Source organism: Panicum hallii, chromosome 3, assembly GCF_002211085.1.
Source record: "Panicum hallii strain FIL2 chromosome 3, PHallii_v3.1, whole genome shotgun sequence".
NCBI lineage: Eukaryota > Viridiplantae > Streptophyta > Magnoliopsida > Poales > Poaceae > Panicum > Panicum hallii.
The window spans coordinates 7,409,564-7,677,859 of NC_038044.1; the positions used below are offsets into that span (position 1 = coordinate 7,409,564).

At 45.4% G+C, this 268,296-nt stretch overlaps 43 protein-coding genes, 2 long non-coding RNA genes and 1 other non-coding gene across 62 annotated transcripts in view; 21 read left to right on the top strand and 25 right to left on the bottom strand.

Annotated features, from left to right (window-relative positions):
* The first annotated feature begins 11,315 nt into the window (after positions 1-11,315).
* Positions 11,316-14,657, top strand: LOC112886207 (probable sucrose-phosphatase 3). 3 transcript variants are annotated; one of them, XM_025952019.1, is made up of 9 exons: positions 11,316-11,424; positions 12,208-12,326; positions 12,435-12,734; positions 12,833-12,934; positions 13,033-13,227; positions 13,335-13,622; positions 13,865-14,051; positions 14,232-14,278; positions 14,386-14,657. In XM_025952019.1, exons 2-9 carry the CDS (start codon positions 12,267-12,269, stop codon positions 14,476-14,478), a joined length of 1,272 nt encoding a protein of 423 aa, XP_025807804.1. In that variant the 5' UTR covers positions 11,316-11,424; positions 12,208-12,266; the 3' UTR covers positions 14,479-14,657. The 3 variants fall into 3 exon arrangements, with proteins under 3 accessions (XP_025807804.1, XP_025807806.1, XP_025807805.1); XM_025952021.1 differs by lacking the exon at positions 11,316-11,424 and having other exon boundaries at positions 11,888-12,326; positions 13,033-13,087; positions 13,193-13,227; XM_025952020.1 differs by lacking the exon at positions 11,316-11,424 and adding an exon at positions 11,890-12,078.
* A 359-nt stretch (positions 14,658-15,016) lies between these two features.
* On the top strand, positions 15,017-18,048 carry LOC112886848 (probable sucrose-phosphatase 3). The gene is made up of 8 exons (XM_025952859.1): positions 15,017-15,194; positions 15,301-15,600; positions 15,753-15,854; positions 15,938-16,132; positions 16,325-16,612; positions 17,259-17,445; positions 17,599-17,645; positions 17,764-18,048. The coding sequence occupies exons 1-8, from the start codon at positions 15,135-15,137 to the stop codon at positions 17,845-17,847; spliced, it is 1,263 nt and encodes a 420-aa protein (XP_025808644.1). The 5' UTR covers positions 15,017-15,134; the 3' UTR covers positions 17,848-18,048.
* A 338-nt stretch (positions 18,049-18,386) lies between these two features.
* Positions 18,387-19,306, bottom strand: LOC112885103. Its single transcript, XM_025950777.1, has 2 exons — positions 19,133-19,306; positions 18,387-19,078 (listed from the first exon to the last, which is right to left on the bottom strand). The coding sequence occupies exons 1-2, from the start codon at positions 19,304-19,306 to the stop codon at positions 18,599-18,601; spliced, it is 654 nt and encodes a 217-aa protein (XP_025806562.1). The 3' UTR covers positions 18,387-18,598.
* Positions 19,307-22,638: 3,332 nt separating this feature from the next.
* LOC112885058 (clumping factor B-like) lies at positions 22,639-26,570 on the bottom strand. The gene is made up of 2 exons (XM_025950735.1): positions 23,243-26,570; positions 22,639-22,925 (listed from the first exon to the last, which is right to left on the bottom strand). Exon 1 carries the CDS (start codon positions 26,246-26,248, stop codon positions 25,751-25,753), a length of 498 nt encoding a protein of 165 aa, XP_025806520.1. The 5' UTR covers positions 26,249-26,570; the 3' UTR covers positions 22,639-22,925; positions 23,243-25,750.
* A 1,626-nt stretch (positions 26,571-28,196) lies between these two features.
* On the top strand, positions 28,197-31,968 carry LOC112888027 (CRM-domain containing factor CFM3, chloroplastic/mitochondrial). 2 transcript variants are annotated; one of them, XM_025954363.1, is made up of 4 exons: positions 28,197-28,370; positions 28,475-28,745; positions 29,527-29,928; positions 30,166-31,968. In XM_025954363.1, exons 1-4 carry the CDS (start codon positions 28,318-28,320, stop codon positions 31,399-31,401), a joined length of 1,962 nt encoding a protein of 653 aa, XP_025810148.1. In that variant the 5' UTR covers positions 28,197-28,317; the 3' UTR covers positions 31,402-31,968. The 2 variants fall into 2 exon arrangements, with proteins under 2 accessions (XP_025810148.1, XP_025810149.1); XM_025954364.1 differs by having other exon boundaries at positions 28,481-28,745.
* Positions 31,969-33,340: 1,372 nt separating this feature from the next.
* Positions 33,341-37,668, bottom strand: LOC112886336 (VIN3-like protein 1). 3 transcript variants are annotated; one of them, XM_025952210.1, is made up of 4 exons: positions 37,302-37,668; positions 35,840-36,449; positions 34,840-35,144; positions 33,341-34,750 (listed from the first exon to the last, which is right to left on the bottom strand). In XM_025952210.1, the coding sequence occupies exons 2-4, from the start codon at positions 36,271-36,273 to the stop codon at positions 33,696-33,698; spliced, it is 1,794 nt and encodes a 597-aa protein (XP_025807995.1). In that variant the 5' UTR covers positions 36,274-36,449; positions 37,302-37,668; the 3' UTR covers positions 33,341-33,695. The 3 variants fall into 3 exon arrangements, with proteins under 3 accessions (XP_025807995.1, XP_025807996.1, XP_025807994.1); XM_025952211.1 differs by having other exon boundaries at positions 34,840-35,141; positions 37,299-37,668; XM_025952209.1 differs by having other exon boundaries at positions 37,299-37,668.
* An 11,639-nt stretch (positions 37,669-49,307) lies between these two features.
* Positions 49,308-55,903, bottom strand: LOC112886896 (pentatricopeptide repeat-containing protein At4g35850, mitochondrial). Its single transcript, XM_025952917.1, has 13 exons — positions 55,695-55,903; positions 55,462-55,603; positions 54,131-54,293; positions 53,969-54,034; positions 53,746-53,843; positions 52,806-52,923; positions 52,514-52,726; positions 51,299-51,384; positions 50,893-50,983; positions 50,539-50,604; positions 50,371-50,448; positions 50,117-50,218; positions 49,308-49,868 (listed from the first exon to the last, which is right to left on the bottom strand). The coding sequence occupies exons 1-13, from the start codon at positions 55,726-55,728 to the stop codon at positions 49,770-49,772; spliced, it is 1,356 nt and encodes a 451-aa protein (XP_025808702.1). The 5' UTR covers positions 55,729-55,903; the 3' UTR covers positions 49,308-49,769.
* Positions 55,904-56,248: 345 nt separating this feature from the next.
* On the bottom strand, positions 56,249-59,318 carry LOC112886858 (protein KINESIN LIGHT CHAIN-RELATED 1-like). Its single transcript, XM_025952870.1, has one exon. It carries the CDS (start codon positions 56,964-56,966, stop codon positions 56,433-56,435), a length of 534 nt encoding a protein of 177 aa, XP_025808655.1. The 5' UTR covers positions 56,967-59,318; the 3' UTR covers positions 56,249-56,432.
* Positions 59,319-60,556: 1,238 nt separating this feature from the next.
* On the bottom strand, positions 60,557-66,664 carry LOC112887983. The gene is made up of 8 exons (XM_025954290.1): positions 66,183-66,664; positions 65,375-66,091; positions 62,521-64,748; positions 62,176-62,445; positions 61,996-62,076; positions 61,111-61,222; positions 60,962-61,028; positions 60,557-60,866 (listed from the first exon to the last, which is right to left on the bottom strand). Exons 1-8 carry the CDS (start codon positions 66,253-66,255, stop codon positions 60,761-60,763), a joined length of 3,654 nt encoding a protein of 1,217 aa, XP_025810075.1. The 5' UTR covers positions 66,256-66,664; the 3' UTR covers positions 60,557-60,760.
* Positions 66,665-67,371: 707 nt separating this feature from the next.
* Positions 67,372-73,171, top strand: LOC112886709 (nucleolar MIF4G domain-containing protein 1). Of its 2 annotated transcripts, XM_025952685.1 has the most exons (15): positions 67,924-67,932; positions 68,034-68,143; positions 68,885-68,928; positions 69,061-69,152; positions 69,266-70,010; positions 70,122-70,189; positions 70,321-70,403; positions 70,559-70,658; positions 70,788-70,873; positions 70,975-71,057; positions 71,194-71,333; positions 71,432-71,530; positions 71,629-71,922; positions 72,010-72,132; positions 72,550-73,171. In XM_025952685.1, the coding sequence occupies exons 3-15, from the start codon at positions 68,922-68,924 to the stop codon at positions 72,937-72,939; spliced, it is 2,310 nt and encodes a 769-aa protein (XP_025808470.1). In that variant the 5' UTR covers positions 67,924-67,932; positions 68,034-68,143; positions 68,885-68,921; the 3' UTR covers positions 72,940-73,171. The 2 variants fall into 2 exon arrangements, with proteins under 2 accessions (XP_025808469.1, XP_025808470.1); XM_025952684.1 differs by lacking the exons at positions 67,924-67,932; positions 68,034-68,143 and adding an exon at positions 67,372-67,541.
* Positions 73,172-74,753: 1,582 nt separating this feature from the next.
* On the bottom strand, positions 74,754-76,460 carry LOC112887155 (probable calcium-binding protein CML22). 5 transcript variants are annotated; one of them, XM_025953256.1, is made up of 5 exons: positions 76,128-76,448; positions 75,777-75,986; positions 75,480-75,679; positions 75,175-75,349; positions 74,754-75,065 (listed from the first exon to the last, which is right to left on the bottom strand). In XM_025953256.1, exons 2-5 carry the CDS (start codon positions 75,976-75,978, stop codon positions 74,947-74,949), a joined length of 696 nt encoding a protein of 231 aa, XP_025809041.1. In that variant the 5' UTR covers positions 75,979-75,986; positions 76,128-76,448; the 3' UTR covers positions 74,754-74,946. The 5 variants fall into 5 exon arrangements, with proteins under 5 accessions (XP_025809041.1, XP_025809038.1, XP_025809039.1 ...); XM_025953253.1 differs by having other exon boundaries at positions 75,777-76,013; XM_025953254.1 differs by having other exon boundaries at positions 75,777-76,038.
* A 292-nt stretch (positions 76,461-76,752) lies between these two features.
* LOC112887511 (T-complex protein 1 subunit zeta 1) lies at positions 76,753-82,438 on the bottom strand. The gene is made up of 15 exons (XM_025953699.1): positions 82,126-82,438; positions 81,555-81,618; positions 81,323-81,458; positions 80,429-80,580; positions 80,292-80,339; positions 80,105-80,197; positions 79,756-79,862; positions 79,084-79,198; positions 78,917-79,003; positions 78,173-78,377; positions 78,003-78,097; positions 77,598-77,666; positions 77,408-77,515; positions 77,188-77,306; positions 76,753-77,071 (listed from the first exon to the last, which is right to left on the bottom strand). The coding sequence occupies exons 1-15, from the start codon at positions 82,257-82,259 to the stop codon at positions 76,996-76,998; spliced, it is 1,608 nt and encodes a 535-aa protein (XP_025809484.1). The 5' UTR covers positions 82,260-82,438; the 3' UTR covers positions 76,753-76,995.
* Positions 82,439-86,403: 3,965 nt separating this feature from the next.
* Positions 86,404-94,751, top strand: LOC112886325 (protease Do-like 2, chloroplastic). The gene is made up of 21 exons (XM_025952190.1): positions 86,404-86,671; positions 86,797-86,916; positions 87,554-87,607; positions 87,865-87,938; positions 88,244-88,307; positions 88,541-88,585; positions 89,149-89,256; positions 89,563-89,640; positions 90,069-90,135; positions 90,294-90,352; positions 91,060-91,159; positions 91,446-91,525; positions 92,263-92,319; positions 92,468-92,571; positions 93,194-93,281; positions 93,374-93,459; positions 93,549-93,573; positions 93,672-93,743; positions 93,812-93,862; positions 93,946-94,006; positions 94,102-94,751. Exons 1-21 carry the CDS (start codon positions 86,510-86,512, stop codon positions 94,344-94,346), a joined length of 1,800 nt encoding a protein of 599 aa, XP_025807975.1. The 5' UTR covers positions 86,404-86,509; the 3' UTR covers positions 94,347-94,751.
* Positions 94,752-96,582: 1,831 nt separating this feature from the next.
* LOC112886638 (pentatricopeptide repeat-containing protein At3g05340) lies at positions 96,583-99,110 on the top strand. Its single transcript, XM_025952595.1, has 2 exons — positions 96,583-96,669; positions 96,910-99,110. Exon 2 carries the CDS (start codon positions 96,969-96,971, stop codon positions 98,817-98,819), a length of 1,851 nt encoding a protein of 616 aa, XP_025808380.1. The 5' UTR covers positions 96,583-96,669; positions 96,910-96,968; the 3' UTR covers positions 98,820-99,110.
* Positions 99,111-99,737: 627 nt separating this feature from the next.
* On the bottom strand, positions 99,738-101,596 carry LOC112887974. Its single transcript, XM_025954280.1, has 2 exons — positions 100,349-101,596; positions 99,738-100,126 (listed from the first exon to the last, which is right to left on the bottom strand). The coding sequence occupies exons 1-2, from the start codon at positions 101,540-101,542 to the stop codon at positions 100,121-100,123; spliced, it is 1,200 nt and encodes a 399-aa protein (XP_025810065.1). The 5' UTR covers positions 101,543-101,596; the 3' UTR covers positions 99,738-100,120.
* A 162-nt stretch (positions 101,597-101,758) lies between these two features.
* Positions 101,759-103,655, top strand: LOC112886473. Its single transcript, XM_025952382.1, has 2 exons — positions 101,759-102,024; positions 103,372-103,655. Exons 1-2 carry the CDS (start codon positions 101,801-101,803, stop codon positions 103,460-103,462), a joined length of 315 nt encoding a protein of 104 aa, XP_025808167.1. The 5' UTR covers positions 101,759-101,800; the 3' UTR covers positions 103,463-103,655.
* Positions 103,656-105,045: 1,390 nt separating this feature from the next.
* On the bottom strand, positions 105,046-113,118 carry LOC112885852 (coiled-coil domain-containing protein SCD2-like). The gene is made up of 17 exons (XM_025951528.1): positions 113,058-113,118; positions 112,699-112,877; positions 111,703-111,766; positions 111,459-111,500; positions 111,310-111,372; positions 110,390-110,439; positions 110,025-110,052; positions 109,777-109,854; positions 109,567-109,677; positions 109,428-109,488; positions 108,822-108,935; positions 108,148-108,266; positions 107,624-107,681; positions 106,719-106,757; positions 106,580-106,620; positions 105,845-105,971; positions 105,046-105,571 (listed from the first exon to the last, which is right to left on the bottom strand). The coding sequence occupies exons 2-17, from the start codon at positions 112,791-112,793 to the stop codon at positions 105,450-105,452; spliced, it is 1,212 nt and encodes a 403-aa protein (XP_025807313.1). The 5' UTR covers positions 112,794-112,877; positions 113,058-113,118; the 3' UTR covers positions 105,046-105,449.
* Positions 113,119-114,034: 916 nt separating this feature from the next.
* LOC112885851 (sodium/hydrogen exchanger 2-like) lies at positions 114,035-119,612 on the bottom strand. Its single transcript, XM_025951527.1, has 15 exons — positions 119,448-119,612; positions 118,890-119,095; positions 118,680-118,798; positions 117,952-118,049; positions 116,864-116,923; positions 116,719-116,765; positions 116,446-116,640; positions 116,248-116,294; positions 116,072-116,138; positions 115,714-115,814; positions 115,516-115,617; positions 115,235-115,373; positions 115,088-115,150; positions 114,880-114,963; positions 114,035-114,636 (listed from the first exon to the last, which is right to left on the bottom strand). Exons 2-15 carry the CDS (start codon positions 119,058-119,060, stop codon positions 114,292-114,294), a joined length of 1,638 nt encoding a protein of 545 aa, XP_025807312.1. The 5' UTR covers positions 119,061-119,095; positions 119,448-119,612; the 3' UTR covers positions 114,035-114,291.
* A 3,663-nt stretch (positions 119,613-123,275) lies between these two features.
* LOC112885864 (glutathione S-transferase 4-like) lies at positions 123,276-124,452 on the top strand. Its single transcript, XM_025951543.1, has 3 exons — positions 123,276-123,617; positions 123,736-123,784; positions 123,877-124,452. The coding sequence occupies exons 1-3, from the start codon at positions 123,468-123,470 to the stop codon at positions 124,341-124,343; spliced, it is 666 nt and encodes a 221-aa protein (XP_025807328.1). The 5' UTR covers positions 123,276-123,467; the 3' UTR covers positions 124,344-124,452.
* A 301-nt stretch (positions 124,453-124,753) lies between these two features.
* LOC112885863 (syntaxin-52-like) lies at positions 124,754-128,484 on the bottom strand. Its single transcript, XM_025951542.1, has 8 exons — positions 128,265-128,484; positions 128,063-128,181; positions 126,884-127,100; positions 125,972-126,073; positions 125,709-125,809; positions 125,383-125,483; positions 125,260-125,304; positions 124,754-125,158 (listed from the first exon to the last, which is right to left on the bottom strand). Exons 3-8 carry the CDS (start codon positions 127,096-127,098, stop codon positions 125,027-125,029), a joined length of 696 nt encoding a protein of 231 aa, XP_025807327.1. The 5' UTR covers positions 127,099-127,100; positions 128,063-128,181; positions 128,265-128,484; the 3' UTR covers positions 124,754-125,026.
* A 982-nt stretch (positions 128,485-129,466) lies between these two features.
* LOC112884081 lies at positions 129,467-132,894 on the top strand. The gene is made up of 3 exons (XR_003227032.1): positions 129,467-129,483; positions 132,232-132,292; positions 132,768-132,894. It is a non-coding gene; the product is annotated as an uncharacterized LOC112884081 (long non-coding RNA).
* Positions 132,895-136,843: 3,949 nt separating this feature from the next.
* LOC112885104 (protein SRC2-like) lies at positions 136,844-137,656 on the bottom strand. Its single transcript, XM_025950778.1, has one exon. The coding sequence runs from the start codon at positions 137,654-137,656 to the stop codon at positions 136,844-136,846; it is 813 nt and encodes a 270-aa protein (XP_025806563.1).
* Positions 137,657-139,768: 2,112 nt separating this feature from the next.
* LOC112884974 (nascent polypeptide-associated complex subunit alpha, muscle-specific form-like) lies at positions 139,769-146,260 on the top strand. Its single transcript, XM_025950630.1, has 3 exons — positions 139,769-140,547; positions 143,689-144,341; positions 144,456-146,260. Exons 1-3 carry the CDS (start codon positions 139,836-139,838, stop codon positions 145,938-145,940), a joined length of 2,850 nt encoding a protein of 949 aa, XP_025806415.1. The 5' UTR covers positions 139,769-139,835; the 3' UTR covers positions 145,941-146,260.
* A 2,956-nt stretch (positions 146,261-149,216) lies between these two features.
* On the bottom strand, positions 149,217-150,686 carry LOC112883923 (1-aminocyclopropane-1-carboxylate oxidase-like). Its single transcript, XM_025949189.1, has 2 exons — positions 150,458-150,686; positions 149,217-150,330 (listed from the first exon to the last, which is right to left on the bottom strand). Exons 1-2 carry the CDS (start codon positions 150,557-150,559, stop codon positions 149,503-149,505), a joined length of 930 nt encoding a protein of 309 aa, XP_025804974.1. The 5' UTR covers positions 150,560-150,686; the 3' UTR covers positions 149,217-149,502.
* Positions 150,687-154,500: 3,814 nt separating this feature from the next.
* On the top strand, positions 154,501-155,912 carry LOC112885787 (1-aminocyclopropane-1-carboxylate oxidase-like). The gene is made up of 2 exons (XM_025951434.1): positions 154,501-154,860; positions 154,988-155,912. The coding sequence occupies exons 1-2, from the start codon at positions 154,759-154,761 to the stop codon at positions 155,813-155,815; spliced, it is 930 nt and encodes a 309-aa protein (XP_025807219.1). The 5' UTR covers positions 154,501-154,758; the 3' UTR covers positions 155,816-155,912.
* An 844-nt stretch (positions 155,913-156,756) lies between these two features.
* LOC112885788 lies at positions 156,757-157,477 on the bottom strand. The gene is made up of 2 exons (XR_003227250.1): positions 157,342-157,477; positions 156,757-157,133 (listed from the first exon to the last, which is right to left on the bottom strand). It is a non-coding gene; the product is annotated as an uncharacterized LOC112885788 (long non-coding RNA).
* LOC112885785 (protein O-glucosyltransferase 1) lies at positions 157,367-159,757 on the top strand. Its single transcript, XM_025951432.1, has 4 exons — positions 157,367-157,731; positions 157,856-158,511; positions 158,724-158,978; positions 159,040-159,757. Exons 1-4 carry the CDS (start codon positions 157,591-157,593, stop codon positions 159,503-159,505), a joined length of 1,518 nt encoding a protein of 505 aa, XP_025807217.1. The 5' UTR covers positions 157,367-157,590; the 3' UTR covers positions 159,506-159,757.
* A 282-nt stretch (positions 159,758-160,039) lies between these two features.
* Positions 160,040-165,985, bottom strand: LOC112885784 (cullin-1). Its single transcript, XM_025951431.1, has 18 exons — positions 165,689-165,985; positions 165,450-165,549; positions 164,552-164,737; positions 164,415-164,462; positions 163,798-164,001; positions 163,635-163,712; positions 163,380-163,469; positions 163,215-163,295; positions 163,054-163,116; positions 162,715-162,750; positions 162,560-162,646; positions 162,326-162,475; positions 162,169-162,224; positions 161,758-162,040; positions 161,501-161,644; positions 161,199-161,417; positions 160,930-161,097; positions 160,040-160,518 (listed from the first exon to the last, which is right to left on the bottom strand). Exons 1-18 carry the CDS (start codon positions 165,826-165,828, stop codon positions 160,417-160,419), a joined length of 2,235 nt encoding a protein of 744 aa, XP_025807216.1. The 5' UTR covers positions 165,829-165,985; the 3' UTR covers positions 160,040-160,416.
* Positions 165,986-167,717: 1,732 nt separating this feature from the next.
* LOC112885786 (probable serine/threonine-protein phosphatase 2A regulatory subunit B'' subunit TON2) lies at positions 167,718-172,789 on the top strand. The gene is made up of 12 exons (XM_025951433.1): positions 167,718-167,975; positions 168,606-168,697; positions 169,091-169,153; positions 169,277-169,375; positions 169,578-169,736; positions 170,026-170,097; positions 170,220-170,352; positions 170,448-170,512; positions 170,655-170,730; positions 170,873-170,974; positions 171,111-171,303; positions 172,224-172,789. Exons 1-12 carry the CDS (start codon positions 167,807-167,809, stop codon positions 172,462-172,464), a joined length of 1,464 nt encoding a protein of 487 aa, XP_025807218.1. The 5' UTR covers positions 167,718-167,806; the 3' UTR covers positions 172,465-172,789.
* On the top strand, positions 171,590-171,707 carry LOC112888205. Its single transcript, XR_003227748.1, has one exon. It is a non-coding gene; the product is annotated as a small nucleolar RNA snoR104 (small nucleolar RNA).
* Positions 172,790-173,165: 376 nt separating the features above from the next.
* On the top strand, positions 173,166-180,207 carry LOC112887082 (anaphase-promoting complex subunit 7). 2 transcript variants are annotated; one of them, XM_025953162.1, is made up of 18 exons: positions 173,166-173,366; positions 173,747-173,815; positions 174,061-174,111; positions 174,215-174,352; positions 174,454-174,516; positions 174,623-174,738; positions 174,910-174,994; positions 175,462-175,521; positions 176,284-176,329; positions 176,618-176,691; positions 176,932-176,982; positions 177,086-177,286; positions 177,365-177,409; positions 177,662-177,755; positions 177,837-177,982; positions 178,680-178,909; positions 179,519-179,579; positions 179,722-180,207. In XM_025953162.1, exons 1-18 carry the CDS (start codon positions 173,298-173,300, stop codon positions 179,806-179,808), a joined length of 1,686 nt encoding a protein of 561 aa, XP_025808947.1. In that variant the 5' UTR covers positions 173,166-173,297; the 3' UTR covers positions 179,809-180,207. The 2 variants fall into 2 exon arrangements, with proteins under 2 accessions (XP_025808947.1, XP_025808948.1); XM_025953163.1 differs by lacking the exon at positions 173,166-173,366 and adding an exon at positions 173,398-173,572.
* Positions 180,208-180,832: 625 nt separating this feature from the next.
* On the bottom strand, positions 180,833-184,195 carry LOC112884965 (pyridoxal phosphate homeostasis protein-like). Its single transcript, XM_025950614.1, has 7 exons — positions 183,748-184,195; positions 182,744-182,810; positions 182,289-182,335; positions 181,792-181,879; positions 181,411-181,544; positions 181,217-181,315; positions 180,833-181,131 (listed from the first exon to the last, which is right to left on the bottom strand). The coding sequence occupies exons 1-7, from the start codon at positions 183,967-183,969 to the stop codon at positions 181,057-181,059; spliced, it is 732 nt and encodes a 243-aa protein (XP_025806399.1). The 5' UTR covers positions 183,970-184,195; the 3' UTR covers positions 180,833-181,056.
* Positions 184,196-184,696: 501 nt separating this feature from the next.
* On the bottom strand, positions 184,697-189,911 carry LOC112884964 (double-stranded RNA-binding protein 2-like). The gene is given in 7 exon segments (XM_025950613.1): positions 184,697-185,098; positions 185,100-186,304; positions 186,551-186,770; positions 188,344-188,382; positions 188,385-188,593; positions 188,727-188,871; positions 189,425-189,911. Coding segments are annotated over 5 exon segments (1,707 nt in total). The 5' UTR covers positions 188,592-188,593; positions 188,727-188,871; positions 189,425-189,911; the 3' UTR covers positions 184,697-185,062.
* Positions 189,912-194,395: 4,484 nt separating this feature from the next.
* LOC112884986 (transport inhibitor response 1-like protein Os05g0150500) lies at positions 194,396-200,093 on the bottom strand. The gene is made up of 3 exons (XM_025950648.1): positions 199,408-200,093; positions 196,181-196,673; positions 194,396-195,733 (listed from the first exon to the last, which is right to left on the bottom strand). The coding sequence occupies exons 1-3, from the start codon at positions 199,890-199,892 to the stop codon at positions 194,954-194,956; spliced, it is 1,758 nt and encodes a 585-aa protein (XP_025806433.1). The 5' UTR covers positions 199,893-200,093; the 3' UTR covers positions 194,396-194,953.
* Positions 200,094-204,035: 3,942 nt separating this feature from the next.
* Positions 204,036-213,465, bottom strand: LOC112883942 (ATP-dependent DNA helicase Q-like SIM). Of its 5 annotated transcripts, XM_025949216.1 has the most exons (16): positions 212,558-213,465; positions 212,215-212,434; positions 212,028-212,138; positions 211,654-211,843; positions 210,935-211,238; positions 210,585-210,778; positions 210,314-210,370; positions 209,265-209,345; positions 208,384-208,447; positions 207,637-207,736; positions 207,476-207,559; positions 207,263-207,350; positions 206,389-206,502; positions 206,076-206,168; positions 205,229-205,567; positions 204,036-205,005 (listed from the first exon to the last, which is right to left on the bottom strand). In XM_025949216.1, the coding sequence occupies exons 1-15, from the start codon at positions 213,159-213,161 to the stop codon at positions 205,241-205,243; spliced, it is 2,631 nt and encodes an 876-aa protein (XP_025805001.1). In that variant the 5' UTR covers positions 213,162-213,465; the 3' UTR covers positions 204,036-205,005; positions 205,229-205,240. The 5 variants fall into 5 exon arrangements, 2 of the variants coding, with proteins under 2 accessions (XP_025805001.1, XP_025805000.1); XM_025949215.1 differs by lacking the exon at positions 204,036-205,005 and having other exon boundaries at positions 205,018-205,567; XR_003226997.1 differs by lacking the exon at positions 204,036-205,005 and having other exon boundaries at positions 205,431-205,567; positions 206,076-206,160.
* Positions 213,466-213,986: 521 nt separating this feature from the next.
* LOC112886294 (heavy metal-associated isoprenylated plant protein 35-like) lies at positions 213,987-216,018 on the top strand. Its single transcript, XM_025952155.1, has 3 exons — positions 213,987-214,206; positions 214,310-214,385; positions 214,828-216,018. The coding sequence occupies exons 1-3, from the start codon at positions 214,165-214,167 to the stop codon at positions 215,778-215,780; spliced, it is 1,071 nt and encodes a 356-aa protein (XP_025807940.1). The 5' UTR covers positions 213,987-214,164; the 3' UTR covers positions 215,781-216,018.
* Positions 216,019-221,359: 5,341 nt separating this feature from the next.
* On the top strand, positions 221,360-223,951 carry LOC112887985 (bifunctional protein FolD 2). Its single transcript, XM_025954292.1, has 5 exons — positions 221,360-221,520; positions 221,640-221,823; positions 222,948-223,105; positions 223,214-223,426; positions 223,528-223,951. The coding sequence occupies exons 1-5, from the start codon at positions 221,428-221,430 to the stop codon at positions 223,756-223,758; spliced, it is 879 nt and encodes a 292-aa protein (XP_025810077.1). The 5' UTR covers positions 221,360-221,427; the 3' UTR covers positions 223,759-223,951.
* Positions 223,952-224,122: 171 nt separating this feature from the next.
* LOC112887984 (histidine--tRNA ligase, cytoplasmic) lies at positions 224,123-227,883 on the bottom strand. Its single transcript, XM_025954291.1, has 6 exons — positions 226,450-227,883; positions 226,152-226,331; positions 225,528-225,920; positions 225,126-225,407; positions 224,723-224,863; positions 224,123-224,642 (listed from the first exon to the last, which is right to left on the bottom strand). The coding sequence occupies exons 1-6, from the start codon at positions 227,815-227,817 to the stop codon at positions 224,340-224,342; spliced, it is 2,667 nt and encodes an 888-aa protein (XP_025810076.1). The 5' UTR covers positions 227,818-227,883; the 3' UTR covers positions 224,123-224,339.
* Positions 227,884-228,337: 454 nt separating this feature from the next.
* On the top strand, positions 228,338-229,899 carry LOC112887986 (desiccation-related protein PCC13-62-like). The gene is made up of 2 exons (XM_025954295.1): positions 228,338-229,012; positions 229,091-229,899. Exons 1-2 carry the CDS (start codon positions 228,431-228,433, stop codon positions 229,472-229,474), a joined length of 966 nt encoding a protein of 321 aa, XP_025810080.1. The 5' UTR covers positions 228,338-228,430; the 3' UTR covers positions 229,475-229,899.
* LOC112887987 (40S ribosomal protein S4) lies at positions 229,709-232,216 on the bottom strand. Its single transcript, XM_025954296.1, has 5 exons — positions 232,071-232,216; positions 231,127-231,204; positions 230,860-231,040; positions 230,683-230,780; positions 229,709-230,339 (listed from the first exon to the last, which is right to left on the bottom strand). The coding sequence occupies exons 1-5, from the start codon at positions 232,071-232,073 to the stop codon at positions 229,902-229,904; spliced, it is 798 nt and encodes a 265-aa protein (XP_025810081.1). The 5' UTR covers positions 232,074-232,216; the 3' UTR covers positions 229,709-229,901.
* An 893-nt stretch (positions 232,217-233,109) lies between these two features.
* Positions 233,110-235,362, bottom strand: LOC112885105 (L-type lectin-domain containing receptor kinase IV.1-like). Its single transcript, XM_025950779.1, has one exon. It carries the CDS (start codon positions 235,360-235,362, stop codon positions 233,335-233,337), a length of 2,028 nt encoding a protein of 675 aa, XP_025806564.1. The 3' UTR covers positions 233,110-233,334.
* A 1,745-nt stretch (positions 235,363-237,107) lies between these two features.
* Positions 237,108-245,012, top strand: LOC112884377 (phenylalanine--tRNA ligase beta subunit, cytoplasmic). Of its 2 annotated transcripts, none has more exons than XM_025949756.1 (19): positions 237,108-237,265; positions 237,358-237,410; positions 237,512-237,615; positions 238,596-238,725; positions 239,295-239,410; positions 239,504-239,570; positions 240,790-240,831; positions 240,970-241,011; positions 241,192-241,268; positions 241,612-241,738; positions 241,839-242,006; positions 242,255-242,380; positions 242,475-242,585; positions 242,667-242,801; positions 243,259-243,333; positions 243,865-243,972; positions 244,059-244,145; positions 244,212-244,298; positions 244,625-245,012. In XM_025949756.1, exons 1-19 carry the CDS (start codon positions 237,208-237,210, stop codon positions 244,691-244,693), a joined length of 1,782 nt encoding a protein of 593 aa, XP_025805541.1. In that variant the 5' UTR covers positions 237,108-237,207; the 3' UTR covers positions 244,694-245,012. The 2 variants fall into 2 exon arrangements, with proteins under 2 accessions (XP_025805541.1, XP_025805540.1); XM_025949755.1 differs by having other exon boundaries at positions 237,109-237,265; positions 237,358-237,413.
* Positions 245,013-246,282: 1,270 nt separating this feature from the next.
* Positions 246,283-247,267, top strand: LOC112884379 (translocator protein homolog). The gene has a single exon (XM_025949758.1). The coding sequence runs from the start codon at positions 246,381-246,383 to the stop codon at positions 246,927-246,929; it is 549 nt and encodes a 182-aa protein (XP_025805543.1). The 5' UTR covers positions 246,283-246,380; the 3' UTR covers positions 246,930-247,267.
* Positions 247,268-247,967: 700 nt separating this feature from the next.
* On the bottom strand, positions 247,968-250,084 carry LOC112884378 (REF/SRPP-like protein OsI_017815). Its single transcript, XM_025949757.1, has 3 exons — positions 249,902-250,084; positions 249,551-249,805; positions 247,968-248,650 (listed from the first exon to the last, which is right to left on the bottom strand). The coding sequence occupies exons 1-3, from the start codon at positions 249,956-249,958 to the stop codon at positions 248,201-248,203; spliced, it is 762 nt and encodes a 253-aa protein (XP_025805542.1). The 5' UTR covers positions 249,959-250,084; the 3' UTR covers positions 247,968-248,200.
* Positions 250,085-254,847: 4,763 nt separating this feature from the next.
* LOC112885106 (translocase of chloroplast 159, chloroplastic-like) lies at positions 254,848-260,520 on the bottom strand. Its single transcript, XM_025950780.1, has 4 exons — positions 259,792-260,520; positions 258,766-259,692; positions 257,913-258,680; positions 254,848-257,826 (listed from the first exon to the last, which is right to left on the bottom strand). Exons 1-4 carry the CDS (start codon positions 260,518-260,520, stop codon positions 254,848-254,850), a joined length of 5,403 nt encoding a protein of 1,800 aa, XP_025806565.1.
* Positions 260,521-267,403: 6,883 nt separating this feature from the next.
* Positions 267,404-268,296, top strand: part of LOC112886529 (beta-glucuronosyltransferase GlcAT14A-like) — a 2,880-nt gene continuing 1,987 nt past the window's right edge. The window contains exon 1 of the mRNA XM_025952453.1: positions 267,404-268,169. Within this exon, the coding sequence (XP_025808238.1) occupies positions 267,602-268,169 (568 nt within the window). The 5' untranslated portion in view covers positions 267,404-267,601. The remainder of the gene's footprint in view (positions 268,170-268,296) is intronic.

Sequence of the window (268,296 nt, forward strand, 5' to 3'; positions counted from 1 at the left end):
TACTCCCTCAACATCTAGTGACATAGAAGATAACCTAGATGAAGAGGAGGCCGAACTAGAAAGAAACATGATAAATGAGTTTGGCAAAAAGGGCTATAAACAAATTAAAAAACTAATGGAGAAATTGAAAAAGAGAAAAGAGACTCTTGAGAGGCAAGAAGACTTGCTTATCCTTGAAAAGGAAAGAAACCTTACTCTTAAGAAAGCTCTAGTTGAGGAAAAGGTGAAGGTTGGTAAACTGACACTTGACTTGTCAAGTGCCAATGACTCTCTTAAGAGTATGTCAAAGGAAACATCTTTAATTAATGACTCGTTTGTTAATTTAAAAAATGCACATAGTGAGCTTCAAGTAAGGCATTCAAGCATAGAGGTCAAATATAAAGATCTTGAAGCTAACTTTGACACTCTTTTGAAAAATGCCAAAACCAACTCCAAAACAACTCATGATCCAAATATCTCCACTAGTGAAGGTTGCTCAAGATGCTATTTAATTGATATCAAATCTTGTGAAACTAACCTTGTTAAGCTAGAAGAAAACATCAAAGCGAAAGATGCTCTAATTAAGGAGTTGAGCAAGTTGGTTAACATGAGTAAAGCCAAAGGTAAAAGTGTTTTCGAGTCACATCCGGCATATAAGGCCGAGAGATATCCTAGTATTAAGGATGGACTCGGATTCACACGAGGTGGAAGATCAAATGGCACAAGAAAAATAAATGGATATGAGGTGCCCTTGTTCAAGAGAGGCACCAATCTTGGAGAGTTGATGAACATTGCTCATGGTATATCAAGAGTGAACAACATTGAAGCAAAGCCCTTGGTAAAGATTCTTAGCAAGGTTACCAAGGAAAAAGAGAAGATCATTGAGCGCAAACCATCTTCTAACTACACAATTGATTACACGGTCATGTGGGATCAAAATGGGAAGATGGTAGTCAAGTATGTTGGTGCTCATGCCAAGAAAATGATGAGAAGTGTTTGGGTGCCAAAGATGTCTCGATCTAACCCTCAAGGACCCAACTTTATTTGCGTACCTAAAATCAAGACTTGATTTGTTTTGTAGGCATATTCCTCCGGTGGCACTGCATGGTTGCTAGATAGCGGTTGTTCAAATCATATGACCGGAGAGAAGAAAATGTTTACAAATCTTAAAGAATATGACTCGCCTATTGAAAGAATCATGTTTGGAGATAATAATTATGGTGATGTTGTTGGTCAAGGTGATATCTCTATCTCAAAAGATTCATCACTTACTAATATTTATTTAGTTGATACTTTGGGGTACAATTTGTTGTCCGTTTCATAACTTTGTGAGAAAGGCTACAATTGTCTCTTTACTAATGAGGGTGTGACCATCTTGAGAAGGGAGGATTCCTCTATTGCTTTTACAGGTCGTTTAAAGGGAAAACTTTATTTAGTTGATTTCACAACTACTAAAGTGGAACTTAAGACATGTTTAGTGGCAAAATCTAACTTGGGTTAGCTTTGGCATCGCCGGCTTGTCCATGTTGGCATGAGGAACTTGGCCAAACTTCAAAAGGGTGAGCACATCCTAGGACTAACAAACGTTACTTTTGAGAAAGACAGGTTATGTAGTGCTTGCCAAGCCGGGAAACAAGTTGGTGCTTCTCATCCACCCAAGAATATATTGACTAGTTCAAGACCTTTAAAACTACTTCATATGGATTTATTTGGTCCAGTTGCTTATGTTAGTATTGGTGGGAATAAATATGGTCTTGTGATTGTGGATGACTTCTCTAGATATACTTGGGTATACTTCTTGCAAGATAAAAGTGAAGCTCAAAGAGTTATCAAAAAGTTTATTAGAAGAGCACAAAATGAGTTTGAATTGAAGATTAAGAATATTAGAAGTGATAATGGTTCGGAGTTTCGGAATCTCAATGTGGAGGAATATCTTGATGAAGAAGGAATCAAGCATGAACTCTCAGCTTCTTACACTCCTCAACAAAATGGCATTGTTGAAAGGAAGAATAGAACTCTTATTGAGATGGCTAGAACTATGCTTGATGAATACAAGACTCCGGATTCATTTTGGGCCGAAGCAATTAATATGGCTTGCCATACCGTAAATCGTCTCTACCTTCAAAAGTACTTGGCAAGACTCCATATGAGATTCTCACCGGTAACAAGCCAAAGGTGCATTACTTCAGAGTCTTTGGTTGCAAGTGTTATATTCTTAACAAGAAAACCAAAGGTTCTAAGTTTGCACCTAAGGTCGATGAAGGTTTTCTACTTGGTTATGGTACTAACGAACATGCCTATCGTGTCTTCAACAAAATCTCCGGGTGTGTTGAGGTAACGGTAGATATGAAGTTTGATGAATCAAACGGCTCTCAAGTAGAGCAAGTTGAAAATGACCTTGTAGGTAATGAAGAGCCTCCAAACCAATCCATCTTCAAGATGGGTCTAGGAGAAATAAGACCTCATGAAGATCAAGAAGAAGAGCAAGCGGGAATGCAAGCTCCGAATATTTGTCCTAATCTTAATGTATCATCATCAACAAGAGTCGAACCACCAAGTTCCTCTCAAGATCAAGATCAAGCTCATGGTGACGATCATGATCGTGGCAATGATCAAGGGGGAGCTAGTGGTGAAGATGCTCAAGTTGATGGTTCTCATGATGAGGGCAATGATGATGAGCCTATTCAACGCCAATCATTATTCCCTCAACCAAGAGTTCATCAAAGCATTCAACGGGATCATCCCATTGATAATATCCTTGGGAGTATTCGAAGAGGGGTAACTACTCGCTCACGTTTAGTAAATTTTTGTGCATGTTACTCATTTGTTTCCTCTTTGGAACCTCTTAAGGTAGAAGATGCTCTTGGTGATGCGGATTGGGTTATTGTAATGCAAGAAGAGCTAAATAACTTTACAAGAAATGAAGTTTGGGAGTTAGTTCCAAGGCCCAAGCAAAATGTAATTGGTACAAAGTGGGTTTTCCGGAACAAGCAAGATGAGCATGGTATTGTCACAAGAAACAAGGCTAGATTGGTTGCTAAAGGTTTTACTCAAATTGAAGGTCTAGACTTTGGTGAGACCTATGCTCCGGTGGCTAGGCTTGAGTCCATTCGTATTCTTCTAGCCTATGCCGCCCATCATGACTTTAAGCTATATCAAATGGATGTGAAGAGTACATTCTTAAATGGACCTCTCTCCGAGTTGGTATATGTAGAGCAACCCCCGAGCTTTGAAGATCCTCAATTTTCCGATTATGTGTACAAGCTCCATAAGGCGCTCTATGGGCTCAAGCAAGCTCCAAGAGCATAGTATGAATGCCTTAAGAAATTTCTTCTCAAGAATGGCTTTGAAATGGGCAAAGCTGATTCTACTCTCTTCATTCAAAAAGTAGATAAGGACCTATTTGTTTGCCAAATTTATGTTGATGATATTATCTTTGGTTCTACTAATAAGAAGTTTTGTCAAGAATTTAGTAGGATCATGACAAAAAGGTTTGAGATGTCCATGATGGGTGAATTGAAGTTCTTTCTTAGTTTTCAAATCAAGCAATTGAAGAACGGAACTTTCTTATGTCAAACCAAATATACAAGTGATATGATCAAGAAGTTTGACATGGCAAATGCTAAGCCCATCAAGACTCCTATGGCTGTAAATGGACATCTTGATCTCAATGAAGATGGAAAACCGGTCGATCAAAAGGTATATCGCTCCATGATTGGATCTCTTCTTTACCTTTGTGCATCTAGGCCGGATATAATGCTTAGTGTGTGCATGTGTGCAAGATTTCAAGCCAATCCTAAGGAATGTCATTTAGTGGCTGTTAAAAGAATCTTTAGATATTTAGTGCATACTCCAAACCTTGGCTTATGGTATCCCAAGGGCTCCACTTTTGATCTACTTGGCTACTCCGATTCGGATTATGCCGGTTGCAAGGTAGATCGAAAGAGTACAACAGGGACTTGCCAATTTCTTGGTCGGTTCTTGGTGTCTTGGAGTTCTAAGAAACAAAATTCCGTTGCGCTATCCACCGCCGAGGCCGAGTATGTTGCAGCCGGTGCTTGCTGTGCTCAACTACTTTGGATGAGGCAAACCTTGAGTGATTTCGGTTGTGAGTACAAAAAGATTCCTCTCTTGTGTGACAATGAGAGTGCCATTAAACTAGCCAACAACCCCGTCCAACACTCAAGAATCAAGCATATCGACATAAGACACCATTTTCTTAGAGACCACGAAGCCAAAGGAGATATCGCATTAAGTCATGTAGGAACCGAAAAACAACTAGCCGATATCTTCACAAAGCCTCTCGATAAGCAAAGGTTTTGTTCTTTGAGGAGTGAGCTAAATATATTGGATTCTCGTAACTTGGCTTGACTTGTTGTATACACCTTGTGTTGATGCTTAGTCTAACAAAAATTCTTTTGTGTGAGTTTTTCAAAAATCTTTGGTGTTGAGATCTTTGGATCTTTCCTTGACTCAAATGATTATTGTTTTGTAATGATGAATGTGGCTGATCATTTTGAGTCAAGGGTCTTATATGTCCATACTTCCAATCATCTTCGTCGGATCAAATTCCTCACATCATCATCACCTAGGCTCTTATCTCTGGTGGAAGTCGGATCATCCGGCCCGACACCGGATCGTCCGACTCTCTACCCTGTTTCTCTCTGCTGACCGTCGGATCATCCGGCCCTACACCGAAAGATCCGGCCCTTTCATCCGGGTCGTCTCTGCTACGTACCGGATCATCCGGCCAACAACCGGATGATCCGGCCTCTCCCCTCTGTCACCGGTCGGATCATCCGGCCCTATACCGGATGATCAGGCCCTGGTGCTTCTACCTATATAACAACCGACCGTTTGGAGACCTAGGGTTCATTCTTTTTTGCTCCGCCGGCCACCCTTCTCTCCAAAAATTTGTGCGGCGATTTTTCGAGCCAACTAGGATTTCTTCGTGCTCTCTTGTGCCTTACTTCCCCCGCATCGGAAGATCCGGCATTACTCCGGAACTTCGATTCAAATCACGCGGGAAACTCGAAGGTATTGCTTTCAAAATCTTCTCGCCCCGATCTCTCAATGTAGGATGTCTTAGGCAATTTCCTCCGGTGAATCATCTTCTTTACCCATATAGAGGTCATGCCTAAAGTTTCATACGTTTTGGTGGGCTAGTTTCTCGGATTCATGGATTTGGGGTTCATCCCCGTGCAGGGCCGGATGACCCGACGGTAGGCCGGATGATCCGGCCCCCGGATCATCCGACATAGGGTCGGATCATCCGTCCCTGCCCTGAGATGCACAACAAGTTCATGAATTCATCCCGTTCTCTCGATCTATATCCTGAATTCCTATTAATCTTTTGATCTAGATGGTGAGGGAAAAGGTGACAAAGAAGAAGGGTCCTCCCACGACTCCGAATCCACAGAATATGAAACCGGCTCCGACGGAGAGGTGTACATCAAGGAAAAGACAAGGAAGAGTACCGCTCCTCGGAGGAATGTTAGAGGACGAGGAGCACAAATTCCTCAACAAAGGGGCTCGACGGCTGCAGGAAGTTCCAGTGGTCGTCCGAGAATGAAGCAAGCTAGCATTTGTCGTCCCCCAGATGAGTATGATGATAACATCGATCTTTCATATCATGAAACCATGGTTATTAGCATCATGCGTCCAACTCGTGGCGCTCATGACCCCTCAATAGTGAACTACAAGAGAGGTGGCAACTCTATATCCACACTTCGGTATAGTGAAGACCCCAGATACGTTGAGCGCAGCTTCTTTGGTGATGTTCGCTTTTAGTTTCCTCACCAAGCTGATTGGTATGAGTCCGTCATTAGGACCAAGAAACATGTTACCACTGAGATGAGGTGGATCGATTGGGACTACTTGAAGCGGTTGTCGTCACCGGTCAAGGAAATGGTTGATGCTGTATATGATCGCTGCAGGGAGATGGATCTTGTGGAGATCATGAGTTTCCGATGTGATTGGAATGAGGAGGTTGTGGCTCAATTCTATGCCACACTTTTTGTTGAGCAAGATGGGCGAACTGTCCACTGGTCACTTGGAGGAAAGCGCTTCAGATATAACATGGCTCAGTTCATTACCTTATTTGGTCACACCGGAGACTCTATGGTCTATGGGGGCGGCTACATTGTGGGTCGTGACACCTCCAAGGTTGACTTGCATGAAGGTAATGAGCTTGAGCCCTCCAAGATGCATTTCATGTATGATCGTGCTTATGGAGATATTGTGTATGGGCAAATCAAGGGGCTCACTCCATACTACAAGATGCTCAACACTCTCTTTAGGTTCACTCTTACTCCTAGGGGTGGTGACTCCGATAAGATATCCTCCAGAGCAAAGAATCTTCTAGCTCAAATGGCCCTCGATCGTCCTAAATTTGCTGTCATGGAGTTTATTTAGCATGAGATTATTGCCTGTTTATCTGATCCATCCAGTGCATGTCATTATGCTCCATATATCTTCCACATGATCAAGGTGGTAACTCAACTCAACATTCTGCCCAACATCACTCACATGGCCTATCGGTCCAACAAGGGGAAGATTGAGCAGACACTTCATATTGCCGGTCATGGCACGGGGATTTCTGCTTCTGGACCCTTTCCGGGTGCCTATGCTTCGAACTTCACTCCCGGTGCATCATCTTCACGAGCGGCTCCTCCTTCACCTTCCGGACCATCTACCTCTCGCCGGCGCAAGTCTTCCAAGTCAAAGCAAGGCAAGTTATCATTTATTGCTCAAGGGATTTTTGCTTGCTTTAATATGTGTCGCCAAAATGCACATGAAATGCGAGAACATAGGCGATATATGGATGAGGAACTCCTCAAGATGGAAAGGAGGCAAAAGGAGTTAATGGCCAAAGTAGACATTTCTCACTCTCCCGTTCGTGAGCCACGAGACTTTCCTTCTCCACCACCCATCTATAACCCTTGGGATGATTATGTGCCTCAAGAATATCAGTTTGGTAATGATGTTGAGCTTGATTATGGAGGCCAAGAGATGCCCTTCCAAGGTGGTCAAGCCCATTGGAATGAGGAGGAAGAGGAAGAGGAAGAGGAAGAAGGCGGCGATGACGAGACCGAGTCCGAGTGAGCTATTGATCTGCTTCCTTTTTGGTGCTTGCTGCCATAGGGGGAGTGATATTTGGGTGTCATCGTCATTCTATCTTTATTTATGTCTTATCGAACTCTCTTTGGACATTGGACATGTAAGAACTATGCATTGGGGTTATGATTGGTGATCGTTGAACTTTGATTTGATAATTTGTAAGACTTATTTGCTAGTGTGATGATAAACTTGATTTTTATTAGCTTGATGCGTATGGATGATGTAATGTTATTTGTCACTTTTTGATGTGGATATCTTGTCATATGCATCACGGTTATTTTCATCACACTTGAGCACTTCTATGCAAAGTATTGGGGGGAGTTCATCTAAATATGTGCATTGGTATTTGAGACCACTTTGAGTTGTACATGCACATATTTAGGGGGAGCTCTTCCATTTTGTTGTTTACAATTCATGGATTTTATACCTCCCTTGTGAGCCCAAATTGGTATTGTCATCAATCACCAAAAAGGGGGAGATTGAAAGTGCATCTAGGCCCCTAATTGATTTTGGTGATTCTTGACAATCACAATTTGGGATATGATGCTTTGATGAAGTTGTGTGCAGGAATAAAATGAAAAGATTTGAGAAGAAGATGAAAAGAAGGTCCCCAATTCGAATATGTATGGTGGTGGAGTTCACTGGTGATTTACTTCAAAATATTTTCATTTTGAATTTGAGTATAGGACCACCGTACTATAAAGGGGGATGCTGTCGATTGATCTAGGCTGTCAAAGTGCTTCAAATTTGAGATGAAATACCTCTTTTGAGAAAACCTTCCTTCCAAGTTCATCTGGGTCGGATGATCCGGCCCTAGACCGGATGATCCGGCCTGCCAGCCTATAACCTCTGCCCCAGGCAGGATGATCCGGCCTGCCTGGCTGATCCCCTCTGCCCTGGGTCGGATGATCCGGCCCTAGGCCGGATGATCCGTCCTATACACCTGGAACCCTCTGTTGCTGGCTGGATGATCCGACCCCCTTGCCGGATGATCCGGCCCTGGGAATTCTGGAGAGCTTTTCGTGCTTAAAGTCGGTGCTGGGTCGGATGATCCGGCTATAGGCCGGATGATCTGGTACCCCTCAGTTTACACATAACGGTCACTTGAGGAGGGTGGGGTATTTATACCCTCTCACCCCCCTCATTCGTGGCTGCTGCTTCCCATGACCTAACACCCCTCCATAGCATTGATTTCAACTCTCTCCTCCATCCAAGAGCTTGATTCTTGCAAAGATTCACCTAGGGATTGAGAGGAAGTGAGGTTTGGGGTGTGGGAAGAGAGCTCTTCGTGGGCTTTTACTTGTTCATCTCAAGAAGCACTCGAAGCATCCTTTGATTCGTCGATTTGCGTTTGTTACTCTTGGAGCATTGCTCCTAGATGGTTAGAGGTGCCGGTAAGCTCCCATTCCTTTGTGGTTTGAGCTCTCGGAAGTTTGTATTACCCATCTCTTTGTGAGATCAATAGTAAGTAACTCAATCCTCCTTTGTAGTTGATTGTGAGAGACTTGGGGCTAGTGACAGCCCGGCTCTTTGTGAGCATCTCAACGGAGACGTAGCTCCTTTGTGGAGTGAACTTCGGATTAAATCTTGTGTCTCCATTTACTTATTGTTGTTCATATCGTTCTTGAGCTTGTTTTGACCCGATCTACTAGATAGGTGTAGATCTCTTACATTGGATACCTGCATAGGCTTTGTAATACCTTTTATCAACTTTGTATTCAAAGGGAATTATCAAAAGTTAATTATATTTTGAATTTAGTTGTTGGTCATTTTCTCCCGGCTGGAAGATCCGACCTTAGGCCGGATCATCTGACCCCCGGAAGATCCGACGTTGTGCCAGATCATCCGGCCGCTGACGTTTTTCTATCAAATTTTTCAGGAAAATTTGAACAAGGCCTATTCACCCCCCCCCCTCTAGGCCTAGTGTTGGTCCTTTCAATTGGTATCATAGCCTAATCCCTTGATTAAGGCTTAACCGCTAAGGCCTAGTGTTGGTCCTTTTAGGAGCAGCCAACGCCCGGAGCAGCCAAGAGGAGGGGTCCAGGTCCCGGAGGTTCCAGCGTGGTGACGGCTCCTACGTGGGGGAGCCGGCCCCCAAGCGCTAGAAGATGGCGGAGGTGGAGGGGCAGAGCAGCTCTCGGGCTGTGCCGCCTCCGCCGCAACAGCGGCAGCCTCAGGAGAGGCCGGTGGAGGCGCGGCGGTCTTCTCCAGATCAACAGATTCCACCGCCGCAAAGCTTATATGATGCCAAGTAGAACTCTTTCATTTGAAATTCGATTTACCAAGTTTCTGGGGGGGAAAAATGAGATATTTCTCCATGTCTGATCTGCACATGTAATCAGATATAGTTCGTCAAGGAAACATTTGGTAGTAACTTTTTTTATTGGAGAAGAAAAAAATTTGATGTGGACAAAAGCTGTTTCTTTGAAGCTTCCTTGTGTCATCGTAGATCGCTGCTTCAGATCGCAGCGATCGCAACGCCTGAACAGCACGAGCGCCGTCGGATGTGACTTGTCTGAATTGACCTTGCTTCTGAGGTCTCTACGCTTTTGCCTGGAAGGACGTGTCTGTGCGCGCTGCGGCCAGGCTCAAATCTCGCAATGATTGGTGGGTCCCAGCGCCAGTGAGATGGATGTCAGGTCAACTGGTACCATGACACGATCATGTGCTGGTTCATGGAAGAGGCATGGAAACTGCGACGAGACTATCCTGTTGGTCCACTCGATTGTGACCTGTGGGGCCCACCCATTTGTCGAACTCAGCGTATGCAGTAGTGCTTTTTCTTTTAAGTACCAAACGAACGGCATTTTCTTACTACGCAAGATAACCCAAACAATTAATCGAGAGCGACATAGTAAGATGCCCACTGACTATGGATATTGCATAATTTGTTTTACACGTGGATCTCTAGTTTTTCACACCTTGGCTCTTGTGATTATGACGCAAGACAAGGAACAGCCAAATATGCGATGGATTTAAATTTCAAACCCATGCCCATCATCTTGAAGGCTTGTTGGATTTCGAAACACGGCAAACATGGACCATCAACAACAGCACACCCTAAACAAAATGCTTTTTTTCTCTATCCAAAACTTCAGCTTTTACTGACTGGGTAGTACATGATAAGGCTTGCCAAGTGTATTCAATTCAAACTCTGCCCAAGTTCCACCTTAGGCTGAAAACATCCATTGGCTACTCTTTAGAAGAAGGAAAAAGTATCATTGTGCACGCACAGATGTTGTAAAAGAATTGTTCTCCATCACATTCATAAATATGTTCATTGAACACGTGCTAGACGATTATAATTTTAAATAAAACGCAATGAACTAAAATGCATTTTAAAATAAAATATTAGGCACCGCTGAAAACATGGAGCAGATTCTGATTCATACCGCAAATGGCATTCTGGACAAGGGGGAAAAACATGCTCTGGGAATCGTGAATTTTATGGAAATCGAGGGAGTTACGATATGGAAAATCAGAATCTAATCTTTTGAGAAAAATACACAGCCGGATCTAAAATTTTGGACCAATTTTGGTCCAGGGTATCGTCCAGATTTTCAAATTTTCAAAATGCATATTTAGATCATTAAACTTGCTAATCGTATCACGTGAGATCTAAATCATAGTTGTTTAAGCTAAATCAAAAGTTATATACTTTATTCAAATATTAATTATATACAAAATATATACACACAAAAAATTATAACAAATTTACTTTTACAAATATATCCCAATATAAAATATCTGTATAAAAATTTATTGCAAAATGAAACTCATATGATGAAATTTGTAAAAATATTAGAAAATAAAAATAATTTTGGAGGAAATATTGGAAAAAGTATTCAGATATAAAGTTCTGAAAGAAAATTTTATAGAAAATTTTAAAAATATATGAATTAAGCGAAAAAATTTAAAAATAAAATTTGGGTCCACATGTAAGCTCCACATCAACATAAATACTTCCAATTTACAACTTAAAAAATGGTAATTTGAACTTCACGTGATATAATTAGTAAATTTGTAGATTTGAATGTGTATTTTAGAAGTTTAGGGATCTAGACGACATTACAACCAAGTTTGAGAACCGGTCTTGTATTTTACTCAATAAAGTTTACTCTAATTCTCCACTGGGAGTGTAATTTGGGTTTTTCCTTTGATATGATAATAACGGAAAGCGCTCAGCAGGAGCATTTGTTCTTCGACCCTCCCGCCCACTTGGCCACTTCGCTCGCTCCCCGCCCGGCGGCGCAACGATTCTCGTCCGGAAGCCCCTCCGCAGCCGCAGCCGCAGCCGCAGCCGCCGGCGTCCGCCGTCGCACTCAGGTGACACACCCGCCCCCTTCCCATTCACCTCCGTCGTCATGTTCTTGCGTGGATGCGGCTGCTGTTCGATTTCTTGAAAACTTTTGACTTTCGATCCATGCGCTCAGCCAATGCATTGCGCAATCTCGCCTCCGCCCCGTGAATCTGACCCGTACGGCCGCGCAGGTTCGACTGCGGCGCAGCATGTCTCTGACGGCCGCATTGTTCTGCTCAAAGCCAAATCAAAGTTTGCGCAGCCTGTCCGGCCCAATTCTTCCATCAGATGGTGGTCTTGCTGTTTGTCTCACATGGGGTGTGGTGGGGGTTTGGGATAGACGCATAGAATTTCCTAGACAGCATACATACTCAGCAGTGTTTATCTCCTTGGCTTCCTTATCAGTATATAGGCATATAGCCTGTGTGGATGGCTGCTTGTCAATAACAATTGCTGGTACAGACTTACGGAACAGATGGTGGTCTTGCAATTTGTCTCACATGGGGTGTGGTGGGGGTTTGGGATAGACGCATAGAATTTCCTAGACAGCATACATACTCAGCAGTGTTTATCTCCTTGGCTTCCTTATCAGTATATAGGCATCTAGCCTGTGTGGATGGCTGCCTGTCAATAACAATTGCTGGTACAGACTTACGGTTGCTTCTAAGGAGTATATTAAGGTGGGAGGAGATGCTACCTGTAGATGCAGTCATCCTTTAATTTTTTTTCCATAAAGCAAGACTTCATCAGTGACCAAATAGCAGCTGAAGAATAAGGAGCACATTGTTGTGTTTGCCGTGTTTGTCCAGGAAAGTGTACAGTCAAAAGCACTTCTGCAGCAGCTGCTTCTTCAGCTGATTTGTTACGGATGGATAAGCTTGACGGCTCTGCGCGCCTTGTGATTGTCTCCGATCTTGACCAGACGATGGTGCGTGTTTTGATTGAAACCTTTGGTTTATCCAGATTCAGGAGCTTGCTCATACTGTTCAGTTTTGGAGCTGATCAGTGTCTGATCTTTTGGATAATTTACTTGCAGATCGATCATGACGATCGAGAGAACTTGTCCTTGCTTAGGTTCGAGGCACTGTGGGAGGCTGAGTTCTCCCGAAATTCTCTGCTGGTCTTCTCAACTGGAAGAACGCCGATCAGTTACAAGGGCTTGCGGAAAGAGAAGCCTCTGATCACACCAGACATCACTATTATGTCTGTTGGAACTGTGATCGCATATGGTGAAGAGATGATCCGTGATGTTGGGTGGGAGGAATATTTGGACAACAGGTGGGACAGGAACATTGTTGTTGAGGAGACAGCTAAGTTCTCTCAGCTAAAGCCTCAGGCATGTCTAGTTGTTATGACGATTATTTTTTGCTGGTTAGTCCCATTTTGATGTCTGAACTAGAGCAGTGTATGTAATTTCTCGTTGTACTGATGCAGCCAGAGAGGAATCAAGGTCCCCATAAGGTTAGCTTCTTCGTTGGTAAGCAGGGTGCTCAGGAAGTAATGGATTCTCTCCCTCAGAAGTTGGAGAAACGAGGGGTAAGGCACATGCCTCGAGGTTTCTCTTTCAGTTTTTTTTTCTCAACTTTTTTAATACTGAAGAAACTTGTTTTTACTTCCTGCTTAACTATGACCAGCTAGATGTGAAAATAGTCTACAGCAGTGGCAACGCCCTCGATGTTTTACCACAAGGTGCAGGAAAAGGGCAGGCTCTTGTATATTTGTTGAATACACTCAAATCACATGGGAAACCGCCAAATAATACTCTTGTTTGTGGTGACTCCGGAAATGATGCAGAATTATTCAGTGTCCCATCTGTACATGGCGTCATGGTCAGTGATTCCGTGCACAAGGAGTTTCTTGAAACTGTCAAGTAATGTTCGCTCATTACAATGGTTACTCCGATTAGCTTACCAAACGGTTCTTAAATCATGCTCAGGTCAGTAATGCCCAAGAGGAGCTGCTTCAGTGGTACGAAGAAAATGCAAAAAGTAATCCTCAAATAATTTATGCAACTGAGAGATGTGCTGCTGGTATCATGCAAGCTATAGGTCATTTTAAACTAGGACCCAATGTTTCTGCAAGAGATCTCGATTTCCCTTATCCAAAGGCAGACACCATCAAGCCTGCAGAAGTGGTGGTGAAGTTCTATGTTCTCTATGAGAAGTGGCGGAGGGGTGAGCTTCCAAATTCTTCATCAGTTATGGAGTACTTGAAAAGCATTACTGTAAGTACTTCCTTTTTTCAGTTCTCAGAGTACACCTGGCCTTTGTTTGTTCATATCCATTATGTTTTAGTCTTGATCACTTTCATACAGTGGACAGCACAGAAACTAACACACATTTCACAGTTCTGAAGTTATTCTAGATCAAATCATACTACTAGTCATCTGTCTGAGAAAATACACATTTTGCTGCCTCAAATTGATTCTTTGAAGTTTTTCTTCAACAGATCCTTTCTTTTTTGTAGCATTTGAATGGAACAATTATTCATCCTTCTGGATCAGAGTGTTCTCTTCATGCATCCATTGAAGCTCTAAGTTCTTGCTATGGTGACAAACAAGGCAACAAGTTCCGGGTATGGGTGGATAGACTAGTTACATCACCAATTGGTACAAGTAACTGGTTGGTGAGGTTTGATAACTGGGAAATAGAAGGTCTGCCCTCATCCTCTTCACATGATAAACTGATGGTGGCCCTTAATACATATCAGTAGTTGTCACTTTTTCATATAGCTTCATGACATGTTTGATTTTATCATGCCATGTCTTTATTTTCCTTGTTTTTTCTTTAGTCCTTGTATTATTGAGCTTTACTGTGGTTCCTGCTATTCTCAGGTGGTGCTCGGCATTGCTGCCGCACTACTCTGCTGCTGAACATGAGGGTAAATTCTCCCGATTCTATGAGAATTGTTGGTTATCTTGCAGTTGCTTAGTCTCGTGCACCTGTATAGTGTATATTTTAACTATTTCTATCTGCTTTAACTCACAGCCTGAGACTCTAGAGGGCTTGGAGCTGACACACATTCACAAGACCTGGGTTGAAGGGCACTCTGCAGGGAGCGAGCGCACGTTCATCTTGTAGGTCAATTAGTCACTTGCAAAGTGCAAACAGGCATAGCATATCTTTTTCTTCAAGAGTCCAAATAGAATCAGAATGTATTTCGAGATACGCTCGATGCTTGGTAATTCCATGTAATGTACAATAAAAGATGTTCCATGATTCTGTCTTGTGAAGTCCATGAGATCCAAAAATTAACTGAAGCTCTTGCCTGAAAAAAAAATTGTTTGTTGATTTCACATGATTCAGTAATGGGACCTGTTGTTCTCTCTTGCTGAGTCCCTTAAGAACAATTAATTATGACCCCTGCAAAAGAAGTAATAACGTGTGCAAATTGGTCTAACCCGGCACGGACAGTATAATGTCTCAAACAAGTTATCCTGGTCCATGGTCATTCCCAGAAGCTGCAGCTTCCTTTCGTCTGCAATTCTTGTCACCATGGTCCCTGTGCCCAACCTGCTGCAGTACTAAATCGTTGTCGACAGGCCTGAATTCCTTGGCACAAGTCATCTTTACCTTCTCTTCCTCGTTTATAACATAAAACAAGACCTCGTCCCTAGTTGACCAGAGGGTAGGTGAAGAATACATAAGAAGCACATTGCTGTGATTTGTCAGGTTCATTCAGGGAACTGAACAGCAGAAGCACCCAACTTTACCCAGCAATCTTGGCAGGAGCTTCGATGGATAAACTCGATGGTTCAGCCCGCCTTATGATAGTTTCAGATCTTGACCAGACTATGGTGCGTAAACCTTTGGTTTTTATCCATCCAGACTCAGTAGCTGACCCATGCTGTGTTCTTCAATATGGTTGATCAGAGCTTAATGTTTTGGAACATTTACGTGCAGGTTGATCATGATGATCCAGAAGACCTGTCCTTGCTCAGGTTCGGGGCACTCTGGGAGGCTGAGTTTGCCCATGATTCTCTCCTGATCTTCTCGACTGGGAGATCGCTGATCAGCTACAAGGATTTGAGGAAAGAGAAGCCTCTGGTCACTCCGGACATCACTGTCATGTCTGTGGGAACTGTGATAGCTTATGGTGCAGATATGGTTCGTGATGTTGACTGGGAGGAGTATCTGAACAGCAACTGGGACTGGGATATCGTGGTCGAGGAGGCTGCAAAGTTCCCTCAGCTAAAGCCTCAGGTATATTTCCATCCAGTTGGATGCATGGTCACGTTGCCTTTGTGTTGGGGCTGACGCTGAGTTGTTTTTTTGTTTTAGTTTTTTTTTTTGAAAAGCAGACGCTGAGCTGAATGCTCTCTGTGGCTATCTTACATATGTTTGTATGGATGCAGTGGGAGAATGATCAGAGTCCCCATAAGGTCTCCTTTTTGGTTGACAAGCAATGCGCTCAGGAAGTGATGCATGCTCTTCCTCAGAAGTTGCAGAGTCGTGGGGTAAGATCAATTTTATTATTAATATGGAGGCATTTGCCAGTAGAGCATTATTTTGAATTTTCTGTTTATTTTTCTGCGATCAGATACATGTAAAAATAATCTTCAGCTACGGTGTGCTTCTTGATGTGTTACCTCAAGGCGCAGGAAAAGGGCAGGCTCTTCAATATTTGCTGAACAAGTTCAGTTTTCAGGGGAAAGCACCAAACAATACTCTTGTTTGTGGTGACTCTGGAAATGATACAGAGTTATTCAGTGTCCCATCGATCCATGGTGTCATGGTTAGTATTCAGTACACAATAATTTCTCGGTAAAACTCTCTGCTAAAGTTCATTGCTGATATTTGTTGCAAGGGCATCGGTGACAACTGACAATGGCTGCTAGCCTGCTAGTCTCCCATAACTCTGTATCTACAATGTGCTCAGCAATGCCCATTAACTAAACTTACTACAGCCTTTTGAAACCATGTTCAGGTCAGCAATGCCCAAGAGGAGCTTCTTCAATGGTACGAAGAAAATGCAACATATAATCCCAAGATAATTCATGCAACGAAGAGATGTGCCGCCGGTATCATGGAAGCTATTGGACACTTCAAACTAGGACCTAGTGTTTCTGCTAGGGATCTTGAACTCCCTTATCCAAAGTTAGACATCATCAAACCTGCAGATGTGGTAGTGAAGTTCTATGTTCTCTATGAGAAGTGGCGGAGAGGAGAAGTTCAAAAGTCCTCATCAGTAATACAGTACTTGAAGAGCATTGCTGTAAGTACTTCCTTTGTTTGATTTCTTAGAACAACCTGGTTTTACTTTTTTTAACTAAGAACTGTGGGGAAAAATCCCCCAGTGAGATCGCCTTTTTTTGTAAAGGAGAGATAAAAGCAGCTATAACACACAATCTCTTAGAGCAGCCTGGTTTAAGTTCATTGGCATCATTTTTTTATCTATAATCTTTTAATTAAGGGGGTGTTTGGATCCAATGGCTCAAATTTAGCCCTGTCACATCGTATGTTTCGATGCCAATTAGAAGGACTAAATATAAACTAATTATAAAACTAATTGCAGAAACCTAGGGCTAATTCGTGAGACGAATCTAATTCATCTCGTGAATTAGTCTACGGGATATGCAATTAGTTTTGTTATTAGTCTATGTTTAATTCTTCTAATTAGCAACTAAATATTCGATGTGACATGGCTAAAGTTTAGACCTGCCGGATCCAAACAGGGCCTAAGTAGACAGTTCAAGTTGTAGCGTGTAAAAAAGGAACATGCATTTCACATCCACATCTCTCTCACCTGATCAAATTTCATTACTAATTTGTTGCCTGATAAAATGTACATTTTCCTGACTCTTACTGTTTCCTTGAGCTTCCTACAAAGTTTAAACCTATCTTTTTTTTCCCTTTATTAGCATTTGAATGGAAAAATTATTCATCCTTCTGGATTGGAGCATTCTCTTCATGCATCAATTGATGCACTTAGTTTGTGCTATGGTGACAAACAAGGCAAGAAGTTCCGGGCATGGGTGGACGGGCTTGTGACATCACTGATCGGTACTAGTAACTGGTTGGTTAAGTTTGAAAACTGGGAAATGGAAGGTATGCCCTCAGAACTCTTCTCATGATGAACTAATTTTGGTAGTTATCAATTCCAATTGGTGTCGGTTTAGCTAGCTGCCTCGCATCATGTGGCTCTTCATTTATATTATTGACTTACTTCAGCTCAGTGATTTATATTTCTTCCATTTTCAGGTGATGCTCGGTATTGCTGTCACACAACTCTTCAGCTGAATATGAAGGTAGATTCTCCCGATCCTACTAGAATCCTTTGTCGTCCTGTAGTTACATACATGATGCATCTGTGTTCATCCATAAGTTTTCATAGCTTATGCTGTTATTATCTGCTGCAACCGACAGCCTGAGGGCCTGGAGCTGGTACATATCCACAAGACCTGGCTTGAAGGACACTCTGCAGGGAGTGAGCACATGTTCATCATCTAGATCATTTTGTCACCTGCAATGTGCACCTAGCGTTACCATTATAATTTTTGCTTCAGGAGTCCAGATAGAATAATAATGTACTGCCAGACAGAGGGCTCGATGCTCTCGGAAATTCCATGTGTCAAAAACAAAAATTGTTTAATGATTCTATCTCGTCAAGTTCAAGATATCCATAAATAATCAGAAGATCTTGTCTCAAAATTGGATATGGATTCTCACATGATTAACAAATAGTGTGGTCTCTTCCCCCTCTTTATTATGATAGCTGCAAAGGAAAAACAAGTTTGCAAAAAAAAAGACAGAAAAATCAGATTTACCTGGCCACTGCACAGTATCATCTTTGACATGCATTTAGAACTAATCCTTCATCATCTGTCTTGAAGTATATCCCAGATATTATTTTGTTTTCTGAAGTGAAAATGACACCCTGTCCAGCAACATATACTTTATGAGACCCGAATGGTTTCTCTGTTAAACATTAACACAACCATGGAGAAGGAGAAAAGTTATATGGGCAATCATATTCTCAGTAGCCGTGAAAAACAATCCTGAAAATTTTCCTCCATAATATGATTGGCTGTGCCTTATACAGAGGCCCGGAATAAAATTTCCTTTAGCAAAAAAAGAAGGCAACTGCAGAACATGATTCTTCCAGCATACAACAAGACCGACATCATGTCAAGCGTGACCATGAGACAGTCACTACAAACTCTGGAAAATGGCAGCAGATGTCAACAAAGTAACGTGAAAACTAGAGAATAAGACCAACATATGCCAAACAAATGTTACAGGCAAGACTCCAGATAGAGTGTTGGAATTCTGCTGCCGAGTCGTCGTCCACCTCTGCTACCTCTTCTGTACGTAACATCCAAAATGGCGGGCGCAGCGGGTCCACGAATTCCTTGAAGGGCCGTTGCACTTCTTCAGTCCCCTTCTCCAAGTCGATGATATGCACAAAATTCTCGTTGATTGCATAGTGATTCAGAAAGTATATGCAGTTGCCCTGGAGGCCATGTTCCCCAGCCGAGCACGATGCTCCGAAGTTGGACTCCCCGATCCGATCTCCGCCGAGAAGAAACACCCGACCACCAATCCCATCGACCTTGCACCAGGCCGGCGCCGAGAAATCCATCTGGTACACCGTGACCTCGGCGATCTTGTGCACGTTCTCGCCGTCGAAGATGACGACGACCAGAAACAGCTCGCCGCGGGACTCGACGAGGTAGCTGGACTATATCGGCATCGGCGTGCTGTCAGGAAGGTCAACCATGTCGACTGAGAATACCCCATAGCTCGGCTCGCCATCGACGGGGTCAAACTCGACGAATCCCGCGTTCACCAGGGATCGACCGGCGATGCCGTACTGCGCCTGGGGCTCGTAGTACTCGGGGCCGACGTCGTGCACCAGGAACGGCAGCGCCACCGCCGCCGCGCTCGGTGGAGGGCCGGCAGCTGCCATGTCTCTTGAGTCTTGACGGACGCCTCTAGCGCCGTGCCTTTAAATGGCCGCGCTTCCCCGGCGTCGCGTCCGGAGCCGAGATCCGAGTCGGCCTTCTCGCTGTTCTCCAGCTGGCCTCGTGCTTGTCCAAGACTCGAGTGGGCCGTTAATTTGCTCCGGCTCCGACTCGGACTCGCGCGAAAAATCAATTTCCAAGATGAAGGATTCAAGGGAAAGTTTTGCTCTGAAGTCTGGACAAGGATCTGAAGGAAGAGGAGCCTCTGATCACTCCGGACATCGCTGGGAGGACGTGCAGCTGTCACATGATAAACCAATTGTGTCAACTATTCGGTATCAGCAACTGCCATTTTGTTCAGATATAACTGAACTACATCTCTTCAATGTTAACATTGCCAAATTTGGGAATGAGGATAGGGTTCATGTATATCCCCAGGCAGATACACCCCCCCCCCTTTATTACTACATGAGCAGATAGGTCCCTGCATACATACATAATAGTATACATACATGCCAACACTCCCCCTCAAGATGGGCAAAATATATCAATCATGCCCATCTTATTACATATTGCCATGCTTTCACTAGGACCTAATCCTTTAGTGAGGCAGTCAGCCACCTGCTCACTAGATTTTACATACTTCAGTTTCAACATTCCACTATCTATCTTCTCCTTGATGAAGAATCTGTCAATCTCAATATGTTTGGTTCGATCATGTTGTACAGGGTTGTTTGTGATATTCATTGCAGACTTGTTGTTGCAGTGCAGTAACACTGTTTCAATGCTCAACACTTTTGAGTTCTGATAACAGACACTTCACCCAAATCATCTCACTCAGACTCAATGCCATCGCCCTGTACTGGGCTTCTGCTGTTGACCGAGCTACAACCTCCTGCTTCTTGCTTCTCCATGACACAAGATTGCCTCCTACAGATACACAATATCATGTATCAACTATACTACTTGCCCAATCAGCATCACAATATCCTTCAATATCCACAAGCCTCTTCCAGGACTACTCTTTAAGTATCTTAGGATTCGATATGCAGCTTCTAAATGTCCAGTTCTTGGATCATGCATGTAACGACTCACCACACTCACTGCATATGAGATGTCAGGTTGTGTGGCATAAATAAATAAAACGCCCAACCAGCCGTTGATATGCTTCCTTGTCAACTGGGTCACCTGATTCAGCACAAAGTCTATGATTTCTGTCAATTGGTGAAGCTATGGAGCGACATCCAAGCATCCCTGTCTCGGTCAACGAATCAAGGACATACTTTCTCTGAGAGAGGACTATACCTTTTGTAGATCGAGCAATTTCAATCCCAAGGAAGTATCTCAATTGTCCCAGATCTTTCACTTCAAATGCTTTCCCAAGATTGCCTTTCAAGCGTGCGATTTCTTGAGTATCATCCCCGGTGATCACTATGTCATCAACATAGACTGCCAATATAGTGATGCGTGACTCTTTGTGCTTATAGAAAACAGTATGATCCCCATTACACTGCGTGTAGCCCATGCCACAAATCGCACGCCTGAACCTATAAAACCATGCTCGTGGTGACTGCTTCAAGCCATACAGAGACTTCTTAAGTTTGCATACCTTCCCACTTGTTTGCTTATTCATAAATCCAGGAGGAATTTCCATGTAAACTTCTTCCTGTAAGTCACCATAAAGGAAAGCATTCTTGACATCTAGTTGATGAAGTGGCCATCCAAAATTAGCTGCACAAGAAATCAGCATCCTCACTGTGCTCATCTTTGCCACTGGTGCAAAGGTCTCATCATAGTCAATTCCATATGTTTGACTATACCCTTTCGCGACCAACCTTGCCTTGTACCTTTCCACCTTTCCCTCAGGGCTTTGTTTCACAGTGAACACCCACTTACAACCTACGGCTCGCTTTCCAGATGGAAGTGAGACGAGCTCCCATGTCTGATTTTTTTGAAGTGCAAGAAGTTCCTCCTTCATTGCTGCCTTCCACTTAGGATCTTGTTTAGCAACCTTCCAATCACTAGGAATTGGCACTGTTTGTAGGGATGCAATGAATACTTTATATGCAGGTGAGATATGGGAATATGACATGAAGTTTGCTATATCATGTTCTTCAAAACCATAACAGTTAGGAGGCCTACTACCAGTTCTACATTCACGTTGTATTGCAAGTGGTAAATCCTATGTGCTCAAGATTAGATGAGGAATTATTACCACTTGTCCCATGATTTGGGTATGAGCTTGATGGAAAGAGTTCCGAGGAGAGGGTTGGGACTGAAGCATCTGGTTCATTGGGTTGTGGTTGTACATCAACCTGTGTCAGCTGTCCTTTGTCAATCCCTTTCTCACTACTCTTAATTGGCTGCTCCCCCTGTTTACCAAACCGCCTCCTTTGATATACTTTTATTTCCTTTGTTGCACTCTTCTCAGTTAATTGCCCTTCTTCCATCTGCTCCACGCGACATGGGATGGTTCCTATAACTATTTCCTCCCAATCACCATGTGCCCTTTCTTGATTCTGTTCATTAACCTTATCTCCCTCATTGTCCTCATCTGATCGCCCTTCTTCCACCTGCTCTATAGGACATGGGATAGTCCCTACAACCACATGCTCTTCATTCTCCCCCTCTCTACAGTCACTCTTGGTGGCAGGAGAGAATTCCTCCCAGAACTGAGCAAGATCATCTTGAGTCTTGTAATATGGCTCCCATTCCCGAAAAGTCACATCCATACTCACAAATAGCCTCTTTCCAACAGGATCCCAACACTTATAGCCCTTCTAACTAGATGCATAACCAACAAATATACACTTTACTGCATATGGATCTAGTTTGCCAACGGAGGGACGATGATCTCTCACAAAGCACACACACCCAAATACCTTTGGAGGTACTTTGAACTCCCTGCTGCCCATGAGAAGTTCGGCTGGCGACTTAAAACCAAGTATTTTTTATGGCAAGCGATTGATAAAATATGCAGCCATCATTACCGCTTCACTCCACAAGAACTTTGGCACATTCAACATGAGAGAACGTGCTACCTCCAATAAATGTCGATTTTTTCTTTCAGCAACTCCATTCCGAGCGGGGGTTACAGGACAGGTTGTCTGATGCACTATTCCTTGCTCGGAGAGATATGCTTCAAACTCATTATTGATATACTCTGTTCCATTATCAGACCGTATGATCTGAATTTTCTTACTAAACTGAGTGTTGACCATTTTGTGAAAATCTTGAAAACACTTAATCACTTCACTCTTATGTTTCATCATATAAATCCAAGTCATAAAGCAGTCGATAAAAGTAACAAACCATTTAGTTCCACACACAGAGGTAATTGGACATGGTCCCCAAACATCAGAATGTATTAATATGAAAGGTTCACAACTCCTAAGTCCAACAACACTATATGTGGACCTCGTATGCTTGCTGAACTCACAAGCATCACACACAAGTTTTCTCTTGTCTACTCAAATTCTCAAAAGATGGATGTCCTAATCTGCAATGATGCAACAAAATATCTTGCTCCACACCTTTTACTGCCAAAGCAGAATCTTCCTGGCTGATGTACCATAACCCATTACGCCTGATTCCAGTCCCAATCCTCTTCCCAGTCCTCTTCTCCTGAAAGACACAAGAATCCTCATCAAATAAAACTATGCACTTGAATTGATCAATAATAGAACTGATAGAAAGGAGGTTGACTGGAAATGAAGGGACATGAAGGACAGAAGGCAATGTAATATGTGGTGTGCATACAACAGATCCTACACCTCTAATTGGTTGGGAAGTTCCATCAGCTGTTTGAATTGTTTCTAAATGATCGTATGGAGTATAAGATGCAAAAGTATCAAACGAGTCTGTCACATGTTTAGATGCACCAGAATCTATGATCCAATTTAAGTAAGGATGATATAATGCAAGTGCCTGTGCCTGAGTACCTTTGCCCGCATGGGCATAGTTGGCAAAGTTACCAAAATGAGTGGCTGCTGCTGCGACCCTGTGTGGTGCTTGTGGAGCTATTAGAGGCTTTTCCCTTCTGCCATTGTTCCCACTGTATGGCTTGTTCCCCTGTCATGGTGATAGATGTAGCCTCCTCTGTCATCGCTGCATTGGCCCTAGGGCCACCACCTCGGCCTCGGCCTCGGCCTCCAGTATGACCTCCACGAGTACCACCATAACCACGGCCACCACGGCCACCACCCCGGCCTCCACAGTTGCTGAACTGACCCTCATTATCGTCCTCGGTTGAGGACAGTAATAGCTCAAGTGACCTTTGATTCCACAATTATAGCAATCCCTGTCATCAGCTATGGTGTAGGCTGATCGCACAGGATTGCTACTGCCCATCACTCGCAACCTGACTTCTTCTTGGACCATGGCTGAAATTGCATCCTCCAGACTAGGGAGACTATCCTGGTGGCATATAGCAGCCTCTTGCTCAAATTCAGGATTCAAACCCCTGAGAAACTGGGTTACCCTCCTGTCCTCCACCCATTTTTGTACAGTTTGAGCATCATTTGGAGTCTCCATTTGCAGCGGAGCATAATGATCTAACTCCCCCCACAAATACTTGAGTTCACTAGCATATTCCTCAACTGTCCTCCCTTCTTGTTTCACTGCATCTGCCTTGCTTTGGATTTCCATCATCATCATCACATTTCCTTTCCTAGAGCACATGTTACTCAGTGTCTTCCATATTTTTGCTGCACTCCGCATTGATTATACCATCTTAGCAATAGATGGAGACATCGATGCCATCAGCCATCCCACCACAGTAGAGTTTGTGGTGTGCCATACCTTCCATTCAATGCTAAGCCTATTAACAGGCTCAACACAGTTCTCCTCCAAGTAGTGTTCCACTCCTTTGGCACCCAAAAGCACACCCACTCTCCTAGCCCAACTCAGATAGTTCTTGCTGCCCTCAAGCTTCACATCATTTGGCATAAGCTCCAGCTTTAGGTCAGATGATCCAGCCCCTATCCTAGGACCAACCACACCCATCTCCATAAGCTCCTGCAACATATTTCGCATTTCACTCCTCATCTCATTTTTGTGAGTAAATCTTCACCACTTCCACTGCTAATTTTCCCAGTTCCTGCCTTCATTGCAGCTTCTTCGTCTGCCTTCCTCTTAGCCTCCAACTCCTCAGGGCTCATCATCCTTACTGGAGTAATGCCAAGCTATCTCTACAGCCGAGTGTGTCCACCACAATCACGGCACTCTCTTAAGCATCAAAGATTCAGTTACCCACCGGACCAGGCTTATTCCCAAATCACTAAGCAGCACAACAGCAGAAATCCTCTTCCTTCTCACCTAGATCTGGCAGTGGCAACAGCCTTCACAAGGAGCAGTTAGCCTTCACTTCGTATGCCTCCCCCTGCACCTACTCCAGCTCGCCCCCTTGCTGGTATGTGAGGTATAGGAGGCCGACGACCCTTCCTACAAGCGGCAGTCCGCCCGCAGCCCCGCGCACGCGCGGGTGCGCGACCCGCGCGCTTGAAGAACGAACCAGTCGGGGTTGGATTGGCTGTGCACGCGACAACGGAGAGGTGGAGGACGGTGGTGGATTTGGGAACGACGGCGGCAGCGGCGTAACCTAGCTCTGTATACCAAGTTGAATTTGGGAATGAGTATAGGGTTCATGTATGTCCCCAGGCACACACCGCCCCCTCTCTTTTATTACTACATGAGCAGATAGGTCCCTGCATACATACATAATAGCATACATACATGCCAACACCAAGATTCTTTTATTTCTCTGTTGCCTAGCATTTTTCATGTTCTTCCATGGCTGCTCTGGATTAAGTCTGAACTGAACTTCAGTAGGTTAATTTCTCTTCTATTCGCAGGTGGTCTGCAGTATTGCTGTTGCACAAATCTTCTGCTGAATATGAAGGCAAGTTCTCCTGATTCTGCGAGAATAGTTCTTTGTTCGTATGAATTATTCACCTAGAGATAGTGCTCAACTGTTCCTATCTGATTGAACTCACGGCCTGAGAGTGCAGAGGGCTTTGAGCCGATACACATCCACAACACATGGTCAGCTACTCATCTTGTAGATTATTTAGTCACTTTGCACCGTGGCACTCTGACATAACAAAAATTTCTTCAAAATCCGGATAGAGTAAATATGAATGTACTCCAAGATAGGGATTGGCACTGCTTGCTTGAGAAACTTCAGATTAGCTGACGTGAACATGAACTGGATCCCCACTGGAAGTCACAAAATTAAGTTTCAGATATCCATTCAGCAGTAGAATATACATTTGGATTCTAAAAGAACTCATGTAAGTTTTACAAAGCACTGTGAAGGAAGCTGACGTCAGATGCCTGGCGTCATGACGTGTCACTATGTCAGGAAGTCGATCAATATGAAAACATCCATGGCGGTCTGGTCTACAGCTACAAGCATCAATAAATGTCGCATCATCCATGGCGGCAGGCAGCTAGTAGCCGTGCTCAATGCAAGCCTCCCAGAAGAGGATGTTGCTCTCGGCTGAATGGCCGCCGGCGCCGGCAACCACCCCGGCCTCCGCCGCCGGCGCGAACCAGCCGCCATCATCGTGCGCCGCCGCCGCCGCCGCCTCCTCGACCGCCATCCGGCGCCACCACGGCACGGCCATGCTGCTGTCGACTTCAGCCTCGCCACGCTCCGCGCCCACGTCGTCGTCCCCGTCACTGCCGTCGCCGCCGGCGGCGCTGGTAGCACCGCCGCAAAGGCCACTGCCACCGTCGCCGCCGCTGCAGGACTCGGCGTCGTCCTCGTCGTCGTAGCCTGGCACCGAGGGGTGGTCCCCTGTCAGCAGGGCCGACACGGTGGTGTCGGAGTCAGACTCAGAATCGCCGGTGGCTTCTTGCGGCGCGGCGGTGGGCGGCGCCGGCGCGGGAGAAGGTTCCAGGTTGGGTGTCATTGTGGGGCGGGGCTGATGATGCGTGCAGTCCATAGAGGAATGGAGACGACGGATCGGAGGAGGTGGCCTCCAGCTGCAAAAACGGTTGGCTATATGTGCACGAAAGTTTTCGTCTTTCGCTCTAAATAAAAGTTTAAGCTTTAAGAATTCGGGCTCTAGTCGATCCGTTTTCTCTCTTTCCTCTCAAAAATAAAAGTTTAAACTTTAGGAATTCGGGTTCTAGTCGGTCTGTTTTCTCTCTTTTCTCCCCAAAAGCTATACGATTTTAGGAGGCATGCGTGAACCGATATGTAAAGCACTAAAAAGTCTAACATATAAGGCTATTTGATTCCTATCTACGTGCCTAAATGTAGAACGGAAGTGCCTAAAAAGGGTACTTGTGGGGGAGAAAAGAAAAGGAATTGGTTTCTTTTCCCCGAGTTGGATAGGGATTAGTAGTACCTAGGGTAAGTTTCTTTTTTCGTAGGGTCCAGCCGAAATGAAATTTTTTTTTTACTATGGGGACTGAATCAGTGACTGGAAACTATCAATTGGATATGCATTTTTGCATCTTTTTGGAGTAGCAAAATTGCTTACATGGTTTTTTGCTATCTACTATGTGTAGGATACTAAATTTGTAAAACTTCTATGCCTTAAATTGTGCTTGGAACGGAGTCATCGGACATCAAAATGTGCGCAAAGGCAAGTTCAGCTATGCAGCACATTAGAATGAACACATGGACAGAGGGTGACTTGTCAGGCAACTCAATGTCTGCATGCTGCATCGGCCAGCGTCAACTTTAGGCAAAAGGTACACCGAGGACAAAAAAGAAAAAAGAAAAAAGAGAGAAGCTACTCCTAGTCCTAGAGTCGTGCTAGTACTCATCAAGTTTCCTTTTTGTAGCAAGCAAATCCTAAAGTCGGCCATCTAGAAGGGAAAGGGATAGATGTACCCTTTTGACTCGGCACAACAACCGGGTCAACATGCACGTACGGTTTCGTCCACTCATTTTCCCCGCTGAGACCCATCTCATCAGATCCCGGCGCCTGCGTTTGCGCGCGTCCAGAGTGCCTGTCATCTAGAAGGCGTATATTGTTCTAGAAGCCTGAGAGCCTGCACGCGCAGCTACCCATGGGCACGTAGCTGGATGATCTATATCGTCCGTCCATCCAACGAGATGTCTTCCTCACGCAAACAGCTAGCCGCTGCGCACGATGGAAACGTGGTGCGGCTACCGGAGAAGAATCTGTGGGTCCTCTCTTCCCTACCGCGCGCGCCCACCTCCGCACGAAACAACCTCCTCCCGTCCCCCGGCTAGCCGTCGATCGGCAACGTGCCCAAACCGGATCTCCTTTAATTTGTACAAACCGGCATGACACACTTTCTGTATCAAGTTGATACTAGTTGGAACCAATTTACTTATTTATTTATTTCTATAGTTACTTTTGTCCTAAAATTTGCAGTATATATATACATGCACGCTCACTCCTATTATCTATGCACGTATACACAATCTGTCTCTAAAATTTAAGAGTACATTTTATTAGCGCAACTAGCCTTTAGAATTATACGCATGCAACACTATAACTGTTTGGTTGAAAAAAAACCACTTGCTTATACAGCCCAAGCAGTACAAATTAATACATTATCTAAAAAAAATCGTGTCATTCTGCTTGTATACCTGGTCTACTTATTCTCTTCTCATTTCTAGCGTATAATATTTATAATTTTAGATCCGAGTATGATGCCGCAAAACTATTTTATTTTCTAATCGGTTTTAAAAGTAGCTTGTGTTTTCTCAGTTCTTTTATTACTTGTGTTTTCTCAGTTGCTATGCTAAAAACTGTCCACGTGCTCCCATGGCTGTATTTTCAGCCACTCTGAAGGCCTTACGGTCAGATCGTACGGCTCAAGTTCACCACCTCGCATCCGACGGCCCACATCAAGCTCCTGCTTCCTCAGGCCGCACACAGCCCAACCCACCCCCGCCGTCCCCACCACCACCAGGCCCAGGGTTTATCGCCCTGCGCCGCCGCCTCCTAAACCCACCTCGTCCTCGTCCCTCCGCGGCGGCGCATTCCAGAACCCTCGTCGTCGTCGGCGACCGGCCGGACGGCCAGCCATGTGGGTCCTCCGGAGCCTCCTCCGGGCAGCCTCGCCATCGCTCCGCCGCAGGTGCGCCCCGCCCCCTTTCCCTCCCCTCCCCTCGCCCGTGCCAGTGGCGCCGGCTCTTCCCCCTTTCCCCTTGATCTCTGACGCGTGCGTGTGTTTCTGCGGAGGGGCAGCTCCTGGCGCCTCGCCGCGAGTGGTGAGGCGGTGGTCGCGGTCGCGGACTCGGCTTCGCCGTCCGCGGGGTTGCTGGCAGCGGGAGCAGGAGCGGACGGCGGGTGGCGGCGAGCGATGTCGACCAAGGGGAGGAGCATGCGGAGCAAGGTGGAGAAGCGGATGGCGAGGGAGACTGGTCGCACCCAGCGGGAGCTCCGCCGCGCCGTCAAGCTCAGGAAGAAGCTCATGACCGAGGACGAGAAGCTCATCTACAACCTGCGCAGGGTAAGGAGGCAGTTGCCTCTATTTTTCATTCCTCTTGCATGTTCGTGGTGATACTGGCCAAATGATCTTGCTGCAAGTAGGGTGCTTGAGCAATCTCGGAGTAGTCTACTTCTTCCAAGTGGGACACAATTCTTTGACTTTTTGTAGTTGTGTGCTGGAAGTTTTGCTCACTAATGATTTGTGGAGAGAAATCAGTAGTCTGTCGTGTAATGTTAAATAAAAGCTTTCGCACTGAGGCTTTGTTACATGTAACTGTGCATCCCAGAAAATGTTTAATATGGTTAGATAGTTTGGGTTTGGAGTTTGCTCTGGGGAACTGAAGGTTTATCAAACAGCATCCTTAGGAGTTCGAAATGCCGTACTGACTTATGTGCCTGTCAGTTGCAAGTTTTGATTTGCACAAACACCTGTTGTACGTGTACATAAGCCTAAAACTACTCCCATGGTTTATAGGGTTCTAGAATTTCAAAAACTGTGTGGTAACGCTCGTTGTGAGTATATCATGGTATATTTGAAGCCTATTGGAGCTTTTCTGATGGTTTGAATGACTAAAGGTGATTGGTAGTAAATATGCTTGCATTCTGTTGACGCTAAATCAGTGTCAACAAATAACAACAAATATATGGCTTATTTGTCTAGTGATTGGATGCTTAATACTCACTTGCTGAGTTTGCACACCTATTAAAAAGTTGCAGTTTCCAGATATATCATGAATATCTAGCTGACTTGTTTCTTTCAGTTGCAAAGTCATTAATTTGCCATACTTTCCATTTCTATCCAGGCCAAGAAAAAGGTTGCTTTGCTACTGCAGAAGCTCAAGAAGTATGAGCTACCAGAATTACCATCTCCACGTCATGACCCTGAGTTGTTAACAGCTGAGCAACTACAAGCTTACAAGAAGATTGGATTCAGAAATAGAAACTATGTACCTGTTGGAGTTCGTGGAGTCTTTGGAGGTGTTGTTCAAAACATGCATATGCATTGGAAATTCCATGAGACGGTCCAAGTTTGTTGTGACAACTTCCCAAAGGAAAAAATTAAGGAAATGGCAGCAATGCTGACAAGGTTAAGTGGTGGAATTGTGATCAACATTCATAATACCAAAACAATCATCATGTTTCGAGGAAGAAACTACCGTCAACCTAAGAACCTTATACCTTTCAACACACTTACCAAAAGGAAGGTCAGTCCCATGCAACTGATGTGTCTATCTCAGTTAGCATTTCCCTGCTATTTCCATTCCACTTTCCTCTTGCTATGGATTGTGCATATGATCTGTATGTCATTTACCAATTCCTACCGAGTGCTGGTTTATTTATGCTGCATATGGTTGACTCCAATGGAGCATCTATTTATTTTTCAAATTGATTATCTCCAGCTTTGTAAGACTTCCAAATCGATGCAATTTTCCTTTTTGCAGGCTTTATTCAAGGCTAGATTTGAGCAAGCGCTTGAATCACAGAAATTAAACATCAAGAAAATAGAGACACAACTCCGTCGCAAGGGTATCAATCCAGAGGATCCTGTTGCTATGGCCAGTATCCAGCGTGTTGCCTCTACATTTTTCCGAGCCATAGATGAGCAACAAGGTACCCCCTACGTTTTCCGTGGGGATGCACAACCTTCTGCTGGGACTACTGAAATAAAAGGACCATGTGATCAACCATCTGAAGATAGCGACCAGGAGGAGCTTGACCGGTTCATTTCAGAGATAGAAAGTGCGGCAGAGAAGCAATGGGAGGAAGAAGAGGCAGCAGAGAAAGAAGAATCTTCAAGAATGTGGTATTGGGAGAGAGAAGAGGTGGGTGAGCGGAGGGGTTTCGGTAGAAGTTACGAAAACTCAGATTATGAGGATAGAGGACAGGGAAGATATAGGAGAGAGAATAACAACAACAGAAGGACATCAGATGCAAGGAGGTGGGATGATGACAGCGAGGCTGAGGCATCAGGTGAAGAATGGGACTCTGGTGATGATGTTGATGACAGGGATAATTTTCTGGGCTTTGACAATGATAGAGGTTCTTGTGATGAGCATCCTCGACGATTCGAAAACCTGAGGAATGGGATGAGCAGATCTAGTGGCAGGCGGGATTTTGTTCCTAGGGGAGAAGTGGGCGAGAGGAGGGGTTTCAACAGAAGTTATGGCAACTCAGATGTTCAGGATAGAGGCCAGGGAAGATACAGGAGAGATAACAGCAACAAAAGAACATCAGATGCAAGGAGGTCGCATGACGATAGTGAGATTGAGGCATCAGGTAAAGAATGGGACTCTGGTGATGACACAGATTGTTTTCTTGGATTCGACAATGATAGAGATGCACCTGATGATCATCCTCTACGATTCAAAAGTACAAGGAATGAGAAGAGCAGATCCAGTGGCAGACAGAGTTCTATTCCTGGGGGATTCAGAGGTTCCAACCGGAGTCCAGGAAATTCAGTAGCTGCTTCCAACAGTAATGATGGTGGGTTAGACTCTGAAGAAGAAGATTTGTGGGGATCGGATTATAAGGGGGAAGAAACGAGCGTAAGATCCCCAAAGATAAATTTCTCAAATTTCCACAGAAGTAGCAAGGAGGACAGCAATGATGACTTGGAACATGGTGACACGATTGGTAAAATGAAGAAAAATACTGATGAAAGTTGGGACAGTGACTAATTACTCGGAAGGGTAATGTTGATGTGTGCTGGATGAATGCTAACGTGAATGGTTGCCATCCGAGTTCTTTCATGGCTTGTATTGCTCATGTTTTCCAATGGAGATCTCGAAGAGCTAGAAGAATAAGCATGGTTTCCATGATGTGTGAATTTTTGCTGCAAGTTTCAGACAATGGTTCCAGTTATCATGGTAACCTGAAAAGTTGCTTCACCTGGAGTGAGGGGGGAGGTTGTCAACGGTGTGCTAATCTCCTAGGAGGCTAGGACATAAAGGCAAAATACATCATGACTTGCACAAGCGAAGGACAAGGTGCTGAATGTTTGTGGCTAGAGTTCAATGTTGAGAAACTAAATGTATCGAGATTCCTGGAGGTCTTGGAAATGTGGAATTCTTGTTCTGCCATCATTATGGGACCATATTTATTTTGTTTTTCTATATGAAAAAAACTTGCACATAGTTATATTTGGAGGCCATTTCTCCTGTGTCTTGTGAGAGAAATAGAGAATTGATACGACGATGAACCTGACATTGTTGGATACAAATTATTTACGGTGTGAAATTTCTCTTCGAATTCTCGAATGCTTCAGCGTACTCTAAGCCTCTAATTTGGTAACAAGAGAGAATTTTACAGTTAATGCAAAAAAACCGGACAGACTAACTGTAGGTCCGTAGCATTTGTACAAGTTTTGCCTCCACGGACTTGAGACAATCTATGGGAAAATCTATTCCTCGGGCACGCGGGTGGGAGGCGAGCTGTCGCACAAGGGGGAGCGGCTGCCGGCGAGCTAGGGGAGGAGCGGCCGCTGGCGAGCTAGGGAGGGGGGAGGGGGTGGAGCAGCTACCGGCGATCGGTGGAAGGTGGGGGGAGCGGCCACCGGCGAGGTCCCTAGCGGTCAGGGTGGTGGTCGAGGCGGCGGAGCTTGGAGTTTCGGATTTTCGGAGCTCTAATGGCCACCGGCCGTAGAGGAGGAGGTCGGCGACGGTGGGTAAGAAGAAGGTCGGGAAGGGGGAGGTGGGTGGTGGACGGGCGGCACGGCGGCGAGAGTGATTAGCGGCGGCGGAGGCGGGGGCGCTCGGCTCTGCGAGTGGACGAACTCCAATCACAGAGAACGGACGGGCGGCGCGACGGCAAGAGTGATTAGCGGCGGAGGCGCCGGAGGCGACTACGCTCGGCTCTGCGATTGGACGAATTCCAATCGTGGAGAGCGATGATGAATAGATGTCCCCGCAATCAGAAGGCACATGACGTAAGGACTGGCCGCCAGTGCCGCCTCGAGCGAGTCGTCCATTCTCTGCTGTTGCCTCATGGATGTGTCCGGTCGGAGCGCAGAAGAATCTAAAACTTTACTTGCTGTCCAGACTGTATCCCTTAATTTAAAATCGGAGCGTCATGGTGGGTTTGAAATTCACCCAGTTGGATATATATAAAGCACGTGGTACTTTCGAGTGAAATTTGTGTGCCAAACACTTATGAAATGTGATGTGGATGTGTATAACACTGTTCAAAAAAACAAATTATTATGGGATGTAAATTAAAAATGAAATATTAAGTGCACATGGCACAAAAAGGGGGATGATATAAAGCATGTGGTACTTTCGAGTCAACAAATAAATAAAATAAACGTTCGTCTATTTGTTAAGTGAAATTGGTCAGCCAAACACTTGCAAAATGTGATCTGTGTGTGTAACACTATTCAAAAAAAAATGTTAAGGGGTGTAAATTAAAAAAAGGGAGAGGTATAATTTTTTTAACTCCCTTGACTCCCCCGTACTGACACTCGTCTACTTTCCTGGCCGCCAACGTCAGGTTAACAAATTCAATGACATTAGCAGCACATGTGGCAAAAAAGAATGGAAAAAAAAGGAAACCTCTTCGAACCACTACTGGGTGTAAGCAAACCCAGTACTGTAAATGCAACAAAAATGATAAAAGGACAAGTAAATCAACAATTTATACCAATCGAATTCCATTTACGATGATATGACCAGACTAGTCAATGAACCATCTCCAAAAATTTCTCCACGGAGCTACAACAGATAACAAGAGAACATTCTACAACAATTCCAGGACTCACCCAGTAATCCAATGAAAAATAAGTTTCCACTACTTCCTGATGGAAAAAAAGAATTATTTCAGTGCAAGCTATTTGCTGCCTAAAATAATTTCCTATTTTTGCCAACGCTCCTTTTTGTTGCTGTCAAATTGGTGGAATAAACTAGATTTTACTGCACTGATCTGGGAAAAATTCAGATAATCAGTGAGTTAGCAATATCTTGATTTTCATCCTTTTGTCCTAATGCCATAGCTTGTTGCAGAAACCGGTTCTCGACTTCTTGCAGTTTATGATTTCTCCAAAAGAATCGGTGAGCTGCTCGGCCAGGCTGCTTGGTTCTTCACTTAGTGTCTTGATGAATGTGGTCACAGCCCTGCGCTCCTGGTCTGTCGATCTTAGACTATACCAAGTCAAAAACTTCATCCTGAAACCGTTCTCAATGTGTCCATCACACTCCAACTGCCTAATTACCTTCACACAATGCTCATAACTCCCATCCAACTGCCTTGTCGTTCCAGAAAGCTGTTTTTCACGACAAATAGCAGAAGCACCATTCTGCTCACATCTATCAATGAGTGCGCTATTCACCTTGCCTACTGGCCGAGATTCAACAGCAGGTGGTTCTGCACTCCGGCCAACTGCGCAGGTTTCAGAGTCACCACTGTCATTTGATCTTACAAGTGCCTTCTTTGAATGATAATGCTTCTCAGTGGTGTAGTCCATGGGCGCAGGCACCTCAACATTTAGGTCAGGAACAGAAGACGCGTTGAAATGAAGTTTGCGACAAGCACCAGAGAACTCTGTGTCTGTGGCACTTCTGCTCCATGAACCTTCATGTGTATCTTCACAAAACCCTTCAAAACAGCCCTCTTCACCCCAAGTTTCCTGCATACTCTTCCAAAGACCTCCAATCTTGAATCCAGTTGACTTAAAAGACTGACTTCTGTCTCTTTTTTGTATATGTGTGCCTCCTGCATTCTGTGTAGCACGCTTGAAAAATATCTCCTTGCTATTGGTACGGCACCTAGATTCTGAATGGCCAAGTACCCCATCCTCGGTGAATGATATAGCTCTGAAACAATACTCTGTGCATGGGGATAGGTTAAAAACTAATATTTTTCTTTCATCTTTGGGCAGAACCACAGGCTTTTCCACACTTGGTTGCTCTCTGCTATTCCAGTACCATAGCTTATAACCTTTAATTATGTCAGATGATGAGGTTTCTTTCAAAATGACAACAACTGAAGAAGACGTTATGTCTACAAATTTGAATCTACAGGCAGCAGGTAATGAATCTGCAAACAAAGAAGTGTGTAAGCCTTCTGCAGCAACACCAAAACCATGATGCTAAATATTTTATGTAAGGAGTAAGGATGATCATTACCTCGAAGATGCAGGTCAGGAGAACTCAACAACTCATCAGCTCTTTGAATTGCTGTAGAGCATAGTTTCTGCACATCAATACCAGCTGAGAACCTGCTTACGATACCACGTGCATTCTTTGCTGACATTCCATCAAGTGGGCCAACCTCACTTTCCAATTTTGCTTTGGCAGCTTCAACAATGGCATGCAGTTCGTTAAAATGGCTAGTTCCCTCCAATAGCCTATAGCTCAAATAAATACGTTGGCAGAGATTATCAACTCGGCGAGCATCTTTTCCAATTACTAATTGCCTTTTCCAATATCTGCTACAAAGATTAATACACATGTTGATGTTAATTAAACAAGTCTACCATGAATGACCAAAAGCCACAGCAGGTGTTCCAATAATGCCCCAAGTAAATATTGTATCTATATGCAAATCAATACCACAACTTTAACATTGGATGCTTGATTTCAATTAAAAAAACCACTAGTATGTCAAAATTTAGAAGAGCTGGCATTTGATACACAGTACCTGTTTGGGTAATCAAACAATTCCATGCTCCAAAGAACTAAATTTTGAAAAGATAATTTCATCATTCTAGGTTTATTCATTCAAGATGTACATTTACAACATTTAATAAAAAGAGACCGTTGCATCTAGAAAATACAATGTTATATACATTGGAGGAATACCCCATCAGGACCAGTATGTCCACTGCAAAAATGAATCGGATCCTAGTAACAGTTGACTTGAATGTTGCATGTCTAAAATGGTTTCACATAATTATTTATCTACTGCCAATGGGAGTGAAATTTTTGTCAAAGGCAAAGAAAAATACGCCACAGTTCTAAAATGGTTTCTGACTTTATGCACAATAATTTCGTCAGTGCAGAGGAGCAAAGCCACTTCTCATGCAAAAGAATTAAAACATTTGCATCTGTCATACTAATGAAGAAAAGAAGCGAAATAACAATGGGAATATTGAGACTTAGAGAATTAACTAGAAACTGTGCTTACCCTAGTATTCCAGAAATCTTTCCACATGAAGCACAAGAATAACTCCCGTCGAGATGTATAATTTGCTCCAGATCAAAGCATCCTACCCTCTTGTGTCGGAAAGCACATTCAATATGACAAGATGAGCCACAGCAATTCTTGCTATCATTTTCAGATGAACAAACTAACCATAGACTAGGATCCTTGTTGTCATCAAACTTGTGACAAATACAACATGAGCACCTCTTGCAGAATGAATCTTCTGATGGTCTAGCAGCTTTACAGGCTAAATTTTTGCAGATCCAAGTGCTAGTGCGTTTCACATCCTTGATAGGGCGTTCACCATTGACCACTTCCTTCGTACCAGCATGTCCATTTGTTACTGTTAAGTTTGGTGCAGATTGTTTCTGCGATTCAATGTTCTTGCTTGCTTTAACAGGAGGTGTCTTGGGCATGTCTTCACTTGAGTAAAGCAAGAAAGATCTCCACCTTCCTTTTACTGATTAGCATGAGTAAGTCTCTCCGAATTAAGAACTCCACCGCATCGGACAGCTGTTAGTCAAATGATTGCCCTCTTAATTAGTGGTTCAGCATTAAACCACGGAGTACTTTCAATCCGCAACACGACAACCTGAAATTTTAATTCAACGGTAAACAGAACATAATCAATGAAGGATCATCAGGACAAATCTAACAGAAACAAATCCAAGATCATGATTAATTGGAGGAATTTATAACCAGTGACCACGAACGCATGTGGCAATCAATTCATATAACTTCCCACCATCACAATTCGGAAAAGGAAAGTAGCAACCGACAATCCACCCTAGATTAACAGGAAGCCGTTATTTCTACTAAAACAGAAATCAGAGCACACGAGGACAGAAGCTCAGCACTGATGCATGTATAAATACTATCTATATTAACAACAAAAGAAACGGGTAACATAGAATAGTACAACAACCAAAAGCATTCGTTTCATGTAATGCACTAAAAGCAGTGGCACGGGTAGGACAAAAAGAGCTAGGGCTAGCCCAGATCATACAAATAACCTGTTAGCCACCCTAACAATGGAGCTGGTTGAGCAGCCAGTGCCCGTGGTATCCCATTCAATATCACTTATATTCTCAAACAACTAATCAGACAATCACTCTGAGCCTCCTGCAGCATGTAAAAGCTTCCCTTGCATGGCGCTCCCATTCCTGTAACTACATCCATCTACAGCAACACAAAGCAACATCTATCCTCCCTTTGCGGTGACCCGTAGGATCAAACACCAAATCAACCAATCGCATCATCCAGAAGCTCGCGTGACGCACAATCCACGACGTACAGCAGTTCCGCCTCCCGACTAACCAGAGTGCCACGGTAAACAAGAGCCAGAGACGCCTACGCTACAGCCAATCAAGCCCCCCCCCCCCCCCCGGGGGGAAATTCACAGCCATCGCGCAGCACGGACACAGGGCGCCGACGAGCTTACCACCTCCCGCGCCGTCCAGTCCCGACGCGCGCGGCCCCAGCTCCCTCCGGCGTCAGCGGCGGCTAGGGTTAGGTCCCCGGCCCAGGCGTCGGCGGCTCCGGACGAACGAGCCGCGAGATCCCCAATGCTTGGCGCGGCAGGACGAGCAGCAGGAGGAGCGGGGCGACGACGGGTGGGGTGGAAGGGAGGGGAGGGTTTATGGTGGCGGGGCGGTCTCCGTCCGTCAACAACGACGCGGCCCGAGCCCGCTCTCCCCGACGAACGACGACGAGGAGGGGCGCGGGTCAAGTCAAGCGCAGGCGGCGTGGGAGGGAGAGGGGGGCGACGGGGAGGCCAAGTGAAAACGGTGGGAGCCTGGGATGGGGGAGGGTTGCCTCCTGGCGTGTGCCTGGATGCGCGTGGGCTCGTGCCGTCGAGTCGTGCGCGGAGGCTCGGGTACTGGGCTGGGCCCGGCAGCCCAGTGCCGTCACGAGCGCGGAGGCAGGAGATCCGGAGCGTCGGCCGCTCGTCGGACGGCCGTGCGGCCGTGGCTGCCTGTCCTCTTGCGCGTGCCGCGTTTACATGGCCCGGCGGCGTCGAGATTTGTTTTAGGGTTTTCTTTTCACATTCACATTTTTTCTGCGAACTTTCACGTTATTTTCGAATAGACCCAGGGGCATGGGGCTGGGGCCTCCTTCCCCATGCAGCCGAGCCCCAATGCATCCCTCTCCCGTTAGCAATTTCCAGACGTGGAGGAGAAGAGGAAGAGGAAGAAGAAGAAAGAGGGGGAGAGGAATGAAGAGAGTGGTGGGGGCAGTACAGATGAATATACTTCAGTCAGTATGCACGATTTTCATGTTCTGAATGTGCTAGCTGTGCCATCGTTGACAAGTTCATCTACAGTACATGACAGGATTCCTCGTGCTGATGCTGTTTCTTGCTCCGCGGAATTGTCAGCCTTGAAACTGTGGTTTCAGATTAAGAACTATAGTCGCCGAAGTTCCTTGTGGCATGCTACTTGGCAGATTTAGCTTGCAGTTAACAATTGTACGCGGCCATGAAATTTCGATGTTCTGCATTTCTGATCCTTCTGCTAAAGAGTGCAGCTACGCTAACTGGCATACAGAATGTGTGAAGGACCGAAAGAAAGAATCGATACCCATGTGTATAGTTTATTCATGGCATACGGATTTTTCTCCTGAAACTTTCAGACCTGCAATCTTATGTTCCTACTATATCTTACGTAGATCATATCGTAAAATGGGCGGGGCATTCCAGAGCTAGCAACTCCTCACCGCGATGCATTCATGCATGGCATGCCGCTCTCTATCGCTTATCATCTATCCCAAGTTTAGTTTTTGGCCAAATATTTCAGTTTTTTTTTAATATCCGTGAGATGCTAGTTTTTGCGAAGTGAACAGTGTGCACAGAAACCGAACCACAGCAGAATGATTTGCCCCAAGGAGTGAGCTTAAGATACATCTTCCAAATGTATGCCTGATCATATCATATAAAGCTCTGCTCAGTGAAGCATCAGGTCCATCTGCACATAGTAATTAATCGTCAAATTAGTAGACAGCATCCTCACCTGTAACACCCTAATTTTCAAATTAGAAACCTAAATAAATTTTGCTAGATTAATTTTTATTCAAATTATTTTGATTTTAGAGCATTTATCGTGAATTAACAGTAATTTACTGTTTTATTGTTTGTCTTCCACTTGTATTTAAATTTTAAATTTAAATTTAAATGCATTCAAATGCATTTTTTTCTCCCTCTTTTTCTCCTTTGGCCCGGCCCACACTCTCTTTCTTTTCCCCTCTCTCCTTTTCTTCCCGCAAGACCCAACACACCAGCTTTTTCTTTTTTTTCTCTCTTCACCGCGCGGCCCAGCCTGCTTCACCCCCCTTCCCCGGCCCAACGGCCCACCCGACGCCCCCTCTCTCTTTCCCTTCTTCCCTCACCGCCAGGCAGGACCTGCCTGTCGGGCCCGTCCTCAAGCTCGAGCCAGGCTCGGACTCGCGCCCGAGTCCGGCCGCGGCACGTCCGCCCGCGCGGCGCCCCGGGCCCGCACACTGAGGCCCCTTAGCCGCCCTATAAAGTCGCCGCCCCGCGCCCTTGGTCCCGTCAACCCCGCAGCCGCCGCCTCGCCTGGCAAACCCTAGCCGCGCAAGCCACCGCTGCCGCACCTCGACCGCCGTCGCCGTCGCCGCCTCGCCGCTTTTCTATTGCCGCGAGCCGCCACCGGAGTTCCGCCTTGGGGTAAGGGTTCTCGCCGGCTTGCTTTCCCCTTTCCTCAACCCTTCCCGCCGCGACGCTGGCTCGCTATCGCCATTGTGTCGCGCCTCGCCGCCGTCCGCCTTCCCCGGTCCCCCGCGCCTCGTTCCAAGCCCCTAAACGCGTTCGCATTCTCGCTCTCTTTCTCCCAGGCCAAACCCGAGTCAAAATCATGGCTAGAACCGCGTTTATGCGATTCCCCGACGAGCCCCGCCGCCGCTGCCGTCGCACGGCTCGCTGCCACCCCGAGCCGCCAGCAGCTCCCGGCCGTCCGATCCAAATCCGACGATCTAGACCGGGGTCAAATAATCTGATATTGATCAATCCTAGGATCTTTTGCACTTTAGCCCCTGAGTTCAATCGAAATCAACCCGCAGTCCACGGCAGTTCAAAAGTATTCACGAGTAGATCCTTCTTCTTCTGTTTAAGCCCCTGTCCTTTTCTAAAATAGAACCTGCCATCTGTAGCTCCTCTGTTTTTCAATCTAAACCCTAGATTTAAGGTTTAATTATATTTTAGCCCTCGGTTTCTTTGTTCAGAGCCCTTCTAGTTTTAAATCTTTTACAAATAAGCCCCTAAAATCATGTTTTAGCCATAACTTCTCCGTTTAACTCCGTTTTCATCGATTCTCGCGCTCACGCGACCCTTGCGAAGTACACAGTAGATTTATAACGTTGTTTTGCTCTGTTTATATTATTTGGTGTACTGTTTCTTATTTATTATACTTATTTATTTGTATGTACTTGTGTGTTACGATAGACGGTGCGCAGTTCGAGGGTCCGCAAGCGCAAGGCTCTGAAGATGTTTCTGAGCAGCAGCAGTACTTTGACGAAGGCGAGTGGTCCTTAATCATATTCCGGTCCTAATAACTTTCTAAATACACATATTTACTTTATATGCATGCATGTGTCGATGGATCCCAAACTAAGGATGTGGCTAGATTGTTTTGAACTTCCTTACTTAAAGCTGGGTTTTTATATTTATGTTGTAACTACGCTAGTTACTTTTATTTAGACTTTGGTTGGATAATCTGGAAATCACGCTACACTGGTTTTACTCATGTTTTGAAATATCTTTATGGTATTAATCAAGATTATTGTATTAATTGGAATATGGAGAACCACCTAGGAAAATAGTGCAACCACAATACTATATGGCTCTGGTCTTGGCTAATTAATTAGAAACTTTAGTTTATAATAATCTTACCGAAACGGCAAGAGGGGTTGCATCGTCGGGGTATAGCTCGGTCCTCTCGAGGCTTTATGATATGTGGTTCTTGGCTAAGACACTTCCTCATTATGGAGGGTTATGATCGGTTTAATTTGAAATCTTAGTGGATTGTCATAAATTAGGGAATCTTTGTAAAGGCCTCTAGTGAATTCCTGTCACTCGCCTCAGAAGTGTTTAAGGGCCTTGCAAACCCGAGCATCAAGGGAAACACGAGTTGTGGGTAAAGTGTACAACCTCTGCAGAGTGAAAACTGATATATCCGCCGTGCTCACGGTTTAGAGTGGCTTGGACCCTCGTATGATAATTGAACTTAAACATGATATAAATTGATGTTCTTTATTTACAATGTTGTTACTTGTCTCTTTTATTTAATTAAGGGTTGGTATATACTTACACTTAGTTAATGCTTGCTAAATAAAACTTGATCAACTAAAAATACTTAACGCAGTCAAACCATGTCAGCTCTTACACTTGGTCCTATATATCATATATGACACCCAAATATGCTATACTCTGCCCCGTTCTCTCGTCTAAGGCCTCAATACGAACACCACTATTCTGAGACACGATCTTCTTATCCTTGGCGGCAGTATAGAATAGATATCCATTAATATCATACTCTTGCCATGTTGTAACCTGGCTAGATGGACCAGCTGCCAATCTTTTGATCGTTTGCTCCTCCACGGTCTTCCCATGAGGTAGATCCAGGTCCTTTAACCATGCAGTCAGCCGACGTTTGTGCTCTCTCATGATTCAATCATCTGAGCGGCTATTACTTTCTGCACAAATCATGCTCAAATGTTCATTGACTAAAGGAGTCGTTATCGTGAGGTGCTGCAAGATGCTGTGATGGACTTGTTGCACACCTTTGAAATCTTTGTCGATGAAGATTTTCCTCCCAAATGTTCTCAGACCTTTCAACCTCGCCAAAAATTATGCAATAGACAAACCAAGGAACACGTTATCATTTAGGTAACCTAGGCAAGACTGGAATAGGCAAGACTCTATCATGGATTCCTCAGGATGAGTACGATTCAGCATGTACCGATTGAGGATGGATATAAAACGCTCATACGTCCACATTTCGTGTAGGTAAAGTGGACCAAGTGCCCGTATCTGATCGAACATGTGAATCATTAGGTGTTTGGTTATATAAAAAACCCTGGAGGGAAGCACATCTCGAGCTGCACCATAGTCTCCCCAATGAATTCTTGGACATCCTGCAACTCATCTTCGTTGATCACCTTTTGCGAAATCCTATTGAAGAAGTAACACAACTGACTGATTACCATCTTTACATATTCTGGCTTGATCGCTCTGATTGCAATCGGGAGGAACACCGTCAGCGACACATGAGAATCATGACAGTTATAGCCGTATAGTGACAGATCTTTCATCAAGACTAGTTTCTTTATGTTGGACGTCAAACGACTCAGGACTCTGATCCCTCTTAAGCTCTCGCACATTGCCTTCTTCTCATCATGTGTCAAGTTGTAGCTAGTTGGGGAAGTTCATATCGGCCATTCCCTTTATCCATAGGGTGAAGATCTTATCTTATCTTCATAGCTATCAAGTCCTGACGCGACTTCAAGATATCCTTTGTTTTGGCTGATGTCTCCGGGAGGAGCCCAATTGTGTTACCAAACACATTCTTCTTTAGGTGCATACCATCGATTGCATGGTGGACCTCAAGATCCGCCCAATATGGCAAGTACTTGTAGAAGATGGACTGCTTCTTGAATGGTACGCCATTGATGGGTGCCTTATCTCTCTTTCTCTTCTTCCATCTTCCTTTTTCTTCCCACAAATGACCTGGATGGTCCGAACCATATTGAAAACATAGTGCCTATCTCGTTGTACTGGAGCAGAATGTAATTCAGGCCTGCCATCAAAAAGATTATAGAACTTCTTACTTCGGTACCTGTATCCTTCCACCAAGAAGCGTTTGTACCCAAGGTAAACTACCTTTCGAGAACTTTCAAGAAAAGACGATATGATGACATCCACGTACACCGTGCATCCTGTTCTACCTTTGATCTGTCCTGACAGGATAAACAATGCCTGGTAATCATGGATGGTGATGAATATAATGGCTCTAAGATTAAAGGATTGCCGTGCACAACCATCAAAGATATTGCTACCCTTCTTCCATAAAGTTTTCATATCTTGCATCAGAGGCTCAAGAAAAATATCTATATCGATGCTAGGATGCTTAGGGCCCTGTATAAGGATGGATAGCAAAAGATACTTCCTCTTCTGGCACAACCATATAGGCAGGTTGTACATCGTTAGTATCACTGGTCATGTGCTGTGGGTGCTACTTCCTTCACCAAAGGGATTCATTCCATCCGTACTCAACGCGAACCGAACATTTCACAAGTCATTCTCAAATTTCAGATAGTACTTCTCATCGAATTCCTTCTATTGCCGAGCATCAGCTGGATATCGGAGCTTTCCCTCACCCTTCGTACGCTTATCTGAATTCTACCATCGCATCAGTTCAGCATCCTTTGGGTTCGAGAAGAAACGCCTCAGGCGATCGGAAACTGGGGGTGAGCCGCCCGTGTAAATCCAATTGTAGGGGCAGCTCACCCCTGAGCCGCACCTACAAATGGCATTGTTAAGGGCGGCTCACCCCCTGCCGCCCCTGAAAATGGCGCCCATTTGTAGAGGCGGCTGAGGGGGTGAGCCGTCCCTGCAAATAGATTTACAAGGACGGCTCAGTTGCTACAGTATCCGTACTCACGGGTGATATTTTGGTCCGTCCTAGAAGAATTCGGGATGTTATTATAAATTGTTTTTTAAGTAGTGCAGAAAGACGACGCTCAAGTGTCAGCGGTGGCAGATCCCATGCAGGAGGCATCCCAGAATCCGGCCCATGCTTTCCCAGCGCCGAAGCAGCCTGTTGCTGGGGCCGTGCGATGGAGCTCTCCATAAGCATATTAAGGGTCCCTTTGGTTCGGCTTCGGGAGCCAGATTCGCGTCCAAAAATCTAGTATCCCAACCAAAGGCCTCCATCGGACGAATCGATTCCGAAAAATCACCCGATTCCCGCAGGTCACTTTGGAAACGGGTGAGACACCAGATTTCACCGATTCCGCTCCATACCGACGCCCGCCCGCCGCGCCCCCTGCCGCCGCCCCCTGCCGCGCCCCCCGCCGCCGCCCGCTGCCGCGCCCGCCCACCACGACCCCGACGTGCCCCCGCCGCCGCGCTCCCTGCCGCGCCCCACGCCACCGCCCGCCGCCGCGCCCCCGACGCTGCCTGCCGCCCCCGGGCCGGCCCCGCCGCGCCCCCCGACGCGCCCCTGCCGCCGCGCTCTCTGCAGCGCCCCACGCCACCGCCCGCCGCCGCGCCCGCCGCCGCCCCCCGCCCCCGACGCGCCTCCCGCCGCCCCCGCCGCCCGCCCCCCGTGCTGGTAACGAAAAACTGAGGAGAAAGAGATAAGGAACGGGAAAAAGGAGAAGGGAAAAGGGGAAAAAAGAAAGAATAAAGGAAAAATAGAAAGAAAAAAAGAGGAAAGAAATACAGAGAAAAATGAAAGAAAAAAAAGAAATTGTTCAATTATTTTTATAACGTGGATATATATTTTGTATAAATTATTATATATGTCAAATATTAACAAACATGAATAGTTCCTTTCCAAACCGGTCATCTACATGTCCATACGATTAATTAGCATATAAGAGCCTTATGGGATCTCAGGGGCATAACGGACATTTCTTACAGAAATCCACAGCTGACAGTTGTTTCAGCCAAACAGCTTTCAGCTTTCCCACAGCTGTCAACTCACAGCAGCTTTCTCATAGCAGCTTTCCCACAGCTGATTCCAGAAATTAGATTTTCAGAAATCTACAACTGAACCAAACACACCCTTAACAAAGGAGGATCTCTTTCGACGAGTTCAAATGCACTTCATCATCAAGCACCCATACAAAAGTCCCAACCTATAATGGAAAAACAAGCTGCTTCTTGATGGTAGAACTGTTTTAAAAGTTTCATTTTAAATTGGAACTATTTGACGACCTACCACTTGTTCATCTTTTCCTTCTTTGAGTCGCTGGATCTCTAGAATTGAGTTTTCCCCCATTTGCCAAACAAGGCCGAAAATGGGTTGAGCATACGAATTTTTTCTAAAAAGGGGATTAAAAAAAAATTCAAAAAAGGGGTGCCAGTTGGAGAAATTTAGAGAAATGGGTGCCTCCCGCCCGCTGAACGGGCGGAAAGGAGCCTCCCGCCCAACCATAGGGCGGGAGGCTCAAAAAAATTTCCAGAGACCTCTTCGCGAATAAGAAAACTTTTTTTATTCGCGAAGAGGTCCCTGAAGCAGGCCTCCCGCCCGGCCAGTAGGCGGGATGCCTCCCGCCCGGCCACAGGGCGAGATGCCTACCGCCCGGCCAGTGGGCGGGATGCTCCTGGTCCATTTTTGTTATATTTTTTCTTAGATTTTTTGTTTCAGAAACTATTTGAAATTCAGAATTTTTTCAAATATAAGATTTATTCACCATACTCTTATGTATGCATATAAAATTTTAATTCAATTTTACGAAGAAGATTACGGTATCTAAAACTCGTACGAAGATAGTTAAACGATAACGTTTGCAACGTAGAATCTAAATATTACGATAGTACAATACATGAAGCCATTAAAAATAAAATAATATGATAATGAACATTACAAATATTACAAATACATGAATCCAAATATTGTGTCTTCAGTCAATGCGGCAAATATTACAAATACGTATCCAGGTCTGATAGAATCTCAACGCAGCAAATATTACATATGAGCAAACAACGTTTAAATAAAATTACAACTAAATGATGCCTGATGACGTACTAGCACTCGATCGGCGACGTCTCCCACTTCTTGATGCAACCGGAGGTCTTCCATCTGTAGCATCACCTGTAGGGCTAGCTTCAGCACAACTGGAGCCAGCATCATTGGTTGGACAACGTTTATACGTGTGTCCAATCTGATTACATGCACTGCAGCGTTGTATCCTCGGACGGAGCTCTGACTCATCCATATCATTACGAATACGCCGTGATTGACGGCGCCCTCACTTAACCCGTGATGAACTTGGGTCTGGAATATATATAACAGGATTCGCTGTCTCAGTGAACGATCCAACCAAACGGAACCCATAGATCTCATACTGCCAGGTGCTTGCAATTGTCTCCTTTCTGAAGTAATGTGAAACATATATATCGACAGGATGTCCAATATCCGCACAAGCAGCCATTACATGAGAACAAGGTAAGTGCAGCAACTTGAGCCTCATGCATGAGCAACAACAAGTTCCATCAAACTTGAGAATGCACTCCTTTACAGGAGTTTGACGTCTCATGCCATGTCGCGCCCTGTCTTTAGGAGATACCTCAAACTTGAGCTCCTGTGTTCCACATTGCCGTACATGGTGTAGCCGGGCGCTTTCTGTCTTCTTAGTCATATATTCTGTTACCTTGAATCCAAAATTTCTGTCTGGATTTCGCATGAATACCTGATTTTTAGTGAACTGCTCCCGAAAGTAATCGGTACACCCGCGGACAATGAATTCAACAATTGCAACCAGTGGAAGCCCACGAACACCTCGCAGCACCCAATTGTAAACTTCGGCGAAGTTGGTGGTCATTATACCGTACCTTGCACCATCGGTATCATAAAGTAACGCCCACTTCTCCTTAGATTCATTCTCAATCCATTCAGAAAATTTTTTCACCGCTGACCCAGACCTTCTGCGAGTACGTGCAGTATCTATTGGCAAAGGGCACAAAGCCTCTGCTTCATCCTATGCAATTATGTTTTTTGATGCGTTCTCGGCTCTTTTCTTCCCGGTCAGTTCATCAAGTTTCTGCCACTGCTTGTTAAATTTTTGCTGATTCGTTTCCTTGCATAGCCTCTTGAACATATCCATAAGGTGCTTGTTCTTGAATTGCCTGAAAAAGTTTGCACCGATATGCCTCATGCACCACCTACTGCGAATATCACGCCACTTGGGCGGCTCTCCAGTCTCCACACACCCCTGCTGCAAATCTAGAATTGCTCTCAGTATGCCGGCGTGACGATTATGAATCAGGCAGACATCTTCCCTATCCCGAACGACTGCAAGCTTAACCCGTTCCAGAAACCAGTACCAACTGTCTGTATTCTCACTCTCAACAAAAGCAAAAGCAATAGGCAACAATTGATTGTTTCCATCCACTCCAATAGCTGTCAGCATTTGCAATCTATACTTTCCTGTGAGAAAGGTCCCGTCGATGCACAGGATAGGCCGGCAGTGATGGAATGCGTTAATGCATGGATCCAAGCTGAAAAAGACCCGCTGCAATGTGTGGGGCGGACCTTCTCCTCTGTCTAGAGTTTTCAGGTCATAGTAGCTTTCAGAATTTCTCTGACATAGAACGGCCAGCATTCGAGGAACATTATCATATGCAGCCTCGAACGTACCAAACCTCATCTCCAACACCTTTTGTTTTGCACTCCACGCCTTGCTGTATGAGATGGTATACTTGTACTTTTCCTGAATGTACCTGATAATAGACTTTGGTTTATATGACAAGTTCTCTACTATCGTCCCGTACATCTCATTTGCGATGTATTGCGACGTGAGGTTGCGATGGCTCTTCTGCACCCTAGGCAAATGACAAGTGTGCTGAGTGACAATGGAGCATTCCCAATAATCTTTCCATTTACCCTTGTAGGCATGCACCCGCCATGGACAGCCATACTTCACACATACCACATCGTACTTACGAGATTTGCACTCGACTGTCTTAAACTCTCGCATAAGAGAGAGAGACCAGCACTTAACAGCTTCCTTCACCTCTTCAATTGAGTGGTACCTTGCACCCTGGATAATTTCATTCTCCCTGCAATCCGAAGGCCAGCTACATCCGTCATCTACGACAAGATGACTGAAGTCGCTGCTTACCCAATCTTGAGGCACATCATCGTCATCATCAGACGAATCGGCATTCATTGCTTCATCCAATTCACGTTCTTCGTCTTGCAGCTGTTCAACAATAAAGGGTATGTTCTCCCCCTCATCAGCCACGCATTGAGGTGCTGCGGTGCCACCTGCCTCAATGTTTAACTCCTCAACTTCTTCATCAATATTTTCATCCCCCGGAGCAGCTTCAATGTTTATCAAAGGGTTTTGGTGCACACTGACAAGGAGTACCAGTGGCCACTGCCAATGACTTGCATTTTGCAGATAAGTTAACCAGTCCTCGTTGCTTGCAAGTGGCATAAGCTCCCAGATCAAAGCGTGAGTGGTACGATTTATGACGCATTGAACACTCACAGTGTGTGTCTCCTGATTAATGCTTAATCCCCTCATTAACCAGTTGCATAGGGATTCAAATGTCCTCTCGTGCGGTCTGGTAATTCCTCTGACCGCACAGTTGAATTCACTTAAATCTACCCCATTCGGCCCATAAATCACATTTTTTTCTCCGTAATATATACTGAAAATACCCTTCTCGGAAGACATATCTGTCAATCATTAATAAACTAGTTATACTACATATTAATACACAACGAACGACGATCCTAAATTTCAGCGACTCTCAGATTATATTTTACATATTCTAAACTATTCAGATTATAAATTATACTAAAAACAAATGAAAATACTAAAAACTATTCAAAACATAACTATTCTAAGAAATATTTCCTAAATTATAGTTATTTTCAAGTACTTATATGGCTAGAATGAGAATATACCTCAAAATCGACGTGTGGACAGGGCTTCGCCGCTTCTTCTTCTCTCTTCCTCTCCTCTCTTTCTCTTTTTTCTGATTTTTGCTGGATAAAATGGCATTTTTGGGGCAGGTTGCGGCTTATATAGCCTGTGGGGTGATCTCCCGCCCTACCAATGGGCGGGATGCCCCTCAGCACAACATCCTGCCCTTTGGTTGGGCGGGATGCCCTCCCAGGGACCTCTTCGCAAAGAAATTGTTTGCGAAGAGGCCCTCGGGGGACATCCCGCCCGCTGGGCGGGCGGGATGTCCGGGGCCCAAAGCGTCCCGCCCGTTCAGCGGGCGGGAGGCACCCATTTCTCTAAATTTTCGCAACTGGCACCCCTTTTTTGAATTTTAGTTTTTTTAAATCCCTTTTTGAAAAAACCTCTTGGATTTTGAGCACCTTGGGCCGGCCTGTTCGTCTCCACCGAAAATGGGTTTGAAATACACAACAGGGCCAGTCCGTTCTAGCGACCCAATAGACACCAGCGTAACTATTTCAACTGCGGTGCGAAATCTCCTCACCTCGCTCGTGGTTAACAACTATTTCAAGTCAAATTCCTGCGTTACCCCGAAAAAAAATCTCTAAACACTCCACATTAGAGGGATCGCCTTCATCCAATAGTCGTCTGTCAAGACGTTACCTAATGATTTACGCAATCAACAGGTGCCCTGAACATTCCACATCACATCTTTTCAAACATGAAAAATAGCATCCATGTAGGAAAAGAAAGTTACCTTTATTGAACAGAAGTACATGGAGTGGAAGTGCCAAAAGAATGGCCTGCAGCTTAGCTCCGCCAAAATAAGACTCACAGATTCAGAAAAGATTACTTAACTCATCTAGGGAAAGATCCTAATAATAAATCATCCATCAAAATAGCGAAGCAATCTGTCACGCTACAAACTCTCTACATCACAAACTTCGATAAATGGTCTTCAGATAACGGTAGGCAACATGGGTAGATTGAAGTTCAAATCAAAACTCCAAGAATTCGAGTTTAGGCTTGGCAGGTGAAAAATGGCTTGACAAATCCTGAAAATAACCTACTTCTATTTCTGATCATCCGCTTCCACCTGCTGTTCCCTTCATATGCCTGATGGTTCACGGTCTTTCTTTGAGTCATCCTAATAGAGTTCTTTGGTTTTATGGAGTGTAAACATTACTTTGCATCCAGATGTCTTGCAAAGACAAATTCCTTCTTGCATCGACTCAAGGACATGAGCATTGTTTGTGTGTTACTGAATGTTTCTTCTTGGACCAAATCGGACATTCAGGTTGTCCAAAACACGGGTAACGTTGAGAAGCCGTGGATCGTCAGCAGGAATTTCTCGTTCCTGAATTTGAAAAACAAGGAATTACGAACAGAGTTAGAATCATGAACCAGACACACCAGTCAAGTTTTTATTCTCAAGACTTTACACCAATGTGCTGTGATGCTTACTAGAGATAGCAGACAAGTTAGTGAAATGATTTCAATGTTCTAACAGTTTCTAATCTGTATGAATGTAAGAGGATACATAGATGCATCCAAGGTGAAGGTGTACTGACTACTGAGCCACAAGTTTGAAACGCTGAAGCTTACCTTCAAACCCTTGTGGTATGCTTCAACAGCAGGAAGTGATGGAGTGATATTACAGCTTTGCAGGTAATCCCAGACATAATTCGCAGTCGTATATCCACCAGTCTGAATAAATTTATAAAGTTTAACTTCAGTCACTTGACTATTTCTGTTAAGCAATTTCCGGTTTGCGCTCATTTCAAAACGGTGACACTAGTATTCAAATAATTCATGTATTTATGTTTGGTACTCAAAGGGCAGTGGTTGGTGGTGATTACCTTCTCACCGGCAGCTGCGATTAGGAGATCACTTCCCATCCTCGGATTCAAGAAGAAATTTCTTGAAACCATTTTCTCCTGAAAAATATCATTCATGCAAAATTTGAATATATTGAAGCCAGCCAAACTATAGAATGAAACTGAAATTCCAAAAGAAAAGAAAATTACTAGGGTTTCTTGAGCAACTTGCATTCCTCTTGGAGTGTGCCCAATCATAGCTCCCTCAGCAAGTGTCTGCATGCCATTTGATGCATAGAGTTCAAACAATCACATGCAGAATTTGCATGCGAAATAAGATTCACAGACTTCGAATTGACAGAAGTGGTTATTTTGTTATAACTCCAAGTAGCTAATCAGCTCAATCATACAAATATACTATTCAGAGAGAAAAAGATCTCCAGTTTTGTGCATCTGGCTTCTATAAATAACTTCACAAATTTTCATAAATTGACAGATGACAAGTCTGGGTAAGTTTTTTAAATTCCTTAATGCACAGATTTGTTATCACTTAGTGTAACTCACCACATACAACTCTGCAGCTGAGAATCTTGAACTTGTATATTCTTCAAACATCTTAATAGCAGAATCAATATCTCCACAACGCAGATAACACCTTTTTCAATTTAGGCACACAAAATTAACAAATAGAATCAAAAGTGAGAAAGCGTGATAATAGGACAAAAGGAAGGCACAGGGATTATAGATCCAGAATTTGCATGCCAAACAATAGTCACTTAAAGCTAATTCAGATCATCTCTTGCAGTATAATGGTGATCATTATTATTTACAATAATAAGATCTCACTCGTACATACTTATAAACTGAGCATATGCATACCAGTAAAGTTCCTAACAACCATGCAATACACATATCATCAGATAATACTGTTCAGCATGCTTCAAGAAAACAGTAAAATATAGAATACTACCTCATAGCTTGCATCACCATAAAGGCATCATAAGTAGATCCATCTCTATTATCTTTATTGAACATTTCAAGAAGTGCTTCAAGTGTCTGCAAGATTTTCAAGTAAATAAAATTTCAGAGAAGCTAACCTCACTACCTTGGTGACTCCGAAGACATACTAGGTGTAGTATAGGTAACAAAGTTATGATCATGTCAATTAGGCATGGCCAACGTGTAGTAACCTCACTACCTTGGTATATGCTCTTTGCTGATGATGTGGTGCTAGTTGACGAGAGTAGGGCAGGGGTTAATATGAAGTTAGAGCTGTGGAGACACACGTTAGAGTCGAGGGGGTTCAGACTGAGTAGGACCAAGACCGAGTATATGATGTGCGACTTTAGCCCGACTAGGCATGAGGATGGGGACGTTAGCCTCGAAGGTCAAGTGGTGGCCAAGAAGGATACTTTTCGGTATCTAGGATCAATGCTTCAGAAAGATGGAGACATTGATGAAGATGTTAGGCATAGAATTTCAGCCGGTTGGTTGAAGTGGCGGCAGGCTTCTGGCGTCCTCTATGACAAGAAGGTGCCACAGAGGCTAAAAGGTAAGTTCTATAGGGCGGCGATTCGCTCGGCGATGCTATGCGGTGCTGAATGTTGGCCTACAAAAAGGCGACATGTCCAGCAACTGAGTGTAGCAGAGATGCGTATGCTGCGTTGGTTCTGCGGGCATACAAGAAGGGATAGAGTCCGGAAAGAAGAGATTCGAGATAGGGTCGGGGTGGCACCTATCGAGGAGAAGTTGATTCAACATCGGTTGAGATGGTTTGGACATGTACAACGGAGGCTTCCCGAGGCGCCGGTGCGTAGTGGAGTTTTAAAGCGGGGCGATAATGTAAAGAGAGGTAGAGGTAGACCTAGACTAACTTGGGACGAGACGGTCAAGAGAGACCTTAAGGAGTGGAATATCGCTAAGAAATTAGCTATGGATAGGAGCGCTTGGAGATTAGCAATTAACGTACCTGAACTGTGACCTTTGTTACTTTTTGTTTAACCCCTAACTCTTCCTTTGGCTTGTGCGCTTTTTGTGTTTCTTATTCTTGTTTTCTGTGGGTTTCATCTCTAGCCTACCCCAACTTGCTTGGGACAAAAGGCTAAGTTGTTGTTGTTGTTGTTGCAACGTGTAGTAACAAAATATTTATTATGTGAAAAGGTAATGCAAAGGCAAAATAGCATACCTCTTTGCTCCGTAGTTCAGCACAAGCATGGATAGCAACATGATAAACTGTGAACTGCTTAAGGACAAATCCTCCTCGTCTATTTACATATTCTGCTGTTGGTAGATTGTACAACTCTTCCTCTGACACATTCATCATTACATTCTCAGCATTGTCCTTTGATACTCTTTCAACATATTTCCAACCTTTTGACTGCTCAACAAAGTCAAGAATCTGCTCGAAAGAGAACTAAGTTACAGCACACTAAGATTAGGTTAAATACAAGCTTACACATGTGTCAAGTATGATGTACCTTTGTCATAGTCTCCTCGGTGGTTGGTGTCTTGTTCTTGAATGCAGTTATCAGTCCAGCATAACAGTACTTGTTTAATCCAAGACCAGCAGCACTCATATCACTAACTATTGCATAACTATCAAAACAAACTATTGTTATTGGTTTCTCATGCAAGCAAGTAAACAGGTAAATTGGAAGGAGTAGACAGCTGAGGGTAAACTTTTCCAAAAAAAAAGCTCTTATTAATCGCAATGTAATCTCTTAAGCAAAACTACCACATGCTTTCTATTTTTTAGTAGTATGTATGTACAGCTAAGAACAGTGCATGTGGTTGGGTGGGGCTTGTATTCTAAAACCTTCTTCTCATTAATGCAAAATGATATGAAGCCTACGTCTTCTTCACGGGGGAGGGGATGCCGCATGCTAAAGAGATAACCTAGGCACTGATAGAATAAATGTCTTCTGAAAACATCTTCAGAATAATACAACTGACAATCCTACCCGGCAACAATGCACCCTAGAGTCTAAAGACTCCAACCTGGATGTATCAGCATGAAAGTATCAGCAAGTTGCATTACCGTAAGCCTTCAAATCTGTGAAACCAGTATCTTATATTCTCAATTGATAGCTAACTGTATGATGCTATAATATTTTTTTGCTCAAAGAAATAATGCAACTCCTTGTATACTCACCTATAGGCTATAGCAGCTAGCAGTTTGGATGAACCTTTACAAAACAGAACACAAAGAATAAGCACAACTCATGTATGTTATGCCTTGGTTAACATGTTTTGCTAGTTTGTATTTGATTTGGTAATATACTTCAAGTCATTGTGCTAAGTGTGGTCAACAGCCACAAACTGCAGGAACAAGTGATACCATATTTCATTGTCAACTGTTGCAGCATTCCAATTTCCAACAGTTTGAGCAAATAAATACTGCAAAGCAGGGTGCCTTACACTTGATCAGTTCGCCCTGTTGCTGCAAGTGCATTCAACAGACAAATGTAGGTTTCTCCTTTCAACTTAACGCCATGTGCCTTCATTTCTTCTAAAAGCTTTGTACATGTAGAAAAAACAGGAGCATCCATGAGCATAAAGAACAAAAGACAGGCAGTCCAAGTATAAGGTACCATAATGAAATAAACTCAGTTAGCATTCAGGTACACAGAAATTAACCAACCATGATTGCTGCATCTGGGTTCTTGCATTTTCCACAAGTGGAGATCAAGAAGTTGTAAATGTTAACCTGTTTTTCTGAAGAACATCAGACAATAATCTCCAAAAAGGCAAAAAGGAACCTCAGAGAGATATAGAATAAATTCAAAGAAATCAGTGGTCTAACATCAGGCTGCAAGCCCATTTCTTTCATCTGATCACGGAAGTAGAGCGCATCTTGTAGTCGGCTGCCTTTCATGGTACCGACTATGAGTGAGTGGAATGTGTCCCGCACAGGCTGGACGCAGTCAAGCATCATGTCATCATAAGCATCACGCAGAAGATAGGGCCTAAAACATTGAGTGCAATTGTTAGACTTCAAAAATATACGTGCTTAGTAAACAGAGGTTTCTAGCAAGGTGTCATCCTACCAAAACAGAAAGTCAAGATAGGCATAGGCACACAGAAAAATGACAACCATAGTACATAAAGTAGTTTGCTTAAAGCTATCTGAAACCAACTACTCCCTCCGTCCCAAAAAGAATACAACTCTCATTTTCCGAGGAGTCAAACAATTCTAAGTTTGACCAAATTTATACAAAAAAATTACTAACATTTGTGTCTCCAAACAGATTTAGTATGAAAATATATTACATGATTAATCTAGTGATACTTGTTTTGTAACATAAATATTAATACTATTTTGTATAAATTCGGTCAAATTTGAAATTGTTTGACTCCTCGGGAAGCGAGAGTTGCATTTTTTTTAGACGGAGGGAGTATAAGAAAATGGCAGGCATGCAAATTAATATCTTAGAAGCTACAAATAACCTGAAGCCTGAAGGGCTAAGAACTGAATAGGATTACTTTATATTCTAACTGAAAATACTTGTAAACAATATCAGGGATATAAGGCAATTGCATATTTTTCCTCAGGATGTACAAAATCCAGGAGACTGTCCAAACAGGCATGGAGATCTATGATATCGAAATAGTGCAGCTGCACAATTAAATCAAGAAATATAGAAGCTAACAAGCAGGCCCCCTGTTTTCTCACAACTTGATAATGCAAACATGTGTACTAGAACCTGAAATCATATAGTGCTTAAGCCATTTGGGGGTAACTGTGGCGACCCTTTTCTTTTTCTGTAGAGGGGAATCATGGCTGTATAGCTGACCAGGTGACCAGGTTCACTGACACGGTGCAAGGATGGCTACGCCACCAAAAAAGAAGGTTTCCCAAGCCAACATTGAGAATATATCCATGCGTGAAACGATACACAGGTCTGCAGCTGCAGAACAGGGCACACAATTTTCACATGGCCATCAATCCAACAACACGCACAGTTACAGTAAACAATTGGATCAGCAAGCGCATGGTCGCATCCACGGCACATCATCAACGCAACAACAGAAACTAAACCAAATCATCTCAAGGAAAATTCCCCTGCTCGGCAATGCGTCGAACATTTGGCGCGCAACTTGAATGCCAAGAACCGAAAACCAACATTTCCTTGCCTGCGCTGGGCGATGAGAGACCCTATGACCGTGTTGTACTCGGAGGCGTTCTCGGCGTAGTTCCGGCGCTGGTACTCCTCCGTGGACGTCGCCGCGCCACGCCGCGCCGCGAACGACGCCGCCGCCGCATGGCGCAGCCGCCCTGCACCGCCAGTACCCAGAGGTTAGTCCAGAGATCTTGGGACACCGGGTACGAAGAGATCCCCGAAGGAAATGCGAGGGAGAGGAGAGACCCTGGAGCAGGAGGGAGTTCTTGAGGAGAGCCATGGCGACGACGGTGCGGAGGAGGTGGTGGTGGCGCTGCTGGAGGGGGTACACGAAAGGAAGAAGGGTTTAGGCTGCTCTTCCCTTCGAGCGACCATCCACCGTCGGATTGTGACTTGGACGGTTGGGACAGAGTGGGCCGTAACTCCTAGGTCATAGCAGACTTGAGTTTTACGGCCCAAGTGGAGATTATGGCCCAAGTACAGATTGGCTAGTTACATGTCGATAGGAATAATTAAGTATCTCTAGAAATATTTAATTATTTATCATCCTTACGTAAGGATGTCATATGCTCATTTGCTATATCTTTATTTTAGTTTCTATATTTTTACCATCCATATAGATGCGAAGCTAATTATTTATCAATTTTACTGACGTGGCGTACCAAGTTAGATAGACAGTATGGAAGAAGAACGCGAAAGGACTTCCCTACCCCTACTTTATCCTCATGCTCTATCTCCTTCTATTGACTAGTGGATCCTACCCATCTTCTTCCACCCGCGTCATCTGCCACCGAGTCGCACCCGTTGGCTGCCATCTCTGTCACCAAGTTGTGCTGGACACGAGAGTTGCGCCGACACCCGGTCCGTGCGTGAGGCCTTCAAGGGCGTGCTCTCCTCCGCCCATGGCCGTCGCCTGAGCATGCCCGCCCGCCCGCGCGCTACCAGCCACCACCACGGGCAGCAACTCCGTGTCTGGTGTCCCTGCTAGCCGAGATCACGTGCAGGTCTCGGCGACGCGGGGATCGTGGTCGCCGAGCATGGCATCAGGATCTCGAGTCCTTTGCCGTAGCAGGCGACGGCGCGTTCGAGGACAGGGATCACGTCGGCGTCCCGGGCCAGGCTGCAGTGGATGGCGACGGCGACGTGGAGGCTCATGGCGAGCTCAAGCTCGGCGCCCTCCCCGCGGCGTGCTCGGCGCACTCGAGCGTGTGCGCGGCCGCCTCTCTCCCTGCTCGCCGCCGCGCTAGCCTGCCGCAACGCTCGCCTAGGGATCCGCCGCCGCGCCGCGGCCGGCGTTGCCAAGGAGGCCGCGGATGAGGCTGGGCTCTTTGGGTCCGCCGACGCCTCGCCCAAGGACGCCGCCCCCTTGGCCACCTCCGCGGTCGTCCTGACCTGCTTGGCCGCCCTACGGCCCATACCGCCCCTCCCTGCCGCGGTGAGAAGCCCCTCTTCACCTTCAATTGCCTCCTTCCCCACCGCGCACGCGTAGGAGCGCTGCTGCGCCTCTGCGGACGCCATTGCCGAGCCAAGCCGCACGCCGCCAGCCACCTACGGCGCAACTCACATTCAATGGATGCGCTTGAAAGCAAATTAGAGAAGGAAGTGTGCCTTCGTGTGTTCCGTGCGTGCGCGAAATCAACGCGGAGAAGCTAGCTAGAGCTAGCCAGGAGACTGGCTGGCCGGGCGGCAGACGACACCCTCCCTGCGTCGCGCGCTCTCGGTCTAGGAGGTGCTCGTGACTAGCAAGGGCCGTCGGAGAGAAGGAAGCGGAGGTGAGAAGAAACAGAGAGCTAGAGCTAGAAGAAAGGTAGGGGCAAAGGGGTCTTTTCGTGTGCTCCTTCCATGCTGGTCTGGTGACTTGGCTCGTCACGTAGGCAAAATTAGCAATTTATTAGCTTGGATTGTAGAGGGATAACAAGAATGTAGAAGCTAAAATAAGGACGACAAATGAGCAGGTACTATTTGTAAGGATGGCAAATAATTAAATATCCCCACTACGGATATTTACGCGCCGATTATAAATTATTTTTACTGACTTTATCTACAGAAAGGGGGAAAACAGATTTTATCTATAGATTCACAATGTAGCTCACAATTAGATCAGTTTACCAGAGCGATTTTTATCTCTCGACACATGTTGCAATCGTCACTTACCAACACCTACTTAATATATAGTCAGTAGTCATGCCTACTAATCTCTAAAGATCTAAATCCGGTGAACTTTTTCAATGGTGATTGGGCCACGTTGTCCAGAAACTAGTTCCGTCGGATCTCTGGCAAATTCAATCCCAGCCATCCATTGCCATGGTCGATCCCGAGCTTCGATCTCTACAGTTTCCCGAGCTTTCGGGATGGCTCAACGGACTTCCGAGCTTCATCCCTACGGCTGCAACACCACTGTCCAGAATTCCGAACGCAACCCTCGGCCACCATCACAGCCTACGGCGGCCTGCAGGAGCGCCACAAGGCAAGAACGGCCCTCAACAAGTTCTGCAAGATGCTGGAGGAACCCGCGTCGCGATGCGTCCGGCGTGGCGTCCTCACTCGTTGACCTCGCAATTGATGGCCCTCACAGAGTCACGGTCGATGTGCTCTACCTCCTAGATAGCAAAGTGTTGCGAGGTACATCAGGGGCTGTAAGGATCGCAGGTGCGGTCTCCATGCACGCGGGTGTTGGCAGCAGCAGCGATACCCCTGCAATTACAAGCAGGCCATGCGCATGCTCGCATTCAATTGCCTTTGCCTAGAGAGCGACGAATTGTGTGCTTTTCTCATGCTATAGGAAATCTTTATCTTCTTATTTCTTCCTATCCATTTCCCTTCCGTGTTGTAGTTTGCACTAAAAGAAAGACAAATCAGTAGAATTCATATTCTGTTCTTATGTGTAAACTTGTCGATTAGAACTGCTTCCATATTTCAAAGAATCACGAGATCAGTCAATCTGAAAAGTTTCCTTGATGACGAAATTTGATATAGAATGCCCTTGATGAGAGTAATTTGCGCAATCATTAAACTTCTGAACATTGAGATTAGAAGAAATGCATCTAATAAAATTAATCTCCAAGAGAATGTTGACATCAAGCTGCGACTATTAAACTAAACAAGACTACAATTAAATTGTTTTGCCCAATGGAACAATGTAAAAGAACTTCAAATAATGTCTAACTTTTGTCACTTGCAGAAAAAATATTCTAGAGTGCAATTAAATTGTCTGTCTCAACAAAATGAAAAAGAATTTCAATAATGTATTATGTTGTGACTTGCAGAAAGATATTAAACAAAAAGAGAAATTTTACTATGGTTGGAATAAATGATAGCCGTTCATCGTGGTAAAATCAACGGTTAAGATATAAGAGGTACCTAGAAAATGTATCAAATCTGTGTGAGCGGTACTTAAATTGACATTAATTTATTTTTTAATTCACATATCAAATCAACGGTCAGCGATGACCAAACAAAAATAATACCGGCCGGTACCTTCCAACAGTAACAAATAGTATTTATAGTAATGCCTCATATAGTTGCAATTCTGTGCATGCCTTGAATGTCAAATGGTGTTGCTGGGCTTCCGATCCAAGTAGATAAGCTGCTGTGCTTCGGCTGGCCTTACAGGTTATAATATTTATGTCCAAATTCTACATTTATCATATGCTTGTTTCCTATAGAAGCCACTTTATAATAGCCTTGCATCACATCACATATTTTACACTAGGTATTTTTGTAATGAAGTGTAACAGTCACGATCCTTATGATTGTGTGGAAAGAAAGACCAATTCAGTTCAGAAACCTGACAATATTTTCTTCTATGTAGCAGCATGTGTTCTCCTATTCTGACAATGCAATTTTTGTACCTCTGTCTTTCTCCCTATTAAGGGCTTACTGGAGTTACAAAGACATTGCGGCATTCCATTCTACAGGTAAAGAACTCTGATCTGGATAACAAGACATGGTGACCTGATTGTGCCAACTCAAGTTCTGTTCTTTTCATCATACTTAGTTTCCAACAACAATTTTTTGTTTGCGGATTGAAAGAAAATCAAAGAGGAATGTTGCAAATAGAGAATTTGAAAGCTGAAACCGGATGCTTTAAAGGTCAATACTTTGTGTGCATCTGTTTCTACTTGCATTATTAAAAAAGAGCATATTCTTAAATGCTCTTTTGCGCATTCATTCATTAGATTGGCAAAATTAAACATTGTACTGTATAGTAACCATGCTTCTCTTTGCCATACTTGCCACTTACATCTCGTCTTTTTATAATACAGCAGGTCTGTTATGGGATATGATTTGATATTTGTTCTTATCGGAATTCATTAAGACGCTCCAACGGAAAACAGTGGGGAGAAAGCAAGAGAAAAAAGGTTTATTAAACGAAAGAGTTCCATTAGGAAAAAAAATACAGTACGCTGGCTCAATCAAAACTTGGCGCGGCAACGCCCGCGCCGGCATTTCTAGCTGATCCTAAAGCACAAGGATAAAGAGGGTGCAACGATGAAAAATAACCAGTTCATCCGAATTCCAAAATAAGCTGCATTGACCAACAGCCCCTGAAACCGTCATCAACGAGTGCTCATGGCGGCAGCAAAAAACGGGTCATCAAAAACAAAGTTGCCATAAATTAACTCTGACGAACAGCCCTGAAACTGAAACCCTTCATCTAGGCCAGAACCAGCGAAACAGTAGCATCCTGGTCTCCTTATTACTAGTATTACATAAACTACCTACAAGTGTCATCCTGCCAGTCATCTTGTTGTTTTCCTTCTAGATCAAGATCTGCAAAATACACACGGAGTGTGAATGACAAATCATCTAGATCAACTGTGCTCTGGTAAATTAAGCAAATACTGCTTTATAGATCCTCATAAAGAACATGCACAGCAGATGGTGCAACCCATTCGTCGCCGGCAAGGGACTTCCACCAACAGTCAAGACATGGCGCCATTCCACCACTCAATACATGTGAAAATATGTATATTTCATCAAACAGCATTCGGCCTTTAACACAATTTCATAGCAGGTTAGCACTTTAGCGTCAGATAAACAGATGGCCAGAAGCGCCGGAAAAAAAAGGGCTACAACATATGAACACCTACATTACAAATTTACAGACGAGCAGAACAGAACACCAGGCCTGCATGCGCATGGGCATATGCGTTTGCGGTACATTTACAGTGGTCTTGAGCTGGAGAGGCTAGGGGATGAGCAAGCATTCTTTATCCTAACATACATTTACACTGGTCTTGAGACGGAGAGGCTGGGTAAGCAGGAGCATAATTTAGTTGAAAAAAACATCTGCACCGCCCATCTTCTCCTCAGCTACAGGGACGCTTGGGTACAGGTACAAACCGGTCTTGGACTGTGTCTTTCAACCACCTCGACGAGCGGGTCTGTTTGACTCGGTCCGTGAAGAGGCGGTGCCTGTGCAAACATCACCATAAGAATGTTAATCTATGGAGGAAAAGTAATGGAGAGAATGCCTGTTTCAATGGTTTAAAAAGCTTAGGTTTGTTCACCTTTCGTACTCCAGCTTCTGGATGACTATACCATTTAGTAGAAGCTCCGTACTGAAAATGATGGCACCTAGGGTACTCATGTACGTTAGCTGACTGTCCAGATTCTCAGACGGAAATAGTATGCAAAGTATGGTGTAAGTGATTCTGACCTTTCTCAAGCAGCGGTGTGCAAGTTTCGTAGTCTTCTTCACATGAGATAACCAGTAGGTCATCAGGTACTTCCTTTTCCTTCATTATAGATCGTCCTACCCTCTCTAGTGGCTGTAAAATAAAAATAAAAGTTATGCATGCTGCGCTGGACAGTAATCATTGTGACAAAATCCCATTTAATGTGTCACATTTGAGAACAGCATATAGGTCTGCTAAGGGCATAATACAAGCTTTCACATCCCAACTGGGTTCAAGCTTCAAATGCATGGATGGAGGATTGCATAAATTTGTCCCTTTACAAAGTATTAACATGGAATGGTTTTTTTTCGATCGCAAGAGAGCTGCGTGTCTTTTTTTCATTAAGAAGGAAAATTAGGTAAAGTATTAACCCTTTCCATATTGTCCACTTAATACATCATGAAGGAGACATTTAAACAGTACAGTGCTGAAAAAAAACTAAGATATGAAACAATGGGGAAAAAAAAGAAAAACAACTGACAAAGGTTGCTGTTGCATATTTGTATTCTATAAACATATGCTGTAAAGAATTTTCTAAAAGAAAGACTATTTTATACATTCCACATATATGATATGAATGTAAAGCTTTGGAGAAATTAGTTGATTGATGTGTCACGCAAAATCAATAGTTCAGTTTCACTATTCAAGTATCCGGTTAGACATCACCTTTTGTATCAGAGTGCCTAATACAGAGATGGATAGGACCTCTATATTTTCTATTAAAATTAAAAAAATGTCTTTCCCCCATCCTTACTGTTGCCTACAAAAATGAATATTATATATCCTAGCTTATAAATAATCCAACAACATGTAATTTAAACACACAAAAAAGTTTAAAGTATTTTGGGAAATAAAACATAGCTAACCTGTCCCGATGATGCTTTAACCAAGCTAGTCACCACTACTTGACTTGGTTTCACATTCAATGTTACAAAGACTCTTTTTCCCTGCACAAATGATTTTTCAGTTAAAAAACAATTTTTTTGATCTAGGACATGCAGAGATGAAATAGGATCACAAAACCAGGATTACAAAATCAGCTATACCAGCAGAAGAGGATGATTGCAAGCTGAGGCCAGTGATATAGGCATACTGAAACCTAACTCCTTTTCTTTTTTGGCATCCCTCAGAATATACTTCCTCTCATCAATAAAACAGCCTGCTTGTCCACAATTCTCAAGCCACATTGATGTAACTACAGGCTTGCCAAGAGTTATTGCTTCTAGCATATTCCTTGTGCGGTAAAAGCTATCTGCCACAAAGTGTGTTGCGTCTGCCATGGAAAATGCTTCACAAACTCCCAAGCGTGCCAAGATCTACAGCATAGATCGTCATGAGTATACCTCACTCAAAGTGATTACTAGCAGAATGTAAATAGAAATATTGTGTACCTTCTTCTGACGCTTCATCACATCATCATCCAAATGATGGCTGAATAAAATACTGACAGTAGCCATATCCTTCCTTCTTCTGGAATCTCTTCTCTGCTGGTTTGATAGTGCATTTTCAGGATCCAGCTTCAGTAATTCTCTCGCAACAGAAGATTTTGACAAGCTTCCATTTGAACCTTTTGATGGGTTCACAGGACTGAAAGTGGGTGACAGTTCCTTAACAACTTTTGAAGGCGTATTCATGACACTATTCTGAACTTGAGCATTGCTTTTTGGTGTTTTGCTTGTATCATCTACACGTGAGGATTCCTTCAGTCTCTGTGCTGAGCTATTGAGATCAGAACTTTTCCCATCATGTCTTAAAGAAGAATTAAGTATAGGAGAAGCAGCTAATGACTTCTCTATAATACTGGACAGCATAGAAGCTGATCTTCCATTGGAAGGTTCCCTCTTTGCATACTTTAGTAGATCAGAAACGCTTCTTACAAAAATCCGCCTTTTCTTGGATGGTCTTGCCACTTCTGGGAGTATTTCATGATCTGCGGCAGTTGTAGACTTTGACTGTACCATTTCTGTAGGTGTTCTTCGCTGTTTGGGATGCGATGGGGGATCTCTGCATGGAACATCAGTTGCTTGCTCAACTCGGGGTGCTACAAGGTTTTGAACATTATTTACACTGATACATTGTGTTCTTCCATCTCTAGATCGCTGAAGGTCCTGATCGTCATTTGCACAAGTATGCTTTGTGCTTTCTTTTTCAAAATGACTCGAATCACATTCAGTTGTTCTCTCACTAATCAACGGTTTCTCGGGATTCTTCGTAATATGGTTAAATTGCACTTCCCCAACAGTGGAGCTGTCACCTGTCAGTTTCTTGCCTCTCCTCAAGTGCTTATTAGAACATAATAACTCGGTAAATTCAGAAGGGTCATTCCTACCACAATGTCTAGTGCGGTGAGCAACAGGTGTACCATGGTACTTATTTTCATCGATAAATTTCTTTGAAACTTTGCTCTTCCCTGGTGTAGACTTTGTCTGCTTATGTTTCGTTTTCACTATACGTTCTGAATTTTTTTGCATCTCTTCTTTCTGAAGCTTGTCGAGCACAGTTTCTTTTCTTCTTTTGGACCGTGTTGTGACACCTTCCTGGATGCTGCTAGTTCTCTTTTGAGGACAACCATTCTTTGAGTGACTTCTAGATATTCTAGACTTCTCAGCTATTGTATTTCTATCCAACAGAGGTTGGCCTTTAGCAGGTGAACATTGTACCAGTGCTTCCATAGCTTCAACAGCCATTTGAGTATCTGGGCCAATATCATGCTCAGCTACATTATCCTTTTCCTGTTCTTCTTCCAAAGATTTGGCATTTGCTAGATCATCCAGGTCCTTGAAAAGGTTCTTCTTAGTCCTGTTTCCAGGCTTGCTCTTCACATCATTTTTGAGTAGTCTTGAATCTGACAAAGGAAGATTTCCAAACCTCCCAGGTAGTTTGGAACTTATTTTGTTCTTTGATTCACCTATTTTATTTTCTCTCCATGAATTTTTGGTGGAGGAATTCTTTGCCCTGGTAGAATGGCTCTTTTGTTTTCCTCGACCAGCTGGTTTCTGCAGCAATATGTCTTTGTTTTTACTGAAAAAATCACCTCCTCCGTCATCTTCACGGCTATCCACCCACTCAAATATTTCTGCCTTCCCATTGGAACGTCTACCAAGGTCAACCTTCTCAGCCAACATTAAAGTCCCTCTCTTACTTGAAACACGTGGCTTTGCTATTTCCAATTTATTTGGGGTTGTTTCTTGAGATGATAATCCACCATTAATTGAAATCAACCTATCCACAACATCAAAAGCATTTGCCTGCGACAGATCACCAGGCTCCTGTGATCCAATATAGCTTAATCCAGCAAAACGTTTCCTGTTGCTTTCACCATCTTCAGCTGTCATGTCAGCAAAAAGCTTTTTTGCTGTTGAGCACTTATCTCTGCTTTTAGTTCCATCTTTATCATGGTTCTGTACATAACCATGGGAGTCATTATCAATCCCACCAAAGGAGGCGCCACACGAAGTAGATTCATCTACAATTTTCGGCTGGGGATGTATTGCTGTTGATGAGACCTTTTGTTTCCCTTGCTGCATACCAGTCACAGACATTGTGTCCCGAGCTCCAGAAATTCCACATGTTCGTACAGGCGCAACGCGAACAGAAGGCAATTTCATCCGAGTGCGACCTAGATGTTGAAGATATGATGACATCAGAAAACAAAATTTATTTAAGTTATAGTAAAAGCCAAAGTCTAGGAAACAAAGCATTTTTATAGAAACAAGGGTAGTTATAAAATATGAATTGTGTGCAATTCTTCATGATGTTAAAACTGGAGATACAGAATATTGTTTCCCATTACTTGCCTTTGAGTAAAACATAAAGCATTGGTAAATAAAATTGCCCCCACAGTGAATATGTAAAGCTCAATTACCATCAGGGAAAACAGAAAGAAGCAGCCAAAATGTAATAACAATCTCAACAAAAGCACCTCTACCTCTAAGACATAAGGGACTACATATTGTTATTGCCAGTGTCCAACTAAGCACATTCCTATTATCTGATAAAACTATGATAGACAAGTTCTGATTTTAAAAAAAGAGACAGACAAACGGTCTATAGACTGCTGGATCACTCGATACTTCACACATCTCTCAGTGGAAGACTGATAAAAACTACAGGGTGCTTTCTGTAAGCATCACATTGTAAATTTTATAGAATTATCGCAATGAACTGTTACACTTAAAACAGATACATCGTTAAGTTGTGTGACAAAGATAGGAATAGTAGCATACTCAGTAGCTGGTAACTAACCTGAACTTGTGTCACCCTCCTCATCTGTTGAAGCATCAGATTCTACTAAATTCGTGTTGTCACCAAGCTTCTCAACCCCTCCATTGAACCCTTCAATATTTCTTTCTATTCCTGACGCCACATCCCTTTTATCCATTCCTGACTTCACGTCCCTCTCATCACCAGACAAGCTCTCATTGTCACTCAGAACTTGAGTGCTGTCGCTCAACTCATCATCACCTATCTCTTCATCAGAGTCTTCAACCAACTGGGTCTTGCCCCACTCATCGACACCCAGTTCATCACCGCCATTTACTCCATCCTCCTCGTCCTCCTCAGATTCCTCAACCAACTGGGTCTCAACCATGCTACCAACACCATTGTTCACTCCATCCACCTCACATTCTTCATACAACTGGGTCCTAGTGCAATTGCGGGCAATATCCTCCGCACCACTGTCATCATCGCCCTCTTCCCCATTTTCCACCTCCAGCTGTGTCTTCACTTGGTCACTGTCATCACTGCCATCCTCCTCGCCACTCTCCACCAACTGCGTCTCGGCCCAATCGCAAGCCACATCCTCTTTGTCCTCCTCCTCCTCCTCCTCCTCCTCCTCCTCCACCCCGTCTACTAGCTGGGTCTCAGCCTCGTCCACAGGCTGCGTTTCATCATACAGAGCACCACCATTATCTTCCCCGCTCTGCGTCGCATCGCTGTCGCTGTCACTCGTCGGAGAACCTAACCACAAGGCACATCCAGTAAGCAAATCAGCACCTTGGCGCCAACTTGTGGAACAAACAGAAGCAATGAACAAACAAGTCGCGGTCACCTAACGGAGGCGTCCCGCCGTCCAGGACTTCGGTGTCCCCGCCGCAGCCATTACCGGCCTTGCCGCCCATCATAGCAGGTGGCAGGGGCGGGCCTAGTATAGGGGATGCGGATTCGACCGGATCCCCAGAATATTCGGACGATGACCCGCGCCAGCACCTCGGCAAGATTGATACCTTGCGCGCTGAGGGAGAAGAACCCAATCGAACTTGGTCGGATTGGGTTGGAGCCGTACGGCACCACCACGCCGCGCACAAATCCGAGAAAAGGGAAATCTTGGAACGAAGCCGTCTCCTAGAACAATCCGTCCGGAAACAGTAGAGGGCGGGGAAGAGGAAGAGGAGGATGAGTGCGGTGCCTCTCGGGAGGGGGCGCCAGTGGGGAAAAATGCCTGATTTCCTGTCCGCGAGTTCGCCGGCGGCGCGCGGGGCGGATCGTGGCGGCGGGAAAAGAGGGAGGGAGTTGGGGGAGCGGGGAGCGCGCGCGGGGATAGGGACGGAAAGGAAAAGAAAAAACCAAACCCTTCGAGTTTCCCAGGGAAGAAACCGGCCGGCTCGGGTGGGTTCGCGGGATCGTCTTGGAAGGAAATCAGGCCGTGAGGTTTTCCATATATCCGTAGTCCCGTTGGGTTTCTGATTTGAAATTCGGATATCACTATGCCATTTTGAATGGCATGATTTGGTGGCCAAAGCTTACCGTTTGGATCCAACAAAAGAAATAGGATATTACACAAAAATTTCCAAATGCGTTACTTTCGGCGACAATAAAAAATTCCACCATAAACATATTTGTTGGCAAAAAGACATATATCAAACTTTGAGTGGCACTTTTTCATAAGAAAATCCCTTGGTGCAAAAGGAAAGTGACCCATCAATGATGACCTTGAGGGGCCTTTTGATATTAACTTGTTTTTAAGATGATGTTATGAACTACTTAGTTCATGACACAACTATAAAGTCTTTTTTTTCTCGAAAACAACTATATAATCTCAAGGAAACCTACGCAATCATTCCATGCATGCAAGTACTAAACGGACGTAAAATGGGCATATCACGGGCCAAACCATCCTTACCTGAGGCCCAAAGTTCATTTCAGCCTGCATAGTCCTCCCTTTACAGTTGTTTCCCACGATTCAGATCAAAAGCCCAGTGGCCCAGTAAACCCATCCCCCTGTGTCATCATCAAGGAGTTCTCCGGCTCCACCATCGGCGCTCGTTGTGTCGTGCAAGGGCGGCGGCTGCGCTTGGCTGCCGAACCACCGAGGCAAGGAACCGAAGACGCCGCCGCCGCGTGGTGGAAGCGGGGCATTGGCGAGTACGTGCGTAAGAGGTGACGGCGGCGGAGAGACAGCGCCCAACAGGTTAGTACACCCTCCACCCCTTCCGCCGCCACGGCAAAGCGGCTCCTTCCTCGTCTCCCACCTCGCCTCTCGTCTCTCTCCCCACCGTGAGTTCGTCACACCGGCCGCCAAATCGAAACCTCAGAAGCCTCGTACCTCCGCTGCTGGGAGCTAGGAACCCCAGACTCGAATCTCCTATCCGCGCGCCGCCAGCATGGGGCCGCCCGACGCGCGCGGCACGCTGACCGTTCCAGGCCGCGCGAAGCCGCGAACGCACCCCGCGCTGCCACAGCCCATAGCGCCCCAGCTCCGAACTCTGGTATAGTGCCGGCCAGCGGCCGTCTTGCGCGCCCGTGCGGGCTCCCGGCCGTCCGGCGACCCTACTGAGCGCCTGCACCGCGCGGCTCTCCTGGTACTGCTGCTATACTCGTACTCCTTAACGAAGCACCCCAGACTCCTATCCGCCCCTGACGTAGCCCCCCACGACGCTCGCACTCGGACGCACGCACGCAGGCGCCGCCCGACACTCGACCAGGCGCCCGCCAGCACGAGCGCCGCCGCTCGCCGTCGCCGGCGACGAGTCACCGCCCGCCGGCAAGGAGGAGCGCCGGCTGCAATCTCCGGTTAGTTTCCCATTCTCGTCATCCTCTGGATTGATTTCTTCCTTCCACTTCTTTTTCTCTCTGATTTCCTCCTCCCCGATCCATGTTTCCATCTTTCTGATTTAGTGACTTGTCCTTGCTTTCTTCTGTAGATGGCTACGTCTACATCGAGCAGTGCTAGTGCTACTGCTGGTGCTACCGCAAGTGCTAGTGGTAGTGTAGGATCTGCAGCCACGACCGATATATTGAAGTGTTGAACTTCTATTTCTTATTGTTGTGAACTTTGCTATTTGCTATGCATTGTTATTTATTTATTTATTTTAAAAAAATTCTGAAACGTATCGACGTATCAGAGTTTTTTTTGGGGAAAATGCCGTATTGGCGTATCCATATCGGCCTCAATACTTATATGCATATACGTATCCGTGTAACATAGACAATTATTAATCTACATAGTATTTTGTACATTAGTTCAAGTATGGTGCCAATTTTGCACTTGAACTGTTGTACATAACTTTGCTATTTCTTGAGTGTGACTCGGTATCATTAGTTTTTATGCTCTTTCAGTTTTGGCCCTAGTCTTGGTAGAATCCTGGCTCTACCAATGAATAATTGAATGGAGCCCCGAGCCCGGCCACATGACCTTTGTGGCAACCCCTTTGCCTTCTCTCTCTCTCTTCCCCTCCCTCCCTCTGAACGATGCCTTCTTCTCCTTTACTTAATCCGATAGGGAATATTAATCTCTTGTTGCCCCATTTGCAGCCTCAACGAATATTCGTCAGGAGCACCTGGAGTAGTCATGACAGGTAAGGTTTTTATTTGAGTCTCAGATAGGGCTGTTCCTATTTTCTGTGCATTCAAGCATGCTCTGTGATGAATTTTGCCATTGTAATGTTGTTCACGGATGATTGTTCATTTTTCCTTGGTGCCCATTCCAGGGAAATCTGAGCAGAAGTCTCGGAAAGAGAGGAGGAAAGAGGCGAGATCAGAGAAGCAGAAGCTGCGGTTTCTCTCTTGGGTTCAGCACCAGGTGAGCTTACCAAGTTTCAGAGAAGACAGACTGAAGTGACTTGTTTTGCCTTATTTACCATCTTAATTCTGAATTTCTGATGCACATAATTTATCAACCATTTATCGAGTTAGGGTGGCAAAAAGAAGAAACTGGCAATGCCAGCAGTAGAGCCTAGCCCAGAAGAGGGGAAGAAACCAAAGAAAGAACCTGCTACTGTGAAGAAGAAGAGAAAGAGGGAATTAGAGGGTAAACACAAGCCCAAGTCGAACTTTCAGGAATATCTTGAAATGGAGATGGGTGGAGCTGTGAGCATGGAGGAGGATCTGGAGATGGAGAGGAGGCTTGCGAAAAAGCTCAAAGTGAAGAAAGGGAAGTTGGGAGGTCCGGATGATGGTATGGATGAACTTTTTGCGGACCTTGGGTTTGGTGGAGACTTTGGGTCGGATGATGAAACAAAAGCATGTGACAGGACAAAAGGGAAAAAGAAAAAGAAGAATGTCACGGAGGATGACATGGAGATGGAGGAACTGGGTGTCGGGAATGAAGAGAATGATCGGAAGAAGAAGAAGAAGAAGGTGAAGAAGGATGACATGGAGACAGAGGAACTGGATAACAGGGGTGAAGAGAACAATGGGAAAAAGAAGAAGAGGAAGAAGAAGAAGCCGAAGAAGGATGACATGGAGGTTGAAGAACTAGATGACGGGGGTGCTGACATGGATGAAGAGAATGATGGGGCAGTTCTGGAATCTGAGGATGGAGAGGCTAATGTGGTTGAACTGTCCACAGAATCAAAAGGGAAGTATGTACCTCCAAGTTTGCGTGCTTCTTCCAATTCAGAATCAGAAGAGATTGCTCATATGCGTCGGAGAGTAAGAGGTTTGTGCCTAAGTTCCATCTTTTATTTGCTTGACATGCCACATTACTTATCCATTTATTTTCTTTTGCAATTGTATTCCCTTGTATGACCTAATGAGTGCTGCGCATCAGGACTTCTGAACAGACTCTCAGAGTCAAATGTGGAGTCTATTACTCAGGAAATTGCCACGCTTTTTCGAGTATAGTTCTTTGACTCATCAATCTCTCCATTCTTCTGATATTGTATTACCATGTCTTTCAGATGTTTTTTTTGGGTGTTGATTAATCAGGGTGCCTTTTTCCCTGGTTTTGTTGTTTTATCTTTCAACAGTCTGTTCCACGAAGTGTTGGCTGTCAGGTAATTGGTGATGAAATTCTGGCTAGTTGTTCCCGGGGACCTCGTGGCAATGACCAGTTAAGGATCTTTCTTACTAATCAGATATATCTTTTCTTTAGACTGATTAAGCATGAATATCTTATTCAACGAATCCATTTTACTGTTCTAAGCATCCTGTTGGAATTTGATATATTTTAATAGTACAAAACTAACACTTTTGCCATTTGAGCAGATATGCTGCTGTTTTTGCAGCCTTTGTTGCAGGCATGGCATGTTTGGTTGGTATTGACTTCAGTGCCAAGATCCTTGCGTCCATTGCTAAGACGTTTGAGGTAAAGCCCCACCCCCCTCCCCCCCACCCCACCCACACACCCACCCACAACCCTGTTGCGATCTGCATATCTGCTTACCTTCAAGATTCTTGAATCGATTTCTTTTTTGTTGTTTTTCTCTTGTGACAGGATGAGTACTCAAAAGAAGATAGCATATCTTTGAGAAATCTAACCTTACTCTTCTGCTTTCTGTGCATATTTGGTGTCATCTCAAGGTCTGTGGTTTGAATGGAACAGCGTACCATGTTTCTGTAAAACCATTTCAAGATAAATTCTCCTAATATTCATTGGTGCATCCCGTTGTATGATATCGCAGTGATCTTGTGTACGATCTTCTATCAATTCTGAGCAAGCGCTTGACAGAGATGGATGTCTCTACAGTATTGACCATCCTACAGTGTATGATATTATATCATTTTTCACTAGTAACAAAACTGACTCATTTAACTGTCATAACAATTCATGTATAGAGTACCATGCCCTCCTTTTCTGTCTCTGAGTGAAGCTGGGAATATGTTTTCATTTGGATGGACAGGCTGTGGGATGAAGCTGCGGGGTGATGATCCAGGTGCTATGAAAGATTTTGTCCTTAGTATTCAGAACTCTGTGAATCAGTTGAAATTGCACTCTGGTGTTGGAGAAGATGGAAAAACAGATGCATTATACAGCACAAGAGTAAGTTGTCTTGTTCAATGCACCTATTTAATAAGCAATAAGCATTATTTTCCAGCTAGGTTTTAAATTTAACTGACTGGTTTTAATTTACCACTCAGATGAAATTTATGCTCGATACCATATGTGACATTAAGAACAATAAGAAAAGGCCTAAAGATGTTTCAGACCACACTCGAATAAAAAAGTGGCTTCAAAAGGTTTGTACCAGAACAACCTGCCCATCATCTGTAGTTATGAATTGTGATTTCAGAATGCAGTTAACACTTTATTTTATTCCTTCTCTACATACTGACAGCTTAAGGCAGAAGATGTCCTGTTGCGAGGACTAACATGGAGTAGGCTTTTGGATCCTGATAAGAAAGGGCAATGGTGGTTGTCTGGGGATGTTCCATCTGCAGCAGGTAATATTGAAGATGTTGCTGCTGTTATAAGCAAGGACGTTGCAGAGACGCAAAAGCTTCTTCAGCTTGCAGCAGCTCAGCGGATGAACACGGACATACGAAGAGCAATCTTTTGTATTATAATGAGCGCCGAAGACTATGTAGATGCTTTCGAGAAGCTCTTGAGGCTGGGCCTTTCTGGGAAGCAGGCATGCATCAATATTCCTGAAGATGAGTTGTTCTGTATGTGTATCACAATATTATTTATTTATGCCTTTTCCTCTGTTGATATGCAGGATCGAGAAATCATAAGGGTCATTGTTGACTGTTGTCTGCAAGAAAAAATGTTCAACAAGTATTACGCAGTCCTTGCTTCCAAGCTATGCAGCCATGAGAAAAATCACAAGTTCAGCTTGCAGGTATATTATTATGTTTTTATCATGTTTGTTACCTATGTTAATGCCTCAGAAATTACTCTTCTCCTAATAACTCATGTAGGTTTATTTTCCTTAATACCTTTTAGAACTTTCTTTTCCTTAATAAATAATCATATAGCCGAGACATTACGCAGCAATCAATCATCATTCTATTATGACAGGCCTAGACCTTGGTGAACCTTAACTTGGGCTTTTCAAATACTTCATATTGGTACTGATGTGAATACCAGATTAGCATTGCAAGACTGGTAGCCTGTATGGACAAATGCGGATTTTGATAGAACCCTCTAGCCATTAAATTTAGTTCTTGTACCTTTCTTTCCGCATTGGTGGCGAACTGGCGATAGAGCTTTATTTTTCTGATTATGTGTTCTCTGGTTTATTTTGGTGTTACTGCAGTACTGCATCTGGGATCACTTTAAGGAGCTAGACAACATGGAGCCAAATCGATCCATGAACCTTGCAAAACTAGTTGCAGAGATGTTGTCAAACTTCACCCTCTCCCTTGCAACTCTGAAGGTTGTCAACCTGGCAAATCCAGTGGAGATGACTCCAGAGAGGATTGCCCATTTTCAAGTGCTGTTTGAGACCTTACTACAGAAAGACGATGCACTGGTGTGGAATTTCTTCTCCCGTATCGCTGGTCTTCCAGAGCTTGAGATATTGAGAGATGGCATTGTGCTGTTCATCAAGCAGCATGTGATTGCTGAGGACACTGGGAAAGACTTGGCTAGCAAATTCAAGATTGCAAAGAAGGCACTTGATAATACTGCTGGAGTTCTGATGTAAGGTCCACGGGGTTCCAAGTCTGTGCTTTCCATGCCTATTTGCGCCAATTATTGCATCTCTCATGTCCTTTGTTCTCATTTTCGCTTTGTTGCTTCAGAGAAACAAAGTACAACTCCTTTTTGTATCTATACTAGTAATTAGAGAATGAGCTCCCAAGGCCGATGCAAATTTAATTTGATGATTCAACAGAGACTTTACTGGTTCGGAATGCTTTAAGCAAAAGTTTTGATGATGTGTGAGCATGCATTTGTATGCCATATCTTGGGAAATACTTCCTATTCATCACTGTGCACGAAGTTCCATCCGGTCTGAACGATTTCCAAGTTACAGCAAATGCATTGTTGCACAAACCATTTGCATTAGGGGTCAAAATAAATGGAAAATGCCGCCACAAATTACTATTTGCATTACATAATTTAGCCGCACTTGAAATATGACGCTGGTTAAAACGGAGACGAAAAGAAACACATTAGGGAGAGGTCACCATCTGGTTTGGAGACCTGCCCATCTGATCAACTCCCTCCTTTTCACCTTCCCGTTCCTGTTGAGGTCCATCCTTTGAGCAAACAGACACAGAAACTAATTTTAACTGATGCTGATGCTGGAGAGGGAGGAACTCTGCGAACCGTACCTTTTCCCGGACCCAGCGTCATTCCAAGCCTACGAAAAGGCGGACAAGAATACTTTGACAAGATAGGTTCTTATTCTTTCAGTCACCCAATTCCTCAAACTGTCTAGGACCAAAGAACAAGGATTGGTATGCACGCTAAGTTGTTTCAGTTTCAAGACAGAATAATATATACTTACAGTTCCAAACTGTAGATTACATACTCTTCTCGGTGGTGAATCTAGCTAGCTACCGGTGGATTCTTTGCACGCATGACAAGGCCAGAAAAGCAAATGAAGTGATCTGCCTCCCTTTCTCGAAATGCAGGGGTGTTTTGGTCTGCAATGGCTGTATGGAACACGAGACAACAATCCGAACTCGGCCGGCCGGAGCAAGCTTGACACCGTCCATTGCCATGCCATTGATCACGCATTATTACCTTCCATCGCGGCTCCGGGCAATCCAATTCCTGTCAGATAGACCGGAACCTCGCCGCCAGCGGCCTGCAACAAGCGGCTAGTGAGGCGCGGACGCTGCGCCAGCGCTTGCCAGCGGCCGTCAGGGGGGTTCCAGATGAAGATAATGGGTCGCGCATAGGATGTTCTTCGTGTCAGGATCAGCTCAGCGCCCATGTCGCCGCGGCGGTGGCGTTGAGCCAAGGGGAGCGGGGCATTTGACGAATGGGAGCCGTCAAGCCCATGGCTGCCTCGCACAATGGAGGGCACGAGCATGACCCGCTACTTCCCGTCTCCCGCGGAAACACCGGCGGCAAGCGCATCGGGGACGCCGGCGCTTGACGCGAAGAGCGCCCCTGTCGGCCACGGCGAGGGTGCGCTGGAGTTCCACCGCCGCGTCGGGGATGAAGAAGGGAACAAGGTTTTTGCATTCGCCCCCCTCTTTGTTACAATTTGCCTCGGGCCCGCTCGTCGAGCAGCCGCTCAGACCTGTCTGTCGGGAACTGGACTTGCCTCGGCGGTCGGGCCTAGGAGGCACGTCACGCAACGTTACCGCCATCGCTGAAGAAGGATGCTGCATGGAGCAACCGAACAAGCTAAATGGCCATGATGTTTTTTTTCCTTTAGATAAAACCGGCCATGGTCCTTGTTTGCATCTGCCGTGTCCTTATTCTCGTTTTTACATGTTCCTTCATGGGTTTGGAATGCTTAATTAGCTAAGAGTTCTGATGATTATACATGTATGCATCTAACTGTACATGAACCATCCGGTCTGGAAAGAACTTCCGAGTCACAATTCGGCCTTGTAGTTACTCAAACCTTTGGCATTCTTATAACGCCACCACAACTTACAAAGTTACAGTTTGGTTTTGGATTTAGCTTGCCTTGCAAGCGTTCATCGGTTAAAAGAAAACGGAGATGAGGAGGAAGACAGTACACTAGGGTCTAGGGAGAGCCCTCATTGCTCGCATCGTCGTCTTCGGTCTCGTGGCCTGCCCATCTAATTATGGAGTAGAGGAACTCCTTGAGGTTCACCTTCCCGTTCCTGTTGAGGTCCATCTCCTCTGCAAGCACATACAACAGAGGAAAAATGTGACATGCAGAACACGATCGAGCTCCTGTTATTGTTGTGCAGCAGCAATGAGGGATGAAGCTTAAAGCAGCTGGAGTTACTGAATAGCTGCGCCGTTGTGTGGCTGGGCGTCCTCTCCTGGTGGGACGCCTCGTTCATCCTCCGGGTGACGTCTTTCCTCTTCATCTTGCCGTCGCCGTCCTTGTCGAAGAAGAGGAAGGCATCGATGAGCTCGTCGAAGACGTAGTTGAGCTTTGCCGACTCGAACTCGGAGACCTGAAACCTCCCATTGCATTAGTCCAGGACGACGGTGAGCTAGCCGATCGATCGATCGCCATGGAAAGAAGGGTCTTTGCAGGCGGTAGATGGAGACGAGCAGAACGGAGGAAGAAGAAAGAGACCGTACGCGGCGCGTGACGTCCGGGCCGAAGAGCAGGTACATGAGGCAGAGGAGGACGACGAACTCCTGGAACTTGATGCCGCCCCGGCGGTCGACGTCGCAGTAGCGGTGCACGTCGTCGGCCTCCTTGTCGGACATCTGGACCTGGAGCTTGCCCAGGCAGCTCCGCAGCTCGTCGTTGTCGATCGTGCCGTTGGAATCCTCGTCTGCGACGGGGAAAAACCACTCATCATTCTCAGCACTCGACATCTCCGCGTTGCAACAGAAGAGGGGGAATATGTTTAGATAGAAGAGTGTGGTTACCGTACTGGTCGAAGACGTCCTTGATGTCCCGGAGGCCGTCCTTGAAGCGGGGCAGGCGCATGGTGATGCTGTTCACCGTCCGGAAGGTCCGCTGCCGGGACCTGGCCCTCTCCCGGAGCGCCGCCGCCACCTTGTCGTCGAGGTCCTTCTCCGCTCGCCGCCGCTTGATCGGCTCCGTGCACATGGAGGCCACCATCCCCATCGCTGCAACTGGCCACCGCACCAATTTCAGGTGACCTACCAGAAGGAAGAAGCACAAGCCCTTGTGGCCTTGCGTTATCGACACAAGTACACAACATACAAGAAGCAGCAGCAAACTAGAGACGAGGTGCTTAGCGTACAAGCATGTACCGTGGTGATTTTTGCAGAGAAACTTTGCTGTAGATTACGGTATTGACCCCAGCATATGAATGAAGTATAAACAGGTTTTCTTTTCAACTTTGACCTTGGAAAACATATGGACTTTTCTCACATTTTACCAAGGAAAATGACGCGAGATATGATGGTGCCACGGTGTCACCTGCAGAGAGATGAGATGATAAATGGCCTTTCCGCCACTGCCGGGAAGAGTTTGCGTGCGAATCGGCGTAATATGAACGGAGCCGCGTGTGAGCAATCTCTATCAGACTGCAGCGCCAGGGAAGGAGGCGAGGCAGAATCTGATGCCATGGCTCAACAGCCTGGACGTGATGGCTCCTCCTGTAGTTTCTGCTTGGATACTCGTGTGCCTTTTCAAATCCAACCCCCCCCCCCCCCCCCCAACCACCTTGAGTAATTCTGAAGAAACGTCAGTTGCTCTCATCTTTCCAGAACGGGAATATATCCTTTAAACGTCAGTTGCCTCGATTTAGGTTCATTGTAAACAATTTGTCCCGCCCAGTAACACCAATAAAATAAAACTGAGAAATATTCCTCCAAGCTAGCAACATCTGCGAATGATTGAGATGCTATCCCCCGCTTCAAAAGTCCAGTAAACTTTCAGCAGGCCACGACGACATCCCAGATTGAAAATATTTAAGCACGCAGCAATCCCAAGATTTGAGAAACAGCACAAAACACGAGTCACGGATTACATGTGCAACCTGCTACGTGAAAGGGCGACTAACAGAAGCCCCAAATGTATCACCCAGGTCACTACTAAGCACAAAACAGAAAAAAGGGGGATAAAATAGCCAAACAAAACCCATGACAGCTCATGAACGAATCTCTCAGCTAGCATCTAAGTCGGTTTCCTCATGTTGCGGCCTGCCCTGATCACTTCATCCACCAGCAGCAATTGTGACGCAATGATAGGTCTGCAGCAAAGGGGGAAAAATCATTAGCTAGCGGCTACAACATTAAGGATGTTTTTAGACAGCATAGACCAGATGTTTAGATAGCAATTATCGAAGATGACTTGGCGCATACATACCCAGAGTTGATGATTTGACGCTTCACAGAGTAATTATCGAATATGCCTTCCATCTGGGGATCAATTGGTTCCCCAGAGTGATGGTTCAATCCCACGACCAATCCACGGTCATGCTCGTTCTTAAAATAGCATAACAAAAACAGTCAAGAACTTCCTGGATTCAAAACTTAGAACTAGCCTAACAGCAATAGGGACAACATAAAAGTATATGCCCACATACCTGAAGGGAAACAATGACGTCTTGGGTATCTAGACCAGAGTTTTCTGCTAGGGTCTTGGGTATAACAAGAAGAGCTTCCGCAAACGCTTCCACCCCAAGTTGTGCTCGCTGTTCCCAAGATTATGAAATTAACAAGCAGTTCATGTCACAATAGTAATTGTAAAGCATATCAATGATTTATTGCACTTACCCCTTTGACGGTTTTCTTCACATTGTCAATAAGATGCTTCTTTGCAGCAACCTCAAAAGCACCAGCACCCTGGACAGAATGTGATGGAAATGATAAGACAAACAGTTGTTGTCTACAGAAGCCAATGTCTGAGTGCTCAATTGAACCCCAAAATAATAATAATAATAAAGAGACTCAAGCAACACAGGTTGCCCACGATGGTAAACAGGATGTCTAAATCAAGGCAAGCACACAGGGAAAATAGTGGAGTTAACATCGTGTGCACAAGGGTAGTTAAGTTACCAGTAACAACCAGAATTAGCAAGTGATTTATGTCAGAGTCAACAATGGAGAATACATAAAACCAAACCCACATATCTTTAACTAATGCCTGCTCTCTTTCACAATGGTATTCACAAATCTTACCAGCACAACTGCTTCATCATCAACTGTATTCTTAACAGATCTTAGACCATCACGGACAGCATCCTTGATTTGTGCAATGGTGTGGTCATTAGGTCCTGAATATGAAATTTACATTCAGTTCACAGTTCAATGAGGGTGTCAGAAAAGACTATTGTTTCTCAACTACTAACCTTTAATCAGTATAGTACAAGAGCGAGGGTTTTTTACATTCTCCACAAATGTGTACTTTTCTTCTCCAAGAACATGCTCATAGACAAGCCCGGCCCAGCCAAGACAATCTTCAGTCAAGTCATCAACTGAATTGACGGCTTCACCACCACATGCTAGCACAAGCCTCTCCATATTCCTCCTCTTTGCTCTTCGAAGAGCAATAATCTGTGCATGCAAAAGCATGTCAAGGAGGATCGCCAAAACAGTAAAAATGGATATAACTGCATAGATCATGGTGCTAACAAGCATCCATGCAAAGAGTTTCAAGTAACAATAAGTTACATTTTGGACATTAACATGTCCCAACAATATATTGCAATGTATTTATTAATATAGCAAAATTATAATAAGACGAATATACATAACATTTTATATTGCCCTGCCTCATAGTATGTGGAGACTGAAATCAAAGTTTAAGATAATTTGATTGCATACAACCTAAAACATCAAATGATGGTAACTGGTGACAGTATTTGCCAAGATTTCTATCTCGCGATTACCTCACATTAATACATGGATTTTTATTGATTTTCACCATACTTGATCATTTGCTAGCATAATAAACAGCATGATTTAAGCAGCCAACATCTAGTTCAACTGTGAACTTCATGAGACCTATATAACTGAAAACCTAAAACTATTCGAAGTTGAGGATAAATAATTTGGATTATTGGAACCACCAAGAAAAAGTCAGAATATATTACCCCTGCTCTAGCAAGGAGATCCAGGGATGGAGGGTCAATGCCCTTCTGATTGATCACCACAAAGTTTTTGTCACCTCCAGCGCAAACCTGCATGCCAAGAAAACATGTGAAGAATTAAACTCTATTAGTATATGGAAAAGTTGAAGTCTGGTCACAAAACAAATTACCTTGTTTTTCAACTCAATGATCTGCTTGACACGTTCGTCAACTTGGCGTCTCTCTGCAGCTACCATCTTCTCTCTTTGTTCTGCGTTTGAGTAGAAAAATCCTGCATTGATTTCACTGAGAAATTTACATGTCAAACAGTTGCCTTCAACAGTTCATGAAAAACAAAAACTATTCTAAGGCCCCATTTGTTTCAGTTTCTAGCTGATTTTGAAAGCTCGATTTTGGGAAATCCAAAAATCAGATGACTCCCGGAATCAAGAATCGAGAATCCAGCTGATTATAGATTCCCGATCCTAGGAGTCATCTGACTTTTGGATTTCTCAAAATCGAACCCTCAAAATCGACCATAAACTGTAACAAACAGGGCCTAAAGCAGCTTGTAAGACAGCCTATTGATTTGGCTCACAGCATAAAAGAAACAGAGAGGTGAAATATAAAGTAAAACATTAGAACTTCACATAAACGATCACACAAGACAGCATGAACACTTGAGTGCATTAATTTAACAGTCCATTCCAACAAAAGCATGGTCATGGACAGCAAAACAGACCACACAAAAAAAATTGCTTTGCAAATCCTTCTCACAAATTTGGTGCAGCAAATTTCAGAATAAACTAAGCCATACTGAAACAAAAATATCAAAAGTAACACATCAATGTACTGGTAAGCACCTTTTCTCATATTCTAATGAGACATTGCAGGTCAAGATGTAACAGTTCTCTGCCCTGCGCTTCATGTCAGGGTGCCGCGAACCATGGTCCAGAACCAGACCCTCAACCTGCAAGAATATTAAAGCAGAAAGGTAAAACTTTTGACATCCCATTCAGAAATCAACTTACATTACTAGATGTTAATCCAGATTCATATATATGTCGATTGATTAACTAGGAAATGAATAAACAGGGAGCTGGGAGCTGAGTTCACAAGTTCATGTCTAAACAAGATTGGTGAATCCATTCTATAAAGGTACTAAGAAATTCAGCAAAATGCCATAAAGAGTAATGAAAAATAACTACGTACCAGGCGGGTGTCAACATCGAATTTGTGGCGCATGTGCATTATTTCCACCATAAAAAGATCGATGGGTTCCTCTGGTTTGCGGATGCATAAAACCTATAACAGAGTTACACAGACAATTCAAATATGCTTAAAATGAACAGGCGTGGAAACTTTTCCACAGAAGATCTGCAAGAGAAATCAAACATACCGCATTCACAACAATATCCGTCAACTGATCAGCCAATCCTTCGTACAACTGCAATATAGTAAATCCATGTAAAACTTGAAGCGGAAGTGGTACACAGTTAAACTTCTTATAATGTGACAGGTGAAGGAATGCAATACCTTTGTTCTGAGAGTTGTCCTTGCTATCATTTTCAAAGTATCTCTGTCAGGTTCATCACCAATAACAACTGGTGTCTTGAATTTCTCAAGAAACTCAAGGGTTGCTCTCTTGGCAACATCAAAGCCATCAACCAAAAATCTTGGATGAGTACCTACAAGAATATCACATGGTTACTGTACACAAAAAATATGTGTCTCCAGCCAATGAGGGCAGCTTTCCTATTGCAAGATTGCAGTACTTGACCTGTGGGACTATTATTTTTGGCTAATTTTGTGTAATGGCGTCCAACTAAGCCTGGTAAATGTATTACTAATGTAAGCAAAACATAAGGAGCTGCGCAAGAATTTATCAGCATCCCTCACGTATAGAAGAAAACAGAATGCTTAAACAAGATCATGTGTTTGTGTTGCTCTCTACCTTTCAAATTGGATCTTGACTGCAGCTACTGAGTTCTAGTAAGACCAAACAATTATCAATGGTGGGCAACGCATTATCACATGCAATATGTGGATAATGTGTTATCCCTAACCATTAGCAGTGCTTCACCTGCATGGGAGCTTTCTTTTACATGTGATGAAATGAAGATGCATTTTAATGCTGAGCACCCATAATCCATTCTTAGCCTTGATTCAATAAAACTACGTGTTAATTCAGGAATTCTAAACCACAATCTGCCATAACATTATCCAGAAAGGCTAACATCAACCTTAATTTGTACTGCTAAATTGCAGCTATATTTGACCGAAGTGCTAAATTACGTATAAATATCGGTGTACATTTATCCAAAAAGCCAATAGGATATTATGAATACAGTAAGCAGGTTTCTTACAAAGCAAAATTATATCAGTGTACCAAACCAGAGAAGTGTATGTTCTAAAACAAAATAATCATACCTTCATCGATGCACCGCTCAGACTGCTTCATTAGCTCCCCAATGAAAAGCACAGTAGAGGTTGTGCCATCGCCACTGGTGTCATCCTGTGCCACAGCCGTCCTCGCAATCATGATGGCAGTTGGGTTCTGAATTTGCTGTAGATAAATGTCACAAGACGTTAGAAAACACACCACTAGAGTACATAGATCATCAAGATGTCAAAAGAATGTTTCTGTGGAAGGTCGCAGTACCATTTCCTTCAAGAGGGTGTTCCCATCCTTGGTTAGCTTGAGGTCACCAGCTCCACCAACAAGCCTGAGCAGCATAAACACTCAGATAAAGGAACCAATACAGTCGATGAAAAGCGCCTTCTGTGAAACTAGCACGTCCCACCCACTAGCTAATTATCAATAGCAGCATATCAAATCAGAATCCCCCAGGCATTGCCAAAATCAGATCACCTTTCTACTCTAAATCTGAAAAACCACCACCAACACCCCGCCATTCTCTAACTGATAAGCAAATGTACCACCAAATGGAGATCCATGAAGAAAATTCCCACACTCTATTTCAAATCCATAAACTAGATCAAGGGGGGACCACCGACCGAGCAGCACAAAACGAAGGGACGCGTCTCAAATATACAAGCGATCAGCTGCATCTCTAAACCTAGAACCCTACGAAAATGAAGGATCAGAGAAGATACCCTACGCCCTAGTGAATCTAGCAACCACCCGTGCTTGATCTAGGATAACGCCCGAAGGGCTAGCAAGCGAGCGGGGCGGCGACGGGAGAGGGGAGAGGCGGGAGAGGAAGGTTTACATCTTGATGGTGCCCTTGGGGCCGAGGTTGGTCTTGAGCACGTCCTGGAGGCCCTTGGCGGCGTTGATGTTCATGTGCAGCGCCGCCGACTTGTTGAGCACCTCGGCGTTCGGGTTCAGCACGCGGAGCGACATGGCTGATGCCCTGCCTCGCTCGCTTGCTCCCCCACGGAGATCTCGCCGGAGACGGCGGCGGCGGCGAGGTGTGGGGAAGGAAGCGCAAGGGCGCGAGGCGAAGGGGGAAGGGGAGGGAGGCGGAGCGGGAGCAGTAGGGTTTTGGGCGAGTGCGGGGTGAGGGGGCGGAGTTGTTCGGGAGAGGTCGAGACGGCGCTTGATGGCGGAATCCCACGGGCTGCGACGGGCCGTGCTCTCTGTTGTGCGGGAGAGGCCCTCGAACAAATGAGCCTCAGCCCATGGAGCCCATCAACCACTCATAGTTCTCATTTCCCTTTTTCCTCTAAAGAAATGCATCGCGTGTTTTTTAATAGAGTAGATAGCATCACACTAGCTACGATGAGCAAGCGCATACGCATATGATCAAACCCACGGGTACTTCAAGTCTTCAAGAAGTTAGCTTTTGCGATGGTGACTTATTTGGTAGGGGTGGGGCAAACCAAGAAGAGGTTACGATTAACGAGACATATGGGTTTGGATACAAGGTACAATCGCACTCGAGTCTTTCTTCCGCCGTGCTCACTTTTCATTGAAAAAAAAACATAAAAAAGACAAGTTTTATACATGGGAAAAATATAGATCGAGACCTCTTAGTGTGAACTATTTGTTTGTATGATCACTGTGAAGAAGAAATAGCAATTCTTTCTTTCTTGAGACTATGAAAGGGAAAGAACATTTTTCTGAACTGTATGCACCCAGCACCAGACCATGTGCGCTAGCAATATTTACAGGTGCAGGGCCAGTGAGCCTCGCTCTCACATCATCGCTGCTGCATGGCATCACATTACAGCATCAGGCGGAGTGCATACACTCCCAAAAGCAGCATCTTCAAATCACCACCAAAATTACACAATGTGGTGAGTTAATTTTGTGAACTTTTGTCCACTCTCCTGGTGATTATGTTCTCTCCACCATGCTCTCTGTCTGAAATGATAGCGAGAATCTGCATGGGTCTGTTCCTGCATGAAGACTTTTTCTGTGTTATGCTTGCTTTTTTGCTTTATGTTCATGACAGTTTAGGTCACAGAAATTCCTATTCCGACATAGCCTCAGAGAGAAGGCGCCCAGTTCACTAATCCGTAATAAATTTACAGTAGGCGTCAGCCGATATCAAAACAAACCTATGGCCAGGATGGCACAACACATATAAGAAAGTGCAACCACGATTGGATGCAGTATGCACACAACGAGAAGGCTCAGGTGGTTCTCAATTTCATCACCAGCAGATTTAGTGAGGTGTCGCCTGCCCTGATTCGACCATCCCTTGAGGCGTCTCCCTTCCTGATAGTCAAAATTTGTAACAGTTGAGTCAAATTATATATATTCAAATTTCAAAAGATCATAATATTGCAAGAATTACCCGTCCATAAATGCTCAAGATAGGCCTTGTTACTAGATTCCCCAGCATTATCCAAAGCCTCTTAGCATTTAGTTAGCTCATTCAAGTTGCCACTTATTAAAGGTATTGTTCGCTGAAGGGTATACTTCTTTGGTTTTTGAATAGGGTTGTGGTTTACAAACCTAGTAGTGCTGTTCCTTTATAGACAACATATAAAAAGGATGCAAAAGCTATTCCTCTACACACAGCATATGAAAGAAGCAAAAGCTGTTCCTCTATAGACAAACATATACAGCATATTCAACTTACCTCAGCTCAAATCACCAGATGACACCAAGGTAGACAGTCCTTCATATAATTTTGACCTGAAACGTTTGCAAAAAAAACAACATTACATCTTTTAGAAAATGGATACAAAGTTGATGGTTCCAAAGGATATGACACTACAACCAAAATGGATACTAAGCAACTAAGCGAGACTAGGACAAGTCTTTAATATTACTCTTTTATGGAATGTTTCAATATAAGCTAAAAATTTACAGCTTCAAAAAAGAAGGAAGAATGATTTATCTAAGCATCATTGCAATAGAAAAGATTAAATCAAACTCAACAACACCCTAACCTGAGCATCAGCAGCATACTTGCGCCTGCCTGATCTGTCATGTACGGATGGAAACTTTGAGCATATAATGTTGGCAGATGTCAAAATTTTACCAAATTTTGTCTCATCGTTCCAGTCAATGAAGAAACCCGTGGACCAGGTCAATGGCTTGCCATCTGCAAAGGAATGTGTTATAACAAACAACAAAAGAGCATGTCTCATAGGCATGAGTAATTGGTATACCAGTGTACGACGAAAGGCCCATGACACTTTTGGCAGCTTGAAGGAGTATATACGGACTCTCGAACCGGTAGCAGCTCTTGACTAGAAAGACATGTATGAGGGAAGTCTTGATTGAGAGTTAGTAGTTTTTCCTCACGCTCTACAGAAAACAGCTACCATAGCTAGTGGCGGAGCGTGAAAGGAAACCGAGGGGGGCCCGGTTGGCAAAGCTTTTACAGCTTCCACTGGTAGGCCCAATAAAGAAGAGGTGTGTGTGAGATATGCATACATCCATACAAAATTAGCAGGCATGAAGTAGATATGTGCTGAACCCAGTATGGCAGGGGGGCCGGAGCCCAGTATGGCCCTAACCGGCTCCGCCACTGACCATAGCTAAGGTGCATTGTAGTTTTTCATCAGACAGAATACTCGAATCAATTCACAAGTGCTATGCCTAGTGTTATGATGGCACTGGATATGAGACGTGGAGAGGATAGAGTGATCAGTAGCATGCCTAACTTAGCGCAATATTTCTCCTTTTCCTCAAAGTAGGCATCCAAAACATCCGGATTGATATTGGAATCGTAGATCTCTGTGCCGTCCGAATTATACCCTGTGACGACAAGGGGCAAGCAAGGGCAACGACATGGAGAGCTCACCGCAGAAGAAGCCTCGTAGGAGGAGGCCTCCGGTTCCTCGTCTCCCGTCCTTGCAGCCTCGCCCTCGTTCTCGCTTCTCTTGTCGGCCACCCTAGCTCGCTTTCCCCTGGCGGCTCTCGATCTTCGCTTCCTCCTGCGACCCTCCGACCGCATCTCTGGTTCCGATTGGCGAGCCTGCCTCTTGCCTCGCTCCGGCACCGGTTTGCCCGTCCTGGACAGGGTGGTCGCGGCGAGCGGTGTGGGGCGGCCCACCGGTGTGCACCGCCGCCGCCCTGGAACCCGCGTGGTGGAGGGCGATTGGCCCCGCCGACCTCAGATCGGTGGAGCGATCGATCACGCCGCCACTACTCCGGCGTCGAGGTGATCGATGTATTCGGGGCGATGTGGGACGGGAGGCGAGGCGAAGCAGGGAACAAGCGAATCGGCGGGAGTTTTGATCGAAGCCGGTTTCGGTCGTGACAGACGGGGCGGGAGATCGTCTCGATAGCTAGACACGCGTCCCGTGGGTTGATTGGTGGGCTCGGCAACTCGGCAATGGCTTTTCAGAGAAATCTTCATTTATCTCCAATGTTGGCTGCCAATCCAAGCTCAGATTTGCTTATTATAATAGTTTAAATGGAAACTCTTAACAGATCTATACGGCACTGTAAAATTATTAATATACCGCTTCACCAGCATTATGAGCTTTTGTTTTAACCTACATATTCATATGTTTATCTATGTGTAAGTATAATGACGCGGTGCGAGGAGCGAGTGGTGGGAAAAGAAAAGAAAAATCCGAGGAAAGAAGATTAATGAAAGGAGTTGGAGTTTGACGTCGAGCACGCGCAGCAAAGAATGCTAGACCCTCTTAATTTTAAAAATAACACAAGGCATTCTATTTTACTAGACTCTTAAGGTCATATCTTATACATATTCATATGTTTATCTTGAACGAAAGCCACCTGGAGAGCTTATTTTGCCACTAGATTCAGTCCACCGGAAGGAGAAAAACATGAACTCATTCACTTGCTGTAAAAACCCTCTTTAGGGTAATTCGGGAGTAGCAAGGATTGCTAACAACATAGTGCACCGGGAGGGAGAAGAAGCAAGAAGAATTTGCCAACTACTTTCCCCTGTCGTGTTCTTCTTTTGCTTAGATTTTAGCTTACTCATCTGATTATTAAGTTCTACTGTCAAGATACACTGTTACTTATACAGCCTAGAAACAGTCGTCTCGCACGGTTCTGTTTGCCGGTTTGGGTTGGTGTTATTGGATCGAAGAGCACGCGCGCCGCACGTGAGGCTCTCTCCCCAACTGAGAGAGAGCAGAGGATAAGGAGCTCGCCGCTCCCTCCCGAGGGGAGGGAAACCGCCCAAATCAAACCCCGCGCGTCGCGAGCAGCAGCAAATGGCGTGCGTTGCCGCGCTCCTCGCCTCCCCGGCGCTCCTCCCCTTCCCCTCCACCGCCTCGGCCTCCTGCTCGTGCCGCCTCCGCCCCCGCCCCGCCGTCGTCGCCCGCGCGCCGCGCCAGCAGCCGCGAGGGCGGCGCGCGCTCCGGCGCTTCGATGAGGTGCGTTGCGTGTCGGTGCCAGTTTCGCTTGCCTGCCGCGTGCCAGTGCGGGGTGGGCTTCAGTGGAAGGTGCGGCGCTGACTGAAATTCGGCTGTTGTCGGGCTGGGGTGCCCCGTGCTCGCAGGTGGAGGGGGTGTCGAAGAAGCGGCGTGGCATCGGAGGAGGAGCCGGCGGCGCTGCGGGGTCGCAGGCGTCGTCGTCGCGCAGGGACAGGGGGCTCGCCGTCGACTTCAAGGAGTCGCAGGTCCGAGGCGCATCGAATTTTTTTTGTTTTGTTTTACAGGTTGCAGGGCATGCTAGAGTATTGAGTACAGTGGTAGTTCGAAATAGAATGAGGGTGCCGATTAGCTTTTCCATACAATGGTATAAAATTTATCCCAACCTCTGCATCTGGAGATGAACGCAGCAGTGGATGCTAATTAGTTGCGTCGATGCACATTTATTTGATGTTGGGTTCTGCTACACTTTATTGCTGCTTCCACATCGACACGCTTACTGGTGTTTTGGCTCCGTGCTCTGGTTACCATTTGGTACGCTACACTGTTTTCTACATAGGTTGTATGCTGGGGGCTTGGGTTTCAGTCTGTTCAAAATATTAATTGAATTTCTCCATTCTGGATTTGAGTCAATCTGTACTTTGTTTTTGGAAGTTTGCTACCCCAGCTCTTAATTCAGTCTGAATCGCCCATGATGGCTAATCAGCACGCTTCCTACCCACGTAGATTTATTTTCTCTTTCTTTCTTTCTTTCTTTCTTTCTTTCTTTCTTTCTTTCTTTCTTTCTTTCTTCTTTTGAGGGACAGTATTCCATGACTATAGCTGTTTCAGTGTTGCCCCAAATCCTACAAGTCCTCACTTGTGCTAACTGTGCTACTGTATCAGGTTGCTGAGTTTGAAGATATTGAAGAGGACAAATTCCTTAATGCTGTTGTCAAGGTAAGCTTCAAGAACATGTACCTAGTTATTCATGATGCTTCTTTTGCTTACTTTTCCATATCATAGTAAGCTATATTTTATCAAGATAAATTTATGTGTGTGCTAACTACTGCTTGTCATATTCATATTACGGCCGCCTTTTCAGTATAGTATGTCAAGCATAGTGCTCTATATGCTCAAAAGTCTTGTTCTGTTGTGTAAGACTTTGCTTTGTTTTGTCATGTCCTTTTCATCTGAACTATATTCACTTATGTTAGGTCTATTGCACTCATATCGCACCCGATTATGGTCTGCCTTGGCAAAAGCAAAGGCAACATTCAAGCAGTGGGAGGTAAGTATTGATCTAATATGTGTGTACTGTGTACATTTTGAATTGTTGCTTGTACTTCTTGTAGGCTGGTTGGGAATGCATGCAGGTGTGGGATACAAACTATCATGCTGCAATTAGTGATTTCTTGATTTTGTAGAGATAAAGTTGCAGTGTCTCCTTTCTTGTACTCTAAACTCTTGCTGTACCTTACATTTTTTGAAGTTTATGCATACCTTTTGGATGAGGTCACTCATTAAAAAATTATGAATCACACATCTTGAACGTAGAAACTCTTTGTGTATCTTACAAGACATGTCCTTTTACAGTGCTTTTATGATTGGTGATGGCAAACTCTTGACGAATGCACATTGCGTTGAGCATGACACCCAGGTTATTATTTAGCTAGACATTTCTATCTTTTCACATTTTTGTTTTACATTGGTTTCTCAATATTTTTTTAATTCTGCTGAACATTTGGGGTTTAGAGTTTTGAACAAATAGCAGTTACAGATGAATTAATTGAAATTTCTGCTGATATTGATGTACCATTGTTTTTCTTTCCAATGGATGAGAGTTTATGTATGTCATTCCTATTTTTAAGGTATGTCTGTTTCTCAACACAGGTAAAAGTAAAGAGAAGAGGAGATGACAAGAAGTATATTGCCAAGGTAAAACCTCTGTAACAATGCTGCTTCCAAGATATTTTGTCACTCTCCTTGAAGTATGAGTGGTAATTGTTGTTTTTTCTGATATATGTGAATTATCTGAATAAAGATTCATTCTTGTAAGTTCTACCCTCTTTGATCCCTGAGTGAACCTTCCGTTCGTTTTCTTACAACTAATATCCATCGCAAGCCAACTTAGCTTTCCAATTTTCCCTATCGAGTCCATTCCACTGTACTTCTGTGATTGGGCTATTGGAGGCTCCAACTTTGGGACTTGGGAATTCTTATAAGATCAGAATTATGAATATTTTTTTTCTAAATTCCAACATTACTCTTTTGGAATCAACACTGAAAAGTATGTAAAATCTCCCCCAAATGTAACAGTTGCACTTGCAGAACTTCTGAAAGAGAAAAATCATTATAACCATATTGTAGGTACCACATATGCTTAATAATCTTTTGAGCAAGGTATTTTCAATTTGAAATAAGACTTGTTATTGTTAATTTGTTCGTTACTACTTATAACCTTGACTTGGAAAGATGTCAGCTGATAAAGTGATTTACAGGTTTTAGCTAGGGGTATTGAATGTGACCTTGCATTACTGTCTGTTGAGAATGAAGAGTTTTGGAAAGGAACAGAGGCACTTTCTTTTGGGCGTTTGCCATGCCTTCAGGTAACTAAATTATCTCCATGATGTGTTACTGAATCTTTTATCCTATTCTAATATGGATATGGGATTTTCTCTCATTATTCATTACAGTTGTAGTGAAACTACAGTTGGGGCAACTTTCTTACAACTTCCAATTGTAATATTGGCACATGTAACATGTAGTGCTTCTTAAGATCACATCAATGCCCTAAAAGTTTCTGTCAGAGCTGAAGTCAATCTTCACTCCTGCTAACAAGATAGAAATTTATCATACTGACACTAGATGTTGGTGCTGTATAACATTGTTCTTATGGTTCAAAATTAACACAGGACTCAGTAACTGTTGTGGGATATCCTCTTGGTGGAGACACAATATCTGTAACAAAAGGCGTTGTATCGCGCATTGAGGTGCTATATCTTGGATCCTTCAATTCTCTGTATCTAACTTTTTAAATGCACTCTTTCCCACCCAACATGGAGAAAAGCAATAATATTTCATGCATGCAATAACTGTCCCAATTTTCAAAAAGTTATAAACCCTCATAAGCAGCCATGTTCTTCTAATGCTAGCTAGGTGCATCCATATCCATCTTGATCTTCAGTACTCAAATTGTTACTAGTTTGTTGAAAAAAATAAAACAAAAAAGTGACTAGCTCTCAAATAGCTTCATTTTTCTGAATTGAGCTTGTATGTGGAAACATACCCCAAATAGAGCATTGCTCTCGAAACATTCAGACAGTGAAGCATGGTTTTGAAAATGTTTTCTAAAAATTTTATCTTCATATGTATTCAATTGAATGGTTATACTTACGCTATATCCTTTCGAATAGCCCAGGTCACTCCATATGCACATGGGACATCAGACCTTCTTGGCATTCAAATTGATGCAGCCATAAATCCAGGTTTGTCTTTTATATCTGCTTTTGACAAAAAAAAACCATCCCCTACTATTCTGTTATTCGCTATATGATGAATTCAGAGCATTGACCTATCTTGCTTTAGACTATGAGTATTCCTGGAATTGATGAGCTGATATTTGTTGTCCTAATCTTTTGTTCAGGAAACAGTGGTGGACCAGCCTTTAATGAACAAGGGGAGTGCATTGGTGTGGCATTTCAGGTATTTTTACTCGGTCACATTACTGATACCTAGATATGTGATGCTTGGATATAATTGATGTATAACCTAGTGCACCAGGACAGACTGAAAAGATCTAGGCAGATTTTAGTTTTAAATAAAATCACTATTCAACTTTCTGAAATTAACTTAATTTTGGATTCTGATATGCTCAGGTAAGGATCATTCTAGTCTTATAAACCTGGACTGTTTTTTACCTTGCTTATAGATCAGAATCACATGCATTCATTTTTTATTGTCTTCAGTGATGTTCCTCTTACGCTTTTGATCAGCACTTGTATAAATATTGCTTCTACCAATAGCAAATAGTAGCCACTTTGAGCACTTTATTTGTTCACAAATGCTTTCTACTCCATGTTTTAGAAAATTTCTTAATTTGCCCTTTGCAAATATCTTTTCAGTCCTCACCCCCACTCCACCATCAATAAGTGAGTGCGTGATAAAATATTTAGTAAAGTTTGCCACATGCTCAGATTATGAAAGGCACTTTGATCATGTTGGATAAAAATAATGTTTGCCATGGTCAGCATGTTTGATCAAAGATTCAAAGATGTCAATTATTTGTGAACGAGAGTAGAACTAAGCATGCTAATGCACAATTTTTGGGACAACTAATAGGTAGAGTAAATGAAAGAGGATGCATGTGACCTTTTCTTTCTATTCGCTTTCTCATTATGTGTTTTATTTAGGTGTACAGGTCAGACGAAGCTGAAAATATTGGATATGTTATTCCAACTACAGTAGTATCCCATTTTTTAAATGACTATCAGAAAAATGGAAAGTACACAGGTAAAGTATTCTTTCTTTAAAAAATAAGCAAGCTAAAACCATGCCTACTTTACCAAATTAGTTGTAGCTATTGACATATTACAATGTATTCATATATTTGCTTGCATAAGTTTGTTTGTACATTCAACCAAACATTTCAAATAGATGCTATCTTTGCAGCAGTTCCCAAGTGTGCGAATATTGAGTATGCATTACTTAGTAAATTTGTGTTGAAGTACTCTATTTTTGTGATTCGTATAACTGCAGTCTGTTGAAGCTGTGCTCTGTGTTTTCTAACTATATGTAGGATTTCCTTGCTTGGGTGTCTTACTTCAGAAATTGGAAAATCCGGCATTGCGTGAAAGCTTAAAAGTACCTTCAAGTGAGGTGTGCTATCTGTATCTGATGAATTTCACCTTGTAAATATTGAAGTATCAAGTATAATCTGAGTCTCTGATGCACGCAGCACTAGATGGTTCAGCCTGTTTTTCCCTTCAGAGATCTATATAATTTGTGCTCGCACTGAGCATCTTACATACTGCATAGGTGCTCCTGTGCTTCCATTGATTAGCAAGATTTTATTGAGAATGGATTCATTTATCACACATTATGAGATATCTTGAATGACAAAAATCAAATTCAAAAGGAAAGCATGGCAAAGAGATAAATTTTCCTTGAATTCTCTCATATTCAGAAAGTTGACTGAATGAGTGTAGATAACTCCTTTTTCTTGTTACTTGGATAGCTCTAAGATTGTTTACAGAAGATTTTGCTAAAATATATATTTGAGGAAGTTTTGCTATCAGCTTTTGAACCGTTCATCCTGGTGGTAGATCCCTTGATGGACTTAAGTGAGGCTGCCCCAGCCCCAGTCAATGAGGACCAAATAACCCTTGTGATGGTTTTAAGTGTTATTCATAGCAGCTACTTGGTAGTGATAGTTTCTGGCAGAGAGGATCTTGCATATCCTTACAATATTCGAAAAATTATTTGTTAAGGTAGTTCTAGAATTGTTTGAAAAAAGAAGTGTCTTCTGAATACCGCTATTTTCCTTAGCCATGAGCACAGCTCTAAGCTTAACCCAGTGCTTTCCTAAGATATGCTATTTTGCTTTTCTCTTGAAGGGTGTTCTTGTTCGTCGGGTTGAGCCTACTGCTCCAGCAAGCACTGTTTTGCGAAAGGTAACGTGCACCAATTAGATCCAATTTTCACAGATTTGAATGCCTTTGATTTTCCTTGTCTTCCTTTAAAATGAATCTTTCTGGATTAACGATGTCCAGGCTGTATTTCCTTCACCTGTTTATGCTGATCAGATTGTTGCGTATCCAGGGAGATGTAATAGTTAGCTTTGATGGTATCGCAGTAGGATGTGAAGCAACAGTACCTTTTCGGTCCACGGAGCGGATTGCTTTCCGCTATCTCACAAGCCAAAAGTAAGTTCTGTATCTTATTCCTGATAACTTTTATTATTTTCTCAATTTGTCTATGTTGTTTCTGCAGAAAAAAACATTGTTTTTTGGTCTGTGTTTCTTAAAAAGTTGTAATGTGCAGCCAAGCCTTCCAGTAGTACCAATTTTTACATTTCCAAAATTGTATACTTAATTATGATCCATCTTTTATCAACAATAATGAATGAATCTTGTGTCAACATGTGAGTAGACGTTATGTGCATGTGAAGTGCTTTGTGCTTTTAGTTTGGATGGGTAAAAGTTTTCGGTCAATCCCCCACTGGCATGTACTGAACGTTCCTCTGCCTAACCTCTGCTAGTGAGTTGGGTAGTGCAAAATCACATAATTTGATTTATAGTCTTTGATTATCCATGTACCTGCCCTTATCTATCTGACTCCGATATATGTGATCCCATTTCTATATATTACAAGCCTCTGGATATGAGTACCAAAGTTACAAACTCGACCAATCTAAGGCATCCTCATTTTAATTCCATGGCAACATGTATGTTCTATATATCTTATAAACTTTAAAATCTATGGAACTACGTTTTTTTCTACACCAGAACATGTGTTGCAGTAAAATTTGATCTTCTCATTATTCAGGTATGCAGGTGATATTGCTCAGCTAGGAATCATTCGGGATGGCAATTCCATGAAAGTCCAAACTATTTTACAGCCAAGAAAACATTTAGTAAGATACTAAAAGCCCTCATCTTACGAAAAACTAGAAATGCAAATTTCACCAATATGCATTGTTTACAAGAATCTTTGTTCTTAAATAAGGTGCCGTTTCATGTCGAAGGGGGCCAGCCTTCTTATCTGATAGTTGCCGGCCTTGTATTCACACCTTTAACAGAACCATTTATAGAGTAAGTAATCAGTGGACTTGCCCCTTTAAGCCCTGGTTAGTATCATAAACCTTGTAGTTACTAAATCACAAATAACTGCTCATGTGCAGGGAGGAGTGTGAAGATACACTTGGGGTAATTTCACCATTAGCATGATAATTTTGCTTGCAGCTTATGTTGTCCTAAATATTTTGTATTTCTTACTTTTACTATCATCTTTTCTTCTTATACAGTTGAAATTGTTGGCAAAAGCGCGTTACTCTCTTGCAACCTTTGAAGGGGAGCAAATTGTTATTGTATCACAGGTACATTATTTTGTGACTAGCTCTTGTTCGCTATGCTATTATGCCACTGATTCATCACTGCCGTTTAGGTTCTGGCACACGAGGTCAACATCGGGTATGAGCACATGGGCAATCAACAAGTAAACCTTTTGAACTTTTAACTGTCTTTCTTATGCTTGTGAATTGCATCTTAACAGGTTACATTAACCAATAATGTTACCAGGTCATAAAATTAAATGGAACTGCGGTAAAGAACATCCACCACCTTGCTCATCTAGTGGACAGTAAGTACTGACCACCTCATGCTGAATGACCTCCCAACACCTACAGTCAGGTTCCTTTCTTTCCCATCTTATCATGGTTCAATGCAAATGTGCAGCTTGTCAAGACAAGTTCCTGACGTTCGAATTCGAAGACGACTTCCTCGTTGTTTTGCATCGGGAAGAAGCGGCCGCTGCATCATCAGACATTCTCAAGGAACATGCCATCCCCTCCGTACGGTCATCTGATCTATCAGAACCATATGTAGAAGCAAAGAATGAGGTCCAAAAAACAAGTGAAGATTTCGGCGAAAGTCCCGTGACAAACTTCGAAATGGGAATCGATTGTCTCTTGTGGGCATGACCGTTCTCTTTTAATGGATGAGACACTGGGAACGAAGTTTCCGTTGAAGCTGCAGACCAGAGAAGTGCGAGCATCTTCCGGTGAACACCGGCTGCCGGATCACAACTACTTCTCTCATTGTGCGGGCGCACACGTCCCGTCGCGGCAAAGCCGAGCCATGTTGTATGTTAGCATAGATAGAATTCAGAGTCATGTTGTACACTAGGAGCCATAGAGTGATTTATTCATCTTCATTTTTAGGGGGTTTATAGGAACTGGGAAAGGGCCGTACAATTTGGCCGTGAGCAATCATGTATATTTCGGACACATCGTCCAGAAATTTTGTTGGTTTACTCCTGTTTTTGTGCTACCCCCAACTGATGGCAGAACAAAGCAACTCCGCATGATGGCAGGATGTTATTCTTCCCTTTGCTTCTTGTTGTTGTACTACTAGTCATTGTAGCCTAACGTCGTTGATCCAGGCTTAAGCTCCGATCGTAACGACACAATGTCTCGTCTTGCTGATATAAAAGAGGACGACGAACTTTTTCACTAGCGAGTTCCGGCGCCAGCCGAAATGTTGCAGCCTTGCAGGCGTGCAGAAGTGGGCTCCCGGTAACGTTGGGCCGAACCGGGCCTCGTTGATACGCAAAACGAAGCAAAAAAAAAAAAAGACCCGTGACGTAGCTAGCCCCCATAAGTCGGAGTGTTCGATCGCCGTGCCATCCACCCGAGCTACCCCGCCGCCGCCGCCCAACTCCCCGTGAACAAGGTGTCGCCGGTAAAGGAGAAGGGAACGCCGGACATCCTCGCGGGGTCCGGCGACGACTCCGACGGCGGTGCCGGCGAGGACCTCTCGAAGATCCATATCAACAAGGAGTACGTGCGCCGCTTCGAGCGCAACAAGCGCCCTGAGGGTGAGGCGCTGCAGCAGCGCCTCGAGGAGCAGGGCCTGCTCCCCGCCTCCAACGACGAGTCGTCCGACGTGGAGGAGGACGCCGCCATCGCCTCGTGCCGCGTCGATCGCCGCGTGTTGAGCAAGGATTTGATCGTTGGGGTCCATAAAAAAGAAGGGAAGGAGGACAAATCTAGCAAGGAATCTCCGTCTGTGGAAGGCCCCAGTTCAGAACTAGATGATGATAGGCCGATGAATGAACAGGAGGGAACAACTGTCAAGAGAAAGTCCACCAGGAGTGGACGAAGGAAGCGTCGGGATGGAGATCTGAAGATGTCCACTAAAAGAAAACTGGCATCCGGAATAATAAATCCGAAACGTCCCAAGACCCATTGAGCTTTGAGAGCCTAGTAGGTTATCATCTAGGGAGTTTTTTTTTAGAATTCTGTTTTATGCATTTACATCTTAGTTTAGAAGGGTTAAAGTCTTGGTTGGTTCTCATTTCTTCTGGTTCGGGAATTGCAATGCAGGCTGGTGTCATCCAACTATAAACATATGTTAGTTTGTGAACCAATATAATTTTACCGTCAAGTTCGCTGGTATTATCTGCTGTGTTCCGGTTTATTTAACAATTGATGAGCAGTGAACACTGATCGAGGCCGTGTCCACTTGTAGAGAAAAGCATGGCCGCAGAATGTTCCATTTCCTTCGTTTGCGGTGAACTGGTTGATGCTTGAGGCCTTGACTTGCAAAACAGCAAAAACCTGATGAGGTCAGACTCGGAACATCTGCGGTAGATGCCTCATCAGCGGGATAGGACTGCAATAACTTCAACTAATTCGTGTGCAGGACATCCACCTTTACCGGACGTCGCATCACAAACACTTTTCCTAGCTGCTGTTCGTGCCGGGCTCACTATCGTTGGCACTTCTTCGCAGATGCTTTGCTGCTTTCCGCTTTGTGCAGTTTTTACCTTTCTTTTCCATTTTAAATTGTGAGTAACCCTGTTTCGTAAACTGCCGCATCTTTTCATGCAACGGCAGAGCATCTGCCATTTACTGCTCAATTCGTGTGCGGAAAACACTATCATTCGTAGCATCTATATCTTCTGGATTCAAACTTCCCAAATCCCAACTCTTAAACTCCATTCAACAAATCTGTTACTTTTGAGGCTTTTTATGGTAGGGGAACGGATTGGAAACGAGTACTTGTCCGACTTCGCACTGGTTTGCATCTACTCACAGCACAAGAGTACATCAAACCATGCAAAGACTCTTTGCATCTTTGCAAAACCAAGGTTCAAACCCAAATAAAGCTCTTGCAAACTGGGACAAGAGAGAGACAGAGACAAAGAGGGTAGTGGTTTAATTGCTTCTTCTCCTTGCATAGGTCCCAAAGGATGCGAGTAATTGAACGCAACTGCAGCTGAAGATCCAACAACTGTGTGAGGTATGCGAGTAGTATTTTGTGCTAGTAGATTCGGATCAGGAACTGGAGAAAGGTCTTACACTTTCAAACAAAATTTGGCCGATTCCATGCAACACAACTATGGATCCAAACTTTGTTTTTCTAGTCATTAGATTAGATCGACTTGAAACTCATTTAGATAAACTAATATATTCTAAAATATGAAAAGTGGAATGAAAATGAACTGGAGTGTGACATGCTCTAAGGTGTATTTTTCTTCAGTTAGGTTATAGCCATACGCATACCATCATCAGATCTCTTTCTGGCTCTGCACGGCCCGAATGAGAGATGCGTGGTCCCCGCTCCTCAGCTACGCCCACCTCAGCGGCCTCCTCGCCCGCTGCGGCCGCGCCGGGGACCTCCGCCTCGGCGCCGCGCTCCACGCCATCGTCGCCAAGAACCCCGCCCACTTCCACCTCTGCCCTAGCCGCGCCGACCTCCGGTACGTGCTCGGCGCATGGAACTCCCTCGTCGCCATGTACGCGCGCTGCGGCCGCCGCGGGGACGCCGCCAGGGTGTTCGACGAAATGCGCGTCCGGGACTCCGTGTCCTGGAACTCGCTCCTCGCCGCCTCCTCCAACTCCGCCTCGGAAGCGCTCGCTCTGCTCAGGCGGATGCTGCGTGCGGCCCCGGGCGCCGGTGCGTGCGACCACGCCACTCTCACCACCGTCCTATCTGCGTGCGCGCGCGCCGACGGGGGCGCGGGCGCTGCGTCGCTTGCAGCTGTGCATGGGCTGGCGGTGTCTTCCGGGCTCCACGCGGGGGTGTCCGTCGGGAACGCGCTAGTGACCGCCTACTTCGAGTGCGGCTTCCCTGCCTTGGCGGAGCGGGTGTTTGGCGCGATGGCGGAGAGGAACGTCATCACGTGGACGGCGATGGTCTCCGGGATGGCCCGGGCGGAGAGCTACAGGGAGAGTCTCTCTCTGTTCCGGCAGATGAGGCTTGCGGTGGACGCCAACAGTGCTACATACTCAAGCTCCCTGCTGGCTTGTGCTGGATCTCTTGCAGCCAGAGAAGGGCAGCAGATTCATGGGCTTGTCGTCAAGGCAGGGTTTGAGACTGACCTTCATGTCGAGAGTGGGCTCATGGGCGTGTACTCCAAATGCGGGTTGATGGAGGATGCCCTGAGGGTGTTCCGCTCTTGTCAGGACCCTGATGAAGTTTTCTTGACTGTGATTCTTGGTGGATATGCTCAAAATGGACCGGAGGAGAAGGCATTCAAATTGTTTGTTGAGATGGTTGGCGCGGGAGTTGTCATTGATGCAAACATGGTTTCTTCAGTTCTGGGGGCCTTTGGTGCTTCTGCACCATTTGCTCTTGGGAAGCAGATCCACGCACTGATCATCAAGAAATGCTTCGAAGGGAACACCTATGTGTGCAATGGTCTGATAAATATGTATTCCAAATGCGGTGAACTACAGGAGTCTATCAAGGTGTTTGGTGGAATGCCAAGTAAGAATACAATTTCATGGAACTCTATCATTGCAGCCTTTTCCCGGCATGGCCATGGTTCCGAGGTTTTTTGGTTGTTTGAGTCCATGAAAGTGGATGGTGCCAAGCCCACTGATGTCACATTCTTATCGCTGCTCCATGGATGCAGCCATGTTGGATCAGCCAAGAAGGGCCTCGAGGTACTGAATTCCATGTCATCACAATACAGAATTCATCCAAGGGTGGAACATTATGCTTGTGTTGTTGACATGCTTGGCCGAGCCGGTCTGCTATACGATGCGAAAGCATTCATAGAAGATGGACCCTTCAAGGACAACACTCTTCTTTGGCAGGCCTTAATGGGAGCTTGTAGCTTCCACAAGAACTCAGAGGTTGGGAAATATGCCGCAGAGAAGTTGCTTCTCTTTGACCCTGACTGCACTGCTGCTTATGTCTTGTTATCAAACATCTACTCATCTGAGGGCAGATGGGATGACAGAGCCAGAATCATGAAGAGGATGAGAGAAATGGGCTTGAGGAAGGATACTGGCCAGAGCTGGATTGAGCTCCACAAGGAGGTCCGATCTTTTGTTGCCAGGAAAACGTCTCACCATGATTCTGCTGGTGTTAATAATGTGCTGCAGCGTTTATCTGCAGCCTCCAGCGATCATGATGATCTGGTAGAGAGCAATGCTTCATGAAATGTGTGCATTTCAGTCCCAGTTCCTTGTGTGCATATCTGATTTGCCATGGGCATCATACATGATTGTCAGTACTTCATGGATTGTTTACTCACATCTGACCTGAAATTTGTACAAAATACATTCTGTTTTGCTTCACTATTGGGTGTTTCAGTCCATGTTTGATAACTAAGTGAACTAAGTGATATAACAATTCAGGATTTCAGGTAGGAGTGCTCTCTCCTGTTGCAATTTAAAAGGTGGCATTAAGGACCTGTGAGAAACTAGACCAAAAGGAATATCACCCCTTATCAATTCTGCATGAACATTGGACATGCAGAAACTAGACCCTAAGCTCACTTGCCTAACTCCCCAACCCATTAGGCCGTGAAGCCCAGTAGCCCACCGCTAACCCATCTTTGTTTCTGCATGAACCTGAGATCTGTAGTAGAATGAAGAGAGCATTGTTGCCATGTACTTCTGTCATATCGGGAGATGGACAAGCAGGCAGATGTGGAACATGGCATTGATTGTTGCCCTGTACTCCATCCGCAGCCCGTTTGAACTAACCTAACCCGTTTGAATAATGACACTGCCATTTTTAATTGCCTTTTGTAATGCCAATGACTGCAGATCTGACATAACGAGTCACACTACGCATGAGCAGAATCAGTGTGCAAGTAGGAACAGACACGGGTGCTAATGCCATCATTCAAGCTAGATAACAGAGCTCCAGACTAAAGTAGATCGCATGAACACCAGGAATTCATTCACATTCATCATCGGATACATGAGACAAACTCAAGGGCAACCAGAGTTTCTTCTCCAACAAAATCTCCAACCTGGGTTACATAAACCAACACAATCACAGCCCCAATAACTCCTCCCCGTAGCTGCATATTTCTTAACAAACACAGACAGGGAGACGGCACAGACCACTAATACCAAGTCCAACTGAGATAGGTCGGTCATTTCTCATATGAGCAGTATGAAGTGATACATAAATCAGCACAATATAACTATATGAACAGTACGAAGCTTCTGCCAACCTTAGTTAAACAAACTAAATACAACACTTCCAGATGGAATAATACTGATTACTAGACCAACGGCAGGCAGAATTTGAGAAAACATTTTACCAACCTAGAAAACAAATACAGGATACTTAGGATACATACAAGGCTGAAACTTGCAAGCACAACTAGAGCAGCTGAGCAGTGATAATTCCTAAGCCTTCATTCCGATAATCAAGTTCCTTCCTTTTCCACCATTGCCTCTGCCAAACTCCTCACCATGCGATGGAGCTTGGTATCACAAGAAGCCTATTCCTGCATCAAACTCAAAAAGTTCAGTTGTACCAAGATGCTACACCTAACAAACTAACCATTGAGGTTTTGGAGTACAACAGTATCATATTCTCTCTCTCTATAGAAGTTAAAGTCTCAATCCTTTTTAACTAGCTTATATGTAGTAACAATATGAATGGTACAGTTGGTTAACATTGTTGTGTACATGCAGATTATTACTCAAGAGTTGTGTGAGGCACCCACCACTGACTGGTTCCCCGTTTCATCAGGTGCCTTGTCCTGCTGATTCAAGAAAGAAGGCGGCCACACGATTGTGTAAGGATAGATCAGTGCCTCTGCGCAATCCTTATTGGGCAACATCTTGAGCCTCATGGTTTCAAGATCAATGGAGAATAGATGATTCCACTGCCGCAAGAACACAACGCCAGCAGCCACTCCGATGACATCTAGCTCGTGCTGGTACGAATCCACTGAAGGATTGATCATCTCTGTCAGCACCTTGTGGAACCTCACCGACTTCTCCACCCGCCTCCATGCTATCCCACCGTCACCGTCCACCGTGCCAGCCCACACCTCAATGCGGAAGCCCCTCATGGTGATCAGATGGAGCACATTGACATCCTCCTCTTCCCCCCTGTCGACGGCATCGAAGCTGAGCTCCCGCAAGTCAGGCGGGAGGTCCAGGACCGAGAACTCCATGGACGCCGTGCTGAATGCCATCATGAGCTCCCCGCCGTCGAGCCTCCAGTACAGCGACCGGTTTGCCTGCATCGCCCGGGAGCCGGCGGCGAGATTGGTCTGGCACTGGGCGCCGGCGACGTCGGCCCATGAGAGCTCGCCGGAGGACAGGAACAGCGCGCGTAGCTCGCCCGAGGCGGCGTCCCGCGAGAGGCAGACCACGCGGAACTCCAAGGAGTCGCCGTGGTCGGCGAAGAGGCCGTACCCGACGGCGCGTCCGGTTGGGGGCGCCGGGAGGGAGACGCAGCGGCGGGAGACCGGGTCCGCGACGGCGAGATCCTGGGACCCCATGTTCTTGAGGAGGAGGCGGCCATTTCGGCAGTCCAGGTGCTCCCACGTGGCGGGGCCCCGGCCCAGACAGCCGCCGCCGGGAAGGAAGGAGAGGGCGAAGTCGCCACCGCAGCCGTTGGCAGCCGAAGCCGCGGACGAGGAGGATGATGGTGGGGGAGAGATGGGGAGGAGGTGGAACTTGCCACGGCGGCGGTTGGGGAAGAGGAGGATGCAGCCGAGGAGGCGCGGGCAGGAGGACGGGTGGCGGCGGCGGAAACGGCGGAGAAACGGCGCGCTGCGTGCGGCGCGGAGGAAGGGCTTGCAGGCGGCGGCGGCGCGGAGGAGGTCGGCGGGGGTGGGGAGGCGGACGAAGACCTCGCGGAGGAGGTCGTCGCCCAGCGCCGCGACGACGGGCGCCGCCGGAGCCATGTGGCGCCCCTGGACTGAGATCGGAAAAGCCAGGTCACTCCTAGGTCACTCATAGAAAGAGGAGTCAAGAGTCAAGTTAGTTGTGGCACAAATGGAGGAGGAGCCCATCATAGCCCCCAGATTATTAGTCCGGGCCAAGCCTTCTTGCATTTACCCATCCGGTCCAGCCCAATACTCCAGAAGCCCACCAAATCCCAACAATATCGCACGATCTGGGTCGTCGGTACGTCAGATCGCGAGCCATCGACCGAGGGAGAAATGAGTGCGTCGGCGGGCGGGCTGCGGCGCCTCCTGGCGGCGGCGGCGACGGCGGGGGCCGCGGAGGCGCGGGCGGCCATCTTCGGCCATGCGCTGAACCCGACGGGGAAGCGCGCGGCCACGAAGCTGCTGCGGAAGAAGATGGTCGGCGACCAGGTCGCGCAGTGGTACCCCTACGACATCAAGCGCGACGACCCGCTCGTCATGGCGCGCGAGGAGAAGGAGTAAGCACCCGCCTCCATCCTCCCTCCCCCGCCGCTGCGCGTTCGTAGCAGTTGGCACGCTTACTTGCTCGCTCTGCTTGTGCCCGCCATGTGTTCGCTGATATACCTCGAAGTGAGAGAGTTGTCTCGGTGACGCTCGGGGTGTGCTTGTTGGTATGCCTGACCGGCACCAAGTCTTTGAGTTCACAAGATCTAGTGGTACTAGTTACTGATCGTTGCAACTAGGCGTTCAGGATTCCCAGCTCCAGCGGTGTTCCTTGGCATGGAAATGCAGTGATTTCACCTCGGATGCTTATGTTCGCGGGAGCAAGTAGTATTTCTAGCACGTCTCTTCAACAGTCATGACTGTTTTCGATGTTGATCTGGTGCATACTTGAGGAAAAACTGTGTTATGTTTAGTAGAATGATTGTTCATTTCACTTCATGCAGTAATCATGCACCTGCTAGTGCCTTTGTTATTATTAGGATAAATCATAAATTTTCGCTACACTAGGGCCTGTTTGGATAGGAAGGATTTGGATCCATATAGCTAGGATTTAGGCTGAACTAAATAAAAAATTTCTAGAGAAACCTCCACTTCTAACCCCTCCAGGGATTTGGTAATGTTTGCACTGGTTCATGTACTTAATTTTGTAGTGTTCAGTTATGTAACCATGATCCTGGAAATAACTGACTAATTCCGGGCTGGGTTTTGTTGGGAACTTGGGTTTGAATCTTTGGTTTATTTTGTACTAATTACAGGGAAATCAGTCTGGGAGTGGTTATAGCACTTGCTTAGTGGTTGTATCATCTGACAAGAATATATATTAACAAATGTTATAGCTCTGTTAGTATTCTGACTCGTTTTACATCTTCAGAAAGCCAGAGAAATCTTCAATGTTATTTTATCTTACTTCTGGTTCCTGCATCCTGGGTGCAATAAGAATCTTGTGATATTACAAGTCTATTCACCTGTACTATTCAGTGTTGGCCAAGCCAAAGTTCTGCTGGTTTCACAATGGGAATATGGAATGTGTTCAAACTAAATTACTTAGAAATTCTATGCTGGTGACTGATGTTTCTGCCTGGAGACAGAATCTTCATGGGAATTGGGAGCTGCCAGGCTGCAAGCAAAAGCATTTTCACGATTGCCACGAATCAAGCATAGTACTTGTATCAGTGCATCCATCCTGAATGTCATATTGCTTTATGTCTTTGCCTCTTCCTCAGCTGCCTCTGTTTCTCTTCATGACATACCACAAGTGAACCATAGCCGAAATGCTTGCATTACATATTGTTTCAGAAAACTTTCCCTGAAAGATCATACTATGAGTATTTATCTTATTGGGACATGTCTCTTTTCCACAGGCGTCTGTCCAAGCTGGAAATGTTGAAACGTCGTGGCAAGGGTCCGCCCAAGAAGGGCCAGGGCAGGCGTGCGGTCAAGAGGAGCAAATAATCGCCACACTGATGCCCAGTTCTATTTCAGGCGTTTGCCTTGTTTGAATGCTGTAACGTTTCTTGGGTGACCCATAGATGAAGAAACCATCATTGTTTGCTTAGTCTAGTCTACGCCTGATTTTCAATGGAACTGCCTTCTATAGTTCTATGTTTGAAGAATGATGTGCTTCAATTGAAGTCATGATGCAAAACACTCGTGTGCCATTTGCCGCTTTGTTGTGTTCCTGTCACAGCCAGGATGCAACTCACAGAAAATACACTCACGAATGTAGTATCTAGTAACTGGAATAATGTTGGAAATAGAGGTAATCGGCGGTCTCGAGCCGGAGCTCGCCGCCGTCCGCCGATTACATCCAAATCAAATCCTCCATCAACCAGAGAGACCCTATATGAAGATGATACAAGCCGTGCTGCAACAGCTAACAAGTGCTGGAGTATTGGGCCTAAACTTTTGGGCCTTCGGGTTCACTGGGCCTTGACAGCCCACTGTTCCTCAGGATGCTTCAGCCTTCAGCTTTTCCTGAATCTTCGGCAGTAACTTGATTTTCATTTTGCAGTAACAGCTTCAGGGAATGTTTGGTGCTTCTCTTCATAGCTGATGCAGACAGGTACGTGACAGTTCCTTAGTTTCAGAAAATTTTCAGGATGAACGAGATGTCTTTTGGCCATGATGAGAAAAAGAAAACCGTGAAAATATGAACGAAAGATGCTCAAGGCATTGGACAACTTGGAGACTCGGGAACTTCTTGCATCTGCACGCACGTCACGTGGAAAAAAAGTAAGTCACACATAGAATCGAGCGCACAGCCCAACCGAGCAAGCAATTCCAGAGATCGCAATTCCATTCCAAGGCTGCAGCGGCCGGTCGGCTCGACGGCGTCTAGAACTCGCCGCGCGCGGCGTCAGCGCAGCTGCCGCCATCGAACACGACGGGGGTGGCGCCACTGCCGCTCCCGTCGCGCTTGGAGGGCACCGGGAAGCTCAGCGAGCACGCGAAGTCGCTCTCATCGCCGTCCTGCGCGGCGCGCACGGCGACCTTGACGCTGATCCACCCCTGGGCGCGCTCCCGCGCCAGCGCCGCGGCCACCGAGCGCGCGCGCCGGCCGGGCGTCACGCGCTGCACGCCGGCCCACGCCACCGGCAGCGTGGCGCCTCCCCCGCCGCGGCGCTGCGTGAACTCCGGCAACGCCACGGCGGCGCCGAGCTCCTGCCCGGCGTAGAACGGCGCAGCCTTGACCCCCGTGTACCGGCGCGCGTACAGGCCCGGCGGGCCGTCGAACCGAAGCACGACGGAGAGGTTGTACGCGAGGGCAGAGGCCGCGGCGTCGAAGGACATGAGGCGGAGCTCGGCGGACGCGACGTAGGGGAGGACGTGATGCGGCCGGAGGAGCAGCCGCGGAATGAGGGACGGCGCGAGGACGAGCACCGCCAGGAACACGACCACAGGCGCGAGGCAGGCAGCGGCCGCGGCCGCGGTGGCAGCCACGCACTGCCGTCGCCGCTGGCTCGCCGGCGACGGCGGCTCCGTGGACATGGTCTCTCAAGGTGGGGAGTGCACGTGGAGGATTGTGTCAGGGGTGCGAGACCAGAGTCCAGTTCAGGTTGGTCACCTAGGTAGCTTCACCCTGGAAGCTTGCTTTGCTCCTTGAAAGGATAGACCACCACCATTGCAAAAGGAAAAGGGAAATCAAGCGATGCATAATATTCTAGTTGCAGTAGAGTAACCTGGTGGAAAGCATGGCATCTCGATGACTCCATGATTAGCCCCTTTTGCTTTCACAGATCAATCAGCACTAGCCTAGAATAGATAATTTGAAAGGAAGGGTTACGAGATATTTTGATCAAAATTTATTTTTTTACATGACGATATACCAAGCAAAAGGCAACAAACATGGAAGGAATATCAGGAGGGCTCTAGGGCCTCTGACGGCACAAAATCGGCACTACAGCCTCGCTCCAATTTATGCATTTGCTAAATTTGTTCGCTACGCTTCAGATCCAGTTGGACTCCCATGATTGCTGAGGTCGTCGTTCAGAGCTCTCCTGCTCGCGTCCCACAGCTTAGACTCAATTCCCAGCTTCCTCAGCTCGTGGAGTCCTCTCTCAACTTCGTACATGATTGCAGAGGGGGAAAAAAAGAGAATCAGCAGTGATTTTATTTGCATCAAAAATTTAAATTCAGGTTGTGGTGTCCTCTATAAACTTTCATACATGATTGCTGGGGAAAAAATCAATAATTATTTCATTGTGACTTCAAAATTTAAATTAAGAAAAAGACATTAGACAGGGAGAACGTGTATGTAACTAACATCATTGATCCACTTGTAACATAGATTTATTAGCTCAGGTTTCACTAGTGCAAAGAAAAATAATCTAGTACCTTCTATGACGTCGGTCGTAGTAATTGGGTGTTTGCTTTGTTCTATCCAAAACTGTAGCCGCTCATCAGCTATATCTTCTTCTATGTCGTGATTTTTGGCCCTCCTCCAATAATAGGTCAGCCATGCCTGTAGCGTATTTGTCAGTTCTTCGATGCAACACTTACTGGAAGCCAAACAGGAGGGCACACGAGGGCAATAACACATGAAGCTGACCAGAAAATAAGAAGCAAAGTTATAAGGTGTTTTGCATATCCCTTTATATTAACTTATTAGTCAAATTTTTTAAAGGATTAACTTAGTCAACTTTGTTAAGAGCATAATGGACACTTATATGGAATTAGGAGATTGGTTTTTTTATTGTATATTAACTTCCAGTGATGCTGTCCTTAAACTTGTCTTGCAGTGTCATTGAAGTCCATAAACTCTAAACATGCAGATGAGGTTCCTTAAACTTGTTGAGTGTGACTAGAGGGACACCTCTATCCCTCTTAGCCATCGGTACAACATAGACGAACACGTGCTTATTAGAGACATTTGGACCTCGAGTGGCAGTGCATTTAAGAGTTTAGGGATCTGGAATTCTGGATGAAACCATGGAACAAGTTTAGGGTTTTAGGCTTAGGGACTGGTAGTGCATTTCACTTTATTATTTAACAATGGAACACAAAAAGAATATTAATGCTGTCCAGCTCGAAGATTTGAGCAACATAAAATATTGGTGACGTATCTTTTACCTGCTTGAAGAGTACATCTTCACGTTCTTCTGCGCTTAACTCTAGGACCAGGACATGTTGGACAATAATTAGGGAAGATAGTTGATATCTTGTTCTTCAAATCATGGATGTAAAAATAAATACTGAAAGAATAACCAACCTAATGACTCGGAAGGGCTCCGACCCTCAGAAGCTTGACCTGTTATTGGAAGCTTAATTCTTATCAAAAGGTGAGAACTAATCATTGAACGACATTAAATCATATAATAACACTTATTTTTCTGAAGTACAGGTTGATTATGCATGATAATTCTCAGAAATGGCTCTGAAAACCAGAAAATGAGATTGAAAAGTTCATGCAATACTTGAGGGTGTGAACCAAATTTTGAACTATATATCTCCAGTGCAGTTCTATTCTGACTCAAATATTTTTACTAGTGTAGCATTTATGTTTGTAGGCCTCTCCATTATCACGTCGCAGAACCGCTGAGAAAAGGGCTGAAAGCCTTTAAAACTCTCTATAAACCCACTGTCATGCCCCCTAAACAACACCCTCTTTTGTAATAAATTCATGCCATAACTCGATACTTGTTTCCTCAAATTACCCCTAACAACAAAATCACTTAGAATTAATTTCCTTACTCCCCAATAAATCTCTCATTTCACGAATATACATAAACTTCAAATATATTTTTCTCATTCCAATAAATCTACAATGTACATTCAAACCAACTCTTCATCTGCTGGGAATAGGAATGATTCTGAGCAGGCTCAGCTATACTAAGAAAGGTCGCTGAGTTAACAACTATATTGTTCTTGATGTTGTATGAGTTGTCATTTCCTGTTGCAAATCCAGTTACAAGAGAACAGCACTCAACATTTTGCAAATTATGCTATATGCTAAACATGCAAACACTATCATCATATCACTGAGTCTAAGATCTTTTTCTCTATAATCTGGTTATGGTGAATAAGAGACTGTTGCTTTTTCTCTAAGGGAAATATTATATATAAAATCTTAGTAAGATGAAAGAATAAGAAATGAGTACATTTTGGAAAAGCCACCTGAGAGAGGTTTGATATGCCGATTTTCTGCCAAAGCAAGCATGATTGCATCCTCTACCTTCAAAGGGAATATCAATTTATTATCACTGCACTCTGAATAGATGCACAAATATAGTAATGCCATTTTTGTGAGAATATGCAAAAGCTAATGCAATTGCATATATGTTGCTTTTACTATATACTTTACAGAGATGCAGAAGTTACTCTATCAGGGCAGTAGGGTTCTGAAGTTCAGAAGTTGGATTATCTACTTTTCCATATCACTTGAAATGACATATTCAAAATATTCTGAACAATTAACTAGAATAGAGATATTTGAGAGGTGGCAGACAATAGCTTTCACATTCTAGGAAATTATGTACATCAATTAATACACCCGAACATGATGAAACATGTTTTTCCAGGAGCAGAACTTTTTATGGTGTGTATTATGTATCTCAGTAAAACTGATCGTGCTGGCATGCTGTTGAAACTTGAAAGTAATATAGGTTGGCACACAAAATTATACAGGTACTGAGAAGAACCTTGAGTGAAGCTAATTCACGCAGCCCTTTCTCAACTGAAATCATACTCTCAATGTTGCCATCACCAGATATATCATTTGCATCAGACATTTTGCTTCTGCTCTCCATCTCAGAATTATCTGCCACCACATGAACTGTGAGGGTGCTACTGCTATGTGACAAAGGCCGTGTATGTAGTCTGATACACTTGAAAAGTAAGCCTTCATCATTCAAGATCATTCTAAAGGCAGTAAAACTAATAAATAAGCTCTTCAGATGAGATTTTATACACATGAAAAATAAGCTCCTTTTACAGGGAAAAGAAACCACATCATTTGCGAGCTGCAAAGAAACGGCCTCATTTACAAGATGCACTGCACAAAATGTAAAGTAGTAATAGTCCTATTTTGCAGCCAGAAGATGACAACAGAGTCAAATTTGAGCAACTCTATTGAAGTCACATCCAAATTTCTGGCATGCAGAAATTGGCCACGTTGCTTCACTTCATTAAATCAAAGTCATTATGTAAAAAAAAGAATCCTACTGAAGGTGCTTCAGTGTTATTTGTCATATCGTGTCATGGTAATGAAGTACTTGCATACTAAGTGTAACATAGTATTTTTGTATCAACAGTTTCATGGAAGTAAAAGATCAAAACGTCAAGAACAAAATATAGCTTTTGAAAGGGATATCACCTGATAAAGTTCCATCTCTTGCTTTTTGCCCAATTGATAGGACTGCTTCAAGTGCAAGTGGTGCAAATGAGGACCAGTATTCTTGTTTTTCTTCAGCAATATCAGAATGTATACCTAATGGGGGGGAACTCACCATTAGCCGAAACCAGCAGTTATAACAAATTAAATATTACATATATGTTAAGACAATCGTCTGCTTGCACATGGACGAGGCACATTTTTTTTTCTAATGGAACATATCTAATTTGAGTTGGCATTAATCTTCTTTGTAACGGAAATATTGTACGAATTTATCATAAAAATAATTACAAGTACTAATTTCATGAAAGATAGGATAGGTCTAGTGCTTAAACAGCAAATTAAGTCAAGTTGTAGTGCAAAAATGTGTGGTGTGAACGAAAGACAAACGGGTAGAAAATTATGCATCCTAGCCCATTAACTATGGTTGTGCCAGCAGTTACAAAATACAGTGGTGGTCATTTGCTGTTTGAAGATTTGTGTGAATTCAGGAAAAAATAACATTTGAGAAAATATTTATAATTCAGGACACAGGGACTACCCCCTTGTTGCAAAGGAGTATAAACAGTGCAAAGGTGATCTTGGTACCAAGTTTAGAACATAATGTCCAGTAGCGGGTCAGCCAACATCTCTTTAGCACCACCTCCTCCTGATTAAGGATTTTCATGAACAATTGTAATGATAAAGCCACAGACAAAAAGTGCTAAATGTAACCAAACGTACACACCATATCTTCCTGTGACAGGATCATTCTGTTGGCTGTTGCCTGAAGAGATCTCAGTTCTGATCTAGCACTTTTTACTCTCCGAGACACAGATGTAACCACATTATTAGCAGCCTAGCCAACAGTGTAAATAAAAGTTTATGGTTGCAAAACATGACACCAGAAAATTCATTCAGCAATAGATAACAAGATTCAAGGAAGGATCCAATCGACCTTTGCTTCAGACTTAAGGGTTGCAATCTCATCACAGCTCGCACTGCTAGACCTTCGTGAAGCAATTCTCATAGCAATCTAAGAGCAAAAACGGAATCAAGCTCAAACAGAACAGTGAGCAAAAATTGATCACAAAGATCTTCAGACTGCATGCAGTAATAATCAAAAGGTAACTAGAACAAAAGCAAACTTCTCTCTCTATTGTTCCTCAAAACTTTAAGCAGGAGAAGCTTTCTATGGAAATGCACCTTTCTTTGTTCTAGTGCTGCATCCTTCCTGTGAACCAAGTTGAAAATATGGCTTAAAATATGCAGGCATTGATAATAAGTAGTACTCTCTCCGTCCCAGAATATAGCTACATTTAGACTTTTTCAAAGTCAAACCTTTTCAATTTTAACTATAAATAGCAAGATAATTGCAAAGACTAATAACATAAAAATTATGTTAGCAGATTTATCATGAAACCAACTATTATAATATATAACCTTTTCTATTTAAAGTAATTTATTTTCAGAGATATTGTTGGTCAAAGTTCAAAAAGTTAGACTTTGGAAAACCCTAAACGTAGCTATATTCTGGGACGGAGGGAGTATATTTTTAGTAAATAACATACCTGCTAATCACAATTGTCTCTGTTTCTACCGCATCATCAATATCAGAAGCCTAACATTCGGAAACAAATATTGGTAAATACAAACATGGAAATAACACAATGAGAGTGAAGAAGATTATTTTTCCCATCCCAAACCCTAAACAGGGTAGAGAGGTTATGTATATACATGGGCCTCTATGGGCCCTATACACATGGGCCCAATATACTCCAACAGAGAGTACTATTAAATGCATATACTTTGATGCAAAGAGTTTCCAAAGAAGGAAATAAGCCAACAAAGCTGCAGAACTTGTCTCTTGCTCAATGAGACAGAATGAAACTTCGTTCTGGTGCTGTTGTATAGCTATCTAGTCCCTACTGAACAGCAACCAAAATCCCTCATTTACAGTTGAAGCATCAGAGTGTTTACTGTTACTTCACTAGCAGAAGAGATTAAGCTGAAGGAACATAATATGTGATTTCTTATATTCCAAAAGTGGCTGATGGGCAAAATATGCTAAAGGAGTTTTTTTTTTCACAGTACTTGGAAATATACCAGAGTTATAACTAGGGAGGTACCACAATTTGGTACTTGAGGTACAAATTTTCGGTACCTCTCCTAGGATGGTAAAGAAACTCATGCAGAAATGATAGTTCTGGGCTTTTGCTCTCCTTTGATGTTTTTTCCTTGGGTTATATTGAAAAAAAAACAAGAGTGAAACAGGTATGTGGGTTTCAGAAAAAATTCATCTAATGAAATTAATCTCTACTTAGTTAGAAATGTGAATAGTAAGAGACCCCAGAACAAATCTTCGCATATAATCCAAACAGAATATACTAGTAAAGATGAAGCCTTCAAGTTGAAAACTAAAAAAAGCAGTATGATTCAACCAACAACAATGAGAAGCAAAAATTTAATCATGATTTATCATGGAAAAGACCTCTCTCTCCATGTGCATGGATTTGGCATCTCCATCCTCGGACCTTTCCTCTGCAAGGTGAAGCTGGGAAGATGCAAGTAAGATAAAACGAGGTTGGTTGCTTCCAACATGTTAAAGTACAAAAGCAAAATAGAACCGTCATATCTCACTTTGTCATACATGCTTTCATTTTCCACCTGAAGTGTGTTAATCTGCAATAGCATTCCAGATTAAAACAAATCTTTATGCGAATCATTGACAGATGACAGTGTCCATAACATTGGTTAGACAAGGATCATAGCATGGAGGAGAGAGAACTCATATTGCAAGTTAACCTCACAAGTGGTAAACAGAATGTTATGCAGATCATAGTGTTAAGATTTTATATAAAAAATACATTCAGGAAAGAATTACCTCATCATGAAGAGAAGAAGATGTACGGCGACCTCTCATTGAGCTTCCAAGATCAACTGATCTCCTAAGAATGATGTAGTCTATATTACTTACCGAGTGATCATCAAGAAACAAGAATTGAAAGGCAACGGATATTTGGTTCTTTTGAAGAAAAAAACAGATACTTACTTAACTAAAACTGTTAGAATAATTCTGAAAGGAATGCCAAAAAAATAACCATGACTTAAATTTCTAATAATTTTTTTCTTGAGTCAAGTGTAATTCAATCAATGAGTGTCATTCAATAATGTGGCATGTCAGTTGCAGTGGTTTCTGCTGATCTTTTTGACTAATTCTGTCTCAGAAAACCCCAGGTTTTGACTCAGTTATCCAATAATGACCAATCCTATTTCAGCATTGCTCAATTGTTTAGTTCAAAATAAATTAAGTTGGTGCATTTAAATCCACCATCTGATTGCATGAACCTTCTAGTAAGTTCCAGAAGCAGTGCATGTAAGCAGAATCATGTATTGTGACATATATTCCAAAGAATCATCGTAAGTTGGTAACAGTCCAAGAAAAAGGTACATGGTAAAATTGCATCAAACTTTGAGATTTAGCAACAAACAACTTTCATTAATGAATTTTGCTGTTTCACATTACAAGTAACAACTAAATGCAGAATCAGCACACTAACTCTATCCTTTGGTATTTAGCACAATTTCTGTGTCCGGGAAACTATCACATGCTACATCGATAGTCCTTGGAAGATAAGTTGCGCCTCAAAGCAAACTAGCCACTAAACAGCATGAGAAAGCTCATCAACTGCATCTGGCAGACACTTGAAACCCAGGCATGCTGAAATACTGAATTAAAGTTAACAGAATTCTCGTGTGTGATTGGAAAACTCCATACAGGGCTACAGCGCAATTGTTCACTCCAAAATGCATTAAAACATTGGAAAATTTTCATGCATGCGACGCAACAATTAGTACTTGAGAGCGTGATAGTCCTTACCTCTGCTCCCTTCGGTTCGGCATGGGCGACTCCGACCCCGCCCCCGTCCCCGCGCCTGCCCCGCTTGTCGCCGGCCGCTTGATCGATGGTATCATGGGGACGGACTTCCCAGCCGTGTAACGGTTGGTCAGCGACGGCGGCCTGCCCACCTGCGTCTGATCGGCAAGGTACCGGCCTATCTAAAATGCACGGAATTGCACGCCACCACTTAGCGCCATCACACAGGTCATGATGAGAATAGAAATTAGCATTGCAAACCACACCACATAATCACATGCAAAGCAAATGCCACCGGATCGACATGCAAGGTGGCACCGAGATGGCCATGTATGTAACTAAGGAGGAGCGGCGATGGTTACCGAGGGCGAAGGGGATCGAGTGGAGGTGCGGCGCGGAGTGGCGGAGAGCTCGATGGGTGGCCCGGAGAGCTCGTAGTCGTCGTCGTCGTCGCTCCCGCTGCCTCCGTCGCCGCCCATGACCCGCGCGAGGCGCTGCGCGGCGGCGCGCGCGGCGCTGTTTTGCGCGCGGGCGCCGGCGCCGACCCCCGCGCGTCGTCCGGCGGTGGACGCGGCCCCGACGCCGCCGAGCGAACCGGCCCGCGCGTGGCGGTGGACCGGCGACGACTCCTTCGGGGACCCGCCGGGCGACGTCTGCGCGCTGCCGCCGGCGGCCGGGCTCGCCGGCCGCGCGTACAGGCCCCGCCGTGACGCGTAACCCAGACCGCCGCCGCCCGGGCTCGCCGGCCGCGACAAGCGATCCATCGGACGGGAAATCGGGGAGGGCTCGCGATGGGATTCGGTGGGAGGAGGAGGTGGTGATGGTGGTGGAGGCAGAGATGAGCGGGCGGTTCGCTGGTTCGTCCGCTCCGAAGGCGGGGGGAGGGGGCGGGGACGTAACGGTCTCGTCTCCCGAGACTCGAAATGGTTGTGGTCAGGGGGGCAGGGGATCTTCTGCGGCGTGTGTGCACCTCCGGCCATTTCTGTGTGCGTTTCGAACCTTCGTTTATTTTTTATCCCCTTACCCTTGCATTTTGTCTCTCAAAAAGACTTGTCCCTCCCATCAAGTTGTACTTGTCATGTGTCAACCGAAGTTGGGTTTACTCTAGTTCTGTAGAGATATCGAATATGCCCATCCATTTACTTCATCTTTTAAGAATTCTAGAGTGCTTTCATATCCTCTACTTTCACGCATTTGAAATTTTTACCTCATTTTCATAGGATATATATTTACCTCGAGAATGTCAAAAAGGGAAAAACAAGGTCTTCAATACATCGAACATTCTCAATGAGGAGTTCTTGCTTCAAGCCCTCCATTCAGGAGGGGGGGGAAGGAGATATTGTTTGTACAGGCCCATCACAATTATATAAAAGCATGTCAATATGCCAGCATGTGATTATTCTCTCTGAACAACATTAAATTTACAGATAAATTGGAGTACTAATCTACAATTGGTGCTGGCTCCCAGAAATTTACAAAAGCTTGTGTAGCTCTACAGGTAATACAACAATCTACAACAAATGACTCTGAGAACAAAATAGAGTGGTATCTGCCTGAACATGTACAGAGGATTGTCTACATCTTCGGCTCCTCGACTCAACGCTCTGCCTCAGTCACAGTGCCCAGGTGAGAATCAGGGTCGCTCCGTTCCACTGGTGATCCAGGCACAAATGGAACAAAACCTCGCCCCCCAAACATTGGGCGCATGAACCGATCATCAAACTTGCGCCATAGGCGGTGGACGGAGCGAGTTGGCGCGGTGAGAATAAACTGGAGGTTGTACTGAGGGGAGGAGATCTGACCTACATCGAAGTCAGACCCCATCATGCTAGTGAGAAGTGGGTCGAGAATTGACTGGCTTGAGAGCATAGATGACGTGTTTGGGCCAGTCCTTGGTGGGATGAGGAGAGTAATCAGCGGCTTAGTCAGCAAACCAAAAACCTGAATCAAATGTTGGCATATACATTAGCGAAATGATACTCCTTTCATTTTTCTCAAGAAAGCAAAGTTGTTGATCCATGTCTATGGACCTTTCATCTGATTTTGTGTATCAAGAAACATAAAAAGTATTGCACGATGTACTATTACACTAATTAGTTTCAGTATCATCTCCTGTGTCTGCGTAATGTGTAACACTAACACATGCACATTTATGAAGATAATAATAAAACATAGCAGTCTTACCATTGTGCTGACCAGAACAACAATGACTGTGCTGGTGATCATGATAGCATTAACTCGCACCTCAGTATGACCAGATGCTGTAAACTGCAAAGGTTTACAAGGACTAATACAAATCAGAGCCTATAGATTAGGTGCTCAAGCGTAGATATGTGAAATCTGGTAGCAGATCAGAACATTTCTAATGATGAGAATTCGGTTCAAAAATCACCTTGTTATAGGCAAGTGCAATTGATACTGCTCCTCTCATTAGACCAGCCCACCAAATGATTACCTAAAGGAAAATACCGGCAAGTTAGCTCCTGGTTCCCAAAGGGACACAAAAATGCAGATGCATAAAAAAAGCTCAACTACTAACTTGTTGCTTGAAGGATATCTTTGGACGTGCCTCCTTTTTACTTAGATTGGACAGGAAAGACAAAGGGAACACAAATGCTGCTCTTCCAACCATAACCAAGCCCAATATAATTGCACTTAAAGCAATTGGTTTTTTAGGACTGCATCGTAGGAGAAACAGATAAACATTAATTTGGAAAAAAAGGTCATTTTTTTAAAAAAAGGACAAGATATCCATGGCAGCTGCTGGTGATAGATCTATTCCTGAAAACATCATCATTAAATATCAGCAGCAAAAGGTACCTGCTACTAGCTAATTTCCACTTTTCAATGTCCAATGCATCCATCCCAACATAGAGAAAGAGAAAAATTTCTGCAATGAACGATAAAGTTGCAAAAGTATGCCTGCAGCATAGAAAAGGCAAATCAGCAAGGTAGTATACATAATGTTCTTTATATAATCATGTTTTCGAGTAAAGCTGACTACCACAAAATACATACTTAGTGGTAACTCTAGAGCTTTCTGTCACATTATGCCATGTGTAATGTGACATTACTATTCCACAGAAGAAGACAGTAAGAATGCCACTCAGGTCCAACAGCTGAAATATGGAAGAAATTATCAGAAAAATCTTGGTAACTAAAGTAAGAACAAAGGTTGCATGCTGCTGAAAAATAAGAACAAAGGTTGCAAATCAACAGATTGCAGAAACTAGTAAATAAAAGTAAAATTTAATGTATTACCGATATCACATGATATTCATATACTCCCCTTAAAACATTTTAGTATTTTACTAGCAAGATTTATTTCACTTCTGAAAGTAGCAAGAGAAAAATCTGATTATATTCAGGCACTTACCATTGACAGCATGTATGAAAGGTATGCCATGAGCATCATGATAGAAACTTCTCTGTCAGTTGAATGTCTGCACATCACCACAAGCATTAGCTCACGCCGAGTACCACCTTGTTATTTTGTAGTGTAAAGTAAAGTGCAATAAACTACCCAGAAGAACTAGAGAGCTCTCTACAGACCTTGCAAAACAAAGCTTCTTGATAATGTACGCACTAAGCAACCCAGCCTGCCATGAAAGAATACTGTCAGTCAGTCAAAAGAGGCATGCTCAAATCATCAAGGTAGATTGCTTGGGGTTTTCCGATGTAGTGTTACTTTGGCAGTAGGAGATTACTATAAGACACCACAACTCAAAACAGTAGCAGGAGGTTACTTACAGCTACTCCAAGTATCGTGCTGGTGAAGAACAGATAGAGGAATTTTCCGATGAAATTCAACAGAACAAGAGCATCAAAATGACCAATATCAAGGTTTTCAATTGCATTGAAGAGCACAACAGATGTTGCATCATTAACAACACCTTCACCAAAAACTAGACTATAGAGTAGGGGTGTTTCATCCTGGTTAAGCACCTGCAGATAATGAATTTCCAATCAATTAGCCTCCTATTTGATTTTATAAGATAAGATGGCATATTGTTCGACAATAACCTGCAAGGTGCAAACCGAGTCTGTTGCAGAGAAAATAGCGCCAATTGCTGCACATATGGATAAACAAAAAAAAACAAGCATTAGAAAATTGACAATGGCATCCATGGTCTAATCAGCGAGTAAAAAGGTCAAGAATATATCCAACCAAGATAGTCTCCAAGCTCGAGTGGACCAACATCAAGTTTTTTGAACAATCCCATGGCACCTGATATGTCCATTAGACAAAAAAACTTAGAAACCTGAGCAAGACATCAAAGTTCAAGACTACAAGATTTGAGCACATCATGCTTGAAGATAGTTTCCTGTATGAAGATGACCTCCACGAATTAATGGGTTTGAAGAACAATTATCAGCAATGCTGCTGATGCATCACATGGTTGCCAACTATCAAGAAGCATACTTCATTTAGCATTTATCTAAATTATCTCAAATACTTCATGAATATTTAAAATGTATATGCAAGGGTGCATTTCAGTCTTTTGAATTTAAAAGAGCAGGCTTCTTTCCAGTGTTCATTGTCAGTGTGCCTTAGGCAGTATGGTTTACAAATAATGACCATCCATACTATACTAGATTCACATCTTATAACAGTCTCAGGACACTATGTTGGTTTGAAAGGAGAACCAATCCAACCAGCTCCTACCCTATAGGACATCTATCCATTTAACACTCCAAGTTGTTGATCCATGTTCTGAAAGCCTTTTGTTTCGACCTATTAACTTATTGAAGTACTGACCCACATGGTGCGCCACATAACCAACAAGCTGGAAAGTTTTTCAGTCTATTATTGCAAATGAAGAAGGAAAATCAAGCTATCTTCTCAGTAATGTGCTGTGAGTGTTTCATGTAGCACCTAACCCTGCCATAAGAGCTGCATAAGAGTTATGGGTATTCATTGCTAATAAGAAAATATATTTGCTCTGTCAACAGATATTTTACCTTAATATACAAGATATCACTACCAGCAAAGCAAGGACTGAAAGGAAAACTTGCATCGAAAGCACTTGACAAATGGAGTTAAAAAATATTATCGTGGCAATGGCAATTAGGGCATAGACCCAAACATCAGTGGTATATATGCATATTTTCCAACCTATAACTGATACTAGTGCTTTTGACATTTTCCTAAAAAACATGTTGTGTAACTACTAATTAGAAACATTACGAGTTATGACTATACATGTGAAAATAAAGTAAGACCATGAAAACAGCAGAAGTGGTTTAGCAACTTACCAAGAGTGATTATTACGAAGGAAATCAGAGTCCCAACAGCTCCGAACAAAATAATTGTCATAAAGTTGCGGAAGAATTGCTTTTTCTTTACTTGAAACCTGATAATGTGGAAAAACATTTACAACGGTATACCTTTAAAGGTTTACTAGCATGAGATGTGTGTTTGGAGTATAAATAAGCAATGCAAATTAACAATAGGATCTTTTAGCAAGTTCTGCAGATAGCGTAGCACAGTTCGGTTAGGCTAAATTACTGAAATAGTTTACCACATTCAGCAAAAATGATTAAACAAAGGTGTGCTTACACATCATTTGAACCCTTTAGTTATACAAGGCTCCCTATAAGCACCTGATACAATCCTCCAAAGAATTCAATGGAAACTTTGTATTTCAGGAAAAGTGTCTATTGGAGAAAATGGTTAATGGTGAAGATAGTGAAACCCAGGGTTTCACCATAGTGTAATTACAACACCCAGAAGAAAGAGAGTGGGTTTGAAGTTGAATATTTGTTTCTGCATTCAGCATTTACTGTTTGACCTCTCACATTAATGGCTTTAAAAGCTCACGGAATTGCATATTGGTCAGAATTAGAACTTGCTTTGGACTAAAAGGCTATGTTATTGTTGCTGATGATAAATTGATCAGAATCTGAACGGCTCATAGAAGGAAATAATCGGCTCCAAAAGGAAATCTAAGACACAAAACCACCATAGTACTTTGCAAACTCACCCAGCATTGAAGATTATTGGCGGAAGCAAATAGATGAAAAAGAGGTCCTCGCTGAACACAAGGATGCGTGAATTTGTCCCATTAGTGGCGAGCAGAATCACACCTCCAGTGATCAGACCCTACAGACAACACAGCACATTAAAAAAAATCAAACCAGTGCTCACTGAAGCAAAGCCACAAACACCTGGACTGCAAGAGCAGAGAGCCCACCATGACAAGCGCAGTGATGGACTCGTTCACCCATCGGTTCCCTTCCAGCAGGTGCCCGATGACAATGCAGCTGCAGAGCAGCGCGATGAAGATGTTGATCGAAACGATGGCGTCGTGGTCCGAGACCCCGAAGCTGCCGGGTTTGAGAATAGCTCCCAAATCCAGCCCCATGTCGCCACCTCAGCAGATCCACAGCTCCAAGCGACCTGCCAACAGCAACAGCAACAGCAACTTGGAGGTCAGAGATTGGCAATGCCTGGCTGGATCCTGTGCTTCTCATCTGTCATAATACGTAAGACGCTCATACGTGCAAGGAAGGAACTCAATTATTGCTTGAAACAGTGTACTTTTAGCCAACTCTGACTAGCAAAACACTTGGAGCTTAATCACCAAGAAAGAAACCATCTCAAAATCTGCGGGGCAGAGGATCCAAGCTAACCAGAGACTCAATTAGCAAGAAAAGAAGGATAGTTGAGCCATCTTTTAGCAGAAAGCAACAGCGAATCCAAATGAACTGGTACCAATTCGAGAGCAGAACAAAAAAAAAAAGCATCCCACCTCGTCGCCGTTGCGGACTTTCACGAGGCGCCGGCTCGATCCGGGGATCTGAACCGCGGGGGAGAAGAGCCGGACGCCGGCCTCGCGTGGGTTCGGTAGGAGATTCGGCAGGGCGAGGAAGACGGGGAGGAGTGGTGGAGTCCCGCGCTGGCCATGAGGCCTGAAAGCGAGGCGGAGCGGATTTTACAAAAAGAATCCCACGCCGAATCAGGGCGGTCGAGGTGGCAAACGCCACGCCACCGGCCCACGAGCGCGGCCGCGGGGAGGTGGAAGACCATGACAGGTGGGACCGGACGCATCGGGTCCCGCGTGCCGGTGACGGTGGATCTACGTGAGCCGGGTGCACCGGGGGGAGGGGGGTCGCGCGAGGCCGACGTGGCGGCGGGGCACGGGGGCCACCCGGGTGGACGTCGTGGGCGCTCGTGTTCCCGGGTGGGGCCCACAGTGACAGTGCCAGCAGCCCAGCACGGCGATGGATGAGGCAACTGGTCAATGCTGTCGCCTGATGATGAGAACAAGGGTGGGATGATGGAAGAGGATGATGGGCCATCAAGACCCGCGGGGGGGGGGGGGGGGGCGGGGGGTGCGCGGCGCTGTGCCGTTTTCTAGAATTTCCTATCGTTTTCTATTTCAGGTGACAAGTGTTTCCTCCTCGCAAAAAAGAAAGGTGATAGGGGATGTTTGAGCATTAAATTTGTGCATATCGTTTTCTAGAATTTCCTATCGATTTCTATTTCAGGTGGCAAGAGCTATCCCCACGCAGAAAAAAAAGGAGTGATAGGACATATTTGAGCATTAAATTGTGTACGCAGTTTTACTTTTGCATCTTAGAAGATGATGCACTTCTTTTTACTTTTTATCTCAAGGGTTAAATTTTTTTCAACGAACATGTCTGAGCTCATATTTTATCAAGAGAAAAGCAATATGATCAATACAAACCTTAATAGCCAGAGACTCACGCAACCCGCAAGTTGCAGGCGGATACAGCCACCAAGCAAGTGGCAGGCGACTATCAACTCACCACAGCCTATAGGATAAACATCTTTTATCTATTGATCTTCAGTACAGTCTAACTTAGCGACGCATCATTTCCAATTTTCCATCATCATCTTTTCGATTCTCACCTTGCGTCGCGCGGAAAGCACCCACATGGTGACGAGCCGATAACAGCACTATGGCAACCGGCAAGTCCTCCACCGATGCTCCTATTTGTTCTTTCAATCCTAGTGCATTGCATTGGTGAAGAGGTGTTTTTTGGCAATAAAAACCATCCATTCTAAATTGTAAACTATCCCTTCTAAATTGTAGGTTATTTTATATTTTCTAAATATATATATTTTGCTATGTATGTAGATATACGCTATATCTAGATATATATAATAAAATTTATGTATTTAAATATGTCAAAATAAAGTATAATTTGAAATGAAAGGAATACAAGACATTACATCGTAATTAAATTGGTCTGTACTGGCATCCTACTGACATCGGCGACAATATCTGTTGGCTTCGCCGCTGACCGTCGCTGATGGGCGCTCCGTGTTGCTGCCGAATTTCGGCGTGCTGCGGCAATCGATTTCCTGGCTTCGCCCCTGGCCGTCGCTGATGGGCGCTCCGTGTTGCTGCCGAATTTCGGCGTGCTGCGGCAATCGGACGGTGGGCGGCGACGGCGACATTGGTGCCCGCCCCGAAGAGGGAGCAGGGAGGCGGGCGGGAGTTCACGGCGCGCACGGAGGTGGCCCGCGGCACGAGCAGACGCGGGCGGGAGGTGGCCGGAAGGTCGGCGCGGAGGTGGGCGGGAGGTGGCCGGCCGTAGGCGGCGGGCGCGGAGGTGGCCGGGAGCCTATGGCGCCCGTGGAGGCGAACGGGAGGCGGCTTGCAGCGCGCGGGGCCAGGCGGGGAGCTGCCGGCGCGGAAGGCTGGGGCGGAGGCGGGGCGGGTGGTGGCCGGCGCGAAAGGCTGGTGGCGGAGCGGACAGGGATTGCCGTCCAAAAAAAATCACCGTTAATGACATTTACTGGGCCGTGATTTGTGTGCCGCGGTAAAGTTTTGATATCACTGTAGAGCGTGTGGTTGCTAGCTTTCCAGCCCTGGTGTTGTGACTAATCGCCGTGCAGTATTTTACTACCGTCTAGTATGTGATTGGCGTCTTTGTTAATTAATTTTGGCATGGCGTGTTGTTCGAAATTCGAAAATTCAACCAGATCCAAATACGCTCGTGATATGAGTACCATAAAGACAGTCGCCCGACAAATGTGCATCGATCCTGTGTTTATTGCAGTTGGCATGCATTTTTTTTTAAAATTCGAAGTGAGTTGATCGTAAATTTAGTTGCCCAATTGTGGTTGGTGAAAAAGGAAAGGTGCAACCTAGTGAACCTGGTACGTGCTGATAAAAATTAATTGCATACCTCCGGTAAAGCAAACGTGGACCGTAAAAGGTGCTCTAAGTTTTTTTTCTAACCCTGTTTCCAAAAATACCACATCAGCTCGATGGATGAATGAAATACTATGCCTCAATGGAGAGTTTTATTTCACTGTTTTCAAAGCTAACCAGTATACTTAAATGCTAGTTGATCTATTGGTGCACGAGATCCCCATAAAACAACGGCGGTCACAGTGGTCGTTTCACGCCATTTTCAACGTCTTGGAAATGAGTTAGCAGAGTATCGTGGGGATGAAACTGGTTCCTTCTCTTCCCTCGTTAAATCAGGACCACATCATAAAAAATGCTGATGTGTCATGGTGATTAATGCCATGAAACATCCATTGTGATTAGCCTTATAATTTCCACTTACAGCGCCGAGGGTGGGGTAGTAATTATATGATGCGGTGGCTTATAATTTCCGCTTGCCCGAGTTATGGTGGCGCCCCCTGTGTTGAATATATATATATATATATATATGAAAAAATCTATTCTACACGTGCTTGTAGGCACTCTACATATGTATCTCATGATATAGGACGTATCTGATCCAATAAAAGATATGTACGAGGTACGTGATCACCATTTGTGATGGTATATATATTGTATATGTGACCATACATAGAGTATGTGGATATACTCAATTTTATATACTAGTACTAAGGCATGCTTTTGAAATTTTTCGTATATATCTCTTTGAAGTATCTTAGAATAAATTTATAAACATATTCAAAGTGATAAATAAGTATATGAACATACGCACGAGGGTATACGGATGGTGAGAGTAGCTACACGCGAGTGTAGATAAAACTCGTCGTATATATATATATATATATATATATATATATATATATATATATATATATATATGTATGTGTTTGTGTGTGTGTATATATATCATTGTTGTTCGGGTGTTGCTATGACATCCCTCGGGAAGTTGGAAGTTCGGAACTTCTAGGAAAATGTCTCTGAGCTGGGATTGGTGGCCATGTAGCAATCAGTGACATGGCATTAGATAGATCAATGAAAAGATATGAAATTAGGTGCACATATACTCGAAACGCTTTGACACCGGCGTTGAAGATGAGAGGCTCCGTTTCATTTGGCCGACCCCGTGCATCGCAACTGAATAATATGCCAGAGTGCCAACCACATCACCATTCACCACCATTAGCGTCGGGTCCCTGGACCTGGACGCCGGCTAGTCTGCGGCACTGCGTACGTAAGCAGGGACGTCACGCATGTAGTAGTAAAGGGGCTGGTTGACCAGGCGCTGTGTTTTATTAGCATTGCGTTGGTAGATCAAGCCATGCATTTGGGTTGGGTCTAGCACTCCGCATCTTCGACGTCACCCTTCGCATCACCATTCACCAACCACTCCACCCGGTGTTCTAGCACCTTCTTCCCCATGCGCAAGCACCGGGGGGCAGCAGCCATCTCTCTCTCTCTCTCTCTGCTCTGCTCCTCTCCCTCCTCCTGTATAAATAGCTGCTGCTGCTGCAGGGAGGCAGGCAGCAAGCAAGCAAGCAATTCCGTCAACCCACCCACATCGTTGGTAGATCTTGCAGCGTTCATAAGAAGCTAGCAGAGCAAGCGATGGCGCCGCCGAAGGTGTACGGATGGGCGATCTCGCCGTTCGTGTCGCGCGCGCTGCTGGCCCTCGAGGAGGCCGGCGTCGACTACGAGCTCGTCCCCATGAGCCGCCCGGCCGGCGACCACCGCCGCCCGGAGCACCTCGCCAGAAACGTCCGTGCCTCCCGCTCCCGTCCCCAAGCAGCCATCAATTTGTTTCATTCGTCAGTCATGACTCATACCTCGTTCGCCGGTTGACGGGCACTGATCGATGATCTTGTGCTTGCTGCAGCCTTTCGGTCAGGTGCCCGTTCTTGAGGACGGCGACCTCACGCTCTTCGGTGAGTATATAAACTCGGCGTGCGATTCAGATTCCTGCTTCGTGCAGTTTCATCAGAATTCCTGAATCCCGGATGCGGTTATGTGTTTCCAGAGTCCCGGGCGATCGCGAGGCACATCTTCCGCAAGCACAAGCCGGAGCTCCTGGGCGCCGGCAGCCTGGAGCGGTCGGCGATGGTGGACGTGTGGCTGGAGGTGGAGGCGCACCAGCTGCACCCGGCGGCGGGCGCCGTCGTGGTGGAGTGCGTCTTCGCGCCGCTCCTCGGCCGCGCGCGCAACCAGGTGGCCGTCGACGAGAACCTCGAGAAGCTGCGGAAGGTGCTGGAGGTGTACGAGGCGCGGCTGGCGCAGAGCACGTACCTCGCCGGCGACTTCCTCAGCGCCGCCGACCTCAGCCACTTCACCGTGATGCACTACTTCATGGCCACCGAGTACGCAGCGATCGTGGAGGCGCTCCCGCACGTGAGAGCGTGGTGGGAGGAGCTCGCCGCGCGGCCGGCGGCGAGGAAGGTGGCCGGGTTCATGCCGCTCGGCGCTGGGCCGGCCAAGAAAGACTTGTGATCGATCAAGTTGTAGTAGCGTTGTTGTGCTTAATTTCCCGTCGTCCGGTTTTGTACTTCTATCCTTGTAATAATAATGATGCTTTCAGCTTTCATAATTCACAGAAATCTTGTCCTCGACCACGATAAGGATACACTTAATTTTGAGATCAATGATGGTGGAGTGAGAAACTTTTGACGCATGTGGCCCAACACCTGCGCAATACAAGTTGAAAAACAATTCACCTAATATTACAAGTGCTCGTGCTAAGTCAAAGATTTAAAACCAGAAAACAACACAGTTCGCATTTCTCCCCTTACATCACGCTGTCCTTAAACCAAGATCAAGCACTATAAACATTAGATTAGTTCTCCACCTTCAAGATAGGCTGCGAACGGCAGCAGCATCCTTACTCCCTCAGATTGCAAACATTATAGCCACACACAGAATGAGTCCACACTTCTCATTGCAAACTGACAAACGCCACACATAGGATGTGGCAGTCTCATACACAGATTAATGATCATGACTGAGCCTCAATCGATGTAATGTACATATTGCATAACGGTTACGCTCACGAAAGGAAACAACAGACTGAAACCACCGTATATATATTTTTCAAAGACTGCACATTTGGATCGACTAACACACAAGAGGCATTCCAGGTGAAGGCCGCAGGGTAGCTGGCAGCTTCTTTCTTTTATTTACAGGTACTTGACGAGAAGCCAAACAATGACCGCGAGGATCACAATGGCAACAACCGACAACAGCAGGCACATGCACGAGCAGCCACCTTTGGTGCGCTTGTTCAGAATTGCAAGTCTCTTTTGCACACGCTGGATGACACGAATTTTGTATCAGTGTTCAATTCATGCAAACTTGAGAAGATTAAATATCAGGTGGCAGCAAAATATTTTAAACAAGGATAGATGATAACCTGAAGACGCGAGTTTGTAACATCAACATGATCTTCAAGGTCATCCTGCAAGCAAGAAGAATACAAGTAATCATCAGGAGTTACAAACAAAAATGCAAATGTTTTCTGTTAGGCGACACTAACTATCAATCTTGTGTGCAGGGTAAGTTCTTCATTGACTGCTAATGCAATATGCTTTGTGCTCAGCACTGTCTCTTCCAGCTTCTCAAGGCCCTCATCTTGCTCTGCAAGATGATATGACTGACAGGTCAAATAAAACAAGACACCATAAAATAGTTCTTAATCCCACAAATAGCTGTCGATTACAAGGAAACTAGATATGTATCAACCAATGTGAAATGCAAACGGTGTGAATAAACAGTGCTGAAGGATCCCATGCAAACAGCTTATTGCACCCCTTTATTAGAAGTCCATTGAACAAACCACAATAAACCGAAACTTTGATGTACCTTTCATAACTTGTCTCTGAAGGCCAACAATTCCTTGGTTGTCTAACCCAGCAACTCTGCTCATATCATCCGCCTTTTTACTCTGTCCGAGAAGATCCTCCCTAAATTGGATAAAAAGGGCACAACATATTGGACATATTATTTCTAACAACAAATAAAATAATATTTACCTGAAATGAATAAAATAAAGGATTGGGATTTTGTTAAAAATAAGAGATAATGAAAGACAAGTTCTTATTAAGATCATTGCACACGTGGCAGACCTGTTAGCAAAGTTCGACATGTTGAAACTTGTCGCCATCTGTTTTGCTTTAGACTTCAAATTGGAAAGCATGTCTTCGCGCTTATGCATCTCCTTGTCAGTGCTGCACAAGTCAAAAACAAATTTAAAGTGAATCTTTTTATATTGTGCATAAATTCTTATCAGGCCTTATATATAGACACTGATTTATGAAATTCTTGGTTAAGGAAACAATATCCTTGAGAATGAAGTCTCTTTGACAACACATGAAACTTGCATCTATGAAAATATTGTCTGCGCTGTCATAGTAATAAGCAGAGTAAAAAAAATCATGTTTTCTTCATAAGCAGGAAACCTATGTACATAACTGATATGGTACTCTCTTCTCCTGCAACAATTGATCTATACTAGAACAATTTGCAATTGTATATAGCTTACATGCCAAATAATTCAATTTTAGTAGTATCTTGCATATTGCATAGCAAGCTTCATGCCCAAAATGTAACCCTTCGATAATTCAATTTTAGTAGTAGTATCTTGCGTAGCAAGCTTCATGCCCAAAATGTAACACTTTGACAGTTCACGGGTTATATTTATCGGTTCACTTATTCGATCATTCATGTAGAAATTGCATATCTAGTCTCCCACCACATAGTTGAAGCACAAGTTGTGAATGGACAATATAAAGATTATAAGCTGCTGTTAACACCATCATCCTTCATGTTTAGAAGCATGTTCAACTTTGATTCTAAGGAGACGTCAAACATGGAATTGAAAGAACTGATCAAAGGCATAAAGAAGTTTTCTAATATTATTACATATATGTTTCACTGCTAAGTATCAGACTTGAGAAAAAGAAATATGGCATCATTGCAAGCACTCTGACCCATCTTCAGTATCAAATAATTAGAGAAGTAGTACCAACAGAACATACATTGACTTTGGAGGAATTCGGGCCAGCAATGACTCCAAGCTATCCAGTCTAGTCCCAAGAATAGTTATTTTTCTCCGGATGGCTGAAGTATGCCGCATAATTTCTGGGCCTGATTGCGGAAGAGACCCTCTATCGGCAATCATGGAACTGATGTCATCAGCAAGCCTGGATGCTTCATTGTACTCTTTCACCCATGGGTCCGAAGATGATGCCATTGCTGGTTAGTTTTAAAACAGAAAAATGCCAAGTGAATGGATTATCATAAATATATAAGCACAAACCACACGATATCATTATCTATTATCAGACAATGCCATAGTGATAAATAAACTCGTCACGTAGAGCTCTTTGATATCTTCTTAAACACCACCAGAACTATAGCTGATAACGAAGGAAGTTTTCCAGTGTACCAATGCCATTATATGTGTACAACAAGGTAAACAAAAGGATTTGCATACATAGAAGAAATTTGCTTGCTTGGAGCTACCAAACAATATAAATTTGCAACACTTAATTCTTGTTCCAGCATGGCAACTGTGGTCTTAGGATTAAATAGAGCTTGAAATGAGCTAAAATACTGCAAGGAGTCACTTAGGAGCAACATAAGTGCTCAAGTTTAGAATGACCGTGGCAAACTTTTCACCTACCTCTGCTGCAATCAACCTCAATACGAAGAATCCTCTAGCACGCCGCCCCTTGATTCCCTGATTGATAGTCATGGGTTCATATGCAGGTTTCTAATTCCTGACCAAACCGCAGTTCCTACTTGGTAGGTACGGATATGAGCAACAGATAATGGCTTGTAGCAGGAACAAAACTGCAACAAGCTAGCTTACTTCTAGCAATCAATCCTACTGCACCATCTTACTAAATTCGTAGAAGGCTCGCGCTGGACGCGGAAAGACCTAAGAAAAAATTGTATGGTTGACGTATCTACGTATCCAGGGACAACGAGAAATGCTCGAATCCGGCCAGCACTCCAAAATCCCCCCATAACCCTCTCTCATCTCCCCGCGGATCCGCGCGTACCCATCCACACAATCACCAAGAACCCCCCGCCTCCGTTGACCCACGAACACTCTACCGAGATCCCTAATCGGCGCACGGCACTGCACGAAACGGGCACCAATCGGGAGGAGACGGGACGGGGAAGAAGGATCGGGGCACGAATCGGCTAACCTGCTTGAACCGGACGCGCGGATCGGGGGACCGGGGATCGGAATCGGGCCTCGTCCGCGTCGCCTCCCCTCTCGCTTTACCCCCCGAGTCTTGTTGTTTTCCGCGTGTCTTTGACGAAGCTGTGGCGAGGAAGAAAGAGGCAATAATTGGACGTTATTCTATTGAGGAAAAATAAAGACGGGACGCCGTCGGGTGCACGTACCTGGCGTAGCTACTGAACGGAAGGGAATGGAAGGGAAGGGAAGGGAATGGGGGAGGGAAGGAAGGGCCGGGCGTGCCTTGGCCTTGTCTTCACCGGCGAGGTCTCGACGAGGATCCGGAGGCGCGGGTGGTGCGGCGGGGCGCTGCCGCCAGGAGAGGAACGGGAGCAAGAGGGTCGGGACTTGGGACTCGGTAGGCGAGCGAGAGAGAAAGGGGAGGAGTGGGGCTGGCTGGCCTTGGGCCTCGCAATGATCCACACGATGACCCAGCCCACCTCGCCGTTACACGCCCCCCGACCCTCCACCGGCACGGATCCGCCGCGCGAAACCAGCACGACGGCAACGAGGACGCGGCAAGCGAAATAAAGGGGAAAATCTCCTTCAAACCGTGAGCAGAATCGTAGCGGGGTTGGATCGGCCGCCGGGGAAGGAAGGATCGGGGCCACTGGGATTATGCCCGCTTGGATTCATCAAACTAATCCATTAGCTTATTAGATGGAATTAGTTGGATTGAACTAGGTAATTGAATAATTGTTGTATAGCTAGTTACAAGAACTTGGCAAGACAGCGAGCATGTCAAAAGTCAACGTGGGGTTGGTGAGGTTGGTCTGATTCTCCACTAGGGACGCAAGCAATGGCGACACGCGTCAATCTACTTCTCCAACGGTAAACGAAGGCACACGTAGTTAAAAGTTAAAACTATCTCAAAAATCACGTTCATCGCAAGTTCACTTGGCAGCGGACTGAAGCTATCCGTTCCTGATCTTCCCCCCCAGCTGGAGTACTGGACTACATAGCCAGCGGGAGCAGCGCAGCAAGCACACATCGATCCACGAATTGCTGCTGCGTCTGATCTCTCAGAAGCGCTCGCCGGATCAGGGGAGGAGAGTGCCGGTGCGGCGTCGATGGCGGCTGATAAGACGGTGAAGGTGTACGGGTGGGCGGTGGCGCCGGTTGTGGCACGGGCGCTGCTGGCCCTGGAGGAGGCCGGCGTGGGCTACGAGCTCGTCGCCATGAGCCGCGACGCCGGCGACCACCGCCGCCCCGACCACCTCGCCAGAAACGTTCGTGCCGCTGCCGGCCTCAAGCCCTCAACCATCGATTACTCCTTCCAGTGTTTTTCACTCATCGCTCGCTGACTGACACTCGAACTCGTGCTTGCTTGCTTGCAGCGGTTCGGGAAGGTTGCGGTTCTTGAGGACGGCGAGCTCACGCTTTTCGGTAAGTTAACCATCTCGCTTCCAGTTCATCAGATCAATTTCAATCAGCCACAATCTTGCAATCCGTAAGTCATGTTCAAGAAAGGGAACTTAATAGGCAAAATTACGTGCTGGACACTAAGAAAAGGTAGCATTTGCCACAACACACTAAAAACATGTCTTTGCCCAAACACACTAAGGGCCAGTTTGGCAGAGCTCCCAGAGCTGATTCTCTGCTGAATCCAGCAAGAGCTCTGCCAAACAGTTTTTCAGAGAGAAGTGATTCTCTGCTGATTCTGTGGAGTGATTCTCTAAAATGAACTAAGAGGCTGGGAGCTGAAAAAAGTAGCTTCTCCTGATTCTGTGAAGTGATTCTCCATCATGATTTTAAGAGTTTATGCTGGAGAATCAAAGAGAATCACCTTCAGCCACAGAATCACTTCTCTTAGAGAATCAGCTCCCACAGAGAATCAGGATCAGTTGGAGCTCTACCAAACTGGCCCTAAAACTCTACGGCAATTGGGTGTTGGACACTATAACATATATTATCACATGTCCTCATCAAACTGGTATCAACAAATTTATAAAAGATAAGTATACACCTACCCCTTCAGATGAACATTTCATATAGATAAAGAACATGATAACAGCAAGGCTGTAGAATATCCATCCTACACGTACAGGGGTACAAAGATGAACAGGATAAATAAGGGTACGATTTACTTTGAAAAATCGAGCCTATAGTTAGCCTAACCCTAGGGAAAAAGGCAAGAATTTTACCCGTCGGGAATCCATAACAGATCGACGTGGTTCTCTGGTAAAATATCACTGAAGAATCATGGAGGAGGTTCCTCCATCTCCTGCCACAAGCAAACGCAGCCGCCGTGACAGGTCGCCGCCCAGGAGGGAACAGGCCCGGCCTCGGGGCGCTGGCGAAGGGCGCGGCCGTGCGCCTGGAGTAGGGCGGGGCAGCAGCACGAGACAGCCGGACAGAGGAAGCTGGCGAGCGTGTCTCGGGAGCAGCAGGAGCGACGTAGGGAGGAAGCCCTTATCCGTTTTGGCCATCCCGTTCGCAGCAAGGGAAAGAAGGGAATAGCCAGGGGTAATTTCTTATTTTCGCGTAACTTTCTATTAAAAACGATTATAATAAGAGGTGCAGTTTCCAGGATCCAATTAAAGCCCAGGGCGCACTCGGCTGGCCGGGCACAGGAGTGGGTGGAGCCGTGGAGGTAGCTTTTGCAGACTGCCAGTGCCAGAAAAGAGAGAGAAGGGGGAGAGGCCATTCACATTCTTGCTTCTCTCGTGGGGCCTGTTTAGATCAGAGCGCAAAAAGTAAAAAGAAATTTTGCAAAAGAATCTTATCAATTTGAAGTACTAAATGAAGTATATTTATAAAACTTTTTGCACAGATGGGTTGTAAATCGCGAGACGAATCTAATGATGCTAATTAATCCATGATTAAGTAATAATTAGCGGATGGTTACTGTAGCATCACTGTTGCAAAATATAGGTTAAGTAGGCTCATTAGATTCGTCTCGCGATTTACAGACCATCCATGCAAAAAGTTTTGTAAATAGACTTCATTTAGTATTTTAAATTAGTAAGATTCCTTTTAGCATCTTTGCGTTTACGGTTTTTTTTTTTATTTTTGCGTCGGGATCTAAACAGGACCTTGGTCTCTTGGAGAAGGAGGCGGGGGAGCCGTGGAGGAAGGATCGCGAAGAGGCAGCTTGCCGGCCGTGTGAGTGAGCGAGCAGGGGTTCGGCGCCTGTGGGACTTCGCGGTGGGTTGGGTTCTTCGACGCACGCACGCGCCGTGAGGGTCTTCTTTTGCCTCAGGTTGTCGTCGAATCAGTTTCGAGAGGCGGGTCGGGGTTCCGTCTCATCGGTGTTCTCACGAATGCAGTGCGTTGTGGTCGTTGTGGGGAGGGATTTTTCCTCTTCATCCGTGTTTCTAGCTTTCCCCCTGTTCATTCGTGTTCATCTGCGGTTTGAGTCGTGGATTTCAGCGCGTGGGTGATGTGCGGATTATTGGCCTGTTTCCTGCAAACTTTTTTTCTGCATTTCAGTCATTTGACTGCGCATCTCTTGAAGCTCCTCTAGGGCAGGTCTTTGTCTTTTGGAGGTGTTGGTGGTAGTGGAATTTATGTGATTTTTTGCGAATTGTCATAAAGTTGTACAGATGGCCTGGAATTTTGGTCATGCTGTGAGGATCGGTAGAGCTTTTTTTAGTAGAGGATCGGTAGAATTTGCGACCCTAGTTTAGAACTATTTCACTTTTTTTAACCTTGTTTCAGCTATCAATGCTAGATAAGTCTCATATTTGTGCGTTCATGTATCTATCCATATTAGATAGGGCTAGGTATAGCCTCCTGGATGATCTCAACCGTCGATGGGATCACAAGATGGTTTTACTGGCTTCCTGTGGCCGCCTACGTAGAAACAGGTTTAAAACCCTTATATATATAACCCAATGCCCCCTGGGCCAAGTGTTTGAGAGAAATTGAACTTAATTTGGGCCAACATTGGTATCAAAGCTAGAGTTTCTTCTCTCCACCTCTCTCCCTCTCTCTTCTCTCCCTGTCTACCGGTGGCGCTCCATCTCGCCTCTCCTCTACACCTCGCCTTCATAGCTTGTGTACTCAGATGTTCCTGCCAATTGTATCTCTGCAGAATATATGCCCAGTTTATAATGCTTGTAATCTTTTTGAATGTTAATTAGTTTCCTCTCCTCAGCTTTCATATAACCATCGTCATTTCTTGTCTTAAAGGGCCTGAATTTGTATCGGCATGCTTGGGGCAGGAGAAGGCGATTGCTGGTACTATGAGCAGGTGACATCTTGGCCGAATTTTTGTTTGCATATCAACTTCAGCATCCAATGAGTATTTTCTTTTGAGGGTCTAATATTATCTTTTTATATTCAGTTACTCTAGCATCTATCCCGCCAGTTACACTGGTGCGTACTATATAATCTATACAATTCTTCAATTATGATTGGATGGGATGTTTGTTTCGTCTAGGCTATATAAAGATGAACAAATCTCAACACCGGGTCTAGAGCTATATGTACACAAAGCTCGTGTTTCCGGCTTTTGACTTACCTAAAACTGGTCCATAACACAACCAGTGTTTTGTCAAATTTACATATGGCTCTGGACCCGGTGTTTCGTCAAATTTACTATGTAAAAATTGATCGAATGTCAGTGTATACTGTATTTGTAGCATCATGTTTATTTTGTTTCTTTCTTGGTTCCAGCGTTTTTGTACCCATGGGGCATGGGCTGATGTTTTCTTCTGTGTTTTCAGGTAAAATTGTGGAGAGCCTTTGGGATTTAGTAACCAGGCAGGAGCAGGAGAGGGAGCAGCAGTGGCGGCAGAAAGGTAAAATTGTGAAGAACATTTGGGATTTTGAAAGGAGGTGTGGAATCTCGGAAGAAAGCAGAGTCAGCCTTCCTCATCTAAGGGTGTGTTCGTTTCCTCCACTCTAAAGTTTAGACCCGTCACATCAAAGAGAATCTTGTCATTTAGAAGTATTAAATAAAATCTGTTTATAAAACTTTTTGCACAGATGGGTGTTAATTCGCGAGACAAATTTAATGAGCCTAATTAATCCATAATTTGCCACAGTGATGCTACAGTAATCATCCACTAATCATGAACTAATATACCTCATTAGATTCGTCTCGCGAATTAGCCCTGGGGTTCTGCAATTAGTTTTGTAGTTAGACTTTATTTAATACTTCTAAATGACAAGATTTTCTTTGATGTGATCCCTCTAAAATTTAGACCCTAGGAAACGAACACACCCTGAGTGGAAGAAAGCGGAATCAGCCTTCCTCGTCTAAGCATGAATGAAAGGGTAGGGTGTCGTATTTTGTGCACGATTTTTCTGCCTCAGTAACCACCAGGATTTATAAAAACCACCTGACGGATAGTATCTGTGGATCTTATTTTGCACATTTTCGTATTTGGGCTTGCATTAATAACTAGGAGCCTTTCCACAGGTCTGCTATTCTGCCTGCTACTCCCTCCGGTGTACAAAAGATTGTCGTTTTGGATAGGATTTGACATACCAAGGAGTGATTAATTACAAATCTAATTTCCAGTTGTGCCCTTATTAAATAAGATCCGATGTGCTTTGTAACCAGATCTCTTTCCTATCCCAACCGGTTAATGGCGCTGCTCCCTATGCGTGCGTCCCGAGTTCGAATCCTAGCGGCCGCAAGCCTCAATTTTTTTTGCGGGCGCGCGATGTTTTCTCTGCGTGGCGTTCGGCGCTCTTTTTTTTTGGCTGGGGCGTTTGCATGCGCGCGTATTTTTTTTACATGGCGCTCATTTTTTGCTGGGGCGTTTGCATGCGCGCGTATGTTCACCATCCAAATGATTAGTTCATTGCATCTTCGTTCTTGGTCTCCCCCTCCAGTTCTTCCTTCTTCGCAGCATCTCCGGTGTCCATCTTCTCCTCTTCCTTCACTCTTTCTTCAACCTTGGCCGGACCAACCACTTCGTCTTCATCGTCGGACGGCGTACGCAACCTCGCACCCCTTTGATGTGAAGGCTGGATGTAGGGGTGCTGCCGGACTTGCCGCACGCGCTGGGACGCTGATCCGCGAGCAACCGCTGCACGGGCCGCAGCAGTTGCCGCACGGGCCGCAGCAGCAGCCACCGCACGCGCCGCCGCAGCAGCCGCCGGTGCCTCACGCGATGCCGCAGCGGCTGCCGCATGCATCCCTGCAGCCGCTGCACACGCCTCATGCGCCGCTGCACGCGACGCCGCAAGTGCAGCACGCCTCGCCGGATTACGCCTGCACCACGTCGGGTCGGACTCATTGCTGGAAGCCGGAGATTGATCCATGCGCGCGTCGATGGGAGGCGGTACGGTGTCTCGTGGAGTTGGGGAACGGGGGCAGCGACTCGGGGCCATGCAAACGCTTCGTCTCACGCGCGCATGCGATAGGCGCTGGCCATGCAAACGCTTCGTCTCACGCGCGCATGCGATAGGCGCTGGCCATGCAAATGCTTCGTCTCACGCGCCGGATGCCGATAGCAGGGGCAAACACGGCAAAAAAAGAACGCCGACGCCAGGACGACGTTCTTTCGTTCACTCGTGAAAAACGGCAGAACGACGTCCTTTTGTACACCGGAGGGAGTACACGTTTTGTATCCTTGATAGGTGGAATATATCAAGGACAAGGGTGTGCGTCGTGATCCTCATCTTTTGTAATGTTCCTCCACAGTGTACTTTGGCTCCACGAGTCATTACTGATAACTAGGTTGCGCCTCTCGGGGACGAAGCAGAAATCGAACTGGTGAGCAGGCAGCGTAGTGTTCACATGTGGATTAACATCCTCAAAGGGCGGTAACATAATTTCTGCACTGCTCAAGATTGTTGGATTTCTTTACGCTAGTCTCGTCGCTGAATCATTGGTATATCAGAAGGCAATGATGCAAAACTGCTCTGCGCTGATGGAATGAAACATTGTACTGAAGATACGAATTTGATAGGCTTCTTATGTCTTGAGGTGATGAATGAAGTTTTCATCTCACAAAAGAAAAGGCCACTAAAAATTGCACTCGACCAGCCGACCGTATATCTTGGTACATGGTTCGCGCCTCCTGCACGATTATTGCTCGAGCAGAGCGGTGCCTTCCTGGGCCACGGATGAAGGCATGAAGCCTTCAGAGTTCAGAGTAGATGACCAATCTGTAGACAGACAGGCTACTAAAAAAGCTACACCTATGAGGCTATATGTTGCACAGCTACAATCATTCATTCTAAGAGCTTTGTGCTATGGCTCACAAATCCTTTGCATGCATAGGGCATAGTACGGTGTAGTAGCTGCAGCTACTTCTTTAGTCCAGAGATGAAGTGTTTCTTGGCTGCCAAGTGCCATATCCCACCCTCTAATAAATCTCCCAGATAATCTCCAAGATTGACCAGCTGAGGGTCATTGTATACAATTTCAGCATCTTAGTCATCTGAGAACATCACCATTGCCTGGTTGTTTCTACACGAAATAACCTCAATTTCCCCTCACGGAACATCAGGTCAATTAAGTTCACGTTTTGATGGGAAAATATAATTAGGTCTGCCAAGAGCTTCGGAAGGCAGGACAAGCTGCCGACCTTGTTCTCGAATTGTACCAGGAAACACATTCTGATATTTGGTGATACTGTAAGTACAAAAACTTAGAGAGGTTCCAACTTGAAAGGAAGTGGAAGGAAAAAAAGGGTGAAAAGCAATTGAAAAGATTAGGTATGTATAAATATTAAATAAAGTGTTTATTTCCTGTACAATGATCAAATCACTGCGAAACCTTACCTGAATTTAAGAACAAAGTCACATAGAAAGGAATTAAGAACAGAGTGACACAGAAACTAACAATACTTGGTCAAGACGTATGTTGGCTGGCAACATAATTTTAGTGCGAGGAAAAAACATCTTTAGAAAGTAGAACCATACAATAGTGTTTAGTTATAAATAAGAAATGTAGAACCGTATAAGTAAGAGAAAGTAGCAGCTACAACTACACCAACACCCGCCTGTATAAAATCTGCTCTGGAATATAAGTGTAGGCTCATGTGACCAAAACTATGAATAGATTCCATGAAAGTTAATCATGTATTTGGATACGACAGATGTTGAAGCTAGAATAAAAGAATTTCTAACAACACATGAAAACAAACCCTTTTTTCCTGGGGGGAGGGGGTACGCAAACGTCAAAAACGGATCTTGTGTTCTTGAGCGCCAGATCTCCAAAGCCATCTATATCACTACCTAGAAAAGAATGTGCAATAAAAAAATGTCATCACCCGTAATAGAATGGTAATAAAAAAAGTCTAAAGATTGGAGTTCAGCAGAGATAAAGAAAATAAACAAATGGACTTGTTTGCCACCACAGAAGTCACAGAAATCAGAGGCAGTTGACATCAAACCAAGATATGCCGGGCAAGATTCTTCGATAACTCAACAGATAGTTCAGAAGATGCATTTCAAGATTCAGTCATTAGTTCAGAAGATGCATTTCAAGATTCAGTCATAAGTTTCAAACAGCGAGCAGTGCGCAATGAGAGAGAAATGAGAAACACTCACCATGTACTTGTGGCCACATGGTCTATCCGGTCCATTCATTTTGAAATCAACGGTGAGATCGATTATGGATAGGTGAGAGAATCATTGGTACGTAGGTAGCAAATTCAACGGTTGGATAAACATCGTGGGGGAGAAATAGATGGCCCAGATAACACTTGTGGCCACGAATACATGCGGGAACCTTTACCGAGATCAAGTGCATTGGATCCATGCAGAATGCAGGACAGCCATGCAGCAAGCTATGTTGGACTCCTTTTCTGGTCGACCTGACCTGAACGATTGCTAATACTTAGCAGCCCACGCCATCCATGAACCCGCCGTCGTACGCCCCGTCGACCTCCCTGTCGGCGATCATGTCACCGATCATCAACCCGCCGACCGCACCACCGAGGAGCCCGAGCCCAAGCCCCGTCCCCATCCCTCCCCCGGCCCTCGCCGCCGGCCCGGCGCAGTTCCCCCCGTACCCGTACGGCGGGGCGCCGTAGCCGTACGCGCCGTACCCATACTGATGATGGTGCGGGTACGCGCCGCCGTAGGTTGGCCCGTACGGCGGGACGCTGCGGGGACCCACCGGGTTCGCGGTGATCGCGCTCGCGCCCTTGTGGTTGTGGTGCCGCTTGGACGTGACCGGATCTTGCACGAACTTGTGGGCGGCGTTGTACGGCCCGGCGGCGTCCGGCGCCGGCGCGTCCGTGAGCCTGTACGAGATGTGGAGCACGCCGCGCTTGCGGCCGCTGTCGGGGCGGCGCACCTGGTAGCTGAGGTGCCGCTGCTCGCCGCCCTCGGGCGCCGCGGCGGCGAGGTCCCGGACGGGCACGAACACCTCGCCGACGTCGCGGTCGCCGAAGGAGCGCTCGGCGCGGAGCAGCACGTGCAGCGCGAGGCCGCGCGGGTCGGCGGCGGGCGGGATGGTGAACCGCAGCGGGGCGTGCCACATCGGGTTCCGCCCGCCCTCGCGGTCGGCGTACGTCCTGTGCGTCGGCAGCCGGGGGTCGCCGCCGGAGATGGACGCCACGGCGTACACGCGCATCTTGGTGAAGAACGTCACCCGCTTGAGGTCTTTGGCCGAGATCAGCGTCACCTCCAGCACCTGGTACGACATTGCCTTGGCGCCGCACCGCAGCCGATGTGTCGGTTGTGCTAGAAATTCCAAGGAGGGAGGAAGAGGATCCTTGTAATGTTACGCCCGCTGTTCTTGCCTCGTGTGCTGGAGACTCGGGGAGGGAAAGGTGGAAGGTGGCTAGATGGTAAAAATGACGGTTTTGGCCTTCCAGCTTCAAGGCCTGCTGGGGGCTTTGGGGGCAATTTTGTGCAATGCTAGGGGCTTTTGTTGGTGTGGCCATTGGACAAGAATAGCTTCCCTCACGTTGGTTAGACAGGTTATTCTTAGGGCCATGCTTTAGTGGCACCCCGTTCATGACGGCCCTTTGACACAAGAAAATATGCAATGTGATTATCGTTGTCTAATCATACGCTGACTATCCAGTTCACCAGCTAACTCCTACCTAAGTGAAAACTTTTTATACTCGAAAACCGCATGCCTGGTTAATTTGATTTTATACACCCCACGATTGTCCTACCGAGCTCAGTTCATTAGATATATACTCGGCTTCAAACCAAACTAATCAGGCGAGCACATGGTGAGAATCGAAACAAACGCAAATTATTTGCGTGGCGGCAGCAGCAGCAGCTAATGGTAGGAGGACGACACCACGAGATTGTCTCTCTCTCAATGGAGACACTGAAATACAAGTCTGACATTTGCAATACGCAATGACATCATCTAACTTGATCTTCCTACAACATCAAGCTCACAGCCAGTCTCGACGATTAGCTCACATACGGCAGCATTGTTCTGAACATCGGCATTGTCAAAGCATCATACTTTAGAGCTCAGCAGCCTCTGATTCAGGACAATGCCGCACTGAAGTGTGCCGTGCCGTCTCGCGACATTGTACATCAGGCTCGCCGTTGCCCGAGCTTGTATCATCGTCTCCACTTGTTTCAATGATTGCGGTGGTGTGCCTCGCTGCATCACGTGAGCCGCTAAGGGCTCATGCAGCAAGGACACGGTAGATGGAGTCGCACGCGAAAGCCTCGCTGGAAATCTAGCCGGCCTCGACGGCGACGGCGACGACGTCTTTGGTGCCATTCACCTCTTTGGAGGCGTCGTCACTGTGATTCCAAGGTTTAGAAAGCAACGATTTGATACGCAGCGAAAGCATTGCGCTCGGGAGGTGTCCACCTTCGCACATCAAGTAGATTGCAGGGCTGCAGCTTCCAACCGCAAAGGTGATGCCACTGCTTGATGTCTTGTGTTGTGGTTTTACATATAGCAACATGCCCTAGCACAAGGACTCGGAATGTAAGACCTTTGATCTATTATTTGCCACATCATTTGAATACAAGTGGGGATACTCTCTCCTCTGGTGATCATTAAAAAAAAACCACATGGGAGAGGGGTTAGGAGCCGTGCTGGAGACAGGGAGCTGACCACCTGAACCGATTGAGCGTGAACGAGGGTTATCATCGTCGGCGTTCGATATGGAAGACCGCCAAACGTAGGTCAATCCAGGGCTGCCCCGCACTATCATTTGCAGCCGTCCCGCACCGATTTTTTTATTGCTGTGGACGGCGCCGTTTTATATATATATATATATTATATATATATATATATTTCTAAAGTAGGTAAGTAAAATTTCCACCTTAAATTTTTAAATTGGTCCGCCTCGTGTCATTGCTATGTAGATTTTAGTCCATCCTGTATGCGAGTCGGACCTCCATCTACGACTCCATCACGTAGATCCATACAAATTAACGTATAGGCAACTATACTTATCCAATACTTATACTAGCTTTATTCGTAGCAACTCATTGGTATATTTGCTTATCTATATATCTATTTTTAAAGCATGTAAAGTTTTCATTTAAAGTTTTTGTTGGTCCGCCTTGTGTTATTGACAGGTGGGCTTTAGTCCACCATGTATGCAAAGCGATTCGGTCACGTAAATCCGTACAAATTAATAATGTACCAAAAACTGTATATATCCGATACTTATACCAACTTTATCTGTACGCACGGGCATATTTACCTAGTAGATATAAATAGTACTGCAGAGACCAGAGAACAGAGAAGAGAAGAGAAGGAAAAAATGCCAATAATGCCCCTCCTTGCCCAGATACCCAACCCCAAAGTCCCCCCTCCAAAGCCCAAACCCAAACCCAAGCCCAGACCTATCGACCCCGCATCCAATTCTAGGTTTTCGATTCCCCTCCACAGGATGTCCGACTCCGCCGCCGCCTCCGGCGGCAGCGCGTGGGCGAACGGCGGCCCCTGCTTCGGCGACATGGTCTGGGGCAAGGTGAAGTCCCACCCGTGGTGGCCGGGCCACATCTACAGCGTCGACCTCACCGACGACGAGGAGGTACACAGCGGCCGCCGCGACGGGCTCGTCCTTGTCGCCTTCTTCGGCGACTCCAGCTACGGCTGGTTCGATCCGCAGGAGCTGGTCCCCTTCGAGGACCACTTCGCCGAGAAGGCGGCTCAGGGCGGCAGCTCCCGCAGCAGCTTCGCCGCTGCCGTCGCGGAAGCCGTCGACGAGGTCGCCCGCCGCAGCGCGCTCGCGCTGCTCTGCCCGTGCCGGGAACCCGAGGCGTTCCGCCCCCACCCCAGCGACGGCAGATTCTTCCTGGTCGACGTCCCGGGATTCGACACAGACGCAGACTACCACCCCGACCAGATCCAGGCGGCACGGGATCGATTCGTGCCTTGGGGGGCGCTGGACTACCTGCTGGACGCCGCCGTGACGCAGCGCAACGCGGCGGAAGTCGCCGCGCGTACCGTGCCAGGTATGGAGATGGCCGGGCTGTTCATGGCGTACCGCCGCACAGTGTTTGCGCCGCGCGACGACACCTACGCCGAGGCGTTCGGGGTGGATCCGGAGAAGGTGCTTGAAGCCGAGAAGCAAGCGGCAGCTGACAAAGCTCAACGAGGTATCAACACTCGCATGCCCAATCCCAGTAGTTGCGCCATTAACTGTGCTTTTTTTGCGATGGACTTGAATTCAACGGCTAGAAATTTTTACTGCCGCTCTTATAGGTCTAACAATAATTGTTTCGATGATCTGATTCAAGTAATTCCTATTTCTCTGTTGTTCACTGTGTGTTGCATGTGTGGTGCATTTGTTTTAACAAAATGAACGTGAGTCATTACTAAATTTCAAGCTACACTAGGCATGCAATGTTTGTTAAATAATTGGTAACATATTTTGTTTCCCAGGACTCTTATCCATCCAACCAAGTAAAGTTTGAGACATGCATATCCAGCAATTGTCTGCATTTGTTCTAGATAGAATACTAAATCTCTGTATGCAATTTAGGTCCTCTCTTGTTCTAGCATCTTGTCTGCATTTGTTCTAGCAAAAGTTTCATTCACAATCTTGTGGGCATGAAGTTTTTGAAGCATTGGCTAGTTTGCATGTTTTACTGCTATCCATACATGGACATGACATAGGTGCTTTTTCCTGTAGCATTTTGAACTGTGCATCAATTCTCATGTATTTGGAATATGTGGCTCCTTATTCTAGTTATCAAGTGCATGCATCAGTTCTATCTTCATTGCATCCATCACATATAGATCACAATAAAACATGGGTTGTTGTATAAAATAGTGCTGTTTGGTGAAACGATTTAATTTTGCTTGTTGAGGTGGATGCACCTATTTACGCAAATGATCTTATGCATGTAGTCAGTAAAGAGCAATTAAATTCATGCTTTGTATAAACTGTGTAAAACTGATTCTGAAGGAAAGTATGCTAGCGTGCCTGTTTAATAATATGCTGGTGACTGGTTTGAGATTTGAGAAATGAGATACTAATGCACCTGGAGTGTTCCTGGACGTTTTTTTTCCTGGATGCACTATTTGCCTGTCCTCCACGGGAAGCAGGTGCCAAGGTAAGCTGGTTGAGTTCACTTGTACATCCTGAAGGAAGGCACTAAATTGAGCTTCTTGCACTCTGCACTGCTCGGCTGTGGTGCTTGTAGCTATTATGTTAATAAGCATGTATAAAACATATGAAGGTATAGCAGTATAATTGTTATGTTAGAGAGATGTTAATCCAAGCATTCAGAATCACTTGATGTGAATAGGACTATTCTATCCACTACATAGTGGAATTAGTCAAGATATGCACCATAAGTAAATCGCAATATCCGTATACGAGGCAAGGCATACTTCACAGGTATCAAGTTGTCTTGGGGGGGAGAGTGGAACAAGTTTGTTCAGACTTGTCGAGAGTGAACCCAGTAAAACGGTGAATAATAACAGAAGAAACCTATACAATAAAACATTGTGCATGTCATGAGTATCTTTGTGGGGCCAGGACCCCCATTTGCCATGGTTTTCCCTTACCTTCCCTTGTTCTTCCATATCTTACCACACACTGCACGAGTTCTGCATATGGTCAGTGTGGCAGTAGTAGTTCTTGGAGACCGGATTCCCTACCAAAATCTGGTGGTTTCTTTGGCTGTGAGGATGCCCATAAGTTATCGAGAGGATAGTCCAGGCTCCACAGCGCCAGGCCTGTCTGAACCTATTGACAAATGGTTTGTCTGGGCTTACTACCAGCAGTCTCGACTCTCTCGACTGATCAGGGGGTTCGTATTAATCTAACAAATTGGACGGCTATTCGCCGTCCAGGAAAATTTTGGTTGTGTTGGTGGGTCTAACTTATAACATCACAAATTCTGAGCAGTCTACGAGGTAGAATTCCACGGCTTACCCTGCTGCTGCTGCTGCTGCGAGGAGCTAGTGTGTGTTGCTAGGAGAGAGAGCTTGGTAGCCCTTGATACATGTTTTTGCCCAAAGTTTGTACAAAGCCTACGCAGGCAAGAACCAAGCAAGAGGCGCCTTAGGAAGGGGGGAAACAGTAATTTTTGACCCTGACGTCTGATGCAGAGGCTTCTGGACCTTGGAGCTTGACCCTGTGGTTGCTTTAGATAAACAAAACCGCCTCAAGGTTCCATCTTCCAAGCAGCGGGGTGTTACCTGGATCAGGAAGCGTGCGGTGCAGAATCTGCTCCTTTCTCTTCCACCTTGTGACCTTGGTGGTCGATGAGCGGGACGGCCAAGTATCCCTCGTGCGCCGCTCGTGCTGCTCCTGACCGGACCCACTAGCCAGCGTCATCTTGGAGTTGGGCCGCGGGCCACGAGATCAGCCTGCTGTGGCCTGCTACCGACAAAACTTAGTTAGAGCCGCTGCAGTTTCTTTTCTTTTTTGTAGGGTAGCAGTCGTGGCGTATTGACGTGCTGGTACATGCTCCTCGGTGGTGTGGAAAACGAAAGTATTTTTTTAACACCCCCCCCAGATTTCGTTGCAAGCGTGAAGAGTAGCGTCACTAGTGTCTGCTGCCTCGCTCAGAGATATGTTTTTGTTTATTTAATTGAAAAAAACAGGGAGGAGGGACATTTGGCCCTGGTAAGGGGGCGCGACAGAGGGATCTTGCCAAGTGGCAAGCCCAGGGCGAGACTGGAGCAGCCATGGCTGACGCCCGTCTTCTTCTGCTGGCCCGCGGACTAGCAGATGGGAATGCACCATTAGCATCGCTAAGCACACAATGCAATGATGCAAAGGCTGAAAGGCAATTGCTACAACAAGCTCCTAGAGAGGCCTGCAAGTCAGTCAGGATTCCTCTTCTCTGAAAGGGGGTGCCCAAAACAAAGGCTACATTGCACTAGCTGTACCGATCGATGGTGACGGTTTTGGTCGTGCCAACACATGCCGGTGTAACACGGTCGGACCAGATAGCCAGATGCACGTGCGCGCACACGTGCTCCGCTCCTGATTGACATGTGATTGGTGCTCAATCCTTGTTTAGTTTCCACTGCTTCGATTTAATCACAGTGCTAATCTACTGTACTCCTAACATTGTTTACAAATGTTTCTGTGCAGTACAGTGGCATAATTTTTATTGAATTTATTTTTTTTCATAATTTGTGAAAATGCATTTGCATCGACTCGTGCTGGTACTCGGGTCTTCCTTTCTGTGAAATCCCCTGGCGTTGACTGCACTGTTTTGCCTCTGCTTGCTGCCGCTGACCGAGTGACTGACATGGGCCCCTCGCTTGCCTTGCAGCTCGGCCGCTCAAGGGTGGGCTCAGGAAGACGCCGGAGCAGGCCGCGCCGACGCCCGGCCGCCGGCGGGGCTGCGCCGGCGGGGCCGCCGCCAGGCTCATGGAGAAGATCGTGCCGGGGGCCTCCGCCATGAAGGCCAAGTCCAGCAAGAAGGACCAGTACCTGCTCAAGCGCCGGGACGCGCCGGAGCCCGCGCACCGCCCGCCGCCGCCGCAGCTCCCGGACGCGCCGCCCCCGGCCCCAGCCCCGCCCGCGCTCGAGGACGGCCCGCCGGGGTTCCGCGCCGGGGACCCGCCCACGCCGCCGCTGCCCGGGAGCTCCCTCACCGACGAGGAGGAGTTCATGCTGCAGCGCCGAGCGCCGCTCGTCGAGGTCCCGGTCGCCGCACAGGCGGCCGAGGGGGGCGCTGCCGCTGCAGCCGCGGCCGGCGACGCCGCTCCAAAGAAGGCCACAAAGGCCAAGAAGCCCCGCAAGCGCGAGCGGGAGGACGCTACTGACGCGGGTGCCGCCACCGGCGGCGCGGCTGGCGAGCCCAAGAAGAAGAAGAAAAAGAAGAAGCTTACCGACCTGGACGGCGCGGCCGCCGGCAGCGGTAAAGCCGCCGCTTTTCCGGCCCCCAACGTGACCGACCCGAACGGGCTTGACCTGACGCAGGTAATATCGGACATTCGGAACCTCCCGCTCGCTCCCTTCAATGGCGCCGACCGTCGCATCTCTGACGCCGCTCGCTCCTTCGTCCTCGCGTTCCGCTCCAAATACTACAAGAAGAGCTACGAGAACGACCCACCCGAGGAGTCCAAGAAGAGCCTGGACAAGCCCGGCGCCGCTGCCGATGGCCAGCCGGTGAAGAAGAAGAAGCCGGTCGTGATACCCGGCGCCGGCAATGACCCCACCAAAGCCGGCGTAAAGCGCGGGCCGTCGGACCGCCAGGAGGAGCGGGCCGTGAAGAAGAAAGCCAAGCTCGACAAGATTAGGACACTGTCCAGCGAGAAGAAGGCCGGCGGCCTGGAGCAGAGAGACAGCTCTGCCGCCTCGCCTGCTGCGCAGCCGCAGGCACGCCCTGGCGCGAAGGAGAAGCCCGAGATGGCCGCCGCCAAGAAAAAGGAGCCGGCGCCGGCGCCGAGGATCAGGACCCCGTCGCCGACGGCGCTGATGATGAAGTTCCCGATCAAGAGCACGCTGCCGTCGGTGGCCTCGCTCAAGGCGCGGTTCGCGCGGTTCGGGCCGCTGGACGTGGACGGCATCCGCGTGTACTGGAAGTCCCACATGTGCCGTGTCATCTACAGGTTCCGGTCCGACGCCGAGGCCGCGCTCAGGTACGCCAAGGCCAACGCCATGTTCGGGCAGGTGGACACCCAGTACCACCTCCGCGAGGTCGAGGCGGCGGGCCGCGAGCCGCCGGCGCCGGAGGCGCCCCCGCAGCGCTCGGACCTGCGGCTCATGGAGACCGCCCCGTTCAGGCCCGGCAGCTCCGGCAACGGCGCCCCGTTGCCCATGTCCAGGGCCATGCCGGCGCGCCCGGCCGGGGGACAGCAGCCCAAGTCCATCCTGAAGAAGAGCACCGATGACGGCGCGACTGCCGCCGCCAGGGACGCACCGCGGGTCAAGTTCATGCTGGACGGTGGGGACGGCAAGCTCGATTCGCCTGCCCCGCCGGCAACCGGCGCCGCCGGAGGCAACGGCGCGGACAGCGGCTCGCCGGGCGGCAAGGTCCCCAAGTCGGTCGGTTTCGCCGCGCAGCCACCCGCGCGCACCCTGCAGCCGCCCATGCGCCCCGCGCAGCCGCCCCTGCAGCAGACTCCCCGCACCGCGGCTGCCGCCGTCACCCATCAGCTCCCGCCGCCGCCGCTGCAGCCGCAGCAGCACCTGCCATACCAGCCTCGTTCCAGCGACGCAGGCCAGCAGCTGGCGTACCCGCCCCGCCACACCGAGGCGCCGCTAGCCTTCTCCAACAGCCAGCAGCCGCTGCCGCCGTACCCGCCCCGCCACGGCGAGGGCCCGTCCGCGCTCCCCGGGCCGCCGCCGCTGCCGTACCCGCCACGCTCCGCCGGCTTCACCGGCCAGCAGCTGCAGCATCAGCAGCCGCCCCGCTCCAGCAGCAACGCCGCCGACGAGGCTGCGCTCGCGTGGAAGAGGAGCAAGGAGGAGTTCAAAGACGAGGTGTGGAGGCTCATGACGGGGATCGCCAGGATGGTGGAGCCGCTCACCGACAAGAACGGTTTCTTCCCCTACCACCTCTTCCGAGCGCAGTGAGCGTGCGCGGTGGCGTCTTCCTCCTCGTCGACCCCACCAACCGAGCTCGCAGAAAAAGAGATGTCGATCGCGGCGGCATCATGGTCGTGGTGGAGCTAGCTGCCGCCGCGGTGTATCCGTTGGGCCCCAGTGCCAGTAGTGGTAGCAGTAGTAGCGGTAATGCTAGTAGCAACTGTGACTTCGCCGGAGAGATACTAGTAGTGAAGAAGAACGGCAGGTACCTGTTGTGTGACTGTATGAGATGACTGGTTTTGTACTCTGGTTTGTTTGTGCGAGAGCGTGTATGCACTCCGCCGTCAAGAATCTGGGTGTTTGTTATACATCTCCGTTGCAGTGCTTCCATCTTCGTTTTCGAATTTCTAGTCTTCATCTCACTGCCATGGGATGGAATGCGATCCTCTCCCGACGTGCTAGCTCTTCTTCTTCTTTTTTTAACTAGGCAGAGCACCGCCGATTTATTTAATAGAGAACGCAGAGGCTATAGTTAATACAACAGGTCGTGATTATATGAAACAAAAGAAACTTCAATACTCATGATTAAAAACTAAAATACCACCGGGGTGCCACAAGCAAGGTTTATTTCCTCTTTGATTAGCTGGAATACTTGTAGTGGCAATAGCTTCTGCTCAAAGATCCTTCTGCACTTGTGGTAAAAATTCCAGGCTTCTCTTCCACCAATCCTCAATCCCTTCTTCTGGATCAGCTGGGACTTGGATTGTACCCGAAGTCCAATTGCTGACAAGGAGCCAAACTTGCTTGGCAAAGCTGCAATGCAGATAGAGGCGTGCGCATGTTTCAGGCTCCTGATCACACAAAACGCAAACAGTGTTACACAGCCAATGCCTGGCGACAAGTTTGTCAGCTATAAGGATCTTGCTTTGAACCAAAAGCCATCCAAAGAATCTGTGTTTTCCTTCTGAGGGCGCTGTTCAAACGGCGTTGGCATCAAAGCTGCAGTAAATTCCTTTCAATTGTGCTTGATATGCCAACTTGAAGAGTAACAACCATTTGCAGTCCACCTCCAAACGATCTCATCTGGTCTATCAACAAGTTGCACTTGCTGCACAACATCCCACAACCATACAAACTCGACCATCAGCTCCACCGAATCCATTCTCCAAAGTCCTCTTGTCCATTGTTGATCTGTAATGTCCTCTTTAACAGTTCTGTTCTTCCTCCATGCTAGTTTGTAAAGGCTTGGTGATATGTCCCGAGGTGCCCTCCCATTTAGCCAGCTGCTCCAGAAGGTAGCTCGATTTCCATCTCCCAGGTTGACAATAGTGCTAGCTCGAAAGAGTTGCTTGTCCACCTCATCGCAAGGTGGTGGCGACCCTACCCAGGGTCTGTCGGCCTCAGTCCATGCATACCACAGCCAGCGAAGTCTCAGTGCCCATCCGAAGCATTCTAAATCAAGCACACCTAGTCCTTCCAACTGTTTGGGTAAATTACTTGCTTCCACTTCACCAAGCAATGCCCACCATTAACCTCCTCAGCTCCCCTCCACAAGAAAGCTCTTCGTAAACGACAATCCTTTTCAAAGCCCATTTCTTAAGCGGAAAAATAGTGAGGAAATAAATGGGAATTGCTGTAAGAACCGATCTCACCAAGGTCAGCCTGCCTGCCTTATTCAAGAGTTTCCCTTTCCAGGCTGGTAACCTTGCAGCAATGTTATCAATTAAAGGTTGTATGTCCACTCTTCTTAAGCTTCTCGTGCTTAGAGGTAAACCCAGATACTAGCAAGGGAAAGTACGGATTGCACAGGGATCGTGCTAGCTCTCTCTGCCTCGATCTGCACAAGGTTGGAACAGAGGAATCGAACGTCGCAGGTCATTGAACCCTCTGCATCAGCAGCGTATATTGTCTACGAGTCGTGCGACGGTACCACCCGCCATTGTCGACGGCGACCAGGTACAGATACGTGATCTGGCCCAGACGAGTACACGACACCTCTCGGTGGCGTTCACCCGCGCGACCTCCACTCCACGCCGGTCTGGCCGAACCCGAACACATGCTGTCCATCCTCCCCATTCACCGGCAGTGACGCAGGCGGAGGTGGCCGGCCTCGGTGTTCGCGGGTCACGGCAGCCTGCTACCTCCGCATCGCCGGAACGCCGGAGTCGCCGAGGCGAACGGTGGGCAGCGCGAGGAAGAAGAAAGGCGACTCCGCTTATTATCACCGCCGAAATCTTGGCGGCATATGCCCCATCCGACGGCTCAGAGACAATCCAGGGGTGGACGGTATTTCATTTACCGTCCACCCCCCGGACGGTATCTGAAACGCCGACCACCCCTTGGGGCCGGGCTGCCGCCCACCCGGCCGACATCGTCGGCGCAGCCTCGCAATACTGGCCTCCGCCTGGAGGCCCCCAAGCCGTCGGCGAACGCGCTGCTGCGCAATCCATTGCCAGCAGGAGCACCGAGCACCTCGCTGCCCTGAGCCCTTCCGATATCCCCATCTCAGTCCCTCGCCTCTGCCTTCTCCCAGTGCGGCCATTGGCACTGCCAGCAGGAATGGCAAGCCATGAACGGTGGATGCATAGGACTAGGAGAAGAGGACGAGGACAACGGTGAGAGACCATGAAGGACTAGGAGTAGCTTTTATCTTTGCAAAGTGGCTTTAAAATGTGGCATGTATGCAATTTTGCCAACAATTTACACTCCAATTTCACGGCGCTGCGCAGGGATTTCATTTTCAAGGCCTTTCACAAGCACGGCGTCTCTTCTCGCCAAATCCTCACATTCAGGTTCACTTTTCGAATTGCACATCTACACCGGAAAAAAAGGGAGATCTTCTTTGATGTGAAGGAGATATTATGTTTGCTTGTTCACAACAAATCGTTGCTGCCCCAGTTTGTGCCAAACCAATCAATCAATGGTCGGCGTCTTATACAATGCCAAAAAGGATGGAATGAAGCGATCAAAAAAAGGAAAGAAAAGGATGGGACGATACTGCTGTCCAGGGTTCACATTGACTATTCTTCAACTAATAACAGACACATCATATATGTAAACATGTACCCAGACATTATCCAATACATAATAAATCAGCTATTCCATTCATACACAGCAAGCAAACAGCTCTGTTTAAGAAATGAAACAATGCTCATAAGGAAACAAGGACTGCAGTGTAGTAGAGATTTCTCGATTCCGACTTCGAATTATCGAAATCGAAAGACCAGAAAATGAGTAGTAATAGTATCATAATTAGCTTGAACAAATTTAGAGCAGATATATAGGGATACATAGGTGGACCTGGATTGCAAAATCATACTGTACTATCAAGGAATTATGTGATAGCATTCCCTTTCTCAAACAGCTCTGAAAGAACTCAATAATACATGGATATGTGCCTACATGTATCCAACACCAGGAACAAGAGGATTATAATTACAAAGTGGTTATTCTCATAACACCATTATAACACAATCATTGTGCCACAATGAAACAACTCAAAATAGCAGCCCAAACAAGACTTATTTCAAGGCCATCATTCTATACTCAACAAATAACCAATAATTGAGGTTTAGTCACCCCAACAACTACTAGATACTCTCCCAAAGGTTTAAGCCGCCGGAGATGACTTTGGCGCCTTGACGGCCTCGAACCTTGGCTCCTTGGCCTGGAACTTCTGCTTGGTGTACACGTCCATGTAGTCGCCGAAGACGTACTTGGGGTACGCCTCGCCGCCGGCCACCGCCGGCGAGATGGTGGCCTCGTTCGCCGGGTTGTAGAAGGAGGCGATGGAGCGGCGGTTGCCGTCGCGCATGGGCAGCACGCGGTGCCACGCGCTGCGGTAGCGCCCGTTGCTGAGCACCTCGATCTGGTCGCCAGTGTTGACGACGATGGCGCCCGCGAGCGGCTGCACATCGGTCCACTCGCCGTCCTTGAGCACCTCCAGGCCGCCGACCTGGTCGTCCTGGAACAGCAGGATGACGCCGCCGGCGTCCGTGTGCGCGCGCAGGCCCGTGATGAGGTCCGGGCGCGGGCACGGCGGGTAGTGGCTGACCTTGGTGCCGAAGAAGGGCTCGTGCCGCCCGTCGCCGGAGAAGGCGCGCTGGATGGCGCCCTTCTCCAGGCCCAGGTTCTCGTCCATGGCCTCCATCACGCGCTCCGCGAGCTTCCTGAGCTCGGCGCGGTACTCGCGCATGGTCTCCTTGAACGCCGGCGGGTCGGACGGCCACTGGTTGCCGTCGTGGATGTAGAAGATGTCCTCCCAGTCCATGTAGTCCACCGGCGTCACCGCCTCGCCGCGCTGCTCCGCCTCCACGAGCGCGTCCAGCGTGCGCACCGGCTCCGACGCCTTGAACCCGGCCTCCCGGAGGCGGTAGCAGTCGGAGCACACCTTCTTGACGCGCTCAAGAAGCTCCAGCGGGATGCCATGGTTCACCAGCTGAAAGTAATCACAAAAATCCGTCAGGTTTAACGGACCCAACAGCAATAATGCAATGCGTGCTCAGCGTTACAATCTCCATGAGCGTGACATGATGTTCATTCATGTATCATCATGTCTGTAGTACCTGGAAGAATCCCCACTCCTCGCAGCCGTTGGCGATCTGCGCCATCGTCTCGGCCCTCTCGGCGCCGTCAAGCTTGGACAAGTCGATCACCGGAACCACCATTGTTGACAAAGAACAAGACTAAGCTTTGCTCTCTCTCGGTCTCTGAAGAAACCCTGAACTCTTTAGGTGTTCAACAGCTACCTTCAGTGAAAGCTGGTTCGCATGCAGCTGATGGCTAGAGGTCGGAGGCCATGGGTGTGTTTTTATAGGGCACCACCAGGGTGTGCAGGTCCATGGGTCGCTGCAGCAACTTTCCGCATGTGCCAAAACGGGGAGAAGTTTCTTGGAGGGCGGCTTGGTCGCCCCCATTTGATTGGAAGCTCGTGCTGGGTTGGATTCGGCAGCTAGGCTTAGGCAGGCCTGACACTGATTGGTAGTGTCGTCATAGCCAGTGTCCCGAGACTTCTCCTAACCGGGACGATTCTGTCCCTGTCATGTATGACTTCTCTGAAAGCCATTCACTTAACGAACAATATGATTGGAGCCCGGCCTTGTGTGAAGTTTGAAAGCACATATAAGGCAATTCAGGGTTCAAAGATGTTTGTTACTTTTTTTATTGTAGGCTTTGCTTGACTCAGAATATGTTGCTTAAGGGCATCGCTTGTAAACTTCGAGCTTGAACAAAAACTTTTGCAAGGAGGAGAAAAAAAAGAAGAAATCAGCATATGAATAGGAGCGGGTGAGATCAGACATGAACGGTTACATTCGCAACTATCCAAATGCCAATTTCTCTTTTTTCCCCCTTAAATAAGTACATGCTTATCTATTCATTTATTTTTTTATTTGAAATTTTCGATGTGTGTATTTAATAATACAGTGACACATCAAGGGCTGGTAAAACTGGAGGGGTCTTCCTGAGTCCCCGGAAACAGGGATGGATTGGGGTGGAAATGCCAATTTTTTCATAGAAGAATAGATAGCCGATTTCGATAGGCAGGAAAATTGGCTCATATTCCTCTTTCAATCCAGGTGGGTTGGGCCTAGTGCATCTCCATCACCTGCTTGCCTACTTTACCCCAATGCCTACCTGCCTTGTCTTTTTCACCCAATGAATATGCCGTCCAAATAATGGTACCCCAAGAACACGAAGGTTTCACGCAGTTTCTCATAGGAACATTAATGCTGTATTGTGCAAGTATAACTAAACCAATCAAAAACTGACTGAATTCAGTAAGGTGGTTTCGGACGAAGTTTCAGCCGTAGAACCGAGAATCTGACAACCATGGTCAAAACCTAACTAATGAAGTTAGCCCCAGAGCATGTGTAATTGGTGTTGCATCAGGTAGGGACGGTGGACCATGTTAGATTGATGTGCAAGCGAGAGGCCAGAGTGAAGAAGACAGGGGCTCATGGTCTGAAGTAAAACTTCAGTACATGTTCATCCCAGAGGGCATGAGCAAATGGGTTTAAGTGGTAAAAAAAAATCGACGGAACAACGTTACCCAACAGGGTTTGCACGCTTTTACCACGCCTGGCTCATTTTAACTGGAGTACAGGTAGTACTGGGAGAGCAAAGATTTGCCCAGGAATTCCGTACGGTGGATCGGCCCTGCACGATGCTGACTGCTGACCGTTGATCTGGTGCCTATTGGCAACCAACCATAATGTACGGCAGCAGATGCATGCATGCACGCGTGCTTCGCTCAAGAAAAATGTGAGGAAATCAAATCGTAATGTTTTTCATGCCTCTTGAAACTGTTCTCTGAATTGCTTCTATCTGCATCCATGTTCGCCATTTCCAAAATGTTTCAATTATCCATCCACATCTGACTAATCGCGTGCCTTAATCCGCTTCCATCGCCTGTTCTTCGTCTGCATGTGCCACGTGGTCGACCGTTGGCTAGTTTCTTTGTGCCATGTATCAATGACAACTGCTAGTACATAAACAGTGGCAACTAATTCGAGCATGATTTCTCTATGCACAATTAGGGCTTTTTTTTTGGCTATATACACGATCACGTATGCAGATGACCTTTTCAAAACACACGAGTATGCATGTGCATCTTCACTGGTCAAAATGCCTTCATGGAGAGAATGAAGAAGAAGAAGAAAAGTCCGAATGCACCAGAGAGAAAATAGACTGTTTTCATTCTGGAGCAAGAAGCCTTGAGGAAATGAACTAAAGAATGTCCGCTGGTCTTCATAGTTTACTTTATCTAGCCATCCATCCTACGATGTGTACTGTGGGTTAGTTAATCCTACCAAATCAGTGCCTAATTCAACATGACAATCTATGCAGTAAAGCAGATGGAGACATTTTCCCGGTCACAGATGGCATTTAAAAAATGCGGCGGAAAGTCTTGTGCAGGTTTCCCTTTTCCAGAGGACGTGATGTGACGAGCAGAAGCTGATTGCAGAGGGGGGATTGCAAGTTACTGTGCGAAGATGGCCAGATTGGCCATGAACAGATGTATCTTCATTTCTCACTGCTGCAAAGTTCAGAAACCCATATAATGGGAGAGCCACAATTATAAAAAGTAAGGTCACAAACTAAATCTAAAGGAGGGTAAATCTTTCTTTTTGAAAGGTAAAGGAGGGTAAATCTTAGGTATGGGCGTTATGCAACTTTGAAAAAGAAAATAAAGACGTTTAACTTACTATAAAATTTACAGAAAACATTTGATTCTTCTCAAGCGTAGAGAGAGAGAGAGAGAGAGTCCTGCGTTCAAAACAGGGGCGTAACCGTGTAACAGAGATCTGCACGCATATTCCCGGGATGAAAACAAATTAGAGGCTTCATTTGGCACCCTCACATCACATGGCAGACCAATTTCCCACGGTCCCAAGCTGCATACGGATCATTCTGCACAACTTGCAGAAGAAAAAAAACACTGGAGAAAAGAAACATTCAGTCCACTGTGAATGACATGGACTGCCGCCCTGGGAAGGAAGGAGACGACAAGTCCGAATTCCAACGGGAACCAGGAACCCAATTCTGGTCTCACAACTCTTGCCATTTTCCCCACATTTCCCTTGCGAAAAAGGACCCAAGAACATGGAGAAACCCAGGACCATCCGTTCGGATAAGACGCGACAAGGTTCTTCCGCAGAAGGCTTTGCGAATTCCATGGACTCTCGTATGGAGTGTGATCCTTGCGAACCTTCTCAGAGAGGCCATGTTTAAGGCCACATTTTGTTGGTGGAAATTCACTAAGCACAAGACTTGCAAGTTTTCCATGGACGATGCCCCCAAGACATGTGTTATTGATATGGTCAGAGAATTAACTTGCAGTCTAGGTTGGCTGAAGAGATTGTAACATGTGATGTGATGGCTCGCCATCGTCGTAAAAATATGAGATGAACAACGTGTTCAAGAAATTCTACTTCGCATGCTGCTGGCAATATGTCTCCTCCCCTGTTGCTCTGACTGTTTTTGCTGTTCTTATCTGTTGAGATTGCCTGCCACTTGCTTGGTGGCGCTCTATATCCATCTTAGAAAAATCTAAAGTACACCTGGTCGTATTGCTTTTCTCTTAATAAAATACGTGCTCAGACACCTTTACGCGTAAAAATAATATGCTGCTGGAAGGGCATGAATAGGGGTCGCCGGACGCAACAGCACCAGAGATATTTGAGCAGGAGGAATGTCTTGATTCAAATGATTTCTTTGTACAAAAAGTATTGGTTCCAGATCGGTCGATATTCCTGAAATGTTCTTGATTTATAATGCTACTTTAATAGTTTTGTTCGAATAAATTTACAAAATTATATATTTAACAACTTGTGTATTTTGAATAATTTCTCTATCTATTTTTGGCTTTTGCGTTATGGTCTTTCCTGATTACTTCTCTGTTGTCAGCTCCTAAGAAGTAGGATACGAACCAACATTCATTCATGCATGTTGACTGAGTCAAGGCTTCGCTGGCAATGTGCTTGAATGCTTGATGTTAGCTCACAAGTCACATTGACAGGGACATCTTCCGGCATGTCTCGAATTTGGAATTGGGGATGCAAAGATCAAGTTGCCACAAGCATCCAACGGCTCTGCCACCCAGAAGCTTCATCTCCATCTCCATGCCTGCAATGCTTGTGTTGACCAAACTATCATGCTCATCCATGGCGCGGCACTATATATGTGGTGCCATCCATGGCCTCTCCATCTCAAATCCATCAGCTGCAAACCTACATCTCAAGCATCAAAATTCAAAGCCCTACTAGTAGTGCTACAGCAACTGCATACAACACTTCACTTCCGTTGTAGTTTTCGCGCATAGACATTTCACAGTCTCCTCTCCTCTTCCCCTGACACGCAATCAACAATGGTGGTTCCGGTGATCGACTTGTCCAAGCTTGACGGCGCCGAGAGGGCCGAGACGATGGCGCAGATAGCCAACGGCTGCGAGGAGTGGGGATTCTTCCAGGTACTACAGACATGATGATACATGAATGAACATCATGTCACGCTCATGGAGATTGTAACGCTGAGCACGCATTGCATTATTGCTGTTGGGTCCGTTAAACCTGACGGATTTTTGTGATTACTTTCAGCTGGTGAACCATGGCATCCCGCTGGAGCTTCTTGAGCGCGTCAAGAAGGTGTGCTCCGACTGCTACCGCCTCCGGGAGGCCGGGTTCAAGGCGTCGGAGCCGGTGCGCACGCTGGACGCGCTCGTGGAGGCGGAGCAGCGCGGCGAGGCGGTGACGCCGGTGGACGACATGGACTGGGAGGACATCTTCTACATCCACGACGGCAACCAGTGGCCGTCCGACCCGCCGGCGTTCAAGGAGACCATGCGCGAGTACCGCGCCGAGCTCAGGAAGCTCGCGGAGCGCGTGATGGAGGCCATGGACGAGAACCTGGGCCTGGAGAAGGGCGCCATCCAGCGCGCCTTCTCCGGCGACGGGCGGCACGAGCCCTTCTTCGGCACCAAGGTCAGCCACTACCCGCCGTGCCCGCGCCCGGACCTCATCACGGGCCTGCGCGCGCACACGGACGCCGGCGGCGTCATCCTGCTGTTCCAGGACGACCAGGTCGGCGGCCTGGAGGTGCTCAAGGACGGCGAGTGGACCGACGTGCAGCCGCTCGCGGGCGCCATCGTCGTCAACACCGGCGACCAGATCGAGGTGCTCAGCAACGGGCGCTACCGCAGCGCGTGGCACCGCGTGCTGCCCATGCGCGACGGCAACCGCCGCTCCATCGCCTCCTTCTACAACCCGGCGAACGAGGCCACCATCTCGCCGGCTGTGGCCAGCGGCGAGGCGTACCCCAAGTACGTCTTCGGCGACTACATGGACGTGTACGCCAAGCAGAAGTTCCAGGCCAAGGAGCCAAGGTTCGAGGCCGTCAAGGCGCCAAAGTCATCTCCGGCGGCTTAAAAAAGTTTAAAAAAAACATAGTGAGATCAAAGATAATTATTTATTGGTTTATTGGATATAATAGGCTGAAGAAATAAGTATAATGTGGGTTAGTATTTGACGTGTTTCACTGTGTTACCTGTTGTGACATGGTATGGTGCTACATTGTTCTAGTAACAAGTTTGTTAAGTCTTTGACCTCAGAAAAAAAAATGCTATGTTGATACAATTATATTGCATCTCTACTTTGAAGATAAGATAAGTTTAGACTGTATTGCATCTCTTCTAACTTCTAAGCGATCGTATTCGTATGGACCACCGTGTCAACTCTTTGTGGACCGCTATTTGTGCAAATCCAAGTCAGTCGATGTGGCGACGGTGCCACTGTCTTTTGCAACTTGCGGCGACAAGAGCACAAGGCGCCGGGCAGCCACTCGCAGCCCCCCACACCCTTTTGTGTGGATGGAGTGGTCCACAGTATGCTAGCAAGGAGTTATCCAGATTCAACAAACTTGTTGAGCACTTTGCGTTGCAAACACCAATTGAAAAAGCATATCAGACAACTTCAACCATGGACCCATGGATCTGTGTACTTTGTTTACAAAGACCAATAGTATGTGCTACATGTGAAGTGGTTACTCAGGGATTAACCCTACACGGAGAATTGGGGGATACTTCGTAGCCGCCCGATCGCTCTGAATCGCGATCGGACGGCTTTGGAGAGAAGACATGTATTTTGTGACTTTATTTTAAGAAAAATAATGTGCAAATGCAAGAGCCAAAGGGAAAAGATTGAAGGAGAGATTCATAACATAAACTGATTGGATGGATAACTAGAGATCACGACGTATATGGCTTGCACATACACGCACAAGGGAATTCTCCTTCACCACGAATATTTCTTTAATAGCGAGTAAATCTCAACTCGGGAACAAGGGACACACGAATAATCTCGGTGGTAAATAAGTGAATGAAGGGGGCATCCATTTATTTGTCATTTTTCTAGCCGTTGCATTAAATACAACACTTTGGATCTATCCATCATGATACAATTTGATTTGATTTTCTGGAACTCTTGGTTTCCCTATCTTTAACATTTAATTATCTGTTGGTACTACTTTTCATTTTGACTAAGACATAACAAATTTGACGCATTTTTGCTAAAAAGTATGTTGGACAGATAAGTTGCGCAGCTCATAAATAAATAAATAAATATAGCTCGAGCATCTCTGGTGTCCTCTCTTGGAAAAAGATTGTTCCCTCCTAAATGGAATATCAGCAGCAGTAGGAAGCATCACTCCAAAAGAATCAATGGCTTCTCGCCTTCTCATTTTCTTCATCTAAAAAAGCACCTCATTTTGTTAATTAGAAGAAAAATCAGCAATAATTTAGGCTACTTCTAAAAGGGGTCTAACAATTCACCTATTCAGGCTCCTACACTCTGCAGATATATCTATCTAACTCAGAATAACATATTTTTAAAAAAAATACTGCCAGTTAATTATTGACGAAAGAAATGTTATCTTTGCCGCTAGGAGCAGGTCAAACCTGGCCTGTAACAAAAGGCTAGAGCACTGTGGGCCGGCGATGCGTCGATGTGGCAGCTCGTACCACTGGTTCGTTGCAAAAATTCAGGGAGCGTAGAAGCAAGAACCGCTCAAGATCATGTTCATCTGCCCGAAAATTACGTTCTCGTACCAATCGTCCTCCTCTCTTGATTGCCTTGAACTACTGCTGCCGGCCAGCTGCTACTCCACTCGGCTCTAGTTTCTCCGGCGACCCGCGACGCGCACGTGCATGGGGGGCTACGTGCCGGCGGCGGAGGGCGGCGCCGGCGGCGGCCGGGGGCGAGGCGCGCGGTACCCGCCGCTGTCCGCGCTCGTCGTCTCCGCCATCGCCGCCTTCTCCGCGGTCATCGTCCTCGCCGTCATCCATTCGGTAATTAATACAAGTGGATCGATCGATCGACCGATCGATCTCGTCGTTGACCGCGAGCGATGCGGATCTTGCGTGGGTGTTCGTCGTGGTGGGCTGACGGCGGTGGGTGGTGTTTTCCTGGCAGGCGTACGACGACGCGCTGTCGCGGACGCGGACGCTGCTGGGGCATAACCTGGAGCCGACGCCGTGGCACCCGTTCCCGCACGACAAAGGCCGGCCGTCGGCGCGCGCGGCGCTGCGGTGCGCGCCCTCCGTCGCCTGCCTGCCGCCGCTCTCGCGGCCGCGGCCGCCGCCGGAGGCGACCAACAACGCCTCCTCCTCGTCGTCGTCGGCGCCGCCGGGCGGCAAGCCGCCGCCGCGGCAGTGCCCGGCCTACTTCGCGGCCATCCGCCGGGACCTCGCGCCGTGGCGCCGCGCGGGCGGCGGCAAGGGCGTGACGCGCGCGCTCCTCGACGCGGCGCGGCAGCGCGCGTCCATGCGCGTGACCATCACGGGCGGCGGGCGGCGGCTGCACGTGGACCTCTACTACGCCTGCGTCCAGAGCCGCGCGCTCTTCACCGTGTGGAGCCTGCTGCAGCTGATGCGGCGGCACCCCGGTCGCGTGCCGGACGTGGACCTCATGTTCGACTGCATGGACCGGCCGGCCGTGAACCGCACCGAGCACGAGGCCGGCGACCCCGCCTCGCCGCCGCCGCCGCCGCCGCCGCCGCCGCTCTTCCGGTACTGCACGACCAGGGACCACTTCGACATCCCCTTCCCCGATTGGTCCTTCTGGGGCTGGTACGAATCACTCCATTTATTGTATCTACTGCTGCTCGCCTTGTCCTATGCGCCGTGCAATGGGCCATCATAGAGTCATAGTCAGCACACTGCAATATCTAAATCAATACAACATTCTTTAATAAAAGAAACATGGAATCAAAATGGAGAAGCTAGAACAGATTAAAGTAAAGAGTCTGTGTTTGGTTGTGTTTGTGGCATGGTCGATGCAGGCCGGAGACGAACATCGAGCCATGGAGCCGGGAGTTCAAGAGCATCAAGGCCGGCGCCAAGGCGACGAAATGGGCGGACCGGGTGCCGACGGCGTACTGGAAGGGCAACCCGGACGTGGCGTCGCCGCTGCGGCTGGCGCTGCTGGGCTGCAACGACACCAACCTGTGGCGCGCCGAGATCATGCGCCAGAACTGGACCGACGAGGCCAACGCCGGGTACCAGCACTCCAAGCTCTCCACCCAGTGCACCCACAGGTAACCATCCATCTCTGGTTATATTATTTATATACATATATATAAATATTTGTCCCTGCAGGTACAAGATCTACGCGGAGGGGTTCGCGTGGTCGGTGAGCCTCAAGTACATCCTGTCGTGCGGGTCGATGGCGCTGCTGATTGAGCCGCAGTACGAGGACTTCTTCAGCCGGGGCCTGGACCCGCGGGTGAACCACTGGCCGGTGAGCCGGGGCCCGGGCATGTGCGACTCCATCCGGGACGCCGTGGACTGGGGCAACGCCAACCCGACGGAGGCCGAGCGCGTGGGGCGGCGCGGCCAGCGGCTGATGCAGGACCTGCGCATGGCCGCCGTCTACGACTACATGCTGCACCTGCTCACCGAGTACGCCGCGCTCATGGACTTCCGCCCGGCGCCGCCGCCCACGGCGCAGGAGGCGTGCGAGGGCTCCGTGCTCTGCCTCGCCGACGACAAGCAGAGGCGCTTCCTGGAGGCGTCCGCCGCGGAGCCAGCGGCAGAGGAGCCCTGCGTGCTGCCGCCGGAGTGAGACACTCTGGTGGATCGGAGGTGCAATGGCCACGCTACAGACGGAACAAGTTGCTGAAACTTAAAAGAGTTGTGTCCACCCTCTTTTAACTCGATGATTTTTATAGACCGAGACGGAGCAGAGTTTGTCAGTTGGGCTTAGGATATACTGGAAGTAATGGTGATGTAGGGATGGATGCCACTCCATAAAAAGGCACGCGCATGTTTCAAGCGAATTGCAATGCCCTTTCCGGCACTTTTGTTTCCAATGCCACACCTCTGAAGCAAGCAACGTTTTCTGCGTGATCTGCTCCGAACACTTGAAGCAAATGGATAGGTCACCTTGTCCACGTTGTTAAGAATGACCCGCCGGGTGCTTAGCCGCGAGCAAGCATCGGCGGCCTGCTCCGCACCGGCCGGTTAGGCGGTGATTACGCATCATAAAACAAAAGCAGGTGCATTCAGGTCCAAACCTTCCCACTTTGATTTACCATGACACCACTGAATGTAATCAGCTCCCGTCGTAGATTGCCAGAGGAGGTAACTAAATTGCGAATTGCCATAGTAAGCACCATTTCATAGAGCAAAACAACACTTGCAAGCATCATCACAGTTAACTGATGAGGGGTAGAGTCGTTGAGATATTAAGCACGGCATAAAAAGGCACGGTTGACGGTACTGGAGTGCCTCTCCTATCCTCATATCACCATATATCTAATGTATGTCAACACGATCATCCTATTAGACGACGAATGTACAAAATGCGGCCAGCCCGTGCTGTGGCTGGGTGGATAGCTGCACGCACGGAAATGTCCAAAAGGTGCTGCAAATCATGGCAAATGTTGTCTGAGGCACCACGACACTGCAGGAGCTGCCACCCCGTGGTATCCCGCAAGTCTGGAAGGTCTGTTTTGACTTGCCAACCACCACCAATCAAGCCAGGTATTTGTACATGTTCGCATTGTCCTTGTCACGCTCCAAGTAGTCCCTTGTGATGAGATCCTCAATCCTCTTCTTGATGGCTTTGAAGTCAGGCTGCAGCATTACACAATCCCAGTAAGGAAATGGCCAAAAAAAAACACAAACAGGTATTTACCAAAATACGCTACTATGTGAGATCCCAGATTTCACAGCCATGAACAAGTCAACAACTAGCTTAGTTGATGTAAAAGACCTAAGTTGGGAGTCCTGGGACAAATGACATTCATCTTAATGTGAAGAAAAGCAACTTCAGTCAAAAAAAGGCAAATGTCTACCTCAGATGCAACAACAGGTTACCCAACATACCATCAGCAGAACACTCCAATTAAGCTAAAACATGCCAATTGCAACAGATAAATAACCAATGTAACTCAAGAAAACCAAGAAGCTGCATGCTAGCATACAAGGACTAAGCTACTATGAACTATGACCAACTTTTCAATCAGGGAGATATGATGTCAGTACCTTGAACATGCGGCTAAGCTGCTCAACACATTCCGCAACTAGCTGCTGATGACCCATAACTTTACGGCTCTTCATGATGCGCACAATTGACGCGTCAATTGCATACCTCCTGTCTTTGTCAACATCTTCGACAACTTTTTTCTTCTCATCGACAGGTGGGAGGGGAATCTGGACATAGCATGAAAAGAAATGCAATATGAGCATGACAGCAACTAAACTTTGATTAGTAATCCACGAAACAGCAAAAAAATAATGAAAACAGGAATTACCTTAATTCTTCTCATTCTGTCAGTGAATTTTGAATTGAACTCAAACACATCGTTGGGGGAGATGGATCTGTTTGCTGGCTCTTTGTTAAGAATCTTGTATTTAGCACAAGAGAGCGAATGGAGCAAGCGCACCACATCATCATCTGACAGGTTTAGTTGAGTTACAATCTCAGAATAACTAAGCCTGTCGACTCCATTGAATAGCAGGAGCAATGCAGCCTGCCAAAATGAGAGGAGTATCGAATCACGTTAGACAGGCTAATATAGCACTATTTAATACACTGCCATGATCCAAGATTTACCTGATATGTCGTAACAATTAGTTCAATAGGCTTGGCATCAAACTTGGCATTGATGTTACAGGTGCCCAAGGAATAAATCCAGGTAAGCTTCCTGTGCTTTGTTCTTGTTTGGTAGAACTCCTTGAAAACCTCTACACATTTCACCTAAAAACCATTGATAAATATATAAATATTTATTTCAAAGAACTACATTGAGCTAACATGCTCCATGATACGAATGTGATGGTGCTCTTGAAGTGATCAAACAGTGAACTTACCATCTCAGCAGGAAGATTTATATCAAAGGTTTTGTAGCTTGGCCAGAATCCTGTTGTCAAAACAGTAACAGCCAAGTCTATCCCAGGATTCAACTCCGGATGTCCAGCTACAAACTCTTCAAATTTAGTTTGATGATCTCTGGCGACGGTAAGGTCCGTAACCATGCCCTCCATTTTTGAAGTAAACTGGCCCCCGCACTGTTGCTTGAGCTTTGTCAGGATGCTTCTCTCATGTTCGTCATTGGCACTTTTGTCAAAAAGCAATCTTCTTGCAAGTTTCTTCCTGCAAGACAGTTCACACAATACAAAACATAAAAAAAATACAAGTTCCAAATGGCAAAAGATTTCCTTACACATGGTACCCGAGAACCGAGATCATTGAAAATACTATTCAGGACTACAGGTGCTTACCTATAGAACTCTGCAAAGAGATCTTTATCACTAATGTAAGCCAGCAATCTCACCACCTAGAAACCAGTCACAACACATGTTAAGTTTTTTTTTTCAAGATACTAAATCACATGAAGTTGCCGCACATAATTTATTAGCAGCAAAAAGAAACAGATACCTTCTCAAGGGCGTCTTCAATGGCTTCATCACTGAGCTTTTCACTGCAGCCTTTCTTCAGAATATTGTCACAGAAGGTAGCCAGCAATTCAGCACTCGAACTGCCAGAGACACCCTTGTTACAGAAGACCTCAAAGGCTTCTTTAAGTGCCTGTAGTAGAAATATTTGAGTAAGGCACCATTTGCAATTTTGTGGCAACAGCGAAATGAAATGAGGGCAGATTAGTTAACAGACCTTATGGAAGAGTGTATGGCCCTGGAAACAATCCGTCACATAAGCCACATATTTGTCATGCAACTCAATGATTTTCCACACAAAGACCTAAAAGCAATAATAAGCGTAAGATGGCATAAAACAAAATAGAAGCAGAGGGCAATCAAGATACACACCTGTTCCTGCATGCCAACCATATCCTTCTTCTCTGGCTGTACATGTCATGAGTTGAGGAAAAAAATTAATTTAGGGAAGATGAATCAGAAAAGAAATAAAAAAAACACAGAAAAATCAAACAGCCAGTGGCAGAACATAACAAATACAAAATTGCAATGCAGGGAAAAGGACCGAGAAATGAGAAACACCTAGCAACCTGCCATCAGAGGTAAGCTGTATGTGGCACAAACTATTAATGTGGACTTGTGGAGTTAACTGACACAACTTGATGTTGCCATATGAATCATAAACTGCTAAGAGGAAACACAAATAATTAATTAGATGAAGAAATACTGCACCTTCTTACTACTAGCAGAATCTTCTGCTTGCTTGACCAAGGCTGTACCCTCATTCGTGACATGCTGAAGAGAAAAAAAAAGAATCAATCAGAACTGCGCAGTTTTGAAGAATAAAAATGAGTGAGGTAAAAGAGAATTGAGACACTCTGCAAGGCAAGTACCGTTTTGAACATGTTAGAAATAGGTTCCAGGCCACGGGTGATTTTGGAGAAGAGCCTGTACATCCTAGAAAGATCCTCAACCTGCAGCAATAGAGGTGTGTAGTGAATGTTGTTAGGAAATAAGTCGTGCGTTCATTAAACAATAGATCATGTTTTTAATCAAACCTTATCATCACGAAGCAAAGCAGAACATCCAGAATGCTCCTTCTCCAACAGCGGAGTTGCATATTGAGCAAGCAATTCATTTTGCACTTTCTGTGAAAGTCCAAAATTATAACAATATAAAGGTCATGCAGGGAATATGTATATCATTATTCAAGAAAGATTGCAATATTCTGAATACGGAACTATGAAATACTTTAATTAAATAAAATATTAATCAAGAAACACTAAAATTGGAACAGCAAACTTTCAACAGACCTCCAATAACTTCTGTTCACTGCTAATATGCAAATAGTGACCAACCCGCTCCTTCTCCCGCTTCAAACACTCCTCAGCCTAATGAAAGAGGCACCATCCATGATGAAATAGTCATGCATAAATATAGATAGGAGCAGACAGTGACCTTCTCAACTAAAGGTACCTTGATCATATAATCTGGACAGGAGTCCTCAAGAATCCAGCTTTGAGCCTTGACAGAGTAGTACTCTGTAGTATCCTTAAGCAAGAAGTCTTCAAAGTCATTCTCATAACAATCCATTTGGCCCAGCCCAATTTCAACAAATATGTCCAGGACATTTTTCAATAAAGCCCTGTCAATCTGTTCACCTTCACGCTCTTTGTCTATCTGTTGAAAAAAAATAGAAGTATCACATCATGTCACTCCCTCTGTTCTAAATTTGATGACGCTTAGGGATGTGTGCACTGAAACTTTATAAACTGATATATTAGCAGTTTGGTCATGACTATATTTTCAATAAATTTCAACATTAGATTGATCACGAACTATATATTTATAGTATACCTATTTGGTATGTTGATACTACTCTCTGTAAACTTGGTCAACTTTAAGATAGTTTGACTTAGGACAAAACTAGAATTGCATTCTTTTTGGTTCGGAGGGAGTATTGCTTAGAACGATTGATGGTCAAAGACATATTGGTACCTTGTCATGTCCAAAGCATCAGGTAAAAAAGAATGGATGTAGTATATGCTAATCAACAATTTTACATGAATTCGCATAGAGATGCAAAGACTCACCAGAGCTATCACTGCATCTTTTACTTGTCCTTTAATCTCTTGATAAATCTGTTACCATGAGTTAAGTTCATAAGAACATGGACATTGAAAACTCATGCATAGAAAAGAAGCTCGGAATCAAGTAACAGTTGTTTTACCAACTCTCGGAAGCAAGTAAGCCCAACTTCTTTAAGTGGGGTAAGTGACCTCCTTGAGATGAAGTACCGATCAAGGTAATGAAAGAAGCGTGAGAGCCACCGAACCATGACTTTATGGTTTGACCACCTTTGCACTAGCTCCCTCAACATAAACTCATCATGCTTCTCCCTTAACGAAGGCAGCACCTGCACGAAGTTAAAATTAAGTGAGAAAACTCTCAGAAGTTAATTTACAAAATTAAAGGGGTGGGGATAGCAAAGAAATAAAGCATGCAACGATATAGTAAATTGGATTAAAATGCCATATAAAATCAGCGCACAATCCATAGATTCAGTCTCCAGTCATGCAAAGATGCATCATCAAACAATCCATTAGCAAGCCACAGCGTATGAATGGCCACAGCACTAACACAGACATCTTATGTAAAGTGAATAATGCAACTGAACTTCTGGGGTACCAGGTTTCCAGATTCTATTTGTTTGTACTGCAGCTTTGGCCTACCAAGACAGCAGAAGATGATGAATAATGCAACTGAACTGAGGACAGCCTTCAAAACTGCAGAATGTCCATTGCTGAATTAATGCAAACGACAGCCTATTTAGCACAGAAAGACTTAAGCCAGGAGAAACTGTCATCTAATGATCCAACCAATCTGTTATTCAGCACAAACCAACCGAAACAAAATGGGAACATCCCCAAACACATCAAGCTCGTTCTCGTCCAAGCGTAGCAACCAACCAAGCGCTAATCCCACCAAAAGCTAAGAAAACCCATCTGAGCTGCCTTATTCACCTGAGACATGGAAATCTGACCCTAATACCAAACTGCACATGCTAGATCATCTAGGTCACACACGGGCATTCACATGAGCAAGGGGGGAATCAACAGGCGGCTCACCATGGAGGTGATGTACTCCTCGAAGGACTCGCGATACTTGTCGTAGAGCTGCTGCGAGTAGTCGTGCGGCGGCTTCTGCGTGCACATGTTGTATATCGTCCTGCGAGAAGGGGAGCAGAACCCTAGATCAGAGCCGGATCGAAGCGGATCGAGATGGGGAAACCCTAGAGGCCGCCGCGTCGGAGACGGCGGCCGCCGCGTCGTCGAAGAGGAGGGGGTATGGGGGGGGAGAGACGTACGTGTAGAGCATCATGTAGTCCTCGGAGCTGAACTGCGGCTCGGGCTTGCCCTCGAGGATGTTCTTCAGCTTGGTGATGCCCTTCTGCATGAAGGCCCATCCCTCCTCCAGATCGATCGTCCTCCGCTCCTGCCCCGCCATCGCCGCTGCCGCCGCCGGTGGCGGTTCCGGTGCCGCCGCGGGGAGCCGCAAACCCTAGCGCCGCCGCGGGGGCTTTGCTGGTTCGCTTTTTGGGGGGGGTGGGCTCTTGGTCTGCGCGAGGCGAGAGAAAGGGAGAGGGAGAGGGGAGAGAGAAAGACGAGCTGCCTTTGAGGGGGGGGGGGGGGTTGGGGGGGGGGCGGTGTTCCGCCGTTCGGGTCGCACAGGTCGCAGCTTGGGCCCGTCGCCGCGCCTCGGGTCTTTGGCCTTGTCTTTGGCTGGCTGGCATCGAGGGGTAGCCGTCTTGCCGCGTGGTTCGTGGCCGCCGTACGATCGCGACGTGGACGGTCCAGATGACGAGGGCGGAAGATTTTAATTTGTCGTGTAGCAGTACTAGATAATTATTTCCAAGGACTAATGTAAATGGAGAACTCAGATTCGACGATAATAAATCGGCGAAGAAATTGAAGTGGACCGTGAGAAAGCCAAAATTTCCGTGAACATGATCGATCATGTTTCGAGATCTAGCTTTTTATTTTTTTCTTCAAAACCACTATTTTCGATGATTAAATGGATGAACGAGCATCCTCCTTAAAAAATCTCACGTACTTAAAATGGCAGAACAGGTTTGGAATTTAGGAGGGCTGCCTTCTCCTTCTCCCTCCATCTTCATCCTTTCTCTCTTTTCTCTTCTTTTCCCATTTCTTCTCATCCTCTCCTTTTGCCTTCAATGGAGTTCTTGACGGTAGGGGGCTGGAGCCCCTCTACCACCCCCCTAAATCCACCCCTGCGCACATAGTATTCATAATAAACTTTGCATGCAAATAAAGATCAATAGATTTATGCACCATACAAATGGTACCACATTTCTCATTTTATTTTTTAATCTTTTTATCTCTTTCGGAAAAATTTTATTTGTTTTATGGGCAAACCTTTTAAACATCGCAAAAAGGAAAACAAATAAGGCGATATTTTCTAGGAAAAAACTATATATAATCGAAGGTTTAAATAAGTAAATCTCTTATAACTTATTTATTGTTTTAAAAGAAAGAAAAAATATATGCAATTGAACTAGTAGTGTTTAAAAAATAAACTAATAGTGATACAGAATTGCCATTAGATACCTACTTTGCATCTCTTATTGAGTTGTTATCATAATGGATACATCGAATTTTGAATAGGATAAATAAAGTCGTAAAGTCGCAAATATAAGAATGAAAGCTCTCTTATTATAATTAACTACATATGTAGTGCAATGATATCAACTAATATATAATAGTATAGTAGCAATACAAAATGATTGAGAGTGATATGCAAGTAAGGATGGATAGTTTCAAGTAAAATTCAAAACAACAATAAAAAGAACTCCAAGATACTGGTGGATGCTAAATTCAAACTTGCAACAACAACCGGCGGAAATGGGCAAGGAAGAGTGTTTGGAAAAAAAAAAACAAGTGGAGAGAAGTGCCATAAGCATTGGTCTAGATTGAACTTGAAAAATATTATAAAGCTGCTTGTTTTAAGCAATACAGAGCTAACACACTTCATACTGCTATACTCGAATCCGTGTACTACATATTTTAGGTTGGAGTTGTGTGAATCTCGCTAAGAAAGAAGAAATATTTTAGTTATAGTTTATCTCATACGCATATGACCTATTGATTTAAAATTACTATTTTTGAAAATTACTAAGGGATGAGGGTAATCATCTAAATATTTTTCCACTTAACCGGCAGAGTCGGATTTTTTTTACAGTTTACATTAAATAACCAGCTATGTAAGATGGATAATTTGAAATTTTGAAAACCAAATAAAATTTGAATAATATTCTGTTCGACATTCTGTGTGTCTGTGACTGTAACTGTGAGTCCTGACTCCTGAGTCCTGACCGAGCCCACTCTCCAATCCCAACCCAACCCGCGTCTGCCACCGGACCCGGTCACTCCCCGCGCGCGCTCCCCGATCCACCGGCGCGGCCGCGATGAGCACCGCCTCCGGCGACGGCGCGGACGCCGGCGGCGACGGGGCCTCCTCCGCGGTGGCGGCGCCCGCCGGAAGGCGGATCCCGCCGGCCTCGTCGATGCCGTGGGTCCGCAACCTCCGCCGCTTCGTCGGCACGGGCGCCGGCCTCGGATCCGAGGCCCTCATGGGTTAGTGCCTCTCGCTTATGCTCCTCCCTTAGCCGCTGCGCTAGGCTTGGTCGGAGCTGCGCGCTTCGGGTTCGATGTGGTGATAGGACTAGGGTTTACATGCCTCCTGTTTTAAAATGTGTACGGTATGAAGGGAATTACTGGGTGTCAGTTCTGCGACGAGGATGAGATCTATGTGCCATAGGTTATATGGCGATGTAATGTAGCCGATGTGTTCTAGAAAAAAAAGTTGGGTATTGATTTGCAGTTGTGGATTCTGGAGAAGATTGATTTGCAAAGGAAATGGTGCTTTATCAAGAGGTAATGATGGCGAGGCGATAGATTTTGGACCTGTGCCTTTTGAGCTTGCGCCTATACTCATAGTTTGATAATTGGACTGATTACATGGCCTCAGGATAGTGGTCAGTTAGTGCCAGTACTTCTCTGTCCGTGTACATGCACGCAGAACTAGAACATGCTTCTTTGTAATATAACACATTTGCCGCAGTAGATCGGTAGCTCCTTACTCATGGGCATGGGAAAGTGATACAAAAAAGTGAAAACTAGCTAGTTCTCTTTGGAAACAAGCTCAAAATATGTATTTCTCATTGTGGCGACACTAAGCTCATGATTTGTTTTAAACATATACAGAACTGGAAACAAAGAGGATATTGCTGGAGATCTTCAAGGAGCGGCAGCGAAAGAGTGCTGAAGCTGGTTCCATCCCAAGTTTTTACAAGAAGGTGACAATTCAGATGCTTCAATGGACAAAGATCATTCTAGTTTATTTCCTTGCTGTACTCGTAACATAAAATTTGCACTGTAACTTAAAGTATGTCATTAACACCTCTAGCTGCATGTCTACGGACAGAGATCATTATAGTTTTTTTTTCTTATTGTGACTTAAAGTACGGCATTAGCAGCTCTAGGTGCATGGCAATTGACAGAGATCATTCTATTTTTTTTCCTTGTGCTTTTAAGATAAAATTTGTGGTGTAACTTAAAAGATGGCATTAGCAGCTCTATCTGCATGCATAGAGGATGGTAATTATTTTCTGGGTTCCCTGAGCTCAGTTTGATTCTGTAATCTAGCACAGTAGCTGTGGATACTAAACTGATGTCCTGTTTTTATACAGAAACCTGAAGAAGGATCCATTAGCTCTAGAGTTCAGAGGTTGGCCAAGTACAGGTTTCTGAAGGTAATGTTCGACCATTCTTTTGATTTGGAGACATGCTATGTCTTTGTTTGGAAGCTTTATGTTTGTTGGCATTTCCCTTCTCATGACTTATGCCTTATGGGGGTCATGCAAAACCAATTACAGAAACAATCAGAACTTCTGTTGAATGCTGACGATCTTGATGCCATGTGGGTTTGTCTAAGAGAAAATTGTGTTATTGATGATGCTACTGGTGCTGAAAAGGTAATATTCTTTTCTCATATGAATTCTTACACCACATCCACTTGCACAGTGTTAGTTCTTGTTGGATTTTCTAATATAGGCATACTAGTTCCTGTTGCATTTGTTACATGCATGACCTCCATTTATGTTTCTTTAGCTGTTTATGTGGCACTGCCTTTTGTTATTATCTTGTTTACATATTATTGTTCCTGGAATATTACAGATGAATTATGAAGATTTCTGCCATATTGCCACAGTCTGCACGGAGCAGATTGGTCAGAAATGCAAACGTTTCTTCAGCCCTTCAAACTTCATGAAGTTTGAGAAGGATGATTCTGGGAGGATTGCCATCCTACCATTTTATCTTTACGTTATGCGGACGGTAAGTTATTTCCACAAGAAAAAAACAGTTAAAATTTCCAGCTAATTTTGTCCCATGTGCTTCATTTTGTTCTCTAAATTTCTAATATATTGTGGGTATTTTAAACCCAAGTTTTTAGCATTGCTGTTCTATATCCTGATTTGAAGTTTTTTTTTGGGTCAAACAGCTCGTCCGCTTCATTATTTATACCAGCTTGTTTAAATAAATTGTTAGGCACCTTAGAATCTTGTTTGCAAATTCTTATGGTCCTGTACTCCTCTATTTATCATTTCCTTTGGTGCTTCTGCAGGTCTCTCTTACTCAGGCAAGAATTGACATGAGTGAACTCGATGAAGATTCTGATGGTTTCCTTCAGCCTCATGTATGGACACCCCAGCACATGTTGATGAGAGTTTACACCTTAGAAGTGTTTTTTCACGCCTTAATTATTTTTTATAGGAAGTGGAAGCATGCATATGAGGACTTACTTATTTATTTTCATAGGAAATGGAGGCATATATAAGAGGACTCATCCCCAATTTGGCACAATTGCGCGACATGCCCACCCAATTTGTTCAAATGTACTGCCGCATAGCTGCACGCAAGTTCTTTTTCTTCTGTGATCCACACAGACGAGGTATAAAAAACACTAGACTTATACAGTGGATTTACATCCAAAACAGCATTACGAGATTAACTTCCTATGTCATAATGTACCATTTATTCTTGCAGGGAAAGCATGTATAAAGAAAGTATTGCTGAGCAATTGTCTCCAGGAGCTAATGGAACTACATCAGGTAAATTTTTAATACTGGCACTGTTCAATGTGGGAACTTGACTTGAGTATCTTGTACTTTTACAGTGTAATTTGTTGCATAATCACATGATTTTTGTGATTTGCCTACTCCGATGGCTGATTCTCATCACTGATATTTTTAGGAAAGCGAGGAAGAGGTAACTGACACCGAGCAGGCAGAAAATTGGTTTTCTTTAACTTCAGCTCAGCGCATATGTGGTATGTCAGCTGGAATTCTCATATATACTTATCCCCCACCAATCCCAAACACACAGAGAGCATTGCAATAGAAAAATATTTTTACCTAGATACAATGGAACAATGGACGTCTGTGTTTGATTTTTACCTTATGTTTGTGCAGATATATTTCTTGCACTGGATAAGGATCAAAATGGTACCCTGAGCAAACAAGAGCTCAAAGAATATGCAGATGGCACGTTGACTGAGATTTTCATTGAAAGAGGTTAAAGTCTGCCACTCTTCTCATGAATCTTTTGTTATTGCTGTCTCAAAACTTGTATATATTTAGCCATTGACCATGATCCACCTTTACGAATTTATTCTTGAATACATAACAACGATGTGGCTTTGCTTTTCAGTTTTTGATGAGCATGTCCGCCGGAGCAAAGTTGGAGGTGGAAACAGTCGTGAGATGGACTTTGAAAGCTTCCTCGATTTTGTTTTGGCTCTAGAAAACAAAGATACCCCTGAAGGCTTGACATATTTATTTAGATGCCTTGATCTTAATGGAAGGGGGTTCCTTACGACTGCAGATATCCATACTCTGTTTAGGTATGTATGCAAGGCGAAACTCGCTTCGGCTTGACTTGCTCCCATGCTATACTCTGCTTTGTCATTTGTATTTTTGTGAGAAACTACCTGCCTAAGTAAGAGTGGAGCCTCAAATAGGAGAAAAGGACCCATTAAACATTTAAACTACATGAAGTCATCCTCTCATCATAATGTGGCTGCATGTATAATAATACAAAAGAATTTCGTGTTCAATAGTATGTGAGATTAAAATATTGAACTCTATTCAAATCTTGTTTGAGAACCACCTGTACTCTGGAAGAAAAGAAAGGAGGCTGTTAAAGTTAACATTCCTGCCTGATGCCATCTTCCTAGATTGAATCTGTCATTTTCTGCTTGCTGAACTCTTAGACTGTTCTGCTAGCCTTAACAGGCAGGATATTAGTTACTTCAATGCTTAATTTCTCAACCACCAGATGCTGTTATGTACCTTTCACCCCCCTTGCATCCACAAGGCATTCTGTAGTTTGTTGTACTCACCAGGTGCGCTGCCGTTACCTGTTAGGCAAGAAATGGGAGTTGACTGACAGATATTATCCCTGTACAGGGGCTGTATGGTTGTTTTGTGCAACCTAATTTGTTACACTACATGAATATTTATTAAATTCAGTAATATTTTGATATTATTTTTTCATTAAAATTGTTCCAGACTGTTATAGCTGAGACTATAAAATACCCAATAAACAGGTTAACCAACTAATAAATTTGATCTCATGTCTTAATACTTACTAGTCTTTAAAACATAGGCTTGCATGTAGTGCTCTAAATTCTAGTCAACACCATGCTAGTTGAGTCTATTGCTCGAAGCTATTCTATGGTCTTGTTGCCCATTGAGATCAGTGGGCTGTGTTCTGTTTAGTTTGATGTTCATTTTTCTCATGCAACCTTATTCATGTTTCCAGAGATGTACACCAGAAATGGATTGAGGGCGGGAACTATGAGCTTTGCATTGAAGACGTGAGGGATGAAATCTGGGACATGGTGAAGCCGGCAGATCCTCTCAGGATCTCGCTACAAGATCTTCTTTCGTGCAAGCAAGGTGGGACTATTGCCAGCATGCTTATAGATGTGCGTGGCTTCTGGGCCCATGACAACAGGGAGAACCTTCTCCAAGAAGAGGAAGAGCAAGTGGAAGAGGCATGAGTTTCTCCAGAGACCAATTGCCAAGTAATCCTACCCCGTGCCTCGCAGTCCCAACGTTCTCGCAATTCACAACTGCCTCCACCGCTGTATCAGTTCCTGTAACTTAGATAGTGTATTGGACCATTTCCTACCATTCCCCGTAACTTGTTGCAAGTGTGCTGTAGCGATCTTTGGAATATGTTGAGGCTAGTTTCTTTTGGCCATATTGACGTCTGGACACTATGCCTAGAGGGCCTAATTGTATGTACATCTAAATTACACCAAGTGCGCGATTCTTAATTCGCTTTGTGCATGTATGCCTATAAGTAATACGTTGTGTTCTGTTCGTACAAGCCTCTGGGTTCTTACCAGATTGCCTGGTTGGTGCCAATTTTGGCGACGTCGCGAAAGCTCTGGTTGATGTAATGGTGGAACCCTACCCTGTTTACTGTTTTGTGATCAAGGAAGCTCAACTTCAGTCCCAGTGTCCCAACATTTTTGCTTGGACATTACTGTTTCCTTTATGCTTGCCAGAATGCATTGCTAGTAGTATTGTTTAAAATTCTTTATTTTTTCTTTTTTAGGGATTGCATCGTTTTTCTTTAGCCGACGGAGCAAAAAGAAAGCTGTTGGGCCTAAACGGGCCAGCAGTAGCACAGCCCAAATGGTTGCTTTGATTTCAAATCCCCCCAATTCTCCTCTCCATGCTAGTACAGTGCGAGCAAGACGACACAGACGGCGACGGCTCTCGGCACGACAGTACCGGATCAGCAAATCAAACCAACCCACCGAACACCAAAAATCCCCGCACGAGCTCCGATTTCAAATTCCCCCGGCAGAGCTCGCCGCCGGAGATGGAGGCGGCGCGGGAGTCCGTGGCGGCCCTCCTCGACGCCGGCCTCTTCGCCTCCGCCCAAACCCTGGTCCGTGCCGCGATCCCTGTCTCCCCTCCCCTCCCCACAGCCTTCTGTTCACCCCGCGCTCGAATCTCTAGGGTTTTGCCCCGAATCAGACGTGGTTCGCGCGCGCGCGGGAGGTTCGGGGTCCAAAGTGTTCACCCCGCCTGGTGTTCGCGCGGTGCGGACCGCGTTGCCTTTGCGCTATGAGCAAGGCTGTGTCGCTGCGTTGGGTAATGGAGCGAGTTTTTTTTTTGAAAAGGTTATTAACCCTGCTTTTAGACAAAGCGGATACGGAGTAAACTGGGGTTGCCAGTTTAACAGTACAGGAACAGAAAAAGAACACTCTCAGCTCAATGGAGCGAGGTTTTGCAGTGCTAACTGATTACTCGTCTCCTTCGTTGCAGGGGTGTTTCCTTGTGTCGTCAGCGGGTGCGGTCAACGATGCTGGCATGTCCATGAAGGCGGAAAGCCTGGTAAGCTTCCTCAGCTCGGCAAGGGCTGCCTAGTTTGGTCTTACTTCTATGCTGTGCTGCTGTCAACTCCACTTCGTGTGCTCTGACTTCTGAGGCCAAAACAGAATGCATCAATTAGTTTCTGGACAATTAATGCGCAAGGAAATGCATGGACTGTCCTGCATATCTAGCATTTTGCAATGCCAATTCCGTTGCCTACATGGACCAAGTTGTTTTTTTAAGGCTGGCGTGTTTGTGTATCACAGGTCCTGCATGGTGATGCTTTGTATGGAGAAAAAGAGTTCCGTAGGGCACTGGTAATGTTTGCAAAAAGCTTCCAATTGACTTACAACGTGTTGCTGTAATAAACATATGAATTGCTAAAATCTTAGTTTCTAATTTCTGTTTCCTCCATGGTAGAATGCATACAAGCAAGCTATGCAATATAGCAGAAGTATCCCTAGGCAAGCAACAAGTAACATCAGAAGCTCAGTGTCCGCCACAGGCCGGTCGCCTTCTCCAAATTCTTTGAATCTCTTACCATTCAATGAAAACGAGGTGTGAATGACCGAACATGACATTTCAACATCCTCATGTTAATATTTTTTTTTTGGTCACATGTGGAAAGTATCTCATTCAGTTTTGTTATGCTGTTGCAGGTGAAGTTCAAGATTGCTCTTTGCCATTCTGCTCTATGTGAGCACCGTGAAGCACTTCAAGAGGTTCCTTGTTTTTCATTTACTTTTGTTTGATCTTCTTTTTCAACCTTGAATCCTGTTTTACAGATGATGTGGCATATGGCATGTTGACATAGTATGCTCTCTGCAGATGGAGGGTATTCCGTCTAAAGTGAGATCGTTGAAAATGAATCTGATGTTAGGGAAGCTTTATCGAATATCAAGAAATAGCCGTTCAGCTGTTGTCTGTTATAAAGAGTGCTTGAGGTATAACATATCAAATAATTGACTTTCTGGGAGATTGAGTTCTCCAACCACATCAACATAAATTGCCACTTTGTTCTTGTAGAGCAAGTTCTTTCTAAACTTTGTTACAGAAATCACTCAACTTTTCTGCACTTACAAGGTTCTGTCTACATCTTCATACTTCTCTGTCAGGCAATGCCCTTATGTTTTCGAAGCTATTACAGCTTTGGCGGAAATGGGGCTTTCGGCAAAGGAATTTTCTTTATTATTTTCACAAGTAAGTGTGCATTTCTTTGTTTAAGCTGTGAAAAGGAAACTTTGAGGGCATATTAGTTTAAATTTTGCATGTTAAGATTCAGAACTTCTGAGTACTTTATTGTCAGATTTCCTGGTTACCGAAAAATGTTGATCCTGTCGATTTTGTGAGCAACTTCCTGTTATTACAAATGCTGAATCCCCAAGTTTTCTTCTCATTTTGTACACTAGATTTACCTTTTCCAAGATTCAACATAATCACAAAGCTATCATCCACCAAACATTTTTTTTTATTTTTACAGTTGTTCTGTACACACAGTTGATATGGCCTAATGGGTTTCATTTTTGTTTGAACACCACATATGCAGGATTTATAGAAATAGTAAACCTCTATAAAATATTTAACAACTTGTGCTCAATAAATTTCAGAAATTAATCTTTCAAACTTGTTTTAACTGAATGCTTGAAATGACTTTATTTTCCTTGTAGGCACCAAATAGAGGAGGCAAGCTTCCAAGTGACTCTGTAGATGCACAACGATGGTGGAATGTAAGTGAACGCTGCTGCATCCCTATTGTAGATATGGCATGCACCGAGTTTACATTTTGGTGGACTGCTAGTGTTTCTAGGCTCTAGGATAGTATAACATTTTGAAACAGTACCTTGAAGCATAAGCATTCATTGTTTTAGAGTTTTACGGATTTATCCCCAGTCTTGATTGCATTGAAAACAGGCATAGTTCACAGTTTGCAGCATCAGGACATAAGTATTACTAGCGCTCAGTGTTTAAACCTTTACATGATATTCTATCAAGTAACTAGACTTGTGTTCGTCCTCTTGAGTTTGATTTGATTATCAGTTATCACATTAACTATTGGGCTAAAAACAGCACTTCACACATATAAATGCCAAATTCTGCTAAATCAAAACAGTGTGCTGATGAATTCCCTGTCCTTTTTAGCTTCATGTACGTTGCTGTACTTCCGGCCCTTTTCCCAAAATGCAGATTACAGAATTTGGCACCTATTGTGTATGTCTGTTTTGTTGTACCGCCGTTGACCAAGTGTGATAACATAACAATAGGAACACACCAGTCTTATAGTCAAACCTAGAGACCATGTTCATCTATATTGAGAATTTATCAATTAATAAATTATATTTCTTTCAGAACAGTACTTGTTATTGCAATTTTGACTTCAATAATTTACTACGATTTTCCAGAATGTCAACTCATTCAATACCATCATACTTTTATTCTTTCTATATATTGGTTCAGATGATAATTCACTTACATCATTATTTTCTTAACAGCGGTATGTTGAGGCGCAGTGTTGCATTGCTTCGCATGATTATAAAGGTAATATGATTGTTCTTGTGCAATATTTTGTCTGAGGATTTCAAGATATAAGTGCATGGTTGAATTTGTGGATCTGGTCAAGAAATATTTCACATTGTTACTAAGGATTTCCATTGTTGGTTAATGTTGAATGATGCAGAAACCTGTAATATAGACTATTATGCCACTGAGTTTAACTTTATAGTGAATATTACATTTTTTACATTTACATGTTGAACAAATAGTTGCAGATTTTAACATGGTAGCAATGATATGTATTCATATATAGTGGTCACTTTGCTTTTATAGGTGGCCTTGACATATATCTAGAACTAATGCAACGATTCCCCAATAATGTGCATATCCTGCTGGAAATTGCTAAGGTTTGTCTTTCTTCAACTTGCATATTTTTTCCCTCCTTCGTATGTTGTAGACTCCTTAATGTACAAACAGATGGGTATCAACCATCAAGTTCTCTTAGTTCATATATTCCTTAGTTTGATGCTGTTGTGCCCGTTAGTGTCTAGAGAACGAAGGACATTGTTCATTTTCAATTTGGTTTGGTGGTTTTAGTGACATTTCTTCATTGCGTTGATCCTGATTTTTGATCTTCTTATTTGAAGGTTGAAGCGATCATAGGCAGGAATGATGAAGCAATAATGAACTTTGAGAAGGTAAATTGAATAAGTACAGATTACAGGCACCTACTTTTGGAAATCATGGGAACAAGTAATGGGTTCTCAGACCATTTCTTGTATTGGCTGTTTTTTTTTGCAGGCTCGGTTGATTGACCCAAACATTATGACATATATGGATGAGTACGCAATTCTCCTAAAGACAAAATCTGACTATATCAAACTGAACAAGCTGGTACATGATATGCTGCATATTGACCCTGCAAGACCAGAGACATGTGTTGCTCTTGCAGCAATGTGGGAAAGAAAAGATGAAAGAAAAGCTTTGACATATGCAGAAAAGGTCCATACCTTTTAGCTTTGTGTTTTATGGAAGCTCATCTTCCATCTAATTTTCTTACAACATTTTCGTTTTTATCAGAGCCTTCGAGTTGATGATAGGCATATAACTGGTTATATTATGAAGGTAATACTGCAAAACCTTGGCTATGCAAATGGATTTATATTATAGTAATTTGGAAGCATAACTGCAGAAGCATGGTTGGGTGGAATTGCAAAACCCCTCTGTGGGATTTCTGGTTTTGGTCTGTGAAGTTCATGTGTAGATTTGTGTGCCCTGCTACCATCTTCATTTCTTTAGGATCACCATCTTCCCATTTTTAGGCATATCATTATTTCCATCATTGGTTTGCCATTATTTGTTTACTGTTCTTTGAAGGGCAATCTGCATCTTTCATTGAACCGGCCAGATATGGCAGTGACCGACTTCAGAGGAGCTCAAGAATTGAGGGCTGATCTTCGTTCTTATCAAGGTTGGTACTTGGTAGGCTTGGTACCTCTGATATTCAAAATCTATTGTCCTATTGTCTGTCTAATTATAGATATTATCCCAGGTTTAGTGCGTGCTTATCTAGCACTTGCTAAATGCAAAGATGCATTATTCACTGCACGTGAGGCAATGAAGGTTATGCATCAGTCTGCAAAAGCTCTTAAGCTAGTTGGTGATGTTCATGCAATCAGTTCCAGTGGGAGAGAGAAGGTAATCTTATTTTGCCATGGGTCATTGATTCACAAACTATATATTCTGTGTTTCTGGAAGCAAGCAGTGCCCAGCTAGATCGCTGTGTTTGACTAGGTGAATGATGATACCACTTATGAGGCATCTCTATTTGCTTTAGGAAAGAATCTGCACTTTGTTACTGATTGCCACTCCACTGATTAGACAACATGTGACGTGTAAACAGATCTTTTATAATCGATGCATCTTTAGATGTTGGTGAAGTGTTACCCAAGGACTGCTATCAGATGTTGCCCCATGTTTATAATATTTTACCATGTAATTCCTTGGTACGTACCAATAGATGGATATTCTCTTATTGCATTCGTAGCTATATAGAAGTCCTTTTATTTTAAAATATGATAATGTTTCCCAGTACTTCATATTACTTGGATATGTTCCGACTTGGCCATCATTTTTCAATTTTCATATTCTATCTTGGAGGGTTGCTGACTTGCTGTTACTTGTTAAGCCGTTAGTCACATGCACATATTTCCATGTTTACTTTAGTCAAGGAGCTAATCTGCTTGTGCCTTCCTTTATCAACTAAGTTACTGCAACTTTATTGAAATGGACATTTAGCTCTTATGATTTAACTTTGTATGCTATCCCTCAATGATAGCACCCTTTGGCAAGTAGTACTGCTATAAATATCAATATATCATTGCATCACTTGCAGGCAAGAAAGTTCTATGAATCTGCCATTCGTCTTGAACCTGGATTTCTCGGAGCTGCACTGGCCCTGGCTGATCTGCATGTTGCGGAAGGACGTAACAGGGAGGCTGTTATGCTCCTTGAGAGATATCTACGACAATGGGCAGATGATTCTCTACACATCAAGCTGGCTCAAGTGTTTGCAGCAACAAACATGCTTTCTGATGCACTTTCCCATTATCAATCTGCATTAAGGTGTGCTTTTTCTTCAAGATTTGAAATAGCATTTCAGCAATATATTTGTCTATTAACCCTATCTTCACTGTTGATTTGAATCCTGAAGATCTGGCCACATGAGTAGTTGAGGTTTTGTTTGTGAATACGTATGAGCAAATATGAATCTAGAGGTAAGGTTTCGATGATAGGTCCTAGGGTTGGGTTTGTATGTCACCCGCAAAATGTAAATAAATGGTGGGAAAAGCTTCATGCTAAGTGAAACTTGACTCTTAATGTTGAACCTGCAAGTTTCGCCTAGTTTACAGACAACTCAAACAATTACCTTTCATCATTACCTGCAATGGCAAAACTGCATGCCTGCAACTGAAAAGCTACCTAAGAAGATGTGAAATGTGTTCCAATAGGTTCGGTTCCAGTGTATCTTGATCCGGCTTTGGGATACAAAATCGACCAGTTTGGTGTTATCACTACTGGTAGCTGTCAGGGAGCTCCAGCTGCAGTGACAGACTAGAGGGAACTACTTGATTTGGTTTCTAGCCCGTGTTTAATACTCCGCTATGTGCCTACTATTCTCTCCTTTGGTATTAATGCTCTGGGTGAAGAAAAGAAAATCACTTGGCATTTCAGGATAAACCCACAAAATGAAGCTGCAAAGAAAGGATTGGAACGCTTGGAGAAACAAATGAAGGTCTGTGCAGTTTCAGAACCATATATTGACATATATCACTCTGACTAGCTACCCCTCTTTTGTTTTTGCCTCGTTTTCTCCCTTTGTGAGTATCCCACTGGAGCAAGATAATAACTTGGGGTTGTTCAATTCTCATGTGCAGGGAGTAGACCCAGATGCACCTGAAGAGGATGAAGATAACGAGGCCGATGACATTGACGCCGACCAAGACGATGCTGAGCTGCTATAGAGAAGCATTGTGAGCTCGAAGAAGATCGCAACGGCAACTCTCGGTTCCAAAGAGCAACGTCTGGTTGCACAATTGCTCCATCAGTCAAGAGGCATGGCAACCGGACTCACGGCTGTGCAAGTTAGACTAGGAGGAGCTCCAGAGCCCCGCTGTGCTCCTGCCGTTTTAGGCAATTTTTGTGGTAAAAATGAACGGCGTTTGCACGATGAAGGCTGTAAGCTACTAGGGTCCAGGCTGTAGACATCAAAATTCTTGTCCTCTTTAGGTCTTGTTTAGATGAACACATTCCCTCCCGATACGTATGGATTGCAGGGTCCACATCAATCCCTCCCAATACGTATGGATTGTTGGGGATTTATATGTATCCAAACAATGCCTTAGTCTGTTCTGCGTTCTGAATGTCTCATGGATTGCTGTGCAAGAAGAGTTGCTGCACGATCATTGTTCCTTGTAGGTCCTTGCAGTTACATAATCATTTGCAGCCTGCGTAGAAACAATACTAGCATGAAATCAGTTGAACAAGTTCTGTCGATGAACACGCACGATATTATATTTGTCTAAGCATGATCAGTTAAAAGATATTCAAACAAAAGGTGGCACTAAGCCAATTCCTGATGACAAATAGTAGCATTTCATAGCCAGAACCCAATTTCAAATCACAAAGCATTCTGACATGCCTTTCACTCACCCTGGTCTTTACACGTCTTCACTTGACGCATTGTTGGCCGTGGCGATAGCCTAAATTTGATTGTCTCTTTTTTTTTTGGCCACATCATGGCACTGACATTTTTTTAAAAAAATTTGAAAACTGAGCAATTTTTGTACAACTCAGTCTCTAGGCCGCCAGGTTTAGAGACATGCAACAGAAAACACCGCCTTTTGTCATTTTTTTCCCTTTCACATACCAATATAACACCATGCGTCCAAGTGTATGACACAAAGAACACCCTTTACAGTAGGAAATAACTAGTAAAAGGTAGAGTAGTTGGGAACCAGGCAGTACACATACCGCAATACAAGCAACAAGGAAATCAGTGCATCTTTACTAGTTGAATTAAAAGGCGCATAATGGCAAATGAATCTCTTTATTTTTAGCACAAGGTATATAATGTGTCAAAATGTTTTCTGATGACTAAAATGGGTACATAACCACACATATATTATCAAATATTGCAACTGCTGAGGGAGACCCTTCAATGTTCTGTTCATGCGGCAGTCACAACAAAACCTCTTGAGTGTACAGTCTTCCTAGTTCTTCTTTGGGTACTCTCTAGCACCGAATATGGTTGATCCGACTCTTACATTTGTGCTGCCCATTTCAATCTGCAGACATGGAAACAGTAAATATCATTAGCAATGCATCTATTGGCCTATCATGCCTCTTCTCTATTCTGAATATTTTCCTCACCGCTTGCTCAAAATCAGCAGACATGCCCATAGACAACTCGCACTGCTCTTCGGGTATGCCAAGCTCCTTGCAAACCTCTTTCTGGCAATTAGCCAGTGTCTAGGAATTTAACAAAGCGTGTGCATGTTAGCCACCAAGACTGTTAGCCACAGGCATGCCACTCCAGATAATCTGTATCACAGGGTATATGTTACCTTGAAATTCTCTGGAGTTGAGGAGTAATCAAGCATCCCAATTGTCATCAAGCCAGAAAACACAAGGTTCGGGCAATTCAATTTGACATGCTTTGCTAATTCCACGCATCCTGACGGATCTACCCCGAATTTTGCTGCAAAATAGAAACAAAGTTTCAGGTCTATACGCATGCTAAGAGACAGGACAACTGTACCGTCATACATCAAACTTTATATCACTTATCCACGACTAAATCCTGGAAACAATGAAGAATGCAGGTTCCAACATTCAGAAAATTCAACCATAACATTCCCAAACTGATATTTTTCAGGCTTCAGAGATTCCATAGATATTAGAGAAAGTTTGGAATTTGTATTGCCAAAGGAAAATAGAGTACTCACATTCCTCTCCACTAGTGTTGACTTGGACCAAAACCTTAAGAGGTTTTCTCCCCAAGTCAGCTACCACGTGATCAAGACGGTTAGCAATCTGAAAGAATGAACATTAAACTTAACCTGGTTACAGATGCAAGATCAAGAATATCAAAATGCATCACAATGAATAACCGCAACATCACCTATTGTTTTTTCAGGTCCTAATTGACGCAACAAAATCTTGCTTGAATATTTTTGATAAATGCAAACTCTATACAATCATGATTGAACATACAATATGAATGGCCAAATCTCGCTAGAAATGACAAGTTCTACTAGGATGCAGATAGGCATGAAGACTGAAAAATATTGTTTTTCTCTTTTTCTAGCAAAGGATCCCCTCTTACTAGAAAGAAACAAAGTGAGTGAACTGCTGATGAGTAAGTGCCTCAAATGTGAGTGTACCATGAAACCAGAAAGAGATGAACTTGATGGAACATTAGAAAGATGGATTCATCACGTACCTTCTCGTCATCTACACTCTCAACCATATCAAGATTTGGCACGCCAGCTAAAGGTTAAAGAAACAAGAAAAGAAACGTTAGCTCAGACCAGAGGCATAAGATATCCAACCTATAATTTAGAACACTTTTGGTAAATATATGTAATAGTATGTGGTATAAATAAAACAAAACTTGAGCAAATGGGAGTTCAGACTGAGACTCAGCATAAACAAGAAAACAGATTCCCGCAGTCAAATTTTTGAAACTTTGACCACTGATATGCATATAAGAACAGATTTTTACATAGAAATTTAAAATGTAATTAGTGGACTAACCATCAACAGTACTTCAATAGTGTCAACATTGTTGTATTTTGAATGAGTTCTAACATATAACTAGAAAAACAATGATCAAAGATGTTCATAGAACGATCGATGTCCTAAATGACAGGTGAGAGAACAGACAGTAGTACGAACCAAGTAGGGCTCTGGCTTTGTTGCTTTGCAAGTTCCCAATGAAGTGCCACTCGATATCCTCAGGAAGCTGTAATAAGAAAAGCACGTGCTTAGACAATTTACATGGGCCAATTCGCTGCAAGAACTAGGAAGCAAGCAGAGCGAGAAATCCCGAGTCATGAAAACTTGTAGCTGTAGATGCTGAGACTTCTCCAAAGAAAAGACAGTAGTCAACTTTCAGTGACTAATAGATAATTATGGCTAAACCCTAAATCCTAGATTGTTTTAGGATAAAAAAGGTAAAAAACAGAGGAAGTGATTGACCAAATGATGTCCAATAAGATACCCAGATTTTCATACACACTGGTGTAGTCATAGCTTCTCATGTTAAATACTGATAGATTTTCACAGCGAATTGTGAGTATTGCCACCATATTACCAGAGGTGTATTTCAAATTTTGAATACCAACAAAGCCTGTAAATATTTTCCAGGATCATACAAAGAAAAAAAATTGATATTTGGATTTGCCTACAGATAATATGTTCTGTTGCATAGTTCAAATGCATTCCTAAATGATGCCATAGCAGCTAAAATTATAGCCATTTCTAATTTACCGATTCTTCTGCACGAGCTACAACTGTAAAGGCAAAAACTCTTTGATACCCACGTGACTACGTCTGTGCAGAACAACCATAAATGCACAAAGTTATACTTTGTATGCACAATATTGTGCCGAGGAGAAGTATCATGGCTATCGATCTCCCGATTCAGACACTAATGACCAACAACTGTGAGAACTCAGCGAAGATCGGAATTAGCAAGCTGTTGTATCCAATTCAACGTTCCAATAGGCAATTCGCTGTTCTACCATGGCTATCGACACAGTTACACAGTTACAGGTCTTAGCACCAAGCTTAATTAACAAGCTGCTGACTCTGATTCAATGTTCTAACCGGCAATTCGCACAGCGAGGAGACCAAAGGCAACATTTTGTTGTTGGGACTCGTGGGCAATCCAAGCCAACCTGGGGCGCCTTGTCGATGAGCTCCTGGACGTAGTTCTCGCCGAAGCAGCGGTGGCCCGCGTCGTAGACGCCGCGGATGACGGGCACCGGCTTGGTCTTGCTGACCGCCACCACGCGCACGGACCCCGGCGCGCGCCCCGCCCGCGCCGCCGCCTGCTGCGCGCGCGACAGCACCGAGCGGAGCGCCGCCGCCGCGCCCTCCGCCGCGGCCACGGACGCCATCTCCGCCTCCGCCGAAGCCGACGATCCGGCCTCCACCTCCGCCGCCGACGCCACCGCCGCCGTGAGGGGTTGGTGGTAGTGACCTGGTGGGAGCGCCCTCAGACCTCAAGAGTTCTGATTCCTCTGTCTTGGGCTCTTGGCTTAGTTCGAGCCTTCGAAGCCTCGGGTGGAAGAGACTCCGGGTGGAATGATCTTTTCCTTCTTTTTGCCCTTTTCTTCGTTTTTCAGAATGCTCGTGGTTGGAAATAGTTTTCTAGACGGTTCCCGGCAGTTTTAAACTACCTGATCACTGTTCCCTTGCACCTTCCTCGTGTGAAGATTTTTGAAACTGCGGTCGAATATTTGGCCGAAATTTGGTCATGTGCTTGGTTTTGTCGCGTCTAATAGAGGAAAAAAATAATTGAGCCGAGCTACCACATTACAAGCATTCTGCTTTTATCATTTAAAGCTTGGGCCGTTCGATTGCCGACGTAAGGAGATTGTTTGGGCTGTGTTCAGTTGTAAAAAGAAAAGAACCTTCTTTCTTTCCTTCCCTAGATCAAAATATGACACGTAATTCTCCATGAATTCATTATCAACCACGAACGTTTGGTGCAAGGAACAGAAATAGTGGACCAAAAAAATCCAGCACCATATTCGTCTGATCAAACAAACATGTTAACCAAAGAGACCGTGCAAGCGCCTCGCTGGAACTACAAAAATGAAGAATATGGAGAATCAGATATGGTAGTAGGAAGGCGAGATGCAACACATCGTATATATAGAGATGCAAACTGAACCCCCAAGCAAAAATGCAGCATTCTGTCAACATTGGCACAAAAAAAAAACATTCTGCACACAAGGGAAAACTGTATTCTCTATCTATATTATAACTCTCGTTAATTTATCTTGATAAGGATGTGGTATTATCTGTAGAATCTAAAGACAGCGTGGAGACCGCAAGCACGACTCCACACAACTCTTTCAAGAGTTCAGTACCTAACTAAAACACAAGGGAGGAACAGAAACTGAAAAGGGAAAAAAGAGAAACAGAAACTGAGATTCTGCCAAGGCTGAGACCTAACTTAAAGCTCAGCAGAACCGAAACTGTGGCTCAGACATGGAGCTTATTGAGTTCAGTGCTCGCTGTTCAGGGCTCTTTCCCCATTATTCGTATTTCTGGGAGTTTCTGGCTCACCTCTAGCCAGGGCCAAGCGGTTCTGGGTGATGGGTCTTACCCGAGCTGCTCCACCAGCTGTATTCACCGCATTCGGCCTAGCTGAACACACTGGGATGGCGGTTCTGACTGTAACAGGGGCAGCCAGCCAAGGAGGTCGCTGCTGGTATACAGGACCTGGTGAATGTACAGGGACTGCAGCTCCAGCTCCAGATCTGGGTGCAGCTGCTGAGCAGGAAGACCACAACTCTGGCAACGAAGGCCGACTCGTTTGAGGTGGATCATTTCTGTGGATGGGCTCATCATGCTGAACAGAGCTAGTGTAATGCTTTCCCTGGATAGAACCGTGTGCTGGAATTGAAGGGCTAACCCAAGGTGGTGACTTTGGCTGTTGTTCTTGGGACTTATTTGGCTTACTGCCCAAAGTTACTTTTTCTTCATTCAGATCCAACTTTGGCGATGATGGATGTGTGGTTGAGCCTGAGATACTGAGAGGAGCAATAATTTCTTTCTCAGGGGAAGCACTACTACCAGTACGGTCTTCTTTCCCATTTTTGGGTGGTTCTTGAAACTTGTGTGGACCACCATACTGGGAGAAGACCGCGGCATCAGGAAGCTCAACTGTTTCAGCAAGATGTTGCCTTCTCTCATGAATTTTGTGAACAGTAGCTGGCACAGGACTTCTTGGCACATAGGAGACAGGGTAAGGCGAGAAGTACCTTGGGAGGGCAGGAGCACCTTCAGGAAAACATGGAAGAAGACCTAGTGCATCTTGGCAGGCCGGTGTGGCCAATTGCCCTCGAGGTGAAGAGTACATGGAGAGCATGGCTGCTGGTGGTTGGAACCTCGTATTACCCATAGTTGGTACCATTGGAAAACTAGGTGCTGGTTGTGTTGCTTGCACCCGGTGCCACATATGGTACATTGCTTGCTCCGGTGGAACACTAGGATAAGCCTGGTTTGGTAAATGTGATCGGTAGAATGAAGGATTTGATTTAGGATAAGATCTTCGTGATGATGGACGGTTATTGCTTTGCTGTTTTTCTTTTTGATGTGGCATCTTGCCACCATTTGCCTGGTTCAAGCTTGCAAGAGTGCGAGTAACTATGGCCTGCTCATGCTCCTCATCATCCTGATCGAGTGGACATGATGAGGACGATGGCTCACCTACCCGGGGCACTGTTAGGAACAGCAAATTAAAATAGTCAGCAAACATATTAAGTTACAATAAATAAGAAATGTCGCTGTGCACCATTTATGGATAACAGATATGATGATTTTGTAAAGATATGATGATACTTCTTATATTCTTGCATCTAAGAAATGCTTAACAACTATTCTTACCAAAATTGTTGCACTAAAAAAAACTAAGACATGACCAATGAAAACATGCATCTATGAACTGAAGCTGGTAAAGGTACTAACATTGCTTCAGTTCAGACCAGGCAGCCATTGCAGCATTTTTTTGAGCTTGCTTCTTGGTCTTGCCAGGATTGCCAGTAAATGTCTTTCCTGCCAACTCCACTGTGCATGTGAACACAGGTGTGTGACCTGGCCCAGATCTAACAGTAGTGTACACTGGAAGTTTTAAACCAGCTCGATGAGCAGTTTCTTGAAGTAGATTCTTGTATATCCCGGTTTCATCCTGTGGAGTAAACAGAGTTAGACCTCAACTTCAATAGCATTCCTCAAGAGGCTACCTGTTGCACACATGCCCATTACAATTGCATTGCAATGTAAAGTAGGGAACATAAAGTAATAGACTAGTAGCAGGCACAAAATTTATCTAAACCCCAATCCAGATACTGAAATCTAGATGGAATACAAGGCGTAAATATTGACTATTGGTGTATATGTGGAAAAAAGTACACAAACATGCCACCTTGAAATTTCAACCACTTGAATTGTACTTACTGCAAAAGCAAGTACTGAGGATGGGAAAAAAACTTGTCTAATTACCAATTGAAATACTGAATTGTAGACGACATCAATGACATAAGTATTGACTTTTGATGTATATGGGAAGAAAAAGATCACAAACATGCCAACTTGAAATTTGAACCACTTGAATCGTACTTGCTGCAAAATCAGGCAATGGGGATGGGACAACTAGCAAGTCAACATCAGACATCATAAAAGAATTGCACCTTCCCCAACCAATCCATCATAAATAACCTCTCAGTTTGACTTATTACAGTAGGAATTGTCAAGAATAGTGAACTTTTAATATACTCTGCGTTGGGATTTGGCAGTGTCTGACACAGATCAATAAACCAGATGAGATTGATCGATCTTTGACTTGAGGAAAAGGCTGTCTTACAACTCACATACATGGCACCTCACAATGTCCATTGGCAATACAAATACTTCGTACGTGAAATTTTACAGTCTTGTTTATGGAAAATGTAAAGGCTGGCATAGTTTTAAATAATAATAATAATAAGAAGAAGAAGAAGAAGAAGAAGAAGAAGAAGAAGAAATTCAGAAAGTTTGACTCAAGAAACATTAAAAATAACAATTTAATAGAAGAAATGGAGATGGCATATAAAAATTCTAGTCTAGCCTGCTAAGTGGTCAAAAGTTAGCCAATGCCAAGAACAGTCATCAGCTTGATATGATTTATGCCACGTACAACAATTCTACATAACCCAAATGTTCACTGGAATTATCACTCTTCCCTATCTTAGAACTAGACACAAAAAGATCAGCTGTAACCATAGTAATGATTTCAGGATCAAGTGTGTGCGTGGATAACCAGGATAGAATGGAAAAAGGCCTAGGTGCCTAGCCCTTCTCAAAACATATAATACCACATTATAACTAACTTGCAGAAACATGATTTTCAAAAATCAAGAACTAATTGTCTTGGTTTTCACCTCCAGTGCCTTAAAGAGGGAAACAAAGAGACTCTCTAGGATGATTATGTAGTTCTGTAATGATTAAGCTTCTGGTAGCTATCAATTGATAGCCAGAAAAGATGCAAGCTGAGACCGCCTGCATGCCTACTAAGATTAGGTAGAAACCAAGCAAGAGAACTGTTTAGCATATCCTACAATTAAAATTACCATGCGATCTATGGTGAGCACTCGTCAGGCTGTTGGTAACTGGCTTCTCCAGGTAGGACATGCAAAAGGAGATTCTCCATACAAGCAACATAAAACGAATTCCATAACTACTGCAACAGAGGATAGGTTTCCAGAGGCATCAGCAAAACTAACCAGAACTTTGGCGGCCAGTGTTGATGAAGGCCCCCTCTCTTTGATAACTCATTGAGCGCTACCTCAGCCGCCGCATGCTCTGCCTGCCGCAAAGTAGAACAAAACACCGGGCTCTCGAATGTCTCTCCATTGAAATTAACTGTGGCCTTAAACCGAGGCGCATGATCTGGTCCCTCCCGGATGCATGCATAGGATGGTAGATTGAAGCAGCTCCTCTGAGCAAGCTCCTGGAGTTGGTTCTTATACATGCCTGCACATTAAGCAGAAAATACACATCAAATTACTACACATATAGCCAGTACATGCTCAAAAGGGGAAAAGATCACATCTTGCTGCATAATCAAAATGAACAAAAGCATCTGGTGGCACAAAGAAGCATATACCTCCAACTCTGATGTGCTAAGCTAAGCTTCAGACCTGATAGCAGCTTCTTCCCATACTCTCCCAGCACTTGGTAAACCCTTGGATTCCACTTGCTGCAGCAGATAGATAGGATGAAACAATAACTGCCGCTGTACCCACTCTGTCCTGCAGAAGAACAAGTCCCGGATTAAAGTTTGGCAGTAAACCAAATGCTGGGCTTGCAATAACAAGCATACGAGACGAGATGAATGCAGCCTCGCAGGAAGATTCTCTGCTGACGAGTCACCAGCAGCAGCGCAGGATTAGGCATATCATCGTTTACTTTCTTTTGAAATAAATTGGGAAGCATCGATTCAGTTGACCGTACCAATCAATGCAGTGCCACAAGAAATCAAGGAAGCAGTCCGGACCCCGGGCCGACAAACCCAAACGGGGGATTCGCTTCTAACCGTAAAAAAATCCCCATAAATTAACTGACAAAGGGCTAATCCCCGAATTCGCGAGTGAGTAATCTCACCGAGGGCCGAATCCGCAAAGGAGTGGCCTTTACGAATCCTTGCCCAGGACAAAGAGACCCCGCCCACTGCCCATGCGAGATCGATCAAATCCCTCCAAGAACCCACACCCCTCAGATCACGCGGATGCCTAAGAACCACGAAAAAGCACCCCGATGCGAGAAGTAACAAACAGAGAAACCAGATAGCCAGCCTGCAAGCACCTTTCTGATTCGTCCTCCTCGATCCCTCCCTCTCCCTCTGCAGCTCCAACAGAGGCAATCAGCAGAGGAGGAGAGAACCAATTAGCCCCTCAAAATAAAGCTTCCCCTTTTCCAGAAACAAAGATGAATTTTCCCCCCGGGTTGGGGTTCGTGGGATCGAGGCACGGGCTGCTGCGACGCAGCCTCCGCTTGGCTCTGTGCCTGCCTAAGCTGGGAGCATTAGTGGGTAACAGTCGCGGCAGTGGTATGATTACGAGATTGGGAAGGGGGCGGTATTGCTTCCGGGAGCCTTTCTTGTCTGCGCCCTCCCTTCCCCGACCCCCGTGCTTACCTGTAATAATCTCTCCGTCGGCTGCCATGTGCGCATCATGATTTTTCACTCGGGATTAAGCGTCGGTTATCATCATTTCGGTTGACCATGTCGAATCGATTCCACATCAGTGGTCCACAGCCTGATAATAAGAAAAAAAGACTAGAAAAAGAGATAAACCGGCCTGAGCTGACAGATGAGGAAAACAGACTGGGTAAAGACACTCTCTCTCTCTCTCTCTCTCTCTTCTTGGAAGGGGGAGGATTTCGTTGTTATCACACAAATCACATACAGGAACTTGATGAGAAGAAAAATACATCGACGCTATTATGGGCCTTGTTCATCAACGCATCCGTCCGTTCTTCTTCTCCGATCACAGCCACCACTGGGTGAAAGCATCAAAATAACCGGAGATGAGACCACCTCAACCGTTCTGCATGTATCAAATTTTCCACTACATGTTATACTAAAGTATGTTTCACCAAAAGTTGATGTAAACAAAATCAATTGTAAACTAGTACGATATTAAAGACGTCAATATCCTAACGAACTTATATTTGGGATCGGATGGAACAGTTGCCACGCTAAGATCCACGATCTCAAGTTTTGGGCATAAGCAACAACTATGGCTGAGAGACTGCATTCAGTTTCCAGTGAACTGAACTCTCTCTGCTCAGCTACACTCCAGCAAAGCCGATTTGAGTCGCTGGAAACAAATACTGCAGCTCTTGTAATGTAAGAGAAGAGCCCACTCTATTAGCTTCATTTTTTTTGGTTTGTCTATTTGACCTCTCACGCAGAACATTGATCCACTGAACTCACCTGAATCACTCCTTTTCCTGCCCACGACTGCCAGGATTGTAACTCTCAGGATTGTAATGTTGTAACAAACTTTACAACATGTTGTAACTTCACTCCTTCAAAGCTGTCTAACAAACTTTGCCATGTTGTAACTCTCAGGATTCATCGGTTTGAGGGAATAAAAAAATGTTTTAACTCTCAGGATTCGAAAGGGTACCATCTGCTCGTTAGACAACGGCAAGTGAATAACGACCATCATCCCTTGCACATTTGATTCTTCTTCTGCCGAGTGAATCTGAGCTTGAAACTTAGCATCCCATGTGCTTGTTCCGGTCCTTCGTTCGGGTGCTTGAGTAGATGACGACGACGGGTAGGCTGCCGGCGGCGGCCGCCGAACAACGGCAGGACAAGCATCGCCTGGAACCTCATTCCGGCGTCGACGCGAACTAGCGAGCGCCTCCGCCGCGCGACGGTGTAAGCACGGGTGATTGCAGATCGGTGTCCGTAGCGGTGGCACGTAGGCGTTCGTTCGTGGTCGGCTCCGGCGCCGTCCATGGAGCGCGGTGGCCGCCCATCTAGCGATGCCTTCCACCGGCGAGGGCGGACGCCCTCTCCTCGATGCTGGTGAAGACGCACTAAAAGGGATTTCAACATGAAAGGGCTCTCCGCGCGGAATAAAGGTGGCGGAATCCCCCGCAGGTTTGCAGCGCCGCACGCCGGTCATCGGCAGCCGCCGGCAGGACGAAAAAGAGAGAGGGACCCTGGTGGACGATGACGTTTTTACGTAAAATCCCCTAAATCGGATTGCGACTACTAATCGCGATCCGATATTTTACATAAAACCCCCCTAAACCGGATCCAATATTTTACATATACACCTCTAAATCGGATCGCGACTATTAATCGCGATCCAAATTTTAGCAAATTGGTCCCTGGTTCGGCTCGCTATCCTCCGTGGCTGGCCATCGCCGCAGCGCTCCCCCCCGTCCCGGCGGCCGGCGGCGATGTGATTTCTCCAGCGATACCTAGCCATTGCTGCACGCTTATCTCCCGTAGCCTCTTCCCCTCTCCTGCTCCCCCGCCCGCGCGCTCCTGCTCTTCTCCGCTCCCGCACGACCATCGTTGTGCCCAACAGGGGGGCGAGGAGCTCCATCGATTCCGGGATCCATCCTTGGCTTGCAATCTCCAGTTGTGGCGCGCTGTTCTTGTTCCGGAGCTGCCGTGTGCCGTGCGAGGTCCTTGTCTCCAGCCACCCGTGCGTCTAGCAATACTGAACTGGTGCGGCCTCAGTCATCAGTTCATCACCTAGGCATAGACCGCATGCTCTGAAATCACTACTGTTTCTGCTCAGCGTTCCAATATAGACCGTATTGCAGACTGAATTTCCGTGGGATTTTCATCCGGAAATGGAAATTTGCGGTTGGTACCTGACGCCAAAAGCATCAACCAACGATTACTGCTTGATTGACTGCAAAGGTTCATGTTCATCAGGTTCGTTTGGAACCGGCATGTAGGATAGGCTTCACCAGACTTGGACAAAGAAGCTAGATGATCGTGTATCAGGTAAAATAGGCATCACAAATTCACAATCGTCATCAGTCATGTTTAGGCTCCAGCCAGCTAAAACTGCGGTGGCATGGGTAGTCTCTGTGTTCCACTCATTGTCAGTGAGGTTAGGCTCCGGGTGTCCCATGCATACTACATTCCTGGCCTCTCATGCAAGAAGCAATTGATTGGTGAATCATGGATCCAATAGCTATTCAATTCCATTCATGTTCTTTCTTCACATCTTGTCTCTAGGAATACTTGCATGTCCAGGCTGTTGCCTAATTAGCCTGAACAAATTCATAAGCTGGTTTCTTAGTCTGAGATTTTTCAATTACAGTTGGACATATCTTTTATCTCTTTCAGTGAAAGTGGTGTTAGTATTTTCTCGACACTTGTACTAGTCTGTTACTCAGGTAACATTTTTTTTCTTTGCATAGAGGAATGTATGCACTCAGTGAGTCAGTGATGTATATATGTTTCGCTTTCTTTTGCCAATTTTCAAGCAAACATTCTGCAATCATCGAAGGCCTGCAATAATTCACTGTCCAAGCATCACTTTGCATGGAAGACAGCAGCACATCTTATGTTCAGAGTTGACTGTCCAAGCATCAGTTTGCATTAGATTTTGTTTCTTTCATTTTGAGCAATCAGAATCCAAGCAAAAAACATTCAGGCATTCCTTTGAGCATTCAGAATCCAGCTCAATATAATCTACATTTCAATTTTAATTTTCCGAACTTTCTGAACATTCTGTACATCTCATTCAGTCCCAACCACATTCAGTATTAGCTGCCAGCCCAGCGCGCGGGAGCACCGAGCACGGCACCAACGACACCGGCGCGGAGGCCTCCATGGACTACGACGTGTCCGTGGCCATGACCCTGCACAAACACAACCAGGTCATGGCCGTCTGGCGCCATGGTTTCTTTCGCGGCCACCGGTCCGACGGAGCGGCCGAGCTCGACAGCGCGGTGATCGTCGTTCCTCCGCGGCGACGTCCCCGCGGAAGTCCCCTCCGCCGCCGCTCTCCTCCTCCCATCCCTTGTCCCGTTGTCCGTGCGTCCTCCCCGGCGCAGCAGACCAGTTGGCCCGGCGTGGAGGTCGAGGACGACGGCGGCGGCTTCGGCAGCTCCTCGTTCGAGGTCACCGTCATCGACTCCGTGCCCGCGCGTGGCAGCCGGCAGCCAACAAGGGGCAGTTTTACATAAAAACACAATTGCGATCCAATATTTCACACTAAACCCCCTGCATTGGATCGCGACTATTAATTGCGATCCGATATTTTACGAAAACACCCCCTTTTTTACAAAAAACACCCCTTAATTGGTCCCTGATTCGGCTTGCTATCCCTCCCATGGCTGGCCGTCACTCCCTCTTCCCGGCGGCCAACGGCGACCGTGAGTTTTCCAGCGATAAGCTGCTATTGCTGCAGGCATATCTCCCGTGGCGCCTTTCCCTTCCCTTGCTCCTCCGCCCGCGCCGTCCTCCTCTTCCCGGCGGACCTCGTCGATCCCGGGATCCATCCTGGCTTCGGAAGCCGGCGGGCTTACTTTGCTTGCAATCTCCAGTCGCGGTGCGCTGTTCTTATTCCTGGAGCTGCCGTATGCCATGCGAGGCTCTCGTCGTCACTCATGTGTTGGTGCTAGCCAGCCAGCTAGGACGGCGGTGGAGGGCGGCCGCGGCGGCATGGGTAGCCTCTGTGTTCCATGCCATGTCAGTGAGGTACGGCTCCGATTCTGGGCTCTGCATACTAGAATCTCCTTGTCCCTGATGCTTTGCGCGCAGAAAATCATACGCATTCCCTCAATCATGGAGTTCTGAATCCAACACGCACGAAATCGAATTGTGCAGTCATTGAACTCACATTGTCTGAATCGGTTTGTAACACTACTTTCCAGTAAAAACTATCTGCAGACAGGGCATTTTCTGCTCAAAGAATCCATGCACACATTTTGAACTGATGCATACTTGCTTCTATACCACAAAAAGGATCTCGATGCTTTTCCTTTTCAAAGGCGTCAACACATCTAGATGGTTTGCAGTGTCAGGATCTATCGGATGATTGGCAGTGTCAGTGTGCAAACTGTGCAGGATCTAGGTGGTCAAATGCACGACGGCTCACGGAGGTCGCCAGATGAAAGATTCAGAACTAGGAAGAGAAACTAGATGATTATATGTCCAGCACTCAGTCAATGGTATACCATAGGAAAACACAGGTTATGCTGCCATAGGGGTAGATTTTGCATCGGCTTGAGGGGTAAAAAAAACATCCTGGACATCTACAGCTCAATTCGATTTGAGCCCACAACAGATTCAGAAGCAATTTAAATTTCACCCCGAAATCACAGGAGGATAACCCCTCAGTGAGGCACAGTTCTCGAGGACCCCGTGTGAAACAGAGGGCCACATACAAGCTTGAATTATTCTACATTCACATATCACTACAAGTTGGAGCAACAACCCATGATTAGAGACTAGAGAGGGGAGGTCAAAAAAGCAGAAGCTCCTGGTACAATTGTTCCGATAGTACAAGTACATTGCGACATTGGAATGATCCCATATTTTTTATACATGAAAGGAACTAAACACGCTAAGAAAACAAACCCAAGTTTTCTCAAGACGCTATCTAGTAGTTTCTGTAACTCGTCCAGTCTCCTCCCTACAGTTATTAACACCTGAAAGGGGTCCTGAGTCTCGCCCTTAAACTCGCAGCAACAGTTTTACAGCTGAACAGAGATTATGATACCAGATCACCAGCCTTTCTACTTCAAGGAGACTATCCATGTTATGCAAGGGAGGTGCTGAGGGTACAAATCCAGACTGAAAATGGATACTCCATAGTACCTTCCCATACTGCAGGTCGCCACCCCCTAAACAATCTGGACGCAGGCTGGTGTGTCGGACCTTGGACCTGCAATTGTCCGGTAGACATACAGTGTCTCGACAGGGCTCTCATCTGTAAGCGAGTCCAAGGGGCATGCCCGTCGAGGATCATTCATGACCTCCACACTAAGGCGGGGCATCTTGCGTGCAAGCTGTCTGCATGCGCCCAGGGTCAGTGAGCACGACGACATCCAAAGGGATCGCATTGTCTCCAGCTTGGCAGCATTTGCCAGCAAAGGCTTATCACCAAATGGGCAGTCCCTGATCTCCAGCTTCTTCAAGCTCTTGCAGCCCGAAAGGATGTAATGAAGGCCCAAGTCACTGTTGCCAGCAAAGGCGATTGAAAGCATCTCGAGACGATCAGCATGTGCCCCGATGGATTTAAATACACGGTCTGTGAGAAGGCCTGAGACAGAAAGCCGCCTAAGGCCCTTGCATGATTCCACAATGGCACTAAAACCTGCATCAAGAGGCTGATGCGTGATGTAATCTGGTGTGTGCGGCTCTATGATGCATAGGCGGAAGCAAGTGAAGTTGGGCCGGTTCTTTGCAATGGTAATAAGGGCCTCATTGGTCATCCGTCTGCAGAAGTAGAGGACCGATTCCAACATTGGGCAGCTGGCAGAGACATCAACAAGACCTCTTTCAGTCAATGAAACCTGCTCGACTGCATCGAAAGGAGAAGAAGGGAAGACCCGCAACTCCTGCAGTTTATTACAAGATGATGCCACAATAGCAAGACCGTGGTCCTCAATTAAATCCATCACCTGAAAATTGCAGCTTTAGTGTTTAGAAGAGAATCTTCAAGAATATATATGATGCTCTAAAACAAAGAGAAGCAATTCACTTAATAGCACTTTGAGAATGAACTGAATCACTGTAGAAAGCCTTCTATGGCATATTAATTACTGTATTGTCAAACAAGGTTCATGTTTCCCATGAAGATAAAAGGCAGTAATTCCAATAATTTCATGTGATGCCTCAAAATACAATGTCATGACATGCACCCTAACCAAATAGTGGTGCTTACTGCTCTAAAAAGTATATGCACAGGATCTAACGATTACTAAAACAATCGAAACAACATTTATGCAGGTAATTTCACTTCCTAGAAATCAAGTGTTCATACCAATATGCATACGAGAGTAGTTTAAACTTTAAAGGTAAATTTCAAAAACTTAGTTACGTAAAAGATGTGAACAAGGGTTGCATACCCATAAGAGTTGCAGATTTTTGCATCTGCTAATGAATTTAATCAGCTCAGGGCCTCGTACAGTAGCATAACTCAAATTTAGTGATGTGAGGCCCTCACATACGGAATAAAATGCTGGCAGGTACTCTGGAACAGCATCCCAGGCCCCAGAAAGCCTTCTTAGGCTTTTACAACCAGCAAATGCTGCTTCAAGTTTTGAAAAGAGATTCAGATGGTAATCCGCGGAGAATCTTCCTGTTCCGAGCTCTACAATCTGAGGAGCCTTGCGAAGGAGGCTAGCAAGCATGTCAAGAGGAATAGAATTGTTGACCTTGAGAGTCTTGAGGTTGCGGCATCTGGTTACTAGTCGTTCAAGTACAGCTATATTGACATCCCCTTCTAAGCATGAAAAATTTAGAGTTACCAAAGAAGTGAAGGATTCTGGAAAGAGACTGAGCCAATTAATAGAGCAATCCTCAATCTCATTCTCCTGCAGGTCAAGTTCTCTTAGATTCCTGCAAACAGAGTACAAAAGTTAGGAGATGGAAATAACAGCTTAATAGATGATAAGTCATACCTTGAAAGAACAGTGAAAACTGGAACATCACATTCAAATAAGCATGGAGATTTGTGAGGGGAAAACACTAAAATAACTACAGGTAGACTTTAACTACTGCAGGAAAATCCTCAAAACACAACTGGTTACAGAAACATCATAGAACCTATACCTATCATTAAGCAAATATTTTCCTTATATTTTCTATTTATTACTCCAGTTATACGTGACTTGCTTAAAATCAATACTGAGTCTTAATCCCTGAATTTGATTACTTGAACAAAACAAGTTACATCATTTCAGTCACATGAATACAGAATATGCTAATTTGCTATTGTTTGATATGACTTATACACTGCAAGAGATAGTTAAATTCAAACCTATTACAAGGGAAGCTATATCAGGAGAATTCGCATTAACTATGTCATGCAACTAGTCCACAGTTTGTGTCAAGTTATAATCATGCAAATCACTGCATTGCATACTGCGAGAAAGAATATAAACAAAAGCAGACAAGGGACGATTATCAAAAAGCTGAAGGCCTCCAACAGACAGCATCAACAAAGTCCCAGTTCAGAATTAACATCTCCCACGAGTTTTAGAAGACTCCCGCATTGGTCTGAAGTTAAATAAAGGAAGCAATAGCAAAGCAGCAACAGATACAACACTAGCTTTCTCTGAGACTAGCCAATATTCAGTTACCCCAAACACATGAATAAGGGCAACACGTGAAACATACTTTCTGTTAATATGAACAATACTTGAAAGCCAAAAAAAAGGAGAAAAGAAAAGCTAATAATTGTAGATAGCGTATACACGTCATATTGCTTCCTGGCATATCATGCAGATGCTTGGGACAAACTATAAACATTGAACTTGGTACTTCCACTTTTTAGGTTATATTCATGCAGAAATAATATATAGTATCTTCTAAACATAGAACCATCCAGAAGCAGGTGCAGCAAATTGAGGTGCTTTACGGGAATGACCAGTACAAAGCAATATTCCTCAAGGAATGACATTTCAAAAGAAAAGGCTTAGTTCACAGCCAGATCAGCACCTACTTCCACTGTTACAGGATTAATTCGGAATCTCTGAGGATGATCAGCAGGTATAAACTAGACGCGGCAAAAAAAAACATGTATGGCACCTTGTTTCTAGTACAGAACACAAATATGTGCATTTACAGTAACAATCACAAAAATCTGTGTTATCCAGAACCAATCCGTCCTCATTCTGTTTGTGCTTGCACAATTGTAAAAACATATTTTATTGTGTCAGAAACATTTTTTTGCGTCTGTATAAGGCACCAGTGTATCAGAAACTAACCACACTATCAGGTCATCCGTGTTGAAGTGTTTCTTGTCACAATAAACAATACAAATGACACAGCTTTCCCATGGTAAGGATCAAACTAATAAAAACTCAGTATCTTAGGCATCAGATTCTTAAAGCTCCTTTTTTTCTAAAAGGTGGGACTTGATCATAAATCTTTTTGGAGAGATACAGCAAGTCCTTCCTAAGTAAATTTTCTTGCCTGCGATTAAAATTCAACAGTCACACTAATAAGGCGAAGATAATGCGCTCCTACTTATAAGTCCTCGATGCAAACATTATTGGTATAGGAGCAAATACAACATATTTCCACCTAAAACAAGATAGCAGCTAGAACTTAAGGACAAAAGGTAGGCACGCACAACCACACAAATGGGAATCTAGATGTCAAAAGCATGCTAAAAGACTTGATTCTTTGAATCCAGGTTGAGGTTTATATCAGGACGTAACTCATTTGAATCTCAAGCATAAATGAAAAGCAAAACAGTTCAAGTCAGATCTAGCATCTCATGAGGTGGGGAAAATACAATTGTTTAAGTAAAGGTGCGTCCAATTGGTTCTAATCTTGAAACAACCCTATCATTTTGGTGGAAAGATAAAGGGGTGCATCCATCATTGCCCAGCAAGTAGAAATGTTTATTCTGCCAAACCCACAGATCCGTGCAAGAAAGCAAGAAAGATGGCACCTCCACAGACCAATCACTCAAAATCACAGTAGAATCCATAGTCAAAGCTTCCCAAGAGGAAAATAAGGCTTACTAAGGAATCCAAGCTAAGAAAGGTCAAGCTTTTGATGGTGACATGAGCAACAAATTGTATCAAAGTTCACTAAAATCCTTTCTGGAAGAGTACAAATCACTCTTTTGACACGGACAAGTAGGAATCTAAAATAGCGCACGAGTCTTCACCTTGGGGCAAACCTTGAAACACTCCAGATCACACTAGAACAAATTGAAGGCTTACCTTTTGTACAGTGAAAACCAAGTATAGATCAAATCTAAACTGGAGCTTAGCACTATTCACAAAATACTACTAAACAAGACCACAAAAAGAAAGATCAAATGCCTAGCTCAAAATCATCAAAAGTAGTTTATCCTTGAGATGAAAGCCAAGTTCAAACCATTTTCTCCTAACGAGGAATTACTTTAGATCACAAAAACCCAAAACGACACCAATAAATCTTGGAGCTTTAGATAAATGGGAGGGAGAGAAAAAAAAACAAGAGCATTTCGTCAAAGATTCCTCTTAAGTTTCCGAAGAGGTACTCCCAGAAAGCTCAAATCTTTGCGCAAAGGAAACCAAGACCACGCAAAGCTTTGGTTTTTAGCTCAAATCTCAGCCTGGATGCGCTGCCTCACCTGCAGCCGGCGGCAATGGCAGCGAGCCCGGCGGTGCTGAAACCCTCGCAGGATACGAGGCGCAGCACCTGGAAGTTCCTGAAGGAGGCCGCGATCATCTCGAGGCAGTCGTCGGTGACGACCATGCGCTTGAAGCTGAACTCCTCGAGCAGCGGCCACCCGTCGGCGGCGGCGGCGACCCATGGCGCGGCGGCAGCGCCCCAGCCGGGCGGCACGAGGCCGAAGTCTGCGAAGTGAGGCTTGCCCTTGACCTCGACGGCGCGGACGGACGGGAACCGGTCGACGGCGTCCTGCGGGGACGCAGCGTAGCAGTTGGCGACGGCGAGGCGACGGCGCGAGCGGCGCTCGGCGCGAAGCCAGGAGCGGCAGGCGGCCGCGGCGGCGCCCCGGTCCGAGTCCGTGGGGAGGAAGGAGAAGGCATGCTCCCAGACCTCGTCCGGGAGCGCGTGCCACGGCGGCAGCGCGGCGGCGGCGCCGCGGCCCATGGGGGGGGCGGGGGCCGTCGGATCGGGCTACCCGGCGGCGGGGACGGGCCGGGGGAGGAGCGCTGCTGGTGGCGGCGGTAGGGCTCTCACCGGGGAGCGCATCTGGCTGCTGGAGCTGGAATGGGGGGAGCTAGCTGCTGCTGAGGGAGCCTCCTGTGGTCTTCTCTTCTGCCTCTGCCTCTCTCTCTCTCTCTCTCTCTCTCTCTCTGGCCTCTTTTTTTCATTTTATTTTTTGATAGGGAGTTTGATTTTCTTTATTTTTTTGCTCATATTTTTTTCCAAAGTCTACAGCCTATAGGGAGAGGGAATGAACAGTGATGGGAGTGGCGGTAGGAGGAGAGGGTCTTGTTCAGTTTGGGGCTTTGGGGCTGTTCATGGGATTGTCTGTGGAGCAAAATGAACCAGACCAGCATGTGGTTTCTGAGACCATTCAATTGTTTGTTGTCCACTAAGACAATTCATAAGCATGTTTTGTTGCATCATTTGGTCTTAATTTTTTATCATAATATCACATATGGACCGCATAGAAGAAATATTAAATGGTTTTTTATTTTTATTTTTTGGACAAACACGTAAATATATGGCATGATTCGCGGCTAGATAGGATATGATATTGCTTGGTCTAGACTATAGGTTCCTCTCCTCGCATCTCTTTTTTTCTTTTCATCGTTCCCTAGAGTTCGCTAGTCCATCATCATTTATAGATTTAGAGTCACTCGTTCATATTTTTCATGCTGCCATTATTGCTAGTTTCTTCACAACCATATATATTATAGCTTATTTTCTTTCACATCTTCATCTTAGTGATGGCTGACATGCTAGATTTTGTACATGTATCTATTTCTTTCTGTAGAACTCTCCTGAATTTTTATGAGTAAGTTTATTTCATCTTATATGTGTTTCCTTACTTAGTTCCCATGAATTACCTATTCAAATGTCTAGCTTGTGCACGGGACCTTGGGAGGCGGCGGCACAGAGGATCCTGCAGGGGTGGGGGGTTGTGGTCCCACGCAGAGTGGGCAGTGGAGCCATCAGCGCCATGGCAGCATGTGATGGGGGCATGGGCCTCTGGACCTTTTACTGCCCCGGTGACAGCAAAATTAACCAAAAGATATCACGAGCTATTTTTACTTTCACCTTTTTTGACCTGCTTGCCCCCCGTCCTCTCTCAAATCCCAATCTCGAGAAATCATCCGTCCTCGCCTTTTCACTGTTGGAACCAATCCGATTGCAAACATCTTTTGGCAGCCTGAAAACACACAGTTAATCCTACTCCAGTTGTAGCACTGCATTGCACACGCACACGCTCTCTAGAGAATTTTACTGCGCTAACATGAATGTAACTATGCTCCATCAGAAAGTAAACTGTTCAGATGCCTGGCCATCTGGTATAAACAAACTGATCATTACTGAAGTGTAGCACTAGCAAGAGATGATAGCTAGCCCCGGCCACCAACTCTTGGCGGCGTCCAGCGCGTATTTTGGATTGCACGTGAGAGATTAGCACCAGCTATTACAATTTACAAGTAACTGTGTTGCAGATTTGATGACCCCCCGGAGAAAAGACATTGCAAGAAGCAATTGTTAATTGCAGCGTTCGCCCGTGCATTTCTCGTTTTCTCTCCTCAAGAAAAAACTCCTCGCAAGAGAGAACACTACGAGAAGACAACAAAATAAAGTGTAGTATATTTTTCCCGTGACAGCACACGCAGTACAGCTACACTGTCGTGCCATCCATCGGTAACCCGCTGTCACCTTCAGTAATCCTGCCAAATGACAGCACCGGCACTAGCTGATACCAGTATCTGCATTTTCCCTGCACATCAACTGCCTTCCAAGAAAATTCCCTCTGCAAAGAAAAATACTACTAGCTTGCCTAACAAATAATTTTATCTACTACTGTGTTGCTCTCTCTCTCTCTCTCTCTCTGTGAAAGTGTTACACCTGTCACCCAACCATCGCTATCTAACCCACTGCCACCCTCAGCAGCAGTCTAATCTAATGATCTGAGCAGAACACTACTAGTATACAGCATTAGCAGGTGGTAATTAATTGCGCGCGCGATTAGTCTAACCGGCGACGGTAATCTCGACGCGCGCGCGAGAGCCCTCCTCCCCCGAGAGGCCGAAGAGGCGTGAAGGAAAAGGGTTTCCGCCTGCGGCCGCACGCGCCGGCGGCCAGCGGTGGAGCCGGCCCGCTGCCGCCGCCGCTAATTGCCCCGGTTAATTAATGAGCCCCTCCCCTCCCCTCCCCTCCCCGCCTCGAACCCCGTGATCAGTCGCTCGCTAGCCCCGCTCCAGATCAAATCCGATTTAATTAACCGGGGCAGTAGATCGTTATTATCGGATTGTCACGGCCTATAACTGTAAGATGTCCATTTTGGTACCTCTTACCACAGTGCAAATGGAAGGATTTTCAATTCAGATTTAGTGGCGCACAGGTGAGATAGTACTACTAAATCACTTGGTAAAAACCTGGAAGAAAAGCTACTTACTACCTGGTTACTGTAAGAAAATCACCACTGTAAAGTTAGGCCAGGTCAGTCTGGGCGCGTGAGGTGAGGTGAGATTTTTGTTCTTGCAACAGGCAGCCGCTGCTGTTTCTGCGCCTCACCGTTAGGCTTTGCTGACCAGAAATGGTCCAGGCGATCAGTGTCTGTTCTCCTCCTCTTCCCGGCTCGCCGAGACGACCGGTCGTCCGGTCCCGTGCGCAGGGATGAGCAGCGCCAGTGCCACGGCCACCGCATCCTGCAAAGAGATCAAACCAGCCCACTTTTGTCTCGCAGCCCCGAGTCTCTGATGGTTTGCTTACAGGCTCTCTGCGTGTGGATTTCCTTGGTGTTTGCCCTTACGGGATTTGAACGAGAGCGACGGATTGTCGCAATTTGTTTGTACTTGTTCAATAGTTGGGTGATATTGGACGTTTTTTGCATTCTTGACCACTTTAGGTAGGACGACGGAGCATTGTTTTGAGAAAAAAGAAAAATGTTTGAAATTGGAGTGGCTCCTCCTCTGAGATTTTCTTCCAAATGTTACTTCAAGCATATAGTCACGTAAGTATAATCCTCGTTGTGAAAAGATCAATGCTTTCCCACGGCAAAGGACAGATGAAAGATGCTCCTAAAAGAACAAGTTTTCGGACCATTTCTTTTAGCTAGGTATGCATGTACTTACGCATCATGCTCAACCCAAAATCAAACCATCTCTGCAAAAATGGTCCTCGGCTCATCACTGGGATGATGATACCAGTGGTACCCGGCCCTTTTCTTAGGAGCTTCAAGTTCGACCCCCTCTCTTTCTCTCTCTATTAATTCCCTGGCCGGCAAAAGGCTACAAGGCGGCAGCGCTGCGTCTGCATGCACACCCCTGCTGCTGCATCACCTCATGATGCCCACACCATTTCTTCTATTTTCCCCCCCTTTTAACCTCCATAAAAATGTTTTCTAAAATTTATCAGGGGAACGGGAAAAGGAGGGACGCGTGCATGACAGAAGCGAGGGGGAAGGAGAGGAAGAGGATAGGGGAGCGTGGGCCCCGCCGTCCAGATCCGATTGACCAAATCATTTGGGCGGCGAGATTACCGAAATGCCACCCGGGTGACGTCACCAACCAATCTTTTTTTTGCTTTTTCGCCTCTCCGCTCCCGCTTTTGCCTGACACGGTGGGCCTGGCGGCTTTTCCAGGCCTGCGCTCGGGAAAACATCATCGGCCTCTTGCTTTTCTTTTCCTTTATTTATTCTCTTATTACCGTATTTTTTCCAGGGGAGGTTTATCTCGTCTGGTTTTTATTTGGCACGGGGCGGTGGACGCGTGGCGGTTGGGGAGGAGCGGGTCGGTAGATTACGCGGCCGCACAACGCACATGCCGTGTGGTAGGCTCCAATCCAATCTGCTTTGCTGCCGATCTTGATCCGACGGGAAAGGAGCGCTGAACCGTTGATCGTAGATAGTATTAGTATTATACCATTTGTATGTAAGATATGATTACTATAGCTATCATTTTTTCTCAGGGAATATAAAAAAATGCAAATGAAGCTGTTCGTTTCTTTTCGAAACACGCAGTGCAGAAGGAGAGTGCAAACGGAGTTGGATGCGAGAACAGGGAGCAAAGGTGAAAAAAAAAAGAGTACTTCTAGTACCGGGCTTCAGTTTTATTTTTGGCAATACTCTAAACCTTTGACCTTGGAAAAAAAAGAGAGAAAACTATAAGGACGCCACCTCACCCGCCTGCCGCGTGCTCCGAATCTCCCCTTGCCTCCTGCCTACTTCTGAGGCGTCAAACATGCTGTGCGAAATATAACCTGCAGGCAATTCCTCCCCTCCGGCCGTCACAGCAGCCTGCTACTCCCTACAAGGTCCCTCTGGTCATGGAATTTTCTTGCGCGAGATCCAGCAGGTTGTTGTTAAGTACTTGCATGCTAGCAGCATGTAATCTGTGAGATGACACCTCTAGCCTTGGAACCGCGCAAACGCTTTGTCTCGGCCTCGCTACAGCAGCCCAGGCGACGCAACACCACGCTACAGCGCTCTCCTCGACTCTGGATTAGACGGCTCACTCGATCACGCGGCCGACGCGGCCCCACTCGCACAGGCCCAATACCGCCCGCCCGCCCACCAGTTCACCACCACCGAAAAGAAAGCAAGCCCGACCTACCAGTCTTTCTCTGCATTGCAGCCACAGCCCACAGCGGCCGCCGCTGTAGCGCCTGCCGCCCTGCCTGTCCCCGGCTCCCCGCTCCCCCTCGACGCCCGCCCACGCTTGCCGTCGCAGCTTCCATTCCATCAGCCAAACCGACGGTGCGTGAGCGAGCGGCTCTGAATGTCTCCGACGGATGAACGGACCGGTCGGCTGGGGTCACCTAGCCTAGCCTAGCCAAGCCTGCTGCAGGCTCCAGCCGCCTCCCATAGGCGGAGATAATGCCTGAACATGCGCGTAATCCTTCCGGCTCACGTTAAGAGAGGGAACTGTTTCGAGAGGACTCGGACCTGGCTGCTTGTTCGGGGCCGCTGCATGAGCACGACTCGTCTCCGGTCAGGTCGGGGTCAGGGAGCAGGCAACAGTGTCCTTGTCATGGCTGGGGGTTTCCCTGCAGAAAAAGGGTACTTCCGACAATCCTACATCCACAGTAAACAGAGGAATAGTGTACTGCTGAATTGAATAAATTTGACCGAGATAAAAATGCCTAGTATAGAACCTAAGCTCATCTTAGAAACTACGGCGACAGCATCATCGACGTGAATCTTGGAAACTAGATCCCGCGCCCTACTCTACTCTACGGACCACCGGGCACCCAACACACAGGGAACTGCAACAATCTGGAGACCTCACCAAACTAACCTTGCAGCAGCATCACCTCCGCCGCTTCTTGGAGAGGATCGCGGCCAGCCTCTCCCTCGCGGTGGTGAAGCTCGTCGGCGTCGGGTGCTGCCCGCCGGACCCGCCGGAGCGTCGCGTCCTCTTCCTTCGCCCGGCCCTCCTGCCCGCGAGGCGCTGCCGGCGGATCTCGGGGTCGGCCCAGCCCCTGCCCCACTCGGAGGAACCAGAGAAGGGTCGTGGGTCGTTCATCGCCAGTAGCATAGCTGCGTCCGGGTGTGCGGGCAGGGGCTCCTCGGATCGCGAGTTCAGGAACTTCAGCCCGTCTTCCGTCAGCTCCGGATGCTGGATTGAGACGCGAGGCTGCAAGATTGATATGCTGTTACTTGACGCCCATCATTAAATGGCATAATACATAACAGTTAATCAAATAGTTATGTACAACTCGCTTATCCTAGAGTTGTACGAATGTGACTGTATGAGCCAGTTATCAGTGGAAGTTTCCATATCAGTCAGATGTCACTAAAATCTTCCCTTGTTCTAGAGGGCTAGATGCGTAATGTAGAACCAGAAGAAGGTTCGACAGTTAACATGTTTTCTGAGAAAAAATGGCAGGAAGCAGGCTAAAAGGAGTCAAATTAATAGCACGCAGAGGCTGGGAGCAGCAGGCTGAACATGAAAAAGCAGGACATCAGATTTTGTAATGTTGAATGAGGATGTAAGAACCAAAATAAAGAAACCACTACTAGCTTCTAAATGTCCACAAACTGTGGCATGAACAGTAACAGAAGTTTTGTGCCACGCATCACAACAACATTGAGTTACAAATTATAAAACAGATATACGAGCTACTACTAAGTAAATTGCTTACCTTTCCAGCTGCTTCCTGTATGTATCCCATGCCTTCTAATATACGAGCAAGACCTTGCCACCAGATCTTGTCAGTTGCAACGTACCTAGGAAGCTATAAATAATCTTTAATCACAACAACAGTTTTGGCAATTGTTGTTAAGAATCTATGGTCATTATATTAAAAAAATGATAAGTGGAATGATAACCCAAGTATTTCTTTTGCTGTATACAAAAACTTTATCAATCTATGGTCCATGCTTAATAAGATCAGAAGTCCTCGTTTACTGCTAACATTTTTGTAAATTATAAAATGGAAAATCATTAGAACAAACCTTTTCCCGTATATGACCGACAACCATTCTGAAATTAGGTTCTTTCCCAAACCTTCTCCGGCCAGATCTGTAATGGGGTACACTGTTGTAAATCATATCTTCAGTTTCATCACCCTGGATAACAATTATATACATGAAGTTACAACAATATAGAACGACCAAAAGGATGCTATGTAACTAAAATTTATGATATTGAGAGCAGCTCAATTTACTTGTCACGAAATTTCCTATTCACAGACATGAGTGCAAAGGAGATGAGACCATGAAAAAGGGAAAATGTGAAAATTCTTGCAGATTGAAATTGCATCTGGTGTCTATCTATCCATAGTAAGTTAATTACTAAATAACATTAGAAGGGATACCTCCTCATGTTGCTTTCAACAATGTGACCAGGCAATTTTAGATTATCAGATGTAAGGTTTCTATAGGAATAAAGTTTCTACACCACAAGTTTATACATAAATTAGTGCAGTAATAGTAGTATTAAAGGAGAAGGCTGCTCCATTGCAAAATTTTTGAGTTTATAAATAAAAAGCTCTTTCCTCTCCTGAGAGCGGGGGGGGGGGGGGGGGGGTGTTGAAAGATATAAGAGACTGAAACTAGATATGTATTAGATTCCTGTAAAGAACAAAAAAATGGAACTTGACTCTGAAGATGAGTGGAATTACTGGCACTATATCCACATTATCATTTTCAACTTCATGCAGAAATTAAACAAGAAAACTCGTCAAGGTATGACTAAGCAAACATACTGGCTTCCTCAAAAGCCAAGTTGAGAGTTTGTCATCTCCTTATAATTTTTGACATTACGTTACAGTATTAGAGTTCAGAGCTAGAATAGTATATGGTCACCAGATTTTCACTGGATACTCACACTTCGACCCTGAAGGACATTCATGAACACAATTGCTTCTTCCTTGAAATCATGCATTTGAGGAGGGCCATTAATACAAACGTCACACCTGATGTCAAAAGTGAAAAACAGATATAAAAAATGTTTGCAATCATGAATACAGCTTCACATGAAATTGCAAGAAGCACATCCTTGATTTGTATAAGAAGAGGCATGGAGGAAGTAGAAAAGTACATGTCACATCTATCAGGACCAAATTCCTCTCCGAAGTACTTCACTAATATTTTGGCTCTACATGTTGAAGTGTTCAAAGAATAGCTGCAGAATAAAAGTATATAACATTTAGCAAATGTACATGCCATGCCATCACCAGAGTTTGAAAGCTAGAGACATACTGAAAACAATCACGTAGCATTCTATATGCAGCCTTTGTCTGTTCCTCGCTTCTTTTATTAGGAAGGAGTGTTGGTGCTCTCAAAAAATTACAATACAGAGCTGCAGATGATATCAGGGGAAAATAGTCACACAGTGTAGGAGGGAATAAAGCAAGGCTTGATAATAACTGATAAAGGTAGTGCATGGTAACAAAAGCTCTGGTTTATAAGGTGTAGTTAGAATAAAAGATAAAGGTACTGGGAAATTTTCAGCACATAAGTCCATTAAAATCTATCGCCATCAACAACTTCCAATTTGCACTCGAAAATTCAAACACAGTCAATCAATAAGAAAAGACAAAAGCTTGCATGAAAACTTTCAAATTTTAATGGGAAAATACTGAACAGGGAATAATTTAGTACAAAGACACTAGTAGAGCTCCAAACTAAATATCCTAACCACTGGTATCTTCAAAATTTATGATCTTGATTGTTTTGACCAGTTTTCAGCTGGGTTATTGGTAAAAACCAGAACCAAGATACTGATGTTAAAGTACTTTGCTTAGGAGGCCCATTGTCGTCACAAACTGATGCCTGAAGGCTTCATTTAGTAGTTGCAGGTAAGCGTAAATAATACATGTACAACTCTCGAGTTAGAGTATGATTCAATTCATCACTCTTCACAAAATCTACAAACAAGTTAGCAACATCACATCTAAGAAAATTGTAACAAATGTGAAGCATCTTAATTCCCAAGTCATAACTCACTGCAATCTGAGAGCTTTCCATCTCTACCAGCACGGCCGGCTTCTTGGTAGTATGCTTCTAAACTCTGCACCAATCAACTAAAGACTGGTTAGAACTCAGACAAAAAGTCAATAAGAATAAAATAAAAGAAAGGTTAAGCCGGCAGGGATGTAACTGGAAATCTGGATTCTAAGGGCTGGTTAGAACTCCTATCTTGCAAGCACACATTTACAAGTTCAGGTGTGTAGCTCTGTCTGACATCAACACAAACAGGGCAAATCTTGAGATGCATGTAAATCTTGAGATGCATGTAAAGGCCTTATAGATATGTTTGAAACAAGTTTGTAAAGAACAAAAATACTGTGTGCTTTGTTTCTCTGAAATAAAGCAGGGAAACCTTGTTTCTAAAAAAAAAACAAGTTTGTAAAGCATCAGCTTCTCTGGCTATTCGAACAGAACAATTTATCATGCATTTTCGCCAAACAGGGGTGTAAAATGACGTGAACAGTTAAACTGCACCTGGAAGTTAGTACCCAAGTACTAAAGGCTACACTAACCTTGTTGGCCCAGCCTGCACCAGGTGAGGCCCCTGAACTCTCGCACACACTCACAGGTAGAGGTAGAAGAAGGGAGAGCAGTAGTGAATACACAAACACACACGCAGGTTGGTGCTGCTCAACTGAGCTGCAGCTGCTCTATTGCCTTCAATATATAAGCAAAGAGATCATGTACAAAGTATGCTCAGCCACTATTCCTACCACTACTCTTCTACTGTTGCCATGCTGCAACTTGTTTACTACTATTACTTAGCTACTGCTGCTAGTAAGCATATGCAACTAGTGCCAGTCATTGGCAAGGCATGGCCAAAAGAGAAACAAGAGCAGGAGAATTAACTGACAAACCTGTGGGAAACCATAGTGAATAATTCTCCTGACATTTGATTTGTCAATTCCCATGCCAAATGCTATGGTAGCCACCACAACCTACATAGAGATAAGGTCATTACAGTCACCCGGGGGGGGGGGGGGGGGGTCACTTCAGATGATATATACTGTTTACTCATCCTTTTTAGACCGACTGTTTGCTCATCCTTCTGAAAAATAAGTCTCTAACAGTTACATGAATGGGAATTTTACATCATCTTAATAAAATGAGATATGAAAAAATGATTTTGCTTATGCCTCTGAGCTTATGTAACTAAAGGAACTACATAAGGCTACACCGAAGAGTTTTAAATATCGACAGGTGAAATAACTTATGCACCAGCATTTCAACACCATTCCATACCACCAAGTTTATAGTAGTGTGGTAAATTGGTAAAACACGTAGTTTTGCAAGCGGGAGACATAGCATAAGAGTCGCAAAGCAAGAACTAATGAAAAACTGACTACATACAGTGAAGATTCCATAAGTACTGAAGCATGGACCACAGCATATCAGGATTTCAGGACATTTCTCATTTTAATTCAAGACAATTTTGCAAGGATTGGCACAGCCTAGTAAGGAAAGGTGTGAACAAGACAATAGGCACTATTGTACTAAGAGATAGTATTGCTGAAATATCAAAAGAGCCTGCTCATCTGAAACATATAGGTATCAATTCCGTATGTACCGGTGTGGATCTAAAATGATAAGGCCACTTAGCTATATCCATGCTAACTGCATCTCATTACAAGTAATCTTTATACATTCAGTACTTAAAGAAGTTGCATGTCATAAATAAAAAGTTACAAATCTCTGAACAAAGATGTAACAAATTTACACATCAATCATCTATTACTTCAGGATCTCTAATTGAAAAATATAAACCTGTTTCATGCTCACTGTTGCCTATATGCAGAAAATGAGAATATAGAAATTGCATCTAATAATGAAGAGTGCAGCACTCCCAATAGCATATTCCAGTCATTCTGAGATAAAAACACAAATAAAATAAGATAGCAGTTACTACCTCCAAGCCATTGCAATGGAACTGCTGATGCACCTGCCTCAAATGAGATTTAGGCATCTGAAAAGAAGTGTCAGATAGCGCCAAACAAATTACAGATTTGTCAATATAAGAGAACAGATAATCACATCAAGAATACTGCAATTTGCAGAGTATTTCTTCTAGAATATATTAGAATGTATGTACAAATGGTTCACACTTATGACCTATTGATTCCATTTCTCAAAGAAAAACGACTAATTTCCTTATGCATACAGAAAACAGTGATGATTACCTTTGCATTATATGCTGCAGCTCTGACACCAGATTTGCAAAGGAAGTTAGCTAGTTCGACAGTTTCTTTCCTTGTGGGTACATAAACAATTGTAGGACCTTGATCCAAACATTCTGACAAGCTGGCTTCGTTGGATTGAGCAGGAAAGGCAGAGCTCTCAGATTGCGAGCCCTCAAGGAATTCGCCACATGAAACTACAAGAGAAAGTGAAGTGTTAATCTAAGGAACTAACATACTCAAAAGAACGACAATTTCAAAAATAAGGTCCAAAGTACTTTTTCTTAAATCATTGAAACTGCACGCTCAAAAGCAAGTCGCCATAGAAAGTTAATCGTCAATTAGTCCATTACCATCAAAATCATCAACTCCTGGATACAGATCCAACTGATTTTCAGTGTTTTCTTTTACCAAAGGCATGCCAGTTTTTGTTTTTCCAACATTCTTATCCCCACAGCTTGCAGAATCAATATTTGAATCTTCATCATCTGATGCACTATCGTTCAGAGAGTCATATGAACTGCTTTCAGAGCCAGGGTCAATTTCATGAAGAAGCTGATTTTCTTTCCCTTTAAACTTCCTTGATGCATTATATGTCCCTATCAGTTCTTGGAAGTCCTTTCTATATGATGAGGCAGAAGTTTTACTGTGCTTTACCTACAGAAATTGGAAGGGGAAGTAAGGATTGTAAGTAGCGCACCTTAGCAAATCGTGGCATAAGATAACTGTTGATCTGCATATGAACTAAAATGTATCGCATTTTGCATGAGGACCAAGGACCTCTTGTCTCTGACAACATATAGAAACTCATGCATCAACCAGTTCAAACCAAAGCTTAGATTATGGAAAAAAGGGGTAGTATCCTTCAAAAATCACAACCATACCACAAATAAAAAAAATAACCACAGCCATCTTACTTTCTTGCATGATTCTTGTAAAGTTCGAGTAATCTGAAGTCTGTAGTTTCAAACAGCATATCACAGTACAATGTTCTACAATCTACACATACGGCAGTTGTATCCCATAGGAAGAACATAAAAAGGAAAACTAGCAGAACGCTAGATCAACTCACACTAAACTGGAGATTTGGACGGAAAAAGGAAGTCAACACGATTTTTGTATCTTCTGACATTTTCAAGGACTTGACAATGTCTTCTCGTACAGGAATAGTTGCGGTAGCTGTCAACGCCATCACAGGAATATCATGCTTCAAGAACTTCAATTTGGTGGAATTGAAATTTTCTCGCAGCACAGATAATTTCCTGTAGTTGAAAAAATGATTTTTAAATACAAAGAGGTGTAACGTACACATGTTGTTTGTTAAGTACAAAACGAAACTAATCACATTTCGCCATATGTAAGCATTAAATAATGATGAAAAGGCAACACTAATTGGTAAACAATAATTTGCACCTTTAATAGAGGATATCAAACACGAGAGCAGACCTATAGTCAGGTCGAAAATCGTGACCCCATTTAGAAACACAATGAACCTCATCAACGGCAAAAAGTGCAATTCCTGGCTTTTCTGCAAGTTTCTTCAAAGGTTCCATTAGTCTGCAATTAGAGATGTTCTAAGATAAGTATGGCAACACATTAATGGACTTTAGCATACCAAAAGCAGAATGGTTACCTTAATACTGTCTCAGGGCAAACATAAACAATCTTATACATGCCAGCCATTGCTTTACCCTCAACACGACTATCAGGTTGTCCTGATCCAAGGAAGCATGCCGATATCCCATGCTTTGCAAGTTTCATGCACTGATCATGCATTAGACTTATCAAGGGTGAGATCACCACCACAATCTTTGTAGTTAGTAGAGCTGGGATCTGAAAACAAAGGGATTTTCCTGCCAGCAGAGTCATTCATGTAATGTAAGAAAAGGAGGCCAAATTGGTAACTGTGTAATGACAATTGACGAGGAAACAACCTTCGAAATTACAGAATATTAAATAGTGTTAAAAAGAAATACCCGATCCTGTAGCTGCTAGAACAAGACAATCCTTGTGCGCGAACCAAGCATCCAAAACTTCCATTTGGAAGCCTTTTAGGGAGGAAAATCCGAAATGCTTTTGCAACACAGCAGTAATTTTGTCCTTGTGGCTGCAATCGGCTCCCAAGTTCTCAACCAAAGACTGCAATTCAGGTCCAAGCTTGGAACAAACATCAACGCCCACTGGTACCCTGTGATCAACGGGAGTCTCTGAACAAGGAAACGAAGTGCTCGCTTCCCGACCAGACCCGTTTCTACTTCCAGCACCTGAGGCAATGTGATCGGTAATGCTGGACTGCCTCAGCCTTCCCCTAGGGTTCCTCAATTGCGTCCCCTTCCCAGCCGGCCGCGGCAGGGCTGCACGCGAGGCGGGACGGCTTGGCGTTCCCCCTCCCCGCCTCGCCTGCCCCGCGCCGGCGCAGGACCCACCCAGCAGGACCTCGAGCGCCTCCGCGCGGCGCGGGCCGACGGCGCCGACCGCCGCGGCGATGTCGTCGAAGTCGAAGCCCATGTCGAGCAGCTCGGCGATGAGGCCGTCGGCAGACACGTCGCCCCCGGTTCCCGCGGCGGCGACGGGCTCCATGTACGACCGCAACAGCGCGCCCCGCTGCCGCCAGGAATCAGCGAGGCCGCAGCAAATCCACCCCCGAAATCGCGACAGCGTTCAGCGATCCGAATCGAGATTTTCTAGGGGCGCGGCGCGGAATTACCGGTGGAGCTGCAGCCGGACGCCCCCGATGTCGCTTCGCGCCCTCCGCCGCTCAGGGCACGGGGATGGCTCGCAGGGGAGGCGGAGGGAGAAGCTTCTAGAGGCTTCTAGAGGGGGGGGTGGGGGAATGCGAGGGTTTCCGTTTCGAATCGCGGGAGGAGGCGCGCCGCGCGGCAGGGAAGGGAGGGAACGTGCAGACAGCGGGAGTGTTTCTTCACGGGCGCCTACCACTAACACGTGGGGCCATCGTGACAGCGCCGCGGGCCCGGACCAATCGGTTTTCAAGTGAGGGCCGGCCTAGTTTGTGTACAAGGCGGCACTGCACCGGCCCAACTGAGGATGAATTATTTTTTTCGCCGTCTCGCAGACCACAAAAGAAACGGAAATGAGTCAAATGACCGAGTGGAGTATGTTTTAGAATCAAGGGAATATTAATTATCTGCTAGATAATTCAGGATTGTTATTGGTCTGATAAAAAAATATTATTGGAAAATTTTCCAGCATGCTATATATGCTTTTTTTTTAAAAAAAAAAGGACCAAACTGCTTTGGCATAACACAACAACAAGACCAAGAGAACCAAGGAAAAACACGGGATCTTGCAACCGGCAGATTTTATAAGAAAAAAAGGGGGACAAAAAAAACCTAGAGAATTATTCACCCCTGCTCCCAGATGCTATTTAGTCCAGTCCTGCCTCTCCTCAGGGCCAAACATTGCCACTTTCTTTTGCCCCCCGCTTGGTGCCACCATTCTCTTCTTTCACAGCTTCCGCACTTTCCCTCTCTTCTTATTCTCCTGCATCCTCTCACCTTCGTCCATCTTCATCTAGCATCCCCTCCCTCACTCCCTCCTTCCCCCTCTCTTTCTCTGCTCCGCCATGGCAGCTCCCGAAGAAGGTCTTGAGCCGCTCAGGTATCAGGTAAGCAGCTAACACTTGACAGTTCAGAGTTTAGACCTACATGTTTGGGCTTTCTTGGAGGCTGATTCTTGGGTTCTGACTGTGCTGGTTGTTTCATTGGCAGACTCTGGCCTTGAAGGTGAGCATCCACTGTGAGGGCTGCAAGAAGAAGGTAAAGAAGGTGCTGCACAGCATCGAAGGTACGTGTTATTCAGTTTCTCAGAGCCTTCAAGCAGTCTTTTTCTCTGAATCAGATTTGAAAGACTTGAAAAACGAGGAGAAGTCTGAACTAGCCTTTTGCTTCGTTTCCTTCTTTGTATTTGGCGTTCTTTGTGCATATGTTTCTGACATCAGGATTGCTGGGTCATGTGTGTTCACGAAAGCTAGCTTCCCCTGTTCCTTGTACTGAACAGAAGGTTTGAACTCGGAGTGCTTCGTGTTCCTGTTAAACCCCAGTTTCATGTTTCTGACCATATCCCATTTTCCCTCGTCTCTGTCAAACCCCTACGGAATTCTCACCCAAAAACTATGAATCCGTGTTGCAAATTTAATTCGAATTTTTTTTCTTGTTACTGCAACGTTTGTTGTCTGTCTCAAATATTTGCTGCACTGATGCATGATGCATCGACTCCTCGTTCACAGGGGTGTACAAGACGGACATCGACATGCAGCAGCATAAGGTGGTGGTCATCGGCAACGTCTCCGCCGACGCGCTCGTCAAGAAGCTCCTCAAGACCGGCAAGCACGCCGAGCCGTGGCCGGAGCCCGCTCCGCCGGCGGCAGCCACGGACGCTCCCGGCGGATCCCCAGGCAGTGGAGGCAAGAAGAAGAAAAAGAAGAGCAAGAGCAAGAACCCCGGGAACAACAAACCCGCGGACCCGGCGCCGGCGGAGGGCGGGAGCGGGCCCTGCCCTCCGGACAAGGCTGAGGGCGGCAGCGGCCCGTGCGATGAGGCGTCCGACGGCGAGCACGATAAGCCTGAGGGTGACGGCGGCGGTGGCAACGGGCCGGCTGGCGCCGGAGACGCTCACGACGGCGGTGCAGGTGGCAAAGTGCCCCCTTTAGCCATGACGCCGCAGGGCCCGCAGCCCATCGCGCCCGCCGCGAACGGCAACGGCAATGGCGGCGGCGGCGGCAAGAAGAAAGGCAAGAAAGGCGGCGGTAACGGCAACGGCAACGGCAATCCCAATGCCAACGCCAACGCCAACGCCAACGCCAACGGAGACGGCGCCGGCGCTGGTGCAATAGTGGAAGTCCACCCGCCGCCGGACGCGCCCACGAAGCCGGCCGCCGGCAACTCCGGTCCTCTCACCACCGTCGTCGACGCCGGGCCGTACCCGCCGCCGCCGGCCGCGGCGATGAGCTACCCGGGGTACTACCCCGCCGGGGTCCACCCGCCGGCGTACGTCATGAGCTATAGCACGGCGCACCCGAGCTCGGCGCTCCGGAGCAGCGCCTACTACCACCCGATGGCCGGCGCGGCGTACACCACGGCAGGCGGCGGGTACTTCTACTCGACAGCGCCGGTGTCGGCGGCGCCCGGGTCGTACTACATGTTCAGCGAGGAGAACGCCAACGCCTGCAGCATCATGTGATTGAGGATTATATTGATCTATCGGTTAAGCAATTTAATTGATTACTACTCCGTACTATAAGATGTTGCAAGAAGCCTGGCTGTGCTAGATTATGCTCTTGTAATGGCCAAGATTGAACTGGTTGTAAGTTTGATGCGACCTGCAACATTTTGCTGTATCCGGAAAAACATATGAATTTTAGATGTGCTAGTAAATTAGAGTAGCTTGGGAACATAAATTGCACCATCATCATTTGTTTGGTTGCTCACAGGACCGATATACAGGGGGCCAGGGGGATCAAGCTCCCCTACCTCTCCAAGATCGATGGATATCCCTAAGCCCCTTTGAAACAAAGAATAAAGAAGAAGGGGTAGGAAGAAGAAGGGAAGGGAGATGCTGGATTCGCCACTGATTGCTCACTGCATTTTTCTGCATAAACTGCACATATATAGTAGTAGGTGAGCTATTCTTTGATCTGTGGCTAAGGAAACATGGTGTGAAGAAGGTATACTAGAAAAAGAGCTAAAGATGAACATAATTTTCTTTTTGATGCAACAAATTGCCTGTAGTGTTTCTGGGAGTCGTATCGCGGTTGCGCTGCGCTATCTATATGTGTTTCCTCTCTCCTTATGTTCCCCGATTTGGTTACAAATATCCATTACAAAGGTCAGCGGTCTATAAATACCCCAGTTAAAACAAACCAATGTACAAGTTTGAACTGCAAGTGTTTTTTATTGTCAAGGATAGCAACGTGGCATATACGGTACACCGGCCAGCAAATTCGTATGCAGCCAGCTTACTCATTGGCGAGTTGGGGAAGAATAGATACTCCAATTTCAAGAAGAGAGGATTCTATTTCCAAGAATATGTTATGACAAATTCTCTATGAGTCAACGAAGAATGTCAAAGTTATGTATTTATGCCTTTACATTGAAGACGGTCTCAAGACATTAGATGAAAAGTTCTTTAAATGACACTTGGCTGTGAGAGAAAAAACAAAGATGATTGAAAACATTTCACTTATCTTTGAACATGTTGATAGTGAGAGAAGAAAGAAAATGCAACCACGGATACTTTCAATGATTCATCAAGTTTGTCTTAAGAAAATTGAGCTACTTTGGACATGAACATGTTTCAAACTCAAAATAAATAGAGCTAATTCAATTCCTTCCCCTAGTTAAGCATGAACGTACATGTTAATAGAACTCAGACTAATAAGAGTGCAACAGACTAATAAACCAGGTCCAACTAGGTTCTCGTTTCAGATAGGAATATGTCCCTTTACCCTTCAAGTGATTTTTGTAGCTCAATAAAAAAATTGAAAAAAATTGTGGCTTGCTACTACATCACACATGGAAGTAGTGGCTTAGAAAGGTACTTTTCAAGCCACTAATGAGTCATGGAGCAGATCACCATGTTTAATTATTCAAGGACGCCAATCTTTGAGCTTTTCAAAGATGCATGGAGGGCTTTTGATTTAAAAAGGCGCCTCACTACGTGCTTAGCTTAATCTCTTGATCTATATTATTCTTAGAATGGTCTCTAGGGACCTTAAAAGAATGGACTGATTGGAGATGGTAGGGGGAAAGGAGGCGGAGAAAAAACAGAGACAGAATCAAATGATGGGACACAAAATCAAATTGTAAGGGTCTTTTAGTCAAATCAAAGCCCAAATTTTCGTGGGTTCAAGATTTACGAAGCAAACAGTATGACAAAGCCACTATGGAACTTGAGGGTAGCTATTTTAGCGTAGCCCTAATGTATCATCATTACACTGCAGTACTAATTTGAGTGTTTTTGTTGGATCCCCCCTTTCTGAATATTTTAAAAGTAAAATAGATCAATAATTAAAGCTTGTTTGATTGGTCTGACAAATAAAGATCTACTCCCTCCATTCATTTTAGTAGGCGTACTAGGATTTTACAAAGTCTTTAGAGGTATACTTTGACCATCAATTTCTCTTACAATATATTGGCCATGATTTTTACAAATCAACCATTTTGAAAGATCTTTGAAATACAAATCTATTCATAACACTGAGCATGTGTAAATTTGACTAATTATTAATCAAAAATTATGAATTTTAACTTTTTAAAATATAATACTCCTATTAATTTCAAACATAGGAAGTATATGATTAGAGTATAGACCCCTTTTAGGGAATAAATACAACACTACAGCTCCTTCTGCGGGGACAACTTGAACCTAGAACCTGCATCACAAATATGGTTTTATGCAGACAATTAATTCTGTTGTTCACAAGTCATTTTGCTAATTACCACATTGGTACAACTTAGTATCTGTATGTCCTTTTTAAATATGAGTTGTTACCAGTTTGAGTACAGCAGCGTTTGCAGAGCCCAATGTTAGGAAAGTTGGCAAGATTCTCAGGAGAGAAAGCAACAATGAGAAGGTTTGGCCACATCGGTTTTCCAATGTTCTTCCACCAAGGCAGCTCCAGTAACAAACAACACAGGAATATCGCAGTGATATATGGTACCGGAAGGACTCCGTTTTTCTATCAAACAATGGAACACTTTCCCATGCATGAGAGGTACAATGTTCTTGTCTTTTGTTTGTTTCCTCTCTCTTGAACGGATTCTTGGCTTGCTTTGTTCCCTAACCACCTACTAATATTATAGGCTTAAGCTTCTCTAGTCTCTTGACTCAACCGAGGCAACAAAGGACAGGGTTGTACGCTAGCAATTAGTAGTAAGCTCAATGCCCTAGAGAAAATGCAAATGAAAAGCCTAGTGTGCTTGTAGTTCCAAGGGTTAGTCTACTCCCATGGCCATAGGTTTCCCCATTCAAACTCACCTGATGAGTTTTGGGCAACCATGGCATTGGCATCCATCATCGAATTTTACGGCTCTTTTCCGATTTTTCGCACCTTGAAAGGTTTTAATGTGTTGAACACTGTGTTGAAACTTTATCATAGAAGCTTTATTAGTTGGATCGAACACTGTGTTGACACCCATGACTTGGATCAAAATCCATAGGGATGAGTTCCCATATTAACTCCCAAATCCAAATAACTCAAAGAACATACAGTAACACCATACTAGTTAGCTCGCCCTATGGACATATATACAATTCGAACATGAGCATACTATCATATGCATCATCTAGATCATGCATGTATGGATCAGCTGTGTGCAGCTATGCATAGTGGCATTCTGCTGCAGGAAGGCAAAGCAGGATCTGACGGGAACAGCTTGTGTGTCCTTGGATCACTCGCTGATTTGCAACAAGGTACATTTGATGTCACTTATCTCCCTTTTTTTTCTCCTTTTTCTTTTGTGGCCCTTTTTAAGTGAACTGAATCTTAGCCTGAAGCTTGCAGAGAATTGACTTCTCTGATGGATGGATCGCCTGAAAAAATTGCAGAAAAGAATCTAAAAAATCTTGCAGCACTTTGCTTTTGATGTACATGTCAGTAGCTTTCACTTTTTTTTTCCAAAAAAAATTGCTTCAACTGTGCGGGCAGGCAGTGCATGAGTAGTATATGGCCAGGTGCATGCATGGATGTACCTTGCTCAGATATTCTCCTTTTAATTTGCTTCTTTTTATGTATTTTTTTTGGAAATAAATTTGATGTGTGCTTGACCCTGGCCAGTTTGATGTCAAAGGGAGCCTTTCTTTCTTTCACTCTCAAACTTATCGCCACCGGCTGATTCTCAAGGGAGGGTCCGTTCCATGCTTCATCTTTTTATCTGATAAAGTGATAATGCATATAGCATCAAAGGCTCACAGACCAACACATATTCTCATGTCAGGAAATGGAAAAGAAAAAGGGTAAAAGAAAGTGGCATTCCAGGATGGATATGTCAGGAGTAAGGAGTGTGTGTGTTTCAGTGTGTATGTTCATAGAGATGAGTGTTTGTGGTGTATCCGTACAATGTTTCATAAAGAATTTGAAGTGTGACAATTGCGTATATTACTCCGTAAATTCCCACCTTCAGATGATTCAGAGTAACACATTTCAAAAACACATCCCATTTGCAGTATTTTGTAGAGAATTTACAGATTGAAGGTCTAAGCCTGGAGCATAGGAGGTGGATACTAAAACTGATTGAGAACCGGTTGTTAGGCTCAAGAGTCAGGACTAAATAATGAAACTATTACTTTCTCAAACTATTACTTTCTCTGTGCGTGTGCGTTTTTGCGAAGAATGAAACTACTACTCTGCATAAAGTTTACATAATTTGTGAACAAGAAATATACATATATGTAAGATCTTGCAGCACTTTATTTTGAGTTGGACCCCACTAACATGATAATCATTGCTGGACCCTCCCTGATGTTCCTGAGGTACGGAGTTGTTCCTCAAAACGCAAAAGATATGCATCGCGGGTACCGGCTAAATTGATGTTTATGCAGGTCCAAATCTTGCTCTAGATCTTCATGTGATCCCTCTAGCACTATCCAGAGAGTGGAGAAAGGAATCCGGAGAAGATTGGTGCATCAGTCTCCATACTATATTCCCATCATCTATAGATCCATGACAGTGGCTGCTGCTGCATATGCTTCATCCTCTCTAACCTCACTGGGGTATTTTTGGTAGCATCTCCTTCTCCTCCTCTCTCTCCTCCACCCGTCAACAACACCAAAAGAATCAGAGAGCAATCCAAACTCTATCTATAGTCTTTTACCAATGAGCAATTGGACTGGTACATACCAAAAGATCTGCACTATTCCGGCAGCATGACTTGGCCCTTTTTGGAATCACAGAAACTCTCCTACCAACTATCATAAAGGAAGTCAATCACATCTCGTGAATTTTTTTTATAAATCCACTACAAATTTTAAGTAAGTATTGCCAACGTGTGCAACCCATTATTCGCACAAATTGCAGAGCAAAGAACTCAACGAAAACAACCAGTTCAGGGGACACGCCCAACTTAATGGAAGTTCTCATCCATATTCTCCTTTGGGACTGATCGGATCGGAGGGGAAGGATTATTGGTACAGGAATTTTCCAGGAGGAATCTGGATCCCACACCAGCCGACACTGTGTTAAGATTCCAAAACTTATAGTGTGTTTTCTGAAGAAGACACTAACTAGTATCTCAAATCAAGGAAAATAAGACACTTCAAGAAGAAATAGATGCCTGGGCTAGTTGTTGTATGCAGGCTTAGACCTAATTCAGGCTAGCCCAAACCTGCATTCACCTATATATGAAAGATCATGTTTTGATTCCTCTGTTCACCGAGCTGAGCTTCGTGGTTGAGGTAACCGGACTATTCTCACTTAAACACCTTTAAGTGAACCCTACAACCGATGCTCGACTTAAACACCTTCGCCTATTCTCACTGCCCCCTCAAATTCCCCACCACACATTGAGTTCAATTTACAGTTTACATCCATTAATCTTGGATTCATGGTAGAAAAATGGAACCTTTAAATGCAAAATTTGCCAAAGCAGGCCAACTTGCGGAAGATCCCGTGCCGTCCTTTCGAAAAGATTGCTGGTTTGCTACCCTTTGCCAGGCTTCAACCAATCAGGAACAACACACCTCCTGGGACTATCCAGGCCCAAAGCATAAGAGCCCATGCAAGCCATAGGCCCAATGGGTCAGGCGCACCTAACCCACCCAACCATGATTTCTCTCTCATCCCGAGTCGTCGCCGCCACTCGCTCGCCCAGACGAGACGACAGCCACCGCGATGGCGCAGATCATCGACGGCAAGGCCATCGCCGGCGACATCCGCCGCGAGGTCGCGGCCGAGGTCGCCGCGCTCTCCTCCGCCCACAACGTCGTAAGCCTCCCCTCCCCTCCCCTCCCCTCTACCGCCGGCCGCCGCGGGTGCGTTGGATCGGGGCCTTGGGTCGGGACCGGGTAGCTAGTGTCGCTGTGCTGACTCCCGCGCGCTCGCAGGTGCCCGGGCTGGCGGTGGTGATCGTGGGGAGCAGGAAGGACTCGCAGACGTACGTGAACATGAAGCGCAAGGCCTGCGCCGAGGTCGGCATCTGCTCCGTCGACGTCGACCTCCCCGAGGACATCTCCGAGCTCGCGCTCGTCGCCGAGGTCCACCGCCTCAACGCCGACCCCGCCGTGCACGGTACCGCCTCCCATGCTTTACTTCTCCTCTTTCCGGTACACTGCCTGGGTTGCAGCAGAACGCATGCTTCTGTTCTCTGGCTCTTAGGCTTAGGCTGTTAGGCATACTCCTATGATCCAATGTGCATTTGTGCTGCGAATGTAGTCATTGTTGCTTGCCTACGATTCGTCAGAATCAGATGCTTAGATGCTCACTCGTGCTATCTGATGATGCTGTGCCTGTGAATACCATTCATTCATAGACGGGTATCCGCTGGCCTCCAGGTTTGCAGTTCAGTGAATTTGGTCTGATCCTGTCTCTATCGAGTCTATCATTTCTGATTCCATACTTGGAACTGGAATCCTTGAGGGCACTACGGCATGGAGGTGGATTTGAAAAGAGTAATCAATAATACTGGTTTGTGCTTTCTATAATGTGGGTTGTCTCTTAGCCAAGGGTATGCAGATCCCAATACACTCCTTGTTTGGTGGGCAGTGCTTGGAGTAGTCAATCACTATTCACTAGATTAGGCATCAGAATTTAGGTTTTTCAAGTTGCAAAGTTGCATAGATTTGTAAAAAGGAACAAATGGTCAGAAGAAAACAGTGCCCCAGATGTTTTGTTTTGGTGTGATTTGCCTACCTCATGCGACAGGATTCCCCGTCTTACTGATTTTGTAAGTTGTTTTGTCATTCTGTTAGAACCTAGGAGGTTCTTTTTGGCCAAGTTCAAGTATTAAATTGGTAAGGCCATAGAGTGATGAAGCATTGCATTGCTCGGTTGTAAATGAGAAGCTATAACTAAAAAAAATCTGGGCATGACGATCTAAATTGAATTTCTTCCCAAAAATCTGAACTTTCGAGTTCTGCATCTGGTCAATCAACTTGTCTTTTCATAACTGTGGAGATAGTCGACTAGGGGACTACAGGTTTAAAAAGAATTTGTGTCTAGCTCTGCTTCGGTTCATAGAAAGCCAACAAGTTTGCTACTGCTAGTACAAGACAGGCCCATCTCACGTTGATTCATGTCTTGTTCTACCTGTATCAAAATTCTGACTGTGACTAGTTCAGTTTCATAGAATCAAACCCTCGTTTCAAATTACGAAGGAAAGCTATTCACTTTATAACTATGTGCTTTGATTACAGGCATCCTTGTGCAGCTTCCATTGCCTAAGCATATCAATGAAGAGAAGATATTGAGTGAGATCAGCATCGAAAAAGATGTCGATGGTTTCCATCCTCTTAATATTGGCAAACTTGCAATGAAAGGCAGGGAGCCACTTTTCGTACCATGTACACCAAAGGTATTGAAACAATTTGCATAGCATTTTACATCAATACAACATAACACAGAATAATTTAGATGGCTTTCACTTGCTATTCTTAGCCATAGTATTGGTTTTTGTTTGAAGGGATGCATGGAGCTCTTGTCACGGAGCGGAGTTACCGTTAAAGGGAAGCGAGCTGTTGTGGTTGGCCGCAGCAACATAGTCGGGCTACCAGTATCCCTGCTCCTTCTGAAGGCAGATGCGACGGTATCAATTGTGCACTCACGGACCCCTGATCCGGAAAGCATTGTCCGCGAAGCTGACATAGTCATTGCAGCAGCTGGGCAGGCTATGATGGTGCGTAGCTCCACCGCAACAAATTCTCAGTTCTCGCAGCATGATGCAGTATCCTGGAAGCCCATTGTTCACTGAGTCACTGTTGCTTTCTTGGTTTCCAGATCAAAGGGGACTGGATCAAGCCAGGCGCTGCAGTTATCGATGTTGGGACGAACTCGGTTGACGACCCTACCAGGAAGTCTGGGTACCGGCTTGTCGGTGATGTTGATTTCACAGAGGTGAGCAAGGTCGCTGGTTACTTGACGCCAGTCCCAGGAGGCGTTGGCCCAATGACGGTGGCTATGCTGCTGAAGAACACGGTGGATGGCGCAAAGCGGGGAATAGTCGAGTAGGAGGGACTTCATCTCATTCTCATGTGCTGTATGATCTGTATTGCAAGGATGGGAACTGGCTCAAAAAGTGTGTGTTGATGTAACGGCTTGTTCCCCCATTTTGGTTGTTTCAACTTGCCAAGAATAAGAACAGTAGTGATCCTGTTTAATAAATGCAATAAAAATGATTACTGGCTTTGCTGCTGTTACTTAAGTACAGAAAAAACTTGCTGATTACTGGCTTTGCTGCTGTTACTTAAGTACAGAAAAAACTTGTTGATTATTGGCTTTGCTGCTGTTTACTTAAGTACAGAAAAACATGTTATTTGAAGAACAAAAGGAGTGTTCCTTCGACACCAGAAAAGAAGGTTTGGTCATGCTTGTATAATACACAAAATGGTGCAGCCAGATTCAGTATAATGCATTGGAATTCAGGGATTCAAATGATCATGACAAGTGGGGGCTCCACAGGCCAACCCGACTAACACGCTCCATTAGTTTAAATCAAAATGTTGCAATGTCATTTCCCCACCTATTTGACTTTTCACTCGTCTCAAATGGGTGCCAAAAAGATATGAAATCGACACCTAAAAGTTCCCATTCTAGGGTTTACTCAATCTCTTCTTCAGCTCTTGAACAAAATCCTTCCTGGCAACCTCTTCTTCCTGGTTGGCTTTAACATCCTTCAACTTTACACTTCCTTTTTGCATCTCAGACTCACCAACAAGCACCATCCAAGGAATGCCTGATTGCAAGGCGTACTTGATGTGGTTCGTCACCCTGGTAGTTAGCTTGAACTCTGCCTTTATTCCAGCACTCCACAGCTCGCTCACCAGCTCAGCAGCCAGTGTAAGGTCCTTTCCGAGGATTGACACCAGCACCTCTGTCTCTGTAGCCCGGATCATCTGCAATTCAAGATCGCCCAGTTACTACAAGTCCCCTTGAAACAACAAGGATAAAATGGTGATTGATGATATAGCTATACCTCATTTCTTTCTTTCTCCTGTTGCTCCATGATTGCAAAGACCCTCTCTATTCCAAGGCTGACACCAACAGCAGGGATCTGCTTGCCGCTGAACATACCCACAAGGTTGTCATACCGACCACCAGCTGCAATGGAGCCAACCTATTGCTAAATATGGTCAGTACAGGAATTAACTAAAATGGTCTTCAGCTCTTTGCTGAGTTAGAAAATGTGTGTGTATTTCCAACGTTCCAGATAATAGAGTAAAATGGCACTTGAGATCTAAATCAGTTTTGAATACATCGATCACCAACGTATTAAGTGAATGAGAAAGAACAATATGCTTTAAGATGATGCGAGCACTACTGCACTGGTAACATTAACTGGCAACATAAACATGCAGTGATAAGTAAACATGTCTAACCTGTGTGGCACCCTTGAACACAGCTTCGTATATAACACCTGTATAGTAATCAAGGCCCCTAGCCAGACTTAAATCAAAAACAATCCTGTCTAAAGCATTTGCTTTCTCCAGAGCCTTGAATAATATCTCCAGCTCATTCAGTGCAACAACAGACCCTTCGTTCTGCATGAACTTGCTACCCTCCTTTCTCAGCCCCAGCAAAACCTCTAATGGGGGTCCTCTAGTCTTCACCAGATTCCCAATTTCATCTGCAGTTTCATTTGATATACCTTTCTCATCCACCTGATTCAACATAACAAACAGTTACGGATATTATTAACATATCCACATCAAGGCAGCACAATAAGAAAAAAAAATAATGAGACCTTTGCTGAAACCAATTAGTATAGTTCAGATGCTTACCAGCTCCTTTTTCACTTGTTCAAATGTTTGCTTGTCCAGCTTGTCAATGCTCGAGCAAACTGTTCTGAACTTTTGAGGAGGCACACCACAAATTTCTAACATTCCATCGAGCAACTTTCTGTGATTTAATTTTATCTCATATGTGCCTATATCCAGCTGATTCAGCAATTCAGTCAAAACTTTGATGACCTCAAAATCTGGCTCCATAGGTTCATACACTCCAGCAATGTCAAAATCACATTGATAGAATTCTCGATATCTTCCCTTAGATGGATTATCTCTCCTATATACTTTTGCTATCTGGTACCTCTTCAGTGCACTTATGTTATTCATGGCAACATATCGGGCAAACGGAACAGTCAGATCATAACGCAAAGAGCAAAGCTCACCACCCTGCAGGTTATTTGATGGTAAGACATCAAACCATCATTACAAGGACAATATAAGGAAAAAACTGCAGCAAAGTAATGGCTTGAGTGCCCCAATATTGGCAATGCAATCCTTAACCTAGCATGGATGATTTATAGTAAGAGTCATTGCATGACAATCAAAACATGAACAAATTTCTTTTGCCAAATAGCACATGAGACCAAAATAAAGAGTAAGTGGACACTGAAACAGTACCTGATCAGCGAGGTCATATATCAACTTCGAGTCTTCACCATATTTGCCCATAAGGGTTTCTCTCAGCTCAAATACAGGTGTATCAAGTGCAGTAGCTCCGTGCATCTTGAATACACCTGTTATAATTGAAAATGCACGCTCCCTTATCGCCATTTGCTCTTTCCCGAAGTCACGTGTCCCCTAACAGGAGTCAGCATAAACATCCAGAGGATATAAAAGGAACAGTAAGACAATCTAAGTACCACTAATTCAACCACATAACTAAAGCAACACCTTCTGCAAATAATATGATGCTCACCTTAGGAATTTTAGGCAATCTCCTCACTTCATTGCTCTCAACAATCTCCTTCACCTTCTCCACAAGGGACTCCAATCCGGAACACTTGGGATCAAACAACAATGAGAGAGAGGTTCCCCACTCTGCGACCAATGCAGAATTCACGGAAGCAATTGCATTTCCATTTGTTACATGGTCCCTAAGCAGCATCAGCACAGCTGAAGTACCCTTCCCCAAAGTTTTCTTCTTCTTGCTCTTCTTGTCGCCCTTCCCTTTCTCACCACCAGCCTGTGGCTTATCAGCTGAACTGCCCACTTCATTCTCAACACCAGCTTGGGGCTTCTCAATTGAACTGTCCCCTTCAATCACCGCCATGGCCACAGCTGCCTCCCACGCAAGGAAGTCCCTGAACTTGAGCAAGTGGTTGTACACCCCTTTCAGGACTGACACTGCATCTGAATCAATCAAAACCCTGTCAAGCATCCCCTTCAAATCATCAATGCTGACGCCATTGGTAAGCTTCTCCCGAAGGTCGCCATCAGCAATGCTCTCTGCGCAGAGCCTTGAGCGAGAAATGCTCAGCTTGCACAATGCCTGCACTGCTCTCGCGAGCTGCGTGGCCAGCACCACCAATGCCTCCTCCTTTCCTGCACCTGTTTCGCCAGCATCCCTCTTCCCCAGCTTCACCGGGGCGTTGAGCTCGATCCGCACCCTCGCGTGAAGCGCACGCACCGCCTCGCGGAAGATCCCGTTCACGGTGGACACCTTGGCGAACGTGGCCGCAGCGGGGGCGGGGGCGCCACCGGCGCTGCCAACGAGCTTGGAGCCGAAGACGAGCATCTTGATGTCGGCTGCCACGTCGGCCTCGTCCTTGGCGGAGAGCCCGTCGCCGGAGGCAGGCACGTCGAATGCCGCGGCGTCCCCGCGCGCGGCCTCACAGGACAGCGCCGCGACGGCATCGGCGACGCGGGCCAGCGGCGCGGCGCAGCAGTCGATCAGGGCCGCAAGCGCGACGGCCACGGGCGCGGAGGCCGCCGCCACCGCGGCCTCATCGCGGGACCCCAGCGGCAGCGCCGCGGCGACGTCGAGCGACTCCGCGAGGCGGGTGGCGGTGGCGGCGGTGACGAGCGCGGAGGCGGAGTCGGACGCGGTGAGGAGGAGCTTGTTCAGCAGCACCGCCGCGGCGGCGCGCGACTCGGCCGGCGCCAGGGCGGCAGCGAGGGAGGCGGGTGTCTCCTGCGGCGAGGGGGCGCGGGTGGAGAGCGACTTCAGCACGGAGGCGTCGATGGCGGGGGACGCGAGGCCGAGGGAGAGCGCGTAGACGGCGGCCGGCGACAGGGCGGCGCCCTTGCCGCCGAGCGTGACGGCGGCGGCGGCGGCGGACGCCATTGAGGCCGATGCTAAACCCTAGAGCGGGAGGAGGAAAGGGTATCAGGATCTGATCTGATGGACGGCGCGGATGCGCTGTCTTAAGCTCTGCATAAAACGTCGTGTCCAAGTCTCAACCTATGCCACTTCCAATCAGCTCCACTCTTCTTCTGCAAAAATCTTGCAGAAAACGTAGTGTCAAGTCACTGACAGTGTCAATATGACTCATTTTTTACGGGAAAATTGGGAAGTTAGGTTTGATCAAGTTTTACACAAATTGAAATTAAAATATTAACTAACATAAAGCATGTAAAGCTACAAAAGACGAGTTGCAAAGTTTAAACTCAATTGAAATAATTGGATTTTAATGTTGAGCTATGCTGTATCATAACTCGTGGCAAAACTTGCTTTTGACTCACACAACTAGTTCTCCGAAAACTAAAGATAATAATGAAAAATAACAGAGACCTACCCATCTCAACATAGGTATTTCATGACTTGCCAAGACGCATGCTACTCCTCACTCCCCTCCTAAACCCACACTAACTAAAACTAACCCACCCAAACCCCACACTACAAATCCACGCGCCGAGCTGACCTCCCCGCTCCCAACCGACCAAACCCAAAGCCAGCCATGGCGCGCGCGCGCGACGCCGCCCTCCTCCTGGCGTCCGCCCTCCTCCCGCTCGCCGCGGCCACCCTCCTGCCGGCCGCCGGCCCCGAGGACCCGCGGTGTCGGGCGACGGCGCCGCGCCGGGGCGCGCTGGCGGTGTACCCGACCGACATGGAGCAGCTGCAGTTCCTGCTCAACGCCAAGTTCGTGGAGGCCGAGTGGTTCCTGCACGCCGCGCTCGGCCGCGGCGTCGACTTCCTCGACCGCAACCTCTCCGCGGGCGGGCCGCGCCCCGCCGGCGCCAGGAGGGCGGCGCTCGACTTCCGCACCACCGAGGTCGCCGCTGAGCTCGGGTACCAGGAGGTCGGCCACATCCGGGCCATCCGGCAGGCCGTGGGCGGGTTCCCGCGCCCCGCCATCGACCTCGGCGCCGACCGCTTCGCCATGGTCATGGACGACGCCATGGGCGCCCGCCTCAACCCGCCCTTCGACCCGTACAACAGCACCGTCAACTTCCTCCTCGCCTCCTACGTCTTCCCGCACATCACCGCCGCGGCCACCATGGGCATCAGCTCCTCCCTCATGGGCTTCGTCTCCAAGCGGGTAACCCAATGCAAACCTCCTCTCAAACGGCGATGGCTGGATTAACCCCATGACGGCGGATTGGTGGCGTACGTGCAGCTCCAGTCGAGCATCCTAGCGGTGGAGGCCGGGCAGGACGCGGTGATCCGGCTGCTGCTGTACCAGCGCGCCGACGAGGCCGTCCCGCCGTACCAGGGGCACACCGTCGCCGACTTCACCCGCCGGATCTCCCAGTGGCGCAACCGGATGTCGGGGTGCGGGGCCAAGGACGAGGGGGTCAAGGTCCTCGACCGGCAGCAGGGTGCCGAGCGGCGCACCATCAGCAACATCCTCGGCGCCGGCGAGGACTCGCTCGGGTTCCAGCGCACGCCGGCTGAGGTCCTCCGAATCCTCTACGGCTCGCGCAACGAGCAGATCCCAGGCGGGTTCCTGCCCAGGGGAGCCAACGGGACCATCGCCAGAGGCTTCTTCCAGCTCGCATAGGTTCAATAACATATCACGTCTTGAGTTCAGAAAGAACTGATCTTCCAGCTGCTAACAGGAAATCTGAATTGTATTGTTGGATATGGATATACAACAGAATTTTCGAGGCAAGATTCAAGCTTGCTTGGGTATGGCCGATACGACATGGTGTTAGGAGCATAAGAACTGAATCCGAGTACGATGAACCAGACCAGAATGATACACATACAGAAACATTTCAGAGCTACCAGGACAAGCAAAACAGGCTGATATGTTCTCGAAAACGCACTTCAATAAGTAAATAGTCGCATTACAGCTAACTGCAAACATGGGTTCGCGAATCAACAACCACAGGGCAAAACTTAAAACAGGATAGTCTGGGTAGATAGTTCTATATCCTTGCAGATGAACTCGCTATAGCAAAACTCAAAGGCACATTCTGAGGATTTTATGCGTTGGCAGCAGCCTGGGCAGCAGCATCCCGCTTCCTCTGCTCCTCGATGATGCTGAGCTTGATACCCTTGCCCTTGGGCAGGCTCACCCACGGCTTGTTGCCCTTGCCGATGGTGAACACATTGCCCAGACGGGTGGCGAACTGGTGGCCCAGGGCATCCTCAACGTGGATGGTCTCAAAGCTGCCCTTATGCTTCTCCCTGTTCTTGATCACACCAACACGCCCGGTGTTCCTTCCACCAGTCACCATGACAACGTTGCCAACATCAAACTTGATGAAGTCAACAATCTTGTTGGTCTCAAGGTCGATCTTGATGGTGTCGTTGGCCTTGATGAGCGGGTCAGGGTAGCGGATGGTGCGACCATCATAGGTGTTCAGGTAGGGGATGCCCTTCTGGCCGAACTGAACAGACCTAACCTTGCAAAGCTTGAACTGCACAGACCAACCAAAAAGCAATCAGCATTCACATGAATGAATGCTACAAAAGGCACGGGGAACTAATAATGGTTAACAATATAAATGGATGAAAAGACAAGATGGACGTATAATGATCATACTAATAGCAGAGCAGACGTTTCTACTGATTGCAGAATACATTTCCAATGCAAGGCTAAACATACTTGCAGTAACATGGAGCATAAAGCAAAGAACACCAAGCACTGAATCAACATAGAAGGTTTCATCAAAACCTTTTAAGTAGATCACAAACACTATGCTAACAAGATCATGCATAACTGGAATAATGAGAACTGTAACAAAAGGGAATCAATCTAACCTTGGCATCCTCATCCCTGATGGGGTGAAGACGGAAGCGACCCTTGGTGTCATACAGAAGCCTGTAGTTTTCATTGGTCTTGGGAATGGAAATGACATCTGCAGAAAAAAATATGTGACAAATCAGTGACTAAGAAATGCTTAAAAGTATCTTCTACAGGAAGAAAGATCAACATACCCATGAACCCAGCAGGGTAGGTCTTGTCAGTCCTGACCTTGCCATCAACCAAGACATGGCGTTGCATCAGGATAGAAATAACCTCACGGTAAGTCAAAGCATACTTGAGCCTGTTCCTGATGATGAGGATCAGGGGAAGGCACTCCCTGGACTTGTGAGGACCAGAAGATGGCTTGGGAGCCTACAGCACAGACAAGATTGAAATCAGACTCCTGGACATGTACTGGATTTCAACAGTCAAATAATTAGAACCGTTTATAGACTTACAAAAGCTCCGCCAAGTTTGTCCAACATCCAATGCTTCGGCGCATTGAGCCTCTTGAGATGCTTCTTCAATCCCCTAGCCTGGATTATAGGAAAAACAAAAACAATGATAAGCAAACAACACAAACTACCATATGCAACAGATCATGATGCAGGACCGACAAAGCACAATTTCCTAGAGCTTTACGGAACCATTCCATTAATAACTAAGATCAACCCCCACCAGTTCAGCACACTGGTTAAAACAAACTCAGTATATTCTTCATGATACAGAAGAGTAAGGTAACTTGAACTAGCTTTTACATGACACAGGTCACACCGAAATACAATATATCTTAATACATCAAAGAATCCATTCCGAGTATCATCCTACGATTAAACAAAACCTGTCCATCCTCGACGTGTCTAAAACTCCATATTACCCATGGCCACAAGTCATTCAACCAAATAGACCCCTAAACCTTGTCCGCGTCCGGAGAATATACAAACTGCGAAAGTCATCTCTCAAACACTTCGACCAGGAACCTAGTACTGCACCTTACCATGTCAAATCATGGGGTAAACCGATACTGAAAAAACTGGAAACTGATCTACAATCAACAACCCTTGCATTTAATTTCTCCGAACACGCCGATCAGATACTGCAAGGTTCGGTCGACAATACAACCAGACATGTGAATCGAACGCTCGAAAGGTGGCACAAGGACAACACCCAAAAAGTATATTCCCGAGCAAAGGCGCAGGAACCTGAGTGCAGTGCCCTCTACGACCAAGCAAACCGCGAATCCACACTACGCGGCGCACAAGCACCCTACCTGAACAAAGAGAACCGAAGGAACCGGACGAATCTACAGCGGCGGCGCTACGCACAGCAAACAAAGGAGGCCACGGCCCAGATCTACGCGAGAGCGAGCGCGCGAGGACGCAGGGAGGGTGGCGGCGCTCACCATGGTTGCGAGCCGGGGGTGGGTAGCTGCGCTTCGGCGCCGCCTGCTGCTCCTCCTCCTCCTTCTCCTTCTGCGCCGCCGCCGCCGGGATGACAAGAGTGGGAGAGCGAAGAGGTTGCGAGGGTATTTATACTGGTTGGGGGTAGGGTTTTAGTTTGCGGGATTCTCCGGTTTGCCCCCGTGACGGGCCTTGTTGGGCTTTCGTTGCATCGAATTGGGTCTGGCACTGTATAACTGAACGGCCGTTTCTCTGTCGGCCCACTTGAGAGTGTGAATTGTGATGAGTGATGAGTATCGTTTTTTTTTCCTTTCCAAGTACTCCGCATTTCTTTGTGTTTTCAGGGCTCCTGTCTTTTTTAATTAATAGTAAAATTTATGTAAATAAATTGGTCGCCATTAAAATATTCTAACGTGTTGTCAAGGCTCACAGACTATTAAGATGAAATCTGAGTTTTAGACTTATTAAGTATTGACTGGCCCAAATATTTACTTTAGAACACACGAATAAGACAAGTCCAGATCTTCGCTCCATTCGGTTTTGTTTGTTGATGGCAATTCAAAGCAAAAATATACAAAAAGGGCTTGTAGATTGCTTAGTTAAGAGCTCGTACCTTCCTTCACATCTCTTTTCTCTTCGTGGTGCTCCAGAAGGGGGGGGGGGGGGGACTTGAGCATCATAGTATTCATTTTTAGTTTTTTTACTATGTCTCATGCTCACTAATCTCACCTTAGGAACTTTCTTCCCATGAGGATGCTCTTACGAGGGCTGAGGCATTGGAGAAACTGCCTTGCAACCATATTTTTACCAGGCAGTATACAGGTGATAAACCTTTATGTTTTTATCACTGATTTTCAAGGTAAAACCTCTAAAGCGGATTCACAAGAACGTGATTAAAGATGCCACGTACTCCTATATCATTTTTTTCACTATGGGCCATGCCCGAATTTCATTACTTGAAGCAAGGAAATTACAAAGATCCCAGATTCAAAGGAATTTAACAGGAACTACACGTTCGAACGGAAAGAAAACAAACACGCGTCCAGGTCAGGCAGCGGAAGCACGCACACAGAACACGCCACACCAGGAGGCACCCGCAACAATCTCAGTAGGAGATCGGACATTCTTTTCATCAAAGCAAATGCTGTTTCTGCATCTCCAGAACGCCCAGCGCAAGGCTGCCAGACCGACCAATGAAAGAAGAACAAGAGGCCATGCTCATACACGGACCGGACTCGAGAAACAATCCGACTAGTTGCGCTACCATCATCTTCCAACTGAGATGTCGGGTGTCATCGTCCCAATGCTGTTCCCCCACCACGGACACTGCAGGGCGGACCTGTCGAACGAGCCCTCGCTCTGCATCATGCTCAGCAAGCTCACGCTCGCCGGCGTCAGCTCCGGCAGCGGCGCGTCGCCGTCGAGGTACTGCACGACCTGCCTCATGGTCGGCCTCCCGCTCGGGAACGGGTGCGAGCACATCAGCCCAAGCGTCAGCACCAGGCGCGCCTCGCCGGCGTCGTAGCCGCCGCCCCGCAGCCTGGCGTCCACCGTCTCCAGGAGCGCCCCTCCGCGCCAGTACTCGAGCACGCGGTCGACCAGCATCTCGCCGCCGCCGCTCACCGGGTACCGCCCGCAGGCGACCTCGAGGAGGAACGCGCCGAAGGCGAAAACGTCGGTGAGAGGGGACGCCTTCCCCGTGCGCGCCAGCTCCGGGGCCATGTACCCCATGGTGCCGACCACGCGGGTAGTAGTGGTCTGCAGGTCGGTGCCGTGGTCGTACAGCCTCGCGAGCCCGAAGTCGCCGAGATGCGCCGTCGTCTCGCCGTCGAGGAGCACGTTGCTGGCCTTGATGTCCCGGTGGACGACGACCTGCTCCCACTTCTCGTGGAGGTAGAAGACGGCGGAGGCGACGTCTTTGATGATCCGGAACCTCTCAGCCCATTCCAGGACGGGTTTGTTGTCCTCGCCGTACAGATACTTATCGAGGCTGCCGTTGGGCATGTACTCGTACACCAAGAGGAGCTCCCCCTTCCTCCGGCAGTAGCCGAGCAGCTGCACGAGGTTGCGGTGTCGCAGGTGGCCGATGCTGACGACCTCGGAGATGAACTCCTTTATCCCCTGGCTCGAATCGTGGGACACCCTCTTCACGGCGACCTCTGATTTGGAGCTTGGGAGCACTCCCTTGTACACCTTGCCAAACCCGCCGGCGCCGAGCAGGTTCTTGTTCTTGAACCCTTGGGTGGCGTTGAACAGATCCTTGTAGGAGAACCGGTGCGGCCCGAACTCGACCTCCCAGTCTTCTCTGAGCTCGGCGAATGCGAGCCGTCTCCGCAAGAGTAGAGTGACTGCGACACAGGTAGCCAAGATCAACGCTGAAGCCGCTATTGGCAATGCGATCAATGCCTTTGATAGAGTCTCGTGGCCATTGTCATAAGGCAGCTTGGGCAGTTTCTTGAAGTCGATGGGTGGAGCAGGTCCATCCATGGCGAAGCTCGAAGCCAGCACGTAGTGGTGCGTCTTGATGGGTCCGGTCGCCGCGGAGAAGCCAACGTACGCTTGCTCGGTGAGCACGGCTGAGAGGTCGGAAATGTTGGAGAGCAGCGGCGTCGATGGCTTGGCCACTCCCACGGGAGCCAAGGTGACATTGACTTGTCTGCCCTTCCCATCGTAGTCCACCCAGACCTGTATCGGCTCGCCGCTGTCGAGGCTCAGGTTCTTGAGCGCGCCGCCGTCCCCGTCGTCGTGGAAGCTGGCGGTGCGGGACTCCACGGAGTAGAGGCCGGCGACGTCGACGCCGACGTGGTTGCCGTCGATGTCCCGCAGCTCGGGGTTCCTGTAGGTGTCGAGCTCGACGGCGAAGGTGTGGTTCATCGCGGCGCCGCCGAGGAAGCCCATGAACTGGCCCGGCTCCGCGTCCGAGAAGTTCGTCGTCGGGGCGACGAGGAAGGCCATGCCGTCGGTGCCGTTCGCGTCGGGGTAGCCGCCGGCGGCGACGATGGCGAAGACGAAGGTGGCCGAGAAGGACCGCGCCGTGCCGTTGGGCGACTCCTTGAACCGAAGCGGAGTTGGGTAGAACGCGTGGCCTTTGATGCTGACCATGTTGTTCGTGAGCTCAAGGAGCCCTTCTGGGGTGACCCCGGCCGCGCCGTCGAGGTTGAGGTCGCCGGCACCGGCAAAGGTGGAGAAGACAAAATTCTCCCCGCCGGCGTCGCAGAAGCCTGGAAGACAGAGGGTAAGACAGAGGGTAAGACAGAGGAGGAGGACATGGAAGAGCACGGGAAGATTCGCCATTTCTGAACTCTATTAACTCGACAAGCAAAGATGGGGGTGCGAGTTCACAAGCTTCTACACTAGTAAATAGGCTGTTTGTTCCTAAAAAAAAACGTTTTTTTATCGTTGACTTACAGCGGGATTGATCTGCCGGAGCAACTTGTAAGTTGCGACTAGATGACTGCAGACTAGATGTGTTCATTCTCTGAATTTTATTACTGAAAAAACTCCGAAGTTGCACACAAGTATACTGGCTTCTTGTTCCGTCTTGCACTCTTGCTGCTTTATTGGCCTTTCCTCTTCTTCTTTTTTTCCCTGTAAATGTCCCACTTTGAAGAACAACTCTGATCGAGTTGGAGTAGTCCATGTGCTTTGATCAGTTGGAGCTGATGGCAGCTTGACTTCCACATGCCTGCATCAAAGTCTCAAAGACTCAAAGTCGAGGGTATGCAGTAGAACGTATCATACCCGCTGAGAAGCATAGTCTGAACAGGAGTAGATTCTAGGAATGCTCCTTCACTGGATAAAAAAGAAATAAAGTCCTGGATATGGCGCCATCTTCCTGAATGTTTAACTTTGACTATTTTTCTTCCAGAATATTTCATGAAGTCAAAAAATCATATGATCATGAAAGTACATTCCATGTCAATGTTGCACGTGCGGTTTTCATTTGTTAAAAGTGGTTGAATATGGGATGGATGAGGGTCACCATGAGATTTGAGAATAGCCTGCATCCGGCGGTCAGCAGCTGTCTCTGTTCTTGGTCGACCTGGGCGTAACTCCTAGATAGCGAATCGTGCCAAATTCGTAAACGCGTCTTTCCCTCCCTCATTTTGCGAGAACAAGTTCTAGATAAGATCAAATTCTACGAGTTTGACCGCGGCATCGTCGAGAGCACAGGTCACAGACGGATTGAGGGAACTCAGATACGAGCGATGAAATAATATGACAAATCAGGTAGAACGTATTTATGATATCGATGGAGATGATAAAAAGATGCCTGCTGATCTGTTCATGTTCCGTTCTGATGGTCTCAAATGGAGGATGCAGAATTGACGTTATGTGGGACGACTCATACGGTACGTCATCTGGTCGCTAGGGGATCCTGAAAAGCAGGTTGTAGATCCTAGATTTTTGAAAGCTCAGAGTCCAGAAGCTCACGGGCTCATCTTTCTTTCACCTACATGCGAGCAGAATGCCATGGTGGGTAACAGGTAAGCATACGTGCCATGATCTGCCGGAAGTTAGGGGAGAGTGGATTATGGGACTTGGACAGTCTAGGGTGGGTGATAGTGCTACGAAACAAGAACAGTCTAGGTACTTCCAGGGGGCGAAGCTAGAGCGAACACGAGGGGGTGCGCCATTAGCACTACATTGCTCTAAGCTTGCTTGGGGATGCATGGTTTCTAACTTGAAGGGTGCATAAGTGGTGAACATTCGATTATATAAGTATTTTTAGTTTTTTCCGTGGGTGACTGGGCACCTAGTGCCTTCTACCTAGCTTCGCCCTTGCGTACTTCACATTCTATAGAAACTCCTTTTCAAACAACACAGAACATGCCCGGCAGGAGCAGCAGATTGGCACTGGGCCTAAATCCATTGCATGCTAACACTCCCAAACCCAATCCAGCGGGTCCAAAATCCGGCCCACCGTGTTGCCTCCAACGAACTGCTGGCGTGCTGGGCTCTTCCCGCCCGGGCAGAGCATCCCATGTTTGGGCCAATAGCTATCCGGGCCCGCGTTCTCCCCCATCAAGGTCGCTCGTCCCGAATTCCTCCGGCGTCGTCGCTCCCGACTCACCACTACTAGGTTTTCCTCCTGCCGCCGCCTCCCCGACCGCTGCCGCAGCTGCTCCTGCTGCCGCGATGCCGACGGTGAGCGTCGGCCGCGACCGGCTCTTCGCCGCCCTCGGCCGGACCTACAGTAAGCTTCACTTCTCCCACTCTGCTCTGCCCCCCGACTCTCCCCGCCGCGGGAACTCTCGTGACCAGTGTCGTGGCTTTCCGGTGCTGCAGCGCAGGAGGATTTCGAGGCGCTCTGCTTCGAGTTCGGCATCGAGCTCGACGACGTGGTCAGCATCTCCCTCCGCCGCCGTCTCCCTCTCCCGTCCACCATGTTGGTGACTTGGTGTCTGAATTTTGGGGGGGTTTTGGGTGTGTGTGCGTGCAGACGACGGAGAAGGCTATTATGAGGAAGGAGAAGCACCTTGAGGATGACGGCGAGGTGGAGGGCGACGACGAGGTCATCTACAAGATAGAGGTCGCCGCCAACAGGTCAGCGGGTTTTGTTTTGGTCAACGGAACCGATGCTACCGGGTATCCAGACTTCCAGAGAAGGAAAACCCGGGGAAAACTTGGAACATGAAAATGTCTAGCAATTACATCATCGTGCACAAGTTGAATATAGGCGATGCGGTTTTGACACATAAAAAATCAACTAAGAATCTGTAGCAGAGAAGCTAAACCTTGTGATAGATTTTGCCTGTTGAATGGTTGGTTGCTATGGTTGTAGTGGGATACACATGGGTATAGTTCTATTTCTACTCTATTGTGGGTTGTGCCCTCCCTGTGCCCCTCATCACACCGTGAATGATCACGCCTGCGATGCATGATGTATTTGAAAGTAACCATCAACTATGTACTTGACAATGTACCTAACTACGCGAAATGAAGGCAATAGAACAAGCCTGAAATCTGTTTTTGCTGTATTTGGTTGTAAGCAGGCATCTACACCATATTTGATTGTATGCTCTGATCACTAGTAGGCTGGTAGCTAATTTATGTTGCACTGAAGTCTAGCTCAGTTGTTTAGTCCATGGAGAGTCTAGTAAATACAGAGTACTATGTAAACTCATCGTTGTAGTTAGCTAAATATGAACCATAATTGTTTTTTTTCTCTATTTCTGCTGATTCGTTATTTCTTTGACTGAAGACATCTAGTCCAAGAAGCTTAACGTTCTATAAGGACGTCCACATTGCATAAAGTTAAGTTGAATTCAAAATAGTTGAACTTCATTAGAGCACACTGCATTCAGCTTGCCAGTCCATTATGTTGCACGGATGTAAATTTCAACTTTTGAAGAGTTATTGGCTGTAGAAATGCACATAATGTGTCTTGTGTGGCTTGTTGATTTGCCTCACTTATACTTCACTTCATGGACTGTTACCTCAGCTAGTGCTTGAGTTTTTAGTCTCAAAGCACACATTGAGATCTCATGCTTCATGCGATTAACATTCGTCGCCAATGTGTGCAGATACGATTTGCTATGTCTTGAAGGGTTAGCAAGAGCTCTTCGTGTTTTCACTGGGACTGAAGTAAACCCTGTATTCCGAATTTCTTCCATCCCTCGTGGTTCAATGCTTCAGATGCATGTTAAACCACAGGTAATAGCTAGGCAGGCCAAGCCCCTACATGTTCTTTGGATAGTGTTAAATATCCTAGAAAAAAAAGGAAGATAGTTAATATAGAATTCTTCACTTTTGTATTTCTAAGTAGTGCATATGTGTAGGTTTTAGAGCAGAATGAATAGCAGAGTAATGCTGTCGTAATCTTCAATGTCTTGAACCAGTAAATTCTTTTTGGATTTTTTGGATATGTAATAATGAGTAATGACATGTTTTAGAGTAATGGAGAAACGATACAGAAGCTGACGTTTTTCAAGGAACAAAGCAATATCCTGCATAAATTATGTATATATATTTGGTGCATGCTGATAATTATCTTAACTTGAAGCTTGCGTTAAATGTTTGGACATTAATTAAGGTATTAATGATTTTAATATCCGCCTATTATTATTAATAATTCTAGAAGCTAGAAGCAGATTCCAACATGCATTAATGCACTAGTGTAGTAACACGGACCATATTCTCGAAGTGGTAATTGATTATATACATTCTTATTTTCTTCTATCTGGTAAGTAAATCCATGATTTGCTGCTATTTGTTTTTTTCAGACTTCACAAATTAGACCACACGTAGTTTGTGCTGTCCTAAGAGGGGTAACTTTTGATGAAGCAAGATACAACAGCTTCATTGACCTTCAAGACAAACTCCACCAAAATATATGCCGGTATAGCTTGCTTTTGGCTTTCCATTGTATTAAGATCTAGATTGCACTCAATTTAATAATTTGTTAACTCGACTACGCTATGATGGAAATCAGGAAGAGAACTCTGGTTGCCATTGGTACCCATGATTTGGATACTCTGGTAGCTCCCTTCTCATATGAGGTAAAATTACCACACTGCTTTCAATCTTTGGTATCATCTTATTGATACTCACACTGTTCCTATCTGTATGTGTTCAATGGTCTGTTTGCTCATTCAATTTTTCCTCCTTTGAGGGCACAAATGTTATTTTCATGTTATGTGCTTGCATTGGAACTAACTTCAATTACTTTTAGATCATAACATGGAAAGATAGTCATTTGGTGCCTATCTGGTTGATTTTATCCAGTCTCCATTGAGGTGTAGTTCTTAGGAGTCTTCAGCTTGTAGGCCCCAGAAGCTACCTTCCACTGGTTTCAAGTCTTATTTCTGGGAAAATTAGGTTTATAAAGTCATTGGAAGATTAAAGTTAGTTAACCTTGTTGCCTTAGGCATATTTTAGAGTAAATTTTAGACTATAAAATTGGGTTTGTAAAGTCATTGGAAGACTTCTTTTTTATGCTAGTCACACTGAACATGATATGTTATGATCATAAGGTTTCACAAAAGGCTACCTTAGTCAAATAGTATTTTGTGTTTGTTGGGAGGGTTGTCCCCTCGGGAGTATAGTGTCTCACTGTGGATTTGGTTAGAGTGGGGCTTGATGAAGCTTTATGACCAATTGACCATAAAATCTGGGCATAACGGTTTTTAAGGCTTCAAGTCCATCTTCGCATATAATCCAAATTTGGATGAAGTTTAAGCACTACTCCCTCTGCTTTCAAGTATATATTGCTCAGAATGCATGCCAAACCTTAAAAATTTTGACCACTAACCTGAAATTATTAACAAGTTTTTATTTTTTATTTTTGTGAGGTACCAACAAGTTTTTCATATATGAATTATAACATATTATAGTTTTGATACCTTTTGACTTTGTCTATTTGAAAAAGTAACGACCCAATGTTGTATGTTGGAGTCTTGGAGATTGTCATTTATATAAAAAAGTATGATGTTGCATCTAGCATGGAGGAGCCTTAGCCTAAGATGTGCGGCTTTACAACCTAAAGGCTTATAAGCTGAGTAATTTAATTTACATTGATTCAATATTTTGGCGGAGAAGATAGATTTTCTGAGGAATTGCTTGACTATGATATTTCATACCATGTATATATCAGCAAGCATCTTCAAGATAACCTTTTTCGTTGTTGACTAAAGATATGCAATGCTGACATATGGCTACATAAATACCCTGTTGGTTCCACTCCTCTATACCTGAATTTTTTTTTTGTTTTGTCCCCAGGCTCTACCACCACATGAAATCAACTTCGTCCCTTTAAAGCAGGTAAAAATAATTTCATTAAATTCGATGAGGTGGTGTTTTACTGTTATACTTTGTGTTCAGTTAATCACTACAGTTTTTAGTAAGTTGCTGAGAAGGCAGCATTTGTGAACTCATTGTTCTAATTGTTGTTTGATTCAGGAGGAAAGCTTCAGAGCTGATAAACTGATGGAATTCTATAAAGTAAGTAGCTATATCGGAGAGTTTATTGTGCCGTTGTACACTAAAAATTGCCATGTATCAGTATGGCAACTATTAAATTTCAAAGTTAAACGGTTATATCATAGGTTCTGAATTATGATATTCTGTTTGGTGCTATGTGCCGATATATATTTGTTATTGACATCGTGTGCTTTCTGGCAGTCAGACATGAAACTGAAGAAGTTTTTGCATATAATTGAGAACTCTCCAGTGTACCCAGTTATCTATGATAGCAACAGGTAAAACAATGACATGCTCTTATCATTTCTTTTCTCGAAATCTTTTATGCAAGGCTTATGATCATGTGAAAAAGACTAATAATTACTAGAGAGGAGAACAATAATAACTCAAAAGAATCTGTTGGCACATTGACTATTTAGCACTTCTGGAAATTTATATATCTAGCTAAACTTTAAAAACCAATGGTTTGTTTCCAGGGAAAACTGTTCTATTAATCATATTCATTTTTGTTAAGGAAGTAGCCCATGTTTAGTCAATAGTCCCATGCTTTATTTAATGCTTACGATGTGGAAACTGTTTATACTGGTGTTTATGCACAGATGATGTTGCAATACTTTGCAGGACTGTATTATCGTTACCTCCTATCATCAATGGTGCACATTCAGCTATCACCCTTACAACAAGAAATGTCTTTATTGAATGTACAGCTACTGATCTTACCAAAGCAAAGATTGTTCTGAATACAATGGTGAGTGATGTTATGCTGTACTTTAGCTGGGGAACATGTCCTTGAATTTAAATGAAGTTTAAGCTTATTGTACTGAGGCATTTGTTGCTTATATTTCTAGGTTACCATGTTCTCTGAGTATTGTGAGAATAAGTTTGAAGTGGAACCAGTTGAAGTGATACATCATGATGGCAGCAAAACTGTTTACCCTGATCTTTCATGTTACAGAATGGAGGCTCCATTATCTGACATTCTTGGGCCTATAGGCATCTCCCTGGATGAGAAACAGGTACTAATAAGTTCCTGAAAGATTTTGCAAGGACATGTTCATATCTGGATTAATAACTGAATAATCTGTTTGCCTTAATATCTCTCATATACTTAAACATCTTTCATTCCAAATTGCATTATCCATATCTAGAACTAGAGTGAACTGATGTTTATTTATGATGTGATATTTTCTTCTATGCTCTGATTTGAAGTTTGTTCGAGCATGGAAATGGAGCAAAAGATTCAACTGTATATATGAAACTGTAGGTTGTTTGTCTTTTAAACAAAATGCAACTGCAAGCTGAAAGTCACTCATCGAAGGGCGAGCATCGGATTTCAGTATCTGTTCCTCCAACAAGAAGTGATATTCTGCACGCTCGTGATTTGGTGGAGGTTATAATCTGCTATTCTCTAGCTATTCTATCAAATGTTTTTGTAGGTTTTTGTTCACGGTTGTTGAAATAACATTTTGGTTCAATTTCTAAAGGATGTTGCTATAGCTTATGGATACAACAATGTGCCAAAATCGAAGCCAAAGTGTATGACAATAGGAGGAAGGCAACCATTAAACAGATTCTCCGATAAAATTCGTGCCGAGGTGCATCTCTTTGTCGTATTTCACTCCAGTTCCATTATCTGTTCATCAATTGGTCTTTACTGAGAGAACATTTCTGGGCAGGTTGCAAGAGCTGGTTATATGGAGGTGCTCACGTTTATCTTGTCTTCACACGAAGAAAACTTTGACATGTTGAACAGAACAGATGACAAAAGTAAAGCAGTCATTATCGCAAACCCTCGTACTTCCGAATTTGAGGTAAATTCAGCTTCCCTCCTGCCGAATGCAGCCATGAGTTGGCTCTCCTATGTGTTCTCAATTGCCTATATTCCAAGAACAGTGTAATGTTTGGTTGATTAATGCTTCCTTTGTTGCAAAACATAAAAAACAAGTTAATTCATGAACTAATTTCTAGGATAACTATTGTTGCTGCAGTTGTATTTAGTTATTTACTGATGCATCTTGGTAGTGTTCTGCCATTCTACTACTTTTAGATGTAATTAGTTGTACATTCTTGTAATCCTATAACTTTTGACTGTTTCTGCTTACCTGACTTGCAGCCTTATCTTTTCATTTTCATGCTGCATGTTCTTTGCGGGCAACTCTTGCTATCCATATTTGTTTTACAAATGAAATTTACATTGTTCTACAATGTTATTTGTTTCGTACGTATATTATGTTTGCCATAATCTTTGTTTTACTTGTTACCTTGCAGGTTGTAAGAACTAGTCTGATGTCGTGTTTACTGAAAACACTGAAACATAATATAGACCATCCAAGACCCATAAAGGTACTTTTTGAAACAAGCAACATTTATATCTTCTTGGTGTCAGTATCAAATGTTGTGTCACACTTCAAAATTTCAACTAAGAAGAAACAGAAAAAAAGTAACTTTTCTGTTGCTGTCAGTAGCGTCGTTGTTGGAACTATCCTCTTCTTATTAGCTTGACAAATCAACACATTTTAGCTTCTAAATTTCACATGTGCATCCAGAATTTCTAATCCAAAATGTGTTTGATGATTGCACCGTGAATTGTGATTGCATAAGATTTATGTACTAGAGTCATCATAAAATACATTATAATCTCTTTCCATTTTAAACAACGTATTATTTAGAATATTACCAGGTAAAATGCCATATTGGAGACCATGTCAATATCTGGGATCAGAGAAAGTAACTGTCTAACACATGCAGAGTTTAGTTGATCAATTCATAATCAATTATAAAGTGGAGAGCTTTCAGATAACTCCGAGTATTGGATATGACCAAATTATTACTGCTGCCATGGTTTTGATATTTTTCAAATGGCTACTATTATAGATTTTCGAAGTTGGTGATGTAATGACGCTGGACCCGTCATGTGATGTTGGTGCCTCTAATAATCGGCGGCTTGCAGCTTTGTACTGCAATAGGGTTTCTGGATTTGAGGTATGCACATAAGAAAAGAAAAAATGTTTAAACATGTATTCACATAGCTTCTGTGTTGGCCTAGTCTAACTTCAATAAATTGTCAGGAAATTATGGGATTGGTGGATAGTATTGTCAAAATTGTCAGAGCTCCGCATGTCAAGTTTGGCGAGAAGTACTATGTTCCTACAGATGTAAGAATATAACTTATTTAAACTGTTTTGTTGCAGTCGACAATTGTACTGATATAATTTCTCTAGGAACCTGAGTTCTTTCCGAAAAGACAATGCAAAATTGTTACAAGTGATGGCAAGCAGGTTGGCTACTTAGGAATTGTCCATGCTGAGGTACTTGTCTCGATCTTGATAAATTAAAGTATAAAGTGATAGCTTTGGCTGTTTATGTCCCCCAGTAGTTTAGCTTTCATATGAATGACAGTTTCTGAGGATGAAATGAATGGAGTTTCACGTTTGAATTATATGTGTTACTCTAATTCCATAAGCGACCTATAAGAAATAATACTATCAGAAATAAGAGCTTCTGAATGCGAATGGTATTCTCTTTGAGAATATTAAAGTGGTGACATGAATAAACGTTTATCAATATATTTGCCAAATTTGGTGACGTACTATGATTCCTTGAGTGATTAGTCGTTATTGTGTGTTTCCTGCAGGTGCTAAGGAAATTCGGCATTCCGGATCCCTGCACATTTGTCGAGATGGACATTGAAGCCCTGTTGTAGTGCCGTCAACAGTAAACAAAGGAAAGCCTGAAGCTGGTACCTGCCACCAATTGGTTTTGTTCAGTAAGCATGCATTGGGGTACCACCAAGAAGTAGATGATAGATGACCCGAGCTGCAATTTTGTGATGAGGTTCACACCTGCATATGTTTTTTTACTGTGGGAAAGAGAATATAAGAATATCAAACAGGCACCCCGCATAATATTCAGGGATTGTTTTCACCATGTTTCCATTGTGATACCTCATTTCCTATCCCAGTGTTCCATTAAAAGTATATCTGGTATGCTTTTGTTCACAATCGAAAAGTGATTTCTGCTCAGCTCGTATGATCTCGATGAGATTACCATGATGTTCAGCCTTATATTCTCCTCATTGATAATCATGGGACTAGGTGCTGTCGTTAATATGGTCTTTTGTGTTGTGATTACGTGAACGGCTATTCAATTGTGTTTAAACTGACTAAGCTAAATAAGACGTAAACATGTCTTTACTGTTTTCTTATATGATGTATGCCATTATATGCTTTGCTCACTTGCTAAACCACTCGTAACCATCATTCCATTTGTATGATTAGACGGCTTACAGTGTGTTGAATGTTTTCATGTGACGTTATAAAAATGTTTAATTGTTTGCACTCAGCATGTCTATTAACAATTTACAAATCCAATCTAACATTTTGGAAAATAGTTCAACATTTTATCCGTCGACAAGTTAACTAGACTCCTGATGTCACTTGTGCGATGTTGCTATCCGTCAATTGTCAACAATAACTGTGAACTGAAAATTTGTAGAGAGCATGATTGTGATGTTTAGCAGGTAGCAATATTTGCATCTACAAAAACGCCAGGTAGGAATTTTCAAATCTAGCTGGCTGGCTATGCACATTTTTGCAGTGAGGAAAATCGCATGATTAGAATTTTCAGCAAAACATTTTAGGAATATAAAGATGCCAACACCTTGACGGTCTATCTAGAGAACATATCTATTTTCTCTCATTTGTCCTGGCTGAACACCTTGCTTGAGGTTCCCAATGACACGCTGAAGTGCCCCAGATCAGCGAGAAGAAAATCAAGATCACTTGCTTGTAGTCCATGGAGAGAAATGTTTCTGGCCTGCTGCGGTTTACTTTCAAGAAGCAGCAAACCTTGCAGCCATTCAGTTTGGAGATGATGAATGGCGGTAGTGACAAGGGCGCTGCCGGCGGCCCGCGGCCGAGCGACGAAGGACGGCCGGCGCTGGCGGTGGGCTGCCGGACGGGTCCCAGAGATGGAAAAGCGCGGCGCGACGGCGAGGGAGGCGGAGGACGTCGCTTGTCTTCACGGTTAGAAATCGCGCGCTAATCCCGGCGACGGAGGCGGACGACGCGACGGGACGCCGGTCAAGAGGCTTGAGGTATTTTCCTGCTTTCCCTCTGTTTTTTGCGTTCAACGATAGGCCGGCCATCTCAGGTGTCATCGTCCTAGTCACCTCGAGCTCCAGAAGCTCCGTCTCACTCCTCAGCCCAGTCACCTCTGACACGTGCCGCCTCCCCACCACACGTGTCCACACGCGAGCAGGCCTCGCAGGTATTTAGAACGCGTCTTGCGATCCCCCTCATCTCTGAGACTCGATCGCCGCGCTCGCAGACCGAGCAACAAATCGGCCGGGCCGGAAACCTAGCAGCCTCTGTCCGCGGATCGCATCGGCCATGGCGGCCGCCGCGCAAGAAGGCCTGACCCACCGCGTCGCCGCCAGGGAGGACGACAGGCCCGCGGTCGCCGGCGGCGCCAGCCGGGACCCGGGCTCGAGGAAGCCGGGCGCGGGTAGGCGCGGCCTCCGGTCGCTCGCCGCCGCGGTGTCCCTCTCCGCCGCGCTCACCGCGCTATCCTTTTTCGGCTCCTCCTCCTCCTCGGCGCCGGCGTCGACGGTGGCGATCGTGCGGGCCGGGTCGGTGGCGTCGGAGGCGGTGCTGGCGCTGGCGGCGTGGATGGCGTGGGCGGAGGGCGGGCTGCACGCGCGCCCGGCCGCCACGCTGCTCCCCTACGCGGCGCGGCTGGCGTGCGCCCTGGCGTGGGCGCCGCTCGTGCTGGGCCGCGGCGCGGCGCGCGCGGGCCTCGCGTGCTGCGCGGCCATGGCCGCCGGCGCCGTGGCGTGCGCGCGCGGGTTCGGCGCCGTGAACCCCGTCGCCGGGGACCTAGCCAAGCCCGCCGTCGCCTGGGCCGTGCTCCTCGCCGTCGTCAACTACAAGATGCTCTGAGCCGGCTCCTCCGTTCCGCCTAGAACTCGAACTCGATCTCTTCTCTCGTGTGTGCTGTTCATGTTCCACCGTGTGCAGGCCCGCCCCTCTCTCTCTCTCTGTCTATCTGAGTGCACAGTATTTTGTTGTGTTGTATACTCAATACTGTATGACTTGCCGTCTTTGCACTGCTACATTGGAGTATGTACTGGTGTGTTACGTATCCTCTGTTCCTTGGTCTAGGCTTTGCATTTTGATTTCGATGTGTGTGTATATGGAAGGGATCGATGGATGTTGCTGACAAGCCAATCGATCAACGCAAATAAACTGTGGCGCCAGTGGACGATGGTTGCCTGAAACGTCATGCCTTCCCGACAGCGTCAGACTAGAGTCGATCAGAAGTTCAGCACAAATGTCAGGCGCTGCAGCTGCAGTACGAATTTAGAAGCTACAAGCTTAGGAGTAGAACCATCAATCTAAACACCAGCTTTCATGAAACGGGGTCAAAAGTGTTGCTCCAAGCCTGCAGCTCCACTGCTGCTCTATGTTCAGTCAGCAGGAGGAACCCTGAACCCAAAGGCCCTGCTGGTGAACCGCTCAACTTGATAGGATATTACTAGTGGATTGTGAATCCAGATGACGCAGAACTAAAGAGAGTCCAAGAGAACAGGAGATGGGAGCAGGAACAGTTTGGGCTTTGGTTGAGTGTTTGGTTTCCTAGACTACTATAGCATTCATTCAGCGTGCCACACTTCGCTACATCATTTGGGCTTGGCAGTCTTATCATTTTTGGCCTAAAGAATTGGTTGATTAATGCAGAGTCATTTTCAACCCTTCTCCGAGTGATGAAAGTACTCCGCGTTTGCTGCTGGAGCTCCCTGCCTCCCAGGCACATTATACAAAACTCAAAACCATTTTCTCCAGATGAACCACAGGACGCTGGCACCAGAACCCAGTCTGGATGAAGATTTGAAGCGCAAAGGGCACTAAGCAAAGCAGGTCTGCTGCAAGCACGACATCACCCACACTCCAAATACAATCCAATGCGCAGAAAGTACAGCATGTGTAATTTCTTCTTGACAACGGTAACAACATATAGCCATCAATATACACATCAGGGTTCACAAAATGCTTTTGACTTCAGACAAGGTGCATCACCACAAAAGCGGACCAACGAAACCAAACCACCACACACGCACCTTATCATCAGTTCATCACATACAAGAGACAGCAACGACGCTACTATATTTGATAATTGATGATGCAGTTCAGAGAGGTTCCCCTCCCATCTTCTACTGGGACGGGATGGGCTGCATCTCCGGCACCGGGGCGGCGTCCACCACAGGGCACCCGAACACCTTGGCAAGCCGCTCGGTGGGCACCAGCGGGAGGTAGGTCGCCACAGTGTTCCCGCGCTTGGCGCCATCCATCACCGCCGAGTTGTACTTGGCCGACAGCTGCGCAGCAGTGGGGAGGACCGCCCTGGTAACCGAGGGCACCAGTGGGAGGCGGTTCAGGGCCACCCAGGCCTCTGCGGCGCGGCGCTCAGCCACGGGCTCGTAGCGGGTGTAGAGCTCCCTGGCCTTGGGCTCTGCACGGGCAATGGCCGATTTGGCGAGGCCAGTGGCTGTGCCCACCAGACCGGCTTGACGGACCTCCTTGGCAGCAGAGCGGGCGAGGGTGGGGGCTTCCTTCACCACTGGGGGGACGCGGCGGTCGATCTCCTCAACGGACTCGCCAACCTGCAAGGGACATAGGGACAGCTACATTAGTTCTTGGAACATATACAGAGAAATAGGAGAAATACATGTAAAACACATTATATCAACAACACATTACATCACCAACAGCAAAACGTGACCATTTTCAACACACTGAAAAATATTAGTTTCCTGAATAGTGAAACAGACCACAACACGCTAAACTGAAGGTTGGAAGTAGAAACACGATAGTATTTTATCATCGTGACCAAATTTGCAAGATACTGAGTGATCTTCACTGCTAAAATGCATAGATATCATTCATGGGGAAGAGCATGAACAACATGCATCTGCACATTTCCGATGCACAGGGTACTCCATACCAATAAAAGAGTCCACAAGGCACAACAAAGTATGCTTACAACAACAATATACGTGGTCAAGGTTTCTTCTCTCCGCTACTATTTGCGAACTATGTGTTTGTGGGTTTTAAGTATTAGAGTTGTCCCCTAATTCAGAGGGCAAAACTGTAAGGTGTCATTCAGAGCTAGCAATGATGTTTGATTCTGCATCATATTCTTTTACCGGTTATCATAACTTGACTTATGCTACGTTGATTCAATGATTCAATCATACACCTATGCAGAACTGTCTTTCAAAAGAACACCTCTTAAGAACCAACTAAACCCAGCACCCTGAAATTAAGTTTCTGAACAACCTACATGGCATGCACCCAACACCCAAGCACTATTAGATACAGAAAGTTTCATCCTAAAAGCTTCAATTTTGGGGTTACCCATCACGCAGAAAGGAACTTAACAAGTAACAACTACAAGAATGGAATCATTTAAGACTAATTTATCGCACCGAATCACGTCAAGCGAACAAATTTGAACAAGAAAAAAAATTAAACAGACTAAAAAGAATGGCCCTCCTCCTTACCTTGCGGTCGAGGAACTTGAGGAGGTCGAGCGGGACGGCGTGGAAGCGGTCGTAGACGGGCCCGACGACGGCCTTGACGGTGCCCTCGACGTGGTCGACGCCGGGGCGGAGCGGCCCCGCGCCCTGCTTGGCGTACGCGTACGCCGCGGCCGCCAGCACCAGCGCCTGCGCCGCCGCCTGCTGCACGAACTCGAGGTACCGCAGCCTCTCCTCCTCCTCCTCCTGGGTCGCCGCCCTCTCAACCGTCACCTCCTCCTGCGAATCAAGAACACCCCCAAAATCAGCACCACGAGAAACCGCACCAAACGCAACCGAATCAGGGGAAATCCAAGAACAAAAACTATCTCTTACCGTGGTGGGCTGGTTGTTGGTGGCGATCGGGGCGTCGTTGTTGGCGGACTCGGCCATGGCTCTTCTCTCCGCGGAATCGAGAGCTGAATCGACGAAAAGATTGGATTTTTCGCCTGGTTTCTCTGGGTTTTTTCTTCTGCTCGAGGGGATTCTTCGGACTCGTGATGAGGAAAAGTCGGGGTGGGGAATCGGGGTCGTTTTATAGGGAGGAAAACTTGCGGCAAGTCCATTGACGGTTCCGTTTGGAGAGAAATTTCTATTTTATTTGTTTATTTCTATTTAAATTGCTTACTTGCTAAGCAACTTAATTGGGGCGTCCGTTTCGCCTCCAGCGGCTGGCGTCCGGCGACCGCGTGGGGGGCGGTGGTGACGTGGCGGCTTCTAGAAGCGGGCTCCGTGTCGCTGCAGGTGGGGTATCGTTTCCGTGGGGCCCGGAGGTCGGTGGGTAGGGCAGTGGGGACGCTTACGTGGGGGCGGATTGTGTTTACGCGTTCAGGGTGTGAACGCCGTTCGCTGGGGTTTCCGTTGCAGCATGTTTTTCTTCTATTTCTGAATGGGGGAGGGTTGTAATTGTTGGAAACAACGTGCGAACCTTGGAGAGGGGAGTCAACGGTTCTTGGTCCTTAGGATCCGGGAGAAAGGAAAAAATTGGAGTTCTCAACGGGATAAAAAGCTGGAGTTTTCAACAGGATTTTATCAAGCGTCATATTTTTTTTATATATATATAAGGTTTAAGTGAAAAGAATGATACATAAGAACTTGAGGAGAAGAAAGAGCCCTCTGTTTGGGCATTCCCAACCTTACACGTAAGATGATTTCTATATTATTAATTATATAGTTATATAGGATTTTTCAGTTTATGTGGTACCATAATAAATGAGATAAATGAAAGATAGAATCGAAACAGGAAGAAACTGGATCTCATGCAAGATTCAATATCAACACGAGAACCTATACACTAGACACCATCAAATTGTGCATTGGAAATAAAGTGATGTCTTTATAATAAATGAAGAACAAATATGATATGTGGAGAAGAGAGAACTGAGTTTAATAAGAATTAAAATTAAGATATTATGGATTGTAGAGTGTAGTTTAATAGGAATCAAAATCAAGACATCATAGGTTGTAGAGTGTAATTTCTAAAAGTGGTATTTTGATGATACGATAATGTGGACATTACCTATAGACATCATGGGTTGGAATTGCCCTCAACAAACTCCAATTTTTTTTAACAAACTTGATCATTTATTTATTTTTAGATTTCAAGTTATATTTATTGAAAACAACATGCGAAGCTCCGAAATATAAGAGTGAGCTGAGTATCAATTTGACAATATTTTTTCAACAAACTTTCATTTATTTATTTTTAGATTTCAAGTTATATTTGTTGAAAACAACGTGCGAAGCTCCGAGGTACCAGTGAAAGGTTCGTGTCGGACAAAAATAGATTCTTTCTTTTTCAATGAAAATATAATTTTGTAGTGCGTGATATTTTGATGTCCATAGAATGTTTGGGTGAACAGAGTGATCACGCGGCATAAAAGTTTTATGAACATTTTCAGCTTTTGTCCAACCACAAAATACGAGAAAAAAGAGAGAACACGCGCCCCTAAAGGCATTTTTTATGGCTACTATATCTCGAGCGGTTCCTTCCCATTGTTCTTAGTACTCTCATGTTGCTCGATGACATCTCTCAATATCTCGAGCTCTGCAAGGCCAGCGATATGGGTGAAGAAATTCCACAGCAGTGCATCGTCTTTCTACAGCAATGTCTCAAACAACATCTGGAGATGCGCAATCTTCCGTAGGGTCATCTCCACTAAGTTTGCCAGGTTGACAACCTTCAGAGTTGCCAGGGAGAGGGTGAAGTTTGATAGCATCTCTGCAACTGGTTTTGCATTTTGCAAGGTTCATGTATCGATTCTGCTCCTTAAAATGATTCCAGATGCAGTACTGCAATAACACCAGAATAAACCAGAGAACACGTAGTCAGAAAATCGAAAGCTCTCTCGCCACCTATGATGAAAGAAAGCTGCAAGAACTAAACATAATGGCTAGAGGGTTCTGTCCAAATCTGCATTTCACATTCATACCAATATGAAATATTTGAAAAGCGCCAAGTTTAGTTCACCAAGGCCTAGTCTGCCATAATGGAATGTTGATTCATCCTACTGCTCAGCACAAATATCTCATCTATAAGATTGTCTATCAAGGAAAGAAAGGTCTAAAATGGAAACTAACCCTTCATATACAAGCTATTATAAAAGAGTAATTTCTGAGGCATTAACATAGGTAACAAATATGATAAAAGTATGACACTATGCCCGCAAGCTGAACTTGTGACTTTTCTCATGGCTGCATAGCTTGGAAGCAAGGACTGTATAATACTAATACTTACTGAACATCTTTTCTTGCAGCAACAGTGACCCGTACAACTTCTTGAATACACATAGAACAACTCATCTTCAGGAACATTGATGCATGCCTGCTTCCCAGAAAGGCCTAGCCTCAAGAGCTTCTCGAAAGCATCTACATAGTCTTCGGCAGTCGGCGCTCATCATAATACAAAAGATTGCTCTTTGTATGTCCGTGTTCATTCGCTGAGCTGCGGCAAGCTGAAGAAGCTTTTGTGTCTCTGCAACATCCTTGCTTATAACAGCAGCAACATCTTAGATATTACGTGCTGTGTATGGAAGGAAAATCCCCAGACAACCACCATGGCCTTTTCTTATTAGGGTCCAAAAGCCTACTCCAAGTTAACCCTCGCAAGAGGACATCTTCTGCCTTAAGCTGTCAGTATGTAGAAAATGAATAAAATTAAGTGTTAACTGCACTCAGAAATCACAATTCATAACTGTAGATGATGGGCAAGTTGTTTTGCTACAAACCTTTTGAAGCTACTTTTTTATTCGACTATGGTACGAATGTTTTTTACGCATTTTCTTATTGTTCTTAATGGATTTGAGGAGAATATTTTGAAGTGGTTTTACAGAAACATGGCACGCTATTCCATACAAACCACAGACCTTGAGATGACACCATATATGCACAGAAAGCTGAATGTAAGGTAAGATTTTTAGAGATAGACCATGTTCTTTCAAGTACTCATCCTGTCATAAAAAAAAAAATCAGCTCATCTAACAAAAGCTCCATTGGTATCATCACATAAAAGGAACTGAATCAAGAATCCTGAAGGTAAGTAGATATACATAATGGTAGCAGGTTTGGTGGGGAAGGAAATTTAGGTAGCTAGAAAATGTAGTAAGTCATGTTTATCATAATTAGAACTGAGATACCTCAGACAACTTAGCAATGGAAGCAAGGATCTGCACTGAAGTCGATACCAACCAAGCATGCCATGCCTGCAACGAATCCTGCAAACACAATCGGATACCTGCTCAAATGGCAAAAGTATTTGTTTTGTACTAGTAAACTGTATCAAATTCCAAAAAGATCCAAATAGCATAAAAAAATGGTCTCGTGGAAAAAGATATTCATGCTTAATCAGTCCAAAGAAAAGATATATTTGATTAATAAGGAAAATCCTTAACTCTTCATTGCCACGAGGTCCTCGGGAACACTAGCCAAAACTTAGTCACCAATTATCCTGACAGCCAACACTCCATGGAACAGACTGTTGATAGATAAAACAACAAATCTGGAAAAAAGTCACAACAAATCTGGAAAAAAGGTCACATGATTAACCAATACCCAAAACGAACATCTGAAAGAGATATGGTAATACAGTGTCAGAAGAACCAAGAGATTCATTGATTAGTCAAAGTACTATACTCAAAAAAGCACCTGAGTAATAGACTCCTCATTTGACTCTAAGAGTCTGTTTAGAAGTCATGATGCATAACAAATATTAGGTCATAGAAGGGAATACACTCGTAAATATAAAAAAGAAGGATAAGTAAATGTGGCAAATCAAGCAAATAAAAGATGGAATTTAGGTTCAAACTTCTTACTCTCCGACGCATCTGAGCAGTCTATTCTGATTTTGAACTGGAACTGGAAGCATCATGCAAACTTGATCATATCATGCGATGCATAGTATTTATCTTTTTGATGTAATAAGTTGATTAAATAGAAAGCACCTGCAGGCATATGATATATAGGCGAAGCAAGGGCCCTGTGCTGGATTCCCCAGCCACACACACCTTCCTCCATTCGTTCGTATTTGCGACCCATACATCATTGCCCCATTTCTTCATGTCTGAATTTTACTGAATTCCGGACAACTTACCTACTCTTTCGCAACACGTAGCAAACACAAGAAATCCCCAACAGCAACCAAGTTCTCAGCCTTTAGCACAATATAGGTTCAAATTGTTGGCATAATATGAATGTAACAAACCCACCAAACCATATAAAAAAAATGGTCTAGTCAGGTGAATCCATCTGATCGTATCACTCCTGTTTATAAATTCAGCATCACTAAAAGGCTGATAGGGATTTAATTTTTCTACACATGCCCACGATGCCTCTCTTGAATGATATTTAAATTTCGATGCAAAAACACGCACTTTGGCTACTGATACATGTGCAGAAACACCCCTAAGGCCTTCCATATGATGCATATGCAGAAACATGTGCTCCTCCAGCAATCTAAGTATCAGAAATTCTGAATCTCAAACACAGTATTGTAGAATGATAACCACAACCATAGACGCTATCTAGCAGCCAGATGCCAGAAGCTAGCAACAGTCACCACATCGACTTAAGCAGCAAAGGAGAAATACTAATAGAATATAAAAATAGACATAGCAACATGGTAATAGATTGATAACCGCAAGGATCATACATCACAACCACCTTCACTCTTCAGCTAAAATTATGATAGGAACGATATATGGGGGCAGAAAAAAGTAAACTGGAAAATGGTTCATACAGAAAGAAAAATTGCTAGGAGCAAAAGACGCAATGATGAAATTAGTAAATTAAATTGATGACGGTTCACTGGGCCGGAAGCTCTTGTAGATGGAGGCTGCAACTGGCACAAGACCCAAAAGAGCGATTTGAACCTGGTCTGAGGTGCTTGTCCTGACAGTGATCTGCCCGCTCAGCTTGTTGTTCAGCCCAAGGCGAAGCGCCATCTTTGAATCCCTTGCGATGGAGAACTGGGACTGCAAGTTAGCACCCAGAGCTAGGTCCCGGCGCCACTTCATTAGAGAGAGACCCAAGGTTGACCGGGACTGACCAATACGATAATGTTTGTCATTCAGACATGCCTCCAAGTTAGCTCCATATGCAGTGTCCCCTTGGACTTGCATCGCACCAGTGCTAGCAACTAATGACAACCTCTTCCCAAGAGAGAGCTGGTCTTCGACCTTCAGTCCAGTTGCCACAGTGTCACCCAGGAAAGTCACTGAGAATCCTCCAGTGGTCTCGTTCTTCTTTATATTCTTTATTATTTTGGTCTCACCATGGAGAATATACACAGGTTGCCTTCCAACAGTCTTGATGTCAAAACCTGCAAGTGATGATGCATTCTCCCCATGCTTTGCTGCGATGGAAGAGTCCATATGGATGGTGAATTCCTTCTTGTCCTTGGTGACCTGAACTGCTACATTTGCTGGGAACCTGTCAAGGATAGCAAGTGTCTCTTCCATGCTTACTCCATCATATCCATAGTCATGATCCCACCCATGTGCATCCAAAACTGGCCTTGATAGGATAGTTGAAGTTGGCTCTAGAAAGCGGTACCGATATGTGGGATTGTCACAATCAAATGAAGGAGGAAGTACTATGTTAGGTAAGGGAACCGATACATTATCTGCGATGTTTGCATAACCATAATCATCCAAATCCGTTTCCCCCCTCTTCTTCATCTCCTTGAACTTGCATATCTCATCCTTCCATTGTTTCTTCTGTTTTCTTGTAACCCTTGCAAGATGAGCTTTGGTCAAGGGCTTGAAGGGTAGAAGCTGATCATGTTTTTCTTCATCATTGTCTTGTTGTACATTAGAATAGTCATCTAATTCGATATGAAAATCACCTTCATTGCCACCTTGCTCAGCTGAAAGTTTGGGGTGAGCTCTTGATTGCAAGAGGGAGGACAACATGAAGGGAAGAGGCTGGAAGTGGAACCCAAAAATCTCTCTAGGATTAGGATCTTGAGACTTCAAAAGTGAGTTGGCTTCAGATAATATCTTTGAGGAGTAGCACAAGAGCAACATTTGATGCCTCCAGCTTTGGCCATTCGGAAGCACTTTATGGCCCTCATGGTTTCTCCTGCAAGAAGGATGGTTCTCAACAAGGGCTATCGGGTTCATCAAGCGCACATCACCTGCAGCCTGCCTAATGGATTGATGGATAATGTGGGATCTCTGAGCCATTAAGACCTCATATGTCACCGGTGCCCCATTGAGGCCTTCAGGAGGAGCAGAAGCAGCATGTGTGAGAGCAACAATAGCGTTGAACCATACGGATGACCCAAGAACAGAAGTAATGGTTTTCAAAAGAGGCAGATCATTGAAATCATGGCTTAGACTATCGAGACGATCCACATATACAATGATATCTGGGGGGCATTTCTTGGTATATTTCTTAATAGCAGTAAGAATCTTTCTGTTTGATCCTTGATCCATCACGCTAGCTCGAAAACCTGGTGTATCAATGATTCTAATCTTGATACCATGCACATCACCAATATATTCCTGCACACTAGTTGTTGCTGAGCTAAAGGCATCAGTCTTTGATTTATCTTCACCAAATATAGAATTGATAGTTGCACTTTTGCCAACTCCAGTCTTCCCAAGAACAAGTATATTGCATGTAAAGTTCAGATCCTCTTTTCCCTCTGCTTCAAGAATAAAGGCCTTCTTCCGCGCATTATCAAGATTGAAATCTTGGTTTCTTTGCCTTCCATGCATGTGCATGATACCCTCAACAAGGCTTAGACGGTACAACACTTGTGATGTTACTGTTTCTTCAAAGGTAGCTCCCAGTCTGTAAACTAGACGTAGAAACTTTACCTGAATCAACTCAACCTTGTCGTGCAAGTTCTTTTCTTCCTCAGTCATCTCTTCAGTAGGGTCTGCAGTAACTGCTAGTTCTGCGGAGCTAAATAGGTTCGACTGGGCATGCTGGCAAGGTGCAGTTGGCATCAAAGAAAGGGTTGATGATCCCAGACCAGCTGGTTCATCCATGGTGAGTATTTCGGAACCATCTTGGGAAGAAACTTTGATGTTTCCATATGAGGTTTCGCTTGTTGCCCCTTCCAGAAGAGCTGCTAGGGTAGCAGAATCAAATCCCTTCTTAGCCCCATCATCATTATCATCATTCTCTTTTGAGCCATCAAGTATAATCTGCCGATCCATGCTATTGGTGAAGTCTCTTAAACCAGATACACTACCACATGAGCAGTCTTCTGCAAACTTCTTCATGATCTGCTTCGTAGATTCAGTACTCTCTAAGATTGCCATCCATGCGGGACTTATGTCAAAATTGGCTCCATCATCATGTTCATAAGCCTCATTACCAACACCATCCTCAGCAGTTGTCACAATCTTAATTATGCCATCATCATCAACTTTCTCCTCACAATCAATGACTTCAGAAGAACAATCACTCTCCTTAGAATCATTGCTCTTCTTACTTGATTCTGGTGCCAACTCTTGAGGCAAGGTATGATCAATCCTAGTAGCAGTAACATTTTCAATCTTTATTAGTTTCTCAACATCAATACCTTCTACTACAGCAGCAGCATGTTCAACCTCTGCATACTTCTTGACATCAGTATCTTCTACCACAGCAACAACATTTTCAACATCTGAAGGCTTCTCGACACCCACACCTTCAACCACTTCACTTGCAGTTGCCTGACCTTCGGCATACTGCTCAATCCCAAGACTATCCTCGAGCACACTATTTGTACTTTCTATAGCAGCCTCCTCGATGCATCCATCATTCACAATCTGAATTGGTGCATTGATTAAATTATTTGCATTTCTAGTAGCACCAATACAATTAGCAAAATATTAGATGGAGGATGCACACTTACTTCGCTCATTGGAACATCAACAAACTTCTCTGTTGATTCTTTCAGGGTTTCTCCTCCTCCTGCAGTCACCGTATCATCGCTTGCTTGCTTTTCATAACCCAATTCAATATTAGCTTCAGCAAAAGGGGCTAACTTATCTTCTAGTTCTACAGCCTCAACGTTAACAACAGAGACCTCAACCATTTTTTGCTTGCCCAATTGGCCACCATCCCTGCTTCTAGATCCTACCTCCTCAACCTTCTCATCTTCTGGTTCCGGGTTCTCCTCAACCACTGCAGATTCCACATCATCTGCTACCTTATTCGCAACCTTTGCATGTACATGTACCACAACACCTACTTCCTCATCCTCCCACAATTCACCTCTCTTATCACCTTTTGGCGCATTAGGTGAAGCCAAAGAAGCATCCGCCTCCCCTAATTCACTATTCTCTAGATTGGACTCCATCCCCGGTATTGGAACTGGTTCCACCATAGAGACGATAGCACATGTATCTTGCACCACCGGTTCTCCGCTTACATCATCCTTCACGGCCTCCTTATGCTTCTCAATGTCAACGACTTCTACTACAATAGCAACATTTTCAACCTCTTTATGCATTTTGATATCAATATCTTCTGTCACACCAATAAAATTTTTATAGTCTAAAGGCTTCTCGACACCAATATCATCCACCACTTTGGCATTCTGCTGAATCCAAGGACTATTCTCAAGCACACTGTCGGCACTTGATGGAATAACCTCCTCTACGCTTCCATCACTCACAACCTGAATGGGTGCATTAATTGAATTATTTGTATTCCTAGTAACACTAACACTATAGGTAAAAAATTAATTGATAATATTCACTTACCACTATACTCACTTCGCTCGTGGGAACATCAACTTCCTTCTGTATTAATTCTTCCATGGCTTCTTCACCTCCCATAGATATTATATTGTTAGTTGATTCCTTTTGATAACTTAATTCACGATTAGCTTCAGTAAAGGAGGCTAGCTTATCCTCTAGATCAGCCGCCTCAATGCTAGCAATAGAGACCTCAACCTCTTTTTTCTCGCCCAATTTTCCACCATTCTCATCTCCAAATCCTACCTCCTCAAACTTCTCACATTTTGGTTTTGGCTTCTCATCCTCAGTCATTGCAGTTCCTGCATCATCCGCAACTTTTGCTTGGACTATTGCACCTACTTCCTCCTCCCGCTCCTCCTCCCACAGTTGAACTCTCTCACCTTCTAACGCTTCATGTGAAGCTATAGAAGCATCCTCCTCCCTCAATTCACAGTCCTCTGACTTGGACTCCACTGATGGCATTGGCGTCGGTTCCACCATAGAGATGACAACTTCTGTTTCCTGTGCTTCCAGTTCCCCACTGACATCATTCTTCATGTCCTCTATATGCTTCTTGATATCTATGCCTTCTTCTACTACATCAGCAATATTTTCAACCATTGTATGCTCGTTGACACCAACATCTTCCACCACTTTATTTGCAGTCACCTGGCCTTTGGCATTTTGTTCAATCCTAGGAATATTCTCGAACACATTATCTGCACCTTCTAGAGTAAACTCCACTATTCTTCCATCATTCACAATCTGGATTGGTACATCAGTTGAATTATTTGCATTTCTATTCGTACCAACACTATTAGAAAAAATAGATTGCTGATGCTCACTTACCACTGTACTCGCTTCACTTGTTGGGACATCAACATCCTTCTCCGCTGAGCCTTCCGGACCTTCTTCACCTCCCACGACCATTGTATCATCAGTTGCTTCCTTCTGATAACCCAATACACCATTAAGTTCAGCAAAAAAGGCTACCCTATCCTCTAGTTCAACAACCTCAATAATAACAATGGAGATCTCAGTCTCTTTTACCTCACCCAATTTGCCACCATCCGTGCCTCTAGATCCTACCTCCTTGACCTTCTCACTTTCTGGTTCTGGCTTCACCTTAGCCACTACAAATTCTATATCATCCTCTATCTTGTCCACAACCTTTGCTTCCACTCCAACGCCTACTTGCTCCTCCTTCTGCTGCTCCTCTTGCAATTCACCTCCCTCCTCACTTTCCAGTACATCAGGTGAAGCCAGGGAAGCATCCTCTTCCTCCAATTCACCATTCTCTAACTTGGACTGCACCATTGGCATCGGCACTGGTTCTAGCGCAAAGCCAACAAGTTTCGTATCTTGCATCGTCGGTACCTCACTGACATCATCGTTCATTGCCTCCGTTGCGCCCAAGCTTCCACCTTTAGAATCCTCCTCCACCTTTTCCACCTCCCCACCATTATCCCCTCCTGTGTCATCCTCTACCTCACCGTTCACGACCTCCAAACCTGCAAAAGACCTATCTTTCCCCTCCAATCCCACGCCTCTCATCTCCTTATCTTCCTCATTCACCATGACCTTCTTGAATGCCTCCTTTCCCTCCTCAGCCGCCGCTAGCATCTCGACTTTCTTGGACGCCTCCTTCTCCATCGGGGCTGGGTTCTCATCCACTAGGGGAGCCAGTGATGCCGCTTCATTAGCGGTGGCTATGACCGACTCAGCTTTCTTAGGTGGCTCCTCCTTAGCCACAGCTGAAGTGGGGTTCTGTTCCTCCATGAACGCTACTAGGGTATCGTCAGTGGTGGTGGCCATAGTGTTGCTTGCTGCACCCAGCAAGCACAAAGAGAGAAAAATAGCAACAATAATAGTAGGATTCGAGGAAGAGGGATGGGAAGATGACGAGAAGATAAGGTGAGGACTTAGGTCAGGCTAGGCTCTGTGCTGGGTTAAAATTATCTCCCTAATATTTATAGATGGGTTTCTTCCAATGGAAGATTTTTAGCTGGAAGACATATATACTTTTGTATTGGTTTGTCGTGCAAATTTTGGGAGGGGATAGTGCTAGACAACTACACAATAACACAAATTATGGTGAGATGGCTACACAGGCGAGCAAGTAAAGCTAAGGATGAAGATGATGATGAAGATGATATTGTGCTTTTTGCCTCCTCTTTTTGCTGCTTTATTTTGCTTTGCTAGATGCAATACATATGTTGTGGTTTGTTTGTTGGTCTTTGTGGCATCTATTATCAAGCTTTTCAGCTCCTTTGGTGGAAATGTGCTTTTGGTTTGGTTTGGTTTGCAAGTCTAGGAGAAGATAGTGTCACACAACTATATAGCACAAGAAGCTAAATGGGTGAGATGACAAGGCAAGCAAGCAAATCTAGGGGCGACTGTGATGATAAGATAGTCTCTTTTTCTTCTTTTGCTACTTTTATTTTGCTTTTTGTGTTGCTAAGTGTATGTTGTGTGGATGTTTTAGTTTTCCTTTCAGGTTTGGATTTTTATTGCTTTTCTAATTTACATAGTTCTATTCTGTAATTCGTGAGAAGAAACATCTTGCTATACAATTTTACTATTATCAAGTTTTAGTACCTTTGATATTTGCATTGTTAAGTTCATTATGAGTTTTAGTTGTTGTATTACTCTTTTGGTGGTAGACAATACAGTTTCCATCAATCTAAAGATTTCCATGACATTCTATATCGTAAAAATATCTAGCTAGTGTTACAAATTGTGAATTAAACATTACATAAATTGTTCAATCTAAGGACTACAAGCTACATACTCCCTCTGTCTCAAAAAATAAGTCATTCTAGGATTCAAAGTTTGTCCCAAAAATAAGTCATCTTACCCTATTTAGAAAGTGCATGTGCATGCAAGAAACAATTAGTGCCAAATATGGGTAATAAGTAGGGGCAAACATGGTCATTTTACCTTCTTGTTAATGTGTCCTAGAATTCGTAGGATGACTTTTTTTTTACGAAGGAAGTATGTTATGATAGAAAGATGTTAATATTTGCACGCTTCAACCATGCTTAGGTTTTCGAATTTAGAGTTGTGGCTTTGGTGCTAGACAATTGCACAAGAACACAAATCATGGTGATATATATGGCTAGGCAGGCAAGCAAGCAAAGCTAGGAATGAAGATGACAATGGAATGATATAGTGCTTTTTGCCCCCTGCTTTTGCTGCTTTTGTTTTGCTTTGCTAGATATAGCATGTATGTTTTGGTTTGTGTGTTGGTCATCTTTGTAGTATCTATCATCAAGCTTTTTAGCTCTTTCGGTGGAAAATGTACTTTTAGTTTGGCTTGGTTTGTAAATCTGGAAAAAGATAGTGTCACATAGCTATACAACATAAAGAAGCTAAATGGGTAAGATGACAAGGCAAGCAAGCAGATCTAGGAGCAAAGGTGATGAGAAGATAGTCTCTTTTTTTTTCGTTTGCTACTTTTCTTTTGCTTTTGTGTTGCTCAATGTATGTTGTGCTCGATGTTTAAGTTTTTCTTTCAGGTTTGGGGTTTTGTTACTTTTATAATTTACATAGTTCTATTTTGTACTTCCCAAGAAGAAGCACCTTTAGTTTTTCTTTCGGGTTTGGGGTTTTGTTGCTTTTATAATTTACATAGTTTTATTTTGTACTTCCGAGAAGAAGCACCTTGCTATACAACTCTACTATTATCTAGTTTGAGTACCTTTGGTATTTGCAATGTTAAGTTCATTGTGACTTGTGAGTTTAGTTGTTGTATTACTCTTTAGTGCTAGACTATACAATTAGAGCATTCTGTGTCATGAAAATATCTAACTAGTATTACAAATTTCGGATCAAAGATTACCTAAATTGTTCACTCTAATGACTACAAGCTACATATGCTATGACAAAAAATATAAATATTTGAAACGCTTGAAACATGATGAGGTTTCTAATTTATATATGGAATCATACTTATCTTTATATTTTTTACATACTTAGTTTTTTATTTGGATTATGCCACCATACTGCCTTTTATTTTTCATGAGGAATGCCGAGCGTTTTTGTTAGAGTACATGCTGGTGGGCCCTAAAAAAGAAATTAAAATTTGAAAAAGGGGTGCCGGTTTGGAATATTTCGAAAAATGGGGGCCTCCCGCCCAATGAAAGGGCGGGATGAGAGTTGCCGCCCACCCAACGGGCGGGGGGCCGGCGGGGGGAGGAAAACCTCTTCGCAGGGGCCTCTTCGCGAAAATAGCCAACATCCCGCCGTTCCAACGGGCGGGGGGTCTTCCGAGGGACCTCCCGCCCGCCCAACGGGCGGGACGTTCTGGGCCTCCAGCCGTTGCAACGGGCGGGACGTTCTGGCGAGGGGCATCCCGCCCCCCCAACGGGCGGGAGGTCGCCGGGAGGGGCAACCCGCCCTTCCAACGGACGGGATGTCTCCCCACCACCTATTTAAGCCCCCCACCCCCTAATTCTCATAAAATTCATCAAAAATCAACAAAAAAGAAGAGGAGGAGAGGAGAGGAGAGGAAGCGGCGAAGCCCTGTCCACACATCGGTTTGGAGGTATTATAATCGTATAATTATTAATTATTTTTTACGAATATTTGTTAGAGTAGTTAAACGTAGAATTCAGTATTTTTAATAGCTTTTAGAAATATTTCTTAGGGTAGTTCTGTTATAAATAGTTTTTAATATTTTCAATTGTTTTTAAATATATTTCTTAGGGTAGTTATATTTTGAATAGTTTTTATAATTGCAGTAGTTTTTAGATATATTTCTTAGGGTAGTTATATTTTGAATAGTTTTTATAATTGAAGTAGTTTTTAGATATATTTCTTAGGGTAGTTATATTTTGAATAGTTTTTATAATTGCAGTAGTTTTTAGATATATTTCTTAGGGTAGTTATATTTTGAATAGTTTTTTATAATTGCAGTAGTTTTTAGATATATTTCTTAGGGTAGTTATATTTCGAATAGGTTTAAGTATTTTGAATAGTTTTTAGAAATATTTCGTAGGGTAGTTCTGTTATAAATAGTTTTTAGTATCTTCAATTGTTTTTAGATATATTTCTTAGGGCAGTTATATTTTGAATAGTTTTTATAATTGCAGTAGTTTTTAGATATATTTTTTAGGGTAGTTATATTTCGAATAGGTTTCAGTATTTTGAATAGCTTTTACAAATATTTGTTAGGTTAGTTCTATTATAAATAGTTTTTAGTATTTTCAATTGTTTGTAGGAATATATCTTACGGTACTTATATTTTTCATGTAGATATGGTGCAGACACCAGAGCTCCTTGACGCGCACATCGACGAACGACACAGGTCGTACCTGGCTGCGGTGGAGGGGCAGGAGCTTCACGAGTTGCGCCCTCGTGTAGCAAAGGAGTTGTTGCACCTGGACGACCGCTGGCTTGACAGGTGATACTTTATATTTTTTTACGAAACTAATGTATAGCGTGTAAGATAATTGTAACCACAATGCAAAATATACAGGTTACGTGAGGCTGGTTTGCTGCCACTCGCACGTATGCTTCAGGCCGGCGACGGCCAAGACGGTGGCGCGAAGAAGCGGATGCAGCTGGACCGCTCTCTACTTGCAGCGTTGGCGGACAGGTGGCGTCCGGAGACGCACACGTTCCACTTGCCGTGCGGGGAGATGGCCCCCACGTTGCAGGACGTGTCGTACCTGCTCGGGCTTCCCATTGCGGGTGAAGCTGTTGGCCCGGTTGCCGTGCCACCTTTCTGGAGGGCGGAGCTGCAGGAGCGGTTTGGTCCAGCGAACCCGCCACCTGTTGTGAACGTACCTGATTTGCCCGACCCCGCCAAGAGTTGGGTAATACAATTTAGGGTACGTCCAATTATTTTTTATTTAATTTAATTGAATCATATGTGAGTACCTCTAAGTTTTGAACAAATATATTACAGGCTCAGGATCTGCACCCTCTGGCTGGGCAGTACGAGGTGTCACGATACCTGGAGGCGTATCTGTTATAGTTGTTCGGCTGGACTCTTTTCTGCAACTCTACCGGCAATTACGTGGACAAGGTGCTCATGCAATACGCGCGCGCGATTGCGGATGCGGAGCCGGGCCAGGTACCTGGGTGGAGCTGGGGATCGGCAGTGCTTGCTGCGACGTACCAAGGTCTTTGCCAGGCCTGTTTGAAGACGGAGAGGACTGCCGTCATCACAGGCTGCCCACTTCTGCTGCAGCTATGGTCGTACGAGCGATTCGCCATAGCACATCCCCTAATCAGCGAGGAGCCTTATCCACCCGAGATGTACGGGATGTGGGACGAGGATAGCCCCACGATGGGTTCGCTTTGGACCGATCGACGGGTAAGTTCTTTTAAGCTCTTTAATTTACTATTGTACGTTTCTGTATACGAGGAGTACCGATGCAGTTGTGTAATTTTTTCAGATGAACTGGGCACATCGGCAGGTCCGAAAAGCATACCCTCAGTTCGTGTCCGAATTTGATCGGATGCGGCCATAGGATGTCATCTGGACACCATACACCGCTGCGGCTATCCAGACACGTGCGCCGCATGGGTTGTCTTCCCTCTGCACGCGTGACGAGGAGTACTGGCTGACAAAGGCGAACCTAGTGTTCGATATTCTCGTCGAGCCGTACTGCGTCGAGCGTGTGATGAGGCAGTTCGGGCGACGACAGCAGTTTCCTCTCCTACCTCGAGCGTTCCAGGCCGTGCCGCGCAACGTACACGAGTAAGTTTGTGATAACTCGTTTTGTATTACTTATATATTCGTTATCATAAAGCAATGTTGAATTTCAAATGTTCGCAACAGATATTCGCGCAGGGGATATCATGCCAACAAGGTGAACTGGGTCGTCAAGATGCAGGAGTACGTGCAAGGGTGGCTTCACGCATGTGACGATGTGTGGGACGAGTGGCACCCACACACGGACGTGTCATACGGCACATACCTCCGCTGGTACCTCCTTCGCACGCGTCCGTATGTCACTCTTTCACGTATTCATGACGCGGAGGATCAGCACCAGCTGACCATTTCGGACACGTATCCCTCGTACCGTGATCAGGACCAGCGTGGCGCGGTACGTGTTTTGCAACTTGAATTATTAAATCTTTTTTCTAAAAGATCGATACCAATAGTAATCTGCATCCCATTACGTATGCAGATCGATCTGATCAACTTCGCGGAGGTCGAAGCTATATCTCAGATCACGTTGATTGAACGTGGAGTGCGTGTACCGGAGGCACAGTACAAGGACAGCTTCCGTAAGATTCAAGACAGATTGACGCGAGCGTTACGTGCACTGACGTGTCGCGGCAGAGACGACGTGGGGAGCTCCAGTTCATCTCATGCGTCCGCCCACGTGTACACAGCTGGCCCGTCGACCTCTACAGCACCGCACGCAGCGTCCAGCGGTACTGCCGCTAGTTCAAGCTGTAAGTCCTTCATAATTGCCATTTCAATCACCTTTGATTTACACGACTAATTTCGTTTCTTTTTTAAGTCATGCACTCGACGGCAATGGGACCTCCTCCTGCAAGAATGGAGCCTCAGACGTTTGGCGCCTATGCTCCAGGAACGTCTCTCCCGTCAGGCTCGAGGCCAGCTGCACCGTACTCTCATGGCTATGCTCAACATGCATGGTCGATGGGAGCTCCTGCATACGGTGGTCCATTCGGTGTGCCGGACTGGGATGACTGGGAGGGCGGCTCCGCCACTTGGTCGGAGCTGGTGGGCGGCGGCGCCGGCCCTGACATCATTGGTCCATCCCAGACGTATGACGCTCCAGGTGCACAGTCCCAGGATGACCCGTTCACGCTAGCACCTCCTCCGCCTCGTCCTCACCGTGCTCCAGATGCATTTACGTACTCGGAGGACCACATACGCCGACGGCCTAGGACTAGGGGCGAGAGGGCCAAGAGAGCGTGAGGTCCGGGACATGCGGAGTAGATACTCCTAATTTGGTGAACTTTTTATATTTGAACTGTTTTTGTATGATACTATTTTCTTTTTAATCGGTTGATCTATCGTACTGTCGTAATATTCGAATTCTACGTTGCAAAATGTTATCGTTTAACCATCTTCATACGAATTTTAGATAGAGCAATCTTCTTCGTAAAATTGAATTAAAATTTTATATGTATACAAAAGAGTATGGCGAATCAATATTGCATTTGAAAACAGTCTGAATTTCAAATAGATTGTAAATCATAAATTTCAAAGGAAAATAATAAAAAAATGGCTCTCAACATCCCGCCCACTGACCGGGGGTTGCCTCCCGCCCTCTGGCCGGGCGGTGTGCCTTCCGCCCTCAGGCCGGGCGGGATGCTGCCTCATGGACCCCTTCGCGAATAAGAAACTTTCTTATTCGCGAAGGGGCCCTCGGGAGGGGCCTGCAAAAAACTTTTGGAGCATCCCGCCCTCTGGTTGGGCGGGATGTCCCCGGCCCCACGCCTCCCGCCCGATGATCGGGCGGGAGGCACCCATTTTTCAAATTTTTCCCAACTGCCACCCCTTTTTCGAATTTTAATTTTTTTTAAACCCTTTTTTTAAAAAAATCGTCCGACCAGCCCGTGTATTCATGAAGAGTGTCCTCCTGCGCCTGGGCTTTTACTGGGCCCAAAAGTGAGGCTCGAGCATGATGTGAGCCCATGACCCAACTTCAACACGGTTCCCGAGAACTCCGCCCACTCGCTCGAACCAAGACAAAATTGCGATGCTCCGTCCTCCACGTCGCGCCGCCGCATCTAACCCTCCGGCGACTCACCGCCGGCGATCCGATCCGCGCTGCGCCGCCACGCCATAGCCTCCCTCTGACGCGCACGTAATCCTACTCCGCGTTCCTCTACCTCCTCCGCTCCGGCGTCCTCGCAATCCGCCCGAATGGGCACCGGGACGGGGGGTGCGAGAGGGGGCGCGGGCGGCGGAGGCTTGGTTCCCGGCGAGCGGTGGTGGCGGGTCCTCTTCCTCGCGCTGGCGTCCGTCTCCTTCCTCATCTCCCTCATCCTCCTCTTCCTCTCCGCCCCGCGCCTCCGACTCCCGGGCGTCGCCCCGTCCGCCTCCGCCTCCGCCGCTTCGGCTGTCCGGCGCGGGCCCGACGCGCCGCCCTGCCTCGCCTACCTTCTTATCGGCGCGCGGGGCGACGGGCGCCGCCTACTAAGGCTCCTCCTCGCGGTCTACCACCCGCGCAACCGGTACGTGCTCCACCTCTCCGCCGACGCGCCCGACGACGAGCGCCAGAGCCTAGCCTCCGGGGTCGTCGCCGCCGCTCCCGCTGTGGGAGCGTTTGAGAACGTCGCTGTTGTCGGCAACCCAACCGCCGGGACGCCCGTGGGCTCCTCCGGGCTCGCCGGCACGCTCCGCGCCGCGGCTGTGCTGCTCCGGCTCCACCCAGACTGGGACTGGTTCCTCACCCTTAACGCCGCTGACTACCCCGTCGTCACCCAGGACGGTAGGCCAACACTGGCATCTACGCATCTCTAATCAGGGGAAAAAAATCTCTTTACCTGCGCAAATATCACTTTATGGTCATGGAATGAGGCGCATTGGGGGGGGGGGGGGTTCATTGATTAGTTGGT

Coding starts and splice junctions, on each gene's coding strand:
- LOC112886207 (XM_025952019.1), top strand. CDS start 12,267: ATGGATAAGCTTGACGGCTCTGCGCGCCTTGTGATTGTCTCCGATCTT. Junction 12,935..13,032: donor AGAAGTTGGAGAAACGAGGG/GTAAGGCACATG, acceptor AACTATGACCAG/CTAGATGTGAAAATAGTCTA. Junction 13,623..13,864: donor AGTACTTGAAAAGCATTACT/GTAAGTACTTCC, acceptor TCTTTTTTGTAG/CATTTGAATGGAACAATTAT.
- LOC112886848 (XM_025952859.1), top strand. CDS start 15,135: ATGGATAAACTCGATGGTTCAGCCCGCCTTATGATAGTTTCAGATCTT. Junction 15,855..15,937: donor AGAAGTTGCAGAGTCGTGGG/GTAAGATCAATT, acceptor TTCTGCGATCAG/ATACATGTAAAAATAATCTT. Junction 17,646..17,763: donor CTCTTCAGCTGAATATGAAG/GTAGATTCTCCC, acceptor TGCAACCGACAG/CCTGAGGGCCTGGAGCTGGT.
- LOC112885103 (XM_025950777.1), bottom strand. CDS start 19,306: ATGGCAGCTGCCGGCCCTCCACCGAGCGCGGCGGCGGTGGCGCTGCCG. Junction 19,079..19,132: donor ATGGCGAGCCGAGCTATGGG/GTATTCTCAGTC, acceptor ATGCCGATATAG/TCCAGCTACCTCGTCGAGTC.
- LOC112885058 (XM_025950735.1), bottom strand. CDS start 26,248: ATGGACTGCACGCATCATCAGCCCCGCCCCACAATGACACCCAACCTG.
- LOC112888027 (XM_025954363.1), top strand. CDS start 28,318: ATGTGGGTCCTCCGGAGCCTCCTCCGGGCAGCCTCGCCATCGCTCCGC. Junction 28,371..28,474: donor TCGCCATCGCTCCGCCGCAG/GTGCGCCCCGCC, acceptor GTTTCTGCGGAG/GGGCAGCTCCTGGCGCCTCG. Junction 28,746..29,526: donor TCATCTACAACCTGCGCAGG/GTAAGGAGGCAG, acceptor ATTTCTATCCAG/GCCAAGAAAAAGGTTGCTTT.
- LOC112886336 (XM_025952210.1), bottom strand. CDS start 36,273: ATGCCCAAGACACCTCCTGTTAAAGCAAGCAAGAACATTGAATCGCAG. Junction 35,145..35,839: donor AAGATTTCTGGAATACTAGG/GTAAGCACAGTT, acceptor TAATCTTTGTAG/CAGATATTGGAAAAGGCAAT. Junction 34,751..34,839: donor TCCTGACCTGCATCTTCGAG/GTAATGATCATC, acceptor CTTTGTTTGCAG/ATTCATTACCTGCTGCCTGT.
- LOC112886896 (XM_025952917.1), bottom strand. CDS start 55,728: ATGGCTCTCCTCAAGAACTCCCTCCTGCTCCAGG. Junction 54,294..55,461: donor TCTCTCATCGCCCAGCGCAG/GCAAGGAAATGT, acceptor TCAATGTTTTAG/GCCCTATCTTCTGCGTGATG. Junction 49,869..50,116: donor CATACCACAAGGGTTTGAAG/GTAAGCTTCAGC, acceptor TTTCAAATTCAG/GAACGAGAAATTCCTGCTGA.
- LOC112886858 (XM_025952870.1), bottom strand. CDS start 56,966: ATGGCGTCCGCAGAGGCGCAGCAGCGCTCCTACGCGTGCGCGGTGGGG.
- LOC112887983 (XM_025954290.1), bottom strand. CDS start 66,255: ATGATGGGCGGCAAGGCCGGTAATGGCTGCGGCGGGGACACCGAAGTC. Junction 62,446..62,520: donor TGATGAAGCGTCAGAAGAAG/GTACACAATATT, acceptor TCTATGCTGTAG/ATCTTGGCACGCTTGGGAGT. Junction 60,867..60,961: donor CAGAAGCTGGAGTACGAAAG/GTGAACAAACCT, acceptor ATGTTTGCACAG/GCACCGCCTCTTCACGGACC.
- LOC112886709 (XM_025952684.1), top strand. Junction 70,659..70,787: donor CCATTGCTAAGACGTTTGAG/GTAAAGCCCCAC, acceptor CTCTTGTGACAG/GATGAGTACTCAAAAGAAGA. Junction 71,058..71,193: donor AGTATTGACCATCCTACAGT/GTATGATATTAT, acceptor TTGGATGGACAG/GCTGTGGGATGAAGCTGCGG.
- LOC112887155 (XM_025953257.1), bottom strand. CDS start 75,978: ATGGGGATGGTGGCCTCCATGTGCACGGAGCCGATCAAGCGGCGGCGA. Junction 75,680..75,781: donor ATCAAGGACGTCTTCGACCA/GTACGGTAACCA, acceptor TCCCCGTCGCAG/ACGAGGATTCCAACGGCACG. Junction 75,066..75,174: donor CACAACGGCGCAGCTATTCA/GTAACTCCAGCT, acceptor ATGTGCTTGCAG/AGGAGATGGACCTCAACAGG.
- LOC112887511 (XM_025953699.1), bottom strand. CDS start 82,259: ATGTCGCTCCGCGTGCTGAACCCGAACGCCGAGGTGCTCAACAAGTCG. Junction 79,863..80,104: donor TCGATGTTGACACCCGCCTG/GTACGTAGTTAT, acceptor ATATTCTTGCAG/GTTGAGGGTCTGGTTCTGGA. Junction 78,378..78,916: donor ATCTCCTTGCTAGAGCAGGG/GTAATATATTCT, acceptor TTGCATGCACAG/ATTATTGCTCTTCGAAGAGC.
- LOC112886325 (XM_025952190.1), top strand. CDS start 86,510: ATGGCGTGCGTTGCCGCGCTCCTCGCCTCCCCGGCGCTCCTCCCCTTC. Junction 86,672..86,796: donor CGCTCCGGCGCTTCGATGAG/GTGCGTTGCGTG, acceptor CCGTGCTCGCAG/GTGGAGGGGGTGTCGAAGAA. Junction 87,939..88,243: donor CAACATTCAAGCAGTGGGAG/GTAAGTATTGAT, acceptor GTCCTTTTACAG/TGCTTTTATGATTGGTGATG.
- LOC112886638 (XM_025952595.1), top strand. CDS start 96,969: ATGAGAGATGCGTGGTCCCCGCTCCTCAGCTACGCCCACCTCAGCGGC.
- LOC112887974 (XM_025954280.1), bottom strand. CDS start 101,542: ATGGCTCCGGCGGCGCCCGTCGTCGCGGCGCTGGGCGACGACCTCCTC.
- LOC112886473 (XM_025952382.1), top strand. CDS start 101,801: ATGAGTGCGTCGGCGGGCGGGCTGCGGCGCCTCCTGGCGGCGGCGGCG. Junction 102,025..103,371: donor ATGGCGCGCGAGGAGAAGGA/GTAAGCACCCGC, acceptor TCTTTTCCACAG/GCGTCTGTCCAAGCTGGAAA.
- LOC112885852 (XM_025951528.1), bottom strand. CDS start 112,793: ATGATACCATCGATCAAGCGGCCGGCGACAAGCGGGGCAGGCGCGGGG. Junction 107,682..108,147: donor GTGAATTAGCTTCACTCAAG/GTTCTTCTCAGT, acceptor TTCCCTTTGAAG/GTAGAGGATGCAATCATGCT. Junction 106,621..106,718: donor GAGCCCTTCCGAGTCATTAG/GTTGGTTATTCT, acceptor TCCTGGTCCTAG/AGTTAAGCGCAGAAGAACGT.
- LOC112885851 (XM_025951527.1), bottom strand. CDS start 119,060: ATGGGGCTGGATTTGGGAGCTATTCTCAAACCCGGCAGCTTCGGGGTC. Junction 116,924..117,951: donor CTTCGTAATAATCACTCTTG/GTAAGTTGCTAA, acceptor TGGACATATCAG/GTGCCATGGGATTGTTCAAA. Junction 116,641..116,718: donor ACTCGGTTTGCACCTTGCAG/GTTATTGTCGAA, acceptor CATTATCTGCAG/GTGCTTAACCAGGATGAAAC.
- LOC112885864 (XM_025951543.1), top strand. CDS start 123,468: ATGGCGCCGCCGAAGGTGTACGGATGGGCGATCTCGCCGTTCGTGTCG. Junction 123,618..123,735: donor CGGAGCACCTCGCCAGAAAC/GTCCGTGCCTCC, acceptor TGCTTGCTGCAG/CCTTTCGGTCAGGTGCCCGT. Junction 123,785..123,876: donor CGGCGACCTCACGCTCTTCG/GTGAGTATATAA, acceptor ATGTGTTTCCAG/AGTCCCGGGCGATCGCGAGG.
- LOC112885863 (XM_025951542.1), bottom strand. CDS start 127,098: ATGGCATCATCTTCGGACCCATGGGTGAAAGAGTACAATGAAGCATCC. Junction 126,074..126,883: donor CGAATTCCTCCAAAGTCAAT/GTATGTTCTGTT, acceptor TGACTTGTGCAG/CACTGACAAGGAGATGCATA. Junction 125,484..125,708: donor TCAGAGACAAGTTATGAAAG/GTACATCAAAGT, acceptor ATCATCTTGCAG/AGCAAGATGAGGGCCTTGAG.
- LOC112885104 (XM_025950778.1), bottom strand. CDS start 137,656: ATGTCGTACCAGGTGCTGGAGGTGACGCTGATCTCGGCCAAAGACCTC.
- LOC112884974 (XM_025950630.1), top strand. CDS start 139,836: ATGTCCGACTCCGCCGCCGCCTCCGGCGGCAGCGCGTGGGCGAACGGC. Junction 140,548..143,688: donor AGCTGACAAAGCTCAACGAG/GTATCAACACTC, acceptor CTTGCCTTGCAG/CTCGGCCGCTCAAGGGTGGG. Junction 144,342..144,455: donor ACGGGCTTGACCTGACGCAG/GTAATATCGGAC, acceptor TACTACAAGAAG/AGCTACGAGAACGACCCACC.
- LOC112883923 (XM_025949189.1), bottom strand. CDS start 150,559: ATGGTGGTTCCGGTGATCGACTTGTCCAAGCTTGACGGCGCCGAGAGG. Junction 150,331..150,457: donor AGGAGTGGGGATTCTTCCAG/GTACTACAGACA, acceptor GATTACTTTCAG/CTGGTGAACCATGGCATCCC.
- LOC112885787 (XM_025951434.1), top strand. CDS start 154,759: ATGGTGGTTCCGGTGATCGACTTGTCCAAGCTTGACGGCGCCGAGAGG. Junction 154,861..154,987: donor AGGAGTGGGGATTCTTCCAG/GTACTACAGACA, acceptor GATTACTTTCAG/CTGGTGAACCATGGCATCCC.
- LOC112885785 (XM_025951432.1), top strand. CDS start 157,591: ATGGGGGGCTACGTGCCGGCGGCGGAGGGCGGCGCCGGCGGCGGCCGG. Junction 157,732..157,855: donor TCCTCGCCGTCATCCATTCG/GTAATTAATACA, acceptor TTTTCCTGGCAG/GCGTACGACGACGCGCTGTC. Junction 158,512..158,723: donor GATTGGTCCTTCTGGGGCTG/GTACGAATCACT, acceptor TGGTCGATGCAG/GCCGGAGACGAACATCGAGC.
- LOC112885784 (XM_025951431.1), bottom strand. CDS start 165,828: ATGGCGGGGCAGGAGCGGAGGACGATCGATCTGGAGGAGGGATGGGCC. Junction 164,463..164,551: donor TTACTTGCTTCCGAGAGTTG/GTAAAACAACTG, acceptor TCATGGTAACAG/ATTTATCAAGAGATTAAAGG. Junction 162,476..162,559: donor GCCATACACTCTTCCATAAG/GTCTGTTAACTA, acceptor TTTCTACTACAG/GCACTTAAAGAAGCCTTTGA.
- LOC112885786 (XM_025951433.1), top strand. CDS start 167,807: ATGAGCACCGCCTCCGGCGACGGCGCGGACGCCGGCGGCGACGGGGCC. Junction 169,737..170,025: donor ATCTTTACGTTATGCGGACG/GTAAGTTATTTC, acceptor GTGCTTCTGCAG/GTCTCTCTTACTCAGGCAAG. Junction 170,098..170,219: donor ATGGTTTCCTTCAGCCTCAT/GTATGGACACCC, acceptor TTATTTTCATAG/GAAATGGAGGCATATATAAG.
- LOC112887082 (XM_025953162.1), top strand. CDS start 173,298: ATGGAGGCGGCGCGGGAGTCCGTGGCGGCCCTCCTCGACGCCGGCCTC. Junction 174,995..175,461: donor TTTCTTTATTATTTTCACAA/GTAAGTGTGCAT, acceptor TTTTCCTTGTAG/GCACCAAATAGAGGAGGCAA. Junction 179,580..179,721: donor GCTTGGAGAAACAAATGAAG/GTCTGTGCAGTT, acceptor TCTCATGTGCAG/GGAGTAGACCCAGATGCACC.
- LOC112884965 (XM_025950614.1), bottom strand. CDS start 183,969: ATGGCGTCCGTGGCCGCGGCGGAGGGCGCGGCGGCGGCGCTCCGCTCG. Junction 182,811..183,747: donor TCATCGACAAGGCGCCCCAG/GTTGGCTTGGAT, acceptor TTCTTATTACAG/CTTCCTGAGGATATCGAGTG. Junction 182,336..182,743: donor CAAAGCCAGAGCCCTACTTG/GTTCGTACTACT, acceptor TTTAACCTTTAG/CTGGCGTGCCAAATCTTGAT.
- LOC112884986 (XM_025950648.1), bottom strand. CDS start 199,892: ATGGGCCGCGGCGCCGCCGCCGCGCTGCCGCCGTGGCACGCGCTCCCG. Junction 196,674..199,407: donor GCCATTGCCGCCGGCTGCAG/GTGAGGCAGCGC, acceptor CTCTGTTTGCAG/GAATCTAAGAGAACTTGACC. Junction 195,734..196,180: donor AAAATCTGCAACTCTTATGG/GTATGCAACCCT, acceptor TGCAATTTTCAG/GTGATGGATTTAATTGAGGA.
- LOC112883942 (XM_025949216.1), bottom strand. CDS start 213,161: ATGGAGCCCGTCGCCGCCGCGGGAACCGGGGGCGACGTGTCTGCCGAC. Junction 212,139..212,214: donor TGCCCTGAGACAGTATTAAG/GTAACCATTCTG, acceptor CTCTAATTGCAG/ACTAATGGAACCTTTGAAGA. Junction 211,239..211,653: donor GTCCAAATCTCCAGTTTAGT/GTGAGTTGATCT, acceptor CAATTTCTGTAG/GTAAAGCACAGTAAAACTTC.
- LOC112886294 (XM_025952155.1), top strand. CDS start 214,165: ATGGCAGCTCCCGAAGAAGGTCTTGAGCCGCTCAGGTATCAG. Junction 214,207..214,309: donor TTGAGCCGCTCAGGTATCAG/GTAAGCAGCTAA, acceptor TTTCATTGGCAG/ACTCTGGCCTTGAAGGTGAG. Junction 214,386..214,827: donor GGTGCTGCACAGCATCGAAG/GTACGTGTTATT, acceptor CCTCGTTCACAG/GGGTGTACAAGACGGACATC.
- LOC112887985 (XM_025954292.1), top strand. CDS start 221,428: ATGGCGCAGATCATCGACGGCAAGGCCATCGCCGGCGACATCCGCCGC. Junction 221,824..222,947: donor CGCCGACCCCGCCGTGCACG/GTACCGCCTCCC, acceptor CTTTGATTACAG/GCATCCTTGTGCAGCTTCCA. Junction 223,427..223,527: donor CAGCTGGGCAGGCTATGATG/GTGCGTAGCTCC, acceptor CTTGGTTTCCAG/ATCAAAGGGGACTGGATCAA.
- LOC112887984 (XM_025954291.1), bottom strand. CDS start 227,817: ATGGCGTCCGCCGCCGCCGCCGCCGTCACGCTCGGCGGCAAGGGCGCC. Junction 226,332..226,449: donor GATTGCCTAAAATTCCTAAG/GTGAGCATCATA, acceptor GACTCCTGTTAG/GGGACACGTGACTTCGGGAA. Junction 225,921..226,151: donor TATATGACCTCGCTGATCAG/GTACTGTTTCAG, acceptor AATAACCTGCAG/GGTGGTGAGCTTTGCTCTTT.
- LOC112887986 (XM_025954295.1), top strand. CDS start 228,431: ATGGCGCGCGCGCGCGACGCCGCCCTCCTCCTGGCGTCCGCCCTCCTC. Junction 229,013..229,090: donor TGGGCTTCGTCTCCAAGCGG/GTAACCCAATGC, acceptor GCGTACGTGCAG/CTCCAGTCGAGCATCCTAGC.
- LOC112887987 (XM_025954296.1), bottom strand. Junction 231,041..231,126: donor ACAAACTTGGCGGAGCTTTT/GTAAGTCTATAA, acceptor TCTGTGCTGTAG/GCTCCCAAGCCATCTTCTGG. Junction 230,781..230,859: donor CTACCCTGCTGGGTTCATGG/GTATGTTGATCT, acceptor TTTTTTCTGCAG/ATGTCATTTCCATTCCCAAG.
- LOC112885105 (XM_025950779.1), bottom strand. CDS start 235,362: ATGGCGAATCTTCCCGTGCTCTTCCATGTCCTCCTCCTCTGTCTTACC.
- LOC112884377 (XM_025949755.1), top strand. CDS start 237,208: ATGCCGACGGTGAGCGTCGGCCGCGACCGGCTCTTCGCCGCCCTCGGC. Junction 239,411..239,503: donor CTCCACCAAAATATATGCCG/GTATAGCTTGCT, acceptor GATGGAAATCAG/GAAGAGAACTCTGGTTGCCA. Junction 243,334..243,864: donor ACCATCCAAGACCCATAAAG/GTACTTTTTGAA, acceptor CTACTATTATAG/ATTTTCGAAGTTGGTGATGT.
- LOC112884379 (XM_025949758.1), top strand. CDS start 246,381: ATGGCGGCCGCCGCGCAAGAAGGCCTGACCCACCGCGTCGCCGCCAGG.
- LOC112884378 (XM_025949757.1), bottom strand. CDS start 249,958: ATGGCCGAGTCCGCCAACAACGACGCCCCGATCGCCACCAACAACCAG. Junction 249,806..249,901: donor CCAACAACCAGCCCACCACG/GTAAGAGATAGT, acceptor CTTGATTCGCAG/GAGGAGGTGACGGTTGAGAG. Junction 248,651..249,550: donor TCAAGTTCCTCGACCGCAAG/GTAAGGAGGAGG, acceptor TGTCCCTTGCAG/GTTGGCGAGTCCGTTGAGGA.
- LOC112885106 (XM_025950780.1), bottom strand. CDS start 260,520: ATGGAGGAACAGAACCCCACTTCAGCTGTGGCTAAGGAGGAGCCACCT. Junction 259,693..259,791: donor ATGGTGGCAAATTGGGTGAG/GTAAAAGAGACT, acceptor TTGGGTTATCAG/AAGGAAGCAACTGATGATAC. Junction 257,827..257,912: donor TTGATGTTCCAATGAGCGAA/GTAAGTGTGCAT, acceptor GCACCAATTCAG/ATTGTGAATGATGGATGCAT.